This window comes from Oncorhynchus tshawytscha, linkage group LG06 (genome assembly GCF_018296145.1).
Source record: "Oncorhynchus tshawytscha isolate Ot180627B linkage group LG06, Otsh_v2.0, whole genome shotgun sequence".
Taxonomy (NCBI): Eukaryota; Metazoa; Chordata; class Actinopteri; order Salmoniformes; family Salmonidae; genus Oncorhynchus; species Oncorhynchus tshawytscha.
Genome location: NC_056434.1, coordinates 77,843,436 through 78,112,139, shown reverse-complemented (window position 1 = coordinate 78,112,139; position 268,704 = coordinate 77,843,436). Strand labels below are relative to the sequence as shown.

Genomic DNA, 268,704 nt, shown 5'->3' with positions numbered 1-268,704 from the left:
CAAGAGAGTAAAGATAACTGAACTAAATGACTACTGCCCGTAGCACTCACTTTTGTCATCATGAAGTGCTTTGAGAGGCTAGTTAAGGATCATATCACTTCTACCTTACCTGACACCCTAGGACACAATTCATTTTGCTTACCGCCCCAATAGATCCATAGACGATGCAATCGCCATCGCACTGCTCTATCCCATCTTCACAAGAGGAATACCTATGTAAGAATGCTGTTCATTGACTATAGGTCAGCTTTCAACACCATCGTACCTTCCAAGCTCATCATTAAGCTCGGGGCCCTCGGTCTGAATCCCGCCCTGTGCAACTGGGTCCTGGACTTCTTGATGGGCCCCCACCCAGGTGGTGAAGGTGGGAAACAACACCTCCAATTCACTGATCCTCAACAGAGGGGCCCCACAAGGATGCGTGCTCAGCCCCCTGCTGTACTCCCTGTTCACCCATGACTGCGTGGCCACGCACGCCTCCAACTCAATCATCAAGTTTACAGACGACACAACAGTAGTAGGCCTGATTACCAACAATGACAAGACAGCCTACAGGGAGGAGGTGAGGCCCCTGGCAGAGTGGTGCCAGGAAAATAACATCTCTCTCAACGTCAACAAAACAAAGGAGATGATCTTGGACTTCAATAAAGAGCTGCAAAATCTGGATCCCTACAAACCAGCCGGGCTAGACAATCTGGACCCTCTCTTTCTAAAATTATCAGCCGAAATTGTTGCAACCCCTATAACTAGCCTGTTCAACCTCTCTTTCGTATCGTCTGAGATCCCCAAAGATTGGAAAGCTGCCGCGGTCATCCCCTTCTTTAAAGGGGTAGACACTCTAGACACAAACTGTTATAGACCTATATCCATCCTGCCCTGCCTTTCTAAAATCTTTGAAAGCCAAGATAACAAACAGATCACTGACCTTTTCGAATCCCACCATACCTTCTCCACTATGCAATCTGGTTTCAGAGCTGGTCATGGGTGCACCTCAACCACGCTCAAGGTCCTAAACGATATCATAACCGCCACTGTGCAGCCATCTTCATCGACCTGGCCAAGGCTTTCGACTCTGTCAATCGCCACATTCTTATCGGCAGACTCAATAGCCTTGGTTTCTCAAATGACTGCCTCGCCTGTTTCACCAAGTACTTCTCAGAGTTCAGTGTGTCAAATCGGAGGGCCTGTTGTCCACACCTCTGGAAGTCTCTATGGGGGTGCCACAGGGTTAAATTCTCGGGCCGACTCTTTTCTCTGTATACATCAATGATGTCGCTCTGCTGCTGGTGATTCTCTGATCCACGTCTACGCAGACCGCAGAGGACACCATTCTGTATACATCTGGCCCTTCTTTGGACACTGTGTTAACTAACTTCCAAACAACCTTCAATGCCATACAACACTCCTTCCGTGGCCTACAACTGCTCTTAAATGCTAGTAAAACTAAATTCATGCTCTTCAACTGATTGCTGCCCGCACCCGCCCGCCCGACTAGCATCACTATGAACGGTTCTGACTTAGAATATGTGGACAACTACAAATACCTAGGTGTCTGGTTACACTGTAAACTCTCCTTCCAGATTCACATTAAGCATCTCCAATCCAAAATTAAATCTAGAATCAGCTTCCTATTTTGCAACAAAGCCTCCTTCACTCATGGTGCCAAACATACCCTCGTAAAACTGACTATCCTACCGATCCTTGACTTAGGCGATGTCATTTATAAAATAGCCTCCAACACTCTACTCAGCAAATTGGATGCTGTCTATCACAGTGACATCCGTTTTGTCACAAAAGCATCATATACTACCCACCACTTCGACCTGTATGCTCTCGTTGGCTGGCCCTCACTACATATTCGTCACCAAACCCACTGGCTCCAGGTCATCTATAAGTCTTTGCTAGGTAAAGCCCCACCTTATCTCAGCTAACTGGTCACCATAGCAACACTGGCCCGTAGCACGCGCTCCAGCAGGTATATTTCACTGGTCATCCCCAAAGCCAACACTTCCTTTGGCCCCCTTTCCTTCCAGTTTTCTGCTGCCAATGACTGGAACGAATTCCAAAAATCACTGAAGCTGGAGTCTTATATCTCCCTCACTAACTTTAAGCATCAGCTGTCAGAGCAGCTTACCGATTACTGTACATGTACACAGCCAATTTGTAAATAGCACACCTAACTACCTCATCCACATATTGTTATTTAGCCTCTTGATCCTTTGCACCCCAGTATCTCTACTTGCACATCATCATCTGCACATCTTTCAATCCAGTGTTAATGCTAAATTGTAATTATTTCGCCTTTGTGGCCTATTTATTGCTTTACCTCCCTACTCTTCTACATTTGCACACACTGTACATAGATTTTTCTATTGTGTTATTGACTGTACGTTTGTTTATGTGTAACTCTGTGTTGTTGTTCTTGTCGCACTGCTTTGCTTTATCTTGGCCAGGTCGCAGTTGTAAATGAGTACTTGTTCTCAACTGGCCTACCTGGTTAAATAAAGGTGAAATAAAAAAATAAATAAAAAATAGGGAGCACGCCCCCTATCCACATCGAAGGGACTCAGTGGAGAAGGTGAAAAGCTTCAAGTTCATCAGCGGGGAAGAAATCACAACAGCGCCTCTTCAACCTCAAAGGGGTTGACACTCTAGACACAAACTGTTATAGACCTATATCCATCCTGCCCTGCAACTGCACTCCTGTAACCGCAGGGCTCTCTAGAGGGTGGTGCGGTCTGCCCAACGCATCACCGGGGGTACACAGCCTGCCCTCCAGGAAACCTATAGCCCCCGATGTCACAGGAAGGCCATAAAGATCATCAAGGACAACAACCACCCGAGCCATAGCCTGTTCACCCCGCTATCATCCAGAGGCGAGGTCAGTACAGGTGCATCAAAGCTAGGACCGAGAGACTGAAAAACAGCTTCTATCTCAAGGCCATCAGACTGTTAAATAGCCGGTTACCACCCAGTTACTCAACCCTGCACTTTAGAGGCTACTGCATACTGCATACTGCTTTACTCATCTCATATGTATATACTGTATTATATTCTGCTGTATTTTAGTCAATGCCACTCCGACATTGCTCGTCCTAATATTTATATATTTCTTAATTACATTATTTTACTTTTAGATTTGTGTGTATTGTTGTGAATTATTAGATACTACTGCACTGTTGGAGCTAGGAACACAAGCATTTCGCTACACCCGAAATATGTGTATGTGACCAGTAAAATTAGATTTTATTTAATTTGAACTCTACCCATCAACTAGCCAGCAGATTCCAACCCTACCGTAACGCTTGTTTACACTGAGCTGCACTGGGGTTGGAATGCAATCATGGTTAGATTAAGACACTGTGAGATATCGGTCAGAGCTGGTGTGACATATCTCACACCAGCATCGCAGTGTCTTATAGCTGATTTATGGTTAATCAGGCAATGCTTGATCTGGCAATGCGGGCCGGAGGCTCCATATGGAGGGTGTGACACAATTGCGGAGCCTCCGGTGGCTTTTGGAGGCCAAATCAAGCCCCGCACGGCGATGCCGAGCACCTCCCAAATTTTGTAACAATGCGGAGGGCTCCGTATAACTTCCTTCACAACAGCTCTGCTCAACAGCTCTGCTCCGTGAAGCGCAGGAGGTATGAATGCCCTGACTTCTGCAGAGGCCGTATTGCCTTAAATACTGTACGGACCCCGGATTGACCATTCAGAGTCTTTTAATCTAACCATGATTGTGTCCTGACCACAGTGCAGCTCAGTTTAAACAAGCGTAACGGTAGGGTCGGAATCTGCTGGGTACCCATCAACCATCATGACCAGATCTCAGTTGCACTTGGGGGAAACTACCATACCTACAGTGTACCTGTGATAGACATGGTCTGCCTTGAAACAATTAATAAAACTAATAGCAACACAGTCAAAATAGAACAGCTAAATTCTAATCAGATAGTCTTTAATTATATATCTATACTGTATGTCATTGGCCAAAAACATAGAATACCATTTTCTTCCATTTGTGCCTTGCCAGTGCACATATAATTTATTCTCAAACACACGCAACCCTTTCATTAACCTATTTGGAATGGACTGATTTGTAGGTCCCGGAAATTGATATTGGATTTTTATTTACACTGTTATCAACCTGTAATTACAAACCTAATAGTATGAACTGTGTCTGCAGTTAGGAGGCATACTTTGAGTCCAGCCCAAAGTCATTAGCCTCAAGAGATAAGCCTCAATCAACCTAACTGATTAATTAGTTTGTCTGAATAAATCAAGAGAGGGCAATGCCACCAAAAAGGCAATTTAAACACAATCATTGACATGGAAATGGTTACGTCTGATGGCTCAGCTAAAATCAATGTATAGAAGCACACCACTTTCCTGGAAATAATTATTTGAGGTAATTCATCAGTCTGCTGCGATAACAAAGGAGAGCTTCTGAACTCATTTGAATAACTGTCACAGTGGCTTCCTGTGAACACTATCTCGTTCCCCTGGATGTAGGCCTATGTTTATGCTTAAAAAGAGGACGTTGGGTGGATATTCCATGTGTTCTCTGGTTTGGGCAGGACTTTGAACTAAGACGGATGTTGTCATACCATTTTTGTAGGAGGGGATTCCAATTCAAATATGCAGCATGCCAACCCACAGGCCAGACTGAACACATAGATTCTGAAACACTTACAGCTAATTCATACTCATTAAGTACTCATGACTCATGTAATACACATCTACCACAATCTGAATGCAATTAGGTTTTATGTGGAATTAGTCATGGAGGTTCATAGTGGAGCTCCATCTTTGTGTTTTTTAAAGGGAGAGCAGTGTGTGTAGACCTTTGTTTTGAAAATGGGATTGTTCTCATCTCTTTTATTCATCCATTATTCATCATGTTTATGTGGTGTGTCACAGAGCAGACTAAGTCATTATTGGTGTTGCAGCGGTGTTGGTGCAGTCATAGAGCGACAGCAGCATTCCTTATGCAGCTTAAACACATGGAGGGAAAACAACTCAACAAATTCTTTCAACTTGGTTGGCAACCTTCTTAAAAACGCAGACCGCCCCTTTGGCTAAGAAAACTTCAACTCTCCAATGCCAGTGTGCTCAAACAGAGCTGCAGCAGAGGTGAATGGAAAACATTCACATTCGAAATCTTATTAATTTAGCCTAAAGCAAAGATTCCACTGACCAAGCAATGCCGCAATATCAAAACGCCACGTTTTCTCTGAACACCATGGACCTTTCAAAAGGCAGAGAGGGAGAGGCATTTGTCCAGGACTCCCTGACCTTCTATCTCCCTTACTGAAACTAGAGGCCTCTCCCTCTCTTTTTCTCCATTTTTTTTTATTTTATTCTGTTTTTTCTCTCTCCCTCTCTCTCTTTTTCTCCAGAAGGAATGACTGTTGTTTCCTGTTAGTTATTTATGTTTCACCACAAACCTTTTAGACTCTTTAGCCAATATGAGAATGTGTACTGAAATACGTCACTATAAATGTTACTCTAACACAATGTCAAATGATTGACATATGCTTTTGGAATGACTGGCCTATTTAGAACATCCTGTGGGGCTGATATAGGAAATCAAACCTAATGCATCAAATCCCTCTTCTGGTGATATAAAGCCCCTGTGGCAAAGTTCAGCCTGATTACAACAAAAATACCAATACATTCCCTTCTGCTTTCCAACAAGACTACAGTATCAACAGCCCAATGTCAAAATAAATATGTCATGTTAGAGTTTCCTAAGAACTTTCAATGATACCTACTGCTCTGGTACACTGTCATGCACTTCAAGCCTCAGTAATCAAAATGACTGACTGTGCCCAGGAGCTAATGTCTTTTTGACAGGTGAGAAATGAGGCAGGACCAAGGATAATCACCACCACACATTGTCTGGTAAACTGGGGCAGGGATGAAATTATGTAGAAAATTAAATCTAATTCCATTATCGCTCAGCAAAATTGATATTGTACCCTTTGAATCTCAAGCTTTTGTAGACAGGCTATGGCCAATGTAAAATCATTTTTATATGTCATATTGTATTCTATCACCTCACTCTTTCTAAATATTTGTGCCTCAGACTTCCTGGTGTAAACATATTTGCACAGTATTTTCACAGCATGGTCTAATGTGTAATCCCTAAAACACAGTAATGATTTCCTGTCAAACCCCCTTAAACCCAAATTTTCACTCCACTGGTGAAAATTTAATTGGAGTTACCAAAAATGAATCACTGTGGTATTATACAGCCTTTCGTCAGTGCCTAGCTATTGTATTCTGGTCAAAGCACACACATAATTTAGAATTGCATTTCCAAGACTATCTGCTTTAAGAAACAAACCATGAAACAATTATTATCTGAGTGCAATCTGACAGCAACATTCAGTGATTGGTCCATAAGACACTAATGGTCCTTGCCTCTGGATACTGTAAGGACAGGAGATCTCAACCTGTCCAAATCCATGGCAACTGGATAAACCTAATAGAATCTCTGGGGGGAAAAAACTGCACTAATCTGTTGCCATACCAACCACAGCCTGCCACCCAATCCTCAGCATGGCTGCTCACACTAATCTCCTTTTTATTATACGCAGGATGCCCTTCTGAGGGACAGCAAGGGGATCTTTTTGACACGAGGCATAGCGTGTTACAGTGTGAAATTTGAACACCCCCCCCAAAATAAAACAAACAACAGCCAAAATGTCCATTAGCAAGCAGTAATAGGCTCGATAGAAGATATCCATATGTACCGAATTAGTCCCCCAAAGAAGTGAATAATTAAATTGTGTATAGTATATCAATAATTGTATATTTTTTCGTCAATTAGATTTTTTTCAACAATTATTAATTCTGCCGATGTATACGTACTTCAAATTTCTAAAGTGAAAGAAAATTCTGGGGCCCGTAGTTTTTCCTGATCTGGTAACCAAACCAGCTAAAAATCGGGATCTTATACATTATTAATCTGTTGTAAAAAGGTTTAATATGGGCTATGATGGGATCAGAATTTTCCTTATTAGGTCACATGGTTTAAAAAAAACTCCTGGATGAAACCCCTGTCAAACTGCAACAACCTTGTACTTGTTCATATGAATTATATGTTAAAGAAGAACTATACACAGACACAGAGAAAGAAACACTCACAAGGCTGAGTTTGCTTCATGCAGGTTTGCATTGTGTAGGCTTGCCATATGCAAATGTAGGCCAAATAAACCATTTACTCACAGTCTATGTCAGCTATTGTGTTTATTGACTAATTCCAGTTAATAATTTGGGATTAAAAAAGTCTAGCCTTGTCAACACAAATTTGAATATAAACGAAATTGATCCCATTCACATTTTATCACAAACAAATAGGCTATAGACACACAACATTACAGGTTAATTTACCCTGGCCAGAGGGACAGGGCGCATAGTAGGTCCGACTATGCAGCTGCTGTTGTTAGTAGCCTACAGTCGATCAGACAGAAAAATAGTCTTGTTTCCATGCAATACAGCATCCCAGCAAACAGACGGTCCCATTAGGTCCCTTAAGGGTTTTGGCGCAACGTTATTCCACTGACGTTCTGAGAACGTTGCGTGATGGTCCCAAGGAAATGTTTTCTGGGGGTTCTTTGTCAAGTTTCCAGGACGTCACTGAGAACCATGTCATGACCTTTTTAGGAGGTTTTCTAGATTTGAACTTCACTAGTCCTTAGGACATTGCATGAGGGTTGCAAGGGAGCATTCTCTGGGGGAGCTTTTTATAGTTCCCGGTTTGTCCTGTTTTTAGGACATTCTTGGAATTTTGTGTCATGGTCCCATGTAGGTTTTGTCTAGTTTCCAGTTTGTCCTGGGACGTCCCTGAGGATGTTTTTAGGACATTCTTAGGACCTTGTGTCATGGTGCCCTGAAGGTCCCCTGAACGATTTAGGGACGTTGTGTCATGGAGGTTTTTTCTAGTTCCCGGATTGTCCTGGGGATGTCCCAGAGGAAGTATTTAGGATGTGTCATGGTCCCCTGGAGGATCAAATCAAATAAAAATTGTTTTTGTCACATGCAGGTAGAAGTTGCTAAGGATCCTTTTGGTCCTAGACTTGGTGCTCCAGCACCACTGCTGTGCGGTAGCAGAGCCATCAGTCTATGACTTGGGTGCCTGGAGTCTTTGACAATTTTTTGGACCTTCCTCTGACACCACCTAGTAAATAGGTCCTGGATGTCAGGAAGTTTGGCCCCAGTGATGTACTGGGGCGTACGCACTACCCTCTGTAGCGCCTTACGTTCAGTTGTCATACCAAGTTGTGATGCAACCGGTTAGAATGCTCTCGATGGTGCAGCTGAAGAAATTTTTGAGGATCTGGGGACCCATGTCAAATCGTTTCAGTCTCCTGAGGGGGAAAAGGTGTTTTCGTGCCCTTTTCACAACTCTCTGGTGTGTTTGGACCATGAAAACTTGAAACTCTCGGTCCGCTCCACTTCAGCCCCATCAATGTTAATGGGGGCCTGTTTAGACCTCGTTTTCCTAAAGTCTACGATCAGCTCATTAGTCTTGCCCACTTTGAGGGAGAGGTTGTTGTCCTGGTGCCACACTGCCAGGTCTCTGACCTCCTTCCTATAGGCTGTCTCCTCGTTGTCTGTGATCAGGCCTACCCCTTTTGTGTCGGCAGCAAACTTAATGATGGTGTTGGACTAGTGCTTGGCCACACAGTTGTGGGTGAACAGGGAGTACAGTAGAGGACTAAGCACGCACCCCTGAGGAGCCCCAGTGTTGAGGATATGCATGGCAGATGTGTTGTTGCCTACCCTTATCACCTGGGGGCGGCCCGTCAGGAAGTCCAGGATCCAGTTGAAGAGGGAGGTGTTTAGTCCCTCGGTCCTTAGCTTAGTCTTGAGCTTTGTGGGTACTATGGTTCTGAACCCTGAGCTGTAGTGAATGAATAGCATTATCACATAGGTGTTCCTTTTGTCCAGGTGGGAAAGAGCAGTGTGGAGTGCGATTAATATTGCGTCATCTGTGGATCTTTTGGGGCGTTATGCGAATTGGAGTGGGTCTATGGTTTCCGACATGATGGTGTTGATGTGAGCCATGACCAGCCTTTCAAAGCACTTAATGGCTACCAACGTGAGTGCTACGGGCTGAAAATAATTTAGGCAGGTTGCCTTCGCTCTCTTGGGCACAGGGACTATGGTGGTCCTGTTTTAAACATGTTGGTATTAGAGACTCGGTCAGGAAGAGGTTGAAAATGTCAGTGAAGACACTTGCCAGTTGGTCCGCGCATGCTTTGAGTACACATCCTGGTAATCCGTCTGGCCCCGCGGCTTTGTGAATGTTGACCTGTTTAAAGGTCTTGCTCACATCAGCTACGGAGAGTGTGATCACACAGTCGTCCGGAACAGCTGGTGCTCTCATGCATGCTTCAGTGTTGCTTGCCTCGAAGTGAGCATAAAAGGCATTCCGCTCGTGTGGTAAGCTTGTGGCACTGGGCAGTTCATGGCTGGGTTATCCTTTGTAGTCCGTAATAGCTTTCAAGCCCTGCCACATCTGACAAGGGTCAGAGACGATGTAGTAGGATTCAATCTTAGTCCTGTATTGATGCTTTGCCTGTTTGATGGTTCATCTGAGGATGTAGCAGCATTTCTAATAAGAGTCTGGATTAGTGTCCCGCTCCTTGAAAGCGGCAGCTCTAGCCTTAAACTTGTTGTTGCCTGTCATCCATGGCTTCCGGTTGGGATACAGTTGAAGTCAGAAGTTTACATACACTTAGGTTGGAGTCATTAAAACTCGTTTTTCAACCACTCCACAAATTTCTTGTTAACAAACTATAGTTTTGGCAAGTCGGTTAGGACATCTACTTTGTGAATGACACAAGTAATTTTTCCAACAATTGTTTACATACAGATTATTTCACTTATAATTCACTGTATCATAATTCCAGTGGGTCAGAAGTTTACATACACTAAGTTGACTATGCCTTTAAACAGCTTGGAAAATTCCAGAAAATTATATCATGGCTTTAGAAGCTTCTGACAGGCTAATTTACATAATTTGAGTCAATTGGAGGTGTACCTGTGGATGTATTTCAACGCCTACCTTCAAACTCAGTGCCTCTTTGCTTGACATCATGGGAAAATCTAAAGAAATCAGCCAAGACCTCAGAAAACAATTGTAGACCTCCGCAGGTCTGGTTAATCCTTGGGAGCAATTTCCAAATGCCTGAAGGTACCACGTTCATCTGTACAAACAATAGTATGTACATATAAACACCATGGGACCACGCAGCCGTCACACCGCTCAAGAAGGAGACACGCTCTGACTCCTAGATATTAACATACTTTGGTGCGAAAAGTGCAAATCAATCCCAGAACAACAGCAAAGGACCTTGTGAAGATGCTGGAGGAAACAGGTACAAAAGTATCTATATCCACAGTAAAAACGAGTCCTATATCGACATAACCTGAAAGGCCGCTTAGCAAGGAAGAAATCACTGCTCCAAAATCGCCATAAAAAAGCCAGACTACAATTTGTAACTACACATGGGAACAAAGATCGTTTTTGGAGAAATGTTCTCTGGTCTGATAGAACTGTTTGGCCATAATGACCATCGTTATGTTTGGAGGAAAAAGGGGAAGGCTTGCAAGTCGAAGAACACCATCCCAACCATGAAGCACGGGGGTGGCTGCATCATGTAGTGGGGGTGCTTTGCTGCAGGAGGGACTGGTGCACTTCACAAATTAGATGGCTGCATGAGGAAGGAAAATTATTTAGATATTGAAGCAACATCTCAAGACATCAGTCAGGAAGTTAAAGCTTGGTCGCAAATGGGTCTTCCAAATGGACAATGACCCCAAGCATACTTTCAAAGTTGTGGCAAAATGGCTTAAGGACAACAAAGTCAAGGTATTGGAGTGGCCATCACAAAGCCCTGACCTCAATCCTATAGAAAAATTGTGGGCAGGACTGAAAAGCATGTGCAAGCAAGGAGGCCTACAAACCTAACTCAGTTACACCAGCTGTCAGGAGGAATGGGCAAAAATTCACCCAAATTATTGTGGGCTACCCGAAATGTTTGACCCAAGTTAAACCATTTAAAAGCATTGCTACCAAATACTAATTGACTGTATGTAAACTTCTGACCCACTGGGAATGTGATGAAAGAAATAAAAGCTGAAATAAATCATTCTCTCTACTATTATTCAGACATTTCACATTCTTAAAATAAAGTGGTGATCCTAACTGACCTAAAACAGGGAATTTTTACTAGGATTAATTGTCAGGAATTGTGAAAAACTGAGTTTAAATGTATTTGGCTAAGGTGTATGTAAACTTCCGACTTCAACTGTCACGCCCTGGTCTTAGTATTTTGTGTTTTCTTTCTTTATTTGGCCAGGCCAGAGTGTGACATGGGTTTATTTTGTGGTGTGTTTTTGTATTGGGGTTTTAGTAGGTATTGGGATTGTGGCTTAGTGGGGTTGTATAGAAAAGTCTATGGTTGCCTGAGGCGGTTCTCAATCAGAGGCAGGTGATTATCGTTGTCTCTGATTGGGAACCATATTTAGGCAGCCATATTGTTTGAGTGTTTCGTGGGTGATTTTCATGTCTCTGTGTGTGGTTGCACAAAATAGTCTGTTTAGGTTTTCGAGTTACGTTTCTTGTTTTTGTATTGTTCGTTAATTAAACATGTATCAAAATTACCACGCTGCATTTTGGTCCGACTCTCTTTCACCGCAAGAAAACCGTAACATCAAATGTATGTATGTATGTATGTACGGTCACTGTGGGGATGACGTCGTTGATGCACTTATTGATGAAGTCGGTGACTGACTCTCCTCAATACCATTGAATGAATCCCGGAACATATTCCAGTATGTGCTAGCAAAACACTCCTGTAGCGTAGCATCCGCGTCATCTGACCGTATTGAGCGAGTCACTGGTACTTCCTGCTTTAGTTTTTGCTTGTAAACAGGAATTAAGAGGATAGAGTTATGGTCAGATTTGTCAAATGGAGGGCGAGGGAGCTTTGTTTTGTCTAGTTCCCTGTTTGTCCTGGGGATGTCCCCGAGGACGTTTTTAGGACGTTCTTGAGAGATTGTGTCATGGTCCCCTGAATGTTCTTGAGATGTTGTGTCATGGTCCCCTGGAGTCTTTTGTCACGTGATGGTTCCAGGTGTCCCAATCCATTATAAGTAATGTAATGAAATGGCATGGGGGTTAAGGTAAGCGGTACACCATTCAGCTAAAATAGTGTACAAATCTTTAATCAGTGATAATATGATTACTTTTGACATCACTTAGTACCAACTTTTCAATATGACCCCCACCTGGGATTTAAACTCACAACCTCTGAATTGTGAGTTTAATCTTTCTGCTGAATCACAAATTCTGAATTTCATAAGTCCCCTACACAATCATTACCGATAATACATCTCTGCACTTAGCAAAAGATTGCAATCTGCACTTCTTTTTTAGTTATCAGTTATTCTGACTATTCTCTCATTGATTTAATTGACTTATTTCAGACATTTGAGTTTGGGTTTTCAGTACAGTTGTCTAATGTTGGTGGGGCATATTATTCTGATTTAATGTTACTTCTGAATATGTAATACTTTTTCTTCAGTGTATTTTTAACAGCTGAGATTTACTTTGAATTGCAAAGTGTAGGGATAGGCCTACAGGTGAAATCAGTCATTGATACAGACATGGTGGCATAGCAGGAAGTGTGGAATGGTGTGAACCAAAAGGTTGTGAGTTCAAATCCCAGGTGAGGATATGTTAAATAATAATTACTGATACTATATTAAAAGCACTGTGGGTGTCCCTAGCATTGCCAAAAGACAAAGAGCTGTGACTGGATAACTTGTTCACCAATCGGGGACTTGATGCCAAGGGGTGATGTGTAATGAAACTATTGTGCCTTGGGGGGGGGCTGCCGCTTCTTTGAGACCATAAGGTGACAAACTGGGAACTGGACAAAAGATTTCTTGGGACTATCATACCAGAGGAAAGTGTAGACCGTGCATTGTGTGTTGCACCTGGGCCCACGCCACCTGCGATTTCCTTGAAACGGATTGGTCAAGACATGCGCAGAGCCTGCAGCAGCACTCCGATGTGAAGGACAGAGAAATTGTTTGCGAGTTGACAAATCATGAGACAAATAACTTTTTTAAAGATGCACTTTGCCCTTCTCTCTTTGCATCTATGTATTATATTAAACTAAATCAAAAGTGGTGTGGCAGTGTCACACCAGATTCAAAAGTGGTGTGGCAGTGTCACACCAGATTGAAAAGTGCTGGGGCAAATGCCGCCTCACCACACATTTTCTGGCAGCCCTGCCATACCTTAAGGGAACATTTCGGCATTTGCCGTATGGTTAGTGAGAAAGTCCACATTGCAAATGTACGGTCCCTTACTAGACGTCCGAAAACGTTTTTAAAATTCGCGGATGGCGTCGGGCCGAGCGGCAGGGCCGGACCTACCAGGAAGTCATCAAATGAACTTTGTCGGACATTCGGTTTCCGTTTCACAAAAATAATAAGATTTTGGTCATTTTTCCACTGTCCCAGAATATCCCACAGGGGGGCATAAGCAATCATATTGCTATCGGACAAAACATCACGATTCACGACGGGGCCTTATCTCGAAAACGGAAAATATTTCGAAGCCGAAACTCGGTGAGCGTAGGTTTGGCATAATGGGCAGTTGGCCCCGAACAAGATGGCGTCCAGGCCTCAACGGTTTTTGAGTTATGGCCATTTATCTGGGATTAAAGGTCCAAAATGAAAATAGAGAAATTATTTTTCCACTTCATGTCAAAGTCAAGGAGCCTCCGGTGTCAATAAAAAAGAACCAGCCATTTATCTATCGTCATTTAAGAGAAATCGTACAATGACAGATTGGTGATGTTCACGGATAGGTGTTTTTTTTTTTTCAACGGTTACAGATCTAGTTGCAGGGTGTTCTTACGAATCTTTTTAAAGTGTGCTGCGGAGCTCTGCGAGATTTCTGTGATTTTCTATGATTTTCTGAAATAACACACACTCACTAAACCCTCTGTAAATAACTCAGTTCTTAACGTAAAGACTTAAAACTCAGGATTCTGTAAAGGCATACCCCAATCAGGATATGGGTTTATTTATAGCTTCCTGTGCCAACCGGAAGTGCCTTAAATGATGTCATAGTGGCAGTTTCCAAGGGTTAAAAAGGTCAGATCTTTTCAAAACTTCATATGTGTGATTAGGCAATCCCCATAAACTGTAAGTCAGTCATTTCTCCCAACAGATGTCAAAGAAAAGCTCTCACACACACACACAGCAAGGATGGAGTGACAAAGTGCGGTGCTTAAAGACACAGAGAGCAGGCAATGGCATTACCATAATCCCTAGGCCGTGCCGAGTTCAACGAGATATCCCCTTGACCGTAGCTCGCTTGCATTTTACAACCATATTTTTATTTTTGGGTTACCAGGTGCCTATTTTAAACAGTCCATAAAGCACTCAGGGCGGCCCCCATGGATAGAGGGTCGTAGTAGGGTACTCCCATAGCGGGCATGGACAATAGGAGTCCCGGTAAATGCATTTACAACCATATTTTTATTTTTGGGTTACCAGTTGCACAACAACGCACGTGCATTTGCAATATGATTCTATAGTGAAAAAACACCACCAAATGGACATGATGAAATCAACACAACGAGTGATGGAAAGGAACAACTATCACTGCTCGGCCATCCTGTGTTCATCAGGCCAGTCAATTTTGCATTTTTGAGCATGTCAAATTTCATATGGTAAATGCCCATTGAACCATATTGCAAATGCACGTGCACTTGCAATATGATTGTATGTGAAAAGACATCACAAAATGGACAGGATGAAGTCAACACAACGAGCGATGGAAAGGAGCAACTATCACTGCCAGGCCATCCCGAGTTCATCTGGCCAGTCAATTTTGCATTTCTGCATGATTTTTGAGCATGTCAAATTTCATATGGTAAATGCCCATTGAACCATATTGCAAATGCACGTGCACTTGCAATATGATTGTATGTGAAAAGACATCACAAAATGGACAGGATGAAGTCAACACAACGAGCGATGGAAAGGAGCAACTATCACTGCCAGGCCATCCCGAGTTCATCTGGCCAGTCAATTTTGCATTTCTGCATGATTTTTGAGCATGTCAAATTTCATATGGTAAATGCCCATTGAACCATATTGCAAATGCACGTGCACTTGCAATATGATTGTATGTGAAAAGACATCACCAAATGGACATGATGAAATCAACACAACGAGTGATGGAAAGGAACAACTATCACTGCCAGGGCCATCCTGTGTTCCCATAGCGGGCATTAATATCAGAATGACCGGTAAATGCATTTTGGAGCATATTTTAATTTTTGGGTGGTGCACAACAATCAGTATCCATCGTAATATTTTAAACAGTCCACAAAGCACTCAGGACGGCCCTGACAGAGAGAGGGCCGTAGTAGGGTGCTTCCATATCGGGCATTAATATGAGAATGACCCTTAAATGCATTTTGGAGCCTATTTTAATTTTTGGGTTCCCAGGTGCACATTTCAGATCACCAGTTGCACAACAATGAGTATCCATCAGAACATGTTAAAGTGTCCCGGTAAATGCATTTACAACCATATTTTTATTTTTGGGTTACCAGTTGCACAACAATGCATGTGCATTTGCAATATTATTCTATAGTGAAAAAACATCACCAAATGGACATGATGAAATCAACACAACGGGTGATGGAAAGGAACAACTATCACTGCTCGGCCATCCTGTGTTCATCAGGCCAGTCAATTTTGCATTTTTGAGCATGTCAAATTTCATATGGTAAATGCCCAAGGGTTAGAAAAGTCACATCTCTCCAAAACTTCATATGTGTGACTAGGTAACCCTCCTAAACTGTAAATCAGTCATTTCCCCAGGAGATGTCAAAGAAAAGCTCTCATACACACACACAGCAAGGATGGAGTGAAAAACTGCGTTGCTGAAAGACACAGAGAGCAGGCAATGGCATTACCATAATCCCTAGGCTGTGCCGAGTTCAACGAGATATCCCGCTTGACCGTAGCTCGCTCGGTCTGGGCGCAGCGACCATTTGAAAAGTAGGCCCAATATGAAGCCTGCCCCACAACGTCATTTGCTTTTGGGTGACAGCGGCAGAACCGTTAGGTTTAGAAGGAAAATTCAACCACAGGAATGTTCCTAAGGTCCTTCCGATCCGTGCAAGCCTAACCTTGACCGTGTGGCATTAACCCTTGACAGTTAAAAGAAGGTGTTTACATCAAACAGTTTGCATTGACTTCTCTCCCCATAGGAATACATTGCCTGCACCCCTAAATTCAACCTGGAGTCTATATGGGTTATGAATGCCGTATGAACCTGTCTTCGGTAACAGTCCATCAGGCCACTATGAGGTCTACCTGTGTTGATTCTAAGCTTCCTAGACCAACCGGAAGTGGTTCAAATCCCCCTAAAAGTGTATATCCATACCCTGCCTGCAGTTTGATAGACATAGCGCATTCAACCCTGTGTAAATCAGTCAATTCTTAACGTAAAGACTTAAAACTCAGGATTCTGTAACAGCATACCCCAATGAGGATATGTGTTGACTTATAGCTTCCTGTGCCAACCGGAAGTGTCATAATTGGTGTCTCAGGGGCTGTTTCGAGGGGTTAAAAAAGTCAGATCTTTCCAAAACTTCATATATGTGATTAGGCAACCCCCATGAACTGTAAATCAGTCATTTTTCCCATAAAATTTCAAAGGAAAAATAAATCACACTAAAACACAACTTGGAAGGAGGGACGTATTGGGGTGCGTAGAGACAGACAGTGACTGCAATAGTTAGCTTTGTTCGAGCTAAAAAGAACCGTCAGACCTAGAGTTCCGAAACTTTAGAAACCTGTTCTAGACCTCAGGTCGATGGTGCGTGGTGAGTTAGGTGGCTCTAGAAGGTTCTCGGACCGAGAAACAGCCTCGTACATTTGCAATGATTTCAATTCATTTTGACCATTACGAAAATGACGACATTTAGAAAAGTCTCAGAGACGCAAGGCTAGGTGCATTGAAACCGGCTCGGCCCATAGAGACAGACCCCAACGTTTCTGTCCGATAGCTCATTCAAGGACCCCGTAGCAAGGCATGGAAAAAGTGGATTTTCAGCACCAATTAGGGTTTTACTCGGGCACCGAAGGACCTATCGAGCCGAAACTCGGGATTCGGGGTCGCCTCACATAGGCCTTCACATAATGTCCGACCTGGACCCGCAGCTAGAACGTAACTATGTGTTTTACGTTTTTATTATGTTTTAAACCGAAGGCGCTGTGAATTATGGGCCTGCTCTGACATATGTGATAGTTGGCTTCTAAATGAGTAGGAAAAAGTGGGTTTGGTGTTAATTGATATCAGTTTGGTGTCATAATGACATCTAATTGACTGATGGACACTGACTTGCTAGTTGACTTTTGTACATTTGCAATGTGTTTAAACGGAGAGGGACCATCACCAAAATGGCATTCTGAAATCAACACAAAAAATGGCATCACCATAGTCTCCAGACTGTGCCGAGTTCAACGAGACGCCCCGCTTGACCGTAGCTCGTTCTGAGTGCAGCGACCTTGAAAAAAAGAAGGCCCAAAATGAAGCCTGCCCCACAATGTCATTTGATTTTGGGTGGCAGTGAGAGAACCGTTAGGGTGAGAAGCACAATTCGACCTCAGGTACGTTCCTAAGGTCCTCCCGATCCGTGCAAGCCTAACCTTGACCCTGTGGCATTAACCCTTAACAGTTAAAAGAAGGTGTTTACATCAAAAAGTTTGCATTGACTTCTCTCCCCATAGGAATACATTGCCTGCACTCCTAAATTCAACCTGAAGCCTATGTGGGTTATGAATGCCTTATGAACCTGTCTTCAGTAACAGTCCATCAGACCACTATGAGGTCTACCTGTGTCGATTCTAAGCTTCCTGGAGCAAACGGAAGTGGTTAAATTGACCCAAAAGGTGTTTTGATGTACATCACCTTCAAAGTTGAAAATGACCCCATTCAACACTGTGTAGATCGTAGATAGGTCAATTCTTAACTTAAAGACTTAAAACTCAGGATTCTGTAGGTTTCTATGTCAGTCAAGACATGTGTTGACTTATAGCTTCCTGTGCCAACCGGAAGTGCCTTTAATTGGGTCACACTGTCTGTTTTGAAGGGTTAGAAAAGTCACATCTCTCCAAAACTTCATATGTGTGACTAGGTAACCCTACTAAACTGTAAATCAGTCATTTCCCCAGGAGATGTCAAAGAAAAGCTCTCATACACACACACAGCAAGGATGGAGTGACAAAGTGCGGTGCTTAAAGACACAGAGAGCAGGCAATGGCATTACCATAATCCCTAGGCCGTGCCGAGTTCAACGAGATATCCCGCTTGACCGTAGCTCGCTTGCATTTTACAACCATATTTTTATTTTTGGGTTACCAGGTGCCTATTTTAAACAGTCCATAAAGCACTCAGGGCGGCCCCCATGGATAGAGGGTCGTAGTAGGGTACTCCCATAGCGGGCATGGACAATAGGAGTCCCGGTAAATGCATTTACAACCATATTTTTATTTTTGGGTTACCAGTTGCACAACAACGCACGTGCATTTGCAATATGATTCTATAGTGAAAAAACACCACCAAATGGACATGATGAAATCAACACAACGAGTGATGGAAAGGAACAACTATCACTGCCAGGGCCATCCTGTGTTCCCATAGCGGGCATTAATATCAGAATGACCGGTAAATGCATTTTGGAGCATATTTTAATTTTTGGGTTACCGGGTGCACAACAATCAGTATCCATCGTAATATTTTAAACAGTCCACAAAGCACTCAGGACGGCCCTGACAGAGAGAGGGCCGTAGTAGGGTGCTTCCATATCGGGCATTAATATGAGAATGACCCTTAAATGCATTTAGGACCATATTTTAATTTTTGGGTTCCCAGGTGCACCCACTTTATTTTGGGTTCCCAGGTGCACAACTTCTATTTTGGGTCACCAGGTGCACGCGGTTCCTAACAGCGCAGCTATCTGCTTTATAGCCCGAGGGAGGGTGCTTAAGTGTGGGTGCCCTGGTTCACCTGGTGTGCGAGGTTGTGGATGTGGGGGGGGGGTCCCATGCTGGAATCATCCCCGGAAATAGAGGAGTGTTACCTGGGTGGTGAGTAAGGGCCTACAAGCCTGGAGGTCCATATTTTAATTTTTGGGTTACCAGTTGCACGTTTTCAATCACCAGTTGCACAACAATCAGTATCCATCGTGATATTTTAAACAGTCCATAAAGCACTAAATGACGGCCCCCACGGAAAGAGGGCCGTAGTAGGGTGCTTCCATATCGGGCATTAATATGAGAATGACCCTTAAATGCATTTAGGACCATATTTTAATTTTTGGGTTACCAGTTGCACAGCAATGAGTATCCATCAGAACATGTTAAAGTGTCCATACATCACTCAGGACGGCCCCTATGGAAAGAGGGCCGTAGTAGGGTACTCCTATATCGGGCATTAAAATCAGCATGACCGGAAAATGCATGTAGGACCATGTTTTATTTTTTGGGTTACCAGTTGCACGTTTTCAATCACCAGTTGCACAACAATCAGTATCCATCGTGATATTTTAAAGTGTCCATAAATCACTCAGGACGCCCCCGACAGAGAGAGAGGGCCGTAGTAGGGTACTCCTATAACAGGGCATTAATATGAGAATGACCCTTAAATGCATTTTGGAGCATATTTTAATTTTTGGGTTCCCAGGTGCACATTTCAGATCACCAGTTGCACAACAATGAGTATCCATCAGAACATGTTAAAGTGTCCCGGTAAATGCATTTACAACCATATTTTTATTTTTGGGTTACCAGTTGCACAACAATGCATGTGCATTTGCAATATGATTCTATAGTGAAAAAACATCACCAAATGGACATGATGAAATCAACACAACGGGTGATGGAAAGGAACAACTATCACTGCTCGGCCATCCTGTGTTCATCAGGCCAGTCAATTTTGCATTTTTGAGCATGTCAAATTTCATATGGTAAATGCCCAAGGGTTAGAAAAGTCACATCTCTCCAAAACTTCATATGTGTGACTAGGTAACCCTCCTAAACTGTAAATCAGTCATTTCCCCCAGGAGATGTCAAAGAAAAGCTCTCATACACACACACAGCAAGGATGGAGTGAAAAACTGCGTTGCTGAAAGACACAGAGAGCAGGCAATGGCATTACCATAATCCCTAGGCTGTGCCGAGTTCAACGAGATATCCCGCTTGACCGTAGCTCGCTCGGTCTGGGCGCAGCGACCATTTGAAAAGTAGGCCCAATATGAAGCCTGCCCCACAACGTCATTTGCTTTTGGGTGACAGCGGCAGAACCGTTAGGTTTAGAAGGAAAATTCAACCACAGGAATGTTCCTAAGGTCCTTCCGATCCGTGCAAGCCTAACCTTGACCGTGTGGCATTAACCCTTGACAGTTAAAAGAAGGTGTTTACATCAAACAGTTTGCATTGACTTCTCTCCCCATAGGAATACATTGCCTGCACCCCTAAATTCAACCTGGAGTCTATATGGGTTATGAATGCCGTATGAACCTGTCTTCGGTAACAGTCCATCAGGCCACTATGAGGTCTACCTGTTGATTCTAAGCTTCCTAGACCAACCGGAAGTGGTTCAAATCCCCCTAAAAGTGTATATCCATACCCTGCCTGCAGTTTGATAGACATAGTGCATTCAACCCTGTGTAAATCAGTCAATTCTTAACGTAAAGACTTAAAACTCAGGATTCTGTAACAGCATACCCCAATGAGGATATGTGTTGACTTATAGCTTCCTGTGCCAACCGGAAGTGTCATAATTGGTGTCTCAGGGGCTGTTTCGAGGGGTTAAAAAAGTCAGATCTTTCCAAAACTTCATATATGTGATTAGGCAACCCCCATGAACTGTAAATCAGTCATTTTTCCCATAAAATTTCAAAGGAAAAATAAATCACACTAAAACACAACTTGGAAGGAGGGACGTATTGGGGTGCGTAGAGACAGACAGTGACTGCAATAGTTAGCTTTGTTCGAGCTAAAAAAGAACCGTCAGACCTAGAGTTCCGAAACTTTAGAAACCTGTTCTAGACCTCAGGTCGATGGTGCGTGGTGAGTTAGGTGGCTCTAGAAGGTTCTCGGACCGAGAAACAGCCTCGTACATTTGCAATGATTTCAATTCATTTTGACCATTACGAAAATGACGACATTTAGAAAAGTCTCAGAGACGCAAGGCTAGGTGCATTGAAACCGGCTCGGCCCATAGAGACAGACCCCAACGTTTCTGTCCGATAGCTCATTCAAGGACCCCGTAGCAAGGCATGGAAAAAGTGGATTTTCAGCACCAATTAGGGTTTTACTCGGGCACCGAAGGACCTATCGAGCCGAAACTCGGGATTCGGGGTCGCCTCACATAGGCCTTCACATAATGTCCGACCTGGACCCGCAGCTAGAACGTAACTATGTGTTTTACGTTTTTATTATGTTTTAAACCGAAGGCGCTGTGAATTATGGGCCTGCTCTGACATATGTGATAGTTGGCTTCTAAATGAGTAGGAAAAAGTGGGTTTGGTGTTAATTGATATCAGTTTGGTGTCATAATGACATCTAATTGACTGATGGACACTGACTTGCTAGTTGACTTTTGTACATTTGCAATGTGTTTAAACGGAGAGGGACCATCACCAAAATGGCATTCTGAAATCAACACAAAAAATGGCATCACCATAGTCTCCAGACTGTGCCGAGTTCAACGAGATGCCCCGCTTGACCGTAGCTCGTTCTGAGTGCAGCGACCTTGAAAAAAAGAAGGCCCAAAATGAAGCCTGCCCCACAATGTCATTTGATTTTGGGTGGCAGTGAGAGAACCGTTAGGGTGAGAAGCACAATTCGACCTCAGGTACGTTCCTAAGGTCCTCCCGATCCGTGCAAGCCTAACCTTGACCCTGTGGCATTAACCCTTAACAGTTAAAAGAAGGTGTTTACATCAAAAAGTTTGCATTGACTTCTCTCCCCATAGGAATACATTGCCTGCACTCCTAAATTCAACCTGAAGCCTATGTGGGTAATGAATGCCTTATGAACCTGTCTTCAGTAACAGTCCATCAGACCACTATGAGGTCTACCTGTGTCGATTCTAAGCTTCCTGGAGCAAACGGAAGTGGTTAAATTGACCCAAAAGGTGTTTTGATGTACATCACCCCAGAGGTGAAAATGACCCCATTCAACACTGTGTAGATCGTAGATAGGTCAATTCTTAACTTAAAGACTTAAAACTCAGGATTCTGTAGGTTTCTATGTCAGTCAAGACATGTGTTGACTTATAGCTTCCTGTGCCAACCGGAAGTGCCTTTAATTGGGTCACACTGTCTGTTTTGAAGGGTTAGAAAAGTCACATCTCTCCAAAACTTCATATGTGTGACTAGGTAACCCTCCTAAACTGTAAATCAGTCATTTCCCCCAGGAGATGTCAAAGAAAAGCTCTCATACACACACACAGCAAGGATGGAGTGACAAAGTGCGGTGCTTAAAGACACAGAGAGCAGGCAATGGCATTACCATAATCCCTAGGCCGTGCCGAGTTCAACGAGATATCCCGCTTGACCGTAGCTCGCTTGCATTTTACAACCATATTTTTATTTTTGGGTTACCAGGTGCCTATTTTAAACAGTCCATAAAGCACTCAGGGCGGCCCCCATGGATAGAGGGTCGTAGTAGGGTACTCCCATAGCGGGCATGGACAATAGGAGTCCCGGTAAATGCATTTACAACCATATTTTTATTTTTGGGTTACCAGTTGCACAACAATGCACGTGCATTTGCAATATGATTCTATAGTGAAAAAACACCACCAAATGGACATGATGAAATCAACACAACGAGTGATGGAAAGGAACAACTATCACTGCCCGGCCATCCCGAGTTCATCTGGCCAGTCAATTTTGCATTTCTGCAGGATTTTTGAGCATGTCAATTTTCATATGGTAAATGCCCATTGAACCATATTGCAAATGCACGTGCACTTGCAATATGATTGTATGACATCAAATGGACATGATTCAGTGATGGAAAGGAACAACTATCACTGCGGCCATCCTGTGTTCATCAGGCCAGTCAATTTTGCATTTTTGAGCATGTCAAATTTCATATGGTAAATGCCCATTGAACCATATTGCAAATGCACGTGCACTTGCAATATGATTGTATGTGAAAAGACATCACAAAATGGACAGGATGAAGTCAACACAACGAGCGATGGAAAGGAGCAACTATCACTGCCAGGCCATCCCGAGTTCATCTGGCCAGTCAATTTTGCATTTCTGCAGGATTTTTGAGCATGTCAAATTTCATATGGTAAATGCCCATTGAACCATATTGCAAATGCACGTGCACTTGCAATATGATTGTATGTGAAAAGACATCACCAAATGGACATGATGAAATCAACACAACGAGTGATGGAAAGGAACAACTATCACTGCTCGGCCATCCTGTGTTCATCAGGCCAGTCAATTTTGCATTTTTGAGAATGTCAAATTTCATATGGTAGAATACAACTAAAGTATGTTGATACAGTTCTTATACGTGTGTAATTGACACAAAATTACAAAAACGGTCCAGAAAGCACTTTTTAAGGGTGTGTGAAGTTTTTTACAAAATTTTGACATTTTTGACTTTTGACTTTTGACTTCCTATGAAATCATATTGAAAGTGGACAAAACATATTACTTATGCCCATGTAAAAAAAAAAAAAAAATATGATGATAAAATTGGACAAAAGTATATTCATACAGTTCTTACACATGTGTAATTGACAAAAAAATCGAAAGAATTTCGAAAAACGGTCCAGAAAGCACTTTTTAAGGGGTGATAAGTTTTTGACAAAAATCATTTTTTCAAAATTTTGCTTTTGGATGTTGACTTGGGTGCCATTTTCCAATATGAAAAACCATGGTGGAGCGAATTCGCCACCTGTTGAATTTTTAAAGTGTTACAATAGGCAATCGCCATATGGCAGTTGCAATACACTTTGCACGAATCAACGCCGAATTGGGTGGTATTGGCCAATGTGTATATGGTTTGTCCGATGCCAATGACTTCCCATCCATTTTTGTCCACTTCAGGGAGTTTGTTAGGATCCAAATAAATATGAAAGGAGAAACAGGTAAAAAGTTAGAGGAAAACCTGCCACAATCTTCTGAAAACCTAACTCTGTGATAGCTTTATTTTTCAGCAGAATTACACACATTCTAATGCCTCTTTCCAAGAGGTGTTGAGTGTTCCTGAATGGTCTAGTAGTCACAGTCCTGACTTAAATATTCTTGAAAATCAGTGACAAGCATTGAATATTGTCGTCCATCAATGATCCCCATCCAAATGTTGACCCCCCAAAAACATGGATATGTTTCCCTAAGAGTTGTGCAAAGTTAGTAGAACCTTATTCAAAATGATTCACGACTGTAATGGCCACCATGAAGGTTATTGTCATATAAAAATATTATTGATATCAGAAATTTGAATTATTGATGGACCCTCACCACTGAAAGTAAATAAATAATAATGATCTGTTGAATACTGCAAAACAGTGGTTGCCAAATTGTATTTTACATCCAGAGAATTAAAATAGGTTTTCAAAGTGCAATAAAAAAAGACAATTCACTCTACATAACCTTAGAACAAAATAGGGTATGGCCTAAATGTCTGGGTTGTATAACTGACTGATAACTGACTATAAAGCAGGTAAATATACAGTGTAAGAGACAACCATTATTCATGATGAAGAAGCTGTGTTGATCAAAAAAACATATTCTTATCTTACAAGTCCTTCAACATATACTCACATTGTGATTTAGGCTATTACAGTACAATTACAGCATGGCTGGCAAGCCTGACATTGTACAACCACAGACTTCTCATTTATCATACCTCATTATCCCTGTGTGCTTCCCAATAATATATAATTTATTCTGTAAAAGCATTGGATTGGTGGAGGCATGGGCTAGTGGGAGTTTCCACAATATTTCTTGTACCAGTCATTTCCTTTCAAACCGGTGAAGAGAGCGCACAATTTGGGAGGAAGAAGAGATCTTTGGAACATGACCCGGTGAGTATCATGTTAATTGTGAGAACATGCGCCCTCTTGTGTTCACATTTTTAAACAGCACTGTACCAGAGATGGTTTATAATAATGTAGGCTATGTACCACTCAACAATCCTCATTAAAGGGTACTATCTATCAATAGCTAGGTTTCCATCCAATTTGTGAGATTTTCATGTGAATATGCTCAAATAATATTCGAATTTTCCCACCAGATGTTTCAATCAAACTTTTTTTTGCGGAAAATGCGCTGTGCGTGATGACGTTGTGCACATAAAAATTACGTTTACTGTTAAATTGCAATGTACCGAATTACATGTGTTAAAAGGGTGTCTATCGCATTTTCAACTCTACTGGTGGGTTTGTCACAAAAACTGCTATATAGCCAATGAGCCCACATGCGCTCTAACAAACAGCTCGCAGATACAGTGCGTGTATGATTTAGAACGATGTTAGTTGTATTGGTCAAATGGCAGCCAAGCATTAATCATCATGTCACCAGAATAACACCATCGATATTTATTTGAAAGGAGCATCAAGCTCGTCACCTTGCACATTCACCAGCCTGTGAAGTTCATGCTATTTCATCTGTACGGAATAAACTGCATACTTTCTCGGGTCTTAGTGTGAGGACCACACAACATATCACTGCTGACTCCAAGTTGACTTCAATATTTTATTTAACTAGGCAAGTCAGTTAAGAACAAATTATTATTTACAATGACGGCCAACCAAGCGGCCTCCTGCGGGGACGAGGGCTGAAAGTCGCAGCCCCGGTCATGACAAGAGAAACTCAAAACAACACAGCATGGTTGCAACACCACATGACAGCATAGTAGCAGCACAAAACATGGTACAAACAATATTGGGCACAGACAACAGCACACAGGCAATAAGGTAGAAACAACAATTTATCATGCGAAGCTGCCACAAATGTCAGTGAGTGTCCATGAGATGATAGTTATTCTATACATATTTGCGCATAAGGGCGTTTCCACCGCCATTTCTCACAATTTTACCGACACAAAAAGATCCTACCATGTCGAACGAACAAATTATCTGTCGGCATTTCATGCTTCAGATAATTAATGAGCATGAAATGTTTGGATGAAAACGTGCTTTATGCTAGATGAATTTGCTTGATGTTGATGGTTATGGTCATTGTGTGGGATACACACAATCACATTAGGAAAGTCAGCAAAACTAAGTTCAAACATCACCCTTCAATCATATTTTCTTTAGAAAAAAAGACATTTAGTAAATTTGACATACTGTATGTAATTTGAACAGGAATTGTTCACACTTGCAAGTTGAAGCGACGCAAATCCTATTATTTTGCATATCTGATTCAATTATATTTTTACTGCATTCTGAACAACAAAGCACATTAAATCAGGTATTTCAAGACACATTTCAAACCACATTCGTCGGTAGTTTTAAGGATACATATGATTCGTGGCCATAGGACTTGTCTGAATGACCTAATCTGCAAATGTTTGTTTTTTAGAACGCCATATCTTGTTGCTTGCTAGCTACTCTGTTGCCAGTTTGACAAGAACTTGTGGTAGCTAACTAGGTTGCTAATTGTTGAATTACAAACAAATGAGTGAATGTGCTAAAAAGCTAGCCAGTTGACTGCTGTGGCAAACCAAAAAGGTCTCATTTTGAAAGTTGGATCATATCTTTTGAGGCTTTAAGTGTTCTTACACTGATTTCGAACCTTCAAAGCAACTGGGAGACTTTCATGGCAGGTATTATTATCACCTAAGCATGCTACACAACTTCTGAGTGACTAGCACCAAACAGCACGTGTGCCTACAAACACGACAACTGGCGTAGCCATGTAAGCAAATTATTATTCTGAACACACAGAAATACGATTTGGGCACTTATTATTAAGTGGGCACTTAATAATCAAATCCGTTTTGGAATACTGACTGTTCAAACACATACCACTACTTTCCCCAAATGCTACACATTCCTGTGTCTCGTGCTCTTCTGCACACCTACAAACCTCCCTCCTTCCCACTGCTGCCACATGCCCATAAGCTTGACATCTATAACAACGTAATGTATTCGGTACAAAAGCCTGTACAGGATAACTTATATATCCTACCATCACTTTGTCAGGCAAAGACTCAACATCAAAACTCAAAAGAACAGACAATCACTGTTTCTCCACTCTGTCTGCGTCACACCAACTGACGAGCATCAAAAACACCAGGAATCTTCCCCTTCAGTTGGTCAACTTTCACATTCACCGCTACCCTTGTAAATCACTCCTTTCAATGGCGGCCTTTTCTTGAGAGCAAAACAATTCACATCTCTTGCCCACATTCGTTTAACAAGGAGCAGCTGCTCCCTCTGACCAGCAGAAACGCAAACAATTATCACAAGACCACTTCTGGTTACTCTCACCGATTCCACAGCACTCAACTATTTTCACCCACCCTGAAACCACAAATAGATCAGCCAAAAGAAAAGGGTACACTTTTTCCAAAAACTTCACTCCTACCGTCACAGACTCATCTTTATCCTGACCCTCAGTGCAAGCCTCAGGCTCCGAGTTCACCATACCTACCACCTCCGATACTTCGCCCTCATTCACTTCCATTTCTCATCCTGTCTTCAATTCACCGTGCTTACACTTTCTACCATTCTTCTTGAACAAACCATCTCCCTTTTTTTCTGCTACTTTTAACCAACTCAAGCTCACCCTCTTCCTCCCTCTCTTTCTTAGACCTCCTCTGCCTCTCTTTTTCCCCTCCATTCCTCCTTCATATTCTAAGTTTGGCTCTCCTTATGATAATACTGCACTTCTCCTGACATACATCTTGTTCTTGTCTTGTCTTGTCAAGGGACGCCATTTAACCGGTTGTCACAATCAGCACGAATCCCACGGGATGTAGCGCTCAAAAGTGCATCCCACTTATAAATCAGGTGCTTCATCATGATGTTCTTCTTCAACAATAGCAACCGCGACGCTTTTCCATTTCAAACATGCGCGCCCTTTCTCTCGGATTCATTTGCTCAGACCCTATGACCCCCGGTCATGCGCTCTATCTGCAAGTCACGGATTGTCCTCCCAGTTGCAACGCCTTGTTTTGGAGATGCACAAATCATTTCCAATCAGATATGGTGGAACGTCTTTTGTCCAATCACAGGACACTATTTATTTGTGACGTACTTCCGTGCATGTGATGAACTGTCATGGCAGTAAAATTGTGTAAAGGCTTCATGTTCAATTGAAAAGTATTTCTTATGGTAGTTTGTACTTGAATATGAAACATTTACTGAGTCTTGGGCCCACGCTGGCCAGACTAAATGTGCGGTTGTGCCACCAAAGTGTCTGGAACAGCCATGGAACGATACAAAAAGTGGGTGTGAACTTGGGTGAGAAGTAAGTATAGGTCTGACTTAGCTACTTTACATAACGTTACACAGTGACAACCGGTCAAGCCTGTGGGCCAACGCTTCAAGTTCATTATTCAACGCAGCGGTGTGCATAGTCTGAGTCAGATATATTTATAAGACGGAATATGTATAGGATATTTGTCCGAATCCTCCTAAATCTGCGTTGCAGTTATGAATGGTTAATTGACTCCCATCAATTCACTCTAACTTCAGATGTGTTCTGATTTCCCCTCTTTTGAAGAAAACTTGAGATCTCAACAGGGAAACTTGCCAGATTTGCAGATGGGTCAGCTGTTGTGCAGGTATAAATCCTAAGCATTTTTTGAGAGTTTGTAAGTGAATATGCACAAGATGCTCAGACCAGTTACTTGGATGAATTCCACCTCTTTTTACAGCTTGGGGATACAACAGTGATGGTGACAGCTGTCAGCAAAACAAAACCGTCCCCCTCCCAATTTATGCCACTAGTGGTAAGTTAATACTTCATTTTTATTGTAAGTGGGGTCATATCATTTTTTTCAATGCACTTCAAACATATTTAAACACTGCTTTTTGTCTTCCATGTGGGATGGTTCATTGTGTGTGATAATCTCTTTAGTGTAGTAGGCTATAACATAGTGGTTTTAGGTCCCTTGGAGTGATTCAGGTCCCTTGGCTAGAACGGTGTTTTTGATTTGACAGGTGGACTACAGACAGAAAGCAGCTGCTGCTGGTAGAATCCCCACTAACCACTTGCGGCGGGAGTTGGGCACCACTGAAAATGAGATTCTGACTAGTAGGCTAATAGGTGAGAAGATGATTCTAACTCCTATGCCTTAACTCTTACTCCAGTTCTATATTAGATTTAGTGCAAATGCCATTAGCAGACTTAACTGTATCTCTTTATTGTCTCACCTCAGACAGGGCAATCAGACCCCTTTTTCCTGCTGGTTATTTCTATGACACTCAGGTGAGTCAGTATTTGTAGTTATTGTTGTACTTATGTAGGTTCATTACTGATATGTTTTTATTGATTTATTTTACCTTTTATTTAACTAGGCAAGTCAGTTAAGAACAAATTCTTATTTTCAATGACGGCCTAGGAACAGTGGGTTAACTGCCTGTTCAGGGGCAGAACGATAGATTTGTACCTTGTTTACACTGTTATTACAAGTTATGCTCTTGATTTTAGTCCTGCGGTGTATATTTTCAGGTCCTGTGTAACCTGTTGGCAGTTGATGGTGTTAATGATCCAGATGTACTGGCTATCAATGGAGGTGAGGAGAGATTGATTTCCTTGTAAAAACATTCACATGATCTTTGTTTGACATCCAGTGATAACATGAACTATTTAACTTCCCTACAGCCTCTGCCGCCCTTACCCTTTCTGACATTCCCTGGAATGGGCCCATTGGTTAGTATCTCTTATAGATCTTTGTCCTTTTGTTTTTCTTCGCCTGTATGAGGCTTTTACTATATGGTTTGTGTTTCGTGGATGTTTTAGGTGCAGTGCGCATTGGCCTGGTGGATGGCGAGTTCCTGGTGAACCCAACACGAAAGCAAATGGCTTCCAGCACTATCAATTTGATAGTGGCTGGAGCACCTCTCAGCCAAGTGGGTTAGTACTGTAGTCCAGCTATATCAGACATCCCTTTTTCCTACAGGATCCTCTCTACCACCCTGAAAAAAATGTAACATATTTTTTGTCTTAGTGATGATCGAGGCATCTGCTGAGAATGTGTTGCAGCAGGACTTCTGTCATGCAGTCAAGGTTGGCGTGAAGCACACACAGCAGATCATATTGGCTATTCAGCAGATGGCCAGAGAAGCGAAAGTGACCAAGCGCACCCCTCCCAAAATATTTTCTGCGCCCGAGGAAATGATTGAGCACACACGACAGTAAGACATATTTCTTTCTGACTTGATATTTCCCATATTTCTTACTTTTTTTTTATGGTTACATGACAGCACACGGTTTTGCTTTCAGATTTGCCTCTGAAAAGGTCTATGCTGTTTTCACAGACTTCACTCATGACAAGGTAAGTATTTATGTCTGGTTGTTTTTGCTATTGTGTTTTGGTGGTACTTTTTCATTCAATAAAATTAGTAACTTATTGTGTTTCAGATTTCCAGAGATGACGCCATTAACAAAGTGCGACTAGAAACAGAGGAACAAATAAAAGGTATGTATCACTGCTATATACAGATGTAGGATCTTAATTTGAGACTTTGCTACATCAGGAAAATAATCCTGCAGAAACAGGAAATGTGAATAATAACTAATGGACATTTTTGTAGGTGTTGATACATTTTTCATGAGGGAAAGTCGAGTCTAATTTCAAAGTGGAAATTACAAACTTCAGAAGCATTTTTAAACCTCAAATACACAAAGTTTTACATTTCCTGAATTGCAGGAAAGTTATCCTGCACTAGGGGGACACAAATAAATGTTGTTACAAGATTTTTGCAACATCCAAGGTCTTGTGTGTGTTCGTTTACTGTCTAACCGCCTACATACAGTATGTCTGTTTTCTGTAGAGAAATATCCTCATGCAGAATCTTATGAGGTGATGGAATCCTTCAACATGGTGTCCAAAGAGGTCTTCCGCAATCTGGTTTTGAATGAATATAGGAGGTAAAAAATAATGCATGTCTCAGTAGTATTTAGAAAAGTGTCATTAATGTCATTAATAATGTCCTTGTTTTAAAGGTGTGATGGAAGAAACCTGACTTCATTAAGAAATATTTCCTGTGAGGCAGACATCTTTAAGCCCCTTCATGGGTCTGCACTTTTCCAGAGGGGACAGACACAGGTAGGGATCTGGCGTTACAAAAAAGTGCTCAGTGTAGGCGTGCTATTCATTTTGGGGACATTGGAAAGTTGAAGAGAGGAGAAATATATTTGCAGAGTCTGACTTGTTTTGGGTTGTTTATCATTGTATCTAGCCTAGTTAGTAAAGCCTTTTCTGTCTAGGTTCTGTGCTCTGTAACATTTGACTCTTTGGAGTCCAGTATTAAAACAGACATCATTACTACAGCATTAAGGTAAACTTATACATTATTAATTACAGTCCTTTTGAATGCAAGTTTCAAGCAAGTGTGTGTGTATATGTTAGCTGAAACGAGTTGCTCTATTTTAACAGTGGAGTCAAAGACAAGAATTTCATGCTTCACTATGAGGTGAGTATCACAATATGTAAATAATAAGGATTCCAGTAGGATTTGCTTATTGGTTTGGTATTGCAGAACAAAATCTGCATGGGCTGAAATTAACTTTTTCTGTTTCAGTTTCCTCCTTACGCAACCAATGAGATTGGAAAGATGAGTGGAATGAACAGAAGAGAGCTTGGTCATGGTTAGTATGTTGGTATGGATTAAAATATGCCCATGGGTAGTGTGGGTGGCATGCCTATGTTCATGTGACTATTTAAATAATATTCTGTTTCTATGTTGACAGGGGCACTGGCGGAGAAGTCTTTGAGACCTGTCATCCCAAAAGACTTCCCCTTCACTATTAGAGTCACCTCTGAGGTTTTGGAGTCTAATGGTGAGTTCTGTGGATGACCTCCATTTTGCTTCTATTTTTTTTTTTAGACCACTTCTTATTATAAGCTTAGTTGCCAAATCTTAGTCATTTCAATGATTGTATGATGAGCGCATTCTCGTTCTCTCAGGTTCCTCGTCGATGGCGTCAGCATGTGGAGGCAGTTTGGCTTTGATGGATGCTGGTACAATACTTAACTTTTTTTTAAACATTTTTTTTGCTGATTCTTTCATTTACATTCTTTTTCATTCTTTCATTTACAGTGAAACATAGCACTTCTGTGTTCCAGGTGTGCCTATTACATCAGCTGTGGCAGGTGTAGCTATTGGACTCATCTCCAAGGCAAACCCAGAGAAGCCATCGGAAATCCAGGACTACCGAATACTGACTGATATTCTGGTACTCAATATTACTAGTATTTTTCTAACCATTCCTAAAGCGAACTACATTTTCTATGGAATACCACATGTACTATAATCATAAGATCCCCTTTCTGTAGAACTGTTTTATGTGTTTTCTGTCACAACAGGGAATCGAGGATTACCTAGGAGACATGGACTTCAAACTGGCTGGAACAAATAAGGGTATCAATGCCTTACAGGTACTGTAGCTGAACATCCATTGGTTTCTCTCTGCTGTCGTATTTTGTTGACTGTGTTTCTTTTTGCTATAATGTATGCTTCCTCTTAGGCGGATGTAAAGATTCCAGGCTTACCTCTGAAACTTGTAATGGAGGCTATTCAGCAAGCCACAGGTGACATGAAAGACATGCCCCATAAATAGCTATCTAGCTATCTATTCATTCTCTAGAGAGATAAATATCGAAGTCACCACCCTCATTTTATATCCTTACAGTTGCCAAGAGGGAGATTTTGGGCATCATGAACAATACCATTGCCAAGCCCAGGGCTAACAGAAAGGAGAATGGTCCGGTTGTCGGTAAGACTCTTGGTTGCTAGTCCTTTTTCATTCCCATTATTTATGTATTTTGCTTTCAAGGTATGTTTCCTGTCTGTTGTAGAAAATGTCAGAGTCCCAGTCTCCAGACGAGCACGCTTTGTTGGGCCAGGGGGCTATAACCTCCGCAGACTACAAGCTCAAACAGGTAACATTTACCCCAACACATTAGCTCTCTTCATTGCTGCATAGTGTATGGCTGGGTTCCCTGTTCCAAAGTGTGTTTTTTTTCCTCCACCTTTTATTTAACCAGGTAGGCTAGTTGAGAACAAGTTCTCATTTACAACTGCGACCTGGCCAAAATAAAGCAAAGCAGTGCGACACAAACAACAACACAGAGTTACACATGGAATAAACAAACATACAGTCAATAGTACAATAAAAAAAGTCTATATACAGTGTGTGCAGATGAGGTAAGGCAATAAATAGACCATAGTGGCGAAATAATTACAATTTAGCAATTAAACACTGGAGTGATAGATGAATGTGCAAGTAGAGATACTGGGGTGCAAAGGAGCAAAAAATAAATAAATAACAGTATGGGGATGAGGTAGTTGGATGGGCTATTTACAGATGGGCTATGTACAGGTGCAATGATCTGTGAGCTGCTCTGACAGCTGGTGCTTAAAGTTAGTGAGGGAGATATAAGACTCCAGTTTCAGTGATTTTTGTAATTCGTTCCAGTCATTGGCAGCAGAGAACTGGAAGGAAAGGAGGCCAAAGGAGGAATTGGCTTTGTGAGTGACCAGTGAAATATACCTGCTGGAGCGTGTGCTGCTATGGTGACCAGTGAGCTGAGATAATGTGGGGCTTTACCTAGCAAAGACTTGTAGATGACCTGGAGCCAGTGGGTTTGGCAACGAATATGAAGCGAGGGCCAGCCAAAGAGAGCATACAGGTCCTAGTGGTGGGTAGTATATGGGGCTTTGGTGACAAAATGGATGTCACTGTGATAGACAGCATCCAATTTGCTGAGTAGAGTGTTGGAGGATATTTTGTAAATGACATCGCCTAAGTCAAGGATCAGTAGGATAGTCAGTTTTACGAGGGTATGTTTTGTAGCATGAATTAAGGATGCTTTGTTGCGAAATAGGAAGCCGATTCTAGATTTAATTTTAGATTGGAGATGCTTAATGTGAGTCTGGAAGGAGAGTTTACAGTCTAACCAGACACCTAGGTATTTGTAGTTGTCCACGTATTCTAAGTCACAACTGTCCAGAGTAGTGATGCTGGACGGGCAGGCAGGTGCGGGCAGCGATCGGTTGAAGAGCATTCATTTAGTTTTACTTGCATTTAAGAGCAGTTGGAGGCCACGGAAGGAGAGTTGTAATGGCACTGAAGCTCGTCTGGAGGTTAGTTAACACAGTGTCCAAAGAAGGGCCAGAAGTTTACAGAATGGTGTCTGTGTAGAGGTAGATCAGAGAATCACCAGCAGCAAGAGAGACATCATTGATGTCTCCTTCCAGTTCTCTGCTGCCAATGACTGGAACAAACTGCAAAAATCTCTGAAGCTGGAGACTCTTACCTCCCTCACTAGCTTTAAGCACCAGCTATCAGAGCAGCTCACAGATCACTGCACCTGTACATAGCTTATCTGTAAATAGCCCATCCAATCTACCTCATCCCCATACTGTATTTATTTATTTATCTTGCTCCTTTGCACCCCAGTATCTCTACTTACACATTCATCTTCTGCACACCCTACCACTCCAGTGTTTAATTGCTATATTGTAATTACTTCGCCACCATGGCCTATTTATTGCCTTACCTCCCTTATCCTACCTCATTTGCACATGCTGTATATAGCTATTTCTACAGTATTATTGATTGTATGTTTGTTTATTCCAACTCTGTTGCATGTGTCGAACTGCTATGCTTTATCTTGGCCAGGTCGCAGTTGCAAATGAGAACTTGTTCTCAACTTGCTTAGCTGGTTAAATAAAGGTGAAAAAGAGAAGAGTCGGCCCGACAATTGAATCCTGTGGCACCCCCATAGAGACTGCCAGAGGTCTGGACAACAGGCCCTCCGATTTGACACACTGAACTCTGTCTGAGAAGTAGTTGGTGAACCAGGCGAGGCAGTCATTTGAGAAACCAAGGCTGTTGAGTCTGCCAATAAGAATGTGGTGATTGACAGAGTCGAAAGCCTTGGCCAGGTTGATGAATACAGCTGCACAGTATTGTCTCTTATTGATGGCGTTTATGATATCGTTTAGAACCTTGGCGTGGCTGAGGTGTACCCATGACCAGCTCTGAAACCATATTGCATAGTGGAGAAGGTACGCTGGGATTCGAAATGGTTGGTGATCTGTTTAACTTGACTTTCGAAGACCTTGAAAAGGCAGGGTAGGATAGATATAGGTCTGTAGCAGTTTGGGTCTGGAGTGTCTCCCCCTTTGAAGAGGGGGATGACCGCGGCAGCTTTCCAATCTTTGGGGATCTCAGATGATACGAAAGAGAGGTTGAACAGGCTAGTTATAGGGGTTGCAACAATTGCAGCGGATCATTTTAGAACGAGAGAGTCCAGATTGTCTAGCCCGGCTGTTTTGTAGGAGTCCATATTTTGCAGCTCTTTCAGAACATCAGCTATCTGGATTTTTTTTCTCACCTTTATTTAACCACGTAGGCTAGTTGAGAACAAGTTCTCATTTGCAACTGCGACCTGGTCAAGATAAAGCATAGCAGATGCACATTTTTGCTTGCAAAAGCTAGCCTTAGCTTTCCTAACTTTCTGTGTATATTGGTTCCTAACTTCCCTGAAAAGTTGCATATCAAGGGGGCTATTCAATGCTAATGCAGAATGCCACAGGATGTTTTTTTGCTGGTCAAGGGTAGTCAGGTCTGGATTTGGGTGAAGTAGAAATGGGGGAGGCTTGGGCAAATTGCTATGGGGGGTGCAGGCTGTTGACTGGGGTAGGGGAAGCCAGGTGGAAAGCATGGCCAGCTGTAGAAAAATGCTTATTGAAATTCTCTATTATCGTGGATTTATGGGTGGTGACCTAGCCTCAGTGCAGTGGGCAGCTGGGAGGAGGTGGTCTTATTCTCCATGGACTTTACAGTGTCCCAAAACTTTTGGGAGTTTGTGCTACAGGGTGCAAATTTCTGTTTGCAAAAGCTAGCCTTTGCTTTCCTTAACTGCCTGTGTATATTGGTTCCCAACTTCCCTGAAAAGTTGCATATCACGGGGGCTATTAGATGCTAATGCAGTACGCCACAGGATGTTTTTGTGCTGGTCAAGGGCAGTCAGGTCTGGAGTGAACTAAGGGCTATATCTGTTCCTGGTTCTACATTTTTTTTGAATGGGGCATGCTTATTTAAGATTGAGGAATAAAAAGAATAACCAGGCATCCTCTACTGACGGAATGAGGTCAAGATCCTTCCAGGATATCCGGGCCAGGTCGATTAGAAAGGCCTGCTCGCTGAAGTGGTTTAGGGAGCGTTTGACAGTGATGAGGGGTGGTCGTTTGACCGCAGACCCATTACGGACGCAGGCAATGAGGCAGTGATCGCTGAGATCCTGGTTGAAGACAGCAGAGGTGTATTTGGAGGGCAGGTTGGTTAGGATGATATCTATGAGGGTGCCCATGTTTATGGATTTGGGGTTGTACCTGGTAGGTTCATTGATAAATTGTGAGATTGAGGGCATCAAGCCTAAATTGTAGGATGGCCGGGGTGTTAAGCATGTCCCAGTTTAGGTCACATAACAGCACAAGCTCTGAAGATAGATGGGGGGCAATCAATTCACATATGGTGTCCAGGGCACAGCTGGGGCAGAAGGTGGCCTATAGCAAGCAGCAACGGTGAGAGACTTGTTTCTGAAAAGGTGGATTTTTAAAAGTAGAAGCTGAAATTGTTTGGGCACAGACCTGGATAGTAAGGCAGAACTCTGCAGGAGATTGCAACTCTGTCTCCTTTGGCAGTTTTATCTTGTCGGGAAATGTTATCGTTAGGGATGGAAATTTCATTTTTTTTTGGTGGCCTTCCTAAGCCAGGATTCAGACACGGCTAGGACATCCGGGTTGGCAGGGTGTGCTAAAGCAGCGAATAAAACAAACTTAGGGAGGAGGCTTCTAATGTTAACATGCATGAAATCAAGCTTTTACGGTTACAGAAGTCAACAAATGAGAGCGTCTGGGGAATGGGAGTGGAGATAGGCACTGCAGGGCTTTGATTAACCTCTACATCACCAGAGGAGGAGTAGGCTAAGGGTACGGCTAACGCTATAAGAACTGTTTGTCTAGTACGTTCAGAACAGAGAGTAAAAGGAGCAGGTTTCTTGGCGCGGTACAATAGATTCAAGACATAACATACAGACAAGGTATGGTACGATGTGAATACAGTGGAGGTAAACCTAGGCATTGAATGACGATGAGAGAGGTATAGTCTCTAGAGACACCATTTAAACCAGGTGAGGTCACCGCATGTGTGGGAGGTGGAACAAATGGGTTAGCTAAGGAATATTGAGCAGGGCTGGAGGCTCTACAGTGAAATAAGACTAATCACTAACCAAAACAGCAATGGACAAGGCATATTGACATTAGGGAGTAGCTGGGCGAACTGGAGGCACGGCGATTCAGACAGCTAGTGGGCCGGGGCTAGCAGAATGGCTTTAGAGGGACTTTGCTCTTCAGCTAACAGTCCGATATGCTCTAGACAGCTAGCGGGCTGCGGCTAGCAGATGAGCATTCAGGGGACGTCGCGACGGAGGAGCCTGTTGAAAAACCCCCCGGGCAGATTACGTCGGTAATCTAGTCGTGATGAATCGGCGGGGCTCCGTATCGGCAGTAAAAGGGGTCCAGGCCAATTGGCAAAATAGGTATTGTGCATAGTGTATGGGGGGAAAATCTGTTGCAAAGTATTCCCACGCATAATATATACAGTTGAAGTCGGAAGTTTACATAGACCTTAGCCAAATACATTTAAACTCAGTTTTTCACAATTCCTGACATTTAATACTAGTAAAGATTCCCTGTCTTAGGTCATTTAGGATCACCATTTTATTTTAAGAATGTGAAATGTCAAAAAAGTAGAGCAAATTATTTATTTCAGCTTTTATTTCTTTCATCACATTCCCAGTGGTCAGAGGTTTACATCGACTCAATTAGTATTTGGTAGCATTGCCTTTACATTTTTTAACTTGTGTGAAATGTTTCGGGTTGCCTTCCACAAGCTTCCCACAATAAGTTGGTTGAATTTTGGCCCATTCCTCCTGACAGAGCTGGTGTAACTGAGTCAGGTTTGTAGGCCTCCTTGCTCGCACACGCTTTTCAGATGTGCCCACAAATCTTCTGTAGGATTGAGGTCAGGGCTTTGTGATGGCCACTCCAATACCTTGACTTTGTCCTTAAGCCATTTTGCCACAACTTTGGAAGTATGCTTGGGGTCATTGTCCATTTGGAAGACCCATTTGCGACCAAGCTTGAACTTCCTGACTGATGTCTTGATGTTGCTTCAATATATCCACATCATTTTCCTTCCTAACGATGCCATGTATTTTGTGAAGTGCACCAGTCCCTCCTGCAGCAAAGCACCCCCACAACATGATGCTGCCACCCCCGGGCTTCATGCTTGGGATGGTGTTCTTTGGCTTGTAAGCCTCCCCCTTTTTCCTCCAAACATAACAATGGTCATTATGGCCAAACAGTTCTATTTTTGTTTCATCAGACCAGATGACATTTCTCCAAAAAGTACGATCTTTGTCCCTGTGTGCAGTTGCAAACCGTAGTCTGGCTTTTTTATGGCGGTTTTGGAGCAGTGGCTTCTTCCTTGCTGAGCAGCCTTTCAGGTTATGTCGATATAGGACTCGCTTTACTCTGGATATAGATAGTTTTGTACCTGTTTCCTCCAGATGTTCACATCTTTGCTGCTGTTCTGGGATTGATTTGCACTTTTCGCACCAAAGTATGTTAATCTCTAGGAGACAGAACACGTCTCCATCCTGAGCGGTATGATGGCTGCGTGGTCCCATGGTGTTTATACTTGCGTACTATTGTTTGTACAGATGAACGTGGTACCTTCCGGCATTTGGAAATTGCTCCCAAGGATTAACCGGACTTGTGGAGGTCTACAATTATTTTTCTGAGGTCTTGGCTTATTTCATTTGATTTTCCCATGATGACAAGCAATGAGGCACTGAGTTTGAAGGTAGGCCTTGAAATACATCCACAGGTACACTCAATGAGCTATATATGGCCATAAGCAAACTGGAAAATGCTCATCCAGGGGCAGCACTCCTTGTGGCCGGAGACTTTAATGCAGGGAAACTCAAATCTGTTCTACCTAATCTCTACCAGCATGTTAAATGTGTAAGGGGCAAAAGAGGGGGAAAGAGAGGGGGGGGGAAACTCTAGAGCACCTTTACTCCACACACAGATGCGTACAAAGCAATCCCTCGCCCTCCATTTGGCAAATCTGACTATAATTCTATCCTCCTGATTCCTGCTTACAAGCAAAAATTAAAACAGGAAGCACCAGTGACTCCGTCAATAAGAAAGTGGTCAGATGAAGCAGATGCTAAGCTACAGAACTGTTTTGCTAGCACAGACTGGAATATGTTCCGTGATTCTTCCGATGGCATTGAGGAGTACACCACATTCAGTCACTGGCTTCATAAATAAATGCATCGATGACATCGTCCCCACAGTGACCGTACGTACAGTGGGGCAAAAAAGTATTTAGTCAGCCACCAATTGTGCAAGTTCTCCCACTTAAAAAGACGAGACAGGCCTGTAATTTTCATCATAGGTACACTTCAACTATGACAGATGAAATTAGGGGGAAAAATCCAGAAAATCACATTGTAGGATTTTTAATGAATTTATTTGCAAATTATGGTGGAAAATAAGTATTTGGTCACCTAGAAACAAGCAAGATTTCTGGCTCTCACAGACCTGTAACTTCTTCTTTAAGAGGCTCCCCTGTCCTCCACTCGTTACCTGTATTAATGGCACCTGTTTGAACTTGTTATCAGTATAAAAGACACCTGTCCACAACCTCAAACAGTCACACTCTAAACTCCACTATGGCCAAGACCAAAGAGCTGTCAAAGGACACCAGAAACAAAATTGTAGACCTGCACCAGGCTGGGAAGACTGAATCTGCAATAGGTAAGCAGCTTGGTTTGAAGAAATCAACTGTGGGAGCAATTATTAGGAAGTGGAAGACATACAAGACCACTGATAATCTCTCTCGATCTGGGGCTCCACGCAAGATCTCACCCCGTGGGATCAAAATGATCACAAGAACAGTGAGCAAAAATCCCAGAACCACACGGGGGGACCTAGTGAATGACCTGCAGAGAGCTGGGACCAAAGTAACAAAGCCTACCATCAGTAACACACTAAGCCACCAGGGACTCAAATCCTGCAGTGCCAGACGTGTCCCCCTGCTTAAGCCAGTACATGTCCAGGCCCGTCTGAAGTCTGCTAGAGAGCATTTGGATGATCCAGAAGAAGATTGGGAGAATGTCATATGGTCAGATGAAACCAAAACATAACTTTTTGGTAAAAACTCAACTCGTCGTGTTTGGAGGACAAAGAATGCTGAGTTGCATCCAAAGAACACCATACCTACTGTGAAGCATGGGGGTGGAAACATCATGCTTTGGGGCTGTTTTTCTGCAAAGGGACCAGGATGACTGATCCGTGTAAAGGAAAGAATGAATGGGGACATGTATCGTGAGATTTTGAGTGAAAACCTCCTTCCATCAGCAAGGGCATTGAAGATGAAACGTGGCTGGGTCTTTCAGCATGACAATGATCCCAAACTCCCGCCCGGGCAACCAAGGAGTGGCTTCGTAAGAAGCATTTCAAGGTCCTGGAGTGGCCTAGCCAGTCTCCAGATCTCAACCCCATAGAAAATATTTGGAGGGAGTTGAAAGTCTGTGTGGCCCAGCAACAGCCCCAAAACATCACTGCTCTAGAGAAGATCAGCATGGAGGAATGGGCCAAAATACCAGCAACAGTGTGTGAAAACCTTGTGAAGACTTACAGAAAACATTTGACCTCTGTCATTGCCAACAAAGGATATATAACAGAGTATTGAGAAACTTTTGTTATTGACCAAATACTTATTTTCCACCATAATTTGCAAATTAATTAATTAAAAATCCTACAATGTGATCTTCTGGATTTTTTTTTTTTTAAAATTTTGTCTGTCATAGTTGAAGTGTACTTACAGTAATTACAGGCCTCTCTCATCTTTTTAAGTGAGAGAACTTGCACAATTGGTGGCTGACTAAATACTTTTTTGCCCCACTGTACATACCCCAACCAGAATCCATGAATTACATGCAACATCTGCACTGAGCTAAAGGGTAGAGCTGCCGCTTTCAAGGAGCGGGACTCTAACCCAGAAGCTTTTAACAAATCCCACTATGCCCTCCGATGAACCGTCAATACAGGGGCTAAGATTGAATCGTACTACACCGGCTCTGACGCTCGTTGGATGTGGCAGGGCTTGCAAACTATTACAGACTACAAAGGGACAGTCACAAGCTCCCCAGTAACACGAACCTACCAGACGAGCTAAATTACTTCTATGCTCACTTCGAGGCAAGTAACACTGAAACATGCATGAGAGCACCAGATGTTCTGGATGACTGTGTGATCACGCTCTTCATAGTAAGACCTTCTTAACAGGTCAACATTCACAAAGCCGCAGGGCCAGATTGATTAGCAGGACGTGTACTCCGAGCATGCACTGACCAACTGGCTAGCGTCTTCACTGACATTTTCAACCAGTCCCTGACTGAGTATGTAATATCAATATGTTTCAAGCAGACCACCATAGTCCCTGTGCCCAAGAACACTTAAGGTAACATGACTACCGACCCGTAGCACTCACGTTTGTAGCCATGAAATGCCTTGAAAGGCTGGTCATGGCTCACATGAACACCATTATCCCAGAAACCCTAGACCCACTCCAATTTGCATACCGCCCTAACAGATCCAAAGATGATGCAATCTCTATTGCACTCAACATTGCCCTTTCCCACCTGGACAAAAGGAACACTTATGTGAGAATGCTATTCATTGACTACAGCTCAGCGTTCAACACCATAGTACCCTCAAAGCTCATCACTAAGCTAAGGATCCTGGGACTAAACACCTCCCTCTGCAACTGGATCCTGGACTTCCTGATGGGCCGCCCCAGGTGGTAAGGGTAGGGAACAACACATCCGCCACGCTGATCCTCAACACAGGGGCCCCTCAAGGGTGTGTGCTCATTCCTCTCCTGTATTCCCTGTTCACTCAAGACTGCATAGCCAGGCACGACTCCAACACCACCATCAAGTTTGCCGATGACAACAGCGAGACAGCCTATAGGGAGGAGGTCAGAGACCTGGCCACGTGGTGCCATTTCAACAACCTCTCCCTCAAAGTGATCAAGACAAAGGAGATGATTATGGACTACAGGAAAAGGAAGACCGAGCACGCCCCTATTCTCATCGACGGGGCTGTAGTGAAACAGGTTGTGAGCTTGAAGTTCATTGGTGTCCACATCACCAACAAACTATCATGGTCCACACACACGAAGACAGTCATGAAGAGGGCAAAACGAAGCCTATTCCAGGTCAGGAGACTGATTTTAAGATTTGCATGGGTCCTCAAATCCTCAAAAGGTTCTACAGCTGCACCTGACCGCAAGGCACTACAGAGGGTAGTGTGTACAGCCCAGTACATCACTGAGGACAAGCTTCCTGCCATCCAGGACCTCTATACCAGATGGTGTTAGAGGAAGGCCTTAAAAATGGTCAGTCTCCAGCCACCCAGTCAGATGGTTATCTCTGCTACGGCAAGCGGTACGGGAGCACCAAGTCTAGGTCCAGAAGGCTTCTTAACAGCTTTTACCCCCAAGCCGTAAGACTCCTGAACAGCTAATCAAAGGGTTACCCAGACCCCTCTTTTACGCTGCTGCTACTCTGTTTATAATCTATGCATAGTCACTTTAACTATACCTGCACACCTTGACTACCCAGTGCCCCTGCACATTGACTCTGTACCGGTACCCCCTGTATATAGCCTCTTGTCATTTGACTGCTGCTGTTTAATTATTTGTTGCTTTTATTTTACATTTTTATTAACTTGAGGCATTGTTGGTTAAAGGCTATAATTAAGCATTTCACATTCTACACCTGTTGTTTTCGGCGTATGTGACATAACATTTGATTTGTCGTGACAAGGTAGTATTGGTATACAGAAGATAGGCCTATTTGGTAAAAGATGAAGTCCATATTATGGCAAGAACAGCTCAAATTAGCAAAGAGAAACGAAAGCCCATCATTACTTTAAGACATGAATGTCAGTCAGGGCGGAAAATGTCAAGACCTTTGAAAGTTTCTTCAAGTGCAGTTGCCAAAGCCATCAAGCGCTATGATCTAACTGGACCGCTACAGGAAAGGAAGACCCAGAGTTCCCTCTGCTGCATAGGATACATTCATTAGGCTTACCAGCCTCAGATTGCAGCCCAAATAAATGCTTCAGAGTTCAAGTAACAAACACATCTCAACATCAACTGTGTAGAGGAGACTGTGTGAATCAGGTCTTCATGGTCGAATTGCTGCAAAGAAACCACTACTAAAGGACACCAAAATCCGTCCTTTGGTCTGATGAGTCAAAATTTGAGTTTTTTTGTTTGTTCTTTGAGACAGAGTAGGTGAATGGATTATCTCTGCATGTGTGGTTCCACCGTGAAACACGGAGGAGGAAGTGTTATGGTGTAGGGCTGTTTTGCTGGTGACACTCTCAGTGATTTATTTAAAATTCAAGCTACAATTAAACCAGCATGGCTAACACGGCATTCTGCAGTGATACGCCATTATAATTCCACTTAGTGGGAATATCATTTGTTTTCCAACAGGACAATGACCAAACACACCTCCAGGCTGTGGTAGGGCTATTTGACCAAGGAGAGTGGTGGAGTGCTGCATCAGATGACCTGGCCTCCACAATCACATGACCTCAACCCAATTAAGATGGTTTGGGATGAGTTGGACTGCAGAGTGAAGGAAAAGCAGCCAAAAAGCGCTTAGCATATGTGGGAACTTCAAGACTGTTGGAAAAGTATTCCAGGTGAAGCTGAGTGAGAGAATGCCAAGAGTGTGCAAAGCTGTCATCAAGGCAAAGCTTGGCTACTTTGAAGAATCTCAAATATATTTGGATTTGTTTAAAACTTTTTTTGGGTTACTACATGATTCCATGTGTTATTTCATAGTTTTGATGTCTTCACTATTATTCTACAATGTAGAAAATAGTCAACATAAAGAACCCGTGAATGTGTACGTGTGTTCAAACTTTTGACTGTGTGTGTTTTTTATATATATATAAAAGAAATGTCCCTTTTTCAGGACACTGTCTTTCAAAGATAATTCGTAAAAATCCAAATAACTTAACAGATCTTCATTATAAATGGTTTAAACACTAGTTGTCATTATTTGGCAATCTTAACACTGCATTACAGGGGAGACCACCTCCCTCATGTGGTACCCTTCCTGCAGGCTCATCCTGACGTGACCCTCCAGCATGACAATGCCACCAACCATACTGCTCGTTCTGTGCGTGATTTCCTGCAAGACAGGAATGTCAGTGTTCTGCCATGGCCAGCGAAGAGCCTGGATCTCAATCCCATTGAGCACGTCTGGGACCTGTTGGATCGGAGGGTGAGGGCTAGGGCCATTCCCCCCAGGAATGTCTGGGAACTTGCAGGTGTCTTGGTGGAATAGTAGGGTAACATCTCACAGCAAGAACTGGCCAATATGGTGCAGTCCATGAGGAGGAGATGCACTGCAGTACTTAATGCAGCTGGTGGCCACACCAGAAACTGACTGTTACTTTTGATTTTGACACCCCCTTTGTTCAGGGAAACATTATTCAATTTCTGTTAGTCACATGTCTGTGGAACTTGTTCAGTTTGTCTCAGCTGTTGAATCTTATGTTCATACAAATATTTGCACATGTTAATTAATTAATTTGTTGAAAAACACAGTTGACAGTGACAGGATGTTTTTTTTTTTTTTGCTGAGTTTATATACTACTGTTCAAAAGTTTGGGGTCACTTAGAAATGTCCTTGTTTTTGAAAGAAAAGCACATTGTGTCCAATAAAATAACATCAAATTGATCAGAAACAGTGTAGACATTGTTAATGTTGTAAATGACATATATATATATATATATATATATGCATGCAATCGTATACAAATGTAAGCAAGGTTTGAAATCATTGTTTTAGTCAAATGCTATGTCTGTTTGGACTCAAGAAAAAATCTGCCTGCTGCTGAATCTAGTTGATGATCCCTGGTGTATGGGGAAATTACAGGTTGTTGTGTGTGTGGTTGTTTTGTGTCATTGGATAGGTGTGACGATAAGCCAGGTGGATGAGGAGACCTTCTCTGTGTTTGCACCTACTCCTGGTGCCATGAATGAAGCCCAGGAGTTCATCACAGAAATCTGCAAAGATGATGTGAGTCCAACCTAGTCTAATTCCACTGTATTGCCAAATTTCTTACAATACCTCATTTTTATTTACTCCTCATTAAACATCATTGTACTATATTCTCCAAAAAGGCAGTACTTACCCACATCAGTACTGATATGAATCTGAGGATGTCTTTTTTTTTTCTTCCTTTCAGCAAGAGCAGCAGCTGGAGTTTGGTGCTGTTTATACTGCCACCATCATGGAAATAAGGTACCCACTGCTGCGTTATTGGGGGCTGCTGTTTCATCTGTGATGCAGTCAAGTTTTTAAAATGTTTGTTCCATTGATTGATTTAAATATTGGATTGCTGAACAGGTAGCTTCATGACTTGCTGCACTTCTGTCTCTTTTCCTCCACAGGGACATTGGTGTCATGGTGAAGCTGTATCCTAATATGAGTGCTGTTCTGCTCCATAACTCTCAGCTGGACCATAAACGGGTAAGAGTCTAGTCCCAGAATACCATGCAGGGATTACAGGAACTTCAACATGTATTACATTTTACAGATGTTACCAGTTTGGAAAGGGCTGCATGTGTTGGCTTGTTTTCAGTTATATTTACAATAAGTTGTAATTTGTGTGATTTTAAAAAGTAATCCATTAATAAACAATGTTTCAGCTAAAATTGTTGGCAGAGTGAAATAATTGTACATGTTGAATTTGTCCAGATAAAACACCCAAGTGCTATTGGATTAGAGGTTGGACAGCAGATTCAGGTATGTATTGCAGTCTTCTGACCTTCTTAATTTGCTTGACTCCTTGACTAATATTCTTTCTTTGATGGAATGCTATCAACAGGTTAAATACTTTGGACGAGACCCAACAGATGGAAGAATGAGGCTTTCAAGGAAAGTGTTACAATCTCCAGCAGCAACAGTTGTTAAGACACTGAGTGAGAAACAGAGCATCACCATGGGCACAGGGAATGGCCAAGCAACCAGCAACTCGTCTTGACTCCCCTTATCCTCCTAGACACGGACCAACTGTCCAGTCTCCATCCACAGTCTATCTATCCTGACTTCTCTGAACTACCATTTGTCATTTACTCACCAACATCCTCCAAGCACTGGTTGCTGTACTCTCATTCTCTGTTGAGAATCATTTCAGCAATGATATCAGCTTGGTGGTGATAGGATTTTGTTGTCAAAAAACAATACGCTGTCAGTTTGTTTATCTATTTTATACAATGAATAATAAATATGTAAACTAAACATTCCATTGTTTTACATTCACTTGACTTGAACCTGTGACTGCTCATGCCATATTCCAATATTCTACATACTCATTGTTAGTGCTACAATATTTAGTTGGCTGTTTAAATTGAAATCAACAGCATTATTTTTCCTATATTTTAAGCAAAGCAGAGACTGACAGGTCTGTATCCCAAGCATATCAAAACTATTACAACATTAACGCCATAGTACTGGTTTCCGTAGCCCCTCAGAGGAGACCCCGCGGCGGTAGCTGTTTGATTGACGTAGGGGAAGAAAAAGATCGGATTACAAGATGGCGGTCTGTGGACGATAGTGAAGAGGCCGTCGTAGTTGTTTTCAACGGTGAATTTTACAGTTCGATAGATATCCTGCTTTCTGCGGGTAAAAAAAACAAAACAATCAACCGCGTAATATGTTCATTAAATAGCACATTATTGTAAGTCATACTCAGATGTATGTCTGGGACATGCGGGTAGAAACACGTTTGAAGCTCGGGGATAAGAACATAGCTAGACAACTATTTTAAAGATAGGGTGAACTAACGTTAGTGTTGGCTTGCTAACGCGTTAGTTTTTCCTCAAGGTAACTATGTCGGATACTCGGCGGCGTGTGAAAGTATACACGCTGAATGAAGACCGACAGTGGGACGACAGGGGCACAGGACATGTCTCGTCTACCTTTGTCGAACGACTAAAGGGAATATCATTATTAGTTCGGGCCGAATCCGACGGTGAGTTGCTAACTAGCATATCTTATAAGTAGACGATGGCTCGTCACGTTTGTTTTGTTCGTAGTTCGCCAGCTAGCTGGTAGCTAGCACAGGCCTCCCATTCAATAATTCCACATCGCTAGCTAGTTTGCGAACGATCACCTAACTAACCAACTAGTTAGCGAGATCAGTTGGCAATCAATTGTATTAGCTCACTAGTTACAAACGTAACTGCTGATGTCGACGTGTATGAGTTATTCTAGCCAACTACTGTAGCTAAATCACTATATTGCTAATACTAACTGTCTAACGTTATGTAGTTTGTTTTACGTTTAACGTTATTTGTAATCGTATGGGTGATTAGACTTGAAGATAACTGATTTGATTTAATTATCGATGTAACGCTAGCATAACGTTAGCTAGCCAGTACTTGCAATATAAATGTGGTTGAACTGACTTCCTTTGAAACTCTTTCCGTTTCAATACTTAAGGTTATATAATTAACGAACTAGTTATCTTGTTAATGAACATTGGTACATTAAAAGTAGTGTATCCAACTAGCTAGATAACGAGCTAGCCAGCCAACTAGCAACCTGGTCAAATAACTGTTGCACAGCTTGCTAGTTTAATGTTGGCTAAGTAACGTTACTAGTAAACTCACTTGGCTAACTCAGTAGTAAATAAAGGGATAGTTGTTGGCCAGCCCAAAACAAATTGTCAGCTAATTTATGGTGTGTTGTCTTTGTTTACATGCACAGTCTGTCAGTAAAAGTGTTCAGGTTTCAGCATTATCGTCAGTTACAACAGCCATCTTGTTGTTGATATTGAAGGCTTATTTGACGAACATTTCACACCATGTTAATGAATTAAGTTGTTGATTATATAGTTGGGAACATTTTAGACAGCAAATAATTATTTCAGTATGGTAGTGGTTAGCTAACTAAATGTCCTCATGTCTTTTAGGCTCACTTCTTCTGGAGTCTAAAATCAGCCCAAATACTGCATATCAAAAACAACAAGTAAGTATTCTACCTCTATCGATGCCTGCTCTGTATCTTCAGTGTACATTCAGTGTTGTATTTGCTCTGGGGAAGTTCCATTTATAAAAGTAGCCTATGTATCTGAATAATTGTGAATGTGTACAGTTGTGGTTAATTTGACAATGCAAATACTTAAATAGAATTGTCTGAACTTGATCATGAGGACTGTCTTTCCCTGCTCAGGATACTCTGATCGTGTGGTCTGAAGCAGAGAACTATGATCTGGCTCTGAGTTTTCAGGAAAAAGCTGGCTGTGATGAAATCTGGGAAAAGATTTGTCAGGTAATTGTACGGTGTTTACTCTATACGGTTGTGTAAGTCAGTGTAAGTTTTATGAGTACTACTATGCTATTTATAGTCGTTTTATGGCACCAGAAAGCATACTTTTTAACTGCAGGAACAACATTTATAGAACATGTCACAACTGTTGGTGACATACACACAAGTAAAAACATGCCTTGTCTGGAGAAATTGATTGTACCATATTTGCATGATATTTGAAGCTCCAGCCCCCAATACTATGAATAAGCATGTATGTGCATAGTAGCTCACTGCTGCTTCTTTAGGGGCCAGTAAACATACATTTTCTTTGTATGCCCATATAAGACTAAGCCAGTAGTATTTAATAATTTTAAATGATAGAATGTCATGTTATAGAAGTTTGTCCTTTGCAATGGGGGACTAGAGATCTTCTCTGTTATTCTTACCTTTGGCCTGTGTCTAATTTCCACCCCAGGTGCAGGGAAAAGACCCTGCGCTGGAGATCACCCAGGACCCCATCGATGAGTCTGAGGAGGAGCGCTTCGAGGAGATGCCAGAGACCAGCCACCTGGTGGAGCTGCCTCCATGCGAGCTGGCCCGGCTGGAGGAGATCGCTGACCTTGTGACTTCTGTCCTGTCCTCCCCCATCCGCCGGGAAAAACTGGCCCTAGCCCTTATGAGCGAAGGTTACATGAAGAAGCTACTGCAGCTCTTCCAGGTGTGTGAAGACCTGGACAACCGTGAGGGCCTACATCATCTGTATGAGATTGTGCGTGGCGTGCTTTTTCTCAACAAGGCTGCTCTGTTCGAGGTCATGTTCTCAGACGACTGCATCATGGATGTGGTGGGCTGCCTGGAGTACGACCCGGCGCTGGTGCAGCCCAAAAGGCACCGCGAGTTCCTCACCAAGACGGCGAAGTTCAAGGAGGTGATCCCCATCACGGACTCAGAGCTGCGGCAGAAGATCCACCAGACGTACCGTGTGCAGTACATCCAGGACATCATCCTTCCCACTCCTTCTGTCTTCGAAGAGAACTTCCTTTCCACCCTCACATCCTTCATTTTCTTTAACAAGGTGGAGATAGTCAGCATGCTGCAGGTGAGTCACTGCAAACCAACAGTGCCAAACAAGATTTTTCCATTCTTAACTACAAATGTAAGTCTATTTATTTATTTATTTCACATTTTGCAGGATGAAATCTTGAGATGCACATCTCATTTGAGTATTCAAAAAAACATACTTAGTAACAAGCATATGGCAACTGTCTAATAATAAGTGAAACAATTCATTTAGAAAAGTACACTAACAGCATAGAAACATTGTTGTACAACTACTGCTACAACTAATAAAAATGCTAATACAACTTATTAACCCCTGCAACAACTACTAAGTCAACTAATAAACTACTAATACAACTAATAAACTAAGTACCTATAATATATACATACAGATTTACAAATATCTTCACATGGTGATGTTTCTATTAATTAAAAACACAAACGATTTGTCCTTAACATTTGAAAGGGGGCTTTATATTCACTGATTTTAATGCCCTGTTTTCTATTGGTAAATTATTCCAATCAGTTGGGTTTTACAACAACCATGATGTAGTGTGAGCCTTGTCAAGTTAGGTGCTCCTTATATACACTGTACCAGTCAAGTTTGGACAGTCCTACTTATTCAAGTTTATTTTATTTTATTTTTTTACTATTTTCTACATTGTAGAATAAGTGAAGACATCAAAACTATCAAATAACACATGGAATTGTGTAGTAACCAAACAAAAATTTTAAACATATCAAAACATTTTAGATTCTAAAAAAGTAGCCACCCTTTGCCCTATCACAGCCTGGATATGTGTTGGGTCATTGTCCTGTTGAAAATAAATTATAGTCCCACTAAGTGGAATCGTGATGGGATGGCGTATCACTGCAGAATGCTGTGGTAGTCATACTGGTTAAGTGTGCCTTGAATTCTGAATAAATCACCGTCACTAGAAAAGCACCATCACATCACCACCTCCATGCTTCACGGTGGGAACCACACATGCAGAGATCATCCGTTCACCTATTCTGCATCTCAAAGACACAGCGTTTGGAACCAAAAATCTCAAATTTGGACTCATCAAACCAAAGGACATATTTCCACCGGTGTAATGTCCATTGCTCATGTTTCTTGGCCCAAGCAAGTCTCTTCTTCTTATTGGTGTCCTTTACTAGTGGTTTCTTTGCAGCAATTCGACAATGAAGGCCTGATTCACGCAGTCTCCTCTGAACAGGTGATGTTGAGATGTCTGTTTCTTGAACTCCGTGAAGCATCTGTTTGGGCTGCCTTTTCTGAGGTTGGTAACTCGAATGACCTTATCCTCTGCAGCAGAGGTAACTCTGGGTCTTCCTTTTCTGTGGCGGTCCTCATGAGAGCCAGTTTCATCATAGCACTTGATGGTTTTTACGACTGCACTTGAAGAAACTTTCGAAGTTCTTAATGTTTTGCGTTGACTGGCCTTAATGTCTTAATGTAATGGACCTGGTCTTTTACGAAATAGGGCTATCTTCTGTATACCACCCCAACCATGTCATGACTGATTGGCTCAAACACAGTAAGAAGGAAAGAAATTCCACAAATGCAACTTAACAAGGCACATCTGTTAGTTTAAATGCATTCCAGGTGATTAGCTCAAAGCTGGTTGAGAGAATGCAAAGGGTGACTACTTTGAAGATTCTATTTTGATTTAGCACTTTTTGGTTAATACATGATTCCATGTGTGTGGTTTCATAGTTTTGATGTCTTCACTATTATTCTGCAATGTAGAAAATAGTAAAAATAAAGAAACCATTGAATGAAACCAACAATGTTGTGACTGAGTGTCTTGGTGCTTTTATTTTCTTGTGAAATTTGCCTCATCTGTAGATCTGAAGATACATTTATTGATTACAATGTATGTGATATTCTGCTGTTGTAAACAACCTGGAATGGCCAAAAAAAGTCGATGCCGATATTTATTAAACATTTGTGCCCTTTTTAAGCATTCTAGTACAGTTAAATAGTTGCAACACACACGTTATTTTGTTGGCATTTACGTATGTCCCCATTTACCAGTAAAACAATCAAAACCTATTTGTTTCACTTACTTGCTGTGCTGTTTCGTTGTTCATTTGTTCAGTCTCAACCATTTCATCATACATGTCAACGGTGAAGTTTCAGCTCTGTCTATCCGTGGCCTTTCTTCCTCGGTGCACACTGTCACTGTGTCCTTTTCCGTCTTGTTACAGACACAGCCGGACATTTCACGTAAACCCTGTTTCTTGTTTGCATCGAAGTATCGGTCTTTGTACCTAGCATTGAGCATGGTGGCGACACAGTAGAGGCTCAGAGAGAATGCCACCGACTCGATTGTTCACAGCCTCTACTAGAGTACTTTTCCAAGTTAACCCGGCGGTCTGTGTTGGCGTTTTTGTTGTGCAGGGGTTTCAATGCCATGACAGGGTATCACATTTGCTGCAGACACAGTTGAGCTTATTTCTCGAGTCAGTTGTTCGAATTGGAGCGAAGAGTGTTCATGTTCTCAAATGCCATTGAAATGGCAGCAGCGGAATGAGAACCAGCACATTCTTGAGCATGCGATACAGATTTCCTCAGTACGAAATCCTCGTCGACCCACTGCGCTGTCTGACTCAATGCTCATGGGGCTGACGTCTCTGGTCCAAATGTCCGTTGTGAAGCAAATAGCAGTGACACCCATAACAAGTTGCTTGTGGATGTGAGTTTCAACAATATTGTGTAACTCCAGTAGGGCAAGATCGGAAAAATAGCGCCTACTTGGTAGTGTGTACCCGGTGCTCGACCATTCGGCGAAAGCCAACATCACCCAAGACAGAGAGTGGTTGATTGTCAAGGGCAATGAATTCCATTATCTTGGCTTTAATGGATTTCGCCTCAGTTGTCTCACTGAAATGTTCTTATTCTTTCAAATGACTGGTCGATCCACACAGCTGACATTGTGGGCTAGGTTGGGAATGCTGTGTTGCATGTGTAGTGTTATATTTATCGTGGCGTCATTACGTCGTCTACCTATGTTTATAGGTATGCAAGTCCGCTTTGACATTGGTTTTGCACGTTGGCGTTAAACTAGACATCTGGCTGATGTTGGCGTTTTTAGCTAATATTGACCGATTCCGATATGCTTACCGTTTCTATATTTAAAAAAAAATATTGTGCATCCCTACTTATCAATGTATTTTATTTGACATAAATAGAATATCATATGAAATGTGATAATACTCATGCCACTTTGTTGTCTTCAGTATTGTAAATCGATGCTTGTTACTTCTCGATCAAACTGTTTGTCTTTGGCTCTGATATTAGTGAACAGGTTTGTAGTTGATGGGTAATCTTCAATTTAAGAGGGGAATCTGTGAAGCCAACATACCAGTAGTCCCTGAATGTCTTGGATCTCACATTGATAACAATGATAAGGCTGTGGCATGATTTAATTTTTTTATATTTTTAACTTCCCTTGGCAGTATAATTTATACACGTTTAGGAGCTCAAGAGGGACATGGCCATGTCTATTGACCCCTGTAATAAATTTGGGTTCAGGCCTAGTGCTTTTTAACATGACCTCTCACCACAAAACCTCTACAGACCAGAGATCTGAGATGCAGTTGAGTATGTAACTTTATATCCCTGCCTTACACTACAGGAGGATGAGAAGTTCCTCACTGAAGTCTTTGCACAGCTAACGGATGAAGCCACAGAGGACGGTAAAAGGAGGGAACTAGTAAGTTTAATGATTAACTCTATTTATTAAAAGCATACAAATATTCAGCTTTTGTCATGAATGTTTCAGTACTGTCCTGTGTTTTCCTTCCTCTTCACAGGTGAACTTCTTCAAAGAATTTTGTGCTTTTTCACAAACCTTGCAACCGCAAAATAGAGATGCTTTCTTCAAGACTCTGGCGAATCTAGGCATTCTTCCTGCTCTTGAAATAGTCATGGTATGAATGGTTACTATGTACATTTTAAATGTCTTCTTTTTGCATATTTACCCTGGACATTTGGTTGTGTGTTTGATGTGGCAACATTCTCTCAATCACTTGAATGTGAAATCTCATCTCAACATCAAGGGCTGCATCTTGCCAGCACATGTCAAAAAAAAGTGGAATGAATTTAAATGTACCAGAGTGTCTCTTAAAGGGATGCTTCAGGATTTGGGTATAAAGCTCTTTATCTACTTCCCCAAAGTCAGATTAATGGTGGCTACCATTTTTGTCTACCTCCGTACAGTTTGAAGGGAGTTGCTAACTAACGTTGCGCTATGATTGGAAGTCAATGGTAACCGCTAGCATGCTAGTAGATTCCATAGACTTTGACCGCTAGCATGCTAGTAGATTCCATAGACTTTGAGTCATTGCGCTACAGCTAGTTAGCTTTGGCTCGCAAAACTACCTCTAACATCCTTCATACTGGATGCATACAAAAAAAATAGTATCTGTGATTTCATCTGACTGGGGATGTAGATAAAGGGATTCATTGCCTAAATCCTAAAGAATCCTTTTAATCCTGAATTTATAAAGGCCTAGAAAGTCAGTTAGTCCAGATTGCACGAAGACTCCTGAGCCCCTACAGAAACACGTGGATGGAGCTGAATGCGCTTATTCGTTTGAGCTCAGTGTGTGACTAGTGTGTCTCACCGTCTCCACAGGGGATGGACGACCTGCAAGTGAGGGCTGCAGCCACAGACATATTCTCATACCTGGTGGAGTTCAGCCCCTCCATGGTCCGAGAGTTTGTTATGCAGGAGCCACAGCAGACTGATGATGTAAGTATATCATATAGCTAGACCTACGTGATACTAGTGGGCCAATTTTTCAAATTTCTCTGACACATGTAGGTGCCATATGGAGATGTGATTATGTAAATGAGAAGGCATGATTATTTAACCATTGAACTGTTTCTTATAGTAGGTGTTTACTGTTAACCCAAGCATACCTTTTCTGAGCATTTAGATTAGATGAGTCTGAATTCTCTAGGGTGTTCTAGGTTTCCTGTACTTGACGCTACTCACAGTTCCCCTCTGTATGTTCATTAGGATGTGCTGCTGATCAACGTGGTGATAAAGCAGATGATCTGTGACTCGGACCCTGAGCTGGGGGGTGCTGTGCAGCTGATGGGGCTCCTACGTACACTGATTGACCCAGAGAACATGCTGACGCCCACCAATGTAAGACCATGTCCAAATACACACGCACTCTGTCACAACAATTAGTATGCAAGAAAACAGAACAGCTAGCTATACTTCATGATTTGTATGATACTTTCACTTTGAATACTGTCAGAAAACGGAGAAGACCGAGTTCCTCAGCTTCTTCTACAAGTACTGCATGCAGGTCCTAACAGCCCCTCTATTGGCCAACACTGTAGACGAGAAGAAGTCCAAAGGTGAGGAGGGGGACGATTTTTTTGTATTTTAACTCGCGTGATTATAGATCTAAATGGATGGATGCATGCATGGTCCGTGCTCTCCGGAATCGTTGGGACATCCCAACCTCATTGAAGTTTACATTTTAAATGGTTATTAAGGCAAGGGTTAGGGACGTCCCAAGGATTCCGGATAGCACTGATAATATATGCATTGTGTGTATAGACTCTGGTCCTTTGTAGAATTTGGTGTGTTTAGGTCCAGCTCTGTGTGGATATGCATATCTTTTTGGTGGGCAGGCCAAGATGTCTTGGTTTGGATCTGTTTGTATGACTGATATTCATTGTTTTTATGTCTCTCAGCTCTGCAAGAGGGGTCCACCAAGATCAACCCAGTGTGTCCTGGTATTTAACCATATTATTACAATCCTAAATCTCATTTGACTAGGAGTGTCTCTCCCTATTGTAAATGCATGCCGCTGTCTTCCAGATAATTTCCAGACAGCTCAACTCCTGGCTTTGATTCTGGAGCTGCTGACATTCTGTGTTGAGCACCACACGTACCACATAAAGACATACATCATGAACAAGGACCTGCTACGACGAATCCTGGTGCTAATGAACTCTAAACACACCTTCCTGGCGCTGTGTGAGTCACCGGGGAAACACTACAGAGGGACATGGTTCTAGAATATGGGGAGCACCAAGCGTTGACATGAAAACATTGTGTCAGTAGAGTGAATTTGTTTAATGAAGCACATCAAGCTAGAACCCAGACCTTTGGACCCTTGGCTCCTGGGTATAATCCATTGATAAATCCACAACCTAAAATGTACTGCAAGTAATTGTCGGTATGGAGTTTCCTCAGCCTCTTTTTAAAGTGGTGATTGTACTGATTTTGTCTAACAGGTGCTCTGCGCTTCATGAGGAGGATAATCGGGCAGAAGGATGAGTACTACAACCGCTATATTATCAAAGGGAACCTGTTTGAGCCAGTCATCAACACTCTGCTGGACAATGGCACTAGATACAACCTCCTAAACTCAGCCATCATCGAACTCTTTGAGTTCATCAAAGTTGTAAGCCCCCATTCACCCTTAACATGTCTGGTTACCATTTTACCACATGCACACACTCTCATGACATCTATCTCTACAGGAGGATGTTAAGTCCCTGATAGCACACATCATAGACAACTACTACAAAGCACTTGAATCCATTGAATACGTCCAGACGTTCAAGGGCCTAAAGGGCAGATATGAGCAGGAGAAGGACCGACAGACCCTGAGACTCAACAGGTCAGTGTTTCGTCATCTCCCACAGACATGGACACCTGGAATGGCGTTAAAGTGGAACATTTGATTTGTTTGGTTCAGTCAAAGAGGATAACTTGGCATATACTTTAATAGCAGTTGGTTTGTGTTGAGCAAAGTAAAGCAATGTTGCATTGTCAAGTAACTTATATTTTTGTTATTTATATAAAGCCTGTTAAAATGAGTTTTTACTGTATCCAAGCAGATATCGTAGGGATGCCCGAACGCTGGACGAGGATGAGGAAATGTGGTTCCATGAAGATGAGGATGATGACGAAGGAGAGGCTGTTGAGAAAAGTAGGCCAGAGGAAGAGTTCCCAGAGAGCTACGGAAAGTATATGGAAGCAAAAAAAGGTAAGTGCCGCCACTCTGCTCAGTGTGTTCAAACCCACAACTTGTGGAATGGTATGTTCACTATGTATTTCCGTCTCTTTACAGTTAAAGAGAGTGACGACAAAGAGAACTTCCCAACGCAGACCCCAACTGGCAGCTTTAAGTTTACCTTCTCTCATTCTGCAGGGGCTGCCAACGGTGCCAACGGCAAGCCAGCTGCCTCACACGCCGCCTCAGCCAGTCCCAACGGCTCCCCAGCCAAGTCGGACGCGACACCCGGCACCCTGGTAGTCAAGGTGAGCTTTCCCTGTCAACTGCCATTCTAATTGCCAAGGTGAGCCATATCCTCTTTCTACCTGTCAATCTGTAGTAAAAAGCCCCATTTGTCTGCCACCCCAGTAGTAAAAATTATCAAACCCAGGGTTGAGTCACTTGAGTTCTAATGTGACCTGTGTTCTCGTTGACAGACTGCGATGGTCGGCCTTGTAGACTACCCTGACGACGAAGACGAGGAGGAAGAAGACGAAGAGCAGTCGCCACGGAAACGTCCCCGTCTGGGCTCCTAAGCCAGTGAAATCGTCTGGTCTTGGTCAGCTGTGCCACAGTCACAGTCCACTGGACAGAGACCACTCCCACCTTCCTACCCTGCCCCCCTGCTCCTACGTCCCCATATCTGGCCTGTGGACCAGAGAGGTTGAACAGTGCCATGGTTTCCCTGTTGGTCCAGCAGGGGTGCTGCACTTCACCCAAACCTCAGTCGCTCTACAGAAGGGGGAGCAGGTGCTAATGGGAGAGCCAGTCAGGCTAGCAGGACTAGCCGCTTAGTAATGGAAGCTTGATTGGCTGACCCTACAGAACTGTTCCTTTGGGTTGGGTGGAGGGAACTAGGCAAAAAGAGGGGATAAGTAACAAAAAAAACGAACATACAGAAAACAAAAGTTTCTTAGTTCTGAGGAGCAGGACTCAACTGTCGAAGCTGGGGCTGCATTGCCGAGGCTCACACACAACTAGTCAGGAATCCAGTATTCATGAGTTTAAAAGTACTGTACAGTTTTTTTTTTTTTTCATCATATGCCCCTTAAGTGATTTTAAAAAGGGGAGAGCTATACCTGCCAGTGTATTTTTTTTAATTTTTTTGCTGCACAAATGGTGGGACCACTGTTCACCCTTAATTAAATTCATTGTAGAAAGCAAGAGTTGCAATTCTGGTATTAAACTGCAAGTAAAGTCATTTTTGCAGCCCACTGAGAATGTCTGAAGTTTGTGTATTCAGTGGCTTTGACTCACTGGCTCCAGATGTCTGTTCAGAGAAGTCTATTTTCCAGCAGGTATGTATCTTGTTTTAAAAGAACAGAAACCCTTCTCAGTGATACATACTACCGGTGATCCAGTTCAGTACTCCTGATGGGTTGAGTTTGTTGCTAGCACACTTCCTGTGGGTCAGAACATATTTCAATCCAAAATTGCAGCAGTGGTGGCTAGACCAGCTACTGCCATTTATATAGACCAGGGATGCCCCCTCATCCCCATGTTTGTTGTTGAACAGTGTGGGTCTCAATTTACTCTTGGGTTAGAATTGTAGAATACACTAGGTGCAATTTTGTTGCATCAGTAGTTTCTCTTCTGACAGTCACTCAATTAGCAAATTAGTCTAGGCCAGCTATCTAAACTTGTGGTCATGGTTGAATTGCCTACCGGGTGCCCCATTTAATATATCTGATGATCAACTGCAAACGCATCCACCCTTTTACAAAATGTGTAGAATAGCATGAAACTAAAACTTCAAATTCTCTGTCAAGATGGGGGCTGCTAAATTGTTTTGCTCGCAAGGTGGGTGTAACAATTTAGCTTCGGCACCCAAAGGGCCAGGGCCTACTCTGACTGCATCTGTGGGTATGGATGTGTGTAAGCAGACCTGCAAGCCGTTGCGGCCCCGCTTGCGTTCAGATTTTGGGTGGTCCCTACCCCCATCTATTGCCTATCCCTGATAGACGTAGTTTGAGATGTCAGGAAGAGGTGGAAAGCATTTGTCGAAGTACGTACAGCATCTGTGAATGCCCAAATGTAACCATTTCAAATGTCTAGAGGTTTGTTTTCTCCCTGAAAAATGTGTACAAAGTGCATTTACTACCACTATCTCCATTCTAAAATTTTGTATACAGTTGATACGTTTTCAGATTAAATGTGACCCTGGCATTAAAGTTGTGGATCTAGCTTTATTTTACTCTGGATACTAGTTTAATGTAATCTGTAAACTTTCTAATTTGGTTTGAGTGCTGAAAATGTCCAAATGCCTATCCAGTAGGTTTGCCTCTAAGGGTACCCATGCTTGTAGATTTAAAACAGTATGTACAAGTTAATTGCATCTTTCCATGCTGACCAGTAGGTTTATCACACAAGATCTCTGGCAGAAAGTGTATAAAATAATAGGATTTATTAAACAGCATACATGATCTTACATAGTTTAATATTAATGCACCACTGATTCTATATAAAGATCCATTTTAATACCTTTCCTTTTGCCCCTTCTCAAGCACAGTCCCGGACCATTTTGACTACAATTAAACTCTGGGGGGGATGTATATTGCAGTTGCGTTTACTTCTTGATGACTTCCTCTTTCAGTTTTTCAGCCAGATGTTTTCTTTTCTGTAACTTCTTTTTATCTTCGACAGAGATCTCCTTTTGAAGGGAAAACCAAGAAAGTGTATCAAATGTTGAACGGTAGCACCACTCAAACTTAAGTCACAAATCTACTACAGCAAGGGCTTTATTCAATCCGTATCGCCGAAGTTCAGCCTGATTTAAAAGCGATGTTAGTGGCGACTGCATATGCCGGCTCAATTGGAAATGACCCTTTTCATACTGCGCAATCTAAAGCTTCAGCGATCTAGACTGAATAGAGCCAGAAGAGTAGAAGCACACGGGGCAGCAGCACTACAAAGTGGAGACAGTTGTCACTTCAACCCAGATCACCTTGGGTTTATGTCCCCCAACGAGAGAGCTTGCAGGCTGCGAGGCATTGACCATCTCTTCCTGTACACTACTAGCACCACCCCTGTTCATTTTAGGAACATAGTCCTTTGATTGGCAAGGCAGCAAAAGAAGAGGGGAATAAAGAGCAGGGGAATAATGTGAACAGAAAATCAGGGGAAACCAATCGAGAAGATTGCATTTGAAACTCACTAAAAACATGACACAGGCAGACCAGAGTTCTTTGCTAGCAGAGTTCTACTTGAATTTGCAGTCATCAGCTGAGGTGTGGTGCATTGTTATCGTTATTAGTGGTAACTAATGAAAGCTGTTACCGGTGTGCTGGGAGTGGGGGCAGGGGGTTCCTCTGGTGTGGCTGGTTTGGGTCTCTGCTCTCTTTTCATGGCCTGAAGTTTGTCCCTCTGCTGCCTCAGGTACAGCGCCCTCTGCTGGAGTTGCACCTGCTGCTCTGCTGACAACTCCTGAACACAGAAACACAATCCATCTGTCTTCAGCGAAACTGGTCATGTTGCCTGGGTGTTTATTCAGAGGGCATGACATATGGCTCTGTGTTATGGTTAATGTCACATGACCTGGATTTAAAGCTTTTTCATCAAACCCCCTTTTTATGTCCGACGCTTCAGCACCATCAGAAAAATGTAAATAGTCTAATTCTCCTTTCTGGGAAAGACTTAAACATTCAAATCTATGTCATGTGACATGATGAACCAAAACACAAAGCCCTTTGTATGGTGTATGCAATAGGAGAGTCTCACTGTGAACGGCTTGGAGATGCCAGCCTCCTTGCGTGCCTCTTCTATCCAGCCCTCTACTGCTTGGCTGCTGCCCTTCTCCCTGGAGACAGCCGGAAGCTCTATGCCCTTCACTGGAACCCTCACAGCAGGAAGGACTCGTGGTTCTGCATCAACACATAACCATCCAGTAGTCACACAACCTCTGAAGTACACTACCTGACCAAAAGTATGTGGACACCTGCTCGTCGAACATCTCATTCCAAATTCATGGGAGTTGGTCCCCACTTTGCTGCTATAACAGACTCCACTCTTCTGGGAAGGCTTTCCACTAGATGTTGGCATTTGCTTCCATTCAGCTACAAGAGCATTAGTGAGGTCGGGCACTGGTGTTGGGCGATTGAACCTGGCTCGCAGTGTTACAATTCATCCCAAAGGTGTCAGGGCTCTGTGCAGGCCAGTCAAGTTCTTCCACACCGATCTCAACAAACCATTTCTATATGGACTCCACTTTGTGCACGGGGGCATTGTCATGCTGAAACAGGAAAGGGCCTTAATCAAAATGTTGACAAAGTTGGAAGCACAGAATCATCTAGAATGTCATTGTATGCTGTAGCGTTAAGATTTCCCTTCACTGAAACTAAGGGGCCAAGCCCGCACCATGAAAAACAGCCCCAGACCATTATTCCTCCACCAAAATGTTCAGTTGGCATTGCATGGCTATGCATTCTCCTGGCATCCGCCAACCCCAGATTTTTCCATCGGACTGCCAGATTCATCACTCCAGAGAACGCGAGTCCAATGGCAGCGAGCTTTACACCACTCCAGCCGACGCTTGGCTTAGCGCATGGTGATCTTAGGCTTGTGTGCGGCTGCTCTGCCAAGGAATCCCATTTCATGAAGCTCCTGATGAACAGTTCTTGTGCTGATGATGCTTCCAGACGCAGTTTGGAACTCTGTAGTCAGTGTTGCAATCGAGGACAGAAGATTTTTACACGCTACACGGTCCTACGCTCTTCAGTAAAGCCATTCTACTGCCAATGTTTGTCTATGGAGTTTGCAAGGCTGTGTGCTCGATTTTTATATACCTGTCAGCAGCTGGTGTGGCCAAATCCACTAATTTGAAGGGACATGTAATGTAGATTAACCTTTTAGCATTCATGTGCTATATCTACACTACAGGAAAGGCTTCAAGGGGAACAGACTAGTGTATACTATAAACTAATGGCACAGAGTAAATCCAGTGAACAGTAGGGAAGGTACATCACTACAGACTAGTAATAGAGCAGATGTACTGAGAACATGAAACAGAGAAGACTGTTTCAAGCATCAAAGTATATGGAGGGGAAACAGTCAGCCAACAGTATTGGAGACTGAATGTAACAGTTATTACCTGATGCCAACTTAGAAGGGGGAGATGTGCTGGTATTGGCTGGACTCAGCTGCCCACTACCTCCAGCAGCCTTCAGCTCCCCTCTCTGTGGAGATGTACTGTTCACCTACATGGAAGGCACAGGGCAGCCATGTCATTGCATCTAGCAGTTCTAGTTATGCCACACTGATGTTCACAAAGTTCAGGTTGTACAGCTAACATTTATGGGCAGGTCTAACATTGCAATAGCAGACTGTAACAGTGCACATAACAGTGCAATAGCAGACTGTGTGCACTGTACTACTAGGAGAGTTACCGTTGCGTTTCCATTGACCAGAGGGACAGAGGGCTGGTGGCTACCACTATCCCACACCTTTGCCTCAGCCTTGGGCTGAGCATGTGCAACATACAAGAGAGTTGTCACATACCCCACTTTAGGTTAATAATACAGGCTAAAAAAACATATATTGTAACGATAATGTGGAAAAAACAGTGTTACAGGTCAAACCTTTAGTTAACAATGTGAGTCCATGTCCTAGAACAGGGCTGGATATCTGCCAGATCATGTACCACTGCATTAGTTGATTGATTGAAGACTGTCTAGTAACGTGATATGTAGGGACTGTAAGCTGCTGTACTCATCACTTCCCCTTCTTTTGTGTTGCTGCTAAACTACATAGCTCAGAAGAATACTATGGCTATGAATACATGAAATAGGAACCATTTATCACATTCTACAGGCAGACAAAGGCTTATGTTCAGTATTTTTGTATTACAACACTCTGATGAGTCAGTATTAGGTTCATAACTCACCTTGTTGGTCTGTTGAATGGAGGTGGCCCTCTGGATGCTGACTGCCTCTAGAACTGGCCTATCAGAGCAGCTTCTGGACGTGGAGCCGATCTCCTCTGACTGCAGTCGCCGAGCCATCTCTAGGTCATAATCCTCCTTTGACCTCCTGTACAAACACACATCGGGGAGATATGTTTACTAGTAGATGGTCGTTTAACTCAGATGACAAGAGTGAGGTTACTTTACATCAAACACCACCATGGTTTTATAGGGTTGCACTAGTGTGTTTCAATGTGTTACTTGTAGTTGAATACAAAGCGATCTTAAATAACACAGCCATTATTGTCACCATTTAGAGACTATAAAATAAATAAATACTGAGCTATATTGTATGCAAAATAAAAAGGAAAATGTTATTATACTAATACAATTTCTCAGAGAAAACATTGTTTAAAAAGTAATACTTTTTTTCTCTCCCAAAAGATGGGGTTCAAGATTATTGGCACCTGTTCTCAATACTTCACCTTGTGAGGATAATGGCACTGAGCCTTTTTATTAAATGTTTTATGAGATTGGAGAACACTTAGGGAGGGATCTTAGACCATTCCTCCGTAAAGATTTTTTTCCAGATCCTTGATATCCTTCGTCTGCGCTTATGGACTGCCCTCCTCAATTCAAAGCACAGGTTTTTTAACAGGGTTCAAGGTAAAGGGGGAAAAAATTCTAGATCGCCTGTACTCCACACACAGAGATGCGTACAAAGCAATCCCTCGCCCTCCATTTGGTAAATCTGACCACAACTCTATCCTACTGATTCCTGCTTACAAGCGAAAATTAAAACAGGAAGCACCAGTGATCGGTCAATAACAAAAAGTGGTCAGATGAAGCAGATGCTAAACTACTGTTTTGCCATCACAGACTGGAACATGTTCCGGGATTCTTCCGATTGTATTGAGGAATACACCACATCAGTCACTGGCTTTATCAAGAAGTGCATTGAGGATGTCGTCCCCACAATGACTGTACATACATATCCCAACCAGAAGCCATGGATTACAGGCAACATTCGCACTGAGCTAAAGGGCAGAGCTGCCTCCTTCAAGGTGAGGGACTCTAACCCGGAAGCTTAAGAAATCCTGCTATGCCCCTCGACGAACAAACAAACAGGCAAAGTGCCGATACAGGGCTAAGATTGAATCATACTACAGTCTCCGATGCGTGTCTTATGTGGCAGGGCTTGCAAATTATTACAGACTCCAAAGGGAAGCACAGCCACGAGCTGCCCAGTGACACAAGCCTACCAGACGAGCTAAATCACTTCTATGCTCGCTTCAAGGCAAGTAACACTGAATGTGCTGACCAACTGGCAGATGTCTTCACTGACATTTTCAACATGTCCCTGATTGAGTCTGTAATACCAACATGTTTCAAGCAGACCACCATAGTCCCTGTGCCCAAGAACACAAAGGCAACCTGCCTAAATGAATACAGACCCGTATCACTCACGTCCGTAGCCATGAAGTGCTTGGAAAGGTTGGTAATAGCTCACATCAACACCATTATTCCAGAAACCCTGGATTCACTCCAATTTGCATACCACCCAAACAGATCCACAGATGATGCAATCTCTACTTCACACTGCCCTTTCCCACCTGGACACAAGGAACACCTATGTGAGAATGCTATTCATTGACTACAGCTCAGCACCATAGTACCCTCAAAGCTCATCACTAAGCTAAGGATATAATAGTAGTGAGGCTATATACAGGCACCAGTTTGTCGGCCTAATTGAGGTAGGTGTGGTTAAAGTGACTGTGCATATATGATAAACAGAGAGTAGCAGCAGCGTAAAAAGAGGGGTTGGGGGGGCACATAATGCAAATAGTCTGGGTAGCCATTTGATTACCTGTTCAGGAGTCTTATGGCTTGGGGGTAAAAACTGTTGAGACGCCTTTTGGTCCTAGACTTGGCACTCTGGTACCGCTTGCCATGAGGCAGTAGAGAGAACAGTCTATGACTGGGGTGGCTGTGGTCTTTGACAATTTTCAAGGCTTTCCACTGACACCGCCTGGTGTAGAGGTCCTGGATGGCAGGCAGCTTAGCCCCAGTAATGTACTGGGCCGTACGCACTACCCTCTGTAGTGCCTTGCGGTCAGAGGCCGAGCAATTGCCGTACCAGGCAGTGATGCAACCAGTCAGGCAGGATGCTCTTGATCGTGCAGCTGTAGAACCTTTTGAGGAACTCAGGACCCATGCCAAATCTTTTTAGTTTCCTGAGGGGGAATAGGCTTTGTCATGCCCTCTTCACGACTGTCTTTGTGTGTTTGGACCATTCTAGTTTGTTGTTGATGTGGACACCAAGGAACTTGAAGCTCTCAACCTGCTCCACTACAGCCCCGTTGATGAGAATGGGGGCGTGCTCGGTCCTCAATTTCCTGTAGTCCACAATCATCTCCATTGTCTTGCTCATGTTGAGGGATAGGTTGTTATTCTGGCACCACCCGACCAGGTCTCTGACCTCCTCCCTATGGGCTGTCTCGTCGTTGATCACTGTTGTGTCATCAGCAAACCTAATGATGGTGTTGGAGTTGTGCCTGGCCATGCAGTCGAAGGTGAACAGGGAGTACCGGAGGGGAATGAGCACGCACCCCTGTGGAGCTCCAGTGTTGAGGATCAGTGTGGCAGATGTGTTGCTACCTAACCTCACCACCTGGGGCGGCCCGTCAGGATGTCCAGGATCCAGTTGCAGAGGGAGGTGTTTAGTCCCAGGATCCTTAGCTTAGTGATGAGCTTTGAGGGTACTATGGTGTTGAACACTGAGCTGTAGTCAATGAATAGCATTCTCACATAAGTGTTCCTTTTGTCCAGGTAGGAAAGGGCAGTGTGGAGTGCAATATAGATTGCATCATCTGTGGATCTGTTTTGGCGGTATGCAAATTGGAGTGGGTCTAGGGTTTCTGGGATAATGGTGTTGATGTGAGCCATTACCAACCTTTCAAAGCACTTAGCCTTTAGCTCGATGTGGATGTTGCCTATAATCCATGGCTTTTGGTTGGGATATGTAGGTACGGTCACTGTGTGGACGACGTCGTCAATGCACTTATTGATGAAGCCGATGACTGAGGTGGTACTCCTCAATGCCATTGGATGAATCCCGGAACATATTTCAGTCGGTACTAGCAAAACAGTCCTGTAGCGTAGCATCCACGTCATTTGACCACTTCCGTATTGAGCGAGTCACTGGTACTTCCTGCTTTAGTTTTTGCTTGTAATCAGGAATCAGGAGGATAGAATTATAGGTCAGATTTGCCAAATGGAGGGCGTGGGAGAGCTTTGTATGCATCTCTGTGTGTGGGGTAAAGGTGGTCTAGAGTCTAAAAATGTGGTAAAACTGATTTCAGTCTGCCTGCATTAAAGTCCCCGGCCACAAGGAGAGCCGCTTCTGGGTGAGCATTTTCTTGTTTGCTTATGGCCTTATAGAGTTGGTGGAGTGCGGTCTTAGTGCCAGCATCGGTCTGTGGTGGTAAATAGACGGCTACAATTAATATATAATAATATATCATGCATATAGCCTCTGTTGTTTTATTGTTCCTTTTTTTGGGGGGTTTATCGGGAGCTGGAGTTTTTCCTGGTCTAATAATGTGCTCAGGCAAAACTATGGGCCCTACGTGTGCGCCAATGACTAAAGGAAACGACACAACAAAGCCTATGAGAACCTGATGAAAACCCTATTATTATAAAATGACAGTGCATGTATGAGGGCTGGTGTAATGGCCCCAGTTCTATGAGTCTCTTACTTCAGAACCTCCTGTATAATCTTCATCTCCTGCTGCTCCAGTTCACTCATCACGTCTGCTCCATCTGTGAGACACTCAGGCAGGGCGCCTATGCACACAGGAGGGGAGCATTAGAACAAATAGTTTTGGACCGGTGTAGGCTCATCGGTGCCATTGTGCCAAGTGTGTGTGTGTGTATGGGCACACCCGCATGATGGAGTAGTGTGTAAACTGGTAAGGTAGGCAAGCATTAGGATTGCAAAAAAATCCAGTAACTTTCACAAATCAGGAGGGAATACGCAAGAAATGCGGAATCCTCCAATCAAGACATCTGCAAAATCTGAATATGTTGGGAAAGTTACCAGATTTGTTCAACCCTAATTAGGAGTTGTGTGACAACAGTGAAAAGGTGTACCATTTCTCTCTTTAATGACCTGCAGCGCCTGGAGCTGGAGCTCCATGTTCTTCTGCACCATGAGAGACCTGAACATCTGGAAGTCGTCTGTGGCCAGGACGGGCTGGAATACAGTCTGTACAAAAGGTACAGTTAATAATAAGCATGAATACTGTTCTATATCTGCTAACCATCTTGACAAGTCCTATGAATTATTCATATTTGTACTTGTTTCTTTGAGTTCTCTGCCTCTGGGTTGTGCAACCTTGGCAGTTGGCAATGTAATTGAATCTGAGTCAGCTCTGAATTCTCTTCCTCTCTCTGTCTCTGTCCTGAGGCCTACATTATGTGCCTCCTGGTAACTTAAATCACAACCGAGGTCTTTTTCTGGCCCAGGTATGTCCCAGAGGGCACTGTTGGCTCTGAGACTAAGTAACACTCTCCATCAGGAATAGCTCCATCGAGCTGTTCCTGTATCTCACTAACCCGATTTAGGCCTGGCCCACTAATCTGGTCATAGATCAGGTCTACCTGAGCTCCTGTATGTTTAACAGTCTCAGGTTCACAACACCAGCAGATGGAGGAGAAACAGAATCCATCATTGTGTACCTGAACTATTTCCTATTATGTATTTTTATGCAGAGCCATGCATTCTTTGACCATGGAGTTGAACATGATGGGGCATGCTCCTCAGTCCATGACAGGAGGACGCATTTCAAGAAGATCTAGGCTGAAAGTTATCTTGAATGTTTTTTCATGAGAGCACACCCAATCCTATCACATTTCCCCACTCTGACAGTTCATATTCCCTACCATTAGTAGGAAGGTAAAGGGTCGGGAAAGGTGTGGATTAGGCTCAATGGTGATAAGGTCCTCAGATTCAGACCTCGGGGAAATGCTTCAGCAAGGTAATTAAGTAGTATCACAACCCCGCCCTAGTGGGCGGTGAACTGTCAAAACAGTTGGCATGGAGACAGCAAGTAACAGCATGAGCAGAACTGAAAGGAGCTTGCCTTCAAGTCATTAATATGTATCCTACCTTTCTTCACAGGTAGTTCAAACTGTACCTTTCTTGTTCTTGATTGCTTGCCATGCAACCGAAGTGGCCTGGTCAAGCAGACTGACCGATGCGCTCGGCTTGTTCCACCAGGCTACAACCGAAGGCCCATTTCATAAAATCAGTAAACAGGTCTCCAGGATAAGTTAGTATTCTTGCACAAAAATAAACAAACAATGTTTACAGTGTTTATCTACACACATCAAATGTGCATAACCTAGGCATACTTGTAGTGCAAGAAGAATAGTTTGGGATTTATCCCAGAAACCTGGTAATTGAGTTTGATTAGATAGGGCCCAAAGTTAAATTGTAACAATATCACAGGGAGTCGTTGTAGAAACCCATCCCATAGTAAGATACCTCATTAGAGTTGTTAAACTCTGGCACTGTCCACTCCTCCTTCCTGACCTGCAGCATACCACTGCTGGCTTGCTTCTGAAGCTAAGCAGGGTTGGTCCAGGTCAGTTCCTGGCTGGGAGACCAGATGCTGCTGGAAGTGGTGTTGGAGGGCCAGTAGGAGGCACTCTTTCCTCTGATCTAAAGAAAAATATCCCACTGATTGGGGACACTGCCCTGTGTAGGGTGCAGTCTTTCGGATGGGACGTTAAACGGGTGTCCTGACTCTGAGGTCCCATGGCACTTATTGTAAGAGTAGGAGTGTTAACCCTGGTGTCCTGGCTAAATTCCCAATCTGGCCCTCAAACCATCACGGTAACCTAATAATCCCTAGTTTACAATTGGCTCATTCCTCCTCTCCCCTGTAACTATTCTCCAGGTCGTTGCTGCAAATGAGAACGTGTTCTCAGTCAACTTACCTTGTAAAATAACAGATAAATAAAACTGTGCAATAATTATTCCAAATGACTTGGTTAGCTTCCAGTTCAGTGCAGACCTGAACCTTGTAGCGCTTGGCTTCATCAAAAGGCAACTAGGCCTTTGGGATGTCAAAGAGCTCATCTCTACTGTCAGAGACGTATTACATTACTTGATGAGTCATCACAAATTAACTCCGCCACGTACAGGAGTCATTACATTGATGGTGCATTAAATTAATTGTCCTGAGATGGAGGCTATTGAATTCTGCCCAGATACAGAATATATCGTTCAGTATGGCCAGAGACCAATAGCTGGCAAGTTCCCAGCAACCATTAGACATCATCATAATACAAATCCCCTATATATGTCATCACAGCAGGCAAGTGTTATTATGTCACAACAGTGACATAATGTTATTTTTAGGGAGTCTTTAATGCTGTATCCAGAGAGAGCCCTGGCCCAAACATAGACCTAGGTATTTTCAGAGGAATGGTTTACATTTTCCTTCCACTGACTTGTGTAAAGCACTGAAGGATATGTAAATATCTAGATGTTCTGTTCTCAACCCATTTGTATTGTAAAGGTGCACACTCATCCGTCTACATCTACGTAGCTGGCATAATTTGTGGCAGTGTATAGGAAAGATGATTGAGCTTACCTGTAAGGTTTTGGACTTGGCAAAAGGAGAGGAGCATGCCTCCAAAAACTGCTGCTCATCGATGCCAACCTCTTGCATGTAGGTTTCTAACAACTTCTCCACCTGAAAGTAAATGTAGCTAGTTGCATCACCATTTTCCAGAGACAAAACATTTGATGTTAAGACACTGACAAACTATTCATGACTAACTCAGCCATTCCACATCTTGATTCAGGACTAATTTATGGAATTGCAGACCCTTCCAGAATATGTCTATTTAAGATACATGTGTAACGATAAATCATCATAATAAGAAACCCAATGCATAATAATGTTGCAAGCCATTCCAAAGACTGTAGCTAGCTACTCACCAAATGCTTGTACTGCTGATGGATTTCTGTATAAGTCAATTTATTTTCATCTTCATCATCAAAAACTGAAAGAAAATGCAAAATTGGTCAACTATGCAAACTTGCATGCATAATATCTGAATTAAACAAGTAGGGTGACACTGCTTATTGACATACATTCTTAATTTACATTTTAGCCATTTAGCAGATGCTCTTACCCAAAGCAACTTACAAGAGCAAATAGGGTTAAGTGCCTTGCTTAAGTGTGCCTTGAATTCTAAATAAATCAGCAAAAGACCCCCACACCATCACACCCCCGTGCTTCACGGTGGGAACCACACATGCAGAGATCATCCGTTCACCTACTCCGAGTCTCACAAAGACATGGCGGTTGGAACCAAAAATCTAAAATTTGGACTCATCAGACCAAATGACAGATTTCCATCGGTCTAATGTCCATTGCTTGTGTTTCTTGGCCCAATCAAGTCTTCTTATTATTGGTGTCCTTTACTAGTGGTTTCTATGCAGCAATTTGACCATGAAGGCCTGATTCACACAGTCTCCTCTGAACAGTTATTGAGATGTGTCTGTTACTTTAACTGCGTGAAGCATTTATTTGGGCTGCAATTTCTGAGGCCGGTAACTCAAATGAACTTATCCTCTGCAGCAGAAGTAACTCTGGGTCTTCCTATCCTGTGGTGGTCCCCGTGAGAGCCAGTTTCATCATAGCACTTGATGGTTTTGGCGACTGCACTTGAACTTTGAACATTTCTTCTTTTTCGGATTGACGGACTTCATGTTTTAAAGTAATGATGGATTGTCGTTTCTCTTTGCTTATTTGCGCTGTTCTTGACATAATATCTGGCATGCAGTGGAAACACGCCCCCCTCATAGAGAGAGACAGCTAAATGGGAGCTCTCACATCTTTCAACATGTTTTTTTACAAAAGGATAGATTGAGTTAGATAAATTTGTATTTTTTGGCAGGTACATATGCAGGATGCTACTCGCCACAGCATGGCCTTCGCTCCAGACCAAAACTCCAAACTTATAACCTAATTTGACCAAAATTAACCGGAGAGATTACTGCTTCCAAGGTTATTTTTCCAAGCTATACAGAGGGTGCTCTAGCAAACAAACAGCAGAGACCTGAGAACACCATTCCAACCTGGAACTGAGGTCTCAGGCTTGAAAGGACAGACCAGATACACATTCAATTAGCACTAAGGTGTGAAGTAAAAGGGTTTTTGGCCCAACAAGTGTCAGGAGTCTTTGAAGCATCCTCTGAAGCCCCATCCTGCTGTTCAAAGACCATTCACTGGCATTTTATACAAGAAATCTGCCTCCAGAAATAAAAGCTTCTTCCAAGTGGGTGTGACACCTGCTCCCTGGGTTCCACCTGGCAATTTGTTCACCGTCTGCCCTGGCCTGTCTCCCCCGTCTGGTACAGGTTCCTACACCACACTCACCACTCTCTGTTCACCGTCTGCCCTGGCCTTTCTCCCCGTCTGGTACAGGTTCCTACACCACACTCACCACTCTCTGTTCACCGTCTGCCCTGGCCTTTCTCCCCATCTGGTACAGGTTCCTCTACCACACTCACTCCTCTCTCCCAAGCTTTCGCTCGCCTCCAGCACACACGCACTGTTGGGGCAGGTGACTCTGAACTTACAATGGCTAGCCCCAAGTCGTTATAGATTTTATTTTTTCTTGTGCATCTTGCTATTTTTCTATTTGCATCATGATTCCTGCATACTTTGACTACAAACTGTCTTTACCCAACCGTGGGACAGACTGTTTGTTCCCACACTTGGGACTCTCTATTGGTTACACAGACCTTTGGCCTCCCATCCTATTCTAACCACCTCTCGCCGGCTTTGTATTCATGTTACTTGATGAAATTTCTATACAATATGATCTTGTTGCCATCTGATGCAAATTCAGAAGTCATAAATCAACACTGCAGAGCTCTCCCTGTACTATGCTGTGCCTTGATTACATTTCTGTTGATGATATCTGGAAATGTTCATGTACAGTCGTGGACAAGTTTTGAGAATGACACAAATATTAGTTTGCTGCTTCAGTGTTTAGATATTTTTGTCAGATGTTACTATGTAATACTGAAGTACAAGCACGTATGAACTACAAACATTTCATACGTGTCAAAGGCTTTTATATACAATTAATATGAAGTTGATGCAAAGAGTCAATATTTGCAGTGTTGACCCTTCTTTTTCAAGACCTCTGCAATCTGCCCTGGCATGCTGTCAATTAACTTCTGGGCCACATCCTGACTGATGGCAGCTCATTCTTGGAGTTTGTCAGAATGTGTTTTTTTGTTGTCCACCCGCCTCTTGAGGATTGACCACGTTCTCAATGGGATTAAGGTCTGGAGTTTCCTGGCCATGGACCCAAAATATCAATGTTCTGTTCCCCGAGCCACGTACTCACTTTTGCCTTATGGCAAGGTGCTCCATCATGCTGGAAAAGGCATTGTTCGTCACCAAACTGTTCCTGGATGGTTGGGAGAAGTTGCTCTCGGGGATGTGTTGGTACCATTCTTTATTCATGGCTGTGTTCTTAGGAAAAATTGTGAGTGAGCCCACTCCCTTGGCTTAGAAGCAACCCCACACATGAATGGTCTCAGGATGCTTTACTGTTGGCATGACACAGGACTGATGGTAGCGCTCACCTTGTCTCCTCCGGACAAACTTACTTCCGGATGCCCCAAACAATCGGAAAGGGGACTCATCAGAGAAAATGGCTAACCCAGTGCTAAGCAGTCCAATCGCTGTACTGTTTGCAGAATATCAGTCTGTCCCCAATGTTTTTCCTGGAGAGAAGTGGCTTCTTTGCTGCCCTTCTTGACACCAGGCCATCCTCCAAAAGTCTTTGCCTCACTGTGCGTGCAGATGCACTCACACCTGCCTGCTGCCATTCCTGAGCAAGCTCTGTACTGGTGGTGCCCCGATCCCGCAGCTGAATCAATTTTAGGAGACGGTCCTTGCGCTTGCTGGACTTTCTTGGGCACCCTGAAGCCATCTTCACAACAATTGAACTGCTCTCCTTGATGATCCGATAAATGGTTGATTTAGGTGCAATCTTACTGGCAGCAATATCCTTGCCTGTGAACCCCTTTTTGTGCAAAGCAATGATAACGGCACGTGTTTCCTTGCAGGTAAACATGGTTGACAGAGGAAGAACAATGATTCCAAGCACCACCCTCCTTTTGAAGCTTCCAGTCTGTTATTCAAACTCAATCAGCATGACAGCGTGATCTCCAGCTTTGTCTTCGTCAACACGCACCCCTGTGTTAACGAGAGAATCACTGACATGATGTCAGCAGGTCCTTTTGTGGCAGGGCTGAAATGTTTTTTGGGGATTCAGATCATTTACATGGCAAAGAGAGACTTTGCAATTAATTGCAATTCATCTGATCACTCTTCATAACATTCTGGAGTATATGTAAATTGTCATCATACAAACTGAGGCAGCAGACTTTGTGAAAAATTAATATTTGTGTCATTCTCAAATCTTTTGGCCACGACTGTACACCCTGGCCCAACTACTGTTGCTAGCCCTAATTCTGACTTGTGCTCTGATATCTGCTTCACTGATTTCTGCTCTCGTAAAAGCCTGGGTTTTCTGCACGTTAACACTAGAAGCGTATTACCTAAAATGGATCAATTGAAAGTGTGGGTTCACAGCTCCAATCCAGATGTGTTGGTCATTACTGAGACGTGGTTAAGGAACAGTGTTTTGAATACTGATGTTAACCTTTCTCGGCAAGACAGATCTTCCAAAGGTGGAGGAGTGGTAATCTTTACCAAGGATCACCTTCACCTCAGTTGTCTCTACCAGGTCTTCCCCAAACAATTTGATTTGCTGGTTTTAACCTCTCTGCGCACGGAACCCAGTAGCGGGATGAAATTCGACAACATACGGTGATCGCTACATAAATAGTCATATTAAACATTCATGAAAATACAAGTGTCTCACATGTTTCGAAAGCTTAGAATATTGCTAATCCAACAGCGTTGTCAGATTTAAAAAAGGATTTACTGCGAAAGAATACGATGCGATTATCTGAGGATAGAGCCACATAAAAAAACAACTATTTCAACCAGCACAGGCGTAACAAAATCAAACTGCAATAAAATAAATTGTTTACCTTTGACAATCTTCCTCTGTTTGCAATGGGGCGGCAGAGTAGCCTAGTGGTTAGAGCGTTGGACTAGTAACCGGAAGGTTGCAAGTTCAAATCCCCGAGCTGACAAGGTACAAATCTGTTGTTCTGCCCCTGAACAGGCACTTAACCCACTGCCTGTCATTGAAAATAAGAATTTGTTCTTAACTGACTTGCCTAGTTAAATAAAAGGTCAAATAAAAAGTTCCAATGCTCATTGTTACACAATTAATGTTTTTTTGTTTGATAGGCTATACAAATGGATTCTAACACAAAACATTTTGTGAACCGCTTGTGTCGTGAATTCTGTCTCATTCCACTTTCAACAACACATTAGAGGTAAATACACACACAAAACGTGACTTTTCAAGTCATGTTTGGTTTCATTGCAATCAACTGGTTTGTTTGTAACACAACCAAACCTGATGGGTCATTTCGTGGGATGTATTGACTGAAATAAACCGATTTGAAGACAACAAGTAATGACATCATTGTGCACCAATGATTTGCCCGCTGTTTCGTTGATTGACTGTATTTTAACCCAATAACCACTGTTCGTCTTGAAATCTAGCTGGGTAGATAGCCAATGAGCTGAGGTAAACGGCAATATGTAATGTTTATGTGTTGGAAGACCAACCCATGTAGTAAACTCTGGCGTAAAGAGGTTCATTCGCCATTGACAATTCATACGGGAAGGAGCAACGCATGTTGCGCACAGTGTGACGACCCTCCCACTCTGTCTGCCGTATTATGTCTTTGTTCTTGTTTCCTTATTAGGATGGCGGTGGGCGGAGTTAAGAGGGTCGTCAGCTTCATGGGAAACACCTGGGCCAGGTGTGTCCCAGGATAAATAGACCTCTTCCACATTCATGGAAGAGACTATCTCCATGCAGACACCTTTGTAGATTGTGTTGTGGTTCTTGGTGGCCTTTTGTTTGTTTGCTTTGGCACCTTTCAACACCCTGCATTATCACATTCATGCATGCAAAACACTCACTTGCACTACTGATGATATTTTCCTTAGTTGCTTTAGTTGATAAAGATATATTTTTGTTACTCCTTATCTCCACGTTGTCTCCCTTTGTTACGTGCTTTGAGCCGGTTCGTGACAACAGCATTGTTTTGGTAAAGCGCATATTCAGCTGTTTATATATATCAATCAGTATGGCGACTAAGTCCAGAAAAGCTAAATCTAAGTCTAGATATACAGATGTACACACATTTTTAGAAGAAATTGATCGAGGACGATTCATTTAGCGATTCCCAAATGAAGGAATATTTTTTTGAACGGAGAAAACATCGTTTTGGACTGGTAAGTTCTCATGCTAATGCCGTTGTTTGAAATTAATAATATAAAATATTATTTGTGAAATGAAATAGCCTATTTGATGCTGTTGAGGGGAGGGCAGGCCCACAACAATGGCCAAAGTGAAATGGAGACAGATACAGCTGGTCTGTTGTAATATAATAGAGACAGTAGATCTAGCTGAAATGTCATAATATAAATGAGACAGTAGATCTAGCAGGTCTATAATAATATATTCAACCTTATGTTCCCTGTACTCATATATGTGTGTGTTTATTATACCTCTTGATACAGGGCTCATATGTGAAACTATTCTAACTGAACATTTTCTTTCACAGTGACACTGACTCCGAATGGGAGCCCCCAGTGCCAAGGTGTCCATCCCCCACTGAAGCTGGTTCATCCAGCTCCTGCCACAAGTGGTCATCTGCCCAAATGTATTTCTGCAGGCATGGATGTGCTATGGCACCTGGCATTAGCAGCATAATATTGTGTAGAGGACTGAGGGTCTTCCAAATATTGAAAGTGTTATTTTGTAAATGTGTTTTTTTTTTCATGTTTTTTGTTATTATACCATTTTTGTATTTTGTTTATAGTTATTCCATTCAAAATGTGTAACTTCACCAGTTTGGCCACTGGGGTACATTTGGGCTACTTGTGTGGGACACCTGGGTGACTTCATGATAAATGTCATGTAGCACACTCATTTTGGAAGTTATCATTCTGAAACTTTGCACAAGTACTGTTGCCCTCTTATGTTTTTCACTGAAAGTCCTGGAGTATAAACCCTCCTCCTCACAGCTGCCCATGTCCCTTAATGTTGATGATGTGGTTGTCAACATGGCTGAGCTCTTTAAAATCACCACTTCATTAAGTCAGGATTCCTATTTGACTCAGCCATGCCTCCTTGCCCATCCAACATTTCCTCATCTTCCACCCCTTCTAACGCGACTATCCCCGATTCTTCTCCCTCTTTTTCCCATGCCCTGCTACAAAGTTTCTCCCTGCAGCCAGTCACCGAGTCCGAGGTGGAGCTCCTTAACCTGTTTGGGGTAGGGGGCCGCATTTTCACTTTTGGATGAATAGCGTGCCCAAACTGAACTGCCTCCTACTCTGTCCCAGATCCTAATATATACATATTATTATTAGTATTGGATAGAAAACACTCTGAAGTTTCTAAAACTGTTTGAATCATGTCTGTGAGTATAACAGAACTTATTTAGCAGGTAAAACCAGTTTGTAGAAATTGGTTGAGGTTTTTCCTTTGTATAATGAAGAAGTGCCATAGTTCAGAACGAACGTCACTTCATGTGTACCTTTTGATAGCGGCGCGTGACCAGAAAAGTAGCATCAGATTGTTTTGCTCCTGTATTGAACACAGATCATCCAGTCTTCAATTTGATCGATTATATATGTTTAGAAATACCTAAAGTTGTATTACAAAATAAGTTTGAAATGTTTTGGCAAAGTTTACAGGTAACTTTTGAGATATTTTGTAGCGACGTTGCGTAAGTTGGAAGCAGTGTTTTTCTGGATCAAACGACGCGCCAAATAAATGGACATTTTGGATATATATCGGAATTAATTGAACAAAAGGACCATTTGTGATGTTTATGGGACATATAGGAGTGCCAACAAAAGAAGCTCGTCAAAGGTAAGGCATGATTTATATTTTATTTCTGCCTTTTGTGTCGCGCCTGCAGAGTTGAAATATGCTACTCTCTCATTGTTTACTGTTGTGCTATCCTCAGATTATAGCATCTTATGCTTTCACCGAAAAGCCATTTTGAAATATGACATGTTGGCTGGATTCACAACGAGTATAGCTTTAATTTGCTATCTTGCATGTGTAATTTAATGAAATTTTGATTTTTATAGAACTGTATTTGAATTTGGCGCTCTGCATTTTCCCTGGCTATTGGCCATGTGGGACGCAAACGTCCCGCCTACCCCAGAGAGGTTAAACTTGACCCCAAAAACACATCTGGGTCAGAGGGTCTAAACCATTTCTTCTTTAAGGTTGCTGCCCCTATCATCGCAAAGCCTGTCTCTCCTTTTTGGGGAGGTTCCCATTGCTTGGAAGGCAGCCACAGTTCGTCCTTTACTTAAAGGAGCTGATCCTACTGTTATAGGCCTATTTCTATTTTGCCCTGTTTATCAAAAGTGTTGGAAAAACTTGTTAATAATCAACTGACTGGCTTTCTTGATGTCTATAGTATTCTCTCGGGTATAATTTGGTTTCCGCTCAGGTTATGATGTCTCACTGCAACCTTCAAGGTCTTTAATGATGTCACCCTCGCCCTTGATTCTAAGCAATATTGTGCTGCTATTTTTATTCACTTGGCCAAAGCTTTTGGCCTGGTTTGCTAACTCTCTCAAAGAGTGCAGTGTATAAAATCTGCTGTCTCAGCCACTGGCTGTCACCAAGGGAGTACCCCAAGGCTCAATCCAAGGCCCCACGCTCTTCTCAATTTACATCAACAACATAGCTCCGGCAGTAGGAAGCTCTCTCATCCATTTATATGCAGATGATACAGTCTTATACTCAGCTTGCCCCTCCCCGGATTCTGTGTTAAATGCTCTACAACAAAGCTTTCTTAGTGTCCAACAAGCTTTCTCTACCCTTAACCTTGTTCTGAACACCTCCAAATCAAAAGGTCATGTGGTTTGGTAAGAAGAATGCCCCTCTTCCCACAGGTGTTATAACTACCTATGAGGGTTTAGAACGTGAGGTAGTCGGCGCATACAAGAACTTGGGAGTATGGCTAGACGGTGCACTGTCCTTCTCTCAGCACATATTAAAGCTGCAGGCGAAAGTTAAATCTAGACTTGGTTTCCTCTATCGTAATCGCTCCTCTCTCACCCCAGCTGCTAAACTAACCCTGATTCAGATGACCATCCTACCCATGCTAGATTACGGAAACATCATTTATAGATCGGCAGGTAAGGATGCTCTTGAGCGGCTAGATGTTCTTTACCATTCGGTCATCAAATTTGCAAACAATGCTCCTTATAGGACACATCACTGCACTTTATACTCCTCTGTCAACTGGTCATCTCTGTATACCTGTCGCAAGACTCACTGGTTGATGCTTATTTATAAAACCCTCTTAGCCTCATTCCCCCCTATCTGAGATATCTACTCCAGTCCTCATCCTCCACATACAATACCAGTTCAGCCAGTCACATTCTGTTAAAGGTCCCCAAAGCACACACATCCCTGGGTCACTCTTTTCAATTCACTGCAGCTAGCGACTGGAACGAGCTGCAACAAACACTTAAACTGGACAGTTTTATCTCCATCTCTTCATTCAAAAACTCAATCATGGACACTCTTACTAACAGTTGTGGCTGCTTTGTATGATGTATTGTTGTCTCTACCTTCTTGACCTTTGTGCTGTTGACTTTGCCCAATAATGGGGCGGCAGGTAGCCTAGTGGTTTGAGCGTTGGACTAGTAACCGAAAGGTAGCAAGATCAAATCCCCGAGCTGACAGGGGTAAAAATGCGTCGTTCTGCCCCTGTACAAGGCAGTTAACCCACTGTTCCTATGCATTCATTGAAAATAATAAAAAAATCTTAACTGACATGCCTAGTTAAATAAAAAGGTAAAAAAATATTTGTACCATGTTTTTGTGCTGCTACCATGTTGTGTTGCTTCCATGCTGTGTTGTCATGTGTTGCTGCCTTGTTATGTTGTTGTTTTAGGTCTCTTTATGTAGTGTTGTGTCTCTCTTGTTATGATGTGTGTTTTGTCCTATATTTGTATTGTATTCATTTTAAATTTTTAAAATCCCAGTCCCCTGTCCCCGCAGGATGCCTTTTGGTAGGCCGTCATTGTAAATAAGAATTTGTTCTTAACTGACTTGCCTAGTTAAATAAAGGTTAAATAAAATAAAACAATGTGGACTTGGTCTTTTACCAAATAGGGCTATCTTCTGTATACCACCCCTACCTTGTCACAACACAACTGACTGGCTCAAACGCAATAAGAAGGAAAGAAATTCCACAAATTAACTTTTAACAAGACACACCTTTTAATTGAAATGCATTCCAGGTGACTAGCTCATGAAGCTGGTTGAGAGAATGGCAAGAGTGTGCAAAGCTGTCATCAAGACAAAGGGTTGCTACTTTGAAGAATCTCATTAAATACATATTTGTGTAACACTTTTTTGGTTACTACATGATCCCATATGTGTTATTTCATAGTTCTGATGTCTTCACTATTATTCTACAATGTAGAAAATAGTACAAATAAAGAAAAACGCTTGAATGAGTAGGTGTGTCCAAACTTTTGACTGGTACTGTATACGGTGAAATTGCATTAAAAATTCCACAAAGAAACATAAAAAATCTTTTTCATCCTTTCGTCAATTAACTTTAGATTTGATTACACAGTTTATTTGACCTTGTTTCAATGTTGTAAAATGTCATATTTGAAGTCATTTTTTCAACGTCATGCTATCAACCTAAATAAAGGGGTATATTGAAATAAAATGTGAAGCCACAGTCCAATGACTTCTGCCTGAACAATAGGGTGTCCACCCACTCTGCCCAAAGTAAAAACGTGCTTTGGTGCTGAAATTTCACATCCTCATTATGTAGTGGGCCGTAGCAAGCTATCTGCTTTAGTTATTGAGATGATTGATCTCTGTCGAGGGAGGTGCTGGTTTTCACATAGTGTAGACAGCTGGTGATGAGGGGTAATACACTTCAGTGAGAACGAGTCTACCATACAGATGCCTACCTTTATGTACCCTGCTTAGCTTTGGAAACAAGTTGTGTTCATTTCAACAGAGCTACACGATATATACAAAAGTATGTGGACACCTCTTCAAATTAGTGGATTCTGCCACACCTGTTGCCGACAGGTGTATAAAATCACGCACACAGCCTTGCGATCTCCAAAGACAAACATTGGCCTTACTGAAGAGCTCAGTGACTTTCAACTTGGCATTGTCATAGGATGCCAACAAGTCAGTTCGTCAAATTTCTGCCCTGCTCGAGCTGCCCAGGTCAACTGTAATTGCTGTTATTGTGAAGTGGAAACATCTAGGAGCAACAATGGCTCAGCCGCAAAGTGGTCACACAAGCTCACAGAACGGGATCGGAGAGTGCTGAAGCGCGTAACGCGTAAAAATCGTCTGTCCTCAGTTGCAACACTCACAACCGAGTTCCAAACTGCATCTGGAAGCTACTTCTGCACAGGAACTGTTCATCAGGAGCTTCATGAAATGGGTTTACATGGCCAAACAGCCACAAACAAGTCTAAGATCACCATGCGCAATGCCAAGCGTCGGCTGGATTGGTGTGAAGATCGCTGCCATTGGACTCTGGAGCAGTGGAAACACGTTCTCTGGAGTGATGAATCAAACTTCACCATCTGGCAGTCCAACGGACAAATCTGGGTTTGGCGGATGCCAGGAGAATGCTACCTGCCCCAATGCATAGTGTAAAGTTTGGTGGAGGAGGAGAACTGGTCTGGGGCTGTTTTTCATGGTTCCTGGTTAGGCCCCTTAGTTCCAGTGAAGGGAAATCTTAACGCTACAGCATACAATGACATTCTAGATGATTCTGTGCTTCCAACTTTGTGGTAACAGTTTGTGGAAGGCCCTTTCCTGTTTCAGCATGACTATGCCCCCCATGCACAAAGCGAGGTCGATACAGAAATGGTTTGTCGAGATTGGTGTGGTAGAACTTGACTGGCCTGCCCAAAGCCCTGATCTCAACTCCATCGAACACATTTGGGTTGAATTGGAACACCGACTGCGAGTCAGGCCTAATCACCCAACGTTAGTGCCTGACCTCACTAATGCTCGTGGCTGAATGGAAGCAAGTCCCCGCAGCAATGTTCCAACAATTAGTGGAAAGCTTTCCCAGAATAGTGGAGTCTGTTATAGCAGCAAAGGGGGGACCAACTCCATATTAATGCCCATGATTTTGGAATGAGATGTTCGACGAGCAGGTCTCCACATACTTTTGACCATGTAGTGTAGCTAACGCAGAGTAGATTCTCCATAGGATGTTGAGAATTAGTACATTGTGGGTAATTTAAGATATCTGCAAATAAGTTAATAAATATGTGAAAAGGCTAAAGCATAACTATGTTTATAGTTATAAGTAACTAGATCGTGACTACAACTAAGGTACTAAGTCTTTGACCACACTGTGTTGTTACTACCTTGAGTAAAAACTATGGATGCACGATATATCGTGGAAAATATCGGAATCGGCCGATGTCTAGTTTAATGCCCGATGTGCAAAACCGATGTCAAAGCTGATGTGCATACCTATATAATGAAGGTACATGAAGTAATGACGCCATGTAAAATTATGCGCTATACGTGCAGCACAGCCTTCCTAAACTAGCCCACAATGTCTGCTGTGTGGATTGAGCAGTCAACAAGTCAAGCAGTCATTTGAAAGAGTAACAACATTTCAGTGAGACAACTCTAAGGTGAAATCCATTAATGCCAAGATAATGGCATTCATTGCCCTTTTTTAATGGCCAGCACTGTAGGTGCGCGAGACAACCTTAGCAGCATCATAGCATACATATCGATGAATCTTTGTGACATATGAAATATGAGTGATAGTGTAATCAATGTGTAATAACTACGTAAAAAATTAATTAACGCCTTAAATTATTATGTGACAGTCATATTCAGGTCTTGTTTGGTCAACAAACTTATTTGACATGTCAAATAGTGTTATTTGACACTCAAATAGCGTTATTTGACACTCAAATAGCCTTACCTCCCTTATCCTACCTCTTTTGCACACACTGTATATAGACTTTTTCTATTGTATTATTGACTGTGTTTGTTTATTCCATGTGTAACTCTGTGTTGTTGTTTGTATCACACTGCTTTGCTTTATTTTGGCCAGGTCGCAGTTGTAAATGAGAACTTGTTCTCAACTAGCCTACCTGGTTAAATATCAGTGAAAAAAAATGGGAAAAAAATGTTAATAGTATATTTTTTGACACGCAAAGACCCAAATGGCATTCCATAGAAATCCTGGTTGAGAATGAAACGACTGAACAATGAAACAGCACAGCAAGTAAGTGAAAGAAATAGGTTTTGATGATGTTTTACTGGTAACGAGGACATACGTAAATGGCAACAAAATAACTTTTTGGTCAGTGTGGTGTGTGTAACCTTTATTTAACTAGGCAAGTCAGTTAAGAACAAATTCTTATTTAAAATGACGGCCAACACCGGCCAAACCCGGACAACACTGGGCCAATTGTGCGCCGCCCTATGGGACTCCCAATCACGGCCGGATGTGATACAGCCTGGATTTGAACCAGGGACTGTAGTGACGCCTCTTGCACTGAGATTCAGTGCCTTAGACCGCTGCGTCCATGTGTGTGTGTTAACTATTTAACTGTACTAGAATGCTTAAAAGGCCTCTATCGGCCAAAATTTTTATATCGGTACATCACTAGTAAAAACTCACACTTCCTACCCTTTAACGTGCCAATTAAAACACGTTGGCATGTTAATGTTGTGTATCATGTCAAAACATTGAACAGCTTCCATACTCATTTGCATAGACTACCTAAATAACATTGAACAGTTGAATGTAACTCCTAACTTGAGCTTGGGTTTATGTAGTCTACACTTACATTTAATTTAGCAAACAAAGAACACCATAATTTCAGCTTGTAGCTAGGTATACCATCATTCATCCATGGTTGATTGGATCTTTGGAAGTTTAGAAGTTGTAGTACCATCACATTAGCTTTAAAAAAAAAACTTTAGGCGGCATTCTGCCTTCTCCCTACAGTTTTCAGCCATTCACTTCCCCTACCTCATGTGAACTACAATCCCTACGCTGTGGTTTAACCTTTAGAAATGTCAATAGTAGTTGCTTGTGATACGGCTTTTGAAATATATAGCCCTTATCTTTCATCAGCGAGAAACAATCCTTTAAATTTAAAATATACTTACTGTAGCACAGATCTATACTGCTATGGGAGCTTCCATCCGACAAAACTACACTGTAGCAGTTACAGATCCAAACAGCTATGGCTGCCTCCATCCAACGAAACTACACTTCCCGAGTTACGCTTCCACACAGGTGTTCAGAGCATGATAGACAGCTAACTAGCACCTCTTGTCATCAGTAAACAAGCGCTGAAACATGGATATGGCTGTGTGGGAACATTAACCCTAACAATGTGTGTATCAATTTAACCTTTTGTTTTTAGAAAATTATTTCTCGCTGTTATGAAATATGGTCCTTATGTTTACAAAAGAGTACGGCAAGCGATGCGTGTTAGCTTTCAAAAAGCTCCCATAAAGAAGATACTATCATCAATAGAGCTAAAGCAGTTGGCGTCTATGAATGGGGTACCATTACATTAGCCCTATAAATAAGATGCCAAATTAATGATATTAACAAAACTTTTACCTGTAAGTCAATGTATTTGAGTTCAACCCTAATTTCAATGTTTACAACGCATGTTAAAATTAGATGAAAACCGTACTGGTTAATTACTTTTTTCAAATCCAATGAATTTTTCACGTTGATTCCATGTCACAACACGTTGACCAATTAAGTTGATTCAGCCAGTGTGTGCACCAGTATCTGTATGCTAACATCCAGAAAGCGCCGATTCCCCACTGTAAGCGTTATAATGTAAATTCGTTGATCACCAAATATGGAGTTTCGCTGAGCAAGTATCTTCATTTACTCCCGGTATGTACTTCCAAAAAAAGGTCAAAATAAAAATCACAAATTACTGCCACGATCAGATCGGAAGAATACAACAGCTCAATCCTATCACACTGGATGTTTTTCGGTTGCTTGTACATTTTTATTTAGAAATTTTTTGGAAGTACATACCGGAAGTAAATGCAGAGAGTTGATCAGCGAAACTCAATAGTTGGTGATCATTCTAATGCAGATCTGGTGAATTGTGCGTTTGAATCGGAACTTTCTAGGCGTTCGAGTGGTCTCTACGCACATGTATATACTGTTTCACCCAGTGGATAACTTAACCAGCTAGTTTATTTGCTTAAAGTATTAACTAAGCTATAATAAGACATGTTGGATGAATGTCGCTCAAACATGTGACGCACTGACGCATGCCAAACAACTGAGCTGGAAAATCACTGCTCCCTTTCGCCAACAAAAACATTACGTGCTTGAAGCTAGCTAGCTACAGTAAAAGTTTTAGATGTAATAGCTAACGTTAGCTAGCTGGCTGTTATTCAGCTTGGTAGCTAGCTCACTCGAGCAGGGGTGCCAAGGATGATTCCAGCATGTGTAATCCTGGTCCTGAAAACCGTTTATAATAATTTTCTGTATCGTAAAAACGTAGAAAAACAAATGGCCTTTCTTACCTGTGCATTTGTTTTCCAAGAAGTCAGTGTATGGAATGACCCATTCAGGACTTCCCAAATATCCAGCGATGCTCTCCACAACCCACTCGCTGTCCTCAGCCATGTTGGCTAAAAAATACACTAGTGCTCTTCAGGCGAGGAAGGTTAGTCTTGAAATTAAACAAAATGCACAACTGAAGTGTAAGTATGCATACATTTGTTGAGATCTAGCTAACAAGCTAGTCCATGTATTGTTAGTATCCCTCTCCGTAGCTGCAGAAAATCTGAAAATGCGCACTCATGAATTTCGAAGTGGTCGAATAGGTTGACTCCTAATCGGTCCCTATGGTAACCGATTACATCAGCGTTTAGCGTTCTACAAATTGAACAGCCCATCAGGTGTGTGGTAACCTAGTAAGTGTTTTATTCTTTGTGATCCTTTGAACGCACAATACTAATAATCCCTGACATTTCACTGTAAACTACCTACATTACCTGAATAGTGATTTAGGCTACATTGCCCGTTTATTGGCGTTGTTGTGTAGGGCGAAGTTTCCGTGTGCTAGTTGAAGATACCTCTCTATGCCTGAATAGGGTGATAGTGTGCATAGCCAAGACACTGGCAATCTAGTTTCATGATTGAGAGCCCCCACACCCTTGTCACCCGGGCGCTGTGGTAAATTAACCCCCACTCTTGAGATAGGATTAATTAGTTCACAGGTTAAACTACCACAGTTTAAATAACACGTAATCTGAAATGGATAGTCACTAAAGCGCGTAGACCTACCTGAATAGATTTTTTTTTATTAAGAGTAAACATTAAATGTATCAATTCGATATAGGCATCAAGGTTATACAATAAATATACACTATTTTTGTATTTTGAAATATATATTGTTAAAATAAGGCTGTCTATTGTACTTTAGTCCTACAGTTCATAAAGGCAGGGCATGCAACAGTGGGCATGCCAAAATTAAGCAAAAAAGTATGTTGTATTATGCATGAGAACATATTTGTAAGGCATAACTTACTCTGCTTATTTGTACATTTGGAAACAGAGATGGTGTAATGTACACTGAACAAAAATATAAATGCAACATATAAAGTGTTGGTCCCATGTTTCATAAGCTGACATTTTCCATATGCACAAAAATATTATTTCTCAAAAAAGGCCACTCTAAAATGTGCAGTTATATCACACAACACTATGCCACAAATGTGTCAAGTTTTGAATGAACGTGCAGTTGGGATGCTGACTTCAGGAATGTTCACCAGAGCTGTTGCCAGATAATTGAATGTTAATTTCTCTACCATAAACTGCCCTCATGTCATTTTATAGAATTTGGCAGTACGTCAATATGCCTCAAAACCGGAGACCACGTGTATGGCATCATGTTGGTGAGCGGTTTTCTGATGTCAACGTTGTGAACAGAGTGCCCCATGGTGGCGGTGGGGTTATGGTATGAGCAGGCATAAGCTATGGACAACGAACACAATTGCATTTATCGATGGCAATTTGAATGCACAGAGATACCGTGACGAGATCCTGAGGCTATTTATCTGCCGCCATTACCTCGTATTTCAGCATGATAATGCACTGCCCCATGTCACAAGAATCTGTACACAATTCCTGGAAGCTGAAAATGTCTCAGTTCTTCCATGGACTGAATACTCGCCAGACATGTCACCCATTGAGCATGTTTGGGATGCTCTGGTTTGACATGTACGACAGCATGTTCCAGCTCCCGACAATATCCAAGAACTTCGCACAGCCATTAGAGGGGTGGGACAACTTTCCACATGCCACAATCAAATGGTGGTCACACCAGATACTGACTGGCTTTCTGATCCTATCATCTTTTTTAAGGTATCTGTGACCAACAGATGCATATCTGTATTCCCAGTCACATGAAATCCATAGATTAGGGCCTAATGAATTTATTTAAATTGACTGATTTCTGTATATGAACTGTAAACTCAGTAAAATTACATGTTGCATTTTATATTTTTGTTAAGTATATAATTAACTGGTGGGACATATTGTCCTCCAGAGGGCAGTCATTGTACTGTAAAAGTATCGAAATGAATGGTCATGTTTGAGAGCATCAAAACCGCAATGTATTATGGGTCAAATGTGACTGACTGATAAACAAAATAATGAGCCGCTATTTACAATGCAAGGTGATTTGTAGAACAGGCAGTCGCCTGCACTGTCGGCTGCAATGTCGAACCAGCCCAATCAATGTCTTCAACACAGGAGGTTGGTGGCACCTTAATTGGGGAGGAAGGGCTCGTGGCAATGGCTGGAGCAGAATGAGTGGAATGGTATCAAATACATCAAACACATGGTTTGATGCCATTCCATTTGCTCTATTCCAGACATTATTATGAGCCATCTTTCCCTCAGCAGCCTCCACTGGTCTTCCATGTGTTGTGATGCAATGTGCTTTTAAATTAACTGTAAATCACCTTGACCACAGTGGTATCCTTCAAGCTATTATTACAATCATACCTTTTAAATGAATTAATTTACCATTCAGTAGTAGCGTATGACATGTTTGCCTACTGTGGATGTACAAATCTAATCTAACATTTTGAAAAACTACACAGGAGACTATTCTAATAAAATGTAGGCTGTCTGTCTAATGCGCAAGTGATGATGAGGACTAAGACTATTCATTAATCTTTTTGTATTCAGACATCTTTTGTGCTTGTTTGCAGGTGAGAGAAATAATCTTTCCTTAAACAAATTCTAGGTGGCAACAGTGAATCAGGGACAGTTTATACTGTAGGTTGTATCTGGGACACACCCACATTTGGTTTGCTCTGATCTGTTATGAATGGGTTCGATGTATAGGTTAGGAAATGTTCATCCCAGAATTGCTACATCAAGAGCAATACAGTGACTGAAGGTTTGCCAGCAATTGAATAAGAAAATATGTTTCTTGTGCAGTGACAAAGTGCATTCCTAAACAGATCATTGACAGTCACTATTGATGCACTCGTAAAACAATATATAAAGTAGCCTACTCTGGACTGTTGCACCAACAGCAGTCCTATGCCTTTGACTACCTCTTTATGACATGAGGACATAAAAGTAACTGCCAAAATAAAGGAAACACTTGAGTAAATGAGGGATGCAAAGTATATATATTGAAAGCAGGTTCATTCCACACAGGTGTGGTTCATGGGTTAATTAAGCAATTAAAACATCCCATCATGCTTAAGGTCATGTATACAAATGCCCAGTTGCCCATTACTTTGACTACCATGGCTAGAAGAGATATCTGTGCCTTTGAAAGAGGGGTCTCAAAGGAGCATAGGGGGTTTAAAGGGTGTGTGTGTGTGTGTGTGTGTCTCAGTCATCAGATCTCAACCCAATTGAACACTTATGGGAGATTCTGGAGCGGCGCCTGAGACAGCGTTTTCCACCACCATCAACAAAAAAACAAATGATTGAATTTCTTGTGGAAGAAAGGTGTTGCATCCCTCCAATAGTTGCAGACACATGTCGAATCGATGCCAAGGCTCATTGACGCTGTTCTGGCGGCCTGTGGTGGCCCAAAGCCCTATTAAGACACTGATGGTGTTTCCTATATTTTGGCAGTTACCTGTAGTTAAAGGGTAAATTGTTGTACAGATATTTACTGTCAGATTAAGAACATTGTCTGCCATAAGAGCAGTGTACATCATAGATGTGTTAATGCTACATTTATGTACTGGTTAACGCTGACAAACGTATTAATATTTTCAGGAAGTACGTGCATTGTTATTTTTTCAATTTACTATTAATATTTTTCTTGTATCAGAATATGATATAACAGAACCCCAGTTATAAAATAATGTGTGAAGGGAACCACCTGTAAACATGGAGAAAGTATTCTGCCATTATATTACTATGAAAAGACAGATGAAACAGAATTAATAGTGTAATGCCAATCAAACACCACAGATAGGCCTATTACATACAGTATTTAGTCATTGGAGTGACATGTTCATAAAAAGGTGTTGACAACTCCTGTAGTTGATCATCTTTGATATTCAGGCGCAAAGTGTATCATGCGTGTGGTGTAAAGAGTTGCTGTGGTTACTTTCTCTGCCGGTGTTAAGTCCAATGCATAAGGTCTTATTTCAAAACATGTCCTTGGGGGAACTGGAAATGGTGTTTAGCAGTCTTTAAAAAGTCATGCTATTGATCTTACTGACTGAAATAGCCTCCAATTGTTAACAATATCTGTTCAATAAGTCACAATCTGTTTTTAAAGAGAGCTACAGTTGTCCCACTGGTTCAACACCCTTTTCCAGTTATACCTAATAAACCTAATTATTCACAAATACCTTGGGAATCTAGGACCAATATTCCATTAGGTAAAATCATTGTCTTGTAATCTTACCAAACAAATACTTTAGGCCAGGGATGGACAACTTTGATGGGGGTGGGGGCCACAACAAAGCCAAACTCATCATAGGGGGCAGCAGTGGCTCACGGGTCTGTGTACCCACATCCATACTCACACATGCAATCAGAGCCTTTTGGGGGCCATTAAGTGGAAGTTATACGTTTCAGAGTTAATTTCCTGCAATTCTATACATATTTGCCATGAGGCGGAGAAGATTTCTCAATTTTATAACTAATTTCATGCAATTCTACTAATTTTGTCATGGGGTGGAGAGAAAGGTTAGCAGTTTTTAATATGATGTGACTAACAACATCAATGGAGGCCCCCCAAATCGGTAATTCAACCATGATTACTAAAAGTTTAGATAACTGCCCGCAGGACTAACTTACAATCACAGTTGTTTTTGCTGACATGGGCTAATTGAGTGACTGACATAACGAGAGAAACTGCTGATGCACAACCAAATTTCAAAATGTCACCTTGTGTATTCTACTATTCTAACTCAACAGTAAGTTGAGACCCTGACAGATCTTTTGTTTTAAGGCTTTGAAAATTGATCCGTGGGCCTACAAAAGGGGGGCCGCCAGTTGCCCATCCTTGTCTTAGACCTTAAAAGGGCAGCTCAGCTCCTTCCAATGTTAGTATGCTATTGACCGCTGGAGTTGGTTTTCGTTTTAACCTATGCATAAGACCAGGGTATGATAGCATATCCATTACAAACTATGTACTGTCCAGGGACATGGTGGTTTCAACACTTTTCAGGAAGCAAGACACTCAAAAAATTATAATATATAAATGATTTGATCATGTTAAAAACATAACAGCCCTAAAGCTCTATCACAAGTTAAATATCTAGTTCTACCCTATTGAGTGTTTCCAACAAAGAAAATATACAGAATAGAAGACTGCAACTTTTGCTGGAAATTGAGTCAAGATTCTGAGATCAACCCCAGTCAGTTTACATTCTGGTTTCGACCAAAACAGAATTTTAGACATGATACCAAAATAGATGAATGCCAATGGGGCATAATTGTCTTTACTCTGCAACAATAAACATCAAATAGATGTCTTTATCTTAGGAGTCAGGTGAGGTTTCTGGCATTCCTATTTTCCCCATTAGTTTCATTTGATCAGCTGTGGTCTAACAGACAGATGGCCCCAGTTCATTTGGTCGAGGTTGGAGGTATGCTGCACTTTGTAAATGAAAATTGAAGACACACCGGGTAAACACCTTTTGGAGTATAGATTTGTAGAGGATATCTCCACACTACTGTCCATGCAGCTCCAACCTGCTTGGGCCAGAGAGGGTTTTAAAGGGTTGTGATGAATGATGTCATTATTGGCAAAATGGATTTAACGATGAACTATATTTACTGAGGTTCAGCATTCAATAGACAATCCATTTATTTGATCAGTTCCCTTTCCATGAATGTCTTCTGTAAGAAACAGTCAGGATGAAATAAGCAGAAGGTTCAATAGATGAACAAATGCCCTCCAAGTCCCAAATATTACGTCTACAGTGTCCGATTTCAGTATCAGTCTTGTAACACACCACGTCTTCGGATTCACAGGGAGCCATTGGGACTCTCCTTACTCCCATTGCGCTCTGTTGGTTGAGCGATTTTGAGATGTGCCAGTTGGTTGAGCTGGTGCTTGTTGCAGACTGGGATCTTGTTAGCCTGCAGGCTCTTGGTGTGGCGTGAATACCAGTCCCGCTCGAACGTAGCCCTCACCTGTTCCACCAACGTTGAGTTCTTCTCTTTCACCCCCTCCGCCTGATTGATCACCAAGCCTGCTCCAGCGTTGAACGTAAACTCATTCCCCACCCAGTCAAAGTTGCCTGTGGGACAACAGACACCGTCAATATTGTTAATCAGAAATATAGATTCAAAAGGTACTAGCCAAATAGTCAACCCACCTCACAAGCAAACTAATCAATCCACCAACCAGTAGCTAGACCAATAATTGAATTTTAAAAATGAAAAAACATTTGCAAAATAGTTATTACTCATCTGAAATGAATGCAAGTGAACTCACCTATGTACACAGCACTGTCTGTCACCATTAATCTGTTATGGTTGATTCCCTGTAGCGTGCCATCTCTCTGCTCCCTGGGGCTGAAGAACTTCTGCACAAAACACACAAGGACTGGCTTAGCAGTAGTGATTAATGAATACATTTTACATGACCTACAGTAGGTTTGCAGGTATAGTAGAGATGAATACATTTTACATGACTTACAGTAGGTTTGCAGGTACAGTAAAGATGAATACATTTTACATGGCCTACAGTAGGTTTGCAGGTACAGTAGAGATGAATACATTTTACATGACCTACAGTAGGTTTGCAGGTACAGTAGAGATGAATACATTTTACATGACTTACAGTAGGTTTGCAGGTACAGTAAAGATGAATACATTTTACATGACCTACAGTAGGTTTGCAGGTACAGTAGAGATGAATACATTTTACATGACCTACAGTAGGTTTGCAGGTACAGTAGAGATGAATACATTTTACATGACCTACAGTAGGTTTGCAGGTACAGTAGAGATGAATACATTTTACATGACTTACAGTAGGTTTGCAGGTACAGTAAAGATGAATACATTTTACATGACCTACAGTAGGTTTGCAGGTACAGTAGAGATGAATACATTTTACATGACTTACAGTAGGTTTGCAGGTACAGTAGAGATGAATACATTTTACATGACTTACAGTAGGTTTGCAGGTACAGTAAAGATGAATACATTTTACATGTACAGTAGGTTTGCAGGTACAGTAGAGATGAATACATTTTACATGGCCTACAGTAGGTTTGCAGGTACAGTAGAGATGAATACATTTTACATGACCCACTGTAGATGTGATTAAATACAGTGCACTGCAAAAGTATTGGGATAGTGACACATTTTTTGTTTTGGCTCTGTACTACAGCACGTTTTGATTATTTTGTGGCCGGTAGAAAGGAATGTCAAATAATGTAGTGCTTTTTTGGAGTCACTTATTGTAAATAAGAATAGAACATGTTTTTGATCACTTCTACATTAATGTGGATGCTACCATGATTACGGATAGTCCTGAATAATGAGTGAGAAAGTTAGACGCACAAATATCATACCCCCCAAACATTTTTATCGTAATGGTGAGAGGTTAGCATGTCATGGTGGTATGATATTTGTGTGACTAACTTTCTCACTTATAATTATTCATGATTAATTCAGGACTATCGGTATTCATGGTAGCATCCATATTAATGTAGAGATTTTTAGAACAGGGGCTCAACTTTCACTGGGGACAGGGGGGGAACATGTCCCCCCCACATTCTGAAATTGCATTTTTGTGCCACCTAGTTTTATCATTGAAATGTAATACAAAGGAAAGGGGGGATACCTAGTCAGTTGTACAACTGAATGCCTTCAACTGTAATGTGTCTTCCGCATTTAACCCAACCCCTCTGTATCAAATCAGGCAACGGTGTGCTTTAGGACCATGCGGACGCCTCTGAGCAGTCGGGTAGGCTGTTTGGAGTGTTAATCCGACAGGATAAAAAAAATATACAGTACCAGTCAAAAGTTTGGACACACCTACTCATTCAAGGGTTTTTATTTTATTTTGACTATTTTCTACATTGTAGAATAATAGTGAAGACATCAACACTATGAAATAACACATATGGAATCATGTAGTAACCAAAGAAGTGTTAAACAAATCAAAATATATCTTAGATTCTTCAAAGTAGCCACCCTTTGACCTTGATGACAGCTTTAAACACTCTTGGCATTCTCTCAACCAGCTTCACCTGGAATGCTTTTCCAACAGTCTTGAAGGACTTCCCACATATGCTGAGCACTTGTTGGCTGCTTTTCCTTCCCTCTGCAGTCCAACTCATCCCAAACCATCTCAATTGGGTTTGAGGTCAGGTGATTGTGGAGGCCAGGTCATCTGATGCAGCACTACATCACTCTCCTTCTTGGTCAAATAGCCCTTACACAGCCTGGAGGTGTGTTGGGTCATTGTCCTTTTTTAAAGCCAAATGATAGTCCCAATAAGTGGAATCATGATGGCATGGCATATCGGTGTAGAATGCTGGCTGTTTGCAATGCTGGTTTAGTGTGCCTTGAATTCGAAATAAATCAGTGTCACCAGCAAAGCACCCCCACACCATCACACCTCTGCTTCATGGTGGGAACCACACATGCAGAGATCATCCGTTCACCTACTCGGCGTCTTACAAAGACACGGCGGTTGGACTCATCAGACCGAAGGACAGATTCCCACCGGTCTAATGTCCATTTATCCTCTGCAGCAGAGGTAAATCTGGGTCTTCCTTTCCTGGGGCGGTTCTCATGAGTGCTTGATGGTTTTTGCGACTGCACTTGAAGAAACTTTCAAAGTTCTTGACATTTTCCACCCTGACTGACATTCACGTCTTAAAGCAATGATGATGTTAATTGAAATGCCCTCCAGGGTACTACCTCATGAAGCTGGTTGAGAGAATGCCAAGAGTGTGCAAATCTGTCATCAAGGCAAAGGGTAGCCACTTTAAAGAATCTCAAATATAAAATATATTTTGATTCAACTTTTTTTTGTCCCTCCCACTTCTAAAACCAAAGATGCTCCCCTGGTTTAGAAACATATTATATTCTTATTTACAATTAAAGTGACTCCAAAATGATACAATACATTACTTACCATTCATTTCTATTGGGCACAAAATAATCTTTAACACAACCAAAACAAACAGCAAATGCCTCCAACAAGTTTTGTAGAGTCACAAGCTTTATGTAATCATTGCAAGTTAGGAATATGGTACCAAATACTAAACTTTTGACTACTTTAATACACATAAGTGAATTTGGGGGGACTAAATACAAAAAGTCCTGTAATTTCTAAACGGTTCACCTGATATGGATGAAAATGCCTTCCAATTAAAGCTGACAGTCTGCACTTTAACCTCAGTCATTGTATCATTCAAATCCAAAGTGGTGGAGTATCGATTAAACAAATAAAATAAAAATGTATAATTGTCCCAATACTTTTGTAGCTCACTGTAGGTATAATGAGCCTGGTAAAGTAGCTATGATGATTCTGTATAATATCAGTTTGTATCCAGGTAATGAGGATGTAGGCATGTGGTGTCCACACTCACAGCCTCCATTGAACAGTTGGCCAGCTCCATGCACAGGGTCTTCAGGGACCACACAAAGTTAAAGGTCAGGGGATGCGTCTGCTCCCAGCAGCTTACTAGCAGACGCACTTCGATGTTCCTCAGGATCAAGGCCTCCCGAAGCATCCCGTCTATACGTGACCAGTATCTGCCAAGGTAGCAAAGAGTTACACACTAATCTGTTTGGTAATTACAGGTCATTATACACAGTTACATCCTATCGGTTTCATTCTATCAGTTGTCATTGTATTGTATAAATGGGCGAACAATACAACACTAACAATAAGGTGATCAGGTGCTGTCAGTATCAACAATAAGGTGATCAGGTGCTGTCAGTGTCAACAATAAGGTGATCAGGTGCTGTCAGTATCAACAATAAGGTGATCAGGTGCAGTCAGTATGAACAATAAGGTGATCAGGTGTTGTCAGTGTCAACAATAAGGTGATCAGGTGCTGTCAGTGTCAACAATAAGGTGATCAGGTGCTGTCAGTATCAACAAATTGCTCACCTGTGAGCATTCCTGTTAGTGAGAGGCAGATAGTCTGTAATGGATATGTAGATGAACCTCTTGGCCTTTTGGATCACGTAGGATATGGCATCAAGGTCTCTGGTCCTGTCTTTAGGGCAGAAGACATCTGGAGAGCTCTGCCACAAGATAAGACTGTTAAATCATTGGAGAGTAGAGAACGGAGGCCCTCATGTCAATGCCAAGGCTTTACAGATGCAATGAATCAGTGTCATTGTTGTCGTCCTCATTATTGTTATCAAATCGTCGTCATCATCACCACCACCACCACTACCTCTTGGAACATATCTTTGTCCATTAGTTTTCCAACAGCATCGTTACCTTCTCTCTACTTGTCTGTAACTGATCCTGTCTCTGTTCTTTATATATAATAATAATGTTCATTTATTTGGTAAAGCTCTTTTCTCATACCCAAGGTGCAATAAAATAAAAACAAAACAAAAAAAACACAGACCATAGAACACAGACAACAATCTAAGCTGTATACAGGTCTGGAGGACATGAGAACAGAATTAACAGAGGTCCTTGAAAGCTTTTCTGAACAGCACGGTCTTGAGCTGTGCCTTAAAGGAGGCCAGAGACTCTGCAGCCCTAATAGTGTCTGGAAGTGTGTTCCCCAGCCACGGAGCCGTGCAGCCTAAAGCCCTGTCACCCATAGGATGTGTGTGATGAGAAAAATGACAGATCACAGTTCCATGCTATCAATACTTCTGATGATTAACGTTCCCTCTGTTTTTCAGAAATGTTCATCGACTGGCCTAATTTACAACCAGCCAAACGTATGTTTTCTGTTGGAAGCAATGCAATTTTTCATCCCGTTAGCGTACTTAAAACAGCAGCTGATTAGTCATATCGAGCTGTACAAGACACAGCTTTTTTCACCCAACTGTCACCTCTCGTCAAAGTTCTTACTGTGGGAGGACATTGCAAATGTTTACATCATTTATATATCAGGACTAATGTAAAGGCTTTAACCAAGAAAAGTCTTCAAATAGTATGCATAAATATTGGCAATTTATTATTGCTAGCAAGAAAAACCCCAAAGAATTCATAATCTCTGTAAAGTATTCATTAATTTAGTATAAAATGAGCTTGTTTCAGAATGATACAAATTACTACTGATACAGAATGCTAAAAAATAATTTCAAGGCCCTTGTTAAAAGGTCACATCGTCCAGACAAACACCTGTCTTTATGCATGAAGCCATGTGAGAGAACGATTAGTTGTCACTCACAGAGACAAAGACTTCAGCCTTGGTGTTGTTGAAGAGAAGTGGAAGGTTCTCATCTTTGTTCCACAGGGCGCTCAGCCTTTTGGACCACATGGACGGTATAAAGTCCTTATACTGCAGCTGCCAGTAGAGGTTGAATACCCTGTGCAGGTCCAGTGCCAGGCAACTACAGTTGTAGACGATGATGCCCAGTTCTTTCATCTGAGAGACAACAAAGCAACAGCACAGATGTTGTACGGTGTTAGCATGTGCCCCCAGGGACTCCACCCATACCAAATCCTTACTTCACACATCTCTTCTCATCCTGCCTCCCCCTCCTCTCCTTCCATTCCCCCTTTTCCATTCCCTCTCCTCCCATCTCCTACTCCCCACACTTCAATTTCCCCTTCTCCCTCCTGTCCTCTTTTTTGTTTCCTCTCCACAGCCCAGTGCTCCTCTCCCTTCCAGCCCTGAATCCTCCCCATCGTCTTCTGCCCTCCTCTGGCCCTGGACGACGCAGGTAGTCCTCCATGCCCTTCCAATCACTAAGCCTCTCCAATCCCTTCTCACAGCAGGGTTTCAAGTGATGCACTTCTCAAGCAAATGTTTATTTCAGTGAAGTGATAAAGATAGACGGGCTAGGTACAGCGAATGGGGTCACACTTTAAATCAACCTTTTGTACTTTTTCAGCTTTGAGCAGCACCACGTTCCCTTTTTGTCCTCACTCAATTAATTCAGCCTTGTCCTTTCTCGTACGCACGTGAAAACGGTGACGTTTTCTGCCAACTATAAAAAGTTGCATCTCTTTTATATTCAGGATGTTTGTGCAACCTAAGCCAATTAATGGATGCTGTTCTCCTAGTGTAACTAGCAGTGTTTGAATAAATATTGATTGCAGAGTCATTGGACAAAAATCCCCAGAGCTGATGGTTGTACACAGTACCCTCAAAGTGCCTGCAATATCAGACCTCAAAATGAAATCAGGTTTTGTGTACACAGTAGATTGGTTAAAGTGTTTACGTAATCAAGGTATGTAACATATTAGTCAGTATGAGGAGCACTCATAGGTGGACTGGTCTCATTGAATGGAGAATAAATGTTACAGAAATATACACAGGTGGCCTCCCGAGTGGTGCAGTGGTCTGAGGCACTGCATCGCAGTGCTAGCTGTGCCACTAGAGATTCTGGGTTCGAGTCCAGGCGCTGTCGCACACCCAAGGGGTGGTGCACAATTGGCCCAGCATCATCCGGGTTAGGGGAGGGTTTGGCCAGCAGGGATGTCCTTGTCCCATCGCACACCATCGACTCCTGTGGCGGACCGGACACAGTGCACGCTGACACGGTCGCCGGGTGTATGGTGTTTCCTCCAACACATTGGTGCGGCTAGCTTCCTGGTTAAGTAGGCCTTGTGTCAAGAAGCAGTGTGGCTTGGTTGGGTTTCAGAGGACGCACGGCTCTCGACTGTTGCCTCACCCGAGTCCGTCCGGGAGTTGCAGCGATGAGACAAGACTGTAACTACCAATTGGATACCACACAATTGGGGAGAAAAAGGGGTAAAAAAAAAGAAAGAAATATACACAGGTAGGTAATATAATGGAGTGAATATACTAAGATACCGTGGACAGTGATCGCCAGTCCATGGAGGCGCTGCCGATGTAGATGTGCTTCCTGTCCACCACCCAGAAAGAAGAGTGCAGAAAGCCTTTGGTCAGGGCTGTCATGTTAATGTAGTGTACATCACCTACACAGTTAGGAAAAGACAGAATCGACAGAGATAGAAATCAGTGCTGTGAAAAAGTATTTGCACCCTTTCTGATTCTCCATTTTTGCATATTTTTGATACAGAATGTTATTGCAACACCAGGGTTGTGGGTTCGATTCCCATGGGGGACCAGTATGAAAAAAGTATGAAAATGCAGTCGCTCTGGATAAGAGCGTCTGCTAAATGACGTAAATAATCAGATCTTCAACCTAATATTAGATAAAGGGAACCTGAGTTCACAAATAACCCCAAAAATGTATACTTATTTTATTTATTTAATTAGCAATGTTATGCAACACCCAATTCCACTATGTTAAAAAGTAATTGCTCCCTTACACTCAATAACTGGCCGTGCCAACTTTAACTGCAATGACTGCAACCAAATGCTTCCTGTAGTTGTTGATCAGTCTCTAACATCGCTGTGGAGGAATTCTGGACCACTCTTGCATGCAGAACTGCTTTAACTCAGTGACATTTGTGGGCTGCTCATTTCAAGTCCTGCCACAACATCTCAATTGGGATTAGGTCTCGACTTTGATCAGACCATTCCAGGAACTGATAATATTTAGTATCAAAATATCCAAAAGTAGAGAAAATTAGAATGGTGGCAAATAATTTTTCACAGCAATGGGGTTAACCCTATTGGTGCATTGCGTAAGGGTGTGTGCCCTTTAAGTCGCTTCCCTGGCACACCGTTCACTACCCAGTATTTTCTATAAAATGGCAATATACTGTATACGGAATGTAAATGTCACTGGTCTTGTGGTTGACAACATGACTCACTGTGTCGAGACAGGCTCTTCAGCTCTGAAGAGTTGATCATTCCACTGGCTATCTTCAAATTGATTCCCTTCTTCTTCAGCCCCTGCAGTCTTTGCAGCAAAGCCTGACCCTGTAACCAAGAACACAATCAATTGGATCACCATAGGTCAGGGGTAGGCAACTAAATTCAGCCGCGGGCTGATTTGTCAAAGCGGGTGGTCGGGGGCCGAAACGTAATTATAATAATTTGTACACTGCAAAATGACCACAAGTAAGCTCAAAAATATATTGCATTTGAAACTAACAATAATTTCATACCTAGATTACATTGAGACACAATCATACACTACCTGACCAAAAGTATGTGGACACCTGCTCGTCAAATATCTCATTCCAAAATCATGGGCATTAATATGGAGTTGGTCTCCCCTTTACTGCTATAACAGCTTCCATTCTTCTGGGACGGCTTTCCACTAGATGTTGGAACATTGCCTCAGGGACATGCTTCCATTTAGGCACGAGCATTAGTGAGGTCGGGCACTGATGTTGGGTGATTAGGCCTGGCTCGCAGTTGGCGTTCCAATTCATCCCAAAGGTGTTCGATGGGGTCAGGGCTTTGTGCAGGCCAGTCAAGTTCTTCCACACCGATCTCGACAAAACATTTCTGTATGGACCTCGCTTTGTGCACGGGGGCATTATCATGCTGAAACAGTAGGGCCTTCCCAAAACTGTTGCCAAAGTTGGAAGCACAGAATCGTCTAGAATGTCATTAAGATTTCACTTCACTGGAACTAAGGGGCCTAGCTTGAACCATGAACAACAACCCCAGACCATTATTCCTCCTCCACCAAACCTGGCACTATGGGGCAGGTAGTGTTCTCCTGGCATCAGTGTAAACGCGTCAGTCAGACTGCCAGATGGTGAAGCGTGATTCATCACTACAGAGAACGCTTTTCCACTGCTCCAGAGTCCAATGGCGGCGAGCTTTACGCCACTGCAGCCGAGGCTTGCAATTGCGCATGGTGATCTCAGACTTATATGCGGCTGCTCGGTAATGGAAACCCATTTCATGAAGCTCCCGACGAACAGTTATTGTACGGTTGTTGCTTCCAGAAGAGGTTTGGAACTCGGTAGTGAGTGTTGCAACCGAGGACAGACGTTTTTTACGCTCTACGCACCTCAGCACTAGGCAGTCATGTCCTGTGGCCTACCACTTCATGACTGAGCCGTTGTTGCTCCTAGACATTTCTTCACAGTCGACCTGGACAGCTCTAGCAGGGCAGTCACTGAACTCTTCAGTAAGGCCATTCTACTGCCAATGTTTGTCTATGGCGATTGCATGGCTGAGTGCTTGAATTTATACACCTGTCAGCAACGGGTGTGGCTGAAATAGCCAAATCCACTCATTTGAAGGGGTGTCCACATACTTTTGTATATATAGTGTATCTATTTTTATTTTGTGGGAATAATTGAACAGATTTCCTAAAAAAAAAATTGGTTTGTTGCTGAATTGTGATTTAAAAATATATATTTTTAACCAATAACCAAAAATGCATTTCATTTTAATGTAATTTTTTACATTGGGCCAGGCTCCAGAAATTATAATTGTGTAGGCCAGAGGGCCCCCAAGTGCAATTTCTCTCCAGTTAAACTGCCAAGGGGTGCCATTATGCCTAATGAACTAAATGGCAGTGGGTAGATACAGGGGTTGTCCAAACCTCAACGCTGCCATTATAGCCAAACCCCTGTGTAACCTTAGCCTCGGTGTAAGCAGGAGTGTTTTAGTGCTAATGGCCGTCAGATGTTTGGTTTTTTTAAGGGGGGGGGGGGGCAACACAATAGATGGGCTTGGCTTTGGCTGCAAACTAATAATGGCACATTCTGGCAGAAAATGGCCATACCCAGTCTGCATAAGTCTATAAAGACAATGTGTGAGAGATGGATAAGACTGGACTTAAGGCTGATCTTTGAAGCAACAAGAAGTCACAGCAGCTGGAATAATGTGAACAAGTTATGTATACATACTCCCTGGATACAGCTGTTTCTTATTTCTTGTTTTCTTTATTATATACTTTAAAAATATATTATTTAGACTATTTTATTAATAAGTGCACTGTTGGGTAGAGCTCGCAGTTAACCATTTCACTGTGCTTTTACAATAAAACTTGAACTTGAGCTATTTGTATTCTTGGTGGAAGAACAGTAATGAGCATCTTATCCAATAAAATTGGTTTTGTTGACAAGAAAAAGACCATAAGTAAAACTGCCACGTAAAGTAAGTGTTATGGCTAGGTATGATAAACAGTAATGCCTTATTTGGCCTGGGGGTGCTACCTGTTTGGTTGTTGTGCTTACCTGCCTAGAAGATTGTAGGAATCTGGATTCATAGTCCGGGGGGTTCAGGTTCCATTGAGGTGACACAATCTCCACAGAGTGACCAGCCACTGCCAGGTCCAACAGGCTGTGCAGCCCAGCAGAGAGGGGGAGGTGGGACGTAGCATTCTCAGAGAAGGTGACATCTTCTGGAATATTCTCCACAAGCACTACCCTGTGATTGAAAATGAGTGGAAAAAAAACTAATTTAATGACACATGGCTGTTTTTCAGCCTTGTAATTGAAAAGACCTAGAAGCCAGAGAAGTTTAATTAAAGAACTGTTATTTTAATAGAGTAATTTACAGCAGAGACAATTATGTCTGTCTGCATTAGCCACAGAATCATCTGTAACTTGTGCAGCTGCCTTGGGATGTTGTAAAACGAGGTCATATGCATTGACGTTCGCCTATGATTACCTCCTACACTATATTTTAGAAAATGATCCATCTAGACATTATCACCGAGATCGGTTGTAGGGGTGAATAGAAGAGTGGCTGGACTGCCTTCTAACAGGAACACCGTGGCAGAACTCTAATGGAACTGTAGCACATTTTCCAGGGCATCATTTAGAATCATTATCTATGCATCCGGCTGCTTTCAAGTAGAGTGAATTATAGTATCATAAATGTAATGGAAATCAAAGATGAAAAGGCTTCTAAACCCAGCCAGTGAAGTCTCAACACCAATAGTCAGTCATCAAGCCTGGGTTCAAATAGTACTTGTTTTCTTTGAAATACTTCGAGTAATTTTTTAATTTTACCAGGCAAGTCCGTTAAGAACAAATTCTTATTTTCAATGACGGCCTAGGAACAGATTTGTACCTTGTCAGCTCGGGGATTTGAACATGAAACCTTTCGGTTACTAGTCCAACGCTCTAACCACTAGGCTACCCTGCCACCCCGATAATAGAGTGAGTCTGCTTGGATGGTCAGGGTTTGCATTTTTGGGGATTATTCCATTGGTTCCACTGCATCAGGCAGGCTCAATTACACACAGTTAAAGAATTTAAAAGAATTTGAACCCAAGTTGTAGTTTTTTTCTTTACCCCACCAAATTGGCACTCCAGCAGGAAATCTCTACTTTGCCTCGCTCTCCAAGGCCAAGGTAAGGTCTTTAGATCAGGTTTAACACTCGCAAGGCTGGACAGTATTCCAGGGAGCATTCTCAGAGCATGCTCAGATCATCTGGCACATATATTCACTGTCATTTTCAACCTCTCCTTTGAAAGGCTGGTTACGGCACACATCAACACCATCATCCCAGACACCTTAGGCCCACTCCAATTTGCATACCGCCCCAACAGATCCATAGATGACGCAATCTCAATTGTACTCCACACTGCCCTCACCCACCTATACTGTATAAGAGGAATACCTACCGTTGAAGTCTGAAGTTTACATACACTTAGGTTGGAGTCATTAAAAAAAACTTGTTTTTCAACCCCTCTACAAATGTATTGTTAACAAACTATAGTTTTGGCAAGTCGGTTAGGACATCTACTTTGTGTATGACACAAGTAATTTTTACAACAATTCTTTACATACAGATTATTTCACTTATGAATGTTCACTATATCATAATTCCAGTGGGACAGAAGTTTACATACACTAAGTTGACTGTGCCTTTACACAGCTTGGAAAACTCCAGAAAAGTATGTTATGGCTTTAGAAGCTTCTGATAGGCTAATTGACATAATTTGAGTCAATTGGAGGTGTACCTGTGGATGTATTTCAAGGCCTACCTTCAAACTCAGTGCCTCTTTGCTTGACATCATGGGAAAATCTAAAGAAATCAGCCAAGACCTCAGAAGAAAAATTGTAGACCTCCACAACTCTGGTTCATCCTTGGGAGCAATTTCCAAATGCCTGAAGGTACCCTGTTTATCTGTACAAACAATAGTATGCAAGTGTAAACACCACGGGACCACGCAGCCATCATACCGCTCAGGAAGGAGATGCGTTCTGTCGCCTAGAGAGGAATGTACTTTGGTGCGAAAAGCGCAAATCAATCCCAGAACAACAGCAAAGGACCTTGTGAAGATGCTGGAGGAAACAGGTACAAAAGTATCTATATCCACAGTAAAACGAGTCCTATATTGACATAACCCGAAAGGCCACTCAGCAAGGAAGAAGCCACTGCTCCAAAACCACCATCAAAAAAGCCAGACTATGGTTTGCAACTGTACATGGGGACAAAGATTGTACTTTTTGGAGAAATGTCCCCTTGTCTGATGAAACAAAAATAGAACTGTTTGGCCATAATGACCATCATTATGTTTGGTGGAAAAAGGGGAGGCTTGCAAGCTGAAGAACACCATCCCAACCGTGAAGCACTGGGGTGGCAGAATCATGTTGTGGGGGAGCTTTGCTGCAGGAGGGACTGGTGAACTTCACAAAATACATGGCATCTGAGAAAAATGATGTGGATATATTGAAGCAACATCAAGATATCAGACAGGAAGTTAAAGCTTGGTCGCAAATGCGTCTTCCAAATGGACAATGACCACAAGCATACTTCCAAAGTTCTGGCAAAATGGCTTAAGGACAACAAAGTCAAGGTATTGGAGTGGCCATCTCAAAGCCCTGACCTCAATCCTATAGAAAATTTGTGGGCGGTATTGAAAAAGCGTATGAGAGCAAAGAGGCCTACAAACCTGACTCAGTTACACCAGCTCTGTCAGGAGGAATGGGCCAAAATTCACCCAACTTATTGTGGGAAGCTTGTGGAAGGCTACCCAAAATGTTTGACCCAAGTTTAAATTGTTTAAGGTAATGCTACCAAATACTAATTGAGTGTATGCAAATTTCTGACCCACTGGGAATGTGATGAAAGAAATTAAAACTTAAATAAATAATTCTCTCTACTATTATTCTGAAATTTCACATTCTTAGAATAAAAGTGGTGATCCTAACTGACCTAAGACAGGGAATTTTAACCAGGATTAAATGTCAGGAATTGTGAAAAAACTGAGTTTAAATGTATTTGGCTAAGGTGTATGTAAACTTCCAACTTCAACTGTATGTGAGAATGCGGTTCATTGACTACAGCTCAGCGTTCAACATGATTGTCCCCTCCAAGCTCTTCACCAATGTCATGACGTTGGCCTGGGGGTAGGTTTACGACAGTCATAAAAACTTCTTCCCCCCTTTTTCCTCTCTCTACCCTACTGATGTTACATTTGCAAACACCTTGGTTAACATAGAGATTCTGGGAACATCAGAAGGTGAGGGGAAATTAACTATGTTCTGGTAATCCGACCAATTGAACATATGCGGTGGTACTTAATTAATATGTCAGTTCGGTTGTCATCTGTGAATTAGGCCCGAATAAGTGGCCCGCCCACATGAAGAGACATAGGTTGTTAACTATGAAACACACCCCTTTTCTCCCTTCCTATATAAAGCCTTGACGACAATATAACCTCCTGTTCCGAGGATGTGAGGACGACGGTCCTATGTCCGAATGGTTCAGATAATAACTACAGAACGAAGCCAACATCAGCGTGAGCTTTGGTTGCGAATGGTATGAACTTTGAACTCTTATTCACTACAGAAGTGATACCTCCTAGCCGTTGAGTTAGCAACAGCAGCTGCAAACGAGGGTTAGGAAGGAACAGACAGAGTATCCCGTCTATCACACAACGACGTTACTATAACGTATCCAATTGACCACCAGGGACATTCTTCAAAGGACAAAGGACTCGGTTTGGCAACAAGGCCTTCCATCTATCACCAACCTACCGAAGCGCAGCTCAGAGTAAATATTTATTGCATTTTCCTTTTCCAAATGGGCGGTAATTCAGAATGCATCAGATACTGTATTTACGATAGCACAGCTTTGCCCTTTGTTCATCAGTCTTCCCTCTCTTTCACTCAAACCCAGCCCCTTTTCTTTTGTGTAACAAGCTGTCACATCTGACGTTTTCCTTTATGACGTAATTTGTAATCAAGTTATGATTAATTATGTGTATGTGTAATTCTGTGTGATTAGTTAGGTATTTAGTAAATAGATAATTAAACCCAATATTGTATTGCTGATTCAACTTGTTAGCCAGGGTTCGTGAAGATAACCAAGAATTTACAACATTCAGATGAGACTGAATTAAGGTGACGATTAATATTGACTGCTATTGATGTAAAATATTACTAGGTCTTTAAGAGTTTATTCAGAAGATTATTTAGTGGTGCCCCGACTCTCTAGTTAATTACATTTACATGATTAGCTCAATCAGGTAATATTAATTATGGATCAATTATTTTATAGAATAGCATGTCATATCAATTAATCCGGCATAGCCAAAGACACGACACCGAGCTTAGGAGCCTGGGACTGAACACCTCCCTATGCAACTGAATCCTGGACTTCCTGACGGGCCAACCCCAGGTGGTGAGGGTAGGCAACATCCCCTCTGCCACGATGACCCACAACACGGGGGCCCCACAGGGGTGCATGCTTAGTCCCCTCCTGTACTCCCTGTTCATCTACAACTGTGTGGCCATGCACAACTCCAACACTATCAAGTTTGCTTACGACATGAGGATGGTAGGCCTGATCACCGGCGATGATGACACAGCCTACGACGACACAGCCTACAGGGAGGGGGTCAGTGACCTCCCTCAACATCAGTAAGACCAAGGAGCTGATCATGGATCTGGGGGGGGGGCAAGCACACCCTCCACCCACATCAACGGGCCTGCAGTGGAGCAGGTCGAGAGCTTCAAGTTCCTCGTTGTCCAAATGACTAAGGAATTAAAATGGTCCACTCACACATACACAGTTGTGAAGAAGGCATGACAGTGCCTCTTCCCCCTCAGGAGGTTGAAAACGTTTGGCAATGGACCCTCAAATCCTCAAAGTTCTGCAGCTGCACCATTGAGAGCATCTTGACTGGCTGCATCACTGCTTATTATGGCAACAGCACCAGTCTCGATCGCATGGCACTACAGAGGGTGGTGCGGACAGCCCAGTACATCACTAGGGCCGAGCTCCCTGCCATCCAGGACCTCTACATCAGGCGGTGTGAAAGGAAGGCCCGGAAAATTGTTAAAGACTCCAGCCACTGTTCTCTCTGCTTCCGCATGGCAAGCGGTATCGGTGCATCAAGTCTGACACCAACGAGGCTTCCCGAGTGGCGTAGTGGTCTAAGGCACTGCTATCTGTGCCACTAGAGATCCTGGTTCGAGTCCAGGCTCTGTCGTAGCCAGCCGGGATCAGGAGACCCATAGGGCGACGCACAATTAGCCCAGTGTTGTCTGGGTTAGGGGAGGGTTTGGCCAGTAGGAATGTTCCTGTCCCATCGCGCATTAGCAACTCCTGTGGATGGCCGGGCGCAATGGACACTGACACGGTTGCCAGGTGTACGGTGTTTCCTCTGACACATTGGTGCAGCTGGCTTCAGGGTTAAGCGGGTGTTGTGTCAAGAAGCAGTGCGGCTTGACTGGGTTGTGTTTCGGAGGACGCACAGCTCTTGACCTTTGCCTCTCCTGAGTCTGTACGCGAGTTGCAGCGGTGGGACAAGACTGTAACTACCAATTGGATACCATGAATTTGGGGAGAAAAAGAGATTTAAAAAAAAGTAAAATAAATGAATAAGGGATTTAATAAAAGTCTGGACACCAATAGGCTCCTGAACAGCTTCAATCCCCAAGCCATAAGACTGGTAAATAGCTAACAGAATGGCTACACGGACTGAGTTGACCCGTGTTTTATTTCTGCACCCTCTGTATGCACACTCACAGGACTCAAACACACACACACGTGTGCGCATACAATCAATTACGCATCATATATCCTGAGGCCTAGTCACCTGACCCTAATACATAGTATCACTCCAGTATCCCTGCACATTGTTTATATGGTATTGGAACTGACCCTGTACAGTACATAGCTTCTTACTTTCTCATGTTCTTATTTGTTGTGTGTTTTTGTTATGTTATTTTTAGTACTACATTGATATTGATTACTGCATTTGGGATTTGGAGCTTGCAAGAAAGGCAGTTCAGTGCACATGACATTAAAACTTGAAATACATTTTAGAAACACAGTGTCTATTGTCTCTCCATGAATGTATCCAGGTCTAAGTGAAACATATATCAGTGACTTAGGCTGTCATAGCAACCTGACAACAAACACAGATCCGACCTAACAAACACAGATGTACGTCAAACTGTGTGCTGGGCCATAAGGACATCATCAAAGCTAATTGATCATAAGTAATTGAATTAAATCTTCTAAGAACTGTGTTACATCTGCCAAGAATGTGTTCTATTTCAATTTCATAGACACACCACGCAGTACATTTCTGTACATTGCAAATTCATTTGCTCTCCTCAATGTTTCAAACCCCATTCTAGCCCAGCAGGAGTGCTGAATATAAGGTAAACATATTGGAATTAGTGTGTCAGCCTGAGTGCTTTAGACACACTGCATGCTTTTATCAAACCCGAATGGCTCTGAAGGATGGGTTTCCTCCTACGTTTGGATAAAGGAAGTCATGCAACATCAAGCCAGAGAAAATGTGCAACTCCATTAGCGGATCTGCAATTACATTATAATATCTGGCCTCCGTTCCTATCCTTTGTAGAAGACATGGACCCAGCTACTTTCACAACTCCATAAACAAACCCAAATTGGAATTTGTATCACTATTTTTACTCTTGTTTACTTTTTTTGGATTATCTCTCTCACACACAGTTGAAGTTTACATACACCTTAGCCAAATACATTTAAACCTAGTTTTTTTTTACAATTCCTGACATTTAATCCTCGTACAAACTCCCTCAGGTCAGTTAGGATCACCACTTTGAACGCACCAAAGTACGTTAATCTCTAGGCGACAGAACGCGTCTCCTTCCTGAGCGGTATGACGGCTGCGTGGTCCCATGGTGCTTATACTTGCGTACTATTATTTGTACAGATGAATGTGGTACCTTCAGGCATTTGTAAATTGCTCCCAAGGATGAGCCAGACTTGTGGAGGTCTACAATTTTTCTTCTGAGGTCTTGGCTGATTTTCCCATGATGTCAAGCAAAGAGGCACTGAGTTTGAAGGTAGGCCTTGAAATACATCCACAGGTAATTGACTCTCCAATTGACTCAAATTATGTCAATTAGCCTATCAGAAGCTTCTAAAGGCATGATATAATTTTCTGCAATTTTCCAAGCTGTTTAAAGGCACAGTCAACTTTGTATGTACACTTCTGACCCACTGGAATTGTGATACAGTGAATTATAAGTTAAATAATCTGTATGTAAACAATTGTTGGAAAAATGACTCGTGTCATGCACAAAGTAGATGTCCTAACCGACTTGCCAAAACTATAGTTTGTTAACAAGAAATTGGTGGAGGGGTTGACAAACGAGTTTTAATGTCTCCAACCTAAGTGTATGTAAACTTCCGACTTCAACTGTATATATAACTCAAATTCTATATAATACCTGCTTTAAGTCTGGTTTTGGGGTGGGGCTCTGTTGGAGCATTGGGGTAGGTTTAATCTGGTAGGGGATCAGTGTGTGTTCTGTTAGAGCATGGGGGGTTGGGGTGGGTTTAATCTGGTAGGGGATCAGTGTGTGTTCTGTTAGAGCATGGGGGTTGGGGTAGGTTTAATCTGGTAGGGGATCAGTGTGTGTTCTGTTAGAGCATGGGGGTTGGGGTGGGTTTAATCTGGTAGGGGATCAGTGTGTGTTCTGTTAGAGCATGGGGGGTTGGTGGGTTTGATCTGGTAGAGGATCAGTGTGTGTTCTGTTAGAGCATGGGGGGTTGGTGGGTTTGATCTGGTAGAGGATCAGTGTATGTTTTTCCCTCTACCTGTTCTTTCTTATCTGTATAATTATAAAAATTGCAACAAAAAATTACAAAAAACTACATTGCTCCTGCTTTATCTTGCCAGATCATTGATTCATACCGATCCAATACCGAGCAAACATTCTTCATGCTGGGAAATGGTTGAATATTGGAGGAAAACGCCTCTGGAGTGGCGCAGCGGTCTAAGGCACTGCAGCACTATAGTCACTCCTGTGGCGGGCTGGGGGGATGCATGCTGACAAGGTCGCCAGGTGTATAGTGTTTCCTTCGACACATCGGTGAGGCGGACTTCCAGATTAAGCAGGCATTGTGTCAAGAATCAGTGCGACTTGGCGGGGTCGTGTTTCGTTGGACGCACTGATCTCGATCTTCGCCTCTCCCGAGAACGTACGGGAGTTGCAATGATGGGACAATTGGACACCACGAAATTGGGGAGAAAAAAGTGGGTAACCCCCCAACATATATATAAAAAACATTTGGAGGAAAACACAGTTAATCACATAAAACGGTAATAGGGCAAGTCAAGTGAGATGTTGAGCAGACATTCAGTTCCTGGCCCCGGTTGAGTCAGCAAGCAGACAAAATACCGTCAGTGCTGCAAAACCAAATTGACTGGTGGTGTACCAGAAAAAGTGACTGGGTGACTAACCACTTGAAATCAGGTCATGACGTTGGAGAAAAGGAATATGGTAAAGGACACTAAGGTGTTCATATGTTCCATAAGTAAAGCACTACATATCCCAAAGAGAATGGTAGTCAAACAAATGTGTTTGTGAAATGAACTTGGATTGATTTAGGTTAGGATCAAGAAAGTATGGTAGATTATTCTGTAAGCTTTAAATCTCTAAAACATGAATAGACAAAATGCAATAACACACAAACAAGCAAACTCTGGAAATAGCATGCAGCATTCAGAGACTGATAAAATGAACAGTCACTCCATGCATTATTTACCATTAGAATTAGAAACACAAAAGTGGGGAAGACCAGGGAAGAAGAACATGTCATCTTAATGAGAAAAAACAACAACCCATTTCACTCAATAAATAATGCACGGGGATTATGTATGCCTCTAACAGCAAGCAGGTCTCTGTAAAGTGAGGAGAGCATTTGTTTCAGCACTAAGGACATCCATAGATTTATTTACACGGCGTGCACATTAGGCCACCCTCATTTGAAATACCAATGTGCAGCCGTGTGTATTACTTGATACCCAAGTGGAGGAAACTTCAGTAATTTTCTAAAGTTTTAAATCTCTGGAATGACAATGAAATCCCTCCCACCTATCTGAAAGGCTGATTTCAGTGGTGTTGATGTCCTTCAGTGGTGCATCCATGACACGCACAGAGCTGCTAACGAAGAAGTCCAGTTAAACCCAACAGCTCTGCGAACGAGCAGGAAGCCTGTCCAGGCAGACACACTGGAGCAGACTGGCATGTTAAATGGTGGAAACTATTTTGATAGTAGCAGCCAAGGCTCTGTGAATGTGAATGAGACCCATGATGGATGACTAGCTAGATATGCCTGGAATTGATCAGTGTTTTCATGTATTCTTTATGACATCAAAATAGGAATAGGCAAATTCACATATAGTACGATGACGTAAGTCATGAAAAAAGTATTATGCATTATTGTAATGTCATTACAAATGTCTGAAATATTGCTGTTGTCCATCTTTTCTTACACTTTAAATCCCCACCCCCATTGCCCACAGGAGGCCGTATGCTGCTTGCCAGGCCAAATTTGTTTTTAATTGACTTGCCTGGTAAAATAAAACAGTTAAATAAAAAAATACAATTTCTGAGAATACTCAAATACAGATACAGTACCAGTCAAATGTTTGGACACACCCACACCTACTAATTGAAAAAAACTTGTTGTCTTAAATGTCTTAAAGTAATGATGGATTGTCATTTCTCTTTGCTTATTTTAGTTGTTCTTGCCATCTTTTACCAAAGGGCTATATTCTGTATACCACCCCTACCTTGTCAAATTAACTAAACATTTTTTTTTTAAATCATATTTTTTTTCTCCCCAATTTCGTGGTATCCAATTGTTTTTAGTAGCTACTTGTCTCATCGCTACAGCTCCCGTACGGGCTCGGGAGAGACGAAGGTTGAAAGTCATGCGTCCTCCAATACACAACCCAACCAAGCCGTACTGCTTCTTAACACAGCGTGCATCCAACCCGGAAGCCAGCCGCACCAATGTGTCGGAGGAAACACAGTGCACCTGGCAACCTTGGTTAGCGCGCACTGCGCCTGGCCCGCCACAGGAGTCGCTGGTGCGCGATAAGACATCCCAACCCCCAAGCCCTCCCCAACCCGGACGACGCTAGGCCAATTGTGCGTCGCCCCACGGACCTCCCGGTCGCGGCCGGTTACGACAGAGCCTGGGCAGGAACCCAGAGTCTCTGATGGCACAGCTGGCGCTGCAGTACAGCACCCTTAACCACTGCGCCACCCGGGAGGCCACAAATGAACTTTTAACAAGGCACACCTGTTAACTGAAATGCATTCCAGGTGACTACCTCATGAAGCTGGTTGAGAGAATGCCAGTAGTGTGCAAACCTGTCATCAAGACAAAGGTGGCTACTTTGAAGAATCTCAAAGATTTGTTTAACACTTTCTTGGTTACTACATGATTCCATATGTGTTATTTCATAGTTTTGATGTCTTCACTATTATTCTGCAATGTAGAAACTAGTAAAAAGAAAAGAAAAAGACTTGAATGAATAAGTGTGTCCAAACTTTTGACTGGTACTGTATATATGAGGATAAATTCAAGAAATAAAATGTAAGAATCTCACTGCCTGGGCCTGAGACTGGATTTAGTATGTTTCAGCCCTGGAGTTTCATTGAGTTATAATACTGCTGTCAGTGGCTAAGACAATCCATTAATTCAGACTCCAGATGCTGGCAGAACTTTGAGCCTGTTTGGTTACTGTTTAGAATATGACCCAGGTAGAGTGTCTTGGATGCTACTGCCAGAAATAGTAAACAGTCATCATTCCTTTATAGGGCACTGGGTGAATACTGACTGCACTGGTAATTAGTAGCCAAAAACACATGTTTGACAAACTGTTCTTATGCCCCTTGATTCATTATACAGTTTAGGTGACATTAAAACAAACATTTGATGGGGACTTCCATGTATAAAGTCTTGTACGAAGTAAATAAACAGTCTAGTTCTGCTACTGCATTATCAGGAGCAGTGGATTCCAAAGATAGATTTTAATCAAAGGTCTACCAGTAAATGAGACCACTAACCCTTTTCTAGGTCCATCACCATCCGGAAACTACATTATTTAGTTTCTAGTCTACCACTACACAGCCTTGGATCAATATGTACCTCGTCAACAGACATTCAATACCAGCTGTTAGACAAGTACAGCAATGCACAATATGATCGCATCTAATTGGCTACAGGAATCTTTGGATTAACCTAAAGTTGTGAGGTAGAATATCATTGCAATAAGGCATTAGTTGATGTTAGACACTAATAGCTTAATACACCTTGTAATGCAGTTGCACAGTTTGACAATCGGGTATAGGTTGACAATTTGACATTACTCATGCGAGACAGGAAATAGGAGCTCAAACAGTATACCAGAGCCTACAAGGTAAAACATCTGCCGCTGTGCCCTTGAGCAAGCATACCACACTGCATCCCACTGCTGGCTTGCCTCTGAAGCTAAGCAGGATTGGTCCTGGTCAGTCTCTGAATGGGAGACCAGATACTGCTGGAAGTGGTGTAGGAAGCACTCTTTCCTCTGGTCTAAAAAAATATATCCCATTGGCCTGTGTAGGGTGCCGTCTTCGGATGGGACGTTAAACAGGTGTCCTGACTGTCTGTGGTCACTAAAGATCCCATGGCACTTATTGTAAGAGTAGGGGCATTAACCCCGGTCTCCTGGCTGTATTCTCAATATGGCCCTCCTATCATGGCTACCTAATCATCCCCAGCTTCCAATTAGCTCATTCATCACCCCCCATCCCCTGTAACTATTCCCCAGGTTGTTGCTATAAATGAGAATGTGTTCTCAGTCAACTTACCTGGTAAAATAAGGGTAAAATAAGTAAAAGCTAGGCACTTAACCCTAATTTCTCCAGGGGCGCTGTACAATGGTAGTTGGGGAGTTGGAATATGCAAGAAACACAGTTCCATTACACTTGTGTGTAAAATAACAAATATAAGCACCCCTCAAATTATTATTAGTCTGAAAAGTATAAAAAGTACTTCAGCACTCTTGAAGTGAAAGAGCTGTTGAGAGATGCTATCAACCCCCATACTGCTCACGGAACATTACGTTCACTAAGCTCTACCATGGCATGGCAAAATTTCATCATGAACAGAACCCCAATCATTCTAAAACAGCACTCCATGCATAATCCCAGACAATTAATGCTAAGACAGCAGGAGCCAATGGGATCAGACATGGCAAGATACAGGCGGTCCTGAAATAGACCAAGTTAACAGCAGTGAAATGTAGCACTGGTCAATAGTGGCTCCAAATGCTGACAGTTTACAAAGAGTCATAAGGAAGGAAGCAGCATCATGTCGATCATTATGAACTCCTCTCTGGCACACTGCAACCCTAATCTGGGAAAACGTCTGACGCAGCACAGAAGTTTATCCTGCACACAGGATATTAATTTGATGAAATATTCTGTTTACAAAGCCTATGTGCCCTGTTCCAAAAATGTATCTAATTTTCCCCCTGAAGCAGACTTCCTGAATACAAGCAATACAAGATCCCTGCCTCATAAAGGTCTTGGCCTATGACACATACAACATTGTATATATATGCCAGATTTGGAGAACTATGATTCCCATAATTTACATTAATGTCTTGATCAAAGTATTACATTTTCTCTACACCACACTGACTTAGCTTACTAGGCAAAGTGGATAGGTTCCACTCTGAATGAGCACAGTGGATTTCTATCTTCCTCAAACAAACCCATCGCTCAAAATAGATTATTTCTCACACAATGCTTTCAGATGTGCCCTGTCATCGATGCAGCCCAACAGAAGGCCATTTATGTGGACACCTGTTCGTCGAACATCTCATTTCAAAATCATGGGCATTAATATGGAGTTAGTCCCTCCTTCGCTGCAATAACAGACTCTGTTAGGACACTAGCTTTCCACTAGATGTTGGAACATTGCTGCTGGGATTTGCTTCCATTAAGCTGCAAGAGAATTAGTGAGGCCGGGCACGGATGTAGGGCGATTAGGCCTGGCTCGCAACCGGCGTTCTATTTCATCCCAAAGGTGTTCGATGGGGTTGAGGTCAGGGCTCTGTGCAGGCCAGTCAAGTTCTTCCACAGCGATCTCGACAAACCATTTCTGACCTCGCTTTGTGCACGGGGGTAATGTCATGCTGAAACAGGAAATGGCCTTCCACAAACTGTTACCACAAAGTTGGAAGCACATAATTGTCTAGAATGTCATTGTATGCTGTAGCATTGAGATTTCCCTTCACTGGAACTAAGGGACATAGCCCGAACCATGAAAAACTACCCCAGACCATTATTCCTCCACCAAACTTTACATTTGGCACTATGCATTGGGGCAGGTAGCGTTCCCCTGGCATCCGCCTAACCCATATTTGTCTGCCAGGTGGTGATGCGAGATTCATTTTTATTTATTAAATATTTTAGTTAACCTTTATTTAACTAGGCAAGTTAGTTAATAACAAATTCTTACTTACAATGACGGCCTACCAAAAGGCGAAAGGCCTCCTGTGGTGACGGGCTGGGATTTAATTTAAAAAAATATATATATATGTATATAAAAATATAGGACAAAACACACATCACGACAAGAGAGACAACACAACACTACATAGAGATCTAAGAAAATAAGATACCAAGGCAGCAACACATGACAACAGCAAAGGGCAAGAAGGTAGAAACAACAATACATCACACAAAGCAGCCACAACTGTCAGTAAGAGTGTCCATGATTTGAAGAGATTTGAGATAAAACTGTCCAGTTTGAGTGTTTGTTGCAGCTCGTTCCAGTCGCTAACTGCAGCGAACTGAAAAGACAAGTGACCCAGGGATGTGTGTGCTTTGGGGACAGGATGTGACTGGCAGAACGGGTATTGTATGTGGAGGATGAGGGCTGCAGTAGGTATCTCAGATTTGGGGAGTGAGACCTAAGAGGGTTTTATAAATAATCATCAACCAGTGGGTCTTGTGACAAGTATACAGAAATGACCAGTTTACAGAGGAGTAAAGAGTGCAGTGATGTGTCCTATATGTAGCATTGGTGGCAAATCTGATGGCCGAATGGTAAAGTACATCTAGCCGCTCGAGAGCACCCTTACCTGCCGATCTATAGATTGCGTCTCTGTAATCTAGCATGGGTATGGTGGTCATCTGAATCAGGGTTAGTTTGGCAGCTGTGGTGAGGAGGAGCGACTATGATAGATGAAGCCAAGTCTAGATTTAACTATAGCCTGCAGCTTTGATATATGCTGAGAGATGGACAGTGTACCGTCTAGCCAGTCAATTGATTATTGACACGTTTTTCCAACACTTTTGATAAGTACTTGTATGCGGTGACTACCTCAAGCTCTAAACCATCAGAGTTAGTAATCACACCTGTGGGGGCATTCTTCTTAACAAACCACATGACCTTTGTTTTGAAGGTGATCAGAACAAGGTTAAGGGTAGAGAAAGCTTTTTGGACACTAAGAAAGCTTTGTTGTAGAGCATTTAACACAAAATCCGGGGAGGGGCCAGCTGAGTATAAAACTGTATCTGCATATAAATGGATGAGAGAGCTTAATACTGCCTGAGCTATATTGTTGATGTAAATTGAGAAGAGCTTGGGGCCTAGGATTGAGCCTTGGGGTACTCCCTTGGTGACAGGTAGTGGCTGAGACAGCAGATTCTCTGACTTTATACACTGCACTCTTTGAGAGAGGTAGTTAGCAAACCAGGCCAAAGACCCCTCAGAGACACCAATACTCCTTAGCCAGCCAACAAGAATGGAATGGTCTACCATATCAAATGCTTTGGCCAAGTCAATATATATATATATATATATATATATATATATATATATATATTTAAATTGCCACAAAACATTGCATAGAATCAAGGGCAAAGGTGACATCATTGAGGACCTTTAAGGTTGCAGTGACACATCCATAACCTGAGCGGAAACCAGATTGCAATAGTATAGAAAGCCAGTCAATTGTTTATTGACACGTTTTTCCAACACTTTTGATAAACGGGGCAAAATAGAAATGGTCCTATAAATCCTCTAGTGACTCCCCATCCCGCATGCGGGAGCGTAATCATCACCTGACACTAATTAGCATAACGCAACGGACATAAATATCCCTAGAAAATATTCCAATTCGGACAATTCGTTTTTCAGTAGGACCGATTGGAGTAATGGCTACCTCTGTATTTTACGCGAGAATCTCTCTGGCAGCATCAGGTGACCACTTGCGCAATGTAGCCGCTTATGGGTATTCTTCAACATAAATGCGTAAAACTATGTCACAATGCTGTAGACACCTTCGGGAATACGGAGAAAGAGTAATCTGGTTGATAGCCCATTCACTGCTCAATAGGGACTCATTGGAACGCAGCGCTTTCAAAACATGGGGCACTTCCGGATTGGATTTTTCTCAGGCTTTTGCCTGCAACATCAGTTCTGTTATACTCACAGACAATATTTTTACAGTTTTGGAAACTTTAGAGTGTTTTCTATCCTAAGCTGTCAATTATATGCATATTCTAGCATCTTGTCCTGACAAAATATCCCGTTTACTACGGGAATGGTTTTTTTTTTTCAAAAATGAAAATACTGCCCCCGAGTCACAACAGGATTTATAACAGTTAGGATCAGCTGGATCTCCCCCTTTGTTTCAAGGACAAACCGTGGATGCCTTCCAAGCAATGGTGTCACGCCCTGGTCAAAGTATTTTGTGTTTATCTTTATGTATTTGGTCAGGCCAGGGTGTGGCATGGGGTTTTTGTAATTGTGGTGTGTTTGTCTTGGGGTTTTGGTGGTGGTATTGGGATTGTAGCTTAGTGGGTTGTCTAGCAAGGTCTATGGCTGTCTGGAGTGGTTCTCAATCAGAGGCAGGTGCTTATCGTTGTCTCTGATTGGGAACCATATTTAGGCAGCCATATTCTTTGAGTTTGTCGTGGGTGATTGTCCTAAGTGTCCTATGTGTACTCTCTGTTAGTTTGCACCAGATAGGCTGTTTCGGTTTCGTTTATTGTTTTGTGTAGTGTTCGTGTTTTCTTTGTTGTATTAAACATGGATCGCAATCGACACGCTGCAGTTTGGTCCGACTCTCCTTCATCACCACTAGAAAACCGTTACAGAATCACCCACCACCAACGGACCAAGCGGCGTGTCAACAGGCAGGAGCAGCCGAAAAAGGAGATGCTCAACAAGGATTTCTGGTCATGGGAGGAGATCTTCGACGGGAGAGGACCCTGGGCTAAACCAGGGGAGTGTAGCCGCCCAAAGGAGCAACAGGAGAAGAGGCAACAGAGGCAGCAGCAGCAGGAGCAGCAGCAGCTACAGTGGGAGAGGTTGCACCACCTGGAGAAATGGACATGGGAGGAGGAATTGGACGGTAAAGGACCCTGGAATGAGCCTGGAGATTATTGTCGCCCCAAAGCCGAGCTGGAGGCAGCAAAAGCAGAGAGGCGGCATTATGAGGAGCTAGCACGGCAGAGCGGATGGAAGCCCGAGAGTCAGCCCCAAAAATTTCTTGGGGGGGGCTCACAGGGAGTATGGCTATGCCAGGTAGGAGACCTGCGCAAACTCCCTGTGCTTACTGGGGGGCTGGAGAGACCGGGCAGGCACCGTGTTATGCTGTGGAGCGCACGGTGTCTCCAGTGCGGGTGCACAGCCCGGTTCGGTATATTCCAGCTCCTCGTATCGGCCGGGCTAGAGTGGGCATCGAGCCAGGTAAGGTTGGGCAGGCTCGGTGCTCAAGAGCTCCAGTGCGCCTGCACGGTCCGGTCTATCCAGTACCACCTCCACACCCCAGCCCTCCGGTAGCAGCTCCCCGCACCAGGCTTCCTGTGCGTGTCCTCGGTCCAGTACCACCAGTACCAGCACCACGCATCAGGCCTACAGTGCGCCTCGCCTCTCCAGCGCTGTCGGAGCCTTTCTCCTCTCCTGCGCTGCCGGAGTCTCCCGCCTATCTAGCGCTGTTAGAGCTTTCCTCATCTCCAGCGCTGCCGGAGTCTCCCGCCTGTTCAGCGCAGCCAGAGCCTTCCTCCGACACAGCGCTGCAGGAGTCTCCCGCCTGTTCAGCGCAGCCAGAGCTGCCAGTCTGCATGAAGCAGCCAGAGCTGTCAGTCTGCATGGAGCAGTCAGAGCTGTCAGTCTGCATGGAGCAGCCAGAGCTGTCAGTCCGCATGGAGCAGCCAGAGCTGCCAGTCTGTATGAAGCAGCCAGTCTACATGGAGCAGCCAGAGCTGCCAGTCTGCATGAAGCAGTCAGAGCTGTCAGTCTGCATGGAGCAGCCAGAGCTGTCAGTCTACATGAAGCAGCCCGAGCTGCCAGTCTGCATGAAGCAGTCAGTCTACATGGAGCAGCCAGAGCTGTCAGTCCGCATGGAGCAGCCAGAGCTGTCAGTCTACATGAAGCAGCCCGAGCTGCCAGTCTGCATGAAGCAGCCAGTCTACATGGAGCAGCCAGAGATGTCAGTCTGCATGAAGCAGCCAGAGCTGTCAGTCTGCATAGAGCAGCCAGTCTGCATGGAGCTGCCAGTCTGCATGGAGCTGCCAGTCTGCATGGAGCTGCCAGTCTGCAAGGAGCTGCCAGTCTGCACGGAGCTGTCAGTCTGCACGGAGCTGTCAGTCTGTAAGGAGCTGCCAGTCTCGCAAGGAGCTGCCAGTCAGCACGGAGCCGCCAGAGCGGTCAGTCTGTAAGAAGCCGCCAGAGCTGTCAGCCTATATGGAGCAGCTAGTGCCGCCAGTCTGCCCAGCGCCGCCAGTGCCCCCAGTCTGCCCAGCGTCGCCAGTCTGCCCAGCGCCGTCAGTCTGCCCAGCATCGCCAGTCTGCCCAGCATCGCCAGTCGGCCCAGCACCGCCAGTCTGCCCAGCACCGCCAGTCTGCCCAGCGTCGTCAGTCTGCCCAGCACCGCCAGTCTGCCCAGCACCGCCAGTCTGCCCAGCGCCGCCAGTCTGCCCAGCATCGCCAGTCTGCCCAGCGCCGCCAGTCTGCCCAGCGCCGCCAGTCTGCCCAGCGCCGCCAGTCTGCCCAGCAGACTCGCCAGATCTGCCAGTCAGCCAGACTCTTCCAGATCTGCCAGTCAGCCAGACTCTTCCAGATCTGCCAGTCAACCAGACTCTTCCAGATCTGCCAGTCAACCAGACTCTTCCAGATCTGCCAGTCAACCAGACTCTTCCAGATCTGCCAGTCAACCAGACTCTTCCAGATCTGCCAGTCAGCCAGGATCTGCCAGTCAGCCAGGATCTGCCAGTCAGCCAGGATCTGCTGAAACTACCAGCCAGCCAGGAGCTGGTAGATCTATCTACCTGCCTGAGCTTCCTCTCACTCCTGAGCTTCCTCTCACTCCTGAGCTTTCTCTCACTCCCGAGCTTCCCCTCAGTCCCGAGCTGCCTCGGTCCCGAGCTGTCCTTCAGTCCCGATCTGCTCCTCAGTCCAGTGGGGTTCTGGGTGAGGACTACTAGGCCATGGTCGGCGGCGAGGGTGGACTATCCAGGGACGAAGGGAGAGGGGACTAAGACATTAAAGGAGTGGGGTCCACGTCCCGCGCCGGAGCCGCCACCATGGACAGACGCCCACCCGGACCCTCCCTATTGTTTTGAGGTGCGTTCGGGAGTCCGCACCTTAGGGGGGTTCTGTCACGCCCTGGTCAAAGTATTTTGTGTTTATCTTTATGTATTTGGTCAGGCCAGGGTGTGGCATGGGGTTTTTGTAATTGTGGTGTGTTTGTCTTGGGGTTTTGGTGGTGGTATTGGGATTGTAGCTTAGTGGGTTGTCTAGCAAGGTCTATGGCTGTCTGGAGTGGTTCTCAATCAGAGGCAGGTGCTTATCGTTGTCTCTGATTGGGAACCATATTTAGGCAGCCATATTCTTTGAGTTTGTCGTGGGTGATTGTCCTTAGTGTCCTATGTGTACTCTGTTAGTTTGCACCAGATAGGCTGTTTCGGTTTCGTTTATTGTTTTGTGTAGTGTTCGTGTTTTCTTTGTTGTATTAAACATGGATCGCAATCGACACGCTGCAGTTTGGTCCGACTCTCCTTCATCACCACTAGAAAACCGTTACAAATGGGAACCTCCCCAGAAAGGAGAGACAGGTTAAAAAAAGGTTGGAGAGAGGCTTGATGATGATAGGGGCAGCAAACTTAAACAAGGGTCTAAACCATCTGACCCAGATGTTTTTTTGGGGTCAAGTTTCAGGACCTGCTTTAGCAACTCGGACTCAGTGACTGCCTGCAAGGAGAAACTTTGTAGCAGGGCAGGGGAAAAAAAAGAGAGCGAAGCATCGGGGATAGCCGCATTAGAAGGGGTGGAAGATGGGGAAATGTTGGATGGACAAGGAGGCACGGCTGAGTCAAATAGGAATCCTGACTGTCAGACACAACCACATTATCAACTTTAAGGGACATGGGCAGCTGTGAAGAGGGTTTATTCTCCAGGTCTTTAACTGTTTTCCAGAACTTCTTGGGGTTAGACCCACAGAGAGAGAACTGCTCCTTAAAGTAACTAACTTTGGCCTTCCGGATAGCCTTAGTGGACTTATTTCTAATTTGCCTGAACGAGAGCCAGTCAGCTTGAGTATACATGTGCCAAGCCTTTCGCCAAATGCAATTCTTGAGATTGAGTAACTCTGCAAGATCACGGTCGAACCAGGAGCTGAACCTGTTTTTAATTCTCATTTTCTTTATGGGGGCGTGTTTGTTGACAATACCACTGAAAATATAAAAAATGAAGCTTGATCCCCAAACACCCACATTTTCTGGGTGTTTGGAGTCATACCTTGTTGGATTGGTGATAATCTGAGAAAGATTTAGAGAGTCCCATTGCTTTAGGACTTGGTCAGATGGTTTAAACATGTCCCAGTTTAGGTAACATAACAGGACAAATTCAGACTTAGTGTAAGGGGCCAGGAGAGAGTTTAGGGCAGGTAAGGTACAGGCCGGTGCTGAAGAAGGACGATAGCACCCAGCAACAGTCAACAAAGAGCTATTTTAAAGTTTAATACTTAATACTAGAAAATCAAATTGTTTGGGGACAGACTTGTTGGAGACAACTAAGCACTGAAGATGATCCTTGGTAAAGATTGCCACTCCCCCAACTTTGGAAGATCTGTCTTGCCGAAAAAGGTTATAACCAGAAAGGTTAACATCAGAATTCAAAACACTCTTCCTTAACCATGTCTCAGTAATGACCAACAGATGTGGATTGGAGCTGTGAACCCACACTTTCAACTGATCCATTTCAGGTAATAAGCTTCTAGTGTTAACGTGCAGAAAACACAGGCTTTTATGAGAGCAGAAATCAGTGAAGCAGATATCAGAGCACAAGTCAGAATTGGGGCTAGCAACAGTAGATGGGCCAGGGTGTACATGCACATTTCCAGATATCATCAACATCAAACCTGAGCCCTAGGACCATGCCTCAGGACTACCTGGCATGATGACTCCTTGCTGTTCCCAGTCCACCTGGCCGTGCTGCTGCCCCAGTTTCAACTGTTCTGCCTGCGGCTATGGAACCCTGACCTGTTTACCGGACGTGCTACCTGTCCCAGATCTGCTGGTTTCAACTCTCTAGAGACAGCAGGAGCGGTAGAGATACTCTTAATGATCGGCTATGAAAAGCCAACTGACTTGTTGCACCCTCGACAACTACTGTGATTATTATTATTTGACCATGCTGGTCATTTATGAACATTTGAACATCTTGGCCATGTTCTGTTATAATCTCCACCCGGCACAGCCAGAAGAGGACTAGCCACCCCTCATAGCCTGGTTCCTCTCTAGGTTTCTTCCTAGGTTTTGGCCTTTCTAGGGAGTTTTTCCTAGCCACCGTGCCTCTACACCTGCATTGCTTGCTGTTTGGGGTTTTAGGCTGGGTTTCTGTACAGCACTTTGAGATATCAGCTGATGTAAGAAGGGCTATATAAATAAATGTGATTTGATCAACAGTAATACAATCAGGGAAAGCTCTGCAGTGCTGATTTACGACATCTGAATGTGCATCAGATGGCAACAAGATCATATTGTACAGCAATTTCATCAGGTAAAATGAATACAAAGCCGGCAAGACGTGGTTAGAATGGGATGGGAGTCTGTGTAACCAATAGTCAGAGTCCCGAGTGTGGGAACAAACAATCTGCCCCATGGTTGGGTAAAGAAAGTTTGTAGTCAACAAAGCATGCAGGAGTCATGAGGCAAATAGCAAAATAGCAAGATGCACAAGATTGACAAAATATTTACCGACTTTGGGCCATGTAAGTTACGAGTCACAGCCCCAACAGTGTGTGTGGGCTGAAGGCGAGTGAACGCTTGGGGGGGGTACTTGTACCAGACGGGGAGACAACCAGGACAGACGGTGAACAGATTGCCAGGTGGAATCCAAGCAGCAGGTAATGGGAGTAGGTGTGTGTCACACCCACTTGGGAGAAGCTTTTATTTCTGTTGGCAGATTTCTTGTATAAAATGCCAGTGGATGGCCCTGAACAGCAGGAGGGGGCTTCGAGGCCTTTGGATTTGGGTGGGGTAGCCGGCCATTTGTTGGGCTCAAAGGTATCGACACATCAGTGCTAATTGAAGTTGTAGCTCTTTGTCCTAGCAAGCTTAGTAGCCTTAGCATTCAGCCCTTATAAAGTAAAATATATCATTGTAATATATTTTTCTTCTTGGCTTTTGAAAGTAAAAAAATTGCTTCAGACTAATCATTACTCACTCAGTTCCAGGTTGGATGGTGTTTTGTTTATTTGTTTGCCAGAGCATTTGCTGTCATCACTCCAGAGAATGCATTTCCGCCACTCCAGAGTCCAATAGCGGTGAACTTTACACCACTCCAGCCGATGCTTGGCATTGTGCATGGTGATCTTAGGCTTGTGTGCGGCTGCTCAGCCATGGAAACCCATTTCATGAAGCTCCCAACGAACAGTTATTGTGCTTATGTTGCTTCCAGAGGTAGTTTGGAACTCTGTAGTTGGTATTGCAGCCGAGGACAGATTATTTTTGCGCGCTATGCTCTTCAGCACTCTGCGGTCCAGATCTGTGAACTTGTGTGGCCTACCACTTTGCAGCTGAGCCGTTGTTGCTCCTAGACGTTTCCACTTCACAATAACAGCACTTACAGTTGACCGGGGCACCTCGGCAGAAATTTGACAAACTTGACTTGTTGGAAAGTTGGCATCCTATGACATTACCACTTTGAAAGTCACTGAGCTCTTCAGTAAGGCCATTCTACTGTCAATGTTTGTCTTTGGAGATTGCATGGCGGTGTGCTTGATTTTATATAACCGTCAGCAATGGGTGTGACTGCAATAGCCAAATCCACTATTTTGAAGGAGTGTCTACATACTTTTGTATATATAGTGTACTTGATTGACAGTGTATAGACAGTGTAACGTTATCTGGATTAAATGCATAGATTAAATGCATAGAAATAGAATGAATAGAATGGACAGATCATTGACTTAAATGGGGATTACCATTCCATTCATTCATTCTCTCTCTATCCATTTGATTGGATAATCCTAGGTGAAATCCATAAAGATAATTTTTGAAAAACTCGGCTATGGGAATTGAGAGATTGTTATGGCTGGAGGATATCTCACCTGCAGTTCTTGTTACAGTTCTCCTCTGTTATACCGTCTTCATCCTCTCCCCAGACATCCACCGCTGAGAAGATCAAGGCCACCAGCACGGCGAAACAGCACACCAACGCAAAGATTACGATGCATTTCTGCTGAGACTGTAAAAGAAAGCAACACATTGATTGTTGGACATTTTTATTTACCTAGAGGGTCAGTGCCCCAACCTAGTGCCCCAACCTAGCTGCTTTATGGCACTGCACAGCAAATCATAAATTATAGCAGCACATTCCCAAGGGAAGTCAACACAAACATTTACATTCTGTACATGGTCAGGATCAGCCATATGGGGGAGAGAAGCCAACAGGGAACCCAGTAAAGAGGCATTTTCTGCTGATAACTTGGCATATTTGGGCTGGATCCAAATGGCTCAATATGGTGAAAAGATTACCATTATTTGTAAGGATAATAATTGGAAAAGGGAGAACAAGTATTTGCAGGGGAGGCCATGGCTGGTGGTACAGTGATCTACTGAAAACAGTTAGATTTGGCCTCAAATCAATCATTTATAAAAAATTAAAAAGTACTTCTGGAGGGCTTGTCCAAATCAAAGAGGCACTTGGACCTTGGTCAACCCTGTGAGATTGTAATGGTAATATATATAGAGAGAGAGAGAGAGAGAGAGAGAGAGAGAGAGAGAGAGAGAGAGAGAGAGAGAGAGAGAGAGAGAGAGAGAGAGAGAGAGAGAGAGAGAGAGAGAGAGAGAGAGAGAGAGAGAGAGAGAGAGAGAGAGAGAGAGAGAGAGAGAGAGAGAGAGAGAGAGAGAGAGAGAGAGAGAGAGAGAGAGAGAGAGAGAGAGAGAGAGAGAGAGAGAGAGAGAGAGAGAGAGAGAGAGAGAGAGAGAGAGAGAGAGAGAGAGAGAGAGAGAGAGAGAGAGAGAGAGAGAGAGAGAGAGAGAGAGAGAGAGAGAGAGAGAGAGAGAGAGAGAGAGAGAGAGAGAGAGAGAATGTCACCCCAACACTGTTTACTAGTCTCTGGGACCTTTAGAAAGGAATTGTGTGTATACTGCAGGACAACACCAATAACAGTAAGTTTTGCTCTTGTTTTCCTCGTGTTTTGTGGACCCCAGGAAGAATAGCTACATCTTCGATAAAAGCTAATGGGGATCCGACTATACCAATAAACCAAAGAAGCCTAATGAAGGCAACTTACGTTTTATAAAATAAAATCTTCTAGTGGAAACTATGTTGACAATATTATGTAGGCGAACACTGTGCCCTTTGTTACTAACATAGACAGTATGTTCATTATCAATGTTACCCCTAGCGTGTATCAGCTCTTCTGAAAGATCTTATGTGCTCTCAGTACATTTACTGTGATACGGCTGACGGAGTCCCAGGTCATCTTTAATGGATCTCTGATGATGTGAGACCTCTAAAGTATTTTCACTCCGCCAATTATGATCCTCAAAATAGTGGCACATTTGATCTACACCATGTGTCCATAGAAAGACACGCCGGCTTTGAACTGGGGAAGTGTGGATGTAGAATTAATACATTCAAAAGCAAATTATACATTGTTGCTCAGAATTTCACATTTCTTTCTCTTTTGCTCTATCAAGCTAATCATGTTTATCATATGGCCATGGGGGAACTTAAACTTATGATAAGACCAGGCATTCAGTTACTAATCCACCCAAACACAACAATCAAAGGAAAGCAGGAAACAAATGTGGTTGCTATAATTCATTTGCTACCATGGTATTACATAGTAATGACATAATAATTAGAGACTGATCTAGTCCCATACTGAAGGGTGTTTATATTGTGTTCTGTCTGATTGCTAATCTCAGTGGGATGCTCACTTGGTTATAATGAGAACGTATTGTATAATCATTATCCTCCAGTGACATCTTCAGATATACAGTGCCTTGCAAAAGTATTCATCCCCCTTGGTGTTTTTCCTACATTGTTGCATTACAACCTTTAATAGATTTTTATTTGGATTTCATGTAATGGACAGACACAAAATAGTCCAAAAGGTGAAGTGAAATAAAAAAATAACATGTTTAAAAAAATTCTACAAAATAGAAAAGGGAAAAGTGGTGTGTGTGTATATGTATTCAACCCCCTTTGTTAAGAAGCCCCTAAATAAGATCTGGTGCAACCAATTACCTTCAGAAGTCACATAAATAAAGTCCACCTGTGTGCAATCTAAGTGTCACATGATTGATGTATGTATGTATGTATGTATGTATGTATGTATGTATGCATGTATGCATGTATGCATGTATGCGTGTGTGTGTGTATGTATTACACACACACCTGTTCTGAAAGGCCCCAGAGTCTGCAACACCACTAAGCAAGCGGCACCAAGGAGCTCTCCAAAAAGTTCAGGGGAAAAGTTGTGGAGAAGTACAGATCAGGGTTGGGTTATAAAAAAAATACCTGAAACTTTGAACATCCCACGGAGCAGCATTAAATCCATTATTAAAAAAATGGAAAGAATATGGCACCACAACAAACCTGCCAAGAGAGGGCCGCCCAGCAAAACTCACAGACCAGACAAGGAGGCCATTAATCAGAGTGGCAACGAAGACACCAAAGATAACCCTGAAGGAGCTGCAAAGCTCCACAGCAGAGATTGGAGTATCTGTCCATAGGACCACTTTAAGCCGTACACTCCACAGAGCTGGGCTTTACGGAAGAGTGGCCAGAAAAAAAACATTGTTTAAGAAAAAATAAGCAAACATGTTTGGGGTTCACCAAAGGGAATGTGGGAGACTCCCCAAATATATGGAAGAAGGTACTCTGGTCAGATGAGACTAAAATGTAGCTTTTTGCCCATCAAGTAAAATGCTATGTCTGGCGCAAAATCAACAACACTCATTACCCTGAGAACATCTTCCCCAAAGTAAAGCATGGTGGTGGCAGCATCATGCTGTGGGGATGTTTTTCATCAGCAAGGACTGGGGAACTGGTCAGAATTCAAGGACTGATGGATGATGCTAAATACAGGGAAATTCTTGAGGGAAACCTGTTTCAGTCTTCAAAAGATTTGAGACTGAGATGGAGGTTCACCTTCCAGCAGGACAATGACCCTAAGCATACTGCTAAAGCAACACTCGAGTGGTTTAAGGGGAAACATTTAAATGTCTTGGAATGGCCTAGTCCAAGCCCAGACCTCAATCAAATTGAGAATCTGTGGTATGACTTAAAGATTGCTGTACACCAGCAGAACCCATCCAACTTGAAGGAGCTTGAGCAGTTTTGCCTTGAAGAATGGGCAAAAAAGTGGCTAATTGTGCCCTTATAGAGTGAGACTTGCAGTAATTGCTGCCAAAGTATTGACTTTGGGGGGGTTATTTTTAATTTCACCTTTATTTAACCAAGTAGGCCAGTTGAGAGTTCTCATTTACAACTACGAGTTGGCCAAGATAAAGCAAAGACGACAAAAACAGAATTACACATGGGCTGTAACAATAGAAAAATCTGTATACAGTGTGGCAAATGAAGTAAGGAGGTAAGGCAATAAATAGGCCAATTTAGCAATTTAGAAAATGTGCAGATGAGGATGGTAGAAATACTGGTGTGCAAAAGAGCAGAAAAACAAAAACAAATTTAGGTAGGAGTTGGTTGGATGCTATTTACTGTGTACAGCTGCAGCGACCAGTAAGCTGCTCTGACAGCTGACGCTTAAAGTTAGTGAGGGAGATACAAGTCTCCAACTTCAGTGATTTTTGCAATTCGTTCCAGTCATTGGCAGCAGAGAACTGGAAGGAAAGGCGGCCAAAGTAGGTGTTGACGTTGGGGATGAGCAGTGAAATATATCTGCTGGAGCGCGTGCTACGGGTTGGTGCTTCTATGGTGACCAGTGAGCTGAGATAAGGCAGGGCTTTGGCGGGGCTTTGGTGACAAAACAGATGGCACTGTGATAGACTGCATCCAATTTGCTGAATAGAGTGGTGGAGGCTATTTTGTAAATGACATCGCCGAAGTCAAGTTATGCACGCTCAGGTTTTCTGTTTTTTTTGGGTCTTATTTCTTGTTTGTTTCACAATAAAAAATATTTTGCCTCTTCAAAGTGGTAGGCATGTTGTGTAAATCAAATGATACAATAATTGCAGGTTGTAAGGCAAAAAAAATAGTAAAAATGCCAAGGGGGTGAATACTTTCGCAAACCACTGTACACAGAAAACCAATGCTATAGTTTCCCCAGTGAGGTGGACACTTAATACAATATTTTATTGCTTGGATTCGGTTGGTCTTGTTCTTACATACTTGGGTGCCCTGACGGTAAAAACAAAGTTCTCATCATAACATCATATAATATCGATTGAAATATTCCCTCATGTACAGTATACTCATTTTATCTGTGTACATTAAAACGTATACCCAATGCACTCTGTGTAGTGGTAAATCACAACTCCAACCGGAACATTGTATAATGGCTATTGACATACAACCATGACCTAATTACTCCGCAAGTAAAACAATAACAAATATGTCCTGATCTCTTTAACTGCTGCAGGAGCCATAACATAATTACTCCTGAACACAAAAGGCCATTATATGGTCAGCTACATGGAGTTCATTACTGAGAAGAAACCTTGAATAACAATTATAGGTAAATAGACCTCTCTCACACATGAGGACATATGTTTGAATTAGGTTTGTGTTGTTGGGAGGGGTCATAGTGCTAGTGTGCACTTGAAACGTTGCCAGTTATCAGACTCCTGAATGGGGTCCAGAGTCAACAGTCCTTCAGTTACCGGAGATATTCACCCTAGCTGAAAAACAGCCATGCCCTCCTATGTGAACACGTACTCTTCGATAAGACTGAGCAAGAACACAGTAATCACAATCTCAAAGGCACTCCCCACTGCCCTTTCCCACCTGGACAAAAGGAACACCTATGTGAGAATGCTGTTCATTGACTACAGCTCAGCGTTCAACACCATAGTGTCCACAAAGCTCATTACTAAGCGAAGGACCCTGGGACTAAACACCCCCCTCTGCAACTGAACTGGATCCTGGACTTCCTGACAGGCCACCTGCAGGTAGTGAGGGTAGGCAACAACACATCTGCCACGCTGATCCTCAACACGGGGGCCCCTCAGCGGTGAGTGTTTAGTCCCCTCCTGTATTCCCGGTTCACTCATGACTGCATGGCCAGGCACGACTCCAACACCATCCTTAAGTTTGCTGACGACACAACAGTGGTAGGCCTGAACACCAACAACGATGGAACAGCCTATAGGGAGGCGGTCAGAGACCTGGCAGTGTGGTACCAGGACAACAACCTATCCCTCAACGTGAGCAAGACAAAGGAGATGATCGTGGACTACAGAAAAAGGAGGGCAGAACACACCCTCATTCACATCGACAGGGTTGTAGTGGAGATGGGTGGAGAGTTTCAAGTTCCTTGGTGTCCACATCACTAACAAACTATCATGGTCCAAACACACCAAGACAGTTGTGAAGAGGGCACGACAACACCCTTTCCCTCTCAGGAGACTGAAAAGATTTGGCATGGGTCCTCAGATCCTCAAAAAGTTCTACAGCTGCACCATCAAGAGCATCCTGACTGGTTGCATCACCGTCTGGTATGGCAACTGCTCGGCATCCGACCGCAAGGCGCTACAGAGGGTAGTGCGTACGGCCCAGTACATCACTGGGGCCAAGCTTCCTGCCATCCATGACCTATATACTAGGCGTGTCAGAGGAAGGCCCTAAAAATTGTCAAAGTCTCCAGTCACCCAAGTCATAAACTGTTCTCTCTGCTACTGCACGGCATGTGGTAGCGGAGCGCCAAGTCTAGGTCCATAAGGCTCCTTATGAATATATGAATATAAGTATAGAAGAATAGTGACTCCGATCTCTGAATACAATAGGCTACTCCGTACAGGTACACAATAAGCTTCTTCCTTGGTTTTTCTAGGCACTGTGCCTACGCCTCTGCATTGCTTGCTCTTTGGGGTTTTAAGAAGGGTATCTGTAAAGCACTTTGAGACAACTGCTGATGTAAAAAGGGCTTTATAAAATATATAAAATCAAATGTTATTTGTCACATACACATGGTTAGCAGATGTTAATGTGAGTGTAGCGAAATGCTTGTGCTTCTAGTTCCGACAATGCAGTAATAACCAACAAGTAATCTAGCTAACAATTCCAAAACTACTACCTTATAGACACAAGTGTAAGGGGATAAAAATATGTACATAAAGATATATGAGTGAGTGATGGTACAGAGCGGCATAGGCAAGATACAGTAGATGGTATTGAGTGCGGTATATACATATGAGATGAGTATGTAAACAAAGTGGCATAGTTTAAAGTGGCTAGTGATACATGTATTACATAAAGATGCAGTAGATGATATAGAGTACAGTATATACATATGAGATGAATAATGTAGGGTATGTAAACATTATATTAGGTAGCATTGTTTAAAGTGGCTAGTGATATATTTTACATCATTTCCCATCAATTCCCATTATTAAAGTGGCTGGAGTTGAGTCAGTGTGTTGGCAGCAGCCACTCAATGTTAGTGGTGGCTGTTTAACAGTCTGATGGCCTTGATAGAAGCTGTTTTTCAGTCTCTCGGTCCCAGCTTTGATGCACCTGTACTGACCTCGCCTTCTGGATGATAGCGGGGTGAACAGGCAGTGGCTCGGGTGGTTGTTGTCCTTGATGATCTTTATGGCCTTCCTGTGACATCGGGTGGTGTAGGTGTCCTGGAGGGCAGGTAGTTTGCCCCCGGTGATGCGTTGTGCAGACCTCACTACCCTCTGGAGAGCCTTACGGTTGTGGGCGGAGCAGTTGCCGTACCAGGCGGTGATACAGCCCGACAGGATGCTCTCGATTGTGCATCTGTAGAAGTTTGTGAGTGCTTTTGGTGACAAGCCGAATTTCTTCAGCCTCCTGAGGTTGAAGAGGCGCTGCTGCGCCTTCTTCACGATGCTGTCTGTGTGGGTGGACCAATTCAGTTTGTCTGTGATGTGTATGCCGAGGAACTTAAAACTTACTACCCTCTCCACTACTGTTCCATCAATGTGGATAGGGGGTGTTCCCTCTGCTGTTTCCTGAAGTCCACAATCATCTCCTTAGTTTTGTTGACGTTGAGTGTGAGGTTATTTTCCTGACACCACACTCCGAGGGCCCTCACCTCCTCCCTGTAGGCCGTCTCGTCGTTGTTGGTAATCAAGCCTACCACTGTTGTGTCGTCCGCAAACTTGATGATTGAGTTGGAGGCGTGCGTGGCCACGCAGTCGTGGGTGAACAGGGAGTACAGGAGAGGGCTCAGAACGCACCCTTGTGAGGCCCCAGTGTTGAGGATCAGCGGGGTGGAAATGTTGTTGCCTACCCTCACCACCTGGGGGCGGCCCGTCAGGAAGTCCAGTACCCAGTTGCACAGGGCGGGGTCGAGACCCAGGGTCTCGAGCTTGATGACGAGCTTGGAGGGCGCTATGGTGTTAAATGCCGAGCTGTAGTCGATGAACAGCATTCTCACATAGGTATTCCTCTTGTCCAGATGGGTTAGGGCAGTGTGCAGTGTGGTTGAGATTGCATCGTCTGTGGACCTATTTGGGCGGTAAGCAAAATTGGAGTGGGTCTAAGGTGTCAGGTAGGGTGGAGGTGATATGGTCCTTGACTAGTCTCTCAAAGCACTTCATGATGACGGAAGTGAGTGCTACGGGGTGGTAGTTGTTTAGCTCAGTTACCTTAGCTTTCTTGGGAACAGCAACAATGGTGGCCCTCTTGAAGCATGTGGGAACAACAGACTGGTATAGGGATTGATTGAATATGTCCGTAAACACACCAGCCAGCTGGTCTGCGCATGCTCTGAGGGCGCGGCTGGGGATGCCGTCTGGGCCTGCAGCCTTGCGAGGGTTGACACGTTTAAATGTTTTCCTCACGTCGGCTGCAGTGAAGGAGAGTCCGCATGTTTTAGTTGCGGGCCGTGTCAGTGGCACTGTATTGTCCTCAAAGCGGGCAAAAAAGTTATTTAGTCTGCCTGGGAGCAAGACATCCTGGTCCGTGACTGGGCTGGTTTTCTTTTTTTAATCCGTGATTGACTGTAGACCCTGCCACATACCTCTTGTGTCTGAGCTGTTGAATTGAGATTCTACTTTGTCTCTATACTGACGCTTAGCTTGTTTGATTGCCTTGCGGAGGGAATAGTTACACTGTTTGTATTCGGTAATGTTTCCGGTCACCCTGCCCTGATTAAAAGCAGTGGTTCGGGCTTTCAGTTTCACGCGAATGCTGCCATCAATCCACGGTTTCTGGTTTGGGAATGTTTTAATCGTTGCTATGGGAACGACATCTTCAATGCACGTTCTAATGAACTCGCTCACCAAATCAGCGTATTCGTCAATGTTGTTGTCTGACGCAATGCGAAACATATCCCAGTCCACGTGATGGAAGCAGTCTTGGAGTGTGGAATCAGATTGGTCGGACCAGCGTTGAACAGACCTCAGCGCGGGAGCTTCTTGTTTTAGTGTCTGTCTGTAGGCAGGGATCAACAAAATGGAGTCGTGGTCAGCTTTTCTGAAAGGAGGGCGGGGCAGGGCCTTATATGTGTTGCGGAAGTTAGAATAGCAGTGATCCAAGGTTTTTCCAGCCCTGGTTGCGCAATCGATATGCTGATAAAATTTAGGGAGTCTTGTTTTCAGATTAGCCTTGTTAAAATCCCCAGCTACAATGAATGCAGCCTCCGAATAAATGGATTCCAGTTTGCAAAGAGTCAAATAAAGTTCGTTCAGAGCCATCGATGTGTCTGCTTGGGGGGGGAATATATACGGCTGTGATTAAAATCGAAGAGAATTCCCTTGGAAGATAATGCGGTCGACATTTGATTGTGAGGAATTCTAAATCAGGTGAACAGAAGGACTTGAGTACCTGTATGTTGTTATGATCACACCACGTCACGTTAACCATGAAGCATACGCCCCCGCCCTTCTTCTTACCAGAAAGATGTTTGTTTCTGTCAGCGCGATGCGTGGAGAAACCAGCTGGCTGCACCGATTCCGATAGCGTCTCTCCAGTGAGCCATGTTTCCGTGAAGCAAAGAACGTTACAGTCTCTGATGTCCCTCTGGAATGCTACCCTTGCTCAGATTTCATCAACCTTGTTGTCAATAGACTGGACAGTAGCGAGAAGAATGCTAGGGAGTGGTGCACGATGTGCCTGTCTCCGGAGTCTGACCAGAAGACCGCTCCGTTTCCCCCTTTTACGAAGTCGTTTTTTTGGGTCGCCGGCTGGGATCCATTCCGTTGTCCTGGGTGAAAGGCAGAACACAGGATCCGCTTCGCGAAAGTCATATTCTTGGTCGTACTGATGGTGAGTTGACGCTGCTCTTATGTTCAGTAGTTCTTCTCGACTGTATGTAATGAAACCTAAGATGACCTGGGGTACTAATGTAAGAAATAACACGTAAAAAAACAAAAAACTGCATAGTTTCCTAGGAACGCGAAGCGAGGCGGCCATCTCTGTCGGCGCCGGAAGTATTATTTATATATTATATATATATATGATATATTTGATTGCTTGACTGATTGAGGGAACAGACAACTACATTAGACAACTCATTGTGCCCCACTACCTAGAGCCTGGACTGACTTTGTGGGGAGCCCCAAGCCTGCTCAAAATGGCTGCCGCTTTAAAAGCTCCATTGTTCTAGTCCCTGTGAAAAAGACTGATGACTGGTACATGGCAGCTGGCAGGGTGCCAGTAAGTCACACACCCACTTGAAGGGAAGGTCAGTATGGATGGGCATTCAGATTCAGGGATATGAGGCAGAGATGTGTGCTGAAAAGAGGGCGTTTCTCCATCAGGGATTAAAACATTAGGCCAAAATGATAGATGTTGAGCATGCAGTGGAAAGTTGGCCTGTAATAGTAATTTGCACAAAGTGAGTGTATTCACTGCCATTACAGTCAACTCTCTCTCAGAACATAATGGAAGGTGATTTACAACTATTTTACCATGGTAGTCATGGTACTTTGGCATCAGTTATCTAGAGTGTTTCAACTAATTAGATGCATGTAATATTGAAAATGGTAATGCAAATGTCGACAAGTCACATATTTTCAGAGACCCATTGTGAAAATAGTTTATTACTGTATACAAGAAAAAGACAGGCAAATGTCAGGGGCCTAATTAAGTGGATGATGATTACTCCTATTTTAGAGCTGCAGATTACCATGCCCTCAGAGGAAAGGGTTATACCGCAGCACAGGGAGAGGGATAACACTCAGAGCTCATGCAATTCTACACGCTTAGGAAAAAGGGTTCCAAAAGGGTTCTTCGACTGTCCACATAGGATAACCCTTTTTGGTTCCAGGTAGAACCCTCTTGGGTTCCATGTAGAACCCTCTGTAGAAAAGGGTTCTACATGGAACCCAAAAGGGTTGTACCTGGAACCAAAAGGGTTTTCAACTTCCAACCAAAAAGGATTCATCAAAGGGTTCTCCTATGAGGAACAGCCAATAACCCTTTAAGGTTCTAGATAGCACCTTTTTTTCTAAGAGTTTATTTTTACCACTTATCCTGGAATAATTTGACTAATGTTGTCTCTAACCATTGGAGAACCTATGCAGAGAAGAAAGCCTCATGTTTCATGAACAGACAGTCTTGTTTCGGGGCAAGCCAAGTATCTGTAAGCCGCTGCTGTGGCCAGAGATGTCTGTGCTGATGATCAAATCATGCAACAAGATTTTTTCTATTCCCTTTGTAGTTGCTGAAAATTCAATTCCAGTATAGAGGAACAGCTGGAGCGTTTGTCTGTTGACTTCAGCCATGGATTTAGCCTACAACACAGGCCTTGGAAAAGCCTGTCCTCTGTACACTTTAGCATGTATAAAATGTGCCATCTTAATTTGGCCAGTTTATCACAACAGGAAAATTACACTGCAGTAACAAGAAATATTTTATGTGAATTATAATTCATGGTTATATTTATAGGGGTTGATAGATTTTTCATGAGGGCAAATCACATCAGAAATGTTCAAGTGGAAATTACAAACTGTAGAAGCCTTTTTAAACTTTGAATACACCTATACATTTGAGATGCCAGAGTGATCAAATTAAGATAGTTCATCTATATACAGCTATCCCAGAAAGAAAGGTGTCTACAGTGTATGCCCGCAGCAAACCAGATTTTTCTTTCTTTCAGCATAAAGCTTCAAGTGGTGATCCAAACCGACAGAGCCTGACAATCAGCGATTTCTTGATGTTTTCATGGAAGTTGTATAATTTAAATGAGCTTCTTGGGTCGGTCACATTTGTAACAAGCTAATTGCATTCACTAAAAACCAAAGCAGAAAGGCATGCTATAATCTATATTTGGCTCCCAGAAGTGATTAACAGACAGCCTGCATATCTGTTCTGTACTAGAGGGTTCAGTAACCTACAATATTCCTTCATCAAGCCCCAGAGAGCACTCAGCACAGAGTATCTACCTACCATCCACAAGGCAGGTCTACCACAGTGCCTTTACCATAACCTTACATCATGGACATAACGCATGCCCGCACAAACATTGTTACCTATGAAATGATGCAGAGATCTGCAACAGAAACTGCTCATCCTTGTGGAAATAGTGGAGAGAGAGAGAGTTAATATTCAGTGTGCCTCAAGAGACTCATTGTCTGTTATGAGCACAGCTGTTCTATGCAGAACTGCCATCGCTCACCAGCTTGTAATGGAAAATAATAGGGCAGGGGAAATTAGATTGTATAAATATTCAACCGTGTAACCAAAAAGTTGAGTTATACACTGTTATACATAAGTGCTCAGAAAGGTGCCAGTACTGAGTTAGATTGGAAATATTACTCTGTTTCAATAGAAGCTTTGCCGACCACAACTTACTTTCCCATTCTTTCAGACACTAGTACAGTAGTAATGTAGTAATGAGGTATAACGAAGAGGAGGATTTCTTATCAAACTTGGCATATTGTGCAGATAAAAAAGAACCAGAGTATAACTATATACTATATCATTTCTCATCTGTACTTTAGTAAGAGGATTTTTCCTCGTAGTTTAGTTGGGATAGTTGAGGAGTACAGGCGTTCCTGACATCTAATGGCTTGGTACTTGGTTAAAGAGCAGGTCATGTCTCTGGTAGACTGATGTGGGTGCAGAGACTCATGCTGAACACTGACGAAGGCACCAGGGTGAAAGGATTGGATGGATTTCCCTAAACAACAGACTCTTGATGCATAGTGGTGTAAGAACTCTGTTTACCTTCTACATATAGACAGTTCACACACAGGGGACTTACAGTAGTGTGGAGAATGTGTAAAACACTGATAAGACACCAAAACTGTAGATTGATTTGAAAAGAAAACTTCAAGGACCAAAAATAAAAAATAAAGATGAGATTGATGGCACTGTATGTGCAATCTAGGAGAAGCTTGGTCTTGAATTATAAATAGCCTGGAAATAAAAAACCTTTGAGTTTCATGAAATATCTGAATGTTGGTGCTAAATCCGCTTCCTGAATAATGCTTTGAGGACATCACATTTTTCAAGTGTGTCCCTTTAACAAGTACAAATGGCCCCTCTACCCAAAAGTAACAGCGAAAGCTTCAGATCTTGCACCTCTCTGAGGGAGGTGTAACTATAAGAGAGCGAAGTGGAATAAATTAAACTGATGGTATAACGCACAACTAAGGAAAAGGAATTACCGTAGCTGTAGATCACCTAAGGTAGAGGGATAGTTACAGTAGTAAACAGTCAGGTGTACATCTTCAAGCAATGGATAATGTAATATCTGGCTTTATTTTGTTACTACTGAAAAGCTATTATGTTAAGAAGAGTTATATTACATCATTCAGTGGATATTCAGTTATCCATTGCACCAAGGACAAAGGGAAGGACCTCTGTTGGGTGAACTCACAGGAAAGTCCTCATACATGTTGTTATATGCATGTTATGTATCAACATATATTCATGCTGTTTCAAAGGAACACAAAGAGAGATCATTTGAAAAGGTCAAAAACAACTTTACTATATAAATAAACCATTTATATGCAGAGGTCTGTAACAGTTTTGCTAAGGTTGACTTTACCTAAATAATATAGCTCACCAAGGCAGTAATCGACCCAACTTAAATTAGCTTAATTTATGATACATTTAAAGCAGCAATCAGCAGTAGAAACAATAAAACAGCCTCCCCACCCCCGGTTCAGTAAAACGCTGAGGGATGGGGCTGGAGAAATGTAATCACTCAAATTTATAGACGGATCTATGGACGCAAGGACTGACCATCCATGATATCAGAACTATAGTTTCAGTCATGTATTGAGAGCCATCTTGTTTGTTTACATTTTCTTTGTTGACAAACATTGGAGTAAAACTAGCTTCTATTTTGGGTTCTAATGGGGTACAACGGTTGAAATAAGCTCATGAGGCATTTATAATATATATTCGTCATGAATCATGGGTAGGCCTACATGTCAATAATATACAAGTCCAAAAATGGATGTAGCAACCGCTGATTGCCCCTTCAAGTTGGATCAATTTGTTGGTACAGGTCATTTCAATGTAAAAGGACCCATGAGCACCAACATGGGAAGTTAATAGGAGCATATCAAACTGGGTGTCAAATTAATGCTAAGAGTCTATATTTGGGGGAAATAAATGCAAAGATAAATGTTTAAACCATTTTCCATTAAACAAAAATTGGCATAAGTAATAGTTCTGATTTCTGGTCAAATCAAATCTTATTGGTCACATACACGTGATTAGCAGATGTTATTGTGGGTGTAGCGAAATTCTTGTGCTTCTAGCTCCGACAGTGCAGTCATATCTAAAATTACACAACATATACCCAATACACACAAATGAAAATGGGGTCTAACAAAACATCTACCAGAAATGGTCTTAAAAGGTACACAATAATGCACAATAATGCTGAAAGACACATGCCAACTAATATCAACACATATTTAGTTGTTTTCTGCATTCTGTAAGTTTAAGAAACATTGCTTGTGCCTTGCTATTCCGCTACCAAAAACACACATATCTTCAAGATATATTCTAATTTGTCTCCCTCATGAGGGAAGATAAAAGTTCACAGAAGTCAAATGTAGCTCTATTAATTGGTTAGTGTTTTTATTTATATCAATTTTGCTTATGAATTATTAAGTGATTAAAAACTCGTAATTATGTTACCAAATCAAAATTACTGCAATTGAATTGGCTACAATGCAAATCATAGTAGTCAAACCACAGTTGGGTCACCTGCTACTGTTCTCCCTTCCATTGGCATACTGTTATGTTCAGCTCATGATTGTTTTCGTTGTCGTCTGGTGGCCAAAGCGAGAGTGTGGAGAAGAAATCTCTCTCTCTATGAGATGACATTTTTTTCGGTCCGTTCCATACTGACCTTCATTTGGCCCAAACAGCTCAGTACAGAAAAGTAGAGTATAGGTCAGTAAAGTACAGTCGTGGCCAAAAGTTTTGAGAATGACACAAATATTAATTTTCACAAAGTCTGCTGCCTCCATTTGTATGATGGCAATTTGCATATACTCCAGAATGTTATGAAGAGTGATCAGATGAATTGCAATTAAGCATTGAGTAATTGTCTCTGGCCCCCTCCCCTCCCAGTTAGGGGGAGTGATGAGCTCTACAGCAGAGTCTCACAACTCAATCGCTGGTTGAAAACTGTTTTCTGCCCCTCCCAAAAGATAGAATTTGTAGATAATTGGCCCTCTTTCTGGGACTCACCCACAAACAGGACCAAGCCTGGCCTGCTGAGGAGTGACGGACTCCATCCTAGCTGGAGGGGTGCTCTCATCTTATCTACCAACATAGACAGGGCTCTAACTCCTCTAGCTCCACAATGAAATAGGGTGTAGGCCAGGCAGCAGGCTATTAGCCAGCCTGACAGCTTAGTGGAGTCTGCCACTAGCGCAGTCAGTGTAGTCAGCTCAGCTATCCCCATTGAGACCGTGTCTGTGCCTCGACCTGGGTTGGGCAAAACTAAACATGGCGGTGTTCGCCTTAGCAATCTCACTAGGATAAAGACCTCCTCCATTCCTGTCATTATTGAAAGAGATCGTGATACCTCACGCCTCACCTTTTTACTAGCGGGTGGATTCACAACGTTAAGACCATTGAACTACTCCCTAGACTACTAACATAAAAAACACGGTATTCTTATGTGTGCGTATCTCTGACACCTGCAAAAAAGTGCTGGCAAATGCACCACCTCGTCCAAACAGTGTCTGGTTCCTCAGTCTCCTGGCTCCTGTCGTCTTATTACCTGGCTTTCTACAGCCATTCCCATCACACAGAGCTGTTTTACTGCAGTACTTTACCAACTCTGTACATGACAGCGTGAAGGTCCCCAGAGCCAGTGAGTGATGCCAGGACAGTGTGTCCTGTCAGCTGGATGTGTCTCTGCACATACTCAGCACATCAAGGCTAAGCACTCTGGGATGCATGGTCTTTCACTCCTTTTCCATCTCCAGAATAAATGACAGACTGTACTCGTGTGCTGATGGCCCAGAAAATATACTTTCAGTGCAAAAGGTATACATTTTCCAAGCCCCTGAATATTTCCACCTAGAAGTGCAGAGCTGCTCAAGTCATGTTGGTTAAGAATGAATCATTTTGTCTAGAAGCTGTTAAAAAGCCTCTCAGAGGACTGTGTAATACCTCAACACAACAGTGCGACTTCAGAAATGTCGCAGAGGACGAGGACCAAGAACCGTTTCAAAAGGACCATGATTGACATGGCAATGCAACTCAGGAACAGAAAGCTTGGCAAGCAAGCTTTATGATATCTGTATTGGTGTGGCTATTTGCCAGGTATGTCAGGTTCAATCTGAGGGCCAGTCACATAGCTGAACCAATCAATGGAACCTCAAGCTCATCTCATCAAGAGGGGAGAGAACGGGATGGAATATCAAGGGGAATTTTGGATTCAAAGATCAGAAGAACTGCTCTGATACACAAATTGTAGTTACAGCTTAGTCGAACAGGGCTCATTTGGAAGGTAAAAGCCTTGAGGAAACAAATCCCTATACTTGAAAGCCTACATATCTTCTGATATTATCGAAAATCACTAACACCTTGAGATCATAAACTGCTATTGTGAGATTGGCTATGATCAACCTTGTCTGCTACACAACAGTTCGCATTGGCCACATGGCATGTTGTTTGTCACTCAACTTACTGTTTATCTTAAGCCTTTTTTCACACTGCGAGCCTTAATGCTCAAATCAGTTTTGTTTTTGAAATCCATTTGCTTTTTGGCTGTCCAGACAGCAGGAAAAACAACTGATTTTAATCGGATATGCAAAAAAAAGAAGGAATTTGAGTCACTTCAAACTGCCAATGTGAACAAGGCTTTAGAGACCTGACTCACTGTTCCTTTCCTAATGTATTATCTCCAATAAAACAAACAAGAGGCACGCCCAGTTTCAATCTGTTGGCAATTTGTGTAGAGGCATTACATAACGCCTGCAGCATTTATCAATTCCCAATCATCGGGGGATTGTGTTGCGATCTATTCACTCCATCGGGACTGGGCCTGAAGGTTAGCTCTGATTATTGTGAGTCCTGCCAATATTATCCATCATCCTCCTTGATCCAGTGTGTCATGTTTTCACTGGGTACTAGACCCCAGTCTACACTCTGAGAAGTAATTTACGATTTCAATACTAACATGTTACAGGTAAAATGTACATTTGAAGCCAAGGAAGTCAGGTTAAGATGGCATCTCATGGAAACATAACATGTGCAGTTGGTGCTAATCCAGGAAGTGATGTTGCAGGCTAGTTCAGTGCTGCCCCCTCTCATTGAGTAACTCATGTTGAAGGCAAACTGGGGTACTGCAGGTTGCCATTAGCAACTAAATTATACTTATAACTCCCTGTTATTTTTTTTTTAAATAATCAGGACATACACCTGGTGTAATAGAAGCAATAATTGCTACCATGATTGTCTTCGGTTTTATTTTATTTTTTACATGAAGATTGACATTTCCTCATTCCCTTTAATAGGGGATCCTGTTTTCTGCAACCAATGCCTGCAGTACTGGGGTCAGCCTTAAAATGTGTGGCTACAATAAGAGTGGATAGTCCTTCTTCCCTGGCCTGAGCTAGCTATCTGCCGGTGACTGACAAATGTGCTGCATAGGTTCCAACAGGAGGAGCGTTGCTGTCTGTGATTGGTTATTGGGGCCCATGTGACCCAGTGATTAATACTGCCAATTACACAATGGAGTAATGGGTGTTTAGAATGCATATTGTTTAGCTCTAATGGTTCTTTGACTGTAGCATATTCAATTGCACCAACCCAAGTTAACACCAGACTGGATCTTTATGTGGAATCTCCTAAAGGAACATTAACATTGGAAATGTGAGGCGAGGTCGCTAATAATTGTTATCAACAATCAGTTGTAACTATTCAATATCCATGAGTCAGCCATCATATTTGTGATGCATCTCCTTGTCAATGGCAGTCAAGTCGATCATTGCTATGGTTCTCCGGCTGAAATTTGAGTGAGACCTTTTCCCTGACCTTTCCAATACCGCCTCCACACAGAAAGGTCAGAAGACAAACGCTGGCGTTTGCCTTGGAACTCACTACATCTCCCCACAATGATTTAAAACTCCACAGGATGTTATGGGATAAAGAAGGATGGTGGAAACATTTAAAATCAGGGAAAGATGACAAGGGAAAAAATGGCAGATATGCTTTTCTTTTTTTTGTATTTCTTTCTATTATTGCCTTCCTCTTTATTAATGGGGATGTATTCATTATATCTCCATATCAATACAGACCTCTGAGTAACCACAGAAACCTGAGAGGAAATGAGAAAACATTACTGGAAAGAGGGAAAACAGAGAGAGCTTAAAAGAGAAAAAGAAAACTGGCCAAAAAGGTGCAGGTTATTTATGTAGCTATAGCATGGCTCCAGTGGAAAATACAATATCAACACCCTGAGAATTTGTCAGGAACATGTTCTCTCTCACCACTATCTCTTAGAGTGGTAACTGGTAAGGATCGCGTCTACTTTAGTCTGAAGGGCTGGGACCCGCTCCCTGCCCTGCAGGCAGCTCAGCCCATTGATCGCATCCAGGCCCCTTCTGATCAATAAGTCAATTAAGCCTCCATTAGAGCAACATGAAATCTGAGGCTCCAGACACCTCTAATGCCAGATGGGAGAAGACTAGTTTTCCAGACCCTGGGACCCTTCCCCTCATCCCTGGGAAGCCTCAGCCTGGGGCTTTCATGACCAGAGGACAGCTGGTGGAGCATGAACACCATGATGATGGGAACAACGCAGCAGAAATTTCAGAACTGCCGCACTGACAGAAAGCAGGCCATTTCCCCTAGACAAGGGACCAATTAACCACCATCTTTGTCAGAGGACAGAATAGAATAAAAGCCTCGAACACGTCAAAGAAATAGAACAAATTACTGTATGATGGTGCAGAAACACCAGTTTTGTTGGCTACAGTAAGCTATCAGTGTTCTCCATTTACAGTAGAAATAGTACTGTATATATCCTATGGTTCTTCTAATGCTTCTTCCTGCTTCTGCCCTCTCTGCATATCTGTCAGAGTTTTATATTCAAATCATCAAGCTTTATTTATACAGCACATTTCAGACATGGAACGCAACACAATGTGTTTCACAGGAAAAAATTCATAAACAAGGAAAATAAAACAACTTAAATATTTACAACACAAACACAAGAGGATAGAAAATTAAAGAATAACAAAAACCCAACGATTAAAAATCACCGTAAGGAAAAGTGAAGCAAAAAAGGTCCACAGTTTCGGCTCCCCTCAGGTTCTCTGGCAGCCTTTTCCAGAGGCTGGGGGCATAATAACTAGAGGCTGCTTCTCCATGCCTCTTGGTCCCCCTCAGGTTCTCTGGCAGCCTTTTCCAGAGGCTGGGGGTATAATATCTAAAGGCTGCTTCTCCATGCCTCTTGGTCCCCCTCAGGTTCTCTGGCAGGCTTTTCCAGAGGCTGGGGGTATAATAACTAGAGGCTGCTTCTCCATGCCTCTTGGTCCCCCTCAGGTTCTCTGGCAGACTTTTCCAGAGGCTGGGGGTATAATATCTAAAGGCTGCTTCTCCATGCCTCTTGGTCCCCCTCAGGTTCTCTGGCAGCCTTTTCCAGAGGCTGGGGGTATAATATCTAAAGGCTGCTTCTCCATGCCTCTTGGTCCCCCTCAGGTTCTCTGGCAGGCTTTTCCAGAGGCTGGGGGTATAATAACTAGAGGCTGCTTCTCCATGCCTCTTGGTCCCCCTCAGGTTCTCTGGCAGGCTTTTCCAGAGGCTGGGGGTATAATATCTAGAGGCTGCTTCTCCATGCCTCTTGGTCCCCCTCAGGTTCCCTGGCAGGCTTTTCCAGAGGCTGGGGGCATAATAACTAAAGGCTGCTTCTCCATGCCTCTTCATCCTAGCCTTTGGGATAGTTAAAAGGACAGTGCCAGAGGACCTGAGGGACATACTGGGTACATAACTTAAAAGCATGTCTGACATGTATAGGGGTGCACAATCGTGGATTGATTTAAAAACCAATAGAAGAATCTTAAAATAAATTCTAAAACTCCCAGGCAGCCATTGCAGAGACCTTAACCTGATGTAATGTGTGCTCTTCGTCTGGTCTTGCTCAGTACCCGTGCTGCAGCATTCTGTATGTTTTGCAGTTGACCAATGGCTTTCTTGGGTAGACCAGACAGGAGAGTATTACAGTAGTCAAGCCTGCTCGTAATAAAAGCATGGATGAGTCTCTCTGTGTCAGCACGAGAGAGAAACGGTCACACCTTGGCAATGTTCCTCAAGTGGTTAAAAAGCTATTTGTCACATTCCTAATGTGGGATTCGAAATTGAGTTCAGAATCTAAAACAACACCTAGGTTTTTCACCTGGTGTTTAATTTTTATTGCCCGTGAATTAAAATGTCCAGACAGATTCTCTGTGCTTGGGCTCCAATAATAAGTACCCATGTATTTAAATCACTAATACAGTCTAATAATTTATCCATGAAGCTAAAATCCTCTGGTGACACAGAAATGTTAAGTTATGAATGGTCTACGTAACAATGGAAATCAATGCTGTGCACTGCCAGGACTGATCTGTGAATTGCTGTCTGATTTAGAGGGTGCGTAAACTCCCATCACTACTGCTCCAAGCTACATACTAAAAGAGACTCGGACACACTCTGCAAGCTAAATAACTTACACATTCTGCATTAGGGAAATGTGTTATGTTAGTGTCCATTTGTGTGTCTATATGGATGTGCTTAGACAAGCAACCCAACTCTGATCTTTTCAGATCCAAAGACCAATTAGTGGAAAGTGTGTGTGTTTGCATGTGTGACATGAAATTATTGCGAATAACTGCAAAATGTATCAATTTCTTCCAGTAATTGAGAAAAAGATGGGTTAAATGCCCTGCCAGATAATCAGAAATTCCATTTTGGTAGAAGAATGGAGAGAGAAGGTAGAATATTTGATCAAATAAATCACTTTCAAGCATCAACCAAGCTATCTCAAACACAATTCAAAACCATTTCCCTTTGCATATAATCTAATAAAGGGACATGCAGTAATTCATGTTTTTATAAATCAGACAGTGCACACTTATTAGATCTCATTATTTTTGGAGCGGCACCATTAGTTTATTCCAGTCAAGAGACGATCAATGATACGTCTCTCCATGCTGCAGTATTATTGGTCCAGCCAGGGATGGTAGCACTGTTTCCGTCCCAGTCCCTCCCTCGTGGAGCCCCTATAGGCTGCAGCCTGCAGCACTGGCTTGGCCATTACAGGCTCACAGAGACCTCTGAGCTCCTGACCATAACTGGTCCGTGGTCAGCCCATCCGCTCATTCAATCCTTGTGATATATGATCTCCAGAGCACTGTGACCTAATGCACTTGGGTAGGAGGGGTAGGATCCGTCCCCTTGTGATAGAAGCGACGTAAGCAATAAAGTAAGACATTGTTTAAGAGACTAATATGTTGCTGTCATGATTTTGAAAAGGTTATTTTGTGCAATCAAAGTTCCATTAATAGTTGACATATGTAAAATTAAAATAATAATAATAATAATTGGATTGGCATACTATGTAAAGCTTGGCATACTAGTGCTTCCATATTACTACCAGTCAGTAGAATGAGTCTGAAATAAGATTCAGACATTAGGACAGAATACTGCCCAGGGAACCGTCTCACAGCACGAGGTCTGCGAAAACAATATTAGAATTTCAGTTTGCTTCCCACACACACAAAACACTGTGACACTTGTGCCATAAACCAGTGTTTCCCAAACTCAGTGCTGAGGCCCCAGCACTACATAGCTGATTCAAATAACAAACTCATCATCAAGCTTTCATTATTTGAATCAGCTATGGTAGTGCTAGGGCAAAAAACAATACGTGCACCAAGGGAGGGGGGGGCAGGATGGAGTTTGGGAAACACTGCTAAACAAACAGTCTGCCAGTGTGTGGGACTAAGATATGTTACTCATATCCTCAGAGACTGTAAGCCATAAGTAACAATGTAATCCTTAACTGACCCCGCCAACTGATCTCATAAACTGACCCCACCAACTGCATTGTTGTACAGATGCACAGTTGAGAGCATCCTGTGGGGCTGAATCACCGCCGGGTACGGCAACTGCACCTCCAGAGGGTGGTGCGGTCTACACAACACATCACCGGGGGCAAACTACCTACCTGCCAGGACATTTACAGCACCCGATGTCACAGGAAGGCCAAAAAGATCATCAAGCACAACCACCCGAGCCACTGCCTGTTCACCCCGCTATCAACCAGAAGGCGAGGTCAGTACAGGTGCTTTAAAGCTGGGACCAAGAGACTGAAAAACAGCTTCGATCTCAAGGCCATCAGATTGTTAAATAGCCATCACTAGCACAGAGGCTACTGCCTACAAACAGACTTGAAATCATTAGTCCCTTTAATAAATGGAACACTAGTCACTTTAATACTGTTTACATATCTTGCATTACTCATCTTGTATGTATATACTGTATTCTATACCATCTATTGCATCTTGCCTATCCTGCTCATCCATATTTTTATATTCTTATTCCATTCCTTTACTTAGATTTATGTGTATTAGGTAGTTGTTGTGAAATTGTTAGATTACTTGTTAGATATTACTGCACTGTCGGAACTAGAAGCGAAATAATTTCACCACACTCACAATAACATCTGCTGAACACATATGTGACCAATACGATTTGATTTGAAACTACCTGAGGAGGCAGAGGTGAGCCAGTGGTGATGTTTCCATGGGTACCACTCCAAGTAATTCTGGCTTCCCTCTCCTATGGGCTTTCTGCTGGATGAGTTCTGTTAGCTCAGTGTGTATGTGTGTGCGCGCGTTGGCACGCTCTATGCATAGAGATCCTGTCTGCGAGTGGAATTTAGAGAGAAACCCCTCCCCCTCCACTCATTTCCCCACAGGCAGAATAGCAGGTCAGCCTGTGTCATATTGGCTGCATGCTTCAGTTGTCAGCTTTGTTTTGTGCAGCGGTGCTGAAAGAGTGACGGCCGACGCGAGGGAGAGTTGCTGCACTTTGCGCCTTCCCTTACTGCTAAGTGAGCTGTGACACCCCCCAAAGAGGTTGTAAAAAATATCTACACAAACCCTTCAACCCTGTATCCCCGGTCAAACATCCTCAGCATCTCAGTGGTGTCGTCTGCAATGTGACAACAATATGACAGATGACAAAATGACTGGAACCATACCAAATTCCAAAAACATTTGACAAATATGGAAATGAACAGCATCCCCAAATCCTCATTAAAGTTTTCACCCACCAACCTTAGAAACATTTTAAATCTGGGAATGTTGTTTAGCATGAAACTATGAGCGGTTTCATGTCATGACTAAATGTGGTCAGTAATTTAGTGATATGTCTTCACAGCAATCTTTCTTTAGTGTAACTTCGTCCTCAAGCAAACAACCCAGCATCACCTTCAGCAACACTGCCTTCCCCTCAACGTTATACTGTACATCCCAGCCCCCAACTACTGAAGAGCCCAAATCCCTCACCTATTTTCAATGTCTTCATCAAAAACTACAACCCAGTGGAGTTCTGAAGTACTTAAAAGGCAAGCAAATCAAAATGTACAGTTTGCACTGAGATCAATGACCTCTCAGCTAAGCATATCGTACGTACATACTGTAGCATCAAAAGCTCAGAGAACAACACTGTTCACAGCCAAAAACACATTCACCTGTTTTAAATGTCAAAGTCTCATTGCGAGCTACAACAACACAATCCCACATAAGCTGACACATGAATGCGAGCTAAAAGATGACACGCCAGCTGGCAACGTTCCTAGTGAAACAGTAGCTGCTGACCTCTCTGAAATTATTTGGCTTTCTTTGAGTGAGTAGAACTCACCTTCATGATGCACCCCTGCGTCGATAGTCCTCTCCGCAGCACGTGTGTGTGTGTGTGTGTGTGTGTGTGTGTGTGTGTGTGTGTGTGTGTGTTTGTGTGTGTAATTGTGTGTGCTTGTTTTCTGGGCAGGAGCCTGTTTCTGACAGGGCAGGGGATGCTGTCCCCTCACACGCTGCTATTCCTGTTGGCTGGACAGCGTCCAAATGAAAGGTATAATGTAGAGTGTAGAAACAGGAAGCTACTGAGTCCTGACATGCTATCAATCTCTCCCTCTCTCATACTCTCTCTATTTCTCACTACATTTTCCCCTTCTCCTTCCCTTTCCCTCACCCGCTCGCTCGCTCTCCCTCCCCTTCTGTATCTCTTCCTCACACTTCTCCACCCTTTAGTTGGAAACACAGATCGTGAGATTGGGAAAGATAGATGGTCCATTCTCCTCAGCCCTCCTACCTTTCATGATCCTTCCCCCTCTTCTATTCCATCCAATACAAATCCACTCCAGCCATCTTCCCCTCCCTCTGTTCAAGCCATACGGAGTGAGAACCTCAGCCAGAGGCAGACCGGTACATCTGGGCAAAATCACAACTCCTGTAGCTCCTCAGTTCTCACACAAAGTCAGACAGGCACACTATATAAATTGATACACACATATGCATGAATAATATCAGTTAGCTCACATGATTCCAAAGGAAATTGTAGTTGGCTGGTCTGTAGTAGATAAATGATAAATGAGTTATACACACACTGCACATGTGTAGAAAACAAACAAATGATCCACAGCAAAGGAAATTGTAGTTGGCTGGTCTGTAGTAGATAAATGATAAATGAGTTATACACACACTGCACATGTGTAGAAAACAAACAAATGATCCACAGCAAAGGAAATTGTAGTTGGCTGGTCTGTAGTAGATAAATGATAAATGAGTTATACACACACTGCACATGTGTAGAAAACAAACAAATGATCCACAGCAAAGGAAATTGTAGTTGGCTGGTCTGTAGTAGATAAATGATAAATGAGTTGTACACACACTGCACATGTGTAGAAAACAAACAAATGATCCACAGCAAAGGAAATTGTAGTTGGCTGGTCTGTAGTAGATAAATGATAAATGAGTTATACACACACTGCACATGTGTAGAAAACAAACAAATGATCCACAGCAAAGGAAATTGTAGTTGGCTGGTCTGTAGTAGATAAATGATAAATGAGTTATACACACACTGCACATGTGTAGAAAACAAACAAATGATCCACAGCAAAGGAAATTGTAGTTGGCTGGTCTGTAGTAGATAAATGATAAATGAGTTATACACACACTGCACATGTGTAGAAAACAAACAAATGATCCACAGCAAAGGAAATTGTAGTTGGCTGGTCTGTAGTAGATAAATGATAAATGAGTTATACACACACTGCACATGTGTAGAAAACAAACAAATGATCCACAGCAAAGGAAATTGTAGTTGGCTGGTCTGTAGTAGATAAATGATAAATGAGTTATACACACACTGCACATGTGTAGAAAACAAACAAATGATCCACAGCAAAGGAAAGACATTGAACACTATAGGTGGCATGAAGTGGCAAACTGACAGCAATGTTTTCAAATGTCACATCATTACATCACATGATTATAATATTACCAATAGGATAAGTACCTGCACAGAAATGTATTGCATAGATGAACATTTGTAGCCACCCGGATGACAAAAGAATAACCTGTTTAAAACCAAGGTGCATTTGAATATTACAGGATTATGGAAACCAATCGATTACATTTATACCATTGTGATAGTGACGCTGCAGTGTGTTAGATGTCAGAAAAGACACCACTGGGAACAGACATCAATTCAACGTCTATTCCACGTTGGCAACATAATCCTCCCATACTGTGTACTGAATAAACATTAAGCTACAATCGCCAAGATATTGCAAAGCACACACACACACACACACACACACACTTCTTTGGTATGACCCATGGTATTTCCAGTCTGATTTAATTTTCACCTTAATTAAAATGATGAATAGTCAACCTTCCCTGCAGCAGTGTTATAACACACAGCCACCAATAGAGGACAGTCTCCACACACTGTTTTCCTACAACACAGGCATGATCTGCTGTACAGTGTACATGTATCCCATAAATATAAACATGTCAAAGCTGCCATCGACTTCAATCACCAAACAAAAGTAAATCATCTGTGAGGGTGTCATCTTGAGCGTCTGGTCAAATCCATAGGTGTCTAATCCGATTTCTGTCTAGCCACTGCTGTCCGTCTAACAGCCCATCTTCTCTGACTCGGTTAGTGTTTGATCCATCAGACAACCTGAGCTGAATTATCAGATACATCTGTCTCTGCTCTTTTGTCTGCTTTCTCCATCCAATCTAGCCAGCTGCTGATCTGCTCTGCTGTTGTTCTGCCTTAGTGTGCTATACAGTATTTATTACTGCAGTTCTATTCTATTGGTCAGTGCTATCTGATCTACAGAGTGTATCTGTGTTGTGTTGGACAGTGTACTGTGCATTTCTGGATAATGAAGCACCCAGCTGACTGCAGCAGAGGAGAGGAACAATAGACATTCTACAGGCCCAAGGCCAGGAAAGCCATAGCTCAGATCATTGGCTATGAGCAGGGCAGATAAAGGCACACGGTATACTACTACCTGAGAGGGGTAGAGGGAGGGGGGCTGACAAGCATATCCCCCCACAGATGACAGCCAGCAGAAACAAAACCAGATTACTGCACCATCCTGCCTTTGAACTACAATATTATATTCAATGTCATATACTGTAGCTGTTTAAGAGTATGTGATGACGCAAAACAAAGCCATGGATATTACGATGCTTGGTTCCAATCCCAGACATGACAGCTTGAAAAACAAAGAATTAAAACGAACAATGATAGCTGCTGTTTGATCTGATTTGTTATAGATAAAGCCACCTCACTACCTCAGAATGTGTTTACCTGGAAAAACTGAACCAGTAGTTCCTTGAAATGCAGCCATCACTCAGTAAAGGTCTTCTTCAGGAGAAAAAAATATTGTGTTGCAGAAGAAGATTAAGTTTAGGTTTTGATCATATGTATTGAAAGGTTTTCCCCCTTACGTATTTACAAACAGTACCCATCAGACTACAGTGATAAACTCCCAGTCAAAATATGGTGCTGACCATGAAAAGCCTATCAATTATCATATCAGGACAATTCAATCAAAAGTGCTGGTTCACATTAATTTACATTTGTGAAATATCAAGTCCATCTACAAATGTTGAAGATATTATTTTTTCCCCCCAATAACCATCACCATGACTGCTAACAGTATTTCCACTGAGGTCTAATTATCACACTTACATAAATGCATTTGAAACAATATTTCAGGGGTGTGAAAATATATAATGGGAATGGGGGGGGGGGGTGGAGGTGTGGTGGGATGTCGGAGAAAGAAATGTACGAGTGATATGTGTTGCAATTGCCTTTGCACAATTTCATTAGATTTGGATTTAATTAGATCTGAGACACTACACAATTGACAGCCCCAATTAATCTTATACCACTCCCAGTCCCTCAGTGTCTCCTAATGCTCATAAAATGATCTCATATGAATCTCTGAAATATAAAAGTAAAAAGGACATTTTTTTTAGCAATGGTCCTGCAGTGAAGCGATGAGAATAATGTCACTGGTCAGGGTTTAAGGTGGTGTCAGATCTTTACAGATAAACTCTTAGAAAAAAAGGGTTCCCAACGGATTCTTCGGCTGTCCCCATAGAATAACCCTTTTTGGTTCCAGGTAGAACTCTTGGGTTCTATGTAGAACACTGTGGAAAAGGTTCTACTTGGAACCAAAAAGGGTTCTTCAAAGGGTTTGCCTATGGGGAGAGGCGAAGAACACTTTTAGGTTCTAGAGAGGAGCTTTTTTTCTAAGCTTGTACATCCAGTCGTTAAATTGCTTTATGAATGAGTAAGAGGGAGAATCGGTGATAAAATAATGTCCTTCCAAGTGCACTTTCTACTGTCAATACAGTATAGAAACAAAAACAACCCAACAAGATTTACGTCTGATAAAGAAAACAATATCAACTTTTGTATCTATCCATTTAGACTTTGCCAAGCAGGAGATGACCAGGACGCTGTTGAGAACAATATTCTGGTCAACAATACTGATTATAGTAATGGTCCCCACGGCAACAATACTGATAATAGTAATGGTCCCCACTTCAACAATACTCATAATAGTAATGGTCCCACGTCAACAATACTGATAATAGTAATGGTCCCCATGTCAACAATACTGATAATAGTAATGGTCCCCACTTCAACAATACTGATAATAGTAATGGTCCCCACGTCAACGATACTGATAATAGTAATGGTCCCCACGTCAACGATACTGATAATAGTAATGGTCCCCACTTCAACGATACTGATAATAGTAATGGTCCCCACTTCAACAATACTGATAATAGTAATGGTCCCCACTTCAACAATACTGATAATAGTAATGGTCCCCACTTCAACAATACTGATAATAGTAATGGTCCCCACTTCAACAATACTGATAATAGTAATGGTCCCCCGTCAACAATACTGATAATAGTAATGGTCCCCACGTCAACGATACTGATAATAGTAATGGTCCCCACTTCGATACTGATAATAGTAATGGTCCCCATGTCAACGATACTGATAATAGTAATGGTCCCCACTCAACGATACTGATAATAGTAATGGTCCCCACTTCAACAATACTGATAATAGTAATGGTCCCCACTTCAACAATACTGATAATAGTAATGGTCCCCACTTCAACAATACTGATAATAGTAATGGTCCCCACTTCAACAATACTGATAATAGTAATGGTCCCCACTTCAACAATACTGATAATAGTAATGGTCCCCACTTCAACAATACTGATAATAGTAATGGTCCCCACTTCAACAATACTGATAATAGTAATGGTCCCCACTTCAACAATACTGATAATAGTAATGGTCCCCACTTCAACAATACTGATAATAGTAATGGTCCCCACTTCAACAATACTGATGGTCACTTAGCCGGCAGTACAAATGCATATTTCAGAAAGCTATGATTAACAATGTTATTACGAAACAATGGGGAACTATCTACAGTTATGCATAATACACATGGAAGTTCAATGCCTTAAGTGCAGAGGGGATTTGAGTAAACTATATTAGGCCAATGTGTCTGACATAGACGTTAGATAAGTCTACAGGGAGGAATAAAAATAGCATAAATAGGAAAGTATACCAGTTTCATTTGAGGACCAGGATGTTGACAACTGTGCCATACAGATTGCAAGATAGTTGGGAAGAGATGTTTGATGTACCGATTCCATGGTACAGGGTGTATGAGTTGATAAATAAAACAACACAAGATTCAAGACTTCGTGTTTTTCAGCTAAAATTATTTTATAGAATTCTTGCCACCAACAAAATGTTGAAAATTTGGGGCATATAATCATTGAAGCTCTGCAGATTTTGTTGTGAGGATGCAGAATCAATAGACCATTTATTTTGGTATTGCCCTCAGGTAGCCTGTTTCTGGTCTCAGGTTCAGGAATGGCTGAAAATGTATAACATTGATCTATAATTGACCCTAGAAATAGTACTGTTAGGAGATCTGGAGAGACCGGGTCAGTCAACTACTAATATACTAACACTCTTAGTAAAAGTATTTATCTTCAACACGCAATCTGTAGATTATATTAAATTAGATAGATTGAAATTGTATGTTAAACATCATAGTATAGTTGAAAGATATGTGTTGCATAGAAACACGAAGTGGGTGGCCAGCAGAGATAGATGTGATGGGCTGAGGGAAGCTGAGGGTTGGGATGTGGAATTGGAGACAAGTCGGAGTGGAGTTGCTGTGTGAGAGAGAGAATGATGGTCAAAAGATGAAGGAAAAAAAAAAAAATAAACACATACAAGAGGGGTCTCGAATGGTTGAGGGACATCAATTGGGGAACTGTGGGGGACCTTGGAGGGTTCGACTTTCACAAGATTGTGATCATGAAAAAGGAAACTAAGACAACTAAGACATATATTTTCTATCACTATCATGCACAAGCACCCTCACACATAAGAGTGGCTCTGTTGCAGAACGACTGATACACGTTTGATAGTGTCTTGATGCTGCATTGTTTGTCCTTCATGTTCTAATACTTTAGTGTTACCCCTTCCTTGTGTCTTTTGTCATAAATAATCATTTAAAACATAAAAAAAATTAAAACATCTACAGGGTCAAGTACGTGTGTGTGTCTGCGATTTGGAAATGTCTGGTGCTTTTTAAAATTTTACCTTTATTTAACCAGGTAGGCAAGTTGAGAACAAGTTCTCATTTACAATTGCGACCTGGCCAAGGTAAAGCAAAGCAGTTCGACACATACAACACAGAGTTACACATGGAGTAAAACAAACATACAGTCAATAATACAGTAGAAAAATAAGTCTATATACAAATGTGAGCAAATGAGGTGAGATAAGGGAGGTAAAGGCAAACAAAGGCCATAGTGGCGAAGTAAATACAATATTACAAGTAAACCACTGGAATGGTAGATTTGCAGTGGAAGAATGTGCAAAGTAGAAATAGAAATAATGGGGTGCAAAGGAGCAAAATAAATAAATAAATAAATACAGTAGGGGAAGCGGTAGTTGTTTGGGCTAAATTATAGGTGGGCTATGTACAGGTGCAGTAATCAGTAAGCTGCTCTGACAGCTGGTGCTTAAAGCTAGTGAGGGAGATGTGTTTCCAGTTTCAGAGATTTTTGTAGTTCGTTCCAGTCATTGGCAGCAGAGAACTGAAAGGAGAGTGGCCAAAGGAAGAATTGGCTTTGGGGGTGACCAGAGAGATATACCTGCTGGAGCGAGTGCTACAGATGGGTGCTGCTATGGTGACCAGCGAGCTGAGATAAGGGGGGACTTTACCTAGCAGGGTCTTGTAGATGACCTGGAGCCAGTGGGTTTGGCGACGAGTATGAAGCGAGGGCCAGCCAACGAGAGCGTACAGGTCGCAGTGTCGGGTTGTATATGGGGCTTTGGTGACAAAACGAATGGCACTGTGATAGACAGCATCCAATTTATTGAGTAGGGTATTGGAGGGTATTTTGTAAATGACATTGCCGAAGTCGAGGATCGGTAGGATGGTCAGTTTTACGAGCGTATGTTTGGCAGCATGAGTGAAGGATGCTTTGTTGCGAAATAGGAAGCCAATTCTAGATTTAACTTTGGATTGGAGATGTTTGATGTGAGTCTGGAAGGAGAGTTTACAGTCTAACCAGACACCTAGGTATTTGTAGTTGTCCACATATTCTAAGTCAGAACCGTCCAGAGTAGTGATGCTAGACGGGCGGGCAGGTGCGGGCAGCGATCGGTTGAAGAGCATGCATTTAGTTTTACATGTATTTAAGAGCAATTGGAGGCCACGAAAGGAGAGGTGTATGGCATTGAAGCTTGCCTGGAGGGTTGTTAACACAGTGTCCAAAGAAGGGCCAGAAGTATACAGAATGGTGTCGTTTGGGTAGAGGTGGATCAGAGACTCACCAGCAGAAAGAGCAAAATCATTGATGTATACAGAGAAGAGAGTCGGCCCAAGAATTGAACCCTGTGGCACCCCCATAGAGACTGCCAGAGGCCCGGACAACAGGCCCTCCGATTTGACACACTGAACTCTATCAGAGAAGTAGTTGGTGAACCAGGTGAGGCAATCATTTGAGAAACCAAGGCTATTGAGTCTGCCGATGAGGATGTGGTGATTGACCTGGCCAAGGCTTTCGACTCTGTCAATGAATAAGGCTGCCCAGTAATTGTTTCTTATCGATGGTGGTTAAGATATCGTTTAGGACCTTGAGCAGGTCTTGAGGGTTGGGGCTGAACCATTACTGAAGCGTGGTACCCTATAATGGTTTACCAGGTCCAACCTGACAGTTGAGATGATGAATAAAAAGTAATAGGAGTCGGATGCATATGGAGAATATACAACAACCTTCTGTATTAACCTGACATACCGTAGAAGTTGGCTATCAGGATAGCTTACTATTCCTATTGATTTAATTCAAAATAGCTGTTCAATAGATTTTGAAACCTACTGTAGTTTTACTTATTGTTTTCCATGATAATAGTGATGCATCTTACAATTCCCAAAATACATACTCTATGTGCATAAAATGGAGAGCAAAAATTCCTTTTATCACAATGACTCAAGCCAATTTACAGTAGGCTAAGCATTATACTAAGTAGACTAAGTAGGTGAGCAGTAGACTAAGTATACTTTATAGTACAGTATACCTTACAGTAGACTAAAGTACACTGTACATCGACTTATAGTCCACTAAGTAAACTTTACAGTATACTATGCAGTAGACTAAGCCAGAACCTACACTGTGAGGGCTGATATAGTATGGTCTCTGAAGGTTTGCTTCATGGGACCCACTGGAGCCATATGACAGAGAATCAACCAGCAGTGTGTCGGCCTGCTCTGAGTTAGCAGGATTAGACATGGCCCATCTGCCCTGTCTAATGAGCACGTACACACACACACACACATGCGCGCACATAGAAAACCACAAGCGAACCCGTGTCATTATCTCGATGCAGATGCATGCCTCTCCCACTACTGGAATCATTGTTTTGTTGAACAACTGGAAAGTATAAGTTAAAAGATAGTCATAATAAATCACCTCTGTCATTCCAACCAATGACCGTTTGGTTACTGGCCGAACATTAACTGCTAAGCTACCTGCCGCCAGCGTCATGTCATTACAGAAAGTGTTTGTGTGCGTGTCAAATAAAATTGTATTTGTCACATGCTTCGTTGCAAAACAGCTGTAGACTAACAGTGAAATGCTTACTTACGGGTCATTTTTCAATATGAAAAATTCAACCAAAAAAATGTGTCGATGTGCAGGGGTACGAGGTAAAAGAGGTAGCTAGTATGTATACAGTGCCTTCGGAAAGTATTCAGACCCTTTCGCTTTGTCCACATTTAGCTACTTTACAGCCTTGTTCTATAATGGTAAAAAAAACAATACCCCATAATGACAAAGTGAAAACAGAAATACCATTTAATTGATTGGACATAATTTGGAAAGGTACACATGTATTTATAAAGGTCCCACAGTTGACAGCACTGTCAGAGTAAAAGCCAAGCCATGAGGTCGAAGTAATTGTCCATAGATCTCTGAGACAGGATTGTGTAGAGGCACAGATCTGGGGAAGGGTGACAAAACATTTCTGCAGCATTGAAGGTCCCCAATAACACAGTGGCCTCCATCATTCTTAAAAGGAAGAAGTTTGGAACCACCAAGACTCTCCCTAGAGCTGGCCGCCCAGCCAAACTGAGCAATCGGGTGAGAAGGGCCTTGGTCAGGGAGGTGACCAAGAACCCGATGGTCACTCTGACGGAGCTCTAGAGTTCCTCTGTCGAGATGGGAGAACCTTCCAGAAGGGCAACCACATCTGCAGCACTCTACCAATCAGGCCTTTATGATAGAGTAGCCAGACGGAAGCCGCTACTCAGTAAAAGGCACATGACAGCCCGCTTGTAGTTTGCCAAAAGGCACCTAAAGACTCTTAGACCATGAGAAACAAGATGCTCTGGTCTGACGAAACCAAGATTGAACTCTTTGGCCTGAATGCCAAGCGTCGCGTCTGGAAGAAACCTGGCACCATCCCTTCGGTGAAGCATGGTGGTGGCAGCATCATGCTGTGGGGATGTTTTTCAGCGGCAGGGACTGGGAGACTAGTCAGGATCAAGGCATAGATGAATGGAGAAAAGTACAGAGAGATCTTTGATGAAAAATTGCTTCAGAGCACTTAGGACCTCAGATTGTGGCAAAGGTTCACCTTCCAACAGGACAACGACCCTATGCACACAGTCAAGACAACGCAGGAGAGGCTTCGGGACAAGTCTCTGAATGTGCTTTGGTGGAGTAAAAAGTAAAAAGAGTAAAAGAGCCCGTACTTGAACCCGATCGAACATCTCTGGAAAGACCTGAAAATAGCTGTGCAGCAACACTTCCCATCCAACTTGACAGAGCTTGAGAGGATCTGCAAAGAATAATAGGAGAAACTCCCTAATTACAGGTGTGCCAAGCTTGTAGCATCATACCTAAGAAGATTTGAGGCTGTAATCTCTGCCAAAGGTGCTTCAACAAAGTACTGAGTAAAGTGTTTGAATACTTATGTAAATGTCATAGTTTTTTTTTGTTGCAAAAAAAACATTTAAACCAGTTTTTGCTTTGTCATTATGGGGTATTGTGTGTAGCTTGATGAGGGAAAACAACTATGTAATCCATTTTAAAATAAGTCTGTAAAGTAACAAAATGTGGAACAAGTAAAGGGGTCTGAATACTTTCCGACTGCACTATATGTAGATTCTCACAAATTGTTATGGTGCCATGTAAATTAAAGCTCAAAGCCGCCTGCATCACTTCCGTTAGACCATAACATTGAGGTCCTTAGCTCTTCTTTTAGGCTTGATGATAGCACCCTCTGCTGTATCTGTAGCTATAGTGGCCAATGTGCCACATACAGTCGTGGCCAAAAGTTTTGAGAATGACACAAATATAAATTTTCACAAAGTCTGCTGCCTCAGTTTGTATGATGGCAATTTGCATCTACTCCTGAATGTTATGAAGAGTGATCAGATTAATTGCAAAGTTTATCTTTGCCATGCAAATTAACTGAATCCCCAAAAAACATTTCCACTGCATTTCAGCCCTGCCACAAAAGGACCAGCTGACATCATGTCTGTGATTCTCTCGTTAACACAGGTGTGAGTGTTGACGAGGACAAGGCTGGAGATCGCTCTGTCATGCTGATTGAGTTCGAATAACAGACTGGAAGCTTCAAAAGGAGGGTGGTGCTTGGAATCATTGTTCTTCCTCTGTCAACCATGGTTACCTGCAAGGAAACGTTATCATTGCTTTGCACAAAAAGGGGTCCACAGGCAAGGGATATTGCTGCCAGTAAGATTGCACCTAAATCAACCATTTATCGGATCATCAAGAACATCAAGGAGAGCGGTTCAATTGTTGTGAAGAAGGCTTCAGGGCGCCCCAAGAAAGTCCAGCAAGCGCCAGGACCTTGTCCTGAAGTTGATTAAGCTGCGGGATCGGGGCACCACCAGTACAGAGCTTGCTCAGGAATGGCAGCAGGCAGGTGTGAGTGCATCTGTACGTACAGTGAGGCGAAGACTTTTGGAGGATAGCCTGGTGTCAAGAAGGGCAGCAAAGAAGCCACTTCTCTCCAGGAAAAACATCAGGGACAGACTGATATTCTGCTAAATGTACAGGGATTGGACTGCTGAGGACTGGGGTATAGTCATTTTCTCTGATGAATCCCCTTTCCGATTGTTTGGGGCATCCGGAAAAAAGCTTGTCCGGAGGAGACAAGGTGAGCACTACCATCAGTCCTGTGTCATGCCAACAGTAAAGCATCCTGAGACCATTCATGTGTGAGTGGGCGCACTCACAATTTTGCCTAAGGACACAGCCATGAATAAAGAATGGTACCAACACATCCCCGAGAGCAACTTCTCCCAACCATCCAGGAACAGTTTGGTGACAAACAATGCCTTTTCCAGCATGATGGAGCACCTTGCCGTAAGACAAAAGTGATAACTAAGTGGCTCGGGGAACAAAACATCAATATTTTGGGCCCATGGCCAGGAAACTCCCCAGACCTTAATCCCATTGAGAACTTGTGGTCAATCCTCAAGAGGCGGGTGGACAAACAAAACCCCACAAATTCAGACAAACTCCAAGCATTGATTATGCAAGAATGGCCTGCCATCAGTCAGCATGTGGCCCAGAAGTTAATTGACAGCATGCCAAGGCGAATTGCAGAGGTCTTGAAAAAGAAGGGTCAACAAACACTGCAAATATTAACTCTTTGCATACATTTCATGTAATTGTCAATAAACACATTTGACACTTATGAAATGCTTGTAATTATACTTCAATATTTCATAGTAACATCTGACAAAAATATCTGAAGACACTGAAGCAGCAAACTTTGTGAATATTAATATATTTGTGTCATTCTCAAAACATTTGGCCACGCCTGTAGACAAATACTGGACGGCAAGGCTCTGTAGTGTTGTCATGGTCTATTGTTGCTCTGTAATATCAAAACCAATGCTTGCCATCCTAAACTAAAACGTTATCCTCATTTATCTTTCATCTCCCTGATGTAGCTCCTGGTGTAGCTTCCCCAGGCAGATGGTTTAATGTGTCTGTACAGTACATTGGGGTTTTCTTGCTACTGTCAGCTCAGATGTAAGAAAAACTCAATCACAACGCATAAAACATCTAATAAACCCTACATTTATTGAGGACATTTTTTATGTTTGAATTAAACTATGATGATGATGAAACAACAGTTTCACTCATACCCTTGGTAGAGGAGAAAGTTTGGAAGTAAAAGCTTAGTTGGCAAGTCTTCAAGTTGATGCAATGGTTCTTGTCATTTCAGGTCATAACTAACACTTTGATGGTTGGGGGATGGAATGTGGGGTGCGTGTGGTACCAGCAGAGACAAGGTTGTGCCTGAACTGTCCCTTATCTTTAACTCTAACAGACATTGAGGAAACGGGCGAGAAGGCAGGCTGTCAGACCTGGCAATTGATTTGATTAGTTTTACTGTCACAGCTAGGGGTTTTTCAATCTCTCCCTGAGAAGTAATCCACTCTGGACACTCTGCACCCTGTGGGAGGCTGACTACCATTTGCCATAGTAGAAAGGTTCTCTTGCATCAATACACTCAACCTGCAAAGTTCAAAGGCACTATAACTAAGGCAATGTGTCTTACATCTTTAGATCAAACACTGCTCACATACAGCTCTGCTTCTTATTGAACTAGAGAATGCCTCTCCCATGATACCATTCACCTAGCTGCTAGTCTGTTTACCAAGAAACAAAATAGGCTACTGATTTATTTGTTTAGATCCCCAATTAGCCGTTACTAATGCAACAGCTAGGCTACTCTTTCTGTAATTCGACACATCGAACACGAGTTGAGAATGATTATTCCTGCCACCGGTCAAAGCTCTATAAACAAAGCAGCTCACAGCTACACACTTTGAAATACCATTTTCTCTGTTCAATTCAACTTTGAAGTAGACTTCTCTGATGTGATTCTGGAGACAAAAAAACACACACAAAAAAAACACTGAACTGGATTCTTCTGGAAGTCCTAACTCACACAGATAACTCCTCGTCTCCATAGATAACTGGAGTATACATCACTCATCTCACATGGGAGTGAGACAATTTGCCCAGCTGTGTTCTACTAGTGGAAGCTTCCTGACAGGAGGGGACAGATGGTGCTGATGTTGAAGGATGTTTTATTTGAGACTTGACATTCTCAAATTCCTTCATATGAACATTGACCAGGGGAGTTTAGCTAGAGGTCATACCCAATGTAATTTGACATATCAAACACTAGATGGGTTATAAGCTTTAGTCAAAGCTATATAGACGAAGCAGCACACTGCTATTATTATACCTTTATGTCAACAAGGAACACAGACTGAGACCAAGGTCTCTTTTACAGCTGGGCCCTGCGTATACATGGTTACACATACAGTTTAGGTACAATGATTAAAAAACTACACAAGACAAACAAAACGATCACAGATAATACCATTTTTTAAAAATGTTTAAATACAGCAACATATTTAATTTACACACAGGTTATTCCCCTAACAGGTTATTCCCAGAACAGGTTATTCCCAGAACAGCACAAGAACTTGCATTACACAAAACAGTTACAAGCAATACAAAAATAAAACTCCTCCAATAAATATTTAAAATAAGCAAGTGGGACAAGAGTCTCAAGTTTAAGTTTAGTCTGCAGGCTATTCCATAGGCAAGGAGCGTAACAGGAAAAGGCAGCCATACCCAACTCTGTGGAAGTCGCATGGGCCTCAAGATGAGTGATGATAAATAAGAATGTAGCTTATTCAGAAATGTTTTATAGACAAACACGAGAGCATGTTGTTCTTGTCTCACAGACAGCGAAGTCCAACCCACATTATGATATAAAACACAGTGGTGAGTTCTGTAGCTAGCATCCGTAATAAACCTAAGTGCACAATGTTAAGTAGCATCCAGCGATTTAAGTGTTGATGCCGTGGCATGCACGTTGATAATATCCCCATAATCTATAACAGACATAAAAGTAGCTTGCACAATTTGTCTTCTATTTGTAGAGGACAAGCATGTCCTGTTTCTATAGAGGAAGCCTAGCTTGATTTTTAGCCGTTTACAAAGTTTGTCAATATGCATTTTAAAAGACAGTTTATCATCCAACCATATCCCTAAGTATTTATCTGCAGAGACCTGATTCATTCGAGAACCATCTAAGCTCGTAAGTGCAAGTGTATTTCAACCAACTTTTTGAACCTATTAAAAATCATAAAATGTGTTGTTTTCTTTGCATTTAAAACAAGTTTCAACTGTATAAAATACCCTTGTAATATCTTAAAATCTGTCTCCAATAATGATAATGCTTGGTCAGCCGTTGAAGTGATAGAGTACATGACAGTGTCATCAGCATATAAATGAATTTGACACTTTCTTAACTCATCACCGATATTGTTTATGTAGAGTGAACAGTAACGGACCAAAGTATAGAACCTTGTGGGACCCCTTTAACCAACTCCAATGGCTCTGACTGGATGCAGTCGACTCTAACAGCCTGACTTCTATCCTTTAGACAGTAATGAAACCAACGACAGGCATCCAGTCCCAGTCCTATTGACGACAGCTTACCCAAAAGTATCGCATGGTCTACAGTGTCAAAAGCTTTAGATAAATCTATGAACAAGGCGGCACAGTACTTTCTATTATCTAGAGCATTAGTAATATCATTTACAACACGTACAGTGGCCGTAATAGTACTGTGTTTAGGTCTAAAGCCAGATTGATTACTAGAAAGAGTATTGTTAACTCTTAAAAAAGATTGTAGTTGCCTATCCACCAGTGACCAAACAGGAGAGCTTAGAGATGGGCCGATAATTATCCAACTCACTACCGTCACCTCCCTTGAGGAGTGGTAAAACAAAAGTGCTTTCTCAAGATTTAGGAATCTTTCCTACGACTAATGTTTGATTAAAAATATGCGTCACTAAACCAGCAATAATAGGTTCCGCATACTTGAGTTAATATGGATCCAGATTTTCAGTGCCTACTGATTTCTTAGAATCTATAGCAGATATCTGCACTAAGACAGCTTACCCAAAAGGGGGAAAAGAGTGACTTTTTGAAAATTAAAAACCTGCTTACTGTTTTCCACATCAGCTAAAGGCAGAGGGGCTGAAACAATAGACCGGTCAGGACCATGTTGGCCATTTTTTCTTTCAAAATGAATACCAGCAGAAATAAAATGCTTATTAAAAACATCACAAATTTCAGTTCGGTCACTGATGATCCCAGAATCCAATGTAATTTGCTTCAGCAGGGAAGTCAAGGAGTTTCCTGGTTTAAGTGAGTTAACAGTTTTCCAGAATTTAGAGGGATCCCCAGCAGACTGTCAGAGCATCAAGAAAATACCTAGATTTTGGCTTTTTTATTCCTCCAGTCCATTTATTTCTCAATTGCCTAAAAAGCAGCCAATCAGCTGTTTCACCAGTTTTCCTCGCCAAGGCCCATGCTTGATTCTTTTGCAGAAAAAGGATTTTCAAATCACAGGAGAACCAAGGATTAGTTTGATTTTTTACCCTAAGTCGCTTTAACGGGGCGTGTTTTTCAGCCATGAAGGTAAAAATTGATGAAAAGAAAGAGAACGTTAAAACTGGGTCCATTATGCAGTTTACGGATAAAAGCTCTGAGTAATAAAGGTCATGGATAAAGGCTTGCTCTGAGAAGTGTTTATAGTTTCTCTTTCGAATTATATGGGGGTCAGGGTTTTTTAGCCTAGTATCTCTGATACATGCAATAGGGCAGTGGTCACTGATGTCATTAGCAAATAACCCACTAGCTATATATTTGTGAGGTGTATTAGAGTTCAACTTCAAAGGAGACTTATCAGTCAAATGTATTTGATAAAGTCCTTTTTACATCAGCAGTTGTCACAAAGTGCTTACACCGACACGCAGACAAAAAATCCCATAGAGCAAAGCAATACAGATTTGGAAGCACACTGGCTAGGAAAAACTCCCTGGAAAATGGAGGAACCTAGGAAGAGAGGAACCAGGTACCGAGGTGTGGCCAGTCCTCTTCTGGCTGTGCCGCGTGGAGATTGTAAGAGTACATGGCCATTAAGACCAGATCGTTCTTCAAGACATTCAAATGTTCATAGATGACCAGCAGGGTCAAATAACCACAGTGGTTATAGAGGGTGCAACAGTTCAACACCTCAGGAGGAAATGTGAGTTGGCTTTTCAAAGCTGAGCATTCAGAAGTCGAGACAGCAGGTGCGAGAGAGAGCGAGAGATGTGATATTCTGATATGGGAGGCAGCAGGGAACTATCCAGTAAATGAAAAACAGAACCTGCTTCTCCTGGAAGTAAAAAACATTTTGGAAGCTATATAAATGTTTTGTTTTTTCCACATGTTTTTCTATTAGACGTTTATGCATACTTTTAAAATTATATTATGTGAACTAAACATAAAAAATAAAAGAAATCCTTAAAATAAATATTGAATATAAAATATATTAAATATAAATATGTTTATATTATTAATGTTACTGTCCACACAAAAACAACAAAGATACTTAAATACATGTAATTTTGAACTTGAAACCTTTAATTGAAATACTGAGGGTGGCAGGTAGCCTAGCAGTTAGAGTGTTGGGCCAGTAACCAAAAGTTTGCTAGTTTGAAACCCTGAGCTGACTAGGTGAAAAATCTGTTGATCTGCCCTTGAGCAAGGCACTTAACCCTAATTGCTTCAGGGTCACCATCAATAATGGCTAATCCCATGCTGTGACCTCACAGAGGGTGTCTCAGGGTGTGCGGGATATGAAGAAAAAAAATCAATTTCACACCACACACTTGAACAGGTTACACACTTGTACGTTTGTGAAACAGGACAAATACAAGCTCTCCCTACTTGACCTTTGAATTCCATTCATTCCTATGAGGGAGTGTCAACCTGTGGCTTTAAACCCAGCATGATCAATCCAGGGTTTATATACATCATTGGTCCTAACTCATACAGATAACTCCTCATCTCAGTGCAAAATAAACTCTCACTATGTGGTGTGAAATGATGGGTTCAGCAGGGGTTCACCCACACAGTCCACTGAGTCCAGGCGATACTGAGAGAAGAACATCTGCAATAACACCTTGCCATTTACAATCTTCACTGCTTTATGTCAACAGCAAGCTTAGCACCTCTACCGCTTCATGCCACAGCACGACTCTCCCGAGCAATTTCCCCAAGCCTCTTGGCGCTCGCTGTTTATGAGTTTCCGAGTTCTCCTAGCAAAACAAAGATTACACCCCATTCCCAACTTTCACAGTTGATTTAAGGTGAGTGACGGTTCATGACTACAGATCTGTTTATTTATCCCTCCAAGACTCAAGTTTCACCAAAGCAAGGTGTTACAGAATACATCATCTCAAGTGTTGTTTTGTTGTCGGTAATTAGCTCTTCTATTGCCCTGTTCCAAATTCAGTAGAATTTCATACCTTATTGCTCAAGACATACTTTACTGTTTCTACAACTTTCTCTGTAGAAAAAGAGTGAAACTCAGAAAGGACACGGCTTCATCAAACCATTCAATTGGTTTTGGAGGGATGGGTAAGAGCTGGCTAACTGGGTGCTGTGACAAGACAGGCAGCCAGGAGGAGTGCAGAACTCTCTCCTCTCCTCCTCTTTTGGTAAGCAGTGAGAGCAGACAGCTGGGCTTGGAAAGCATCGCATATAAACACGGCCCAATCCCTTTGAACCATCAAATATTCAGCGCACCATTTCCAGTTCAAACTGCTGGCCGCAGGCTAGACACGAGGGTAAACATTCACTGGACCATATCTACAGGCACATTTGCGTTTTTATAGATGCCTTGATATAATATAAATAGAAACCTTTTAAGACACACTGACTGGAAGCAAGCCAAGAAACTAGCTTTTCTTTGTCGGACTCATATTGACCTCCTTCAATAAGAAGAGCACTTTGAAGCATTACTTACAGATAAATCAGTTTTGGTTCAGAGTACGGCTACGAGGAGAACATCTTTCCTCTCTATCCTCAATAAACTCATCTACATTAGGCTCAATCCACTAAGAGCATCAACTGAGCACAGGGAGAATTTACATACAGTACAGTCTGACTTTAGCGTACCTTCCCTTGTCGCAAATCACTCAGTGGTTGCAGCAGCTTATCCTATAGACTTCTGGACCCTAACTTCTACACTGTAAAGAAGAGTAATTAATAATACAACACCAGTCTACAGCAATAAGGTTCAACTATATCATTTATGTCAGAAAATGAAGTCGCTACTAGAGCAGGTAAGATCATTCAGCAGGCAATATATAACAAATAACCACTGGAAATGCTAACACAAAACACTCAAGTATAGAAACAACCAGATAAAAATACCTAATAGACAACAACTTGCAAACAGAGATAGAAAAGCCATGAGAAATCTATAGATTTCACAGTTACAGCAACTTATTAGACAACGGTCCCTTGGCTTACATGTTCAAGTTTTTTCTCTTTCCTGCGGAGCCAGATGCCTGCAGAATAATCCTGCTGCTGGACGGTTCTGTAGATGGTATTAGCGGGGACCACTGGGGGACCACCCCCTTTCAGCTGGAGCTCCATAAAGTCCCCTGACAGCAGCTTGGCTCATGGCAGGTTGGGCTGGAGAAGCCCTCTGCTCAGCCCCCTGGAGTGGGGCTCCACCCTAGCTGTATGACTCAGGGATCCCATGTGTTGTGTTGCTGATGCAGCGTGACGGAAGAAGAAGAGACCCCCGTCAGGATCAGACCCCAGTAGAGTCAGCAACACTGCCGTCGGTGCTGGCCAACCTGGTCTCAGAGCATTTAGTATTATTCTGTATGTAAATCTGACACTCCATTTAGTATGATATGTTACGTTTGGTATATATATATATATATATTCATTTGTGGATGTCCATCACCTGTTTTGTATGATATTACGTATTACAATTAGTATTATATGTTACGAATCTGCAAAACGTTCAATATGTTACACATTTCCAAACGTTCAATATGTTACAAATTCACAAAACATATGATATGTTATGGATTCTAGTTAGGTGGCTACTGTTAGGTAGCTGGCTAACGTTAGCTAGGCTAGGGGTTAGGGTTAAGTTAGTTTTAAGTTTAGGAGTTAGGTTAAAGGTTTAAGGTTAGGAGAAGGATTAGCTAACATGCTAAGTTTTTTCAAAGTAGCTAAAATGTATAGTTGAAAAACTGCTGATTAGCTAAAATGCTAAAGTTGTCCGTGATAAGATTTGAACTCTCAACCTTTGGGTTGCTAGACGTTTGCGTTATACACCTTCCCATCTACCCTATTTTTGTTTTTGCCTTAAGTAACCATCTGGTTTATGTAACCATACTGTATCATACTAATTTGAGTGACCCGGATTTACATTTACTATGCTACGCCTAGTCTATGAGACTAGGCTTTACTGGCAGAGGTAGGAGGCGCTCTCTCTGCATCTCCCCCTCATGTCTGTTTCTCGGTCTTTCTATTTCTCTGTCTCCACCACTCTACTCTCTGTCTTTACCTCCACCACTTGGTCTTTACCTCCACAACTCTCCATCTCAAGCAGGGATATCCTTGTTCATCAGAGGGAGCCTTCACAGACACACAAAGATATACACACGCATACATAAATGCCTGAATGCCCGCACACACACACACACACACACACACACACACACACACACCAATATGTATGATTCGCAGTTACCTTTGCTCACCTCCGCCATCACAAGTCACACAGGCAACAGAGCTTGAAGTCTAATTACCTCAACCTCTTTTTCCAGAGGAACAGTCAGAGCTCCTTAATTAGGACTCATTGTAGCATGAAAGTCTGCCTTCAAATAAAATCAAATTAAAGATTTGCAGGTGTTAAAGCAGGTGCAGAGAAATGCTTACGTTACCAGCTCCAACAGGGCAGTAGAATGTCTTGCATATACAATTCAAATACACAAATAATCAAAAACCTAAACAGAAATAACAATCAAGAGTAGATACAGAGTGAGAATGTGTCAGAATCCAGAATATACAGTAAATACGTGGTATGTATAGATAGTATATACTTAGGAAGAATAATTATAACTTCCTGGAATAACTTCCTGATGAATAGAGATAACACTGGACTATTTTCACCTACACTACCCTTTCATTTGTTGGGACCCACAGTAGGTGAATAATTCAGCTGGACTTTCACCATTGTTATAGTTTCGGTAGGTGTCACATAGTTTGGAGATATTACTTAGCACAAAAGACAGATCACTCAACCAGCCCATGAATGACAGCTGTGTCTAGCTGCTTTACTTTTGGTAGCAATTGTTCATAAAGGCTTGGATCATCCACATATGCTAAAATTGAGCAATGAGTTTGGAGATATAGATTGAGCTCTCCCAAATGCACAGAACTATAACGCTACATGTACGTTAAAGGATCGATTGAGGTGTATCATTTTTATTTAGGATCAATAGCAAATGTCTGATTCTTAATTACCCGATTATCTTAACCTTTCAGACAACCATTTACATTATGACTATGAAGTTTCCCACGTTACTCTATCAATATCTGCACTGCATTATTCTATTTAACTAGGCTAGTCCGTTAAGAACAAATTCTTATTTACAATGACGGCCTACTCCGGCCAACCCTCCCTTAACCCGGACGACGCTGGGACAATTGTGCGCCACCTTATGGTACTCCCGATCACAGCTGGTTGTGATACAGCCCGGGATCGAACCCGGGTCTGTAGTCACGGCTCTAGCACTGGGATGCAGTGCCTTAGACCACTACACCACTCGGTCCAAAAGAACAACATCAAATGAAGCTGAGTCATGTTTGTATCTTTGCAAGGAGAGGCAGGTGTTGTGCCCTCCTGGTTCTTGTTAAAGGTTGCTGTCAATCCCATTATATTCCAATCACATTCTCTACCATAAGAGCCTATCAGAGAAGGATCAGGAGTCCATCCAGCATACTGAACTCTGGCCAACATTATAACTACCACTGGGCCCACCTTCTGGCTCTGGTTCAGAGACTAAAATACAATTGATCTTGATCTGAAGTTAGCCTAGAATAAGAAGATAGCTAAACTGTAAAACAAATTCTGTTGTTTTTACAGTAATTTACTGGCAGCCAGTAACATGTAAATTACTATTCAAAAAAGGTACAGTATGATACCATAAATACTGTTAAACCAAAGTTTCTTTGGAATATATGGTAACATAATGTACTTTTTTACAATAATTTACAGATAACTATCTGCCAGAAAAGTGCCTGTATAAACAGCAGGATTGTTTTACAGTGTAAACTCTACACATACTTAAACTATAATTTAAAATAATTGGGATCACTGCAATTTTACTTTAAGGCAATTAATTATCAAACTAATTTTGGCATATGACACATTTTTTACTTGCTTCCAAAGTTGTTTTCCCCCTGCACACATACATGAGAATGTGTGGGATATGACATTAAAAACAGTTTGCAAATTAGGACATTATGTGGATGCCATAACCAGCGGCGGCAGATTAGGTTGCACCTTGTCCAATTTTACCCAGCGATATTTAAACGAGCCATGAAATGACTTAGTAAACACGTCAACGGGAGCTACGGTAAACAAATATAGCCTCGTATGGTTTACAAAAATACGTCTTTAAAATCCACCAATGAATAATGCCACTGGATTTAAATAAAGGTTAAATATATAAATACGGTATATATTTGTTTATTGAACAAAAATGCATAGTGTGCCGCTTTAAATGACATTACAACTTCAAAGTCTTGAAATATAGATACATATGCTGCGCTTCAATTGAATACTTTCTCCGCATCAAAGGATTAGGCACAACAAAGTCTAACAAAAAGTATTATCAACTGACACCATGAAAAAAAGCCTTAAAGGCCCTTTAAGCCGTGTACTTGCAGGATGCAGCCAAATAGACAATATATTATTAATTAAACCAGCCTTAACTAATGCAGTCCATCCTGATAGAAGCAAGAAAATCAGCGAGCGCAAGTATCTATCTAAAGCTGCTATGGGTGATAAGGTAAAACGGTGATTCGTAGGTTGAATACCGTTCTGCTAAATCCAGAGGTTAGACTGCTATTGTGTTGTGTTGTCTTTCGTAGTGCGTGCACCGTATTAATCCCCTACCATCATATTCTGCGAACATTCAGTACTTATTGTTTCATTCCCATTTAATATAAAACATATGGCATTTTGTCCCCAGTCCCTGGAATTGGGACCGAAAATTAATTGCCTTTGTGACAATCTCTGTACAAACCGGATTCATTATTATTCACTGTGCATGAAATTGAGGATAAACTTTGGTCATTCGTTGAGTCTGTCGACTGCTTCAAATTGAATGTGTAGAACACACCATTATATTGTTCGGGCTAAGAAAACACTTGACCTGCAGTGATTTAATTAAGCAATGTCATATGCATAGCCTCCAATGATTACTCAGCACGTGCCTCAGCCAAAATCGATATCCCTAAAAAACATTCCAAAACATGATCAAAAGGACCTTACCTCCATCTCTCCTCTGCGTCTTCTCTCTCTAGCCAAGGCATTGCAGCTTTTTATCAACTACCAGTCTTTTTGTTTGGGGATGAATTAGTTGATAAACATTGTGTCACATATCTGGCTAACCCTGAATTAAACAAGGTTCATTGTTATTGTGCTTTGCAGGCTGGCAGAAATGTTTAACTGTCTCTTGTCCTCTAAGGATAATAGGGAGAGAGTTAAGTTTTATAGTAAATTGGATTGATGTCAAGGTTGTCTTTTCCATGGCATTGGAAGTGAATATACCTTTTTGTTTGCTACCATTTTGGGGGTTTGCTTTTGAGGGATGGTCAGACATTTACTCATGCCCCTTTGAGGCTTCACATACTTTATTTTCCCATTCTATGCACTTAAGTGTCCTCCATGGATTTGGCGCGAGTGTAGGAAGATGACAGTTTGGGTTTAGCACAATGAATAATGAATGTGATTCAGTGTTGGAGTGAGTTTTCTGTGCTTCTCCCTCCTATAGTCCACTGGGCCCTGGGATGTAGGCTACAGCATGCTTTTAATGTCCACTGGGGATATACTGTTCAGCTTTGACTATCTAGGAAATAAAACTAAAGCTTCTGATACTTAATTAACTGGGTTCCTCTTAGACACCCTGTGCCAAAAGAGTGAAATTATTATTGTACTTACCCTGTCTTGAAGTATGTCATGGTCCTACATTTTGGACATGGTCACCTTGGCAACACCACCCACACACCACATTTTCCTTTGAAGAGAAATACAATAGAAAATGTCTGTCAGTGTCAATAGATACTCATAGCGTGTACTCTTGTGTTGCCTGAGATTCGTATATCTATTCAACGTTCCAACTTCTATCCTACAGTAGCCTATATGGTTACATGGCAGTACTGTGCTGGTGATTAAGATGGCCAATTACTGTATGTGTTTTAATAGGGCATGTCTCAGGTGCCAAGTAAAGTTTTCACAGAACCTCTAATGAGAGCTGCTGAGACCCAGGGGACAGCTTGAATCAGGCCATAATACAGACTGCATAGCTGTCACAGAGCACACCACGAAGTGTGTGTAGGAATGCTCTCCTTTTCATGCTAGCGGCTCAGTTTAATCACTGCAAAAACTGTCCCTGGGCTGAGTCAATTAGTTGATTGGGCTTTTCCTCTGCTCGGTGAGATAGGCTAATAATAATAAGCAAAAATGTGTATAAGTAGGGGAAGCAGGTTTGGTACACAATAGGCCTCCTACTGTTTTGTTCTTACCCCCAGGCTAACACTGTCCCTGGGCTAGCTTAGCCTGTGTTCACACAAGCAGGGCTAACTGAAACCAACTGTCACTTTCCTGGAGTAGAATGTTCAAATTAGGTAACATCTAAATGGCTAGCCCCAAAACGTTGGTGCTAACCCTGCTCCAGAACAGGCCAGCTATCCCTGGACTAAGGTTGGTGCTAGCCCAGTTTAGAATGTGTAAGTATGAATACCTTCTGAGTACTGACCTAAAAGCTCCTGTAGCCCAGTGCTAAAGAGGCTCTTAGCCCTGGGCTAAATGCAGTGTGAACACAGCTTATGTTATACCTTTGCAATCAGGGTTTTGTGTTTTACATGGTCAGCAGCAACTCCTGGCTTTCCAAATAATCACTGTATGTTGTGCATGGCTACCTATTGGATCCCCTGTCTTTTGTGGCCACCTAGTGGATGTTTGTGTTACTCAAAAGCTCAGCACCGAAGAAGCTGGTTTTGAATTCTGTCAGTTGTTCTTGAAATATATTCACAGCACAATATTTTAGAAAAAAGTTTAATTCAGAATAATTTGCAGTGGATTATAAATCCTAGACTGGTCAGGCAAACATCCATGCTATGTCAAAGGGCCACACCTAATATACATACAGTTTAATATATCATCTGATTCTATTCATCCAAATTAATTTGCCATCAAATGAGAAAGTCATCTCATCATTTATTACATAATGGCTTTACAAATATTAACTGTAATCATCAATAAACAATTCTTTAATATGAAAAATACTACATGTACAAGATGGTTATCAAACCGTTTATATTATTAAACAAACATGTTCAATAATATTACTCATTTGAAATAGAAGGCTTACCATAAAGGACACACTCTAACATTCATCAAACATTTCATTGAGCCCCAACCAGACATTTCCACACGATCGTCTCCTCAAAATGGCTGATTGCAGTTTCCTTTTTAAAGGGACGGCAGGTACTTGAAATAATCCTATCAGGTACTTCTCCATAGTGATAGACATCTAAAAGGTGCCACCTGTTGCATTCTAATGGTGCGTACATAACCAAGTGGGAATTACCAGTGAAGTAGTAAATATCATTGAGAAAAACTAATGGCCAACAAGCTATAAACTAAAAGTATCATGCTTGTAAACAGGTTATCCTGTTCAAAAACCATATTAGTATTTATAAATAATATAAATATACATTATAATGATACATTAATTATATATACTGTTTTGTTGCATTTAACTACAGAAAATGCTGTAGTCAACTTGTTTGGGGATCCTATAGGTTAAGCAAAGATCACATAATTTCATCCAGCTCATCAGGATGGATAAGCCAAATCATTATACTCCTGAGCAAACATTCCACAACTGCAGATGGCAGTAAATTACCAACCTCGGCTTTATACCTGTTCCGACAACACACTCCAGGTGGCAGTATGCACCTTTTCAGTTTATTTACCAGCTAATAGAAGTACAGTAGAAAAAGAAGAAATTGACTACTTTAAAATGGAGGGAGCCCTCAATGGCACTGCTCATGCTGTCATAGAAGGACCCTCTATCCACCTCTATGGATTATACAATTACAAACAGGATGTCTCCAACCATTTTAATATTGCATTAGTGCGTTTGAAATGTTTATATTGCCATCTTTATCTCTCTTGCTCTCTGTCTCTCGGTATCGCATGCACTCATGCACATACGTACACACACACTTCCCTCTCTTGTACGCTTGTGTGACTGGATAAATGGACAAAATCACAGAATCAGGATCTCCTACAATGGGAAGATTATACACTGGGCTACACTAGGTTAATCTCAAGGGCTTCTCTAATATAATATAAATATTATATTAGACTTTGTGGGGAGGTACAGAGAATTTGTGTAGAACCGGCACTTAATGGATATTATTTATCTGTTGTATAGAGTACGATAACCACACTCAATTTCAAAGAATGAAATGTTTGATAGTACAGTATGGTAGACATCTTCATCCAAGAATTTTGAACTTTTTGAACTTCATTTTGAACCATATCGTGTCCCTATTGATTGATTCTGATGCAACAACTAAATATTAAATTGTCCTGTCACAAGAAAAATAATATGCTATTGGAAAAAATATCCATTCCACCCATTCTATCATAATTTGACTCACCCAAAAGAAAAAAGAAAAGAAAAAATAACCTAGATATTATTAAAGCGTGTCATGTCTTTGGTGTGAGAAAATTGGATTTGGGCTTTGTAAAGGATCATTAGGCTCCAATCAGTGCCGAGGCTCCTATCTACAAGACTAAGTTATGTCCTTATTACACTGTCTCTCAAACAGGCAAACACTGAAGCAAAAAACAACTGGCCCTAAAGCCGACCGTCTTATTACTCACATGGACAAGTCCTGCCATCTGAGCTCCAGTTCTATTTAATCAAATGATCATCTGGTTGGCGATTGTGGTCTTTTGTGTTATTGCAACCATAACCAAGGTCATACTGGAATGGTCATTCATATCTTGACAACATTATAGAGACAATATTATCTGTAGAGGGACTGCAGGAATTTGAGCCACCTGTGACTGCAGAAGGGTATAATAGTCCTAACGGGCACATGTAGCATAGTTTAAAAAAAATGTATCATATATTTCATAGGGTGTGTGATCATATTTAATGCACAGTAGTACTGGTAGATATAATACATGACAATTTATAAATTTCAGCTTTGTATAGTATATATACCATAAGAACCGTATCCATAGACAGGGCTTTCAACAAAGGTCCTAACAAATATACTATGTGCACATTTCTCTATACCCTAATCTGTACTAACCTAAAGCAACAATCACATAGAAATCAACCCCTTATAATGAAAAATAGAATATGGACATATTGTAAAAGCATTAACCTGACACGAAAACAATATGATGTTTGGACTGAACAGAGCAGTGGAAGCTGCAGAGGGGAGGACAGCCTCCACAGCCTCCACTGATACAGACCTTGTTGGAAGCCCTGTCCCCAATCTCATCGACGGGGCTGTAGTGGAGCAGGTTGAGAGCTTCAAATTCCTTGGTGTCCACATCAACAACAAACTAGAATGGTCCAAACACACCAAGACAGTTGTGAAGAGGGCACGACAAAGCCTATTCCTCCTCAGGAAACGAAAAAGATTTGGCATGAGTCCTGAGATCCTTAAAAGGTTCTACAGCTGCAACATCGAGAGCATCCTGACTGGTTGCATCACAGCCTGGTACAGCAATTGCTCGGCCTCTGACCGCAAGGCACTTCATAGGGTAGTGTGTACGGCCCAGTACATCACTGGGGCAAAGCTGCCTGCCATCCAGGACCTCTACACCAGGCGGTGTCAGAGGAAGGCCATGAAAATTGTCAAAGACCACAGCCACCCCAGTCATAGACTGTTCTCTCTACTACCGCATGGCAAGCGGTACCAGAGTGCCAAGTCTAGGACAAAAAGGCTTCTCAACAGTTTTTACCCCCAAGCCATAAGACTCCTGAACAAGTAACTAAATGGTTACCCGGACTATTTGCACTGTGTGCCTCCCCCAACCCCTCTTTTATGCTGCTGCTACTTTCTGTTTATCATATATGCATAGTCACTTTAACTATACATTCATGTATATATTACCTCAATTGGCCCGACCAACCAGTGCTCCTGCACATTGGCTAACCGGGCTATCTGCATTGTGTCCCATCCACCACCCACCAACCCCCTCTTTTACGCTACTGCTACTCTCTGTTCATCATATATGCATAGTCACTTTAACCACATGTACATACTACCTCAATAAGCCTGACTAACAGGTGTCTGTATATAGCCTTGCTACTGTTATTTTCAAATGTATTTTTACAGTTGTTTTATTTCTTTACTTACCTACACACACACACACACACCTTTTTTTCTTTGCACTATTGGTTAGAACCTGTTAGTAAGCATTTCACTGTAAGGTCTACACCTGTTGTATTCGGCTCATGTGACAAATAAACGTTGATTTGATCACAGAAAGAGGCTGAGAGAGTGGGAGAGAGAGAGAGACAAATGTATGACCATATTAGAGACACATATTTCCTTCAGATTACACAGACCCAAAAAATCCAATTTTGATCAACTCTATTGGGTGAAATACCACTGTATGCCATCACAGCAGCAATATTTGTGACCTGTTGCCACAAGAAAAGGGCAACCAGTGAAGAACAAATACCATTATAAATACAACCCATATTTATTTATTTTCCCTTTTGGACTTTAACTATTTGCACATCAATACAACACTGTATATAGCCATAATATTACATTTTAAATGTCTCTATTCCTTTGGAATGTTTGTGAATGTAATGTTTGTTGTTGATTTTTTTATTTCACTTGAGTTATCTATTTGACTTGGTTTGGCAATGTAAACAAATGTTACCCATGCTAAGAAAGCCCATTGGGGGAGAAAAAAACAGAGCGAGAGAGAGACCTGATTTTAAACCCATACTGCAGGGAAAGTGTCTGATCCTGGTGGTCATACAGTACGTGATTGAAGAGGGGGTCATCTGCGTGAGTTCTCATTCTGACGTAACAAGATGGATGATCCTGTCAGTGCTTTAGCCCAGCCCAGCCTCAGATCTCCCTGTTTAGACGCACTTCAAATTGAAGGCAGGACAGATGGCAGCGTTTCATAAACCCTGTCTGGCACAAGCCGCTCAGAGGATATGAAATCACATTCCCATCCTCACCGATGACCCTCATGGCTGGCTCACTGATACTGTATAACAGGATTTGTCTGAAATGGGCTTGGCAATGTGCAATATCTTGTCAGAGTGTGACCTATAGATTTGGTTTTGCCCTCTGCCCTCAATCACTAGGGCTGAATCATTCTCTTTTGGATTGACAGTACAATGTGATTGGTAGGATGGACGACTTGCAGTGACAGTTTGTGGATGCATGAGGGAGCCAATGAGCATGCAAACAGACTGTCATAACACTGCTGATCTGGCTATGGTATGGTCAGATAGCAGAGCTGATGATCTTACTAGAGTTGTTCTGTTCATCATATGAGGATCTTATCTAGGCCCACTGGCGATTTTTAGCATGTAAATCTTGATGGGGCAAACTCCCCTAAACATTTTTAGATTATCCACTCCACAACACAACACTAAACTATACATGAATTGCACTATAACTGTGACAAACAGTGTCCACAAACTGTTAGAGACTACATAAAGCTGTCCCAACAGCAGAGCTTTCTTTTCAGCACAATGGAGTGAATCCTTAACACAGCTACATCTGGATATCAGCGGAGCCTTGTCTGGCAGAGAAACAGATCATTCAGCCTCATTTACTGCCTTTTAAAAAAACATGGCTGATATGGCTGACTTCCTTAAACAATTGTGGTTTATACGGACATTTGAGATGTACAAACTATGGCATAAGGGAATGATGAGCGGATAAGAGGCCGTCCGTAATTTTACATTAATGAGACATTTAGACATTAATGAGCGAGCTATGATAGATGTAGTCAATAGAACTATTTGTGCACTTTTGAAATGTACAGCGGCAGTATTCAGAACATAGGCCGTTCTTACAGTATTCTCCCCAAGTCAGAACCCTCGGATAAATAAAGGGGGCATATAAGCAGACAATGATCTTCTCTTATATCTTACAAGTCAGAACAGTATATTAAGTTATGAGGGGGAAAGGGACCAAATTATTAGGGTGAGGCACATGGGCTACTAACCGCAGTATTACTACACAACATACACTTAGTATTACTTTCTTAACTACAGTATACATATCTACCTGGCATATTACATAATTTATGCAGCAGCATACAAGTCATTTTTGGACTCACCGTTGTGCTGTGCTCACTTGAACAGGAAGGTAAGCGCGTTGGTCCTTCTTTTTGTCATTAAGCTTAAACTTAAACACCAAAGTCTGGCATTATCTGGATTTATGGTGCTTTCAAGACAACTGGGAACTCTGGAAAAAAAACAAGGTTGAATCATGATGTCAGTGATCTACAGGTTGGAGCTCTAGAAAGAGGCCGCCCGTGTTCCCAACTTGGAATTCCGAGTTGGATGACCGTTCAAAACGTATTTTCCCAGCCACAGCTAGTTTTTTCAGAGTTCCCAGTGGTCTGGAACTCACTGAAGTCTGAGTTTCCAGTTGTTTTGAACGTGGCAGTCATACTGGATTGACAGTATGGTCAATGTATTCAACCTTTTCTGTCCCATGATATTGCGTGTGAATGTTTCTCCTTTTAAGATTGGAAAAGAGACCCCTAAACTCAGACTTGAACCACACACTCTCTCCACCAAATAGCAAGGGAAGCAAAATAGTGATTGCTTTGCAGTTAGCCACTGATTCCTTCCAAACCACTCATTGTTGAATTTTCGATTTCCAACTTGTTGTGTAATGTTTGTCTAATGGCCAATGAGCATGAATGCGTTTTATCTGTAATTTCTCTTCATATGACAAGGATTGAAAAGGATTCCCCAGTAGATTGTCGACGTGATTCATGATAATAACTGCTTGCTAGCTAAGATTTTGAAAGTATGATGTTGACATGATCCGTCCAATCAAAGCTACGGTAGATATAACGTGATTTGACACCATTTTATCTGTAGCCAATGACCTTGAGCCTTCTTGGATGGGCAATTCTAATGTAAATCTAACTTTCTAGATCTCCCTGTAGATTTTGCAGTAACGTAGTGTCCCCATGAGTGAAAGAACAGAGCCAATTGCGGCGCAACTAGAGAAGATTACAAACCCCTACGCTCTGTATTTTACGCTGGTTGCCACTCCACCAAAGAAAGCACTGGGCTAGGTGGAAACACCTGCATTTTGGAGCTGCCTTACTCAATAAAGCCAAATGAGACCATGTTTGTATGCAGCTTTATTAACTCTATACATATACGTATATATATATTTTTACATTGTTTGCAAACTGATATGTGACACGTATTAAGGCCAAAATAACATGCACAACAGCCAACAACAAAAATAACGGGTCGCCACTGTCTAGGCCCAACGTCTAAAGAAAGGATCAGTGGCCACAATGTATTCTGATACAAAACCATTTTCTTGTTCTTACCATTCGGTAAAGAAAATCCCTGATCAGCTATTTATTTTATTAGCTATTTCAGGGAAGTCATGGAACAATGGGCTCAACCTATTTTTGGTGCATGCAGTAAAGAGGGCACAGCCAGAGGGCACAGCCAGGTAGCTATCAACTATACACAGTCCACCAGGAAACATCTGGCTCATGGCTTACCCAGGGACCCTGGGGATACCCACTTTGGGAACATAAACAGCATGTCATGATGAGGCATTAAAGAACATTTCCTGTTAGCTGGTGTGTGTGTGTGTGTGTGTGTGAGAGAGAGTGAGGTCTTTCGAGCTAGTATGGCTATTTTCCCCAATTCTACTTCATAGTTGTTGGACAAAGAGGAAAACTAATTTGGTTCAAAGATTTCTCTAATGTTTCTCTGGGCTTGACGTAAACATGCAGGATTATGTGTGTTTTGCTTGGTTTCTAGCAACAGAGATGTGTTCCCCTCCTACAAAGTACATTCACTTAGTGTACATTTAAAAAAATCCATGGAGTTTAATTGATTAAACAAAATAAAACATGACCTCTTCTAACTCTAAGAGAAGCAGAATTTTTTAAACTAAAGCAATAAGGGACTTAATAGCATTGGCATGAATGTGTGAGTGACTTGATTCTATTACCCAGAATAGTAAATGGATGTTAGGGTCTAATGATGATGACCATTATAACTGGTAATCCTACTGAAGGTGATGCTGAACAAGGTCAGACCTGAATTCATTACAACTCAGAAAAGGGTCTTTAAAACAAGTACCTGGGTAGAAAAAGTATTCCACATTGAACCATTTAAGCTGGCTTTGTATTCTGGTTGCTTGGGTAAATTCCATTATGCAGCTAGGAATTTTGCTCACCCTGGAGTCAATGCAGAAATATTGATTGGGTCACATAGTCCCATCGGGGGGAAATTAAAAAGAAAAATGTTTATTGATTCTTGACTATTCGATTAAAACCAAAGCAACAAATTGCATAGAAAATGATAAAACTCACTCAACACATCTAGGCCTAGGTTATTCTATGGCACACCATTTACATTGTTATAATTATAGCTTATTTTCTTGGTTGATTAGAAGAGGCTGAATCCATGATAGGCTATTGTTTCTGTTCAACAGCATCCATAATCAATCATCTTCCTGGCCTCAAGTGTGTGCCATTTGAAACAAATTGAGATTAAATACATTAGCAGAGCCAAGGGCACTTGAGGTCAGTAACCAAGACAGGAAAGCATTTCTGCAACAATGGTTTGAAATTGCCCATGGGGATATTGTGTGATGTGATTGTGATAAGGTTCTGAGAAGTACAGGGACAGCAGCAGACAGCACAGTAGGTGGCAGTAATGCGCCATTACCGTTGGATTCCAACCACTGAAAAACCCCACCGAGGAAGAAGAAGCCAAGCGAGAAGGCGGAAGCGGAAGTGCTGTTTGAAGCTGAAAGTGCATGGAGTACAGTTAGTGAGAAGGATGAGTGGACAACAGTGAAGTCCAAGAATGGAACGAAAAGGGCTAGAATTGTTGTTGAAAAGGAGTCTAATGAAACGTTTCTTGTCAGAGCAAGTTTTTTTTGGATAAGGATGTTCATTTGGGGAACCTTTTTGAAGTCATGAGGATGGTGAAGAAGGTGCTGGGAATAGTGGATGCATTTAAAGTAACCATGACTCAGGAGTGGTATGGTGTTGTGTAGCTGTAAGAATGTTGTTCATTGACTATAGCTCAGCATTCAACACCATCATTGAGCTCGGGTCCCTGGGTCTGAACCCTGCCCTGTGCAACTGGGTCCTGGACTTCGTGATGGACCACCCCCAGGTGGTGAAGGTAGGAACCAACACCACTTCACTGATCCTCAACACCCACAAGGGTGCGTGCTCAGCCCCCTCCTATACTCCCTGTTCACCCATGGCCACGCACACCTCCAACTCAGTCATCAAGTTTGCAGACAACACAACAGTAGTAGGCCTGATTATCAACAATGATGAGACAGCCTACAGGGAGGAGGTGAGGGCCCTGGGAGTGTGGTGCCAGGTAAACAACCTATCACTCAATGTTAACAAAAAAAAGGAGCTGATCGTGGACTTCAGGAAACAGCAAAGGGAGCACCCCCCTATCCACATCGACGGGACCACAATGCAGAACGTGGAAAGCTTCAAGTTCCTTGGCGTACACATCACGGACAAACTGAAATGGTCCACCCACACAGGCAGTGGAGTGAAGAAGGCGCAACAGCGCCTCTTCAACCTCAGGAGGCTGAAGAAATTTGGCTTGACACCTAAAACCATCACAAACTTTTATAGATGCACAATTGAGAACATCCTGTCGGGCTGTATCACCGCCTGGTACGGCAACTGCACCGCCCGCAACCGCAGGGCTCTCCATAGGGTGGTGCGGTCTGCCCAACGCATCACCAGAGGCAAACTACCTGCCCTCCAGGACACCTACAGCACAGGAAGGCCAAAAAGATTGTCAAGGTCAGCAACCAAGCTGTTCACCCCGCTATCATGCAGAAGGCGAGGCCAGTACAGGGGCATCAATGAAAAAGAAAAACAGCTTATATCAAGGCCATCAGACTGTTAAATAGCCATCACTAGCACCTTCGAGGCTGCTGCCCTATATACTGTACATAGACTTGAAATCACTGGCCACTTTAATAAGGGAACACTGGTCACTTTAATATTGTTTAATTATTTTTCATTACTCATCTCGTGTATATACTGTATTCTATTCTACTGTATCTTAGTCTAAGCCGCTCCAACATTGCTCGTCGAAATATTTATATATTCTTAATTCCATTCCTTTATTTTGGATTTGTGTGAATTGTTAGATATTACTGCACTGTTGAAGCTAGAAACACAAGCATTTCGCTACACCTGCAATAACATTTGCTGAACACGTGTATGTGACCAATAATCTTTGATTTTGAAGAGCAAAAGGAGTGTGCATTGTGGCTCGCAAAATTATCGATGAATTAAGTGGACAGCTTTGATTTTCGTAACAGGGCACTGGTAAAAGGTGTTATCTCTGGCATCCCGTTGAACATTGATAATCAATATCTCAGCCTGAAAGTAGTAGTTATTGTATGTATGACCCGTATGGTGTATGGGGGGAAAAAGGAGAATAGTACATCCGTATGACTGATGTTTGATGAAGAGTATCTCCCAACCCATGTAAAGCTGGGATATGCTGTATAAGGCACACTGAGTTTTTCTGCAAAACCTGCTGAAATACAAGAAGTGTAAAAAGTTTGGCCATGTGTCAAGTGTTTGCAGATGGGAGGAATATGTTATTGAAGTAAAATGTAAAATGTTGCAACTGTGGTGGGGATCATATTCCCTGAGTGCCCTGTTAACATGAAAGTCAAGAGGTCGCGGTCGAGGTGTCAAGGATCAGGGATGTCCAGCTGATCTCCTATGTGGAGGTGGTTAAGAGAGTCGATGGGGCAAGTGGCAACAGCGCTGAAGAGATGGTGGTGATGCTCCACAGCCCATTATAAATGTTCCTTGTCAGTCAATAGACCTGGATACACTCATTGTGAAGGTGGATTTTGTAGTGTTTATTGCCACTGTTATAAATTCTATTGCTCAAGTGTCCAAGAAATCCAAGAAGCTTGACATTGTGTCTGCGGCCAAAAATGTATTTGAGGTTTCAAGAGTTCACTGCAGAAGCACTGCAAGGACTACTGTCTCTGGAAGATGGCACAATGCTCCTTGTGAGCCTGTGTGGGAACCTGATGAAATGTTATTATATATATATATATATATATATATATTTTTTTTTAACAGAAAAGCAGGTTGATTTTGATTAGTTAAATTTTATTTATCATTTTATATGAATATTTTTACACAAATTTTTTTCATTTGTGGATCCTTATTATCCACCCGTACAGTAGGTGGCGGCATGCACATCCAATTGTTGCGAACGCCGTTATACCAGAGAAGAAGAAAAACAAGGTTCTGAGAAGTACAGGGGGTTCTTGTTAAAAATGGTAAGGGTTAAGGTTAGGGTATGGTTAGAGTAGGGGTTAAGGTTAGAGTTTAGGGCACAGACGTCCCAAGGATCTCGGATAGGGCTAACCAGTACAGGGACAGCAGCGCGCATTCGTGTACTGTCTCTTTAAATGCGTAATTTTGCTCTGCTCATGCTCGGAGCTTTGTCCAGGAGTTTCCCTGTCGAAAACCAGCTGTGCGAGTATCATCACGTAAGGAGGTGATCGTGTTGTTATTCATCGGTGAATATCGCTTTCTCTGACAAGGATTACAATAATTTTTATGCAAATAAGCGTCATTATCTTCAGTGAATTGGTCTAAACTGAAAGTGGGAAAAAGCGGAACGGAGAACGGTCAACTTGATCTATTTGTCCGGGTTGCTGCATTCTCCACCGCAGCGAACAACATCCACAACCGACTCTTGCAATGGAAATTGGGATCCAGAACTAACATCCCAGGATCAATCCTGTGACCTTTTATTTTCTTCCAGTTTTTCGGCAAGCATTAGGATGGTGAACTTGAAAATTGCTTGGAAAATACTTAATTTAGAATACAACTTAGAAAACACACCGATTTTCTTTGGTTTTTAAAATGGCTTCTTAGCCTCTGGGAATAACGCTGTGAGCATTCATTAACGTTAGTTCAAGAAAGTTTAATAGGAGTGCATAAAGTCAGTGCACATTTGCAGGCTTTGTTGTCTGATGAGAGATGCTTTAGTTGCGGGACTCCAGCAATATGCTCAGACTCAGCTATGTTTCTATAGCCAATAAATAAGCCAATTTGAATGTTTGAGTGTATTTAGCTTCATGGCTAGGCTATCCCACGCATACACCAAACCTTTGATTACAAAGTATTTATTACCAATAAGTGACATTTTAATTGAGTCACTAAATCTGTGAATAAGGAAGTCTTAACCAGAAAAGGAGACCTTTACCTGTTTCTAAAGTAAAATGGGAGGGGACTGCCGAGGAATGCATCTATGCACATGGACTAGATATCCAAATATGCGACCCCAGGACATCAAAATATATTTGGGGGCATTCCTTATGCTGTACTTGGTGTTTTACACCGAAGCCACAGTCTCCAAGTCCTGTGATAAAAATTGCTTTTCTGGTAAATGCATCAATGGAACTTGCGTCTGTGACCAAGGATGGGTTGGAGCCCAGTGTCAACACTGTCAGGGAAGATTCAAGTAAGTATCCGCAAATATACTGTTTCAAAGTAACATTCTAATGGAGTATTGAGTTGTTTGATCCAGGCTACTTTCTAACCAGTGTTCAAAAACAAAGTCTACTGTCTATTACGCCTGCTACGTTAAAAGTTCAAGTCCACTTGACATTATTACAACCTCGCTCGGTCGGAAGTAGCCTATAATTGACTTGCAGCTAATCACAGACCGACAGTACGGTATGAAGACAGGCTAAAGCTGCTTCTCCAGTACATGTCATGGCGACGTTGGCAAGCTAAGCTGATGCGTAGAAATACGTCATCGTGTCTATAAAGGTCGTCTCGCGCCCAATTGCGCATGTGTAGGCCATCAAATCACAGGCACTCCTTCGATATAAAGTTGTTTTTGACGAAAATTAAAACGTGTCCGTTTGTCATTTTCACGAGGGTGGAGTAATAACATGTTCAAGTACTTAAGACATTGGCTCGAATCTAGGTTGTGCCATTTAGATTTCGAGAAAATGAACAACTAAAGGAAGAATGTTTCACTTTTCTCATTGACTTTTCAAACCCTGGCCTGGTTTATTTCGCAAGCATTCCCGGAAGTCTCGCGATGTTGCTCTTCTGGGTTTAGAAACTATGCGCGGATGCTTATGAATCACCAAACAATATCAAGAGCCGTGACACCTTAACCCGGCGCATTCCTTTGTTATTACTCTCTGCCACGCTACAATATAAAGCCTTTACATTCCATTCAAGGGTGGTAAATGTACAAATTATTATCTTTGTGGATTCATATCGATTTTCCAATCAAATATCCCTGGCAACAGTCACCTTAGACTCAACAGACAAATATACAGCATGTCAAATAACATTTTATTTGTCACATACACATGGTTAGCAGATGTTAATGCTAGTGTAGCGAAATGCTTGTGCTTCTAGTTCCGACAATGCATTAATAACCAACGAGTAATCTAACCTAACAATTCCAAAACTACTACCTTATACACACAAGTGTAAAGGGATAAAGAATATGTACATAAAGATATATGAATGAGTGATGGTACAGAACGGCATAGGCAAGATACAGTAGATGGTATCGAGTACAGTATATACATATGAGATGAGTAATGTAGGGTATGTAAACAAAGTGGCATAGTTTAAAGTGGCTAGTGATACATGTATTACATAAAGATGCAGTAGATGATATAGAGTACAGTATATACATATGAGATGAGTAATGTAGGGTATGTAAACATTATATTAAGTAGCATTGTTTAAAGTGGCTAGTGACGTAAAAAATATATCAATTTCCATCAATTCCATTATTAAGTGGCCGGAGTTGAGTCAGTGTGTTGGCAGCAGTCACTCAATGTTAGTGGTGGCTGTTTAACAGTCTGATGGCCTTGAGATAGAAGCTGTTTTTCAGTCTCTGTCCCTGCTTTGATGCACCTGTACTGACCTCGCCTTCTGGATGATAGCGGGGTGAATAGGCAGTGGCTCTGGTGGTTGTTGTCCTTGATGATCTTTATGGCCTTCCGGTGACATCGGGTGGTGTAGGTGTCCTGGAGGGCAGGTAGTTTGCCCCCGGTGATGGGTTGTGCAGACCTCACTACCCTCTGGAGAGCCTTACGGTTGTGGGCGGAGCAGTTTCCGTACCAGGCGGTGATACAGCCCGACAGGATGCTCTCGATTGTGCATCTGTAGAAGTTTGTGAGTGCTTTTGGTGACAAGCCGAATTTCTTCAGCCTCCTGAGGTTGAAGAGGCGCTGCTGCGCCTTCTTCACGACGCTGTCTGTGGGTGGACCAATTCAGTTTGTCCGTGATGTGTATGCCGAGGAACTTAAAACTTACTACCCTCTCCACTACTGTCCCGTCGATGTGGATAGGGGGGTGCTCCCTCTGCTGTTTCCTGAATTCCACAATCATCTCCTTTGTTTTGTTGACGTTGAGTGTGAGGTTATTTTCCTGACACCACACACCGAGGGCCCTCACCTCCTCCCTGTAGACCGTCTCGTCATTGTTGGTAATCAAGCCTACCACTGTAGTGTCGTCCGCAAACCTGATGATTGAGTTGGAGGCGTGCATGGCCACACAGTTGTGGGTGAACAGGGAGTACAGGAGAGGGCTGAGAACTATCCATGTAATGGATAGTAGACTAAGCCATGTTTTTTTGTGGTCCTTGTCATTGAGGCTTGCTATTGCTGGCAATTCATGGCTGACTACCTGTATAGATCGAGTGGAAAAAGTGTTGTGATTGCCAGTGTTAGGGAAGCTACTCTGAACATATAGTTTACCAAGCTACCAATTACGTCACACTGGAAGATGTTAAGCTACTCTTTAAAACACATTAGTTTACTTAACTAAAGTTACTTTGAAAAAATAGTTCACTACATCCAAACTACTTAATGTTGAAATCTAATTTCTAAATCTGAAATTTCATAGACTACAAATTGCAATCAATCTGTTGTTAATGTGTAATTTAGCCGACCAAACACAAAAACTATGTTTCAAGTGAGATTGGTAGGTCTAATGCCGAAAAAGAAAGGACATTTTCTGGCATAAAATGTAGTGTGTAGTTCAAGTAGTTAGCTACACCGCTATATGGTAAAAAAGTAATTAACTACTGAAAACACAACCAAGATTTGAATTTAGTTCAACAACCACCAAGCTATTGCAAAACTACTCCCAAACACTGGTGATTTGATAATGAACACATTACTTATTGCTGGTAGATTGAGTTTGAGTGTGTAAACTATATTATAACTGGTCCACATGATTGGAAATAGTGAATATGTAGACTTATTTGATTATGATCAACCATCCCTGAGTCAGTTGCTTTAGGGGAGGGCCTACTGATTTTTTCCCTTTAGTACAGGCCTTGATTGATTGCCTGTATTGGCCTAATGTGAGGAGCTGAGGTCACCTCCCCTCTTGTCAGAAGGGAATCAGCACCGTAATGCCATCATGCAGCTACTTTCACACCTTGACCATCTGTCAACATCCTCTGGACTTGCAATTTAAAAGAAAAGGTAGACACTACTGGGTCACACTTGTCAAATCTGTGTTGAATTGGGTTAAAACCTGCATGTCTATCATCAGGATGCAAATTACAGCACATTTTAATCCCTTAGATTAAATCTATTCAGGAAATTGGTCACACTTAACAGTACATTTCCCAGGCAGATGTGGTTACATGGAATTTATTTTTATTTGATTATTAGCAACAGGTGAAGTCCTTTCGTACAAAGTTGTGGAACTATTTCAGTGCTGCAATATTTCTTAGGCCTATCTGCATTACTTTGTAACTACTGTGAAATAACTCTAATTCCTGTCATATTTCTAAAATACCAATCATATATATGAACTAAAGACAACTTAATCTACTAATCTAGTCTAATATAAATTTAATCCATGTTCATCAGAGGATATTCTTTACCTCAATCTTTTGGGATTTTAAGGGTCATGGATCCAGTTTTATGTGGGACTAGTAATGTTTTTTGGAGGGTAAATGGGGATGTGCAGGTAGGATGGTTAAAAATAGTGTATTGCCAGGTCATGTGATAATGGGAACTAGATCTTAACCTGAGTGTGGGGCACTGAAGAGAGATTTTAGGCAGCAATTTAGAAACAACTTCTCTAGTTTTAAACAGCCTATGTGGCATTGATATGAGTCAGAAACATTCATTCTAGTGTCAAAATGTACTACAAAGTGTAAATAGGAAAATGTTGGTGATAAAGTCAGTCTCATCTAAAATGGAGTTTTGTGAGTATGTCACAATTTACTGGAAGGGTGAGTATGGATTACCCAGTGCTGACTAACAGGAGAGAAGCAGCTGTGCTGATTGCGCTCTATCAGCTGCGCCCGCTATATCCAATCATAGCAGCCAGATCCTCCAGATAGTGAGACAGACCTGCCCATTACGCGGCGCCTCATGTCGCCCATGTTATGTTGAACTCTTGGTCCTCTTGGTCCTAGGCCTTTATTAAGTGGCCACTTGCTGATTGATGTGTTTTGATAGTGTAAACCACTCAAGTTTGCCACTTTTTGTGGCAAAATTTGAATTGAGACAATCAGAGCGCACTTGTATCCAAACTGCAACTGCATTCGGGATCATCTCATGTTCCACCGTAACCTGTTTTGTAACATGATTCCCTATGAAACACTGCCAGACAAACGTGCACACACTAGTAATAGATAGTGTGAAAGTTGTAAGAAACAAAACGGCACAGAAGCGCACACATTGCCACTCGCCAGTGACTTGATAAGCTGATTGTGGCCTGGATGCTCAATGTGCCTGCAAGCTACTAGTGATTTTGGGCACTGATAAACAGTGTGTAACTTGTGATTTATTTACAAAAGTTTGACAGCTTGCAGATGAGGTTGTAGATGTGATGTTATTCTCAGAAATCAGTCCTGAGCGTGCAGCCAAACTTTCCCGACTCGACTGAAGTGCACTGATTCTGTTATGACTTGAGTGAGGACCCAAAAGCGGTTTAACAAAAACAGAGTCCTTTAATGTAAAAAAACACAGGGAAGACATAGATCCTCTTCAGATGTAGAAAAATGGCAAAATAGACAACCCTCAGAGAGGGCGACAAATGAAACAGAAAGTCCTTCTGATATTTACAAAAGAGTCCCCTTCTTAGCAGCAGAGGAGAATAGCTGGGTTGCGGCGACAGACTGCTGGTCTCTCTGGGTAGGCGCAGGTCGTAGCGGACAGAGGTACCTGATAACACGTAGCATCAGAAGAACAGGCAGATTCCGACAGGATGGGACAAGGGTGAAGCAAACAAGACGATAGTTTGGTTCTGGCATGAGAAACTCAAACGAGAATCTGACAAAGAAAGAAGCAGGAACAGAGAGAGAAATAGAGACCTAATCAGAGGGAAAAAGGGAACAGGTGGGAAAAGAGTGAACGAGGTAGTTAGGGAAGATGAGGAACAGCTGGGGGAAGGAGAGGAAGAGAAGGTAACCTAATACGACCAGCAGAGGGAAACGGAGTGAAGAGAAAGAACAGGAACAAGACATAATATGACAATACATGACAGTACCCCCCCACTCACCGAGCGCCTCCTGGCGCACTCGAGGAGGAAACCTGGCGGCAACGGAGGAAATCATCGATCAGCGAACGGTCCAGCACGTCCCGAGAGGGAACCCAACTCCTTTCCTCAGGACCGTACCCCTCCCAATCTACTAGGTACTGATGACCACGGCCCCGAGGACGCATGTCCAAAATCTTACGGACCCTGTAGATAGGTGCGCCCTCGACAAGGATGGGGGAAGACGAGCGGGGGCGTGAAGAACGGGCTTAACACAGGAGACATGGAAGACCGGGTGGACGCGACGACGAAGATATCGCGGGAGAAGAAGTCGCACTGCGACAGGATTAATGATCTGAGAAATACGGAACGGACCAATGAACCGCGGGGTCAACTTGCGAGAAGCTGTCTTAAGGGGAAGGTTTTGAGTGGAGAGCCATACTCTCTGACCGCGACAATATCTAGGACTCTTAGTTCTACGCTTATTAGCGGCTCTCACAGTCTGCGCCCTATAACGGCAAAGTGCAGACCTGACCCTCTTCCAGGTGCGCTCACAACGTTGGACAAAAGCCTGAGCGGAGGGGACGCAGGACTCGGCGAGCTGAGACGAGAACAGCGGAGGCTGGTACCCGAGGCTACTCTGAAAAGGAGATAGACCGGTCGCAGACGAAGGAAGCGAGTTGTGGGCGTATTCTGCCCAGGGAAGCTGTTCTGACCAAGACGCAGGGTTACGAAAAGAAAGACTGCGTAAGATGCGACCAATAGTCTGATTGGCCCGTTCTGCTTGACCGTTAGACTGAGGGTGAAAGCCGGAAGAGAGACTGACGGAAGCTCCAATCAAACGGCAAAACTCCCTCCAAAATTGAGACGTGAATTGCGGACCCCTGTCCGAAACGACGTCTGACGGAAGGCCATGAATTCTGAAAACATTCTCGATGATGATTTGTGCCGTTTCTTTAGCAGAAGGGAGCTTAGCGAGGGGAATAAAATGAGCCGCCTTAGAGAACCTATCGACAACCGTAAGAATAACAGTCTTCCCCGCTGACGAAGGCAGTCCGGTGATAAAATCTAAGGCGATGTGAGACCACGGTCGAGAGGGAATGGGAAGCGGTCTGAGACGGCCGGCAGGAGGGGAGTTACCGGACTTAGTCTGCGCGCAGACCGAACAAGCTGCCACAAAACGACGCGTGTCAAGCTCCCGAGTGGGCCACCAAAACCGCTGGCGAATGGAAGCAAGCGTACCCCGAACGCCGGGGTGGCCGGCTAACTTGGCAGAGTGAGCCCACTGAAGAACGGCCAGACGAGTAGGAACGGGAACGAAAAGAAGGTTCCTAGGACAAGCGTGCGGCGACGGAGTGTGAGTGAGTGCTTGCTTTACCTGCCTCTCAATTCCCCAGACAGTCAACCCGACAACACGCCCCTCAGGGAGAATCCCCTCGGGGTCGGTGGAGACTACTGAAGAACTGAAGAGACGAGATAAAGCATCAGGCTTGGTGTTCTTAGAGCCCGGACGATAAGAAATTACGAACTCGAAACGAGCGAAAAACAGCGCCCAACGAGCCTGACGCGCATTAAGTCGTTTGGCAGAACGGATGTACTCAAGGTTCCTATGGTCAGTCCAAACGACAAAGGAACGGTCGCCCCCTCCAACCACTGTCGCCATTCGCCTAGGGCTAAGCGGATGGCGAGCAGTTCGCGGTTTCCCACATCATAGTTACGTTCCGACGGCGACAGGCGATGAGAAAAATACGCGCAAGGGTGGACCTTGTCGTCAGAGAGGGAGCGCTGAGAAAGAATGGCTCCCACGCCCACCTCTGACGCGTCAACCTCGACAACGAACTGTCTAGAGACGTCAGGTGTAACAAGGATAGGTGCGGATGTAAAGCGATTCTTGAGAAGATCAAAAGCTCCCTGGGCGGAATCGGACCACTTAAAGCAGTAGTCTTGAGCAGAAGTAAGGGCTGTGAGGGGAGCTGCCACCTGACCGAAATTACGGATGAAACGACGATAGAAATTCGCGAAGCCGAGAAAGCGCTGCAGCTCGACGCGTGACTTAGGAACCGGCCAATCAGTGACAGCTTGGACCTTAGCGGGATCCATCTTAATGCCTTCAGCGGAAATAACAGAACCGAGAAATGTGACGGAGGAGGCATGAAAAGTGCACTTCTCAGCCTTCACATAAAGACAATTCTCTAAAAGGCGCTGGAGGACAGGTCGAACGTGCTGAACATGAATCTGGAGTGACGGTGAAAAAAAAAAAATCAGGATATCGTCAAGGTAGACGAAAACAAAGATGTTCAGCATGTCTCTCAGGACGTCATTTACTAATGCCTGAAAGACAGCTGGAGCGTTTGCAAGGCCGAAAGGAAGAACCCGGTATTCAAAGTGCCCTAACGGAGTGTTAAACGCCGTTTTCCACTCGTCCCCCTCCCTGACGCGCACGAGATGGTAAGCGTTACGAAGGTCCAACTTAGTGAAAAACCTGGCTCCCTGCAGGATCTCGAAGGCTGAAGACATAAGAGGAAGCGGATAACGATTCTTAACTGTTATGTCATTCAGCCCTCGATAATCTATGCAGGGGCGCAGGGACCCGTCCTTCTTCTTAACAAAAAAAAACCCCGCTCCGGCGAGAGAGGAGGAGGGGACTATGGTACCGGCGTCGAGAGCTACAGACAAATAATCTTCGAGAGCCTTACGTTCGGGAGCCGACAGAGAGTATAGTCTACCCCGGGGGGGTGGTTCCTGGAAGGAGATCAATACTACAATCATACGACCGGTGCGGAGGAAGAGAGGTGGCCCTGGACCGACTGAACACCGTGCGCAGATCGTGATATTCCTCCGGCACCCTCGTCAAATCACCAGGCTCCTCCTGTGAAGAAGAGACAGAGGAAACAGGAGGGATAGCAGACATTAAACATTTCACATGACAAGAGACGTTCCAGGAGAGGATAGAATTACTAGACCAATTAATAGAAGGATTATGACAAACTAGCCAGGGATGACCCAAAACAACAGGTGTAAAAGGTGAACGAAAAATTAAAAAAGAAATGGTTTCGCTATGATTACCAGAGACAGTGAGGGTTAAAGGTAGCGTTTCACGCTGAATCCCGGGGAGAGGACTCCCATCCAGAGCGAACAAGGCCGTGGGCTCCTTTAACTGTCTGAGAGGAATGTCATGTTCCCGAGCCCAGGTCTCGTCCATAAAGCAGCCCTCCGCCCCAGAGTCTATCAAGGCGCTGCAGGAAGCTGACAAACCGGTCCAGCGTAGATGGGCCGACAAGGTAGTGCAGGATCTTGAAGGAGAGACCAGAGTAGTAGCGCTCACCAGTAGCCCTCCTCTTACTGATGAGCTCTGGCTTTTACTGGACATGAAGTGACAAAATGACCAGCGGAACCGCAATAGAGACAGAGGCGGTTGGTGATTCTCCGTTCCCTCTCCTTAGTCGAGATGCGGATACCCCCCAGCTGCATAGGCTCAGCACCCGAGCCGGCGGAGGAAGATGGTAGTGATGCGGAGAGGGGGCAACGGAGAACGCGAGCTCTTTTCCCCGAGCTCGGTGACGAAGATCAACCCGTCGCTCTATGCGAATAGCGAGTTCAATCAAGGAATCCACGCTGGAGGGAACCTCCCGGGAGAGAATCTCATCCTTTACCTCAGCGCGGAGACCCTCCAGAAAACGAGCGAGCAAAGCTGGCTCGTTCCAGTCACTGGAGGCAGCAAGAGTGCGAAACTCAATAGAGTAATCTGTTATGGATCGATTACCTTGACATAGGGAAGCCAGGACCCTGGAAGCTTCCTTCCCAAAAACAGAACGATCAAAAACCCGTATCATCTCCTCCTTAAAGTCCTGATACTGGTTAGTACACTCAGCCCTCGCCTCCCAGATAGCCGTGCCCCACTCACGAGCCCGTCCAGTAAGGAGAGATATGACGTAGGCGATACGAGCTGTGCTCCTGGAGTAAGTGTTGGGCTGGAGAGAAAACACAATATCACACTGGGTGAGGAACGAGCGGCATTCAGTGGCCTCCCCAGAGTAACACGGCGGGTTATTGATTCTGGGCTCCGGAGATTCGGAAGCCCTGGAAGTGGCCGGTGGATCGAGGCGGAGATGGTGAACCTGTCTTGTGAGGTCGGAGACTTGGGCGGTCAGGGTCTCAACGGCATGTCGAGCAACAGACAATTCCTGCCCGTGTCTGCCTAGCATCGCTCCCTGGATCTCGACGGCTGGGTGGAAAGGATCCGAAATCGCTGGGTCCATTCTTGGTCAGATTCTTCTGTTATGACTTGAGTGAGGACCCAAAAGCGGTTTAACAAAAACAGAGTCCTTTAATGTAAAAAAACACAGGGAAGACATAGATCCTCTTCAGATGTAGAAAAATGGCAAAATAGACAACCCTCAGAGAGGGCGACAAATGAAACAGAAAGTCCTTCTGATATTTACAAAAGAGTCCCCTTCTTAGCAGCAGAGGAGAATAGCTGGGTTGCGGCGACAGACTGCTGGTCTCTCTGGGTAGGCACGGGTCGTAGCGGACAGAGGTACCTGATAACACGTAGCATCAGAAGAACAGGCAGATTCCGACAGGATGGGACAAGGGTGAAGCAAACAAGACGATAGTTTGGTTCTGGCATGAGAAACTCAAACGAGAATCTGACAAAGAAAGAAGCAGGAACAGAGAGAGAAATAGAGACCTAATCAGAGGGAAAAAGGGAACAGGTGGGAAAAGAGTGAACGAGGTAGTTAGGGAAGATGAGGAACAGCTGGGGGAAGGAGAGGAAGAGAAGGTAACCTAATACGACCAGCAGAGGGAAACGGAGTGAAGAGAAAGAACAGGAACAAGACATAATATGACAATACATGACAGATTCGTTTTTCATGCACATTTTTTTTTTTTTACCTGAGAAATACACCATACACCTATTTTGGCTGTGCTGTTGCTATGGTGTCTTAGGAGGGACAAACGGCAGTAATTGCCCGGGTACGATATGCAAACATAACACACTCACATCAAACCACACCCCCAAGACAACTCTTGTTTAGCATTTCTTAATGAGCAATCTTCAAAACGAGGCCAAATCAGGAAGTTCAGTCACCTTTTAATGAAGTGCCACCACCTGTGATTAAATTAAAGCTGGTCATTTCATCCCACTCAAACCCTTCAGTATGTTCATGTTATCAACCAAAAGTGTTTTGTCCTTACCTTGGCTGATTTATAAAGGGGCAATCTGCACTTGCTACATCCATTTTTGGATTTATAAATTAATTATATACCCATTGATTCTTAAAGAAGATAACTTATCAATGCCTTATTAACTTTTATATAAGCGTGTTTTACTTCTATGTTTGTAGACATTGTAAATATTTTAAAAAACCACTTTAGCCTCAACATGGTTACAACTCTAATTTTGATATCATGCATGGTCAGACCTTGCATCCATAGCTCTGTGAATTTGAGTTGTTTCATTTCTCCAGACCCATCCCTCAGCGGTGACCGTTTTGTTATTATTTCAACTTCGGATTGGCCCTTTAATGTCCATGCTGTCTGTATTAAGTTCTAAAATGGACCACATTTGAATGCCATAAATGGTAAGTGTACAGTTTCTGTCTGGAATCCAGTATAATTAATTGGACAATAACGGGTTCATTATCAGTGTCAAATAGTGAAGTTGGAAGGGCTCCCAAGTGGCGCAGCGGTCTAAGGCACTGCATTTCAGTGCTAGAGGCGTCACTACAGACCTACAGACCCTGTTTAAATTCCAGGCTGTATTACAACCGGCTGCAAATTGGAGTATCATTGGGCGGCGCACAATTGGCCCGTCGTCGTCTGGGTTAGACTTGCCAAGATAAATAAAGGTGAAATAAATAAAAAGTGCACGGAAGCTGTGGGAGGTTCAAAGTGCCAATCAAAGAGAGAACGAAAGATGCACAACAATTTATTTTTAATGTATCACATCAGCGGTTCGATTGTTTTCAGCGAATCATCTCACCTGTGGATGGCATACACAATGTCAGGGGGAAATCGGAGTTTAGCAGAGTGGAAACAGCTTGCTGAGTTGGTCTATTGATTTAGTTATCTGTGATTTTTATGGCACTGCGGCCCCTCTAGTCTGTTTCCCTGAGTGTGACTGTCTGACTGCCACAGGCTGGTTGCTGCAAATGGATTCAGACAGGCAGATTACATCTTGCAGTTCCACCCATACATTAATTATTCACACAAACAAACAGTTACAACCCAGATGCTGCCAAAACCAAAATGCAGACTATGAGCACTTGTAGGCATCCTAAATGAAAAAGATGCTCATAATCTTACAGCCTGGTAGAGGTCAAATGTAAGTTTGTTGTTTTGAATGCAGAACTGAAAAAATGTCTTCTCTCTGACAGTTTGACTGTCAATTAAGGATTTTTGTTATTTTATTCTCAATTTCGTTATTAGAAACAGTGAGGGTTACGAGTGGACATAAAGTTGAGGAGATTGCATCCTGCTTGGCCCATGCACAGTCCATTTGGGAAGTATTCAGACCCCTTGACTTTTTCCACATTTTGTTACGTTACAGACTTATTCTACAATGGATGAAACTATTTCCCCCATATCAATCTACACACAATACCCCATAATGACAAAGAAAAATAGATTTTTTGAAAATTTTGCTAATATATTTAAAATAAAAAACAGAAATACCTTATTTACTTAAGTATTCAGACTCTTTGCTATGAGTATCGAAATTGAGCTCGGGTGCATTCTGTTTCCATTGATCATCCTTTAGATGTTTCTACAACTTGATTGGAGTCCAAACTTGAATGTCCAAACTGCGCAATTGGGGGAGAAGGGCCTTGGTCAGGGAAGTGACCAAGAACCCAATGCTCTCTCTGACAGAACTCCAGAGTTCCTCTGTTGCCATGGGAAGACCTTCCAGAATGACAACCATCTCTGCAGCATTCTACCAATCAGGCCTTTATGGTAGAGTGGACAGACGGAAGCCACTCTTCAATAAAAGTTACATTTCAGCCCGCTTCGTTTGCCAAAAGGCACCTAAAGGACTCTTGGACCAGAAAGAAGATTCTCTGGTCTGAAGATACCAAGATTGAACTCTTTGGCCTAAATACCAAGCGTCACGTCTGGAGGAGACCTGGCACCATCCCTGCGGTGAAGCATGGTAGTAGCAGTCAGAATCAAGGGAAAGATGTAGGGAGCAAAGTACAAAGAGATCCTTGATGACAACGTGCTCAGGACCTCAGACTGGGGCGAAGGTTCACCCTCCAACAGGACAACAACCCTAAGCACACAGCCAAGACATTTCAGGAATGTCTTCCAGACAAGTCTCTGAATGTCCTTCAGAGGCCAAGCCAGAGCCCGGACTTGAACCCGATCAAACATCTCTGGAGAAACCTGAAAATAGTTGTGCAGCGACCCTCCCCATCCAACCTGACAGAGCTTGAGAGGATCTGCAGAGATGAATAGGAGAAACTCCACAAATACCGGTGTACCGAGCTTGTAGCGTCATACCCAAGAAGACTCGGGGCTGTAATCGCTGGAAAAGGTGCTTCAAGAAAGTTCTGAGTAAAGCGTCTGAATAAAAAATGTGATATTTCCATTTTTTATATTTTTTAACAAATGTGAAATAAAATATTTGAAAAAAACAAACAGGTTTTGTCATTATGGGGTATGTGTGTAGCTTGATGAAGGAGAAAAATCAATGCCATTAATTTTTGAATAAGTCTATAATGTAACAAAATGTGGAAAAAGTCAAGGGGTCTGAATACTTTCTGAATGCACTGTATACTCCCACACTTTACTTTCCTCTCCTCTCCCTTTATCTCTGTCTCAATGTCTTTCTTTCTTTAATCAAGCTAGAGCTAGTTGCACCAACAACCTATTGCTCCTGTTTTTAAAGTGCTTGATGGGGGTGAATACAGTACTGGTATATTGTGCACTTAGCGAGGGATAATAATGTGCTTCTCTTTCAAAGGAAACTTGTGATATGGAGGATTCAAGGCCTCTGTTCTTTTAAACTTGCCTTTTTAAGACTTTCCTAATTGGAATTTCCCGGACTCTCATCCCATTACAAACATGCTGAGTGCATTCATTTAGTTCATTTATTTCCCAAGCAGCACTTGCTGGTGTCATGTGCACTGAATTAATCAAACATTGTACAAGTCATTGAACTCTGAAGAGAAGATTCAAGTATTTGTAAATCTCTATAGAAGCTGTACTTGCCTACAGATAAGGTCATTCCCACCAGGAATAAAATCCCAGTTTGACAAAAATATATGAGAATCACAAAGTTATGGACACAATGTCAATCAGAGCATCCTGGGAAGGAAGAACATACAGTATCTAATTAAGGAGCTTAGATATTTCTGCTTCTCCTCATCTCCCACTCTCCATCCCCTCATCTCCCTCCCTCCCGTGCCTTCATCTCCCTCTCTCGCTCCATCCCCTCATCCCCCCCTCTCCATCCCCTCATCCACCTCTCTCCATTTCTTATCTGTATTTCTAGAAATTGTTGTAAGCTGACTAAGCTCTGAGGAGCACCTTGGACACTGCGATGTAGAGACAAAATGAACACATTACAATCTGTATTCTTTTCTGCATTTCTCCCATCTAGTCTATTTTCATTTGTTGCTCCTCAGTCCGTCAAGTCCTGATGTGCTTGTCTATAACCTCGCTTGGGGTGTGGAATTTGGAAATGGATCAGAGCGTGCAAACTGAATCTAGTGAGCTCATGCATATGTAGACAAGAAGGGGAATGAAGTGTCCTAAACATGAAGGCCTTCTTTCCTGCACGGACAGACTGAATAGCTCTGAGAGGGGTAAATGGGTGAAGGCTTTGAGAACGAAGTGATTGTACAGTTGCTTTGAGACCATGACACTGTATTTATAGAGCAGAGAACATCAAGTACTTCTTTTTACACGGCCTCACTTAGTTTCCTCTGCATCCAAACCCTCTGGGGGTGTCCTGAAAATGGTGTCACATATAGAGACTAGGTGGTGGGAAACAGCACTGCACAGAGCGGACTGAAAGAGAACTACTGTACATGTGTGTATGCAAAAAGTACAGTAACATTACTGGATCCTGCTCACCTTATATTGGTCAATACTCTTTGTTATAAGGATGTGACCTCTGAATATGGACACAATTAGGGCCTCTCTAGATTTCTACAGACATATGAGACCTTTTAAATGAGAATGGTCTCCTCACAAATTCCCCCAGAGTTCCTCCCCACTAGAACACATGATATAAATGCACTATATTGTATTGGGTTGCTATGTGTCTTTTAATACTATGCATACTGTAATGTACTGATATTATTTTTAAATACTCATGACATTAGATTTAATTTGTGGTCAGTAATGGATGGCTATCATGTGGTGGACTGAACCATTTGATGACTGGGATACGGGAGACTCAACATCTAAATATTCGGTCCTCCAATAGGATTAACTGTAAAACAACATGATTTTAAAGAGCATGTCCGATATAAATATAGCCATGTTGGTTTGTCATCCCTATGTATCAAGATAGTCTGCTCTCCCAGCATCATCAACAATGAAGACAATTCAAATGGACCCAGGTTACATTCAAGTTTAAACAAACCTTGATGTCTGACCAGTTTGTACTGTAGAAATGGCTTGCCTGTCCCAGGTTGATGGGTAGTGTCTGTTCCAGTGTTCATGTGTGTAGGGAGGGAGGGAAGGATTGAGGGAGGGAGGGAAGGAAGGAAGTGGTCTAGTTCTCACAGGCGTAGCCTACATATTTTGTTTGTCTGAGAACACGGGAGTGACCTCTTACATCACCAAACATGTGTTTGTCATACAGCACTGTGTGTGTGTGTGGTAATTTATGCATGTTTAAGCCTCAGGCGGGGTACAGCTGACGGCTGCTATGTTTTTGTGCACAGTGAACTGAAATTGCCTACGTGTGGAGCTGAGCTGTGTGTTTAAAGGGTAGGGTGGGGGAGGGCTGGATGGCCATCTGTCCAGAGAGCACGCTAATCCTGATATGATGAGAGCGAAGGCCTTGTCTCATGTAAGAACACACACACACATACACAGAGTTCCAAATGCATGTGTGTAACACATGACTCATGCCCTCCCTGTTTTCCCAGAGACTAGAATGCCTTGAGGTACCAACAATGTCACTCTCTTTTCTGTGATCATCACCATGGGATTGTCATGGAGAATGAGAGAATGCTTGTTGTGATTTGGAAAGTGGAACAATGGGGTCTGCTTTCTTTCTAAGTTGTTTTAATCAATGCTTGTTTCTATCTCTGTTGAGTATACCCACTGCCTTTTGGTGGTTGTCATTCTACAAATGTAGATATAGAAATACAATTGCAACATGTATATACAATGTCTTCAGGAAGTATTCATACCCCTTGACATTTAGTTGTTACAGCCTGAATTCAAAGTGGATTAAATAGATTTGTTTTCTCTCACCAATCTACACACAATGCTCAATAATGACAAAGTGAACATGTTTAAAAAAAAAAAAAAAAAAATTAAGCACATTTTTGGGGGAAATGAAATGCAGAAATCTCTCATTTACGTACAGTACCAGTCAAAAGCTTGGACACACCTACTCATCCATGGGCTTTCTTTATTTTTACTATTGTAGAATAATAGTCAAGACATCAAAACTATAAAATAACACATATGGAATCATGTAGTAACCAAAAGAGTGTTAATTAAACAAATCAAAATGTTTTGTTATATTTCAAAGCCTATTGGATGACAATTTGTTCTTTACTAAGACAAAATATTTCATAATTGACTTTTTTTGTACAACATGGGTACAGCAGATCCCCTTATTGTATGGGACACTTTCAAATGTAGTTTTAGAGGCCATTCAATAAAATACTCATCATTAAAACAAAAGCAGTTTAGGTCAAAATGGATTAGACTTATAAAGGAAATACGGGAAGTAAACAGAGCAGGTAGATGGTAATGGAAACTACTATAGAGGCACAAAATAGGTTAGAGGAAAAACAAAAATAAATGGAGGTACTTATTCAAGAACGATGAAGTGTAATGTATCAAAAATAAAGCGAATTGGATGGAAAATGGTGAAAAATGCACAACATTTTTCTTGAATCTTCAACATAGAAATTCTACCAAAAATAATTTACAGAAACTCGTTACAAATGATGTTTTGTCACCAAATTATATTTTGAAAGAGGAAGCAAAATATTTGAAGCATATGTTTTCTTTTCGGTCTCCTCTATTTCCACTGAATTATGTTAACTATGATTTCTATCATAATAATAATAATAATGTAAAATTAACAAATTTACAGAAGGACCTGTGTGAAGGCCAACTTACAGAAGAGGAACTTTTTGAGGCAATAAAATCTTTTCAGTCTGAAAAAACACCAGGGCTTAAAACCTAGGTTTGACGTGTACCATATTACCTATTGGATCGTTAAAAATAGTGTTTACACTACCTTGTAGTTTACCAATAAAATGGGAGGATGGTGAAGTAGACATACTTGATATACACATCTCAAAAAATATATATGAACTTACCAGAATTAATTTCAATAGAAATTTAGCAAAAATAGATAAGATTCTGCAACCAACGAGAGGTAAATACTTGTCTATTTATGGAATATCACATTGATTAACTCTTTGGTCCTATCACAGTTTACTTACTTACTAATGGCACTGCCTACTCCAGTGCCATTATCATATTAGCAAAAAATATTTCATTTTATTTGGAGTGCTAAGCCAGACAATTAAACGTGCCTATTTATATAATGAATATGAGTTTGGGGGGGGCTAACATTATTAAATAATAAAGCTAGAAACCTCTCATTAAAAGCTTCACTCATACATAAGTTATACTTAAACTCAAATAGTTCTCCAGTAGATTATTATTGCTCCTTTGCACCCCATTTTATTTTCTTCTACTTTGCACATTCTTCCACTGCAAATCTACCATTTCAGTGTTTTACTTGCTATATTGTATTTACTTCGCCACCATGGCCTTTTTTTGCCTTTACCTCCCTTATCTCACCTCATTTGCTCACATCGTGTATATAGACTTATTTTTCCACTGTATTATTGACTGTATGTTTGTTTTACTCCATATGTAACTCTGTGTTGTTGTATGTGTCGAACTGCTTTGCTTTACCTTGGCCAGGTTGCAGTTGTAAATGAGAACGTGTTCTCAACTTGCCTACCTGGTTAAATAAAGGTGAAATTTAAAAAATAAACAAAGGCCTTTTTTTGTTGCCTTCATACAGATTACAATTTAGCATTTCTGACTAATTGAAAATTAAATTATCGCCCTTTCTTAAACAAGCCATAAAAAGCTGGTTACAATTTCAGTTTTATCCTCCATATATATATATATATATATCTCAAATTTTGTGCACACATTTGTTTACATCCTGGTTATTGAGATATATATATATATTGGCCATAAAACAATCTCAGCTCTGTAGATTTTGTTGCGAAGAGACAGAATCAATAGATCATTTATTCTGGTATTGCCCCTTTGTAGCTTGTTTCTGGTCACTGGTTCAGGAATGATTAAAAAATCACAACATGCACTTAAAGCGAACCTTACAATCAGCGATGTTGGGCGATTTGGAAAGCCATAGTCAGTCAACAAATAATTTAATAATCTTTCCTACGAGTTTCATCTTTAGCTCACAATCTGTGGATAATATACGATTAGAAAGGCTCAAACATTTTGTAAAACATCACAGCACAATTGAAAAATGTATGGCACATGGAAACCAAATGGGGGTGGTCTGTGGTGGTAGGTGGGATGGGCTGAGAGTGGCTGAGGGTTGGGTTTAAAGAGCTGATGTCTATAGTGATAGGTGGAATGGGCTGAGAGTGGCTGAGGGTTGGGTTTAAAGAGCTGATGTCTATAGTGATAGGTGGAATGGGCTGAGAGTGGCTGAGGGTTGGGTTTAAAGAGCTGATGTCTATAGTGATAGGTGGAATGGGCTGAGAGTGGCTGAGGGGTGGGATTAAAGAGCTCATGTTTGATAATGTATTATTGTTATGTGACTGCTTTATATAAAAGTACCACATGTAAAATGTATGTATATGTAGCAAAAAAAGCAGTAGAAAAACAGAGGTTACTTAAAAATATTAAAATTATATATTTTATATTCTTTAAAGTAGCCACCCTTTGTTTTGATGACAGCTTTGCACACTCTTGGCATTCTCTCAATCAGCTTCATGGGTTAGTCACCTAGAATGCATTTCAATTAGCAGGTGTGCCCTGTTAAAAGTTAATTTGTGGAATTTCTTTCCTTCTTAATGCATTTGAGCCAATCAATTGTGTTGTGTCACAGGAAGGGTGGAATATATAAGATAGCCCTATTTGGTAAAAGACCAAGTCCATATTATGGCAAGAACAGCTCAAATAAGCAAAAAGAAACAACACTCCATCATTACTTTAACCTGTTAAGCTTCCCCCCTACTTTTTCGGAAATTCTGTTAAAAATCGCGCAACATTTTGGCGTCCTGCTACTCAGGCCAGGAATATAGTATATGCATATGATTAGTATGTGTGGATAGAAAACACTCAGACGTTTCCAAAACTGTTTAAATCACGGCTGTGACTATAACAGAACGTCTGTTTCATCGAAAAGCGCAGGAAAATCTGATCACTGGAGATGGAAAAAAATATCCATGCGCCACTCCCATGAATTGTTAAAGGTGAACCGTAATATATGAGGCCAAGCTTGCAGTACCTACAGCTTCCACAGGATGTATAGAGTCTCCTCATTTGAATCTGAATTGATTCTTGGTAGATCCGACCAAAGGGAACCGATTCTCTCCGACCACCGACCCGAGGCATTGTCTCTGTGTTTTTCCGGACATTTTTCCACACGGCAGGCTATCGAATTTACATCGCCTCCTGATGATTTTTATAGCTTATTAACGTGTAGTTATACCTAAAGTTGCATTAGAAAGGTATTTCGAAGTGTTTTGTGAAAGTTTATCGTCGAATTTTTAACTTTAAAAAAATGACGTTACGTTATGAAACGCTCTTTTTTTCCGTTTTCCACACAGTCTTCATAGATCGATATCTAGGCTATATATGGACCGATTTAATCCAAAAAAAGACCCAGTATTGATTATGGGACATCAAGGTGTGCAAAGAAAGAAGATGGTCAAAGGTAATTAATGTTTTATATTTTATTGTGCGGTTTGTGTAGCGCCGACTATGCTAATTCTTTTGTTTACATCCCCTACGGGTCTTTTGGGGTGTTGCATGCTATCAGATAATAGCTTCTCATGCTTTCGCCGAAAAGCATTTTAAAAATCTGACACAATCTGAATCTGGCTAGATTCACAATGACTGTAGCTTTATTTCAATACCAAACATGTGTATTTTAATGAACGTTTGCGTTTTAACTAATACTATTAGCATGTAGCGTCGCGCATGTGCATTTCTAGAGCTCTAGGTGGGACGTCTGCGTCTCAAGTAAGCTCAAGAGGTTTTAAGACATGAAGGTCAGTCAATGTCAAGAACTTTGAAAGTTTCATCAAGTGCTGTCGCAAAAACCATCAAGCGCTATGATGAAACTGTCTCTCTTGAGGACCGCAACAGGAAAGGAAGACCCAGAGTTAAGTTTATTAGAGTTACCAGCCTCAGAAATTGCAGCCCAAATAAATGCTTCACAGAGTTCAAGTAACAGACACATCTCAACATCAACTGTTCAGAGGAGACTGCTTGAATCAGGCCTTCATGGTTGAATTGCTGCATAGAAACCACTACTAAAGGACATCAAAACATAGCAGAGACTTGCTTTGGCCAAGAAACACGAGCAATGAACATTAGACTGTTGGAAATCTGTCCTTTTTCGAGATTTTTGTTTCCAACCGCCGTGTCTTTGTGAGATGTAGAGTAGGTGAACGTATGATCTCCGCATGTGTAGTTTCCACTGTGAAACATGGAGGAGGAGATGTGGGGGTGCTTTGCTGGTGAGACTGTTGCTGAGTTATTTAGAATTAGAGGGACCCTTAACCAGAATGGCTACCACAGCATTCTGCAGTGACACGCCATCTCATCTGGTTCGGGCTTAGTGGGACTATCATTTGTTTTTCAACATGACAATGACCCAACACACCTCCAGGCTGTGTAAGGGCTATTTGACCAAGAAGGAGAGTGATGGAGTGCTGCATCAGAGGACCTGGCCTCCACAATCACCCAACCTCAACCCAATTGAGATGGTTTGGGATGAGTTTGACCGCAGAATGAAGGAAAAGCAGCCAACGAGTGCTCAGCATATGTGGGAACTCCTTCAAGACTGTTCCAGGTGAAGCTGGTTGAGAGAATGCCAAGAGTGTGCAAAGCTGTCATCAAGGCAAAGGGTGGCTACTTTGAAGAATCTAAAATATATTTTGATTTAACACTTTTTTAAAGTTACTACATGATTCCATATGTGTTAATTCATAGTGTTGATGTCTTCACGATTATTCTACAATGTAGAAAATAGTAAGAATAAAGAAAAACCATTGAATGAGGGTTGTCTGGTGCTGTAAGTATTTTCACCCCTGAGTCAATACTTTGTAGAATCACCTTTGGCAGCGATAAGCAGTGCATTTTTCTGGATAAGTCTCCAAGAGCTTTTCACGCCTGGATTCTGTAACATTTGCCCTTTTTAAGCTCTGTCCAAATTAGTTGTTGATCATTGTTAGACAACCATTTTCAGGTAGATTTAAGTCAAAACTGTAACTTAGCCACTCTGGAACATTCACTGTCTTCTTTGTAAGCAAATCCAGTGTAGCCGTGTGTTTTAGATTATTGTCCTGCTGAAAGGTGAATTCATCTCCCAGTGTCTGGTGGAAAGCAGACCGAACCAGGTTTTCCTCCAGGATTTTGCCCATTCTGTAATTTTTTTTGTCTTGAAACTCCCAAGTCTTTAACAATTACAAGCATATAACCATAACATGATGCAGCCACCATTATGTTTGAATATACAAAGAGTGGTACTCAGTAATGTGTTGTATTGAATTTGCCCAAACAAAACACTTTCTATTCAGGACAAAAAGTTAATTGCTCTGCCACATTTTTTTGCAGTATTACTTTAGTGCCTTATTGCAAACAGGATTAGGGCTGTGGCCAGTCATGAAATTTTGTTAGCCGGTGATTGTCATTTAAATAACTGCCGGTCTCACTGAAATTGACTATTAATGAACATTTAACACGTTTAGCATCTCCGGCTTCCACTCATAGCCTACAAGTCACTGATGCAGACCTTTATAGCATCTACATTTTAGTAGTCTAATAAATACACTTAATATAGCCTACACCAATACTTATTTTCCACCATAATTTGCAAATAAATTCATTAAAAATCCTACAATGTGATTTTCTGGAATTATTTTCTCATTTTGTCTGTCATAGTTGAAGTGTACCTATGATGAAAATTACAGGCCTCTCTGATCTTTTTAAGTGGGAGAACTTGCACAATTGGTGGCTGACTAAATACTTTTTTGCCCCACTGTATATTTCACCGCCTTGTGTGAGTATGGTTATGTATCTGTCTGATCGACACCAGCCATGTCTGATGGAGGTATTAGTCTCATCTGAACCACAGCAGCATGGCTTTCCTGTGGGGTTTAGGTGGTCTGTCTTGAGCTCACTAGTTGACATAATGTGGGGATTCAATGTAAAAGCATATGTCACTGTTTGAGAGACAGGCTCAACATGTAAATGTTGAATTTCCTTTCTCTTCCTAAATGGAAGTTTGACAGTGGTTCTGCCTGCCATTCTCTGGTCTGTCAGTCTTTATTTGTCTGGGTCTGTATGTGAATGAGTGTCTGCTTCAGCGTGGAGTCACTTCCATCAGCAGGAAGTTGGAACCCTAGAACACTGTACCTCACAATAGATTTCTCCCCAAGTTGATGATGTCTTGGCACTTCTGGCAAGCGCCACAAAAGCAGAGTGAACAATGATCATTTGGCCCCGTCGTAGCAATCCCAGTCTCCCTGCTCTTTCTTCTATTCGCCACAAAGAATAGGCTGAGCAGATCAATTAAATGCCAGGTGCAATTGTGGTGTGAGATTGTCCAGTAAGATGATTTTTATCCTTTAATGAACCAGGCCAATTATTAAGGTGCGGAGGGGGAAAATAATAATTTAAAATAAATGTCACCTACAACGTGGGTTCATTTGGTTTACCCTTCCCTGTCTCCCCCCCACAAGTGTTTACTCTGAGCCATTGAGGTATCTGTGGAGGTGTTAAGAGGTTTCAGCAGTTTACATTGAATCTATTTCTCTGTCTCTGTGCTTATAAGTCTCATTGTCTATGTTTTTTGTCAATGTCCTGTGTTTGTGGGAGCATTTGTTGAATCGGTGTGTGACTGTGTGGAGGAAGTGAGTTAATGTCCCCTGCGTGTGAGTGCATTTGGCGAGTGTACTGAGTACATATAATGACTTTAAAGGAACGATTCACCCATATATATACAGTGCCTTGCGACAGTATTCGGCCCCCTTGAACTTTGCGACCTTTTGCCACATTTCAGGCTTCAAACATAAAGATATAAAACTGTATTTTTTTGTGAAGAATCAACAAGTGGGACACAATCATGAAGTGGAACGACATTTATTGGATATTTTAAACTTTTTTAACAAATCAAAAACTGAAAAATTGGGCGTGCAAAATTATTCAGCCCCCTTAAGTTAATACTTTGTAGCGCCACCTTTTGCTGCGATTACAGCTGTAAGTCGCTTGGGGTATGTCTATCAGTTTTGCACATCGAGAGACTGAAATTTTTTCCCATTCCTCCTTGCAAAACAGCTCGAGCTCAGTGAGGTTGGATGGAGAGCATTTGTGAACAGCAGTTTTCAGTTCTTTCCACAGATTCTCGATTGGATTCAGGTCTGGACTTTGACTTGGCCATTCTAACACCTGGATATGTTTATTTTTGAACCATTCCATTGTAGATTTTGCTTTATGTTTTGGATCATTGTCTTGTTGGAAGACAAATCTCCGTCCCAGTCTCAGGTCTTTTGCAGACTCCGTCAGGTTTTCTTCCAGAATGGTCCTGTATTTGGCTCCATCCATCTTCCCATCAATTTTAACCATCTTCCCTGTCCCTGCTGAAGAAAAGCAGGCCCAAACCATGATGCTGCCACCACCATGTTTGACAGTGGGGATGGTGTGTTCAGGGTGATGAGCTGTGTTGCTTTTACGCCAAACATAACGTTTTGCATTGTTGCCAAAAAGTTCAATTTTGGTTTCATCTGACCAGAGCACCTTCTTCCACATGTTTGGTGTGTCTCCCAGGTGGCGTGTGGCAAACTTTAAACGACACTTTTTATGGATATCTTTAAGAAATGGCTTTCTTCTTGCCACTCTTCCATAAAGGCCAGATTTGTGCAATATACGACTGATTGTTGTCCTATGGACAGAGTCTCCCACCTCAGCTGTAGATCTCTGCAGTTCATCCAGAGTGATCATGGGCCTCTTGGCTGCATCACTGATCAGTCTTCTCCTTGTATGAGCTGAAAGTTTAGAGGGACGGCCAGGTCTTGGTAGATTTGCAGTGGTCTGATACTCCTTCCATTTCAATATTATCGCTTGCACAGTGCTCCTTGGGATGTTTAAAGCTTGGGAAATCTTTTTGTATCCAAATCCGGCTTTAAACTTCTTCACAACAGTATCTCGGACCTGCCTGGTGTGTTCCTTGTTCTTCATGATGCTCTCTGCGCTTTTAACGGACCTCTGAGACTATCACAGTGCAGGTGCATTTATACGGAGACTTGATTACACACAGGTGGATTGTATTTATCATCATTAGTCATTTAGGTCAACATTGGATCATTCAGAGATCCTCACTGAACTTCTGGAGAGAGTTTGCTGCACTGAAAGTAAAGGGGCTGAATAATTTTGCACGCCCAATTTTTCAGTTTTTGAAAGATCCAATAAATGTCGTTCCACTTCATGATTGTGTCCCACTTGCTGTTGATTCTTCACAAAAAAATACAGTTTTATATCTTTATGTTTGAAGCCTGAAATGTGGCAAAAGGTCGCAAAGTTCAAGGGGGCCGAATACTTTCGCAAGGCACTGTGTATATATATATATTTATATATATTTATTTTAAGGGAAGGATCAGCTTTAATATTGCGGGTAGATTGTTGCATCCTTCAATATAATTGTCTGCATCATTTCCAATCCCCCATATATTTTTGGGGTACATGCATACGTACGTACGTAACATTTCGATGGCAATAATAAATACATATGCCGATAGTGGACAACCTTGTTTTACTCCTCTTGAGAGTTTAAAACTTTCTGAGATGTAACCATTATTTACTATTTTACACCTAGGGTTACTATACATAACTTTAACCCATTTTATAAGAGATTCTCCAAAATGTAATTATTCTAGGCATTTATGTATAAACTCCAGTCGTACTTTATCAAAAGCCTTTTCAAAATCAGCTATAAAAACCAGGCCTGGTTTCCCCGATATTTCATAGTATTCTGTTATTGTTTCCAGTACTTGTCTTCTATTATCTCCAATGTATCCTCCATGTAAAAAACCTGTCTGATTAGGATGAATAATATCTGACAATACTGTTTTAATTCTATGCGCCAAGCGTTTACCTATAATTGTTGCATCACAACACTGAAGTGTACGAGACCGCAATTTTTTTTAATGGACTGGATCTTTATATATACCACTTGGATCCTGTTTCAGTAATAATGAAATCAGACCTTGTTGCGTGTCCGATGATCTACCATTAATATAGGAGTTGTTAAAACATGCTAATAATGGTCCTCTGAGTATATCAAAAAGTTTGGTACACTACCACTGGTATGCCATCCAGCCCAGGAGTTTTCCCAGACTTAAAGGCTTTAATTGCATCACGAAATTCCTCCTCTGTAATTTGGCATTCACATGAGTCTTTCTGTACAATGTTAATTTAATTATTAATAGGAAAAAAATCCAAACAATTAGCTTCGGTTAGTGGAGATGGAGGAGACTGAAACGAAAACATATTCTTAAAGTACTTTACTTCCTCTTTCAAAATATCATTTGGTGAATCGTGCATGACTCCATCATTTGTAACAAGTTTCAATGCATTTTATTTGGTAGCATTTTGAAGATTGAAAAATAATTTGGTGCGTTTTTCATCCATTTTTGAATGTTTTGTCGTATTTGTGCATCTCTGAGCGACGTTCTATTGATTCCTGGAGTCATTTCATGTATTTGAGCTATTCGCCATTAATAACTCATCATGCCGGGTGTATTTCTATACTGTTCTTCTTTTAGCCTATGCCGCTCTGACATTGCTCGTTCCATACATTTATATATTCTTAATTCCATTCCTTTACTTAGATTTGTGTGTATTGGGTATATGTTGTGATATTACTTGTTAGATATTGCTGCACTGTCGGAACTAGAAGCACAAGCATTTCGCTACACCTGCAATAACATCTGCTAAATGTGTATGTGACCAATACAATTTGATTTTGATTTCTGCCCGCTTGAACAGTGAATAGCTCAGATACATGAAAACATGAAATGACCCCGATAATCGATAGAACATCACTCCGAGGTGCATAAATACGACATGGCATTCAAAATGGATGAATCATTCCTGTTAAGTTTGTCAGCTGAAGTGTAGATATAGCACATGTTAAATGTTTTCCCATGTAAGATCTCCAAGGGAGGTGTTACGCACTTCACATCCTTAACCGTTGGTCAGGCCAAGCTGAGTCTCCACAGTGTCTAGGGCGGAATGTTCACTCAGTGTAATGGATCCTGTGTCTGTTTGCTGGAGTTGTTATGGTTTGCCTGGCCATGGTGCATCTCTCTCTCCAGGAACACATGACAACACCAGGCAGTGGAGTGACGGTTCATGTAGAGTTCACAACAAAACCTGTGATTGAACCGAGTGCCCGGGAATTACTACAGCTTTTATGGCTGTTCTTCCTTCACCCCCCCATCTCTTTCTTACTCTCCCCTCTTCCTCTCCCACCCACTCCACCTCTCTCTTCCTGCTGAATGTGTTTAGTTGTTCCTTCTCTCTCCAGCTCCACTGATGACCACTCTCATGAATGCACTGTGGAGTCCACACTCCCCCATTTCAAAATGGCTGCTTATGCAACTGATTTCATAACTCAAGTGTTTGCTGGGTGGTGGTGTGTGGGTGTGGTGGTTTAAAGTACACAGTGTGGTTTGATTATTTGACTTAATTTGGGCTCTATACTTGTGTTCTTCCCTAGGTCCGCTGATGTGGTTTATTTTTCTTAGATGCCTCTCGCTGTGTTCTGACGGCTTAGTTATGCTGGGGGAAGCGTTAAGTCGCCAACGTTGTGTGAGAGAGGCTTCATAGCTGTAGAGTTTCGTAAGCGAAGTCTAACAGCTCTCAGAGCTCCCATGTTTCCATTAATGTGGAAATAAATGTAATGCTCCTCCCTGGGCTAAACTGTGTGTGTGCACTAATGTATGTGTGTGTTTTACCAGACACCAGTGGGTGGCCCAGGGGGCCCCAGGTGGCATAGCTGCTCCTCTCTCTGCCATGGTCTGTCACTCTTTGGCAGTACCAGATGGGATGTGGTGAGGTTCCCGGTGCTGCTGCACCTGGGGCTGTACAAGATGGAGCCATCAGTAGCACACACAGAAACACAGCCTGTTGAGTGCAGCATCAGAAAGGACATTTTCCATCAGTATTTCTGCCGACATCAGTGTAAAGGGAAAGACAATCAATGCTGACCTGTGTTGAGGTGGTGGCTTTGCATTGTCAAATGCCGTAATCTCATGTTCACTCTATCTACATGAAGAAGCATGAAAATGCTGCTAATATGAGGAGAGTCTCATGCATAAGTCATGAATGGACATTTGTCTTGTAAATGGATTACTGTATGTCAACAATGTGGTCAAACATGACCTTTGACTCTACTTAAAATACCCCCTCGCCTCGGTTGACGGAGCACTAGTCTACTGTTTTATTTTTGGCAGCTCTCTGAATGCCAAACGATTCTGTATTGACATTTCTCAATGTCATGCTATTCCTTTTAGCTTTGATGTCTTGCAAACTCTTGCGTAGTTTCAGACCTTGAATGAGCTTAAAAGGGTAGGTAGCATAAACGTAAGCACATGTAACATGAATTTTCGTAAGTATACGTATCCCAATGTCCCAATGCAAAATTACACCTCACTTTTATATTTTTTGAGTTATTACATAAAACCGAAGAATGCCAATATATTTTTTGTGGGTTGTGACGTAATCTGGAGTACCCGGCAAACCAGCCTATTCCCAACAATGTAAACTCCCAACAGAAATAACTTCAAATGTATCACTTCAAAGTCAACCAAATCTTTTGCACTCAAGAATCCAATAGCGATGTAGTGAGGTAAATCCAAAGTAGATAGATTCCAGAGACCGGAATTGGGAACAGGAGATGAGGGGAGGAGTCAACAGTAAGACAGCGATCGAAGGCTCCAGGCAGATGGAAAGTATCACAACGGCACAGTCAGTCCGCTACCGTAGCTCTCTAGTACTAAGCCAAGGTTGAAAAAGTCTGGTATCCTTCTTCACAGAGAACAGGTCATGGTTGTTACATCCCACCTCCTCGTGATTGGTAGATTGTAGCTCACCACTGCAGCACTCAAGCTAGCTAACGCAGAGTAGATTCTCCATAGGATATTGAGAAATAGTGCATTGTGGGGAGTTTTGAAGATATCCGGAAATAAGTTAAGAAACATGTAAAAATGCTAAAACCAGTGAAGGCTTCTGAGGGAGGACGGCTCCTAATAATGTCCAGAACAGAGTAAATGGAATGGCCTCAAACACATAGAAACCATGTGTTTGATGTATTTGATACCATTCCGCTCCAGCCATTACCACCAGCCTGTCTTCCCTAATTAATGTGCCACCAACCTACTGTGGCTAAAACATAACTATGTTTGTTGTTATAGGTAACCATATCGTGACTAGAACTAAGTTACTTAGTCTTTAACCACACTGTTACTTTGGTGAGTAAAAACTCCTGCTTCCTGCCCTTTAACGCACCAATTAAACCACTTTGACATGTTTGTCCAAGACTCCGCTTTTGTTTGCCTCGAATTGCTGACACCAGTCGTCAACATCTCTCTTTTCACAGAAACAATGTGTTACTCTTTCTTTCTTCCAGTGTCTTGTTTGCTCAGCTCAGGACTTGATTGAGATAGAATTTCTGTTAAATATACTTTATAAATGAATATTGTATGAAGACTGTGTTGGAGCTGCCAGACTGAGTTTCTTTTCTAAGGGGTCTGTTGTGTTCCAAGGAGTGTGTGGGGCGTACAGTACGGGGAACCCAGTTCTTTAATGAAATCAGGAGGAGGCTGACAACAGCAGAAGTGATTTCTGTTGGCATGGAGTCCCCTTGCAGCTAGCTCTAAGGCTGCATTTACACAGGCAGCCCAATTCGGGTCTTTTTTCCACTAATTGGTCTTTTGACCAATCACATCAGATATTATTCAAAGCTGATCTGATAGGTCAAAAGACCAATTAGTGAAAAATCGGAATTGGGCTGCCTGTCTAAACACAGCGTAAAAGAGGCCAGAACACAATGGAGTGCTAATGAAGAGCAGATGTGATGGGGCCCACCACCAGGAGGACTGAGTTAGCAGGAGGTGCCTATTAGTCTGGCATTGCTTTAACAGACCGACCCTCCAATCTCAGTTCTCCTCTATGTCTAAACAGAGGTCTAACATTCGGATCCAGAGCCAGTCGTTGTTTAGCTCTTAATGGATTGGGTCAGGTTCCTGTTAGGGAGAACTGATCCTAAATCAGCTGTTCAGGATATAGAGTGACTTGCCTGCAGATGGAGATATCAGTGGTGTGGTCAGCTCTGGAGAAACTGGAAGCAGCTCTCCATCGTAGTGCCAGGATACATTGATTTATCTGGCTCTGTGAATGAAACTATTGTCTGTCTGTCTGTCGCTCTCTCTCGAAAGTAGATTTCCAGTGCCTTCAGAAAGTATTCATACCCCTTGACTTATTCCACATTTTGTTGTGTTACAGCCTGAATTGGGGCACCTTAAATTACATTTTGGGAAAAAAAGCCAACTCGGCTCCTTCATTTATTGAATCAGATGGCTCATTCATCACAAAGCCCACTGATATTGCAAACTACTTGAATTACTTTTTCATTGGCAAGATAAGCAAACCTAGGGATGATATGCCAGCAACAAACGCTGACACTACACATCCAAGTATATCGGACCAAATTATGAAAGACAATAATTGTACTTTGAATTCCATAAAGTCAGTGTGGAAGAGGTGAAAAAAATGATTGTCTATCAACAATGACAAGCCACCAGGGTCTGACAATCTAGATGGAAAATTACTGAGGATATTGCAACTCCTATTTGCCACATCGTCAATTTAAGCCTACTAGAGAGCGTGTGCGTGCCCTCAGGCCTGGAGGGAAGCTAAAGTCATTCCTCTACCCAAGAATAGTAAAGCCCCCTTTACTGGCTCAAATAGTCGACCAATCAGCCTGTTACCAACCCTTAGTAAACTTCTGGAAAAATTGTGTTTGACCATATACAATGCTATTTTACAGTAAACAAATTGACAACAGAATTTCAGCACGCTTATAGGGAGGAACACTCAACAAGCACAGCACGTACACAAATGACTGATGATTGAGAGAAATTGATGATAAAATGATTGCGGGGGCTGTCTTGTTAGACTTCAGTGCAGCTTTTGACATTATTGATCATAGTCTGCTGCTGGAACCACGTATGTGTTATGGCTTTACACCCCCTGCTATAATGTGGATAAAGAGTTACTTGTCTAACAGGACACAGAGGGTGTTCTTTAATGGACGCCTATCAAATATAATCCAGTTAGAATCAGGAATTCCCCAGGGTAGCTGTTTAGGCCCCTTGCTTTTTAGATTTTTTACTAACGACACGTCACTGACTTTGAGTAAAGCCAGAGTTTATAGAGTTTGTAGATGAATCAACACTACACACCTTAGCTACTACAGCGACTGAAATGACTGCAACACTCAACAAAGAGCTGCAGTTAGTTTCAGTGGGTGGCAAGGAATAAGTTAGCCCGAAATATTTCTAAAACTAAAGGCATTGTATTTGGAAAAAAACACTCACTAAACCCTAAACCTCAACTAAATCTTCTAATAAATAATGTGGAAATTGAGCAAGTTGAGATGACTAAACCGCTTGGAGTAACACTAGATTGTAAACTGTCATGGTCAAAACATATTGATGCAGTAGTTGCTAAGATGGGGAGAAGTCTGTCTATAATAAAGCGATGCTCTGCCTTAACAACACTATCAACAAGGCAGGTCCTACAGGCCCCAGTTTTGCCGCACTTTGAGTACTGTTCAGTCGTGTGGTCAGGTGCCACAAAAAAGGACTCAGGAAAATTGCAATTAGCTCAGAACAGGGCAGCACGGCTGGCCCTTGGATGTACACAGAGAGCTAATATTAATAATATGCATGTCAATCTCTCCTGGCTGAAAGTGGAGGAGAGATTGACTTCATCACTACTTTTATTTATGAGTGGTATTGACATGTTGAATGCACCGAGCTGTCTGTCTAAACTACTGGCACACAGCTCGGACATGCATGCATACCCCACAAGACATGCCACGAGGTATTTTCACAGTCCCCAAGTCCAGAACAGACTATGGGAGGCACACAGTACTACATAGAGCCATTACTACATGGAACTCTATTCCATATCAAGTAACTGATGCAAGCAGTAAAATTAGATAAAAAAACACCTTATGGACCAGCGGAGACTGTGAAGCAACACAAACATTGGCACAGACAAATGTGCACATGCGCACACACACACACACACACACACACACACACACACACACATACATACATACATACATACATGATAACATGTGCACTATACATACACATGGATTTTGTACTGGAGATATGTGGTAGTGGTGGAGTAGGGGCCAGAGGGCAGTGTGTTGTGAAACACAGTGTTTTTTACAACACAGTGTGTTGTGAAATCTGTGAATCTATTGTAATATTTTAAAATTGTATAAACTGCCTTAATTTTGCTGGACCCCAGGAAGAGGAGCTGCTGCTTTGGCATCCATAATACATGGGGATCCATTATAAATACAAATTCAAAATAGATTAAATAAAATAACAATCTCACCCATCCACACACAAAACCCCATAATGACAAGTTGTAAACATTTTTTTAATGTTAAGCAAATTTAATACAGAAATCTAATTTACACAAGTATTCACATCCCTGACTCAATACTTTGTAGAAGCACCTTTTGGCAGTGATTATGGCTGTGAGTCTTTTTGTGTAAGTCTCTTAAGAGCTTTCCACACCTGGATTGTGCAACATTGGCCCATAATTCTTTTAAAAAATCTTCAAGAGTTGTCAAATTGGTTGTTTGTCATTGCTAGACAACCCTTTTCAGGTCTTGCCATAGATTTTCAAGTAGAAAATGTGAATTCACCTCCCAGTGTCTGGTGGAAAGCAGACTGAACCCGGATTCTCTAGGATTCTGCCTGAGCTTACCTCCTTTACGTTTCTTTTTTATCCTGAAAACTGTCCAGTCCTTAAGGATTACAAGCATACCCATCACACTCTTTTTTTTTCTACCGATAGGTGCCCTTCTTTGTGAGGCATTGGAAAACCTCCCTGGTATTTGTGGTTGAATCTGTGTTTGAAATTCACTGCTTGACTGAGGGACCTAACAAATATTTGTATGTATGGTACAGAGATGAGGTAGTCATTAAAGAATCTTGTTAAACAAGGCACACAGAGTGAGTCCATGCAACTTATTATGTGACGTGTTAAGCAGATTTTTACTCCTGAATTTATTTAGGCTTGTCATAACAAAAGGGTTGAATATTTCTTGACTGAAGACATTTCAGCTTTTAATTTTTCATTCATTTGTAAACATTTTTGAACAACACAATTCCACTTTGACATTATAGGGTATTGTGTGTGTGTAGGCCAGTGATGACAAATTCTGGCTGTAACACAACTAAATGTGGAAAAATTCAAGAGGTGTGAACTTTCGAAGGCACTGTAATATCCTTCCGGTACAGGGACCTCGTGTGCACGCACTTCAAGAAATAAATAACAATTCTATATGCCTAATCATAGAATTACATAGACCTATGTAATCCACATTCATTTAATAGGATCTTTGGGCCTAATAGTAAAGATTTGTTTGTTTAACTTTAAATGTACTAGCCTACCTTTTGAACATAGCATAAACAGGCTATTTATTTGTCAACTTGACTATAATTAGTAGATACATGCAGCTCCTCTTCTGTCATTACTTGATGCAGCTTCTCTTCTGTCATTACTTGATGCAGCTTCTCTTCTGTCATTACTTGATGCAGCTTCTCTTCTGTCATTACTTGATGCAGCTTCTCTTCTGTCATTACTTGATGCGGCTTCTCTTCTGTCACTACTTGATGCGGCTTCTCTCCTGTCATTACTTGATGCGGCTTCTCTTCTGTCATTACTTGATGCGGCTTCTCTCCTGTCATTTTTTGATGCTGCTTCTCTCCTCTCATTACTTGATGCAGCTTCTCTCCTGTCATTACTTGGTGAAGCTTCTCTCCTGTCAGTCATTACTTGATGCAGCTTCTCTTCTGTCATTACTTGATGCAGCTTCTCTTCTGTCATTACTTGGTGAGGCTTCTCTTCTGTCATTACTTGATGCGGCTTCTCTCCTGTCATTACTTGATGCGGCTTCTCTCCTGTCATTACTTGATGCGGCTTCTCTCCTGTCATTACTTGATGCGGCTTCTCTCCTGTCATTACTTGATGCTCGTCTAGAATATTAAATAAAGCCTTGCTCGCCAGAATGTCATAAATCCATAAATCCAATGCATCATCAATAACCTAATTGACATCGAGAACAAAAGTTCTCTTTCATTTCTGCTTCTCTCACGGAGCGAGGACGTTTAGGGACCAGGGAGATTTCCAAATGACATTTAAGGAAGGAAATGAAAAGCTTTGAAAATGATCTAGCATGTTTCTGATAGTATTTCAGTTAGTCTTGGATGCAAATATTATGTGGTTGAAAATGAAATACTGTCAGCTTTTAATGTCACTGAAAGAAATGGCAATTTAGGCTACACAACAGGTCCCTAAACTCGCATTAGTATTCTCTCAAAATATAGAATAAAAAAACAACAACTTTTATTTAACTAGGCAAGTACGTTACTTAAGAAAAAAATTCTTATTTACAATGACAGCCAAACCCGGATGACGCTGGGCCAACTGTGCGCCGCCCTATGGGACTCCCAATCACGGTCGGTAGTGATACAGCCTGGATTCGAACGAGGGTGTCTGTAGTGACACCTCTAGCACTGAGATGCAGTGCCTTTACACCGCTGCGCCACTCAGGAGCCCTGAGAATATGCTGAAAGAAAGAAATCATATTTCTATACTTCTCTTCCCGAGACAAAATTCACCTTTGGTCTATAATTTTACTTCGAGGAACACTTAATTCTGCAGGAGTTAATATTAGAATAGGCTATTGTGAGGCCTACATTCAGTGTCCAGACTTCAGTTACTATTCCAACTATTAGGCTACTCCACTCTAAAATAATTCCAACATCCATACAGTGCCATTTGATAAATGCAATGAATCATCACTTACAAAACACAAATATAATATTCTGTGCTTGTCATTCATTAGGCAAGTCTTGTAACGTAGGCTGCACTGCTGTCCTCATTCCTCTCGGTCTCCGCCACTCATCTCTTCCTTGTGGAACCACACTGCATTTTGGAGCATATTCCTCAAGTTTGCAAGTCTATTTGCACATTTTTGGTAATGATACATAGAGTCCAAGAAACTATAGGTTATTACACTATGTTTAATTACTGTGCCGTAAAAGCATGCTCGTGCGGCATAGTCGATTTCCACGCTTTATAAACCCAGGGTCGTTAAAATACTGTTAAACTACACAAGGCTTTTAAGTTAGACCTTCCTATGTAATTGTTCCACTGTGGGCTGGGTGTAAACTGTGGGTAATAATAGTAGTAGTACTATAATGAATGGTCTATTTCTGCTCTAACACAGACCATCCAACGTCATCACACACACACTCACACACCCTACCTGGGGCGGCAGGTAGCCTAGTGGTTAGAGTGTTGGGCCAGTAACCGAAAGGTTGCTGGATCGAATCCCTGAGCTGACAAGGTAAAAATCTGTCGTTCTGCCCCTGAACAAGGCAGTTAACCCTAGGCCATCATTGTAAATAAGTATTTGTTCTTAACTGACATGCCTAGTTAAATAAAGGTAAAATATATAACTTGTGTTCATTTTTCAAGATTATGTGTGTGTTGTTATTGTAGCGCTAGATATTACTGCATTGTTTATGTCTTCACAATCACGCCTGCATCATCAGTGAATTGGTAGAGCAGCATTTAAAGTCTGGTGGGCTCTGTCTCACTCACACTAATGCAAACGCACGCACGCACACACACACACACACACAAGAAAAAAAAGCAGGCACGCATTAGCCTCTATAATTTGGCTTTCAGTTAATTTACAACCTATTTGCCGTGTTGTGACTATACAGTATATCACTATAAACATATTTGTTCTCTTATGCACAGTCCGAACCACTCTGCCACTGAGGAATTGTACCCACTAATCACCACTGCAAAGCTTTCGGTTTTAGTTTTCTATTCTCAAGCTGTATTCTACTTCCACTTCTTCTGAATGTTTTTCACTTTGTTGGTAATTGGATTCAGCAGCATCTCAGCCTTGTTCTTTTCTCTGGCAGTTGGACATATTGGTAATATTAATGAGGAATGTGAGGCCTGTGGGATGAGCCTCATCTCATCCCTGTCAGCCATGGATCCCACCGCTGACACCAACCCTTCACACACTGGATCAGATGGGATTTATGGGATCCTGGAAAGCCTGTGATTGTCTGGTGCTTAGTTTAGATTTCACTGTCCAGATAAGAGAGGGCTACTCTGATTTGGGTGGTGGTACCCCACATGCCATATTTTCACCTGAGCAGAGGCTATATAGGGTTGCAGTTAGTTTTTATCCACTTTACTCAGGTGAAGGTTTGAAGTTTGCTGTGGAAATCTGATGTCATTTATCATTGAATCAGAGGCTTGTGGGTGTAGTGATGTTGCCAGAATGGAGGAGGATGTGAACTTGTTCAGCTGAACACTCATATGTTCATATAAGAGAGTGATGGATGTGTTTTCGGAAAAGCACACTGTCTAGGAACCCATAGATTCAGATAGCTATTTCATCATACGATTTCTGAGAAAACCATGGTTTTAGTGTCATGCGTGACATTCTAGAAAGTCCCACAGAAAAACCTCTGGCGATGAGATAAGATTCACTAATCGCCTGCTTTTACAAGGAACTTGTTTTCTCTGTCAGCAAGTACAGTATTACACACTAGTGTCCAGGAATGGTGTTCTTCAGAGGAAATGCAGGGAGGGCTATTTTTATATTGTGAATATATGAATAACACTGCAACGTCTTAGAGGCTGGAAGCTCAGAAGAGAATTCATTGTGTTCTCATGTGTATCAAACACCTTTTTCATGTTTATACGTGTGTGTGTGCGTGCGTGATGGCGGCAGGCATGCCTGTGCGCATCACATTCCCACTCATGTTCAAGCCCTGCTCCCTTGTATGGTCCAAAATTAATTTGGCTAAGACTTGCCCCTGTTTTTCTTGAGATTTGAATGTTGTATAAACGCAGATCATTGCTATCCATATTGCTATGATGTCGCTGAGTTATCTGCGTAACTCCAGTCTATATTCCTTCAGTATGTGGTGAATTTATTTTGAGTGCCAACTTTGATGTATTGGTTACCGCTTTTCAGAGCTCCGCTCGTTCACACGCGCGTTCTGTACATGCGCGTACTCTCGTGGTTGCTGGAGAAGCACGTGCCACTTGTTCCCGCGGTTTCTTTCGTTGTGTCAATTGATTGTTTTGTTTATTGAGATCTCTGCGACTTCAAAATGTACCGACGCAAATTAGAAATGTTGTGATGTTGTGATGATTATTCATCTGCTCTAGACATACTATATTTGCAGATCTGTGACCATTCAGCAGCCTGTCTTTCTTTTTTTTATACCATAAACTTGTTTTGAATATTCAAAGGCTTTCATTTGACTAAATGCAGTACCTCTGTTTGACTGCATCATGTGCTTCATGCTTTCCACAACACTCAATTGGGTTTCTCTGAGATTTCACACTGACATACAAGGGTATTGGTTCAGGCAGAGGGTGTATGGAGGGGCTGGTTAGATACGATTCTATTAACTTTAGCCTGACCTTATTTTAGAAAAGAATGTAAAAGCGATGTGATTTCTGTTCCCGGGGTCTGCCGATGAATGAATTGCTGGTGTGACGCTGCTGGACCGTGAAGAGGTGTTGGAGACGTACAAACATCAATCTCTTTTCTTACAGTCCCATTTACTCTATCCTTCATGATTTTTTATTTCTAATAAAGGATGGTCAAGGTTATTTACACCGGGTTATTCTTCTCCCCATTGTTTTCACTCTGAGAGACACACACACATGCTCACACACTCGCGCGCACACACTCAAAATCATGCAGTGATTATGATAATATCCTCCCTCAATCTTCACCCTCTTACAATGCTGATTTATCATACAGTATGTACACACACATTGTCCCTGTCAGCGGGAGCGTGATAACAGTTCTGTCCATCCCCCACTAGCAGACAGCCAAAGGACCACTGCGCCTGTACCTGTGTGTATGAGGGAACAAGGCAGCAGTCACCCATTGGGTAAATGATTCATTTATCATTGTCTATTCGCAGGGCTGCAATAGCCTGGGGGAGATGGGTGTTTTGTGTGCGTCGTATGCAGCTACAGTACCACATCTCTGTAAAGGCTACGCTACAGTGAGGGAGTGGTCCTGCTCTGTCCCCAAAGAAAACAGTTGTCTTTAACAGTGTATTGAGGACATTGTGTAACACTTGAGAGATGAGGTCACTGTCAGCTGACTGGGAACTGTCACTAAGCTCTTTGTCCACTATGCTAGAGCTGTGTTTGTGTGTGTGTGTGCATGCTTATACTTACCCTTGTGCTTTGTGTGAATGTTTTCACAATCTTGGGCTCTCTCTTTATGTTGAAGAACGCATTTTCTGTTATCCTGAGTTTGGAGTGTTGTTATTGGTGGAACAATAGAGGGGCACATGACTGTGTGCTTTATTGACACCTCATGATGATTGCAGAGTCACCAAATATGTAGCTATGTGCATCTGCCTATCAGTTCTCTGTATTCATTGTTTACAGAGAAATTTGAAGAATTTAATTCATCGAAGAAATGGTTGCTCCTGTTTTTCCATATAGTAAACATCTCCAGTTACTGCTTGCAGAAATCAAAAGAACAAAAACCTCCCACATAGTCTCATTTGACACTTTATTCTCTGTATATTTTCCTCACTTGAAACTGGACTGTGGACCTGCACTTCCTCCATCTGATCAGACTAGGTCTAGATTGTATCAGCATTCACGGGTCTCTCTCTGATACCCTTACACTCTAGCACCTGGCTGTAAGGAAGGAGGTTATCTGACTGGTCCTGTTCACCACTTCTCTCCTCTTCTCCCATGCAGTCTCTCTCGACTCATTGAATTTGATTGAGAGCCCTTGTGCAGAGTGGGAGCAAGGCTTTGATCTGCTCCTAGCAGACAGACAGGTCAGTGAGAGCTCTTTGAGAGGGACAGGAGTGCTCAGGACCCTGAACACAGCCCACGAGAGAAGAAACATGAGACTGCTCAGACTCCTTTACTTCCGGCTGTATGTGTTGGTTGTAGCAGAGGATGAGTACTGTAGATAGATGGAAATCTGCTCATCATGAAAACATTGCTAAGTTTGTTCAGTTAGGAAAGTAGGAGAGAAGGCAGTCTGACTCAGCGAGAGCAGAGAGTTGGGTGTGAAAGAACGGTGAGGTCACAGGATGTTGTAGGAGGAACCAGGATAGTTCTTCTGCAGGATGACTGCTTTGCTCCGATGAACAGTGCCTTTCATATTGGACTAGAGATGTGTTGACTAGAGGTCAGATAGAGCAGCATATATACAGTGGGGCAAAAACGTATTTAGTCAGCCACCAATTGTGCAAGTTCTCCCACTTAAAAAGACGAGACAGGCCTGCAATTTTTATCATAGGTACACTTCAACTATGACAGACAAAATTAGAAAAAAATCCAGAAAATCACATTGTAGGATTTTTAATGAATTTATATGCAAATTATGTTGGAAAATAAATATTCGGTCACCTACAAACAAGCAAGATTTCTGGCTCTCACAGACCTGTAACTTCTTCTTTAAGAGGCTCCTCTGTCCTCCACTCGTTACCTGTATTAATGGCACCTGTTTGAACTTGTTATCAGTATAAAGGACACCTGTCCACAACCTCAAGCAGTCACACTCCAAACTCCACTATGGCCAAAACCAAAGAGCTGTTTAAGGACACCAGAAACAAAATTGTAGACCTGCACCAGGCTGGAAAGACTGAATCTGCAATAGGTAAGCAGCTTGGTTTGAAGAAATCAACTGTGGGAGCAATTATTAGGAAATGGAAGACATACAAGACCACTGATAATCTCCCTCGATCTGGGGCTCCACACAAGATCTCACCCCATGGGGTCAAAATGATCACAAGAATGGTGAGCAAAAATCCCAGAACCACACGGGGGGACCTAGTGAATGACCTGCAGAGAGCTGGGACCAAAGTAACAAAGCCTACCATCAGTAACACACTACGCCGCCAGGGACTCAAATCCTGCAGTGCGAGACGTGTCCCCCTGCTTAAGCCAATACATGTCCAGGCCCGTCTGAAGTTTGCTAGAGAGCATTTGGATGATCCAGAAGAAGATTGGGAGAATGTCATATGGTCAGATGAAACCAAAATATAACTTTTTGGTAAAAACTCAACTCGTTGGGTTTGGAGGACAAAGAATGCTGAGTTGCATCCAAAGAACACCATACCTACTGTGAAGCATGGGGGTGGAAACATCATGCTTTGGGGCTGTTTTTCTGCAAAGGGACCAGGATGACTGATCCGTGTAAAGCAAAGAATGAATGGGGCCATGTATCGTGAGATTTTGAGTGAAAACCTCCTTCCAACAGCAAGGGCATTGAAGATGAAACGTGGCTGGGTCTTTCAGCATGACAATGATCCCAAACACACCGCCCGGGCAACGAAGGAGTGGCTTTGTAAGAAGCATTTCAAGGTCCTGGAGTGGCCTAGCTAGTCTCCAGATCTCAACCCCATAGAAAATTTTCGAGGGAGTTGAAAGTCTGTGTTGCCCAGCAACAGCCCCAAAACATCACTGCTCTAGAGGAGATCTGCATAGAGGAATGGGCCAAAATACCAACAACAGTGTGTGAAGACTTACAGAAAACGTTTGACCTCTGTCATTGCCAACAAAGGGTATATATAACAAAGTATTGAGATAAACTTTTGTTATTGACCAAATACTTATTTTCCACCATAATTTGCAAATGAATTCATTAAAAATCCTACAATGTGATTTTCTGGATTTTTTTCTCTCATTTTGTCTGTCATAGTTGAAGTGTACCTATGATGAAAATTACAGGCCTCTCATCTTTTTAAGTGGGAGAACTTGCACAATTGGTGGCTGACTAAATACTTTTTTGCCCCACTGTAATTGCTGGGGTTTCACTATTTTAGAGGGCTATGATAGACTATGTCTTGTCCTTCCCTGTCCTCTTCTGCAATACATGCAGTATTTCTCTTTCTCTCCCACTCTGTCTGTGCGTCCTTGTGATTAGTGAAGTGAAACCGATAGGGATTTTCCGAGAGAGAGAGAGAGAGAGAGAGGGTTAGTGGTCTGGGCATTAAGATGTGTGTTGTTGAGAGAGAGTTTCTTTTTTTGCCTATACTACCTGAGGGACAGGCGTTTCTAGTCTGACTTGTCAAGGGATTCACCACTCCGGCCACTGTACATCTGTCTGCTACACATGATCAATTATTCACTCAGAGGAGATGAATATTTGAAAACGGTTTACTCGCCTACCATACCTCCACTCCTGTCTGCCTTTTACTGCGTCTGCTCTTGTGGAATTCCAAAAGGAGCAGGAGCAATTTGTTTAAAGCTCGTCTCCCTGTGTTGGGTGGGAGAGCGAGAGTGCCGTCTCACTGGGAACAGACGTCATTCCAATGTCTGATTTTGATTCAAATGTTGGTTGAGTTGTCAACTAGCGTGAATTCAACAACAAATGTCACGTCACTGGATTTGGATTGAACATTGGGTGAAAAAAATAAATTCTCTTACATTGACTTTCAATTTCAATCAGTTGTCCATGTTGATTCAAAGTCATCACATTACATTTTTTGGTGAAAGAAAATGGCGTTGCTTCAACCAGTTTCTGCCCAGTGGGATGTTGTTGGTCATACTGGACCCTGCTAAACAGTGTGCTGCTGGCCTAGTCTTCTAAAGCTACCTCACTGTGCATCTCGCTGTTCACGGTGTCATGCAGTTTTGCGTGTGCATTTTGAGTGGCTCTGGTTTTCTAAGGGTTGGCAAAATAAATGAATGGACCTGCACGCTCTGCCCACAGTTGAGGCCCGAGTCTAGTTCTAGTAGCGTTTGATGCTCACAGGGTTCAGACCACTCTTGGCGATATGTGGTCAGGCTGGCGCATCGCTGAAGTCTAAAAAGACGGTCCTTCAAAGGCTCTTTATGAAATAATGGATGAAACCGTCCATGTGCTTGTCCAGGTTTAACACTGGAGGAAAGAACACAGGCCTATTCATTTACTGTTAGATTTGTCATTCTACTCGTCACAGTCTGTATCCTGCATGGAAGACAGGATGTATTGGACCTTTTGATGTCTCCGGCATGGCTGCAGGTGGTCAGTAATATATTCCTCCCAGGCTCCGAGTAGAAAACACACACCTACACAATATCTCTCTCCCACAGACTGACATTGGACCAATCGGATAAGATTTTCATCTGAAAATATGAGCTTGTTGGTTGTAGTCCGCTTGAATGGGTAAGAGCTGTGTAGTACGGCAATCTGAGCTCTTGCCTTTCAGATGAATATTTATATTCCAATCTCTGGGATTAATGCGAGATTGAGAGAGAGAGAGAGATGATAACGAGAGTGAAAGAGCTAGAACGAGAGAGACGCGCAAACATAACCTGGTGACTCACTCACATGGCCGTGTTCATGTTTTCCTGCACCGGACGTAGCCAACCCGGTTCCCCTTCTATATTGGTGGTATTTGGAAGCATGCCCCCTAGAAGTCAGGTTGGGCTGCAATCTGTCTGTTTTAATCACATGGAGGCATCACGTTCGGCTCTCTAGGGCCCTGATCCAACTCCGGTCATGAGTGGTGTAATGTAGCGTTGTTTGTCTTGGCCTGGCTCAGACAGCCTGTGCATAGTGTCTTTGTGTCTGTCTGTCTTTGTGTCTGTCTGTCTCTCTTTCTCTGTGTGTGTGTGTGTGTTCCCCTGCCTAACCCTGCCACAGGCCCTGACCTGGTTGTCCTGAATGCCAGATGGGTTATACTGTCTGTAATCAGCACTTAGCTCCCAGCTCAGACACGCAAAGCAAAGCAACGCAACGCAGCTTAGTTTGGGTTTTTGCTAGTGTAGTCTGTCTCTCTGTCTGACCCTCCCTCTGTCTCTGTCTGACTCTCTCTCGGTCTGTCTCTGTCTTTCTGTCTGACTCTCTCTCTGTTTGACTCACTCTGTCTCTCTGTCTGACTCTCTCTGTCTGACTGTCTCTGACACTCTCTCTGTCTGTCTGGGTCTACCTGATTCTCTGTCTGTCTAACTCTCCCTCCTTTTAATTCCCTGGAGATGCCTCTAAAAATGATGTATTATTAATAATAATGAGTCAATTCCGTGTTATATTCCCATCTGTCACTTAGTTCCACTTGGTAGTGAGTTGGTTGACTTGGTTCCATGCTGAATGTACTCTGCATCAGGGATGGGCAACTCCTCGTGGGCCTGAGTGGTGTCATACCTTTCCCACATCCCTAGCAAATACAGCTGATTAAACTCATTGCATTTTAAACGGAAGATCATGATTAGTTGATTATTGGAGTCAGATGTGTTCGCTGGTGCCCTGGGCATAAGAGACACCAATTAGGCCACAGAGGACTGGAGTTGCCTATCCATGTCCTGCATGATTCCAGAGCACTTCTCTTAATGCATTTTCTTCTGTGCATTAAGGTTGTTGAAAGGTCATTGTTGTCATCTACATGACATGTGGCATAAGGTCACTGCTGATGTGTGAATAAGAGACAGTCGCTGCCCCCCCGTCACACAGATATGTTTGTTTTACTCTCCTTGAAGCGACCAAACAATTGATTCTCATTCAAAATCCTATTTACCCTAACCCTTAACCTAGCCCTAAACTTGACCTTAATCCCAAAACCCTAATTCTAACCCTAAGACCTACACTTAAAATAGCCTTCTTCCTTGTGGGGACCAGTGAAATGTTCCTTGTTTTACTTCTGGTCCCTACAAGGATAGTAAAACACACACAGACACAGTGTTGTTGGAGGGTTTGTTGTCAAGGCTGATACCAGGAAGTGATGTGGCTGGGTGCCAGTGTGACCACAGTGTCCCAGGCTCCCAGTAGTGACAATAATATATCAGATAATGGTGACTTGTGCTTTGTTTACCCCATGTCAATATCCTGAAGACATCAGCTCCTGGCTCTCCTTCAGTAGTCTTCCATTTTGTCCCATTACGTCAGGGTGACCAGAGAATAGCATTGTCTAATAGTCTCTGTGTGGCTGTAGATGGAGGTGTTGTCCAGTAAACAAGACCGATGCTTTCTGAATGGGAGAGCTAATGATTTCCTATAACACTTGTGGTTTCAGTGTAATTGGTTGAGATGGACGTTGGGATTCTTTTTCAGTTAAGGACCCCTTAAAGCCGACACATATCTGTCCCTCAATTCCCCATTTGAGATGAGGAAGGCTGTCAATGTGGCCACATTTAGAGAACGCCAATGCACACACAAACAGACGCGCTCGCCCGCACACACACACACACACACCCCCAAACACATTTACGTCATTTATCAGACGTTCTTATCCAGATCAACTTACAGGAGCAATTAGGGTTGAATGCTCAAGGGCACAGCGATAGGTTTTTCACCTAGTCGGCTCGGGATTCGAACCAGCGACCTTTCGGTTATTGACCCAACACTCACATCACCGTGATTCAGCTACTGTACATTTCCTGTGGCAGGAAGCCTTCCTGTCACACCTCAGACAATACTCTTTGACAGGAAATGTACAGTAGCTGAATCACGGTGATGTACTCATATGCAAGCCATTGCTAACTCGCGTTAGCGTAATGACTGAAAGTCTATGCGAGCATCATGCTTACTGTTCCCATACACTTCCTGTCATTGGGCTAACGCTAGTAAGCGTTTACTCTAACGCTAGTTAGCAACTTCCTTCATACTGCATGCAGAGACATAAAATGGTATCGATGAGTTCATCTGACTATATGGGTAAGTAAAAAAAAGGCTTAATTCACAAAATCTCGCATTGTCCATTTAAAGCCCCGCCTCAGAGGAAGTTGCCGCACCTATTTCGAGTAATTCCTGTCCTAGAGCGGAAATTCACATTTAGGTTCCAGCTCAAAGACTGACGCATGCTGCTAATACATATTCAGGAATTTGGAGTGGGAGAACGTGGTGTAGTAGAGAAATATCAACATTTAGGCCACTGAATGTAACTAGCTAGCATGATAACTTTCATTAGCTAGCTAAGGTTATGTCAGCACCATTTCAGACTACTATAATAATTAAGACTGTCATAATAATTATTTCAGAAAAAGACTAGCAGCCTACCTGTCAAGAAATGAGTCTCAGCTAAGCCTATACCAGTTGTTGACGTTGTCTTACTCTTGCCATTTGACAGTGGGAGAAAAAGTACTCAATTGTCATACCTCAGTAAATGTAAAGATAACTTAATAGAAAATGACTCAAGTAAAAGTGAAAGTCACCCAGTAAAATACTGTGTGTAAAAGTCTAAAAGTATTTGGTTTTAAATGTACTTAAGTATCAAAAGTAAATGGAACTTCTAAAATATACTGAAGTATCAAAAGTACAAGTATAAACCATTTCAAATTCCGTATATTAAGCAAACCAGATGGGACAATTTTCTTTCTTTTTTTTGACGGATAGCCAGGGGCACACTCCGACACTCACACAGACATAATTTACAAACTAAGCATTTGTGTTTTGTGAGTCTGCCAGATCAGAGGCAGTAGAGATGATCAGGGATGTTCTCTTGATAAGTGTGTGATTCTGACCATTTTCATGTCAAAATGTAATGAGTACTTTTGGGTGTCAGGGAAAATGTGTGGAGTAAAAAGTACATTATTTTCATTAGGAATGTAGCTGCAAGCTAGCTAGCGTTGTCTAAATTGTGCAGCCATATATCAATGTGTTGTCTAAATTGTGCAGCTATATATCAATGTGTTGTCTACATTGTGCAGCTATATATCAATGTGTTGTCTACATTGTGCAGCTATATATCAATGTGTTGTCTACATTGTGCAGCTATATATCAATGTGTTGTCTACATTGTGCAGCTATATATCAATGTGTTGTCTACATTGTGCAGCTATATATCAATGTGTTGTCTACATTGTGCAGCTATATATCAATGTGTTGTCTACATTGTGCAGCTATATATCAATGTGTTGTCTAAATTGTGCAGCTATATATCAATGTGTTGTCTACATTGTGTAGCTATATCAATGTGTTGTCTACATTGTCTAGCTATATCAATGTGTTGTCTACATTGTGTAGCTATATCAATGTGTTGTCTACGTTGTGCAGCTATATCAATGTGTTGTCTACGTTGTGCAGCTATATATCAATGTGTTGTCTACATTGTGCAGCTATATATCAATGTGTTGTCTACATTGTGCAGCTATATATCAATGTGTTGTCTGCATTGTGCAGCTATATATCAATGTGTTGTCTACATTGTGCAGCTATATATCAATGTGTTGTCTACATTGTGCAGCTATATATCAATGTGTTGTCTAAATTGCAGCCGTGAATCCGCCATAGAAAAAGAAAGGATATAACCTCTGGTTGTATGGATGGCCTGGATGGCCTAACTAGTGAATGGGTTGGAGTGTTTTATTGAATTAATGTGCAAGTTTTTTTTGCATGGCAAGGTGCCCTGTGAGGGTGGAGATTTCTATTTAGGATCAATGTAATGGTTGAAAATGAGCAAACCCTGCATCAGGCCATGCAAAACTAATTTGCCTAAAACGTTAGTGGTCAAAACCATGTGACAGGGGGAGCGGGGTTCTAAAATGCAATCATACCACGCAATTTGACAATTTTTATAAAATTGTCACATTTTATTTTTATGCAGACTAGATCAAAAATAAGTGAAACTTGACAAATGATACAATAGATTGGGATATTTTGCTGGTAAAAAAGGGGAAGTGCAAAAACATCACTTTTCCCCCCCTATTTTAATTTACTCTATAGTAAGGCGCCCAAGTGTAGGGTGGTCACTAATTAACACAGCCACAAAGTTATAAACCCGGTCTATTTCTACTTTCTCTTAAAATCAGATTTTAAACCTGACTCTCACCTTTGCCCTAACCAGACTGCTAACCTTAGCCTAACCAGACTGCTAACCTTAGCCTAACCAGACTGCTAACCTTAGCCGAACCAGACTGCTAACCTTAGCCGAACCAGACTGCTAACCTTAGCCGAACCAGACTGCTAACCTTAGCCGAACCAGACTGCTAACCTTAGCCGAACCAGACTGCTAACCTTAGCCGAACCAGACTGCTAACCTTAGCCGAACCAGACTGCTAACCTTAGCCGAACCAGACTGCTAACCTTAGCCTAACCCAGTGTTTCCCAAACTCTGTCAATGGGACCCCAAGGAGTGCACGTTTTGGTTTTTGCCCTAGCACTACACACGCGACACGCTGATTGAAATAATTAACTAATCATCAAGCTTTGAGGACCGAGTTTGGAAAAATGCTGGCCTAACCCTAACCTTAAAGTAAGATCAAAGCTAATTTTTGTTTTTAGACATTTGTACGATATAGCCAATTTTGACAATATCTGGCTGTTTGGCTCTCAGATAGGAAGACGTTCCAGCAGTTGTTACTGCTTAATAAACATTGCCATGCTGGTGGGTGTTTAACATTGAAATAAAACCCAGCCCTGAAACAAAATGTAGGCTGAAAAGAATTGGCATGTCATCTCATAGGAAAAGACACGTAAGACTCACGAAAACACCCAAAGTCACACATTCAAATTTGTCACTTGAAGCACAAATACTTCATACTTTGACTAAAACGATAACTTATTGACTTATATTGTTGTGCAAAATTGTTGGTAAGCTCTGGCCATCGTCTTAGCTTGAAAAAGTGGATTTATACTGGTGTAGGCGTTTAAAAGACATCAGCATATTAACATTTTTTGGAGTGGTTGCAAATATTTAGCGGTGGTGGGCCACCGCTGCTAAATTAATATAGGGGAAACACTGCTATACCCTATACCCTCCCCCTCTATGTGAGCTATCTGTCCATCTATCTTTCTCCATGTTTTAATTGTTGCTTTTCACTCTTTGCCAGGTTAACAGAGCCATCAGGTTCCCTCACAGATGGACCTATCAACTACAAGTACAAGACTAAGTGCACCTGGCTGATCGAGGGCTAGTAAGTAGCTCTTGCTCTCTTTCCTCTCCTCCCTCCTATCTCTGTTCATACCCTCTTCGATCTATATTCTGTACAGTATGTATTCATTCTTAGACTGATTTGTTATTGTTCAGTGGTCTTCGTGTTAAACTCTTTGTCTAATGTAAAGACTCCTGATCATCGTGGGCAGTGTTGTAGTTACTACTGCAGCCCAATAGCTACCCATTTTAAACCATGCTCTATGTTCTGTCGTCCAGCCCAAACGCTGTGCTCAGGTTGCGCTTCAACCATTTTGCCACGGAATGTAGCTGGGACCACATGTACATCTACGATGGAGACTCCATCTATGCACCTCTGGTTGCAGTATTCAGGTGAGGTCATCATGCTGTATGCATGTACATACGTGTGTACTCTCTAGTATGCTGTCAACTGTGCATGCACGAACACCAAATACTGTATACCTCAAACCTAGTTGGGCGGATCACATGCCGCTAAATAGAATCCACACAGTGATGATTCAGAATACTGGCTAGCTGAAGAGGAATTGTTCTCTCTTTCCATTATAGGTAACGAGTGGGTGTTATCCATGAATCAATGGATTAATATTCTGCATTTACACTGAGTAAAAATATGAACGCAACATGTAGTGTTGGTCCGATGTTTCATGAGCTGAAATAAAACATCCCAGAAATGTTCCATATGGACAAAAAGCTTATTTCTTTTAAATGTGCACAGATTTAACATCCCTGTTTGTGAGCATTTCATCTTTGCCAAGATAATCCATCCTTCTGATAGGTGTGGCATATCAAGAAGCTGATTTAAACAGCATGATCATTACACAGGTGCACCTTGTGCTGGGGACAATAAAAGGCCAATCTAAAATGTGCAGTTTTCACACAACACAATTCCACAGATGTCTCAAGTTTTGAGGGAGTGTGCAATTGGCATGCAGACTGGAGGAATTTCCACCAGAGCTGATACCAGAGAATTGAATGTTAATTTCTCTACCATATGCCGCCTTCAACGTCATTTTAGAGAATCTGGCAGTACATCCAACCGGCCTCAACCTCAGACCACATGTAACCACGCCAGCCCAAGACCTCCATCTTCTTCACCTGCGGGATTGTCTGAAACCAGCCACCTGGACAGCTGATGAAACTGTGGGTTTGGACAGCTGATAAAACTGTGGGTTTGCACAACCAAAGAATTTATGCAATAACCGGGGAAGCTCATCTGAATGTTTGTCGTCCTCACCGACTTCAGTGGGCAAATGCAGACCTTCGATGGCCACTGGGACGCTGGAGAAGTCTGCTCATCACAGATGAATCCTGGTATCAACCGTCCTGGGCAGATAGCAGATAGTGTGCATGGCGTAGTGTGGGCGAGCTGTTTTCTGATGTCAAGTGCCCATGGTGGCGGTTGGATTACTGTATAGGCAGGCATGAGCTACGGACAACGAGCGCAATTGCATTTTATCGACGGCAATTTGAATGCACAGGGATACCGTGACGAGATCCCGAGGCCCATTGTTGTGCCATTCATCCACTGCCATCATCTCATGTTACAGCATGGTAATGCACGGTCCCATGTCGCAAGGATCTACACAATTCGTGGAAGCTGAAAATGTTCTTCCATGGCCTGCATACTCATCAGACATGTCACCCATTGAGCATGTTTGGGATGCTCTGGATCGACCTGTACGACAGCGTGTTCCAGTTCCTGCCAATATCCATCAACTTCGTACAGCCATTGAAGAGGAGTGGGACAACATCACAGGCTACTAAGAACAACAACCTGATCAGCAATGCGAAGGAGATGTCACGCTGCATGAGGCAAATGGTGGTCACACCAGATACTTACGGGTTTCTGATCCACGCCCTTACCTTTTTTAAAGGTGTCCGTGACCAACGGATGCATTTCTATATTCCCGACGTGAGAGCCTAATGAATTTATTTCACTGATTTTCTTATATGAATGGTAACTCAGTAAAACCTTTGAAATGGTTGCATTTATATTTTAGTTCAGTGTAGCTCTTAGGTGTTCCTCCTCTCAAGTCTTTAGAAGTAGTATTCTCCACCCAGCCACCCTCCCTCCCCCTTTGAAGAATAGGTCCCTAATGTAATTTCTTCCACTGGGGGTTCTTCCATATGGACTCTCCCCTGGTCCATCAGTATTGGCTGTGTGGTCTTTGTGTTGAACCTGGTTGTAGTCTTCCTGGTGGGGAGCGGATTTCTCCTCCCTCTTTGATGACCTTGATTGAGCTGTGCAGTGCAGGCCTGAGTTTGATCCTCCATGCAATGGAGAGATCGATCCCGAGGAGAGGAAGGAGTCACTTTCTCCCAATGATGTAAGGAGGGAGGACGGGAGGGGGGGTTTTCATGGTGACAGCAAACCAGCTCAGCAGTCAAGCAAAGGGCGATCATTTATCCAGCAAGCTTTGGAGCTTAATGAGCGTGTGTGCGTGCGTGCGTGCGTTGCGTGCGCGTAATGTATTTTTCTTTTTCTCCCACAGCGGTCTCATTGTCCCGGAAACGAGAGGGAATGAGACTGTTCCGGAAGTGGTAGCCACCTCTGGATATGCACTGTTACACTTTTTCAGTGACGCTGCCTACAACCTGACTGGATTCCACATCTCCTACTCGTGAGTAGCCCCATCCCCATCCCCATCCCCATACACACTACATTCACAGTCAAAATCCTCACCTATACCATATATGACCAATAGGGAAGTCTCTGGCTCAGTAGCAGACAAGTCTTAACTGACATGCCTCGTTAAATAAAGGTAACGTTTTACATTTAATATAACAGTTCCATCATGGTAGTGACTGCCCATTACTGCTTATCTCTTATTAACTATCATTTATTTCACTTTTTTAAAATATTACATTTGTTTTATTTGATGACTTTATTATTTCATTCCTAGTCATCTCATCTCTATAGAGCTGCTGCCTATGGGAGAGATATATTGAGAGCAGTTTCTTCGAGGTATCTTCTCTTGATTGTGCATTTTGCTGTCTCTTATGTAGTAAGCTTAAAAGAAACAGACAGGACAAGTAGCCACGCAATGGATTATGGTCATTGTAGTTAATTATCATGTTTTCTCTGTTGTTGAACATTGGCTCCCTACTACATTGCACAGTTCAGGCATGAGCAGATTTATCTCTAGAAAAACTGCAATATGCGCATTGAGCTCACAGAAGAAAAAAAATACAAAATGGAATTCAAATAATTGAAATGATGTTTTAAATTATTTGTTTAGAAAACTGAAAATAAATAACCAACATTTAGGTTAATCGCTCAGCACTACTGCACACATACAACTTCAGACTCTCTAGGCCACATTGTAGACCCTGGAGACTAGGGTCTACAATGTCTGTCACAAGAGTAGCTGGGAATTGGCATTACAGCTGAGAAGATGACACCCCTTAACATAGGAGATACGTGTGTGTGTGATTCTGAAAATGAATTCATTGGGTTGTCTCAGAAAGCAGCAGCCAAAGAGAAAGATGAGCTTTCAAATAAGTCAAGCTCAGCCTCGAGGCCTCCAGCACAGACACACACCATGTGGCCATAAAGGTGTTGCCATAGCAACACTCTTGCCACAGCGGTAAACATTATAGTCCCCCTGTTGCTGAAAAGCCCATGCATTATCCTGGATCCTTGACCTCCTTCTGTTTTCTGTCTACCTTCCCTCTTTCTCTATTATTTTGTCTGCACATCTCTTTAATTCTCTCTCCATTGCTCTGTATCTCACCCTGTATCTGTTCTGCTCCCTGAAAACACATACCCCAATAAATGTCAATCACCTCTGTCAATCATTGTTGATCATTCTTTCAGCTATTTGTTTTTCCTCAATTATTTATTTATTTATTTTTATTCAACATTTATTGATACAAGTAAGTGAATTAAGAGCAAATTCTTATTTATGATAAATTATAACCTTTCCAAATGTACTTCCCCATCCCTGCCATGGTCTCATGCTTTCACTCATCTAATTCACCATCTCTCCATTCTGGGTCTATAGGGTCAACTCGTGCCCCAATAACTGCTCCAGTCATGGGAAGTGCAGCACAGGGAACTCCATCGCCAGCCGGGTGTACTGCGAGTGTGAGAAGTACTGGAAGGGCGAGGCCTGTGACATCCCCTACTGCAGGAACAACTGTGGCAGCCCCGACCAGGGCTACTGTGACCTTACTGGGGAGAAGAGCTGTGTCTGCAATGACAGTTGGCAAGGTCCGACTAGGGCTATGGTTATAATGTGTCAAAGATTTCACAATGTTGTGGTGTGGTATCTTCATGTTGGTTCATAGGGTTCATTCATTCTTCAATGACAAAGCTAAGTTATTTTTGTTCTTGTAGATTGAGTCCCACTGCCATCTTCTGGCTGAAATGAGAACTGTTACGAGAGAGGCACAGAGACCATGTTTCATATATTACAGTAATACAAGCTGACATCTGAAGTGCTCAGCAGATAGGACAGTCTTAGTTTAGATGAGGGAATGAGGTCATGTTGTAGGATGCATGTAGCCTGTTAGATAATAGCGAACACTGTTTTGACAGCTTGGTAGTTGGAGCCTTTTTCATGCTCTAACAATCTAATCTTGAGATGAAGGTGGAAGACCATCGGTTTCTGCATGATCTTATTTAAAATTACCCATCCTGTCCGCTTTTCATACAGGCTACACTAAATACACTTGCTTGTCTGTTGACCAAGAGGAGCTCTTATGTTCCATGTCTGCCATCTAGTGGTGCTGGAGGTTTTGTTCTTACACCTGGTGGGTCGCTGGTCTGGGTATCCTCTTAGTATAACCATGCATTGACCTGATCTCTACTATTCCTGAATACTGTATGGGGATGTATTAACATGTCTTATTTACAGTAGAACCACCCAAACGCCTCTCAATGAGACGGAACTGTCCAGCAGGGTAGAACCACCCAAGAACCTCACAATGAGACGGAACTGTCCAGCAGGGTAGAACCACCTAAGAACCTCTCAATGAGACGGAACATTCCAGCAGGGTAGAACCACCCGGTCACCTCTCAATGAGACGGAACTGTCTAGCAGGGTAGAACCACCCAAGCACCTCTCAATGAGACGGAACTGTCCAGCAGGGTAGACCCACCCAAGCACCTCTCAATGAGACGGAACTGTCCAGCAGGGTAGAACCAACCAAGCACCTCTCAATGAGACGGAACTGTCCAGCAGGGTAGAACCACCCAGTCACCTCTCAATGAGACGGAACTGTCCAGCAGGGTAGAACCACCCAGTCACCTCTCAATGAGACGTAACTGTCCAGCAGGGTAGAACCACCCAGTCACCTCTCAATGAGACGGAACTGTCCAGCAGGGTAGAACCACCCAAGCACCTCTCAATGAGACGGAACTGTCCAGCAGGGTAGAACCACTCAAGCATCTCTCAAAGAGATGGAACTGTCCAGCAGTGTAGAACCACCCAAGCATCTCTCAATGAGACGGAACTGTCCAGCAGGGTAGAACCACCCAAGCACCTCTCAATGAGACGGAACTGATCAGCAGGGTAGAACCACCCAAGCACCTCTCAATGAGACGGAACTGTCCAGCAGGGTAGAACCACCCAAGCACCTCTCAATGAGACGGAACTGTCCAGCAGGGTAGAACCACCCAAGCACCTCTCAATGAGACGGAACTGATCAGCAGGGTAGAACCACCCAAGCACCTCTCAATGAGACGGAACTGTCCAGCAGGGTAGAACCACCCAAGCACCTCTCAATGAGACGGAACTGTCCAGCAGCGTAGAACCACCCGGTCACCTCTCAGTGAGACGGAACTGTCCAGCAGGGTAGAACCAACCAAACACCTCTCAATGAGATGGGACTGTCCAGGGTATAGCCAACCAAGCACCTCTCAATGAGATGGGACTGTCCAGGGTATAACCAAACAAGCATCTCTCAATGAGATGGGACTGTCCAGGGTAGAACCAACCAAGCACCTCTCAATGAGATGGGACTGTCCAGGGTAGAGCCAAACAAGCACCTCTCAATGAGATGGGACTGCAGGGTAGAACCAACCAAGCACCTCTCAATGAGATGGGACTGTCCAGGGTAGAGCCAACCAAGCACCTCTCAATGAGACGGGACTGTCCAGGGTAGAGCCAACCAAGCACCTCTCAATGAGACGGGACTGTCCAGGGTAGAGCCAACCAAGCACCTCTCAATGAGACGGGACTGTCCAGGGTAGAGCCAACCAAGCACCTCTCAATGAGACGGGACTGTCCAGGGTAGAGCCAACCAAGCACCTCTCAATGAGATGGGACTGTCCAGGGTAGGACCAACCAAGCACCTCTCAATGAGATGGGACTGTCCAGGGTAGAGCCAACCAAGCACCTCTCAATGAGATGGGACAGTCCAGGGTAGAGCCAACCAAGCACCTCTCAATGAGATGGGACAGTCCAGGGTAGAGCCAACCAAGCACCTCTCAATGAGACAGGACTGTCCAGCATGGTGCCACTCCTATGCTCTCACACTGAGTTGCTGGTCACTGGTCATTTCCCCAATAAGGTTTTCTCCACTGATGTATTGGGTTAGACAGGGTCCTGGCCCATAGACCTCATCACAGCCCCCCATTCCCCCTGTCCACTGTCCTTCCTCCACTCTAATAGGGGACAACAGGGGCCAGTATCATGGGATCTTTCTCATAATGGGGTTTGATGAATCAGAGTGAGACCTTCTTTATTAAACCCACTAATGGTTCTGCCACCTGTCGGCCTCTGGGTGGTGGGGTCCTGGTAGCCATGTGAGTTCATCACCGTCATGGCTGTCCCCATCATCATGACATAAGCTGCGTTGTCACGCTCTTCGCCAGCAGATGGTGATGTGGGACCATGTTTAGTTAGATGTATTAAAGAGTTGTTGAAGAGAGTATTTTGCTACAAACGCACCTCACATACTCTCATGCATTTGTAAGTTGTGTTGTGTGGTCCTCTCCAGGTCCAGATTGTGCTCTGTCAGTGCCATCCACCGAGTCTTACTGGGTGATGTCTAACGTCAAGCCCTTCAGCCAGTCCCTGGGCAGGGCCTCCCATAAGGCTGTGGTCCATGGGAAACTCATGTGGGTCATCGGAGGATACAGCTTCAACTACAGCTCCTTCCACATGGTGCTCAAGTAAGGCACTGACTGAAGAGAGGCCTGAAATATCTGTCTGTCTCTTCGTCTCTGTAGCTAGGTTTCCATCCAGTTGGCGACAGATTGTCATGCAAGTATTCTCAAATCTGCCTAAAGAAAATATACGCATTTTCTCACCAAACTGACTTGTTGCAGATAGAAATCAGTGTGTGATGACGTAGTGCACACTAAATGTACTTTTTCGCTAAAGTTTTCATGTACTGAATACAAATGTTCATTGTGTTTCCATCGCATTTTCAATTCTACCGAATTCTACAAAAATTGTTGCGTTAAATAGTAAATGTGCCGACTCTGGTCTTGACACGTGGTGCTCTAGCCAACAGCTTGCCAATATAGTGCAGGTAGGTGGTGCCGGTAGGTTAGTCTAAATGATGAGATTATTATGGATTGGAGCGAGAATATTTTTATTTGTCGAAAGGCAGTCAAGCATCGATCGTCATATCACCAGAATAAGACTCTGGATATTTATTGGAAAGGAGCATCAAGCTCATTATGCACTTTCACCACCCTGTGAAGTTCATCATTTACTTAATCTGTAGCCTAATAACCTGCATGCTTTCCCGAGTCGTAATGGGAGGACCACAACCATGTCGTCACGTGACTCCAAGTTTACTTCGATATGATGGTTTTTATATTCATATTTGCGCATAAAGTTGTTTCCACCACCATTTTTCGCATAATTAATTTTACCAAAGCAAAAAAGATCCCACCCGGTAGAACGATTAAGTGATCTGTCGGCATTTATAAAATTGTACAGTCATTTCCTGTTACCATCCCAGCTGTCGTGATATGTGTTGTACAGTATGAATTCACTCGCATAAAAACTGTGGATGGAAACGTAGTTAATGTCTACTTACCACCTCTATATTTGTCTCCTTCCTGTCTTTTCCTCTTCCTCTCTCTCTCAATTCAAAGGGCTTTATTGGCATGGGAACATATGTTTACATTGCCAAAGCCACATTTCAAATGTCATATTATGGCTGTGTTGTAACGATGTACAAAATGGAAAATAAATAAACATAAATATGGCTTGTATTTGCAGTGGTGCTTGTTCTTCACTGGTTTCCCTTGTGGCAACAGGAACACAAATCTTTCTGCTGTGATGGCACACTGGTATTTCACCTAATCGTTATGGGAGTTTATCAAAACAGGACTTGTTTTCAAATTATTTCTCTTTTTGTCTCTCTCTGTCATTTTCTCTCTTTCCCTCCACTCTGTCCATCTCTTTCTTCTCCCTCCACTCTCTCCATCCATTTTTTTGTTGTGTATATTCTGTATAGCTCAGGCCTGATTGTCTCTCTTCCCCCCTGCAGTTATAACCTGGAAAGCAGCACTTGGGACGTGGTGCCGATCAATAGTGGTCCTCTGCAGAGATACGGCCATTCTCTGGCTCTCTACCAGGTAAGGCAGATAATGGCCACAGCCCACTAGCATGGTGGATGTGTTCCATTTAGCTTTTTGTCATCCACTGGTACTATACAGGGCTCTGTACATGTAGACAGGGCTCTGTACATGTAGACAGGGCTCTGTACATGTAGACAGGGCTCTGTACATGTAGACAGGGCTCTGTACATGTAGACAGGGCTCTGTACCTGTAGACAGGGCTCTGTACATGTAGACAGGGCTCTGTACATGTAGACAGGGCTCTGTACATGTAGACAGGGCTCTGTACATGTAGACAGGGCTCTGTACATGTAGACAGGGCTCTGTACATGTAGACAGGGCTCTGTACATGTAGACAGGGCTCTGTACATGTAGACAGGGCTCTGTACATGTAGACAGGGCTCTGTACATGTAGACAGGGCTCTGTACATGTAGACAGGGCTCTGTACATGTAGACAGGGCTCTGTACATGTAGACAGGGCTCTGTACATGTAGACAGGGCTCTGTACATGTAGACAGGGCTCTGTACATGTAGACAGGGCTCTGTACATGTAGACAGGGCTCTGTACATGTAGACAGGGCTCTGTACATGTAGACAGGGCTCTGTACATGTAGACAGGGCTCTGTACATGTAGACAGGGCTCTGTACATGTAGACAGGGCTCTGTACATGTAGACAGGGCTCTGTACATGTAGACAGGGCTCTGTACATGTAGACAGGGCTCTGTACATGTAGACAGGGCTCTACATGTAGACATGTACAGACAGGGCTCTGTACATGTAGACAGGGCTCTGTACATGTAGACAGGGCTCTGTACATGTAGACAGGGCTCTGTACCTGTAGACAGGGCTCTGTACATGTAGACAGGGCTCTGTACATGTAGACAGGGCTCTCTCTTATTTGTCTCTTTCTGTTTCTCTGGGGGTTTCTCTCTACTTCACATATATTTTCTCTCTTTCCTCTCTCTCTCTGTCTGTTGGGTGAGGGAGTTAAGAGGATTGCCTCTCTGGGTCTGAGTAGCGATAACATGGCAGTAAGATGGATGTGGGGCCCTCAGGGTTGGTCAGAGAGCAGCAGGGCTACAGGCTTTGCTCTGGCTAACTGACTCTTCGGCTCACCAGGGGAAACAAGCATGACGACTACATCTGATCTGTTTGCTCTTTCTCTTCTTCCCTTGAAACTATAGAAGTCTGTCTGAATAACCCTGTTAAATAGAAAGTCTGCCTCTGGCGTGTGTGTGTGTGACTTAAAACTCTTTCTTTACTGCTAAGCTCTTAAGTGTTTGGGTCGCTTTCATGAAGAGGGACAAATGGATTTTCTATTAGATGTCTTACTATGGTTAGTGACCTAAGGGGATCCGGCTTTGTTTACGTGAGTTAAATGGAAGCAGTATTTTATGGCTCAGAGTTTATAGCTTGAAAGGCTGAGAAGTTTATTTTGGAACGACTTTCACTTCATTACTTGCAGTTTACAATACTTTAAAATGGTACCCCATGGAAGACCTCACTAATTGTTTTGTCTTGTAAGGAATACTGCAAACGTTAAAGGTTCTACGTACTAACATACCTTTAGAACTAGGCTAAGCTGCAGTCTGTGTTTGGGACATGCCAGGGGTTTATATTTTTATCGTAGAGTAACACAGTCATGACTTCAGATGAATTTGGGTGATGAGCAAGCATCTTGACATTGATCTGACCGCTAACCCCTTATTTCTGACCTGACCTCTAACCCCTTATCTCTGACCTGACCGTTAACCCCTTATCTCTGACCTCACCGCTAACCCTTTATCTCTGACCTGACCGCTAACCCCTCATCTCTGACCTGACTGCGAACCCCTTATCTCTGACCTGACCTCTAACCCCTTATCTCTGACCTGACCGCTAACCCCTTATCTCTGACCTGACCGCTAACCCCTTATCTCTGACCTGACCGCTAACCCCTTATCTCTGACCTCACCGCTAACCCCTTATCTCTGACCTGACCGCTAACCCCTCATCTCTGACCTGACCTCTAACCCCTTATCTCTGACCTGACTGTGAACCCCTTATCTCTGACCTGACCGCTAATCCCTTATCTCTGACCTGACCTCTAACCCCTTATCTCTGACCTGACCGCTAACCCCTTATCTCTGACCTGACCGCTAACCCCTTATCTCTGACCTGACCGCTAACCCCTTATCTCTGACCTGACCGCTAACCCCTTATCTCTGACCTGACCGCTAACCCCTTATCTCTGACCTGACCGCTAACCCCTTATCTCTGACCTGACCGCTAACCCCTTTTCTCTGACCTGACCGCTAACCCCTTATCTCTGACCTGACCGCTAACCCCTTATCTCTGACCTGACCGCTAACCCCTTATCTCTGACCTGACTGCTAACCCCTTATCTCTGACCTGACTGCTAACCCCTTATCTCTGACCTGACTGCTAACCCCTTATCTCTGACCTGACTACTAACCCCTCATCTCTGACCTGACTGCTAACCCCTTCTCTGACCTGACTGCTAACCCCTTATCTCTGACCTGACTGCTAACCCCTCATCTCTGACCTGACCGCTAACCCCTTATCTCTGACCTCCCACTGACTCATGCTGTGACGTTTTCATTTTATCAGTTCACTACAGAACCGTTCTCTTTTTGAAGGGGAACGTGAAAGGACTTATTGTCTAAAGGTTTTATGATAAGGTTTTATTCTCTAATGCAGCGTTGTTGATCAGAAATGAAATAGTAGATGAAATGATACACACCAAGGTCTTTTCTAATTGAGATGCCTCTGTAGTTTATCCTGGGATTACATTCAGAAATCCCCTTTACAAGTGACATTCTCTCTCAGAGGGACCTACATTTAAATGGGAACCTTTAATTTAGTCCGTGTTGTGAGGATTACCTTAGCTACTATACAGTGAACATGCTGAACTTCCAGACAGCTGCATTCACTCTTCTGCCTTTGTGTGTGTGTGTGTGTGTGTGTGTGTGTGTGTGTGTGTGTGTGTGTGTGTGTGTGTCCATGCATACATGTATTATGAGTGTTTGTATGTGCAGCATGTGTGGACAGCCATGGCTGTGTGCCCACCTTTTCCCTATACCCCATCTTTCACATGTTCCATGCTTGCTTTGATTGATGTGAACACACTTAGCCCATTAAGTGTTTCTTTACTGTTCACAGTGGTGTACCACTGGGGTCTCCAGGTGTCAGTACATCAGAAACTCAAACCTTTCAGGAAATGGAAGAAACGTTCCTACTGTATCAAATTCTATCAGTCACATGCACCGAATACAACAGTGAAATGCTTACAAGCCCTTAACCAACAATGCAATTTTTAAGAAAATACCCCCCAAAAAAGTAAGAAATAAGAATAACAAATAATTAAAGAGCAGCAGTAAATAACACTATTGGGGCTATATACAGGGGGTACTGTGTATACTGTTCATTTGGTCAGTACCAGGGTTTCCGTTAGCCGGTAATAGCCGGATTTTGGCCAATATAAAAATAGAAAAGGCAGGTTTCATCAGCGCATCACACACCCCTTTGCAATGAGGCAGTATGCATTGAGAAAACATACTTTAATTGTTGTAAACCTGAATGTTTTACTACATATTATGAGGCAGTATGCATTGAGAAAACATACTTTAATTGTTGTAAACCTGAATGTTTTACTACATATTATGAGGCAGTATGCATTGAGAAAACATACTTTAATTGTTGTAAACCTGAATGTTTTACTACATATTATGAGGCAGTATGCATTGAGAAAACATATACTTTAATTGTTGTAAACCTGAATGTTTTACTACATATTATGAGGCAGTATGCATTGAGAAAACATACTTTAATTGTTGTAAACCTGAATGTTTTACTACATATTATGAGGCAGTATGCATTGAGAAAACATACTTTAATTGTTGTAAACCTGAATGTTTTACTACATATTATGAGGCAGTATGCATTGAGAAAACATACTTTAATTGTTGTAAACCTGAATGTTTTACTACATATTATGAGGCAGTATGCATTGAGAAAACATACTTTAATTGTTGTAAACCTGAATGTTTTACTACATATTATGAGGCAGTATGCATTGAGAAAACATACTTTAATTGTTGGAAACCTGAATGTTTTACTACATATTATGAGGCATGTTTTACCTTTGCTACAAAGTAGCCTGGCCAAAATCAGACCATATCTGTGGTGGTAATTATTTTATATAAACTTTATTTCATTGCATATTAGATCTCCCCTCTTTAAATATTTTTTTTTGACAACAGTGTTTTCTTGCTAATTGCATTATGGAACAAACATTCGTGTGTAGCCCTACTACCTTGTGCACATTGCTGTACTTATGTGAAAAAATTGTTTTAAGCTAAGCATTCTGATCTGTTGCATGAAACTCATTGCTTTTTAAAGTTTATTTCTCGACAAGCTGACCAATAGAATAGGTAAACTTTTCTACTATGGGGGATAGTAGATTGACAAAGTCTAGTGATTTTGCTGTTAGCTTCTCGTCTTGTTGGCTGAGGAAAACTAAATGTAGCCAGTTATTCTAACATCTTCAAAGTGGGCATCATTTCCTCCTCCACTTGCATCTTCTGTTAATATGAATTACCATCATCTAATTGGGATTCCTGTCATTCTGAGAACCGTGGGTGAAAGCCCTAACCAGATTACACACCCAATGCATATGGGTCCGGTAAATTTCTCAAATGTCCGGAAAATTAAAATGCTGCCGGTCAAATGCCCAGCGCCACATTTACCCAACGGAAACCCTGGTCAGAACAGAGATATTGTAGTTCTACCTGTGTAACTTCCCCTCTGTTATAAAACCCAGGTCCTTCACTCTGTTATAATACCCAGCTCCTTCACTCTGTTATAAAACCCAGCTCCTTCACTCTGTTATAAAACCCAGCTCCTTCACCCTGTTATAAAACCCAGCTCCTTCACCCTGTTATAAAACCCAGCTCCTTCACCCTGTTATAAAACCCAGCTCCTTCACCCTGTTATAAAACCCAACTCCTTCACCCTGTTATAAAACCCAGCTCCTTCACTCTGTTATAAAACCCAGCTCCTTCACCCTGTTATAAAACCCAGCTCCTTCACCCTGTTATAAAACCCAGCTCCTTCACTCTGTTATAAAACCCAGCTCCTTCACCCTGTTATAAAACCCAGCTCCTTCACTCTGTTGTAAAACCCAGCTCCTTCACTCTGTTATAAAACCCAGCTCCTTCACTCTGTTCAGTTTCTCTGTAAGTGGGAAGCGCCTTGTTTGGCCGCCGTTCCTCAGCCACCAGCCCCACATACGTAAAGGAGGAATCCACAATTAGCATATAAATGAACACCTACTCTGAGGTTTTTAATGTAAGGCTTATGCTGAGCTAGTGCAGCACACACATCAAGCCAACAAACCTGGAAACGGGAACATGAGAGAATAGACTTCCTGGGTCAGGGATGGGACCACACACCCACGCCACACACCACCACCACACACACACTACACATCATGCACACCACACCACCACACACATACCACACATACCACACACACACTCCCCTACTCTCTCTCCTCCACACACATAATTCCCCTCAAGTCTGTAACCCAACCCTGGAATATGTTATTCCTCTCTCTCTCCTCTAAGGATTGAGAGATTACGGTGTGTGCTGCTGCTAGGAATACAACCCATTGCCCGCCCATTTCTGATTTTAATATACCGACAGAAGCAATAGCTCGTCTTTACGCATGCATTCAGATCATAGCGTTTATATAATATCCCCTGCTTGGTATTCACATTTTGTATTCACAAATCTGAAAAAGCCACCTTCAGTAAGAGCTCCCTCTTAGTCGGAGGTGTAGCATCCGAGGGACACGTGGGGGAACTGAAGCGTGGGGTTGCTGCTTCGCTGGTGGTGTGGTGGTCAAACCATCCTGCAGCCAGATGTGTTTACTAATTAAGTGTGTTGGGCTGCGTGTTGGGCTGCGTGTTTTCTGCACACCTCTCCCTCCCAACTGCTTCTACTACAGGACTCAGACTGTGTGTGTGTGAGAGTAATCTGTCATGGACAGAGGCAGGTTAAAAAATGGTATCATAGCATGTGTCAACAGACTGGGGATGCGATGACTAATGAGAAACCTTGTTCCGGTACGCCATTTTTGTTTGTCACTTATCATTTGGACAAATCCTGATTTCACAGGTGTTCTTGTCTTCCTGAATTTCGGAAGGGGAGGGGACATTTGGCCCATAGACGAGCCTGAAACTTGCATAGAGTTGGTATATTTCTCCTAACATCTCCCCAGAACTGTATTGAGCAACTGACGCAATATTTTAGTTCTGGGGTTCGGGGATTTTGAGAGAGATTCCGTTGGGGTTGGCAGTGCGTGCTGAGGTAATGTAGAAGGAGGGAACCAGATTTCCTTGACAGAAAATACATTGAGGCTCTTAAGGCTGTTGGGTCCCTTGTGGATGTGTTCGTGGCCTGGGAGACGGTATAATTGCCCCCCTGCGGTGTAGCGACACTGTTACCTGTGCCAGGATGTTCCAGTTGTTCCTGTGTGGGCAGAGCTCCTCTAGGTACTTTACAGTATGTTGCTCTATGTTTATGAAATGGAGCGTTGCTGTACAGTAGTAGTCTGCACTGTAAAAACAGGATGCCATAGCGATAATGACTGTATTATATAGCTGCATTAGAACCCTATAGCTGAAGTACCAAGATGCCTGAAAAGGTTTTAGTAGCATATTAAAGTTACTGTCAGGTAAAGGTAGTTGATTGTTATCTGTAGTATCATGTGATTCAGTGTATGGGGAGAAGCCAGTAGTTGACCTCTGTATGAGAGGGCTATAGCAGCAGCCTTTCTCAATGATTGTTGGTGTTCACAGCTATACCCTGTCTGTCTCTGTCGTGATTGGGGTCCAGGGATGATACACTCTTTGGAGAAGCCCATGGCCGTACAGCTCAATAATGCACACACACACGCGCGCGCGCGCGCGCAAGCATGGCATGCACACTGGGGAATGCGGTGTCTCACCTTCTTTTCATACTGAACACGCAGAGAGCAGACATTCTGTCGAGGGCAGTCATGGATAGAAACCTCTTTAATCTTGTGTGTTTTTATACAACCACAATCCCTAACCCTCTGTCATCTCATGCTTCTGATGTTTTCCCCCCTCCTCAGGACGACATCTACATGTACGGTGGGAAGCTGGAGGCTGGTTCAGGCAACGTGACAGACGAGCTGTGGGTCTTCAACATCCCTAGTCGTACTTGGTCCCTGAAGAACCCCAGCAGCCTGGTCCAGGGACAGCCCTACGCCGTGGAGGGTCACTCCGCCCACCTGGCTGAACTGACCAATGGGGATGTGGTCATGGTGGTTCTCTTCGGCTACTCCCCTGTCTACAGCTACATCAGCAAAGTGCAGGAGTACAACATCAGTAGGTCCAACAGTGGCTAGATGGATGGGTTGTGGGGTTTTCAGCCATGATGAGTAATCCTCATGAATGAATTCATATTTTACATTCTTACAACCCAGTGGCAGATTTCGAGCCTTCCAAAATAGGCAAAGTGACAGAAACAACCATAGATGCCCGCAGCAACATTGTATTCATTTCATGGTGCTTAGCGACGAAAACATTGTTGCTGGGGTCATCATTCGGTGTCGCTGTCACTCATCTCTTAATGGAAGGCCCATGATCTTTCATGTTTAGCCACAGCACTCCTATTTCCATTAAAAGCCCCCTGGGTGTGCCCACACCTGCATAGTATTCTGTTCTAATCTTATTGTTTTGATGGTAAACACACCTACCGTCTATTCACAGAGCCTTTAAGGTTGTCCTCTTGAATGCTGTTGGCCAAGGTTCTTTGACCAGAGCTTGTGACCACTGTGGAACCCCTAGGTTTTTCATACCAGCAGATGGCGCTGCAGTACAGTGTTTTGAGGGGTTACGATCAGGTGAATGCCTGCATTACAAGGCATTTTAGCCTGTAGGAGACTCCACGGCAGGACAGCTCACTGCAGCCCAGTTCAGCCACATTAAAGCCTGTGGAGAGAGTTTGAACATCTACAGTCTTGGGTACTCTAGGGTACACTTAGTGCTCAGGGTAAAATAAGTGGGTACTAGACTGTGAATGTAATTGATTTGGGTAAGAGACATATACAATAAAATGTGTAATGTGGACCCAGAGGATAGCACTTACAAGTATTCATAAAAAAATGTCTTTCCAATGTGGTCCTCATGCACACATGCTCTCTCACTGTCTCGCCCTCTCTGTCTTTTCTCTTCTCACCTCTCTCTCATCATTAAGAGTAGCTTGCACCTAGGCCGGACCGTCTGGGAGAAGACATGATTAATGAGATCTACTCATCCCTCTCCCCTCATTCCCCTCCCTCATATCGCTCCGTCTCTCTCTGTCTCTTTGTGTGTGATCAAACCATTTATCCTGTAATTAGTTTTATTTAGAGCACTATGGATATTGTGATATTTCATCACATTCGGACAGAGTTGAGACTCTTCATTTGGACGGACTTGAGTCTCTTCATTCGGACGGACTTGAGTCTCTTCATTCGGACGGAATTGAGTCACTTCATTCGGACGGACCTGGGTCACTTCATTCGGACGGACCTGGGTCACTTCATTCGGACGGACCTGGGTCACTTCATTCGGACGGACTTGGGTCACTTCATTCGGACGGACTTGGGTCACTCCATTCGGACGGACTTGGGTCACTCCATTCGGACGGACTTGGGTCACTTCATTCGGACGGACTTGGGTCACTTCATTCGGACGGACTTGGGTCACTTCATTCGGACGGACTTGGGTCACTTCATTCGGACGGACTTGGGTCACTTCATTCGGACGGACTTGGGTCACTTCATTCGGACGGACTTGGGTCACTTCATTCGGACGGACTTGGGTCACTTCATTCGGACGGACTTGGGTCACTTCATTCGGACGGACTTGGGTCACTTCATTCGGACGGACTTGGGTCACTTCATTCGGACGGACTTGGGTCACTTCATTCGGACGGACTTGGTCACTTCATTCGGACGGACTTGGGTCTCTTCATTCGGACGGACTTGGGTCTCTTCATTCGGACGGACTTGGGTCACTTCATTCGGACGGACTTGGGTCACTTCATTCGGACGGACTTGGGTCTCTTCATTCGGACGGAATTGAGTCTGCCAGTTGGGGATACATCTCAGTGTATCCGCATGTTCCGTGGCCTCTCCATCCCTCCCTTCATCTCTCACAAGGGGACTTTAAGTGCTCACTCCCGTTGGCTCTGTCTGTCTCCCAGAGGCAGCCTTTTATACACACACTCATTTGACACACTCACAAGCATGCACACTTATTCTCCGCACTGTATGTCTCAAAGCTGATCCAATCATGTTGGCCAACTCACACTAAGATGCACTTCTCTTTTGCCTCTGTCACACAGGGACAAACTCCTGGCAGGTCCCTGAGACCAACGGGGCCATCGTCCAGGGTGGCTATGGCCACAGCAGTGTGTATGACAGCTCCAGCAGGTGTGTTTACGTCCACGGGGGCTACAAGGCCCTGCCTGCCAACAAGTATGGCCTGGTGGATGAACTGTATCGCTATGAGGTCCAGACACAGACCTGGTGAGTGATATTAGCTTGGTAGAGTGTCTGTCTGCCTGGTTCTCTGTCTCTGCCGGCCTCTCTGTCTGTCTCTGCCGGCCTCTCTGTCTGTCTCTGCCGGCCTCTCTGTCTGTCTCTGCCGGCCTCTCTCTCTGTCTCTGCCGGCCTCTCTGTCTGTCTCTGCCGGCCTCTCTGTCTGTCTCTGCCAGCCTCTCTGTCTGTCTCTGCCGGTCTCTCTGTCTGTCTCTGCCGGTCTCTGTTTTGTCTGTCTGTATGCCTGTCTCTGCCGGTCTGCCTGCCTGTCTCTGTTTGTTTGCCTGTCTCTCTGTCTGCATGTCTCACTGTTTGTGCTTGTATCAGTGGATGCATATTCACTTGAGAGTTCAGCTGTATCAATTTGCCAGCCCTGAGAAAAAGGTGTGTAAAGTAAGCATATTTTCCCCAGTGCCCCAGTAGCATAATGCATTTATTTGCTTAACTCCCTACTTACGAGGCAATGCATTTCATGTATTTCTTTGCTCCCTCTGTGTTGGAGTTTAGACTTCCTGAAAGTCTACTTGTTGTCAGGATGAGTTTAAAACAACACTGTTCAATGGTGAAACCCCCAGTGATCTATGTAGAGAATTAGTCTTGGGGGGCCTACAGAAAGTGAAGAAAAGCGTAGTGACAGGCAGTGAGCACACTGGTCAGGAGTGGTTTGGAGCTACAGACGTTCTATTGGACCTGGCACGGTCTAATAACAGGTGGGTAGACTGGGTGGGCTGTGTGTGAGACACACTCAGGACATTCCTGTGTGTGTGTGTGTTTTGGTTGGTCCTGTCTGTTGAGACTTTCTCTTGTGTGGACGGCCATCGTCCACTGCAACATGTTTTCGGCTGTCGTTTCCATTGGAAGTGAAAACATTGCCCTGCGGTTTGTTTAGTGATGTTCAGTGTACAGATGTTTTGCAGAAAAGCAAATTGCTTTGGACACTTTTCACATCCCTTATATTAGGTAGATGTCAGCCGCCATGTTTAACACCAAGATGCTTGTCTTGCCTATGTTCAGACACGGTGCCTAGACGCTCACTGCTGGATAGTTGAAAAGCCCAAATTGAAAAAGCACACCAATGCAATAGTCAGCATTATATTGCTGGGAGGTACACATACGACATTATATTGTTGGGAGGTACACATACGACATTATATTGTTGGGAGGTACACATACGACATTATATTGTTGGGAGGTACACATACGACATTATATTGTTGGGAGGTACACATACGACATTATATTGTTGGGAGGTACACATACGACATTATATTGTTGGGAGGTACACATACGACATTATATTGTTGGGAGGTACACATACGACATTATATTGTTGGGAGGTACACATACGACATTATATTGTTGGGAGGTACACATATTTACACACACAGTGCCAAACTGGCTGTGACCCCACTCTCCAAGGGTGTCTCATTAATACACACGTGTACATGTGAGAAATGTAACAAATATAAGCACCACCTTATTATTATTATTATTATTATTATTATTACCTCTACATGAACATACAGCACGTTCTGGAAAGTTGAGAGATTAGCGAGAGAGATTTACAGTGAAACAGAGATTGTATGAGAAGGGTGATATGAAAGAAGGGTGAGTGGCCTCCACTGAACCTTGACAGAGGGATGGGTGACAGAGGAGGGTTCCCCCTTTGAATATCCCCCACTCCCTCGCTTTCTCTGTTTCATCTGAGCAGAGGTTTCATAGCTGTAGAAAGTGAGGGGATAGTCCCACACACACTGCCAGGCTAGTGATAGTGCAGCTGGTCCTGGCTAGGCTAGTGATAGTGCAACTGGTCCTGGCTAGGCTAGTGATAGTGCAGCTGGTCCTGGCTAGGCTAGTGATAGTACAGCTGGTCCTAGCTTATCTAGGGATAGTACAGCTGGTCCTGGCTAGGTTGCTGGTCTTGGCTAGCCTGTGGATAGTATAGCTGGTCCTGGCTTGTCTAGGGATTGTACAGCTGGTCCTGGCTTGTCTAGGGATTGTACAGCTGGTCCTGGCTAGGCTAGTGATAGTGCAGCTGGTCCTGGCTAGGCTAATTGGTCCCGGCCAGGCTATGGATAGTGCAGCTGGTCCTGGCTAGGCTGGTGATAGTATAGCTGGTCCTGGCTAGGCTAGTGATCGTGCAACTGGTCCTCGCTATGCTATGGATTGTGCAGCTGGTCCTGGCTAGGCTTATGGTCCTGGCTAGGCTTATGGTCCTGGCTAGGCTATGGATAGTGCAGCTGGTTCTGGCTAGGCTAGTGATGGTGCAGCTGGTTTTGGCTAGGCTAGTGATGGTGCAGCTGGTCCTCTCTAGGCTAGTGATAGTGCAGCTGGTTCTGGCTAGGCTATTGGTCCTGGCTAGGCTATGGATAGTACAGCTGGTCCTGGCTAGGCTTGGGATAGTATAGCAGGTCCTGGCTAGGCTAGGGGTAGTACAGCTGGTTCTGGCTAGGCTAGGGATAGTGCAGCTGGTCCTGGCTAGGCTAGGGATAGTATAGCTGGTCCTGACTAGGCTAGGGATAGTATAGCGTGTCCTGGCTAGCCTGTGGATGGTACAGCTGGTCCTGGCTTGTCTAGGGATACTATAGCTGGTCCTGGCTAGGCTTGTGATAGTATAGCTGGTCGTGGCTAGGCTCGTGGTTGTATAGCTGGTCCTGGCTATGCTCATGATTGTACATCTGGTCCCGGCTAGTCTGCTGGTCTTGGCTAGCCTGTGGATAGTACAGCCGATCCTGGCTAGCCTGTGGATGGTACAGCTGCTCCTGGCTTGTCTAGGGATAGTACAGCTGGTCCTGGCTAGGCTTATGGTCCTTGCTAGGCTATGGATAGTGCAGCTGGGATAGTATAGCTGGTCCTGACTTGTCTAGGGATAGTACAGCTGGTCCTGGCTAAGCTTATGGTCCTTGCTAGGCTATGGATAGTGCAGCTGGGATAGTATAGCTGGTCCTGACTTGTCTAGGGATGGTACAGCGGGTCCTGGCTAGGCTTATGGTCCTGGCTAGGCTATGGATAGTGCAGCTGGGATAGTATAGCTGGTCCTGGCTAGACTAGTGATAGTATAGCTGGTCTTGGCTAGGCTTGTGATAGTATAGCTGGTCTTGGCTTGTCTAGGGATAGTACAGCGGGTCCTGGCTTGTCTAGGGATAGTACAGCGGGTCCTGGCTTGTCTAGGGATATTACAGCGGGTCCTGGCTAGGCTTATGGTCCTGGCTAGGCTATGGATAGTGCAGCTGGGATAGTATAGCTGGTCCTGGCTAGGCTATGGATAGTATAGCTGGTCTTGGCTAGGCTCGTGATAGTATAGCTGGTCCTGGCTAGGCTCGGGATCGTACAGCTGGTCCTGGCTAGGCTCGGGATAGTACAGCTGGTCCTGGCTAGGCTCGGGATAGTACAGCTGGTCCTGGCTAGGCTCGGGATCGTACAGCTGGTCCTGGCTAGGCTCGGGATCGTACAGCTGGTCCTGGCTAGGCTCGGGATAGTACAGCTGGTCCTGGCTAGGCGCGGGATCGTACAGCTGGTCCTTGCTAGGCTCGGGATAGTACAGCTGGTCCTGGCTAAGCTGCTGATCCTGGCTTGGCTATTGGTCCTGGCTAGGCTGTGGATAGTACAGCGGGTCCTGGCTAGGGATAATGCAGCTGGTCCCGGCTAGGGATAGTGCAGCTGGTCCAGGCTAGGCTAGGGATAGTATAGCTGGTCCTGGCTAGGCTAGGGATAGTATAGCTGGTCCTGGCTATGCTAGGGATAGTATAGCTGGTCCTGGCTAGGCTAGGGATAGTATAGCTGGTCCTGGCTAGGCTAGGGATAGTATAGCTGGTCCTGGCTAGGCTCGGGATCGTACAGCTGGTCCTGGCTAGGCTACAGCTGGTCCTGGATCGGGATACAGCTGGTCCCTGGCTACAGGCTCGGGATAGTACAGCTGGTCCTGGGTCCTGGTCCTGGCTAGGCTAGGGATAGTAAAGCTGGTCCTGGCTAGGCTAGGGATAGTACAGCGGGTCCTGGCTAGGTTAGTGGTAGTACAGCGGGTCTTGGCTTGGTTAGTCATAGTACAGCTGATCCTGGCTAGGCTAGTGATAGTCCACTTGGTCCTAGCTAGACTAGTGATAGCACAGCTGTTCTTAAGCAGAACCTGGGGACTGTGCACCTTGACCCTAGCACAGGAGAGGAAGGAAGGTGGTAGATTGGGCTCAGACATATTCCTGTACAGTTTCGTGTGTGTGTGTGTGTGTGTGTGTGTGTGTGTGTGTGTGTGTCCATGGTGCCACATTATTGATGGCGTCTGTCTGGGTATTTGATCTAGCCTATGGAGAGTGACCTTCAGACCAACTGTTCCCTTACATAAGCCACGTGACCCAGACTGGCCCACACACTGCTGTAATCCACACCCAGGGATGGACACGCACGCACTCGCATACACTCTCATAATTGACACATTAAAACATTAGCATGGTGACTGAGTACAGTGCTGATGTGTGTGTGTGTGTTGACAGGATGATCCTGAGAGAGAGTGGTCTGGCGCGGTACCTCCACACAGCAGTGCTGAGCAGTGGGACTCTGCTGGTGTTTGGAGGAAACACCCACAACGACACGTCCCTCAGTAACGGAGCCAAGTGCTTCTCTGCTGACTTCCTGGCCTACGACATGGGTAAGTACCAATCATATGCATGCACACATCATAGTTAAGAACCACATCCTCCTCATCTGTTGTTGGTATAGCTGGTCGTGGCTAGGTTAGTGATAATGCAGCTGGTCCTCGCTATGCTATGGATTGTGCAGCTGGTCCTGGCTAGGCTAGTGATAGTGCAGCTGGTCCTGGCTAGGCTATGGATAGTGCAGCTGGTCCTGGCTAGGCTTATGGTCCTGGCTAGGCTATGGATAGTGCAGCTGGTCATGGCTAGGCTAGTGATGGTGCAGCTGGTCCTCACTAGGCTAGAGATAGTCCATCTGTTGTTGGTTTGACGCAATCCTTATGTTTTGAGCTGACTGTATTTGACTCCTGTTTATTTTGCTTTGAAAATATGAGTTACCAGCTTCAACCTCCGGGCATATGGTACAGGAATAGAAGTGACCTACTTTACCTGTACTTAAATAAGTATAACCAACCCCCCCACCTTACAATACCACACATTCCTCCATGCAAACATCATACGTGTGATGTGATGTTCATTGCTACAAGCGTGTGCCCACCCACCAACTCACTCTCATCAGAGTTGAACCCTGACCCCTAAAGCCATAGTTGTCATTTGTCATTCTCCACTGTTAGTTGCCTCCCAGGCCTAGGTCCACAGAGACACACACACATTGTGTGTAACCAAAGAAGAACTGACAGGTGACATTCTGCAGCCCTAGGGTAAGGGTGTTCACTGACTTTTGACCTCAACATATAGCAGCACTAGGCTTTATGAAAGTCAAGTTGAAGTGCAAAGCTAAGATACACTACATTACCAGAAGTATGCTCGTCGAACATCTCATTTCAAAATCATTGGCATTAATATGGAGTTGGTCCCCCCTTTGCTGCTATAACAGCCTCCACACTCCTGGGAGGGGTTTCCACTAGATGTTGGAACATTGCTGCGGATACTTGCTTCCATTCAGCCACAAGCGCATTAGTGAGGTCGGGCACTGATGTTTGGCGATTAGGCTTGGCTCGCAGTCGGCGTTCCAATTCATCCCAAAGATGTTCAATGGGGCTGAGGTCAGTGCTCTGTGCAGGCCAGTCAAGTTCTTCCACAAACCCTTTCTTTATGGACCTCACTTTGTGCACAGGGGCATTGTCATGCTGAAACAGGAAAGGGCCTTCCCCAAACTGTTGCCACAAAGTTGGAAGCACAGAATCGTCTAGAATGTCATTCTATGCTGTAGCGTTAAGATTTCCCTTCAATGGAACTAAGGGGCCTAGTCCGAACCATGAAAAACAGCGCAACCATTATTCCTCCTCCACCTAATTTTACAGTTGGCACTATGCATTCGGGCAGGTAGCATTCTTTTGGCATCCGCCAAACCCAGATTCGTCTGTTGGACTGCCAGATGGAAAAGTGTGATACATCACTCAAGAGAAAGCGTTTCCACTGCTCCAGAGTCCAATGGTGGCGAGCTTTACACCACTCCAGCCGAAGCTTGGGATTGCTCATGGTGATCTTAAGCTTGTGTGCGGCTGCTCGGCCATGGAAACCCATTTCATGAAGCTCCCGACAAACAGTTATTGTGCTGACGTTGCTTCTAGAGGTAGTATGGAACTCGGTAGTGAGTGTTGCATCTGAGGACAGACGATTTTTACGTGTTACGCGCTTCAGCACTTGGCGATCCCGTTCTGTGAGCTTGTGTGGCCAACCACTTTGCGGCTGAGCCTTTGTAGCTCCTCGACGTTTCCACTTCACAGTAACAGCACTTAACCGGGGCAGCTCTAGCAGGGCAGAAATTTGACGAACTGACTTGTTGGAAAGGTAGCATCCTATGATGGTGCCATGTGGAAAGTCACTGAGCACTTCAGTAAGGTCATTCTACTGCCAATGTTTGTCTATGGAGATTGCATGGCGGTGTGCTCGATTTTATACATCTGTCAGCAACTGGTGTGGTTGAAATAGCCAAATCCACTAATTTGAAGGGGTGTCCACATATTTTTGTATATATAGTGTATCTTTTCCCTAGAGGTGAATACCCAGCCTCGGATACCTGAGATGGAGGATCACGTTCTGTTGTAACAGTTACGGTAGACATTCTTTACATTTGAAAAGTGGAACTAGCCATAAACCAAAAGGTAGTCGTAACTCATAATAGACTTCATTTCTCCGGGAAAGTTGTTTTGCTCTTGTATTTGGAGTTAGTACTAAAGGTTTAGAGCTATGTGTGTTCCTTCCTGTGTGTGTTTTTGGACCCCCTGGGTGTTTTACGTGAGATCTGATGTGAGTAACAGATCACCTTTCAGTAATACAGTGGGGATCATTAACGCCCCATAAAGAGCTATAGAATGGGAGCTGGCCAGATGGCGTCTGCTCTTATATGAATATTCGTTTTGAATACAGTGACTCTGCAGGGGCATTACAGGGCATGCTGATGACAGAGAGGGAAGGAAGGAAGGAAGGCAGGAGGTGATGCAGGCAGGGAGTGATGGAGGGAGGGTGTGATGCCGGAAGGGCGGGAGAGAGGCAGGCAGGCAGGGAAGGTGTGATGCAGGGATTGGAGGGAGGGTGGGATGCAGGGAGGGAGGCAGGCAAGGAGGGAGGGTGTGATGCAAGGAGGGAGGGTGTGATGCAAGGAGGGAGGGTGTGATGCAAGGAGGGAGGGTGTGATGCAAGGAGGGAGGGTGTGATGCAAGGAGGGAGGGTGTGATGCAAGGAGGGAGGGTGTGATGCTAGGAGGGAGGGTGTGATGCAAGAAAGGAGAGTGTGATGCAAGGAAGGAGGGTGTGATGCAAGGAGGGAGGGTGTGATGCAGGAAGGGAGGGTGGGATATAAGGAGGGAGGCAAGGGGGAGGGATGCAGGAAGTCTGGGGAGCAAAAGGGAGGGAGAGACTACGGAAAAAGAAGGAACAGCACATCAGAAATCAGCTCAATGTAATAGAAGAATCCATAGACTTTAACCACTTCTGGGAAAATTGTTAAACACTAAACAAACAACACGAAGAGTTATCTATCCAAAATTGACATGTAAACCCCTTCTCCAATATTTTTGGCCCTATAACAAAGAACAAACAGCAAAAACATAAACTCAGCAAAAAAAGAAACGTCCTCTCACTCAAATGGAATAATGTGTCCCAAAGGGGGACAAAGGGGGGGTCAAAATCAAAAGTAACAGTCAGTATCTGGTGTGGCCACCAGCTGCATTAAGTACTGCAGTGCATCTCCTCCTCATGGACTGCACCAGATTTGTCAGTTCTTGCTGTGAGATGTTACTTCACTCTTCCACCAAGGCACCTGCAAGTTCCCGGACATGTCTGGGGGGAATGGCCCTAGCCCTCACCCTCCGATCCAACAGGTCCCAGATGTGCTCAAAGGGATTGAGATCCAGGCTCTTCGCTGGCCATGGCAGAACACTGACATTACTGTCTTGCAGGAAATCACGCACAGAATGAGTAGTATGGCTGGTGGCATTGTCATGCTGGAGGGTCAGGATGAGCCTGCAGGAAGGGTACCACATGAGGGAAGAGGATGTCTTTCCTGTAACGCACAGCGTTGAGATTGCCTGCAATAACAACAAGCTCAGTCCGATGATGCTGTGACACATCGGCCCAGACCATGACGGACCCTCCACCTCCAAATCGATCCCGCTCCAGAGCACAGGCCTCGGTGTAACGCTCATTCCTTCGACAATAAACACGAATCCGACCATCACCCCTGGTGAGACAAAACCGCAACTTGTCAGTGAAGAGCACTTTTTGCCAGTCCTGTCTGGTCCAGCGATGATAGGTTTGTGCCCATAGGCGACGTTGTTGCCAGTGATGTCTGTTTAGGACCTGCCTTACAACAGGACCTGCCTTACAACAGGACCTGCCTTACAACAGGTCTACAAGCCCTCAGTCCAGCCTCTCTCAGCCTATTGAGGACATTCTGAGCACTGATGGAGGGATTGTGCGTTCCTGGTGTAACTTGGGCAGTTGTTGTTGCCATGCTGTACCTGTCCCGCATGTGTGATGTTTGGATGAACCGATTCTGTCCAGGTGTTACACGTGCACTGCGAGGACGGTCAGCTGCCCGTCCTGTCTCCCTGTAGCGCTGTCTTAGGCGTCTCACAGTACGGACATTGCAATTTATTGCCCTTTAGTGTCCTACGTTTTCATACCTGTGACCATAATTGCCTACCGTCTGTAAGCTGTTAGTGTCTTAACGACCGTTACACAGGTGCATGTTCGTTAATTGTTTATGGTTCATCGAACAAGCATGCGAACAATGTTTAAACCCTTTACAATGAAGATCTGTGAATTTATTTGGATTTTTACTAATTATCTTTGAAAGACAGGGTCCTGAAAAAGGGAAGTTTCTTTTTTTGCTGAGTTTACATGATCAAATACAAATCTTAGAATGAACTATTAAAGACTTCCAGAACCCACTGAATTTTCCAATGACATTGAATGAACTACAGGACAAAATACAAACCCTCCAACCCCGAAAGGCCTGTGGTATCCTCAATGAAATGATAAAATATACAGATTACAAATGGCTATACTTAAAACTTTTTAACATCATCTTTATCTCTGGCATCTTCCAGTCCACAAAAGTGTAGACAAATTTGACCCCAATAACTAGCATGGGATATGCATAAACAGCAACCTTGGGAAAATCCTCTGCATTATCATTAACAGCAGACTCATATTTCCTTAGTGAAAACAATGTTCTGAGCAAATGTCAGATTGGCTTTTTACAAAATTACCCAATGACAGACCCAATTCACCCTGCACACTCTAATTTGACAAACAAACAAACCAAAACTAAGGCAGTCTTCTCATGCTTTGTTGATTTCAAAAAAGCATTTGACTCCATTTGGCATGAGGGTCTACTATACAAATTGATAGAAAGTGGTGTTGGGGGAAAAACATACAACATTATAAAATCCATGTACACAAACAAGTATGTGGTTAAAATTGGCAAAAAACACATTTCTTTCCACAGGGTCGTGTGTTGAGACAGGGATGCAGCTTGAGCCCTACCCTCTTCAACATGTATATCAACGAATTGGCGAGGGCACTAGAACAGTCTACAGCACCCGGCCTCACCCTACTAGATTATGAAGTCAAATGTCTACTGTTTGTTGATGATCTGGTGCTTCTTCCCCCAACCAAGGAGGGCCTACAGCAGCACCTAGATCTTCTGCTCAGATTCTGTCAGAACTGGGCCCTGACAGTAAATCTCAATAAGACAAAAATAATGGTGTTCCAAAAAAGGTCCAGTTGCCAGGACCACAAATACAAATTCAGTCTAGACACCGTGGCCCTAGAGCACACAAAAAACTATACTTACCTCGGCCTAAACATCAGCGCCACAGGTAACTTCCACAAAGCTGTGAACGATCTGAGCGACAAGGCAAGAAGGGCCTTCTATGCCATCAAGAGGAACATAAATTTTGACATACGAATTTTGGATCTGGCTAAAAATACTTGAATCAGTTATAGAACCCATTGCCCTTTATGGTTGTGAGGTCTGGTGTCCGCTCACCAAGCAAGAATTCACGAAATGGGATCAACACCAAATTGAGACTGCATGCAGAATTCTACAAAAATATAAAAATATCCTCTGTGTACAACGTAAAACACCAAATAATGCATACAGAGCAGAATTAGGCCGATACCCGATAATAATCCAAATCCAGAAAAGAGCCAGAGCCATTCAATTCTGCAATCTCCTAAAGGAAGCGATTCCCAAACCTTCCATAACAAAGCCATCCCCTACAGAGAGATGGAGAAGAGTCCCCTAAGCAAGCTGGTCCTGGGGTTCTGTTCACAAACACACCCCACAGTGCCCCAGGACAGCAACACAATTAAACACAACCAAATCATGAGAAAAAAACAAGAAGATAATTACTTGACACATTGGAAAGAATTAACAAAAAAACCAGAGCAAACTAGAATGCTATTTGGCTCTAAACAGAGTACACAGTGGCAGAATACCTGACCACTGTGACTGACCCAAACTTTAGGAAAGCTTTGACTATATACAGACTCAGTGAGCATAGCCTAACCATTGGAAAAAGGCTGCTGTAGGCAGACATGGCTCTCAAGAGAAGACAAGCTATGTGCACACTGTCCACAAAATGAGGTGGAAACTGAGCTGCACTTCCTAACCTCCTGCCCAATGTATGTCCATATTAGAGACACATGTTTCTCTTAGATTTCACAGACCCAAATATAATTCAAAAACATATCCAATTTTGATAAACTCCCATATCTATTGGGTGAAATACCACAGTGTGCCATCACAGCAGCAATATTTCTGACCTGTTGCCACAAGAAAAAGTCAACCAGTGAAGAACAAACACCATTGTAAATACACCCCATATTTATGTTTGTTTATTTTTTTCCTTTTGTACTTTGCATATAATTTACATTTGAAATGTCTTTATTCTTTTGGAACTTTTGAGTGTAATGTTTACTGTTCATTTTTATTGTTTATTTCACTTTTGTTTATTATCTACTTCACTTGCTTTGGCAATATTAACATATGTTTCCCATGCCAATAATGCCCTTAAATTGAATTGAGAGACCGATGGAGATACACAGAGACTCAATGTTTAGATTCGAAGAAAGAAACTCCATTAAAGGGGAATGATTATTTTCTAGTTAGGATCCAGATTAGATGTTTGAAAAAAGTTTAAACATTTTACTCCATAGCTTCCAAGCCTTCTCATGCAGTCATGGAAGGTCACTGTTTCACTCTCATTGTTATTCAGCTAAATAGCCAGTCCAATCACCCTGAGTAGGCCACTCCAAGGGATAAAAAGTCCAATGTCACTTCTATAATCTGGAAGCGATAGATTGTTTTATGTTCAAGGTGGTAGCTAGACTGATGCTTGGCTTGGGGAGTGTGATCTAGACTCTACACTGAAGCCCAGGCAAGACCACTCTCTGTGATTGGTGCTCTGGTATACAAGCCAGTGTTTGGCCAGATATGTCTGCTTGGCATGGCTAAAGGGCTAGCCTCACAGAAACCTGTCATTCATTATAGGCCCTAGAGTACTAGGTTGTCACTGGACATTGTTAATTTTGCTTTATAATGAAATGAGTCAACAATCTCCATCATCAGTTTCTTCTAAACTCAACAAAAAAAGAAACATCCTCTCACTGTCAACTGCGTTTATTTTCAGCAAACTTAACATGTGTAAATATTTGTATGAACATAAGATTCAACAACTGAGACATAAACTGAACAAGTTCCACAGACCACAGACTTCTGACTAACAAAAATGGAATAATGTGTCCCTGAACAAAGGGGGGGTCAAGATCAAAAGTAACAGTCAGTATCTGGTGTGGCCACCAGCTGCATTAAGTATTGCCTTGCATCTCCTCCTCATGGACTGCACCAGATTTGCCAGTTCTTGCTGTGAGATGTTACTCCACTCTTCCACCAAGGCACCTGCAAGTTCCCGGACATTCCTGAGGGGAATGGCCCTAGTCCTCACCCTCCGATCCAATAGGTCCCAGACTTGCTCAATGGGATTGAGATCCGGGCTCTTCTCTGGCCATGGCCAGAATCTCGCACAGATTGAGCAGTATGGCTGGTGGCATTGTCGTGCTGGAGGGTCATGTCAGGATGAGCCTGCAGGAAGGGTGCCACATGAGGGAGGAGGATGTCGTCCCTGTAACGCACAGCGCTGAGATTGCCTGCAATGACAACAAGCTCAGTCCGATGACGCTGTGACACACCGCCCCAGACCATGACGGACCCTCCACCTCCAAATCGATCCTGCTCCAGAGTACAGGCCTCGGTGTAACGCTCATTCCTTCGACGATAAACGTGAATCCGACCATCACCCCTGGTGAGAGAAAACCGCGACTCGTCAGTGAAGAGCACTTTTTGCCAGTCCTGTCTGGTCCAGCGACGGTGGGTTTGTGCCCGTAGGCGACATTGTTGCCAGTGATGTCTGGTGAGGACCTGCCTTACAACCAGCCTACAAGCCCTCAGTCCAGCCTCTCTCAGCCTATTGCGGACAGTCTGAGCACTGATGGCGGGATTGTGCGTTCCTGGTGTACCTCGGACAGTTGTTGTTGCCATGCTGTAACTGTCCCGCATGTGTGATGTTTGGATGTACCGATCCTGTTTATGTGTTACACGTGGTCTGCCACTGCAAGGAAGATCAGCTGTCTGTCCTGTCTCCCTGTAGCGCTGTCTTAGGCGTCTCACAGTACGGACATGGCAATTTATTGCCCTGGCCACATCTGCAGTCCTCATGCCTCCTTGCAGCATGCCTAAGGCACATTCACGTAGATGAGCAGGGACCCTGGGCATCTTTCTTTTGATGTTTTTCAGAGTCAGTAGATAGGCCTCTTTAGTGTCCTAAGGTTTCATAACTGTGACCTTAATTGCCTACCGTCTGTAAGCTGTTAGTGTCTTCACTACGGTGGTTCATTGAACAAGCATGGGAACAGTGTTTAAACCCGTTTACAATGAAGATCTGTGAAGTTATTTGGATTTTTACGAATTATCTTTGAAAGACAGGGTCCTGAAAAAGGTATGTTTCTTTTTTTTGAACAGGTTCGTGGAAAGCATTTTCGCTTTAGGTACTGTACATGAATGAAACAGTTTGGCATTTTGTTTAGAAAGCATGCCTGAACCCAGATCAAAACCTATCTATGGTGAGTGATGCTTTTTTACTCATGTGCCTGAAAGATATTGTAGCCTACTACAGTACATGAGATGTTTCATCACTTCAAGTGTCAACAGGTTTCACCAGTTTTAAGGAAGTCTCATTCAGTAGTTAATGGACTGATAGGACTTTTTCTCCTCTCTGCGAGCTAATTAATTAGTTCCACCTGTGGAAGAGGCATTACTCTGCTGCTCTCTCTCTCTGTCGGCTCCGCCACTCATGCTGAGACGGTTTTAAGCGCTAATTTGTTTTTGTTTCTCTCTGCTAACCTTGGAGGGGGAGAGCGTTATTAGCTTTTTGTGCTTTTCTTCTGCGAGAGATTAAATTCAGGTCGACACAAGGCACTTTTAATTTGCGTTTAATTCTTTTCTCCCCTCATCACCCCATCCTCATAATTCTAATTAGATTTGGGTGAAATGAACTCTAATTAAAAATGTTTTGTCCCCCCACCACCCCCTACCCCCTGAAAGGCAACTGGCAGTGACGTCTTCAACAAGAGTGCCCTGTTCATTTTCTGCTGCTGCAATATAATCTTTGGTATTTGTTTCATTAGCCCATTGCTGATATAGTCCCAAAATGTTTTGCATGTCAGCAATCAGGTTTTCAAGATATTCAACATTCAAAGTACAGAAATACAGCTGGTATCATGTATTTTGCATCATATAATACTGCATTTTGCATCAAAATTAAAGTTACATATCTTGAAAACTTGATTGCTGACATGCAGAACATTTTGGGACTATATCAACAATGGACTAATGAAACAAATACCAAAACATTGTTTTTGGGTGGAATGTTCCTTTAAGTCTTCCATTTAAATTAGGTTTGATTTCCCCTTCAAGATGGTGTGCTGATGATTTTGTCTGCTGATTCCACTGTCATCTCCCCCTTTCTCCCTGTTCATTATTCATGGTTCTTCTGCCAATATCCTGGGAGGAAATGAAATGGGGGGAGCGTTGTGATGAGTATCAGGGAGTTTCAATATAAAGGCAAGGATCCTGCAAAATCATTCATCTCTAGTACACATCAGATGGTGGGGAGACGCATTTGGCTGACTGTCAGTGCATGTCTGGGTTATTGATTTACTCTAGCTCCAGGCTTCACGATAGGTATTAGGCCTTAGACAGTGCCAAAGTCAGGATTCCAATTGAACTACTGGTGATGGGGCGGATGTCACAAATACTTATTTTGGTCTGTCCCTTTAAACAATGGATCACCTACGGACATCTCTTATGACTCTTATTATTGATATTGATGAATGTACTGCATTGTTGAGGCAGATAGCACATCAACATTTTGCTGCGCCTTTAATACCTACTGTAAACTGTGTATGCGATGAGTACAATTTAATTTGATAAGAAAGTAGTGTGGGCCTGAGTGACCGGCTGAGAGCGCTCATCAGGGTGACTACACCATGGCCCTGGCAGAGAACACCTTGGTCTTTAGGATGTGATGAAAAAGCGCCTTCTGATTGGTACTGGTGTTGTTGACTTGTCTTTCCCTTTAAACAGCGATATCACAATTAGCCATGCACTGAATGTGGTCCTTTGCAACCTGGCTGCACGTTTAACGCCCAGGAACAGTTTATATCTGTGTAAATGCCACATTTACATTTTGCAAGAGTGGACGTGTGGCCTGTAAAGCATCAGAGACTTGTAAAATGAAACGGTAAAGCACAGGATTGTGATCGCTCTCAGAGCCATTACTCTGTTCACAGTGTGGTATCCCCAACAAACAAGATCAATGGATGAATAAACTTTTTAAACGTTTATCAAGTCCTATTCAGAGGCAGCTACATAATAAACCATTCAAAAACGCTACGTAAAGAGGTTGACGTTTATCATCTCCTAGGATCCCACTAACAGTGGGAAAACTGAACGTTGTGCTGTCTCAATTTAACATGATTTGCCTGGTGATATTGACAAAGAGAAGAAATCGACTTTGCCGACCTATAATTTTTTCTCTGTTGTTATTTGTTTTCCCTGGGGAGGCTAAATTCGTTTTGAAAGACGATTGGTAGATAATCACAGACAGGAAAAATTGTCTTGCTACATCCTGGGCTGTGTTGTCAGAGCTGCTCCAGGTACACTCATTGTAGCCTACCCATGGCTCAGTGCAGTTCATGACCATGGTCCTAGGAGATTGGTAATCAAACTACCATTGAGACCCTGTGCGCCCACCACCACCACCCTAGGATTGCCAAATAGCAGCTGCAGTGGATTAAACTTTAATGATATATATATATTTTTGCAACCGTAAAGGTATCTTCTCTAGCTGCGGTTAGTTGTTTATGACAGCCCTGTGTGTAGGTTATGGACCCTGGAGCTCTGGTATGCTCACACACACACAGTGTTAATCACACCTGGGCTTGGTACAGTACACCCAGTCCTACAGCCATTATACAGAGCCAGGGGGACCATGACATTCATACAGGCCATTCTCCACTGTTCCCTTTGGTTCCACAGCTTCTATGTCCACAGGATTCTCATAGGTGTCAATAATTCAGAGTTGACACTTCCGTGGGGGTGTGTGTGTGTGTGTGTGTGTGTGTGTGCGCGCGCAACAGTGCAGACGGGGGGGTTGGTGTGTGTACCCAGTCCCGGTGCTGTTCTGTTTTTCAGTATGTACGGTAGGGTGGTATGGTACAGGCATACTGAAATGAAATCCAGGCAAGAAAGGAACACAGGAAAGGAACACTTCTCCCCTGTTGCTAGGTAATGGACCTGGAGCTGGGTTAATTGCTGTATTAAAAAGCATGTAACAGAGAGAGCCTGGCAGATTGGGTGGGCTGCAGAGAACAAATGCCAAGGAGCTCAGATTACCAGGCTACAGAGCGTTAGAGGCCTTAAATATACAGCTCATTCTGGGGTCCAGGGGAGTTTCAGTCACAGTTGCTTGGATGGTAGTATGAGTAGGGTGTCGCAGGTCACAGTGGCGGTATAATTTATTGGTATAGCGGGTGAGTGCTTGACCCTACACAAGTTTTTGAAAAGTACTTCTTATATGTCAAATGTTCTTACTGAAGCCAAACCTGTAGCCTGATCTCTATGTGCATGTTTTTTTCAGCTTGTGATGAATGGAAAGTCCTGCCCAGACCAGATCTCCACCGTGACGTCAACCGCTTTGGCCACACCTCCGTCGTCAGCAATGGGTCAGTCACTTTCATCCAGTATATTGCCCCTCCGTTACTTGGTATTTGTAGTTTTTTATCTCAGTTTTCTTTCATGGGTTTCCTCAGTGTTCCCTGGTAATGATGTGTACTCTGTGTTGTGTTCTCTCCCCAGGTCTATGTATGTGTTTGGTGGTTTCTCTGGTGTGCTGCTGAATGACGTGCTGGTCTACACCCCTCCCAGCTGCCAGGCCTTCAGTGAGGAGCAGCGCTGTGCCAACGCCAGCCCTGGTATCCGCTGTGTCTGGTTTAGGGACCACTGTGTCCCCTGGGACACCAGCCATGCCAACGGCAGCGTGCCCGCTTCCTTCTGCCCTCCACGCACCAGTACGTGTTGTATAACATTGCCCTCGTCACCATTTGAGTTTACATACCTAGCAATACTTACCTTGGAAATTAGGATGGCAACAATTTACTCAAATTTGTAGCCTCCACGATGATTGAATCCACACCTGGATATATGTCTTCACATGTTTTTATCTGTATGTTTCTCATGGGGAGAGATGCTTTCACTTCCCTCTCTGGTAGTTCAAATCAAAATATATTTTTATTTGTCACATGCTTCATAGGCAACAGGTGTAGACTAACAGTGAAACGCTTACTTATGGATGATTTTCCAAACATGCAGAGTTAAAGATAAAATAGAAATAGTGACACGAGGAATAAATACAGTGAATAATAAATACACATAATGACTAAAAATAACATAGCTATATACAGGGAGTAGAAAGTAACATGGCTATATACAGGGAGTATAAAATAACATGACCATATACAGGGAGTAGAAAATAACATGGCTATATACAGGGAGGAGAAAATAACATGGCTATATACAGGGAGTAGAAAATAACATGGCTATATACAGGGAGTAGAAAATAACATGGCTATATACAGGGAGTAGAAAATAACATGGCTATATACAGGGAGTAGAAAATAACATGGCTATATACAGGGAGTAGAAAATAACATAGAAATAACATGGCTATATACAGGGAGTAGAAAATAACATGGCTATATACAGGGAGTAGAAAATAACATGGCTATATACAGGGAGTAGAAAATAACATGGCTATATACAGGGAGTAGAACATAACATGACTATATACAGGGAGTAGAAAATAACATGACTATATACAGGGAGTAGAAAATAACATGGCTATATACAGGGAGTAGAAAATAACATGACTATATACAGGGAGTAGAAAATAACATGGCTATATACAGGGAGTAGAAAATAACATGGCTATATACAGGGAGTAGAACATAACATGACTATATACAGGGAGTAGAAAATAACATGACTATATACAGGGAGTAGAAAATAACATGGCTATATACCGGGAGTAGAACATAACATAGAAAATAACATGGCTATATACAGGGAGTAGAACATAACATAGAAAATAACATGGCGATATACAGGGAGTAGAAAATAACATGGCTATATACAGGGAGTATAAAATAACATGACTATATACAGGGAGTAGAAAATAACATGGCTATATACAGGGAGGAGAAAATAACATGGCTATATACAGGGAGTAGAAAATAACATGGCTATATACAGGGAGTAGAAAATAACATGGCTATATACAGGGAGTAGAACATAACATAGAAAATAACATGGCTATATACAGGGAGTAGAAAATAACATGGCTATATACAGGGAGTAGAACATAACATAGAAAATAACATGGCGATATACAGGGAGTAGAAAATAACATGGCTATATACAGGGAGTATAAAATAACATGACTATATACAGGGAGTATAAAATAACATGGCTATATACAGGGAGTAGAAAATAACATGGCTATATACAGGGAGTAGAAAATAACATGACTATATACAGGGAGTAGAAAATAACATGGCTATATACATTGAGTAGAACATAACATAGAAAATAACATGGCTATATACAGGGAGTAGAAAATAACATGGCTATATACAGGGAGTAGAACATAACATAGAAAAAAACATGGCGATATACAGGGAGTAGAAAATAACATGGCTATATACAGGGAGTATAAAATAACAGGACTATATACAGGGAGTATAAAATAACATGGCTATATACAGGGAGTATAAAATAACATGGCTATATACAGGGAGTATAAAATAACATGACTATATACAGGGAGTAGAAAATAACATGGCTATATACAGGGAGTATAAAATAACATGACTATATAGAGGGAGTATAAAATAACATGACCATATACAGGGAGTAGAAAATAACATGGCTATATACAGGGAGGAGAAAATAACATGGCTATATACAGGGAGTAGAAAATAACATGGCTATATACAGGGAGTAGAAAATAACATGGCTATATACAGGGAGTAGAAAATAACATAGAAATAACATGGCTATATACAGGGAGTAGAAAATAACATGGCTATATACAGGGAGTAGAAAATAACATAGAAATAACATGGCTATATACAGGGAGTAGAAAATAACATGGCTATATACAGGGAGTAGAAAATGACATGGCTATATACAGGGAGTAGAAAATAACATGACTATATACAGGGAGTAGAAAATAACATGACTATATACAGGGAGTAGAAAATAACATGACTATATACAGGGAGTAGAAAATAACATAGAAATAACATGGCTATATACAGGAGTAGAAAATAACATGGCTATATACAGGGAGTAGAAAATGACATGGCTATATACAGGGAGTAGAAAATGACATGGCTATATACAGGGAGTAGAAAATAACATGACTATATACAGGGAGTAGAAAATAACATGACTATATACAGGGAGTAGAAAATAACATGACTATATACAGGGAGTAGAAAATAACATAGAAAATAACATGACTATATACAGGGAGTAGAAAATAACATGGCTATATACAGGGAGTAGAAAATAACATGACTATATACAGGGAGTAGAAAATAACATGACTATATACAGGGAGTAGAACATAACATGACTATATACAGGGAGTAGAAAATAACATGACTATATACAGGGAGTAGAAAATAACATGACTATATACAGGGAGTAGAAAATAACATAGAAAATAACATGGCGATATACAGGAGTAGAACATAACATAGAAAATAACATGACCATATACAGGAGTAGAAAATAACATGACCATATACAGGAGTAGAAAATAACATGACCATATACAGGGAGTAGAAAATAACATGACCATATACAGGGAGTAGAACATAACATAGAAAATAACATGGCGATATACAGGAGTAGAAAATAACATGACCATATACAGGGAGTAGAAAATAACATAGAAAATAACATGACCATATACAGGAGTAGAACATAACATAGAAAATAACATGACCATATACAGGAGTAGAAAATAACATAGAAAATATTATGACCATATACAGGAGTAGAACATAACATAGAAAATAACATGACCATATACAGGAGTAGAACATAACATAGAAAATAACATGACCATATACAGGAGTAGAACATAACATAGAAAATAACATGACCATATACAGGGAGTAGAACATAACATAGAAAATAACATGACCATATACAGGGAGTAGAAAATAACATGACTATATACAGGAGTAGAAAATAACATGACTATATACAGGAGTAGAAAATAACATAGAAAATAACATGACTATATACAGGGAGTAGAAAATAACATGGCTATATACAGGGAGTAGAAAATAACATGACTATATACAGGAGTAGAAAATAACATGACTATATACAGGAGTAGAACATAACATGACTATATACAGGGAGTAGAAAATAACATGACTATATACAGGGAGTAGAAAATAACATAGAAAATAACATGGCGATATACAGGAGTAGAACATAACATAGAAAATAACATGACCATATACAGGGAGTAGAAAATAACATGGCTATATACAGGGAGTAGAAAATAACATGACTATATACAGGGAGTAGAACATAACATAGAAAATAACATGGCGATATACAGGGAGTAGAAAATAACATGACAATATACAGGGAGTAGAAAATAACATAGAAAATAACATGACCATATACAGGGAGTAGAACATAACATAGAAAATAACATGACCATATACAGGAGTAGAACATAACATAGAAAATAACATGACCATATACAGGGAGTAGAACATAACATAGAAAATAACATGACTATATACAGGGAGTAGAAAATAACATAGAAAATAACATGGCGATATACAGGGAGTAGAACATAACATAGAAATAACATGACCATATACAGGAGTAGAAAATAACATGACCATATACAGGAGTAGAAAATAACATGACCATATACAGGGAGTAGAACATAACATAGAAAATAACATGGCTATATACAGGGAGTAGAAAATAACATGACTATATACAGGAGTAGAAAATAACATGACCATATACAGG

At 42.7% G+C, this 268,704-nt stretch overlaps 5 protein-coding genes across 15 annotated transcripts in view; 3 read left to right on the top strand and 2 right to left on the bottom strand.

Annotated features, from left to right (window-relative positions):
• The first annotated feature begins 25,160 nt into the window (after positions 1 to 25,160).
• Positions 25,161 to 46,760, top strand: LOC112253127 (polyribonucleotide nucleotidyltransferase 1, mitochondrial). Of its 2 annotated transcripts, none has more exons than XM_024425075.1 (28): positions 25,161 to 25,183; positions 28,833 to 28,893; positions 28,987 to 29,061; positions 29,273 to 29,378; positions 29,491 to 29,540; positions 29,784 to 29,847; positions 29,937 to 29,984; positions 30,075 to 30,188; positions 30,283 to 30,469; positions 30,558 to 30,609; positions 30,696 to 30,753; positions 31,109 to 31,205; positions 31,281 to 31,383; positions 31,545 to 31,615; positions 31,714 to 31,750; positions 31,859 to 31,925; positions 32,028 to 32,117; positions 32,245 to 32,298; positions 32,404 to 32,513; positions 32,644 to 32,715; positions 32,805 to 32,868; positions 32,970 to 33,053; positions 33,136 to 33,219; positions 45,425 to 45,531; positions 45,701 to 45,756; positions 45,906 to 45,984; positions 46,213 to 46,260; positions 46,343 to 46,760. In XM_024425075.1, exons 1-28 carry the CDS (start codon positions 25,176 to 25,178, stop codon positions 46,496 to 46,498), a joined length of 2,202 nt encoding a protein of 733 aa, XP_024280843.1. In that variant the 5' UTR covers positions 25,161 to 25,175; the 3' UTR covers positions 46,499 to 46,760. The 2 variants fall into 2 exon arrangements, with proteins under 2 accessions (XP_024280843.1, XP_024280842.1); XM_024425074.2 differs by lacking the exon at positions 25,161 to 25,183 and adding an exon at positions 28,355 to 28,577.
• Positions 46,761 to 47,007: 247 nt separating this feature from the next.
• Positions 47,008 to 59,036, top strand: LOC112253124 (serine/threonine-protein phosphatase 4 regulatory subunit 3). 4 transcript variants are annotated; one of them, XM_024425063.2, is made up of 17 exons: positions 47,008 to 47,100; positions 47,341 to 47,488; positions 48,431 to 48,486; positions 48,691 to 48,789; positions 49,244 to 49,867; positions 53,472 to 53,549; positions 53,650 to 53,766; positions 54,474 to 54,590; positions 54,861 to 54,992; positions 55,108 to 55,210; positions 55,553 to 55,594; positions 55,680 to 55,838; positions 56,099 to 56,268; positions 56,348 to 56,487; positions 56,708 to 56,856; positions 56,941 to 57,131; positions 57,303 to 59,036. In XM_024425063.2, exons 2-17 carry the CDS (start codon positions 47,347 to 47,349, stop codon positions 57,399 to 57,401), a joined length of 2,418 nt encoding a protein of 805 aa, XP_024280831.1. In that variant the 5' UTR covers positions 47,008 to 47,100; positions 47,341 to 47,346; the 3' UTR covers positions 57,402 to 59,036. The 4 variants fall into 4 exon arrangements, with proteins under 4 accessions (XP_024280831.1, XP_024280832.1, XP_024280834.1 ...); XM_024425064.2 differs by having other exon boundaries at positions 47,014 to 47,488; positions 56,941 to 57,169; XM_024425065.2 differs by having other exon boundaries at positions 47,015 to 47,488; positions 57,022 to 57,131.
• A 204-nt stretch (positions 59,037 to 59,240) lies between these two features.
• On the bottom strand, positions 59,241 to 84,933 carry LOC112253126 (cilia- and flagella-associated protein 36). Of its 6 annotated transcripts, none has more exons than XM_024425067.2 (12): positions 84,596 to 84,933; positions 69,774 to 69,838; positions 69,424 to 69,525; positions 67,960 to 68,043; positions 66,914 to 67,028; positions 66,520 to 66,607; positions 62,744 to 62,888; positions 61,952 to 62,057; positions 60,583 to 60,725; positions 60,142 to 60,288; positions 59,810 to 59,914; positions 59,241 to 59,515 (listed from the first exon to the last, which is right to left on the bottom strand). In XM_024425067.2, the coding sequence occupies exons 1-12, from the start codon at positions 84,696 to 84,698 to the stop codon at positions 59,432 to 59,434; spliced, it is 1,287 nt and encodes a 428-aa protein (XP_024280835.1). In that variant the 5' UTR covers positions 84,699 to 84,933; the 3' UTR covers positions 59,241 to 59,431. The 6 variants fall into 6 exon arrangements, with proteins under 6 accessions (XP_024280835.1, XP_024280839.1, XP_024280836.1 ...); XM_024425071.2 differs by lacking the exon at positions 84,596 to 84,933 and adding an exon at positions 83,748 to 84,289; XM_024425068.2 differs by lacking the exon at positions 84,596 to 84,933 and adding an exon at positions 83,198 to 83,640.
• A 5,415-nt stretch (positions 84,934 to 90,348) lies between these two features.
• LOC112253123 (inactive phospholipase D5) lies at positions 90,349 to 147,102 on the bottom strand. The gene is made up of 10 exons (XM_024425062.2): positions 146,796 to 147,102; positions 123,406 to 123,542; positions 100,765 to 100,957; positions 98,431 to 98,539; positions 97,502 to 97,626; positions 95,909 to 96,106; positions 94,657 to 94,793; positions 94,130 to 94,295; positions 91,012 to 91,102; positions 90,349 to 90,814 (listed from the first exon to the last, which is right to left on the bottom strand). Exons 1-10 carry the CDS (start codon positions 146,799 to 146,801, stop codon positions 90,540 to 90,542), a joined length of 1,437 nt encoding a protein of 478 aa, XP_024280830.1. The 5' UTR covers positions 146,802 to 147,102; the 3' UTR covers positions 90,349 to 90,539.
• Positions 147,103 to 181,839: 34,737 nt separating this feature from the next.
• LOC112253122 (attractin-like protein 1) overlaps positions 181,840 to 268,704 on the top strand; it is a 385,056-nt gene continuing 298,191 nt past the window's right edge. The window contains exons 1-12 of one of the 2 annotated variants that reach the window (XM_024425061.2): positions 181,840 to 183,032; positions 229,634 to 229,717; positions 229,954 to 230,067; positions 232,209 to 232,337; positions 233,721 to 233,929; positions 236,662 to 236,836; positions 238,171 to 238,258; positions 245,402 to 245,657; positions 247,663 to 247,846; positions 252,346 to 252,500; positions 264,215 to 264,299; positions 264,433 to 264,644. In XM_024425061.2, coding sequence (XP_024280829.1) covers positions 182,791 to 183,032; positions 229,634 to 229,717; positions 229,954 to 230,067; positions 232,209 to 232,337; positions 233,721 to 233,929; positions 236,662 to 236,836; positions 238,171 to 238,258; positions 245,402 to 245,657; positions 247,663 to 247,846; positions 252,346 to 252,500; positions 264,215 to 264,299; positions 264,433 to 264,644 — 1,933 coding nt within the window. In that variant the 5' untranslated portion in view covers positions 181,840 to 182,790. The remainder of the gene's footprint in view (positions 183,033 to 229,633; positions 229,718 to 229,953; positions 230,068 to 232,208; positions 232,338 to 233,720; positions 233,930 to 236,661; positions 236,837 to 238,170; positions 238,259 to 245,401; positions 245,658 to 247,662; positions 247,847 to 252,345; positions 252,501 to 264,214; positions 264,300 to 264,432; positions 264,645 to 268,704) is intronic. The other variant, XM_024425060.2, reaches the window with a different exon arrangement.

Excerpts from the sequence above, each read along its gene's own strand:
- LOC112253127 (XM_024425074.2), top strand. The coding sequence starts at position 28,459 with ATGAAACATTTACTGAGTCTTGGGCCCACGCTGGCCAGACTAAATGTG. Across the intron at positions 31,384-31,544 it reads TCCAGAGGGGACAGACACAG|GTTCTGTGCTCTGTAACATT; the intron begins GTAGGGATCTGG and ends TTTTCTGTCTAG. Across the intron at positions 33,054-33,135 it reads GGAGAATGGTCCGGTTGTCG|AAAATGTCAGAGTCCCAGTC; the intron begins GTAAGACTCTTG and ends TGTCTGTTGTAG.
- LOC112253126 (XM_024425067.2), bottom strand. The coding sequence starts at position 84,698 with ATGGCTGAGGACAGCGAGTGGGTTGTGGAGAGCATCGCTGGATATTTG. Across the intron at positions 62,889-66,519 it reads ATTATACAGGAGGTTCTGAA|GAGGTCAAAGGAGGATTATG; the intron begins GTAAGAGACTCA and ends GTGTTTGTACAG. Across the intron at positions 59,915-60,141 it reads CCCCCACTCCCAGCACACCG|GACTATGTTCCTAAAATGAA; the intron begins GTAACAGCTTTC and ends TGCCAATCAAAG.
- LOC112253123 (XM_024425062.2), bottom strand. Across the intron at positions 100,958-123,405 it reads AACTGTAACAAGAACTGCAG|GGTAGTGCTTGTGGAGAATA; the intron begins GTGAGATATCCT and ends TTTCAATCACAG. Across the intron at positions 97,627-98,430 it reads GAAGAGCCTGTCTCGACACA|GTGATGTACACTACATTAAC; the intron begins GTGAGTCATGTT and ends CTAACTGTGTAG.
- LOC112253124 (XM_024425063.2), top strand. The coding sequence starts at position 47,347 with ATGTCGGATACTCGGCGGCGTGTGAAAGTATACACGCTGAATGAAGAC. Across the intron at positions 49,868-53,471 it reads AGATAGTCAGCATGCTGCAG|GAGGATGAGAAGTTCCTCAC; the intron begins GTGAGTCACTGC and ends CTTACACTACAG. Across the intron at positions 54,993-55,107 it reads ACATGCTGACGCCCACCAAT|AAAACGGAGAAGACCGAGTT; the intron begins GTAAGACCATGT and ends GAATACTGTCAG.